Source organism: Kryptolebias marmoratus, linkage group LG24 (assembly GCF_001649575.2).
Source record: "Kryptolebias marmoratus isolate JLee-2015 linkage group LG24, ASM164957v2, whole genome shotgun sequence".
Taxonomy (NCBI): domain Eukaryota; kingdom Metazoa; phylum Chordata; class Actinopteri; order Cyprinodontiformes; family Rivulidae; genus Kryptolebias; species Kryptolebias marmoratus.
Genome location: NC_051453.1, coordinates 13,346,075 through 13,591,731, shown reverse-complemented (window position 1 = coordinate 13,591,731; position 245,657 = coordinate 13,346,075). Strand labels below are relative to the sequence as shown.

Genomic DNA, 245,657 nt, shown 5'->3' with positions numbered 1-245,657 from the left:
GAAGTCTGGGTCTCCCTGCTTAGGCTGCTGCCCCCGCGACCCGACCCCGGATAAGCGGAAGAGAATGGATGGATGGATGGATAGATTATGTTACTCAAAAGTTTGTATTACCTAATTTATTTTAACTGCTTTGCCTTTAGTTGGCTTCCATGGCAACAGTTCGTTCAGCCTCGGGGAGGAAGAAGAGGTGGAGATTGAGGTCCAGGATGACTTCCTGTCGTTTGATGCCGACCTGGTGGCCGAGCAGCTCACCTACATGGATGCGGTAAATGGAGAAAAATGAGGGGGAATAACAACAAAGTTATATATATTATATTTATTGTTTTCTGCAGCGTCTTTACACTATTTTATTGTTTTTTTTTCCCCCCAGCTGCTGTTTAAAAAGGTTGTACCCCACCACTGTCTGGGCTCCATCTGGTCTCAGAGGGACAAGAAAGACTGCAAGCACACCGCTCCCACCATCCGGGCCACCATCACTCAGTTCAACGCCGTTGCCGCCTGCGTGGTCAGCACCGTGCTGAAGCACAGGCAGCTCAGGCCGCACGTCAGGGCGCGGGTCATCCAGCGCTGGATCGACATCGCTCAGGTCGGGAATGGACACAAGATCCCGGGTAGATTAAATCTGCTGCGCCGAGTCAAGTTGTGACTGACTTTGTGCTCCCTTTTTACCAACAGGAGTGCCGAATACGCAAAAACTTCTCGTCTCTGCGAGCCATTGTGTCGGCGCTGCAGTCCAATCCTCTGTACAGACTGAAGAGAGTATGGGCCTGCGTGCACAAGTAAGCCTCCGGTCTCTCAAATATGTAGATAAACTCAATGGGTTTTCTCAAATGATCAGCCTTTTGGTAGATCTTGTTACTCCATAATCTCATCATCCGAAATGAATCTGTGTTTGGCGTAGAGACAGTATGCAGACGTTCGAGGAGCTCTCAGACATTTTCTCAGACCACAACAACTACCTGACCAGCAGGGAACTGCTCATGAGGGTGAGTCCTGATAGTGCCGCTGCAGTTCATGTGGACATGTTAGGCTCCCTCAGATTAAATATGCGTAGTCCTGAGAGCATTTCTTCATTCGCCGGTTTGGATCTTGAGGACAAAAGCTGGTTTTGTTTGCCTTCCAGGAAGGTACTTCAAAGTTTGCCAGCCTGGAGAGCTGTGCCAAGGAGCACCAGAAGCGCACGCACAAGAGGCTACAGCTGCAGAAGGAAATGGTGAGACAATCATAACCAGGATCTTACAAACAAAGACTAGCTGAATGGGTTTATTCAAGCTGAGATGACATGAAATGATTTTAAACACATTCCTCCCAAGTAGAGCCCTGTTAGGAGCATTCTTGCCTCTCCGGGATAATAAAGCCACATGCTTAGCTTTGTTTGTTCAGTTCACAGTGTGCTGTGCTCACATTAAGCCCGAGCTGTAATTTACAAGCCCGCCTCGCCATCTGTGAAGCCCACAGAGTAAATTAAAGCCGCAAGCAGCAATATGGAGTTTTAGTACGTCGGGCTACGTCAGAGAGAGAGCTGTAGATGGGAGCTGTTGCTGTTGACATACCGTATGTTACGGAAAAGGAGCAAGAAATGACTTCCCGTGTTTGCTGTGAGCCTTTAGACCATCGATCATCAACTTGTGGCTCCTGGAACAAATTTGGCCCTCAAGCTCTCTCCATCCAGTCCAATAATGTATCAATAAACCGAGCAGCGAAATGTTTGGTTGTTGATTTGCTGAATAAACCAGAAAATGTTTGTAACCACTTCAGCAAAGCAAGCCACGCTGCCACTTTTCAACATGTATTTTGACTAAAACTTCTCTTAAAACAACCTAAAAGGTTAATATCCGCACACAAACGCCCAACTTTCTGTTTGTTTTAGTTGATAGATTATAAAAATACAGTATCAGTGCAGCTCACACCCATGCTCAGGACCCATAAAATATTGTTTTCTCAATCCTTGTGAGAGGTGTATAAACCTTAAGGAGTTTTTGTGCACGCTAAAGTTTGTGATCTGGTCCTACACGTTATTTGATGAATAATAAAACAACTGCCTCTCCACAGGGAGCAATGCAGGGAACAATACCGTACCTGGGGACTTTTCTAACCGACCTGACCATGTTGGACACAGCCCTGCCAGACTTAGTAGAGGTAAAAAAAAAAAAAAAATTTAAATCACCTGCTAATTGTTTATGCTGTAACATTTGAAAGCATTGGATTCAAGATTGATTCAGATCTGAAAGCGTACATTTCCGTGAGTGCATGTTGGTCCGTTTTTGGAGTGGTTCGCCTTATTCTGTTTGTCTAACATCCGCCCTGGTATGTGATGTCTCGGCTCTGACAGTATGCTCTTTGTCTCTTCTGCAGGGAGGTTTGATCAACTTTGAGAAGAGACGCAGGGTGAGTGTTTCCTCCGTGACCATACCATGACATTACTGCACACGCACAGTCCGAATCACATGTTTGATGCTACTTGTTCTCTCTGCAGGAGTTTGAGGTCATAGCTCAGATTAAGCTGCTCCAGTCGGCCTGTAACAGCTACTGCCTGACTCCGGACTCGGCTTTCCTGCGCTGGTTTAAGAGCCAGCCTCAGCTCAGTGAGGAGGAGAGGTACCACTCCTTTTATTTAAACTCAGTTTCTTCTCTCCTTACTGCATCGTTACATGTTAGATTAGAAGCAAATTAGTGCATGTGTCATGCTCTGTTGGATCCATTGTCCATCGCCTCGCCCTGCCATGTCTTTACTCCCCACTGATCCATTGTGCTTCTAGTTTTAATGATGTGAGCTCCTTTCGTGAGCGCTCGCTGACTTTTCTGTTCTTTCGCTTTACTGAGAGTGCAGTTCTCAAAAAACCAATGTGGTAATGTTTTTATGATGTACTTTGCGATGTCTTGCAGCTACGCCTTGTCCTGCGAGATTGAAGGTCTTGGTGACAGCAGCCCAACTTTACCCAAAACGAGAAAAAGCATGGTGAAGAGACTCAGCCTGTGAGTATGCTCAGAAAAAAGGCTGAATTTAGGCGTAGAGTGCAGGATTTTATTGCCTGCCGCCCATTGGATGAAAGAAAACGATTAATGTTTCAGTGTGGTTGAGTGTGCAAGTGTTTCTGTGTCTGTTTGTTACCAAAATATCCTTTGAAACACAGGACAAGTTTTAATGGAACTTGCAGAAAGTAATTATTGAGTGGAAATCTACGACCAATTTAAGTTTTGGATTCAGCCCAATTTAAGATGGCTGCCACAGCCAACTGACCTTAAAAAACACATTTAATTCAGTTTGTTTCACAGATATTGGGCTAAAATTTGTTGTAGTTGTAGCTGAGAGCCATTCACAGTGCTTAAAACTTTACACTCATAAGAGAATCTTAAACTAAAATTAAAACTTGGGTGAAATGCATTGCTTTTAGGGCTGCTAGGCCTTTAGTTTTTTTTAAATTTTCGTGTTACATTGATCTTGGCCTGCTTTCTCGTGCTCTGCACAACTGGAATCTCTTTATTTTGTTAACCTGTACCTCCCCTCCTCCACTGTCCAGGCTGTTTCTTGGAACAGACAGTAACTCAGCCAGTTCTCCGGTCAGAGAGACGCCACGCTCGCCCCCTACTGGCAGCTCGGGGGAGAGCATGGACTCGGTCAGCGTGTCGTCCAGCGACTCCGGCAGCCCGTCAGACAGCGAGGGACACACGACACCAACTCACACCTCTGAGTCACAACTCTCCCAACAAAACAAGGTGAAAAGGCTGTAAAAGAACATTTAAAGACAGAACATCTAAATTTAACACTATAAAAGTTCAATTTAAACCATATGTCTTTTTGTAGGAATTACACAACAGTTTTGCAAAAATCTATGTAACTTTATCCATGCCAAAATGACAAATTGTCTATATTTTAATGCTTTCTAACAGGGATATGTCTTTGTCACAATGAGACAATGTTTTTCATTTTTTTGACATTTTTATCTTTTAAATTATCTTAATATTTTATGAACATTCAACATATAGAGCAGGAATGACCAACAAGTTCGTGAACCACAATGGATAATAATGAAAATTGGCAAAAAGGCAGTCTTTCATAAATAAATAAAGAATGAATTTTATCACTCTGCTAAATCTGCAGTCACTGTTTCTTAAATAGCTGCAGAAAAATACATGTATACATGAAAATAATCTTATTTTTCTGACTTCCGTCAGCTATCAGAGTCGTCCTCCTGCACTTCGCTCCACTCCATGGACACCAACTCGTCGACGGCCAGTGTCTCCGTGACCCCCGCCTCCCCCTCCCTTGCCGCGTCCTCCTGCACCCACAGGCGCTGCGTCTCCCTCATGCCCCTGTCCCCCTGCTCCCCGAGTCAAACCCCCGCCTACAACACCCAAGCCCAGGACGCGTGCATCATAAGAGTCAGCCTGGAGAACGGCAACGGCAACCTGTACAAGAGCATCCTGGTAAATAAACGCACACGATTGCTGGTTTTCTTATTGGGTGGGAAGATGCGTTTTGGCTGAGACGTCTGTTTCCTTCAACAGCTGACCAGTCAAGACAAGACTCCAGCTGTGATTTCTAGAGCTATGGCGAAGCACAACCTGGAGATGGAGCCAGAGGAAGGATACGAACTGGTGCAAGTCATCTCGGAGGAAAAAGGTAAAACATGGTTGTGCTTTTAAATTGAGTCTCAATCAATTCAACTGTATCTTCTTAGCCGTGTCTCACCTTTTGATTATGCTAAAAGTAGGTTATTTAATCTCGGTGGTATGCTTGATCTGAGTAAAACTTAAAGACATAGTAACCGTAACATATTGCCTTTTAGGCCAAGATCACCTTATGTTTTGAAATGACTTTATTGCTCTTCTTTCGCCTTCAGTCGCTTCGTCAGACAACATCCCTAACAACGATTCTTCGTATCTTTCAGAGCTGGTGATCCCCGACAACGCCAACGTCTTCTACGCCATGAACACCTCGGCTAACTTTGACTTCCTGTTGCGCGCGCGAGGCTCAGCGTGCCGGCCGGTACAGCTGCGGAGCCGCTGCAGCACCACTCTCCCCCAGACTCAGTACCGCTCGAGCCTCTCGATCAGACTCAGCAAAGTCACGCTGTGACCCGCCGGTCTGCCTTTTCACCCCACTGACCCGGGGCCCTGCTAGGCCACAGCAGTGGATGGATTGATAACAAAGCAAAGGATGATTTAGGGCGGAGCTGCTGCATTTCAGAGCGCTTTCAAACTCCGAGCCTCATCCTGAACTGTGCCATTTGCCTGCCCAGCCTTAACGTGGAACGGTGCAACAGTGACGCCTGCTGGCCTCTGCTCTTTACAACAGATTTTTGCACATGTGGGAGCAGCCCAACTCCCGACCTCCAACAGTATTCTGATATTGAATCAGCTCCTTTGTGATGCTTGTGTAGCTGAAGCTTTACTTTGCTCCTAACAGGACTGCGGTGAATAGTGGACCGAGTGTTCAGACCTGTTGTTGATGGATGAATGGACCTCTGACAGTATTCTGAAAGATATTAACTGACTGAAAGAAGCTATGATGTCAGTATTTCCCCCAGTCAGGCATCTTTAGCAGCTCCTGACTGGCTTGTGCACAGTGTGCACAGTGTGCGTGTGTGGGTGTGTTCTGCCCCTTTCATATTGAGAACTGTGTGACGGATGCACCGCATTCTGATTGGTTCCAGTACTTGGTTTTATCAAGTCCTCGATGAATACTTAAATGGCCTTAGCTGCCCTAGCTTCAGGGTGTAGAGATGCAATCTGAACTACAGAAAGATTTTCCCTCACATCTGCTGTTTTTTTTTTGGTAGGAGGTGGAGGACCAGAAAATACAGAAAATGAATTCTTAGCATCCTACTGAAATTTTAAATGAAGTGTCTTAAATATTTGTACCTCTTAACTCAGTATATGAACTTTAGAGTTGCACTTGTCGGTCGGTCGAAGAGGGCGTGAACACGAAGAATGAATCCCTCTTCACTAAACAAGTTACTGTTTTGTTTGTGAGTGTTGCTTTTTTTTTTTTACTTTTAACAGAATCCAGGCCAGAAATGGGCTGATGTATTTGAGAGTGCCAAAAGCTTTAAAATAAATAACAGTAATAAACTCAGATTGTCACAAAAGACGACCGATTTTACTGTGATAAATTTGGAGGGACATTTAATTTTTTTTCTTGTCGCACAGCATCAGATAAACATTCAGAGACCTACAGCCGGCTCATACTTGATGTCAGTCTGACCTGTTCATGTTCCTCAGCTAATATTACGTCCCTCCAGGGAGAACACTTTAGACTCACGTTAATGTCCCACTTGTATCTTCATTATTTGTGTTGTTGTTTTTTTTTTTTAAATCATTGTCATTTCCTGTTCTACACTGCCAAAGACTCATGCTCTCCATAAATAAATTATTTCCATAATTATGAAGGCTGGTTTGTGTGTTTGATTCCAGTATTTGAACAGGTAGTCTCTGGAGCAGCTCTGTCTCCATGTTCTCATGTTCTCTCCGACCCGACGGGCGGGCGCGCTCGCTTCTGTTCGGGCCTGACGGTCCTTGGACCTGAGGCCGTTTTGGAAACAGCCCAAGTTATTTTGCTGAGTGGAAGACATTTTTGCTGACTTGAATGAAGCAGTCGCGACCTTTCCTTTCCCGAAACTGACTTTGTTCTGATCAGCCTGACTCCAAGCAAGGTCTCTCTGAAACGCTGTGGCAATGAACTAACCACAACAGTGATTGTTATTCAGACTGAATGACACTTTAGTTGCAGTTTTCCAGGCTTCCACAGCCTCGCTCTGAAGGCAGCCGTCTCTGCTCTGGTGTTAACAGCAGCCTACACGTGGGCTGGTGAACCCGCCGCTCCGCTGAAGCCAGTCACTGAAACACGGTGTGAAACGTGCTGGTACCTATGGCTGTGTGGGATTTTGTAAAGAGTCCAAAACGTGCACGTGGACGGCAGGTGCAGACGTCATGTGTTCGGTGCACGATACAACGAGCCTGCAGGACCTCGGTGTGGTCTGTCTCGGGCCGACTGGAACCTTCACACCACCACCACCCAGCCTCATACAAACCCCCAATATGGCTCCTATCAAACTCAGCCTCTGTCACTCCCCGTTTTGACAGATATTCAGAAACTCCAGGAACTGCCTGATAACACTGCCCCTCTACTCGAGGTGCAACCATTTATGTTCTGCGTTGCAAATCAATGAATCTGAATATCCACGACTGGTCTGAGGACCCAATCATGTTCAAACTGGTCTGTTTTTTTCTGAGTTATACACTTTATTCTTGTCAGTAAATTAAAACTGAAGAACACTTTGAAAATAGCTACCAATCGACATCACATTAGATTAAGTAAAATTAACAACTAATGAAAACAGATTCATAAACAGTTTTAAGAAATTTTTTGGTCAAACAACTTCAAATGTGAAGTTCTGACTATTTAATTCTATGGAAATTTGCATTAAATATTCTAAAACTCATTCATGTGAACCGATCATTGGTAGGGAGGAATGGAAGGGGGTGGGGACATTAGTCTGTACAGGCTGGGATCGCTGACACATAAATACGATGTGTTTGGATGGAGCAGATTTCGGTGCTGACATTTGAAGGAAGCAGCTCTGTCCTTGCGTGCTCGCTGAGCGGATCCAAGCAGAAACACCAGAACCAGCAGAGCTGAGAGGCTATCAGACGTAATGCACGGGGTCACCGGATGCTGCGGCAGGAATGACAATGATGGAAGACTGATTACACGCCGGATATAGGAGAAAACACTGAACACACTGGAAACCAATCACACCAGTGCAGAATCATTAGTGAGCAGGTATGAATGTAATATCCTCGAGGAGAATATTGCACTTTACGCGTCACGCTAGGGAAAGTTTAATATCGTAAACAGCATTTAGGCTGATAAGGCAGCAGGCAGATTATCTCCATTACAGGTCAGTGAAGAATGGAGGATAATCAGAATCACGCTGCTTCCCTTCTTATCCGTTCGGTCAGCTTTGGGTTAAATAATTTGTTTCGGTGAACCAAACTGATAGGGCGAAATCGTCACCGTTCAGCCGCCAGATTACCGGAGCCTCTCCTTCTCGTTGCGTTGCAGAATCCTCTGACGCATTTGGAGGGCAGGATCTCCGAGTTCACGGCTGTGTTCAAAGCGTGGCGATTGTGTCAGATGAGCCCTCACTAAACTCTGCCTTCCTGCCGCAGCTGCGCTTAATCCGTAAGAGCATCAGAGCGAGACGCCAGACTGTTTATGTAGCCTACTGAAAAAAAAAAAAAAAAAAAAAAGAAGATTGACCGCAAGCTTACAATCCATCTGTCTCGGTTTCCCACAATTCTACAGGGTGGCAGACAAAATAAAAGCATCTGAAATCTTCTTAAAATAATAAAAAAAAAGCCATCATTCTCATCATTCATTTCTGATTATGTTTTATTGACTTCTTTTCTTTAACTCTTAGGGGGGGAAAAAAAGGACAATTATTTTTTAAAGACTAAAAAACAGATGTCAGTATAATAAACAAAAGGTAGAAAGTCTGTTAACGTGACACTTGCATCTCACAAGAAATCCAAACTTTTTCCTTTAAATGCCGTTTTTCACGAGTCTTCTTGAAGCTCCCCAGTCACTCTCTCATCAGCTCACACTTTCCAACACAAACAGCTTTGTCAAGGAAAACTCCCGCTTAAATTAAACGAAACTGCTTAAAAATAAGAATATTCAAATAACTCAATGCGTTCAATCGGTTTTTGTTTGTCGCTGAGGGGAGACGTCATGTGATAAATATATTAAACAAGCTAAAGAGTCAAAATGTAGTGGAAAAAATAGACAAAACAAAAAGGTCAAATAAATAAAATGGTACATAAGGAAATCAAAGGTGAACACTTTGCACTTGCCTGTGAACATAAACACGCTGCATAAAGCTCTGATAACGGTAAAACTTTGGTTCATTAACTTACAAGCTTGAAAAAATTGACAAATTATTTCAAAAAACTTATTAAGCAACCATAATTTAAGCTTTCAGCTAATAATTCGATCTCTCAGAGGTTAAGAGTCAAATGAATTGTGAGGTTAAAATAAAATAATGGAAATCAAAATATGTTTTCAAACATAAATACAAAAAAATTAATAATTTGGTTGGAGTTTGAAACTTTGGTGGCCTCGAAGACTTCTTATTTGAGTGCAGCCAAAACAAACAAAAACAAAACAAAGAAAATCAGCTTAAACAGACATTTAAAGCTCATCTCGATTCAGTGATGTCATGAAAGGAAAACGATCGGGAAAACAAAAGTCCAGGCTAAACGCTTCGGCAAACACATGACACGAATTGTAGGAAATCAAATAAATTATTAGGTTTTTAGAAGATTAAGAAGTTTGCTTCGACGCTGGGGTTTTAAGTCAAATAACACAGGCTTTATAGGTTGTTATAAAAATAAGGTAAATAGGGAAGAAACAACAAAATGTGTTTTCTTTCGAACCATCAGCTTCCTGCAAAATGCCCAGTTTGTTTTTAATAACGGCGAGAATGAATAATAGCAGAATATGAGGCCTGATGATAATTTTGACAGGATATTGACAAAAACAGAACCCTTTTATTTATTTATTTAAAAGTTGTTTTTTTATGTGTTGTTAACATGGACAGGAGTGAGAGTGAGTAGTATTTGTATCAAAAAGACTAAGGCCTTCGTAGATGTTAGTGTTGTCTCGGTTTCAGACGCTAATAAAACAGGAAGATCGTCCACAGCTGCATTCTGCCGCCGTGAGACAAAAAAAAAAGACAAAACAAACTCAGACATTTAACTCAACAGAAAAAAAACCCAGAGGGATTCGGCTACTGGTGTCCAAATGTTTCACGATGGCAGGAAGTTCAACGCCTCAAACTCTGTCTGATCTGTACCTTAGCTTGAACTATTACAGTTTAAAGACAGAAAAACAAACAGATATGGAGATGCTATCAGAAACATTTACTGTATATTGAAGAGTTTTCTGAGCTGACAGGCTCTAAAACAAAAACACACCTACCCCGATGTGTCGAACTGAGTTACCTGAGTAAAACATTTATTGGAGTAAAAACTAAACTGAAGGACTCATAATATAAACCCAGGTCCATGTACGCTAGATTTTCCTTTCCCCAGACATTCCAACCAGCCACCAGTTTTATTCCACTCCCACAGTACATAAGAAACACAAGATTAGACACATTCTCCAAAATAATGCAGTCCAACGCCACGCCAACCCACCAGAAACTACAGAACCACTACACTACGAACTCATCTGAAACTGGACTGGTTTTAACCTTCTTATCAGGTCTCCACTTGATTGTAGCTAATGTGTGTGTGTGTGTGTTACCAGTCAAGAAAATCACACAGAGCCACAAAATGTGAAATCAGAAACAGAAGAGACTTTTTTTCCATTTTTGTAGAAAACCAAAATACTCCCCCGTTTTAGAGCACGGACACTTCTCCGACAGAAGTGCTTCGAAGTTGTTCTGACAACTTCAGTCCGCAGATATTAAAGTCACGCACGTATAAGCAGCCTAGAAAAAACATCTGTGGTTTACCTCCATGATTTCTTATCACTTTTTTCAGATAGCTCGTCATGTTTTAGCATCAACAAAAGCCTTTTTCTTGTGGATGTCCTCCATGTTATTGCATGGTAAAGAGATGCACTTGGTGCGATGATCGGAAACAGTCGTTTATGCTCTTACGTTTCTGACGATGAGGAAACGTCTCGTCTCCTTCTTCCGGGATCCATTAAAGACCTGCGGTGGCGTCACTCCTGGACGTCGCGGTCAGCTGAGGGATGGTTTAGAAAATAGTCGGACATGATTCCTGGAGAGGTGGCGCTCTGAGCACCTCAGGGAGAAAAAAAAAACAAAAAACAAAAAGGCAGTCACGATGATGGTGGTAGTGGTGGTTCTGAAGGTCAGGCGTGTTGTACGGCCAGCTCCTGTCCTATGAAGCGCCGCAGACGGTCCAGATACTGGCTGTATAACTCGATGTCGTTGTGTCCCGCTCCCTCCACCCAGAGAGGCTCCACAGCCTTGGGGCAGCGCTCGTACAGGGCCAGGCCGTGCGAGAAGTCAATCACCTCGTCTTCTGTCCCGTGGATGATGAGCACCGGAGAAGTGATTTTGGACACTTTCTCGATGCTACAAATGGAAAAATAAGGAAAACAAAGACATTATTAATATATATATATATATATATATATGGGAAAAATAAGCTTTGAAGCACTCAGAAATAAAATGTCTTTTCAAATTAGGTTAGAAAAACAATAATCCCATGTGCTGATTTACAGAAGCCTCGGTTTTGGACACAAAGACACAAACAGACAGTCGTGGAGGGAGGCCAGCTGCTGCCCACTCTGAATCTGCACAACATGTGAGCGCTGGTGGCTTCCTCTGCTCGGCACACTCACAGAGATGAGGAGAGCGCTCACTTCCCACCACCTCTGCTCCTCACCCACTTCTGCCATCTGACACCAGACTCTGATTTAACGCCCGCACAGGCTGCCAAACTCCGCGACCAAACAAACAAAAAGGACAACACGAGGAGCGAAATTCAGCCTCGCTAATATTCGTCCTCTTTGTCTTACTAAAAAGGACAGGTTGGGTTATTTTAAACTGAGAATCAACTCCAGCCAGTTTTCCTTAAACCTAAATAAGGAGTAACCCAGTTTTGAAGACATTGTTTCATAGTGTTCCTGAAACATAACTCTCCTAAAATTTAAACAAAATTTATCCTTATATTATTACTCTGTCCCAGATTTGTTGCTGGTGTACAAAAAAAAAAATTCACAACATAATAATTAAAGCAAAAAAAGGAGATGAAAATATTTCATCTACAACACAGAAAGAGCTCTGCATTCTGCACTTCTGTTCGTATAGAAAAAAAAAAAAGACGCTTTCAAACAAGAAAATGGCAATTACACTTCTTTGTTGGCAGATTTGTAATTATGTGCAAACAGCATTATGTCAGCAAAGGCTTGTAATTTAAGTGTATTATGTCTGAATGAAAACTTATTGAGGGGGTTATTAGTTACACAAAAAGATAAGAACGACAGACAGAGTGCAAGTCTGAAGATTTCTTTGCTACTTAAAGAATGATTATTTATAATTGCTGTAGCCAATATTGCTTTAGTGTAGCATATCAAAACAACAATTTTCACATTCCTACTTTTTATCCCGACTTATAAAGAAAAAAAATCACACTCTGCAGAGACTTACTTGGGGAAAGCGTCGAAGCAGTAGGTTTTCTTTGTCTCGGGAAAGGCCACTCTCATGCCGGATGTTAAAGGCGAGTGAAGAACCACGGCGGCGCACTCGTACCGAGACGCCAGGTCCACCGTGGGAACTGTGCCGATGCTCTGTCCATACAGGATAATGTTCTCTGGGCTGATGCAATACCTGGGGAAAATGGAGAGAGAAACGCTTACAGCTAAAAGCCAAAGAGAGGAGAGTTATGGAGAGCTTAACCACTTTCAAACCACTTCCTTTAACGTGTCAAATATCCAGGTTTAGTTCAATTAGGGATTAAAGTGAACACAGGGGTCCAGATTGGAAAAGTAAAAGCAGAAACATTATGAGTAAGTTTTAAGTAGGATTACCAAACGGGCTCCACCACCTTTACAACACATTCACATTCTTCTTCAGTGGACAGTTTTGGACTTTGCTGATGCCCACGGTTAGATTTATTTCACATTTTGGCTCCGATGTGCCAAAGCTTGTCATCGTGTGGTCTACGTGGGCTCATCTAATTGGGCTACAGTCTGTCAGTCACGTATTGCAGAGGAATGGTTAATGGTGTTCCTCCTGCAAAGGCTGTTCCTAAAACAAACATCCACATGTTTATACTTCTGCTCTGTTCGTTGTTTTGTTAATTGATCTAGGCAGATGTGGAGTCAGCACATTCCTTCAGCTTGGTTAAGAATTCTTGCTCTGCACGCAGCTTTAAAGGGACTCCACGGCCTCTTACAAGGCTGGTGAAAACGATAAAATTTAGATCAAATTGGTCTGGTGCACAAGTAAAAACAGACCTGAATACAGCTGTATGAAGACATCACTGCTTCCACTGACTGACACTTTGTCTGCTTTTATTTAACTTTCTTCATAGTCACAAGCCTCACCGGCCTGATTCCACTTATCTCCACAAGCTAACAGTGAGAACAACTTCGCCCATCTTTATTCTCGTGGGCAGAACATGATAGCGAAAGAAACTCAGAGAGCCGTTTCATCCCAACGTACCGCGTGCGCAGGGCGTGCCAGGCGGCGTCGATGTCCGCATAGAGATTCTTCTCAGTGGGCTTTCCGGTGCTGACGCCGTAGCCCGAGTAGTCGTAGGAGAAGATGTTGCAGTTGATGCGAGTGCCGAGGCCGATGTAGAAACTACTCATCTGACCCAGGTCGACCGCATTCCCGTGGGAGAAAAGCAAGGTGAATCTGAGGGGATCAAAATTTGAAAGAAGCATGAGTAAAAGAGCAAAAACAAACTGATCATATTCTAGCACCAACGCATTAAATTTAGGTCATAGGTGAACATCTCCGTGCCTATATATCTGTCTAAACAGCTGCTCTCTGGAGGAGTCATTTCTAACAACAGGCTTATGTTAAAAAAACAACTTTTAGGCATTTTCTACTCAACTTAACTTAGTACGAACCTTCTATAAATAGCAGGTTTGTGCACATGCAAACTTTACTTTACAAAGCTTTGCTGATGGCCTTCCCACCAGACATGTTGCTAAAAAACAGTGCTCCAAAACCAAGAAGAAACCAGTCAGTCTTGTGTTTTAATTGATTTTGTAAGTTAATAAGTGACAGGACATATTAACATGGAAGTCAAACTGAAGCTAAAGTACTTTCATATCGCTTAAAACTTTGTTTAATGTTTAAACCGGTGTCATAAAGCAACATACCAATTGATATGAACCTTCAATGACACTAAACTGCAGGACAAAATAAATTGAGTCAGCCAAGTCAACAGGGACAAGAGGAAAGGAAGCAGCCCAGACAAGTAAGAAGGATGTTTTACTTTTCTGAGAAAATCAAAAGAGCTAAAATCTGGGAAACACCAGAAATTAGTCATGAAAAAAGAATAGAAGGTGGAAAACCTCTCCAAGGCCTCACCTGGCACTCGGTGCACAGCGAATGTACATGCAGCCGACTCTGTTGCCTCTGCTGGAGCGAGCGTAGAACACCTCTATCGTGTCCAGCTCCCTCTGAGTGTACTGGAACTCCGCTCGCTCCATCAGGTGAAGCTTCCACCTGCCCTCCACGGCCCCCGGCCCCGCACTTCCCGAGACCGACGCGCCGCTCCTGGAGCGCAGGCTGGACGTACCGGTGGAGCCCGGGGCAGCGGGCCCTGCCTCCGGGTCGGGCAGAAAGGTGTAGGTGGGTTCCGGAGGCAGGAAGGCGAGCTTGGCTGCGATGCGGCTCGGGCAAGGCGGGCAGCAGAACAGGCAGCAGAGCTCGCTGAGAGAGAGGTCGTTCATCCTTCACTGTGGAGGGAGGAAGACAACAGGATGATTGTGCTGAAGGACCTTCATCGTCACCAAACTAAACACAATGAGACACTTATTACACTGTGATGCACGAGGCAAGTATGAAGATGACTGTGGTGACGATGAGCATTTCTTTTGGCCTAGTGTGTGGTATGTTTTATAATAAAATATCTAAGACACAACATGTAAATTTCACAATATTCCTTTCAATACAAATTTTATACTTATTATTTAAAGATAGAACAAAACAGAGTGCTTTAAGTTTAATATTTCTCCTGCCACAATAAAAGTAGATTTCTTAAAACAGGTTTTGACTTGAAATATTCACCTACATGTGTTAATTTTTGATCTGATCAGAATGATGCATGTTCACAAACATATTTATATATAAAAACCAATCAGTTAATCCATGATAAAATTTTTAAAAAGTGCACATTTCTTTATGTTTAGTCTGCTATAAAATCTGTCATAATAAATAATAATTGTCCAGGTAGAGGCGCGTGTTTGGTTTGAGTCGATTCCACATAAAGAGAAGCTTAAAACATGAGCAGGACTTTAAATGTTCAGGAAGTCGCTACAAATAAAATACTCAGATGTTAGTAAATCATTCTTTAAAATCAAGAGTGAGCTGAATAAAAAGATTAAAGCTGAATTACACACAGATGAATATGTCTGAAAGCAGTATGAATGCCTAACTAAATTAATTTGCCTTTCTTTACAAAACTAAACAATGCAAAAAAAGATGGCAGCCTCTTCACTTAATAAATGTTTCTTTATATTTTAGGTATAAAACTACAGCATACAGGCCTTCCCTTGATGAAATAGTGAATTATAAGGCTTATAAGGATTTAAGTTGATGCAAATAACTCAATGAAAAGTAAATATTACTTATTTATTATACAGTAGATTGACCTACCTGTTGAGTTGAAGCTCTCGGTGTGTAAAAAATAGAATAAAAATGGAGAAACAAACAACCAGTAGGGAGGAATGAAATATAAACTTAAGGTTTTCTTCTACTTCAACAAACACCGGATGTTGTCAGGTGTCCTGTTAGCGAAACAAAGATAAGGTAGAGGAGCCTACCAGCTGACAAGGAAGTATTATTTACAAACTATCTGCGGTGTTTTCCAAAAGGTGACTGAAGTCCAGGTTCCAGCCATTCTGGATGTCCAAATACGATGCGTTTCTCCTTTTTAAAAAAGTGCGAAATTCTGGTTTTGTTGTCAGTAAAGATTAAGCCCTTTTCACCCCCAAACACACTCCCAGTTATTGAAATGTCCCCTCGTTTAAAAAAACAAAAACAAGAGGTAAATGAAGGAAGACAGCAGCGAGTTATATCCTCACCTCACGGAGAGGAGGTTTTGTCTGCGCACCAGCTAACCGAGGCTAACAGTCCTAGCAGCAGCCAGGAAGACGACATAAACACCGACCGAACACGACTCCTTCACGGAACAAATCCCGGGACCACACCGCTAACACCGAGTCCCCGCCGTCTCAATTTGTCCCCGCGAATCCATGTTGGACCGTACCGGGCTCTCCTCTGACCTCATGAACAGCGTCTGGCCATTTTTTTCTCCCTTCTTTTTTTTATTTATCTTTAATTAATCCGTGTACGTGTGGTGTTTCCCTTCGTCTTTGCCGTTTCACCGCATCCGGAAGCGACAGCTGGCCGGATATGACGCACCTGCTTATCGACGGGGGCGACAAAACGCCGGAGAAATGACGTGTTTTAAACTTTACTGCCCACGAATAAAGCACGATAAGGTTCACAATACTTCATATGAGCGGAGTCTCAATTAAAGTTCACGGCGGTAAACAACTTATCAAACAAACTAACCTCACCTTAATCAAGTGGTAGTATGGCAGGCCGTTGTATCATATAATTAAACCAAAGCCCCATCTCTAATTACTGTTTTAGACATAAATAATAGCGTTTCTCATTGACAAATTAACTTACTAGTAAGAATTAAGATTACAGATATCTAAAATGATATTTCTAAAGGTAAAAAAATATATATATTAGGATTTCCACCACTGAGATTGTATTGGAAAAATAACATCCAAAACTCTCTAGGTTTAAAAATTATCATTTTATAGCTAGACTGGACATGAATGGCAAATATCCTAATCATGATTTCCATTTTAACTATCCACAATTTTCATTTTAGATGGTAAGAAGGCACAGCCACTAATGATAGTGCTTATTTCAAACTATTGCATGGACATTACTATTTTTATGTGAAGTTTTGTCTTCATCAGATGATTAGTTTGTAATAATTCTAAAAACACTGAGAAAGGCTGCCAGAAATGCTCCTACAAGGTGATTATAAACCAGTATCTTTACCTGGATAAAGTTTCAGCTGGTTTAATACATGACAAGTATTTACACATTTCTACTCCTATTAGAAAATCTGTCAGTAACACAAGTTTAGTGTTTCCCTTTAAAGTGGCCGCAAACATATTTCAACAAGTTTCTATAAAAGTAAAGCGCTTTAGTCAAAAATCTTTAGTTGTATTCCAAAAATGCCTCAAAAGTTCCAGATTAAGGAGACTCACTTCTAAGAAGGAAGTCCAACTGAAACCCAGTGCGATGAGACAGACTAAATTCCAATCGATTTACAGATAACTGAGCCGCTTCCTCGTCTACAGCACACACCTTTGGGCTGTGGAAAAAAAATAAAAAATGCTGTGCAGAGAGCTGTGGCAACTAACCAGACAAGTTAAGAGAAAATGCGTGAGGGTAGCCTCCAGACTATAGTTACTTGACTTTGCATAGAGAAAAGGAAAGCATCGGCACAGCTGAAAATGAGGAAGTGAACTGACATAATGAAAACATGCTATTCAAAAAAATGTAATATTTAATTGAAATAGCTGCTGCTTTAAAACAACAACAACAAAAACTAATTAATTCAGAATGTTTATGTGTTTAATAACATCAGACAAATCTGTTTCAACAGGATGTATATAATTGATAAAGCTTGTCTAATTTTCACAGTAAAGTACTGAACAGGGAGCGTATTTCAGGGCTGACGTGGTGTCAGTGAACACTGGAGCACATTATAAGCGGCTGTATGGTACCATTTGTACCTACTGTTTTGGCGAGTCTGAGAACAATATATTCAATAGAAAACCAACGGGGGTCATTATAAACTAACAATCTGAGCAGCTAAGTCACCAATATTCATTATATTTTAATTAAAACAAGTTGTTCTGAGGGAGCTTGATGATTTAGGACTTGAATGAACACAAAAAACAAGAGTAATTTAAAATAAACTTTGTGATTTTATTGTTTTATACTTACTCATCATACAATCCTAACTCTTAAAAGAAAGAAAAAAAAAATCTGGTGGTGTTTCTGGGGGACTGGAGTGCCATGGGACAGGAACTATATTAAAGAGCACTGTAAATTTTTCTTCGATACTTTCTACATTTCGTCTCGAAGGACGGCGAACGACCTCGTCATTCCCACGTGTCCGTCTTTATTTCTGCTGTGAAACTAAACCTAAACCAGCCAGCGTAGCTCGCAGGGTTTCATCTCTGTGAATCCAAACCTTTGCACCTTAAAGACTTTTGATTATGAAAGACAGGGGGGGGGGACTTAAGACAGCAAAACATCATCAAGACACAGGAAGAAACGCGAGCGATCTAGATCTTCCTGTTTTTAAAAAGGTATGGTAGCCCCATTAGTCACAGTCAAAACATTTTTTATGTTGGAAAAACACCTGATCGACCATTCTCTGCCCGAAAATGACCAACGCGAGGAACGATTTGACAACTGACACCTCAAACGTGTTGCGCGGTTTACATTCAGACTGCTCACATTTATTAAGGGGAAAAAAAGCAGATCAAGTTGGGGCACCGATATGAGCAGTCATTAAAAACAAGTGCAAATCGTCAAAGCCCCGAGATTTACACGGCCGAGCGATCACCCCAAATACAAACACACTTTAAAGCAAAATTGGATGTTTTGAACGGAGTAAGAGTTTGTAACCCAGCGAGTCTGAGGACTCGTTAAATTTGCCCACGGCACTAAGCACAGGTCCCCACGAGGTGTGACAAATATGTGCCACCGTTTCAGATCTGAATTTCAATTTTCCACTAGATGGGAGATGAGGCGGTCTGGGGGTTTATGGATTCCAAACCCGTACCCTGGTAGATCGTTTTGATATCTGCAGGCCAAGTCGTCACCCTAGCCGCTCAGACCGGATTTCAAATTAAATTCACCTTTTCAACGCAAAGCATCACTCAAATCCAACACAGTCTGCGTCAGCTTAACTTGGATATACTCGCTTTACATTTCATCTGAAGCTTGTTTTTTTTTTTTCTTTTTCCCTATTGCTTTTTTATAAATATTTAATGAGGAAGATCAAGCAACATTTACAGGAAAACCTTAAATATTAGAAAGATAAAACCTCAACTGCCTCCCTGAATCTCACCATCATTATCTTCCGACGTCGGTCGGTAACGGGATGAAAGCACGACCGGGGTCATGCTCTAGTTGTGGAACGGCAGGTTTAAAAAGGACTTGTTAACAATCTGACTAGTTTTGTTAAAACAGACCAGGTGAAGATACAAGTTGTGGACCGGTTACTGAAAACACTGAATGTGATAACTTGTAAATAAAAAAGGGGGAAATAAGAAGGGGGATATATCAGTGCCAATTGAGGCACTTTACTTTTTTTTTTTTTTCCATTTTTCTTTTTTTTGTAGACAATTATGAAAAGCACTTTAATACACATAGTACTGTTCTTCACCTTAATCCTCCACCTTAATTAACTGCCAAAAGTCTACATTAAGATTATACTATATGAATTAGAGCATTATGTTATTTACATTTGGAGAAAAAAACAAACTGTAGAGTCCTGTGAACTTGAATCTCTAGGTTTCAGCCATGCATTGTGCTACTGCTGAGTGGCCTTTTAAACATTCGAGCTCCGTTTCAAACCGGGCGGTCCCAACGGAGTACTTCGTCTGCTCGACCGCACGCATGCACGACCGCTCAATCTTCCTGGAAGAAGCTAGCTAGAAGCGACCTTTGCGCTGGGGGCTCGCCTACATCTGAGCACAATGTAAAAAAAAAAAAAGCACGGCGCGGCGACAATCTGCACTGTAGCCGAGCGGAAACGTGTGCAACGCGTAGAGTAACTGCGACCCGGGTCAGTTTTCATTCAGCATGCGTCAGTGGTCTGCTGGTGGTTGGAAAGGAACACGGAGCTTCGCTCTCGACTCCGGAGAACGGGAAAGGCTTTTAAGAAAAGCACGTTACCTTACTTAAACGAAACATCTCGTCACTTGTACAAGGCATTTTTTTTACCCCTCTATAAAGCCTGCTAAACAGTTCAAACACAAACTGAAAAAAATGACCAAGATGCTGAACAAAACCAAGTAGGTGTAGCACAGAAAGTTTGTGCTCTGCAGTTGACACTCTGTTGTGCTTTGTCTCCAAAAACAAAACCTGGACGATTAACTGCACAATCTTGATTGCAACAGCTGAACTGGACTCTACTTTATGAGTGAGCTTTGTAATTATTATTATTTTTTTAATTCCATGGTTATATAATTAAGATGGAATTACTTAAATATAAATGAAGAGTGCAAATCTAAACGATCTGCTGACACATGCCGCCAATCCTCCAGCACAGACCAACCAAACAATATAAAATAAATAGAATGCAATCACACAATTCAAGCTAACTAGAATATATTAATATAGATCTTCTGATGTCATACGCTCATTAAAAACAAAAAGGAAATAAAAGAGAATTCAATCACGCGGTTAAGTCAAGGTTCTCAGCCTCCTCCGCCCTTCCCCTCCCCGATCAGAAAGTGTTCATGCACCGAATATCCATACAGGTCAATATAAAGAGAGACATCTGGAAAATGCTGAGCCTTTGGGGGTTCAATGTGTGATAACCCACAGAGTAAAAGAATAAAGAAGGAAAAAAAACCCAAAAACAATGTAATAGGAAGTTGACAGAATTTTTTTTCTGTCTAAGAAAGTTTCATAATCCAAAGCCCTTAAAAAGTCTAAAACATGAAATTTCTTTTTTCTAATTTAGACTCCTTGTATATTCCTGTCATTGTCGGGCTGCGGCACATTTCATGCCTAATTAATTTAAACTACCTACATGGATTGGTCAAAAATTTAACTCACACAATTCCTTTAAGTTGAGGGAAAAAAAAAAAAAAAGGGGGGGTCAAATAAAATGGCTTCCCTCCCCACAGCAACACAAATGTCCACCAGGCCTTTACTGCTTTCTCTCTGACTCTCAAACATGTTCACGCTCACACGCGCACACACACACACTCAGATTCACCTTCAGCCACTACTAGAGAGAGAGGGAGAAGCTAGTAAGGGAAGTGTCCTGACTTTTGCTGCGACCACATCATCCCACCCCGCCCGCCCGCCTCAGACTACCATGAACGAATGAAGCCATGATATCAGGTGTTTCCATCCAAGTCGCCACGCGTCAAATGCACAAAGTCAGAGAGACCTTTTATTGCACTTAGTCCTCATAACTTCTGAATTTTCTCAGCCACAACGATGGGGTTCTCCTTGCGTAAGCGTGCGGCCGCTGCACTCCGGTAATCATATGGACAGTCGTGTTTGTCAGAATAACGATGAATGGCACAGAACAGGTTACCGCAGCGACAGTCAAAACCTAAAGTAAGAACAAAAAAAAACCCACCTCAGTCAAACATCGAAGCTTCGTGAAAAGCAATTACATCGCTGCTCTCTACAGACTGAGATTTGTCAACTGCACCTGTAATAAATGCCTCATTTATTAAACAGTAAATATTTGATATTAATTAAAATAAACTGCAATAACAACAGGAAAAAAACTATGTATATTTTGATCGCTGCACAAAAGTGTGGTTGTGAAGAATAAAATACAACAAAACAAACAACATGACTACTTAAACATGAATATCCTAATATTTGTTAGGTGAAGGGTAAGGAGCAAACCAAAGCCGCGGTTCATACATCTGTGAACAACAGCGTCAGTTCACAGGAGCGCGATGATCAGCTTGAATGTGTTCGTAATATTTCCCGTGCTCACCAGTAAGGCCCACTTTCTTCCGGCAAGAAAAGCAGCGGTTCGTTTTCTTGTTTTTGTCGGGGGTTAGGTCACCATCAGAGGAAGCTTGTGCTCCCTCACCGACAGGCTCTGAGGTCAGAAAAGAAGTGTGATTATTTGTGAGAACAAAAAAAAATAAATAAAGTTAAAGATGAACAGGTCAAATTCAGGCTGGGTGCCAGAGGGAATACTGGAGGGGCGGGGTGACCTAACGTGCCTACTAAGGACCTAAAAGAGGCCTCGATCCAAGAGTTCCATCACTATCTCAGGCAGGGCTTTATTGGCACACCAAGGGAGGCTGGAGACATATATTTCAAAGTGGGCCATGATTCCAATGCTAGCACAGGTAAGAGAGCAACCATGTTATGGGCCACTTGTTGCTTACCTGTGTTGCTGGACGTACCCTCCTCTTCTCCTTCCGTAGGCTCTGCTCGATCCGAGTCCACGGTCCCCGAATCTTGGGAGATGCTCATGGCTGTCATCTGTTCAGTAACTGGGCTTGGAGAGCTGGGACTAAAAATAACAACAAACCTAAATGAATACACTGCAGAATACACGTACACAAACAACTCAGGAAAAAACAAAACAATTTCAAAAAAACAACTTTCCTTTAGTTTGTAAATAAATAACTAGAGAGATGCATATATTTCCTCTTTTGTGGTTAGACTAAAAAACTAACGGACACAAAGTTTTAAATGAATGACAATTTGGAGACTTATCTTGATCAAATTACAGTTTTGCTTTGGTAAAACTAAATTTCTGACAATGATTTTATGACAATAAATCTGTGAAATCTCATGGAGCTGAGTAAATGCCCCCAGCAGCTCATCAGTGTACCTGGATGGTTGTTCCTCAGGTGGGGTTACTGCTACTTCTGTGCTGAGCTCGACGGTCGTGGCCTCCACGCTCACACTGGCCGATCCTGGCGATCCTGACGGTGATGTTGCAGCTGTGGGGCAAAAGAAAACCCAACCTGTCCTAAAACTGGGGAGACGTGACTACAGCACACTCATTGCTTGTGATGTTTTATTTTTTTCCACCTTAGAGAACCACATCAGGCAAACCCTCTGTTGTCTGTAACTTATTTATCCCCCCCAAGCATCCCACCTTTCTCTTCTGGAGGGCTGGACCGGCCCCCTCCCTGTTGTCTCTGCAGGTGTTCCTTGTAGCAGACCGAGCACATGCCATTGGTGCGGGGGTTTCCGTAGAAACCACAGCCCATAGTGCAAAGCATTGGCACTTGCGTCTGATTTGTCTCCTGAGCCATACTCTGTCAGAGGGGGAAGGGGACTGGGAGAGGGTGTTCCTGAAAATATAGCAGAAAGGGTTAACCAAAATGGTCATCAGCCCCTATATGAATACATTTTGTTTATTTATTTATCATATTTTACCAGATAAGAGAGCTTGGAGATCGGCAATATAGCATGAGGACAGAACTGAAGCAAATTCTGGGTTTATACGATAACTAATCGTGAACAATATACATATATTCCTTTTTTCTTACAGTAGTAAAATGTATGTAACAAACTAGTAATTCAACAACAAAACTGCAGCTACTGCTAACCTTAAAATACAGTTTTATCCATTTTCAAGGTATGAATTGACTTTTTAATCACAAACTGGTGCCAATCAAGCTGAGAAAAAGTGAGATCCTGTCGTGTTAAGGCAATGTGGAAGAAGTGTTCAAAGCAGTAAGCTGGGGATTAATCAAAAAATATAGGGTGTAGTAATAAAGCACAATAAAGTCGTAAACAATTGTACTAAGGGTGAAGTGACGGTATGCGAAAACACAAACTAGTCTAAGCTGATTACTTAGTTTCTTCCACCGCAAAGCAAGATGTTTTTGATCGGGGGGTGGAAAAAAAAGTTACCATAAAAGGAACAAAAGGCAGAAGACGCGTCTGCGCCCCGTAAAACAACAACAACAAAACCCTTACATTACAACAGGCTTAGCAAACACAAACAGGGGATTGTTTAAAAATGCAGCCGAACAACTTCCACCCGACCGAAGACAACAACCTCCGTCCTGAGCAAACACCAACGTTAGCAAACAGCCTCGGTGTCCGTTATATGTCTGACACCGCGTACCGACGCAAAGGAACCGGGACAAAACTCCACTGTTTGCCTCCCGTTGTGGCAAAAAAATACAAATAAAAATCACGGGAATAAAGACAACTGCGTCCCCGGCGACAAAACAGACCGGCAGACGTGCGCTTTTCTAGAAACCGAACAGGGCGCTAGCGTTAGCCGACTGACGTTAGCTCGCCGTGCTAGAAACGAGCCAGCCAACCCGAAACTAGCGCTCGTCGCGGCGAGTTTAAAACCAGAAACACGCGGCGAGGGTCTCCCCACGGCGATCTAGGACGAAGGCAGTACCTGAAATCCAAGCTACCGGTAGCTGTCAGCGACCTTGAGCTGCAGATTTGGACAAGTTGTGTCCCCAGCGGAGCGCGCGGCCTTCTACCCAGCTCGAGCTCCCGACATTCGAAACGACGACCATGACGTCATCCTCATCGATTCAGGGAGATGAACCAACAGACTGCTTTGAAAGAGGACTATGTCATGTTTACCAAGTTTTTATTATATATTTCGCCTTGTTTAAATTACAAATATTACTTTAAGAGACACCGTTTCCAGCATCTATAAAGGGATCAACTGGTCTTGGTTGTTACAAAGCAATTTAGGAATACCCAATCTAATATTATTAAATTAAACGTTCCCAGTCACGAGATATAAATAGCACTTTTCATATATTTATCTATATTTTCTTTTAAAAACACACAACAAAATGTCATCTCTCTGCTGGAGATATTGAAATCCTATACATTGTTAATTTGTTTATAATTAGTGGCAAATGCCACGTCCATACTATTCATTTTTGCACCAGAAACTCAATAAAATGGGGCCAATAAATTTTCCCAACATCAAACCAAACAACGTGAACAAAAAAACTGACGAAACAAACACTGTGCTCTGTTTGACGTTTATTGAATATAAGATCAGTGACAGCTCATTAAATTCTTCCTTAAACCCCTCAACATCCAGATACAAGATCATGAAATTATTACTCCAAATACTGAAACAAACAGGAAGTGCTACATCTTACTCAAGATGCTCTCATGTCCGTTTTTGGAATGATATGAATTCAAACAAAACTCACAGACATGGACTCATCTTTAAGAAATGTCATACTTTTAGTATAGCAGAGATTTATATTAAAAAAAAAAAAGTGCAAATATAGCAACTCTAAGGACACACTCAAATTTACCTGAAAAATGTCATTAAATACTGCATGATACATGTAATGGTGATATCTTATTTAAAGCAACAAAATTAATACTTGATTGCATAAACATGGTGTATTTTGTTGAAAAAAAAAAAGTAAAGACAAAAAAATAAAAAGTTATCAAAGAAAAACAGAACAGGTCTAGTTGTTTGGGTTAGTTTGCTCCATTTCCACATCTCCATCGTCTTTTTCAGATTTCTGGGCGACAAAAGGTCCAACCAGCCAGTTGAGAGGAGTGTTGTGTAGTAAATACTCCATGACACCATCCAGAGACTGCTGAACCTGAGACAGGTACACAACAATATCAACTAAATTGACTTACTACACTTATTTCGCTGTAATTAAAATAAATATTTAATCTCAAACGTATGCCAACTCTTTAGCTTTTGAAAAGATGTCTGGATTACTAGTATTAATAACAAAAGAGCTAATTGCGTTGAGTGATGGTAATGAACCAAATCTGAGTTTGCAACTATATTGTAGTACACTGACAAAGTAAAATAAAACGATCAACATAGACATCTTGGTGCACTCAGTACTTGATTTAAATGGTGCCGGCTTCGCTCCAGAAGGTGGGGCGTGATGGTGCTCGCGTTCCCCAGAGAGGACTGCAGTTCTTCAGCGGCCTGCCGCGCACTGGTCAGCTGGTCCTGGACCGTGGCGGGCAGACCCTGAGCGCTCGACACCACGTTGGAGCACGCCGACTTCAGCTGGTCGCTCAGACCACGCACCATAGAAAGGGCCCGCCATTCCAGCTGCTGCAAACGTGGAGTGAAAGCAAACAAACAAAAAAAGCAGGGGTAAAAAAAAAAAAAAAAGAAAAGTTAAATGGTGATTTGTTTAACTCTATATCATAGATTAGTGCAATTAAAAGTGGTTTTATGAGTTTTAGACTATAGTTGAGAAAACACAAAACATTAAAAATTTCCCACATCTCAATTTTAAAGACAGTATCTAAGAACCCAACTATCCCCTATGTGTTCTGTTCCGACCTCAGATTCATCTTTGGACCCATCTGGCTCGGACTCAGTCTGTCCAGCTCCTTCCTGTTTCTGCTTCCACTCGGTCCAGCGCTGCAGCAGCTGCTCGGAGGCTCCCGCTATCTGGTTACTGGCCGTACCCAGACTGGCACGGGTGCCCTCCAGCAGGTCCAAAGTGCTGGTAATCTGAGCCACTGAAGCATAGGTGGCATCCCGGGCTCTCCGGGCACGCACCAGGGATTGCTCCAGAGCTCGTTCCTGAACCTTGGCCGAGAGTTTCCCCAAACGGACGAAGTAGCTTGGGCTGGCTGAAGAGGCGGTCACCTCAGAGCTGACAGGTTCAGCCACAGCAGCTGCAAAAACAATGCACCATTCATTCACCACTTATACAAATACGTTATAGGTTTGATCTTTTCCTTCTTCTTAAACTGTGTGTGGAGACTCCAGCGTTTTGCTTATATCCATAGATGGAAACATTTATAGACTGAAACATAGCTAACACCTTTTGCACTCACGCAGCGTCTTAATCTTAATATTCTCACTGTGCTTCACAGTCAGGACATTCACCGCGTTAAGGTTCCTAATGAGATGTTTTTTTCCAAGGCTGCGTTAGCAGTACACTGTATTGTAGTTTCAAGAAAACAGCCACTGTGACTCCAATTATTGATGCTAGGGCTCGTTTTACACTTCCTGATAATTAGCTGCTTCACGCCCCCCCACACGGTTCTGATGTTCACAGGACCTTTTTATTACCAGTTTCACACGTTCAGGCTAATGGAAACTCAAACACATACTTAGCTAGGCTTCAGCTGTCACAGGTTTTCAAGTGTATTCACTTAAAAACCTGTGGTATTGTTAATTTTTCCCCTCTTTGGGGCCTGAATTTTTGCAGTTTTTCCTAATGCAGTTTTTGATTGTTCATTAAAAGGAAATGCTCTACTTGGAAATAATGACATATTATAGGTACTACATTTTTGTAAGACTTCAGGTTTACATGACATTGTTTAAAGTAAACATAAGCACAAAGAGGTGAACATAGTTTTTTCTTGGACTTTTGTTTTTTGCCATTATTTATTTTATAGTCTAGGGTCAGAATGCCCCTTTGGGCTTCATTGCTATTTTGGAGTATGACAGGTTTTCACAATAACATGACATCACTGTAGCAGGTGTCAAAGCTGTGAGTGTTGGAAATTGTAGGTGCTATTCAGGCCAAGTAAACAGAAGGCAAGTTCATTTTAACGTCCTGCCTTTCTCTCTATGAATAGCGCCTCGCCATTCATGTCTTCAACCTGGATCAGGGCGAGCTTCGTTTGTTTCATCACAGCCATTCTTTGACTTTTACTCGAAAAACTTTCAGAACACTCTTATCCATCTCTCAGGAGGAAACCCGCTGCCTGGTTTTCTAATTGACTGATGAGGATTTTTCTGATTTGGTACGTATACTGACCCAGCTCCCGCTCAGAGAGTGGCAGGTTCTGCTCAACCCAGTCCTCAGATCGGCTGAGGGCCAGACCCATCCCACTGCTGACCATCTGGCCCATCCTGGTGCTCATGACAGTGTTGATACCTCCGCTGACCGCCGCCCGGGTCAGCTCGACACCACCCATCACAGCCCCCACCATGGCGTCTTTGGCTCCTGCCACTGACTGGTACACCATACCCACAGTGTCTGACACCACCTGAGGAGGGGGGAAGGACAAGAAAATGAGTGCTGATGTTGTTTTTTTCCTTCCATGTAGTTCTTATTTTATTGTTAAAATGAGTCTTGTGGCAACAAGATTAATAACTGAAACCATGTTTACGGGTTTAATTAAGAGGGCTGCACCAAAAGTATATAATGCAATTTATTAATTTTACTTTAACATGCAGTAAAAAGGAAAACATAGTAACTAAAAAAAAAACGATTCAAAGGTTGCATTTGTTCTTCCTTAGCACACTGCAAAATAATGTATTTTGTTTGACCTTATCTGCTGGTTTGTGAAGAATTGGCAGCTTTTCCTCCATCTTATCCAGTCCTTTCAAGGCATACTCATTTACTGTGGCAACTGAAAGATTTAAAGCAGAAATACTCTTGAAATATTGAAAAAAAAAAAGACTCAATGAAAACACTGAAAAGATCATGTCTAATTGTGTGTACAATAAGACTTCTTAACATAAACAGTTTGTTTTGCATTTACAGCTCAGTTTCAAAGAAAAGTCTGGGAAATGATGTGCAAAGCTTATTCTACCATTCTTTTTTCTTACCCTGAGGTAACAAACAGACTTTATGCTCATTTCACACCTTTTTTTTTTTTTTTTTTTTTTAAATTTAGCACAGGATTGCAATTGACTTTAACAGGATGTTTCAGCACTGGACATTCATGTACTGCAATTGCACACATATTACATCACATTTTGCTGAGAGAAGAACCTACGCTGCGGTTCAATCATGTCCAGAATGGGCTTGGACCCCGTGCTGGCAGCGGCTCCTAGGGTTCGGACCCCACTCTCAGCTACATCCATCACTCCCTTCAGCAAAGGCACGTTGTCTTTGGTGCTGCTGTAGGCACTGGAAACCACCTCGCAGGCTGAACTGACCAATGGCAAGTTGCTCACCCGCGCAACAACAGTCTAGGACAAGAATGCAAGCATTATAATGACTTAAAAATGAAAACACAAGCATGTCTGCATGACGTCTTGCTCTTTTGAGGACCTAAATTAAGTTTAGATTCATTGCTCACTTTGGGTTTGATCAAAAATGAGAATTGTCCGAAGTGTCAAATGAGGTTATGATACGTATTATACGTGGGTGTCGGGCTTCTTCACCTGCTGCTCTCCATTAGTCGCTTCTGTCGCCGCAGCTCCAGTCTCATTAGTCTTCCTGCTGTCTGCCATTGTGACTGCCGGAATCAATCTCTAACATGAAACACAGCCAGTCAGAAATTGAGATTCACCCCACTTTTGCTTTGAGCGCATGATGAAACACAGCTTCCTCCCTGAAAGTCTTTGTTAAAATGTTAAAATGTACTTTATCTTGCAGGAATAGCTGGCCTGTCAGACGGTTTAACGTTCACAGAGAGGAAACTCGGCCATGTTAAATTCATTTGTCAACACTATGATGCAAGGAGGATGAAATTCATCTCAAACAACAAAACGGCGCTACCATGCAAAGTCTCAGTACGGGAACTGAAATATGTGGAATTTATTGCTTTTCTTGTAGACTTTGCACAGCTCTGTGTTTGTGTTTTAAAAACTACCGTACATCATTAAAATAGCCCAGAATCTAGAAAACAAAAGCTCGTGGCATAAAGGTTGGCAAATAAAGGGTGAAGGAAAAACATGTTAAATATTTTACACACAGAATGTCAGAATGATAACCTAACATATTAGCAACTATTCATCTGTTTAAAACAAGTTTTATGATCATTCTTTTGGCAGCTTCACATTTAAACTCATAAAAAAAAAAAGACTCAAGCTTTTCCATGTTGTATAAGAAAGTCGAAGACAAAAATCAGCCCGGGTCTGTTTCTTCCGCTCAGCTCAGCTTCTCACCTCCGTCATGGAACATCATGGCGATTAGTTTCTTACCCTCATAATCAAAAGCTTAGTAACTATGACTGAAACTTAAAATGAAGCGAGATGGGCGAAAAAAAAGAGAAAATCTTATGAATTGATTGCCTGCAGAAGATGGTTTAAATTCAAATTACAGGTTGGAGTCTGAGTAAAACCATGAATAATGGTAGGATCTGCAAACCTGCAGAGAATTATTGCTGATGATGGATTGTTCTCATGCTCTTGTGAAGTCGTGCAGACAAAGTGGACCTCTGATGTTATTCATCTACATATAAAGTAACACAATGTCATACTGCAGCAGTAAGATTTAAATAAAAACTAGAACAAAAGAATTACTTAAGTGGACAGCTGTGAGTAAAATGTAGCTTATTGCATTAATATAAAAGAACTATCCTCTTAAACAAAAGTGATTTTTTTTTTAATTCTTCCACCTACTTGTTGCATTTTCCCAGCATCTCAGATCTAAAAGTGTGTGAATGCATCCAGGGCACACCGAGGACACTCTGGGACCCCTGTTGCTCGATCCCCAGTCAGGAGTTTTCTGGAGTAAATATGGCCACATATTTTTTTTCCTCCTGTCGGTGTGAATAATCATGTGTTCTGGCCCAAACTGAAGGGGTTCCCATTCAACTGCTGAGCCTCCTACAAGTGAAAATCAACACCTTTGCCAGATTATTTTGTCTGAACGGTTACTTGCTTCGGACATCTTGATTAGGCTGTTGGTTGAATGCACAAGTAAAAAAAAATAATAATAATACAGCACCAACCTCAAGCGTGGATTGTGTTGCTTTTATTGCGTAGGAGCAGCATTTATTTTGCAAAAATATCAATAATTTAAGAGCATTTTGATCTATTTAATCCTATGATTAGTTTTAGATAGGATAGTAGGATCATTTATAGCAGTAATGAAGTACTGCTATGTTTAGGTTTGGAACCAAATCCACGATGCAATTATCAGTAGACTCGTCTTAAATGTTGGCTCAAAATCATGAGGACTAACTGTTAGAAATATTATGCATCTCTTAAGTCCCTTCCACGCCGAGACACGTTTTTCCTACAACAACGCCATGTGCGAAATGACCGAGGCAGAGCAGGAAGGCTGATGTTGATCCAGCATTGTTACACCTCTGAGTCAGAGAAAGGTGTCGAGTAGGTGTGAAACAGGCGGGCCCAGTAAATGCAGATCTCAGATGTTCTGACCAACGGCGCCGGTCCCAGCCGTCCTTCGTATGTGAAAGCACACTGGGACGTGAGAGTTGGCCACCTTGATCGGTTCACATTCCAATGTCTTAAAAAGAGGACAGTGTTTGCAACCAGATGATGTCCATTATGCCAAGTAATCACCTAGAGGTCACAATGCAGTAGCTGTGACGGATCTATACAGTTTATCAAAGCAGACTTTTTAAGACTCTTTGCGAAATTTAGTACTTCATCACTGAGAAATTGCTTCTTAAGACGGAAATGTTTGAGCTTTGCACATTCTTACTCCAGGTATGATGTAATGTGCTAAAACCTGCCCGCTTGTGATTGCAAAACGATGTGGCTCATCAGTGACTGTCGTGTCATTTCAGCAGTCTCATCTGTGTAAAATGCAACCAGCTCTACAGAGCTCTGCCGCAGCTCTGTAGTCCTACGGGGAGCTCCCCAGTCTTTGTTTTCCCTCAGCCTTAGCCTAATGTAACATCCAAACACAGCAGAAAATCCCTCCAGTTGATCCATTCTGGTAGTCTCTTTCCTCACTTTTCTGCCTTGCGTGCTTGTTTTAGGATAAAACCTCTGGTGCTCAGAACATGTGGATGACATCTGTTTTTTTGTTCCAACAGATGGCACACAGAGACATAAATGGACTCCACCTGTCTTTACTGTTAACAAGTGTTTGGCATGCTGCATCTGATGTATACAACACATGAGCTGCAGAAGGACACAGGCTCTCTGATCTTCCTGCAGGGGAAATGACCGCCAGTAGCACGGAGAGTGTTGGCACCAGAGTGAAAAATGCTTTGGTGCATCAAGTTACATCAACCCGACAGGAGAAACCGCTCACAAAAGGCAACAAACTGCGCCGCAAGTAGCTTCAGCAGTGACTGACGCTCTTATAGAGATTGTGTTTAATCATTTCACAGATGTCCCAATAAATAAAATACTTTGCCTGATGTTTTTATGAACTCTGCTGTTCCAGACTTTTTTTCTCTGGGGCTCCCTGTGAAGGAAGATTACAATTTGTTGCAACAGACTGCTTGAGCAACTCGTTTTCTTCCAAGTGTCAGTCGGTGACAACTTCACTGGCTTTATTACAATTCAAAGTCTCACTCTATCTAAGCTGAAGATGACGAGCGCGAGATAAAAATGAGATAATTTTTTAAGGCACACGTCGAGCGGGGGGCGCTGACAACGCAGTTAAGCAACACACACCTCGAGTCATTCACGAAAAATCATCTCCCTGACAACCGAACCCCATAAAGCACTCGTGAAAATCCTGCCAAGCCTCGTCTCTTCTTAAAAATCCTCGCATTCTCACAACGTTGGAACTACAAAACGGTCTGCCAAACAGAAACGCATACCCCACTCCCTGTGAAACTAAAGCTCACTGTGACCTTTGATATTAGGGCTGGAGGATCTTGTGAAAACTATTAAGACACTTGCCATATAAAGTCTCACTTTCCATGATGCTCTAAAGACTGAAAAAGAGACAAATCACAGCTATTTTTAAGGCTAAACTAACTACAATTGTTGCTGATTAGACCCCTCCCAAAAATGAGCGAAATAAATTAGACTAATGTGAGCAAAATAACGACAATCAAGAGGGCAAAGGTTGGCCTTTAAAAAGTGAAAGTGTCTTTTATATTTAATTTTAGTCTATTATTCAAAACTTATTTGAATACCACCTAATGAGTGACCTCCAGAGGGAAATCTAACAGGGGTCATGGGATTGTTAGAAATCATTTAAGCAATATAAAGAGGAATAAAATATCATATGAGTCTACGAGATCTCATGTCTGTATTGCTGCCTGTTTTTTTACTAATTTCCCTGAAATAAAACTGTTTGAAGGGAATTAATCTGAGAAGTACTCGAAGCTCACACCCACAGACTTGGGCCACTACTTCAGCTGAAAGTTTAAAATATGTTACAACAAATATTACCCAAAGACTGAAATGGAAATAACAGTCATGAGCAACAAAATTAATTTGTCAAAGCTGTCTCATCTTCCACTTTTTGGTTGGTGAACTTTAGCCCAGATGAGGAAATAAAACTCATACATAACAATAGCCGAGTTTTAACCATCTCTCTCTAATTCATTATTATCTCCCAGGTGACGCTGTTTACAGCATTTAGAGTAAAATAAAGTTGTCTCCTCTGCCTTCAAAGAGGAGAAACGCCCAGTTTTGTTTGACTAATGATAGCTAATGTTGGTTAAGTTAGCTTAGCATCGCTTGAAAACTGTAAACACAACAGAATAATTAAATTAGACACCAACCTCACTGTCAGCCTGCTGGTTCTTTAGCCTGCCGGGACCCTCGGTGTTAATAATGGTCAATAATCTGCGAAAGACTTTCAGATTTGCCTTTCAGCGTTGAGCAACAGGTCAGTGTGAAGGGGCGGGGCCTTATAAACTTTCAACCAATCAAATCACAACCCGGAAGTGACACAGTTTGCAGCTTCCTGTAGTTTTGGAGTTCCTGGAGCTGTAATCTACACAACACATATTTTCAAACATTTAGATATAAAAAAGGGGGTTATGTCATTGGTTTTAATGGAATACCCATTTAACAAACTTACACTAACAGCAGAAAGATTCAGAGCCGTGACTCAACAGGAAGTTTTAGTCCACACCTAAATTAAAATATGTAACTTTCCATGTCAAAAAGGCAAAAACTCAGTCTGAACCAGCATGTTTGACAACTGTATTGCAAAGCATTTTTCTGTCAAAAACTGTTTCAAAACATTTTCCTTTTTTCAGCTTTTGGCAAAGCGTTTTATTTAATAGATGTTTAAGACTCAAAGAGCAAGACAAGAAAAAAATCATTAAAGAAACGTTTGGTAATCAGAAAGAATTCTAATTTATAACAAATCATAAAATTAGAATATAATATGTTAAATGCTGTAGAAACATATCAGGAAAAAGAGTTTGATTGAAAAGTCTCAGTCATCCAGAACAAGGCAAAAGCTTATACAGGAAGAAAGTGACCCTTTTTCATTATTTGGACCATTTGTGGCATCTTTTTCACATGGAAAGGTGACAAAACCTATGACTGTGCACATGGTTCTTCAGTTCCATGCACTGAAACCAATCTCTGCATGGAAAATAAATGAGAAATGAGAAGACTAAACTCCTACAAGGGCACAGCATTTAGCCACTAGTTCATTCACGTTCATGACACCGAAACAGAAAACCTCAGAGTGTAGAGACCTTCACAGAACACATTAACTCAGTGAATATAGCTACATCAAGTTTACAAGGGAGGGTATCAAGGAATAAAAAAGAGCTACCTTTCTTGAACTGAGCTCAACAAAATTTATGTTTACAGGAAACTTAAACAGACCAATTCTTTATCTTTGACAGGAGAACATAGCTGCACCAGGCTGGGAGCATTTCCATTATGAAAGAGGGAAACGATAACAAGCACACTTCATCAGGAGAGCACCGGCGAAAACTCTACGTGGACCTTTATCAGTTCAACACAGAGAAAAAAGAACATGGACAACAGGATTATTATATCATGTGTGACCTTAGTGTCCAAGAAACCTTTATCCAAACCCAGCATCCCTTCATACTAAACAAAAGAAGGGGTGGGGGTGGGGGTGTCAGATTTAGCCTGAGGATATAACACCCCTAAACAATGTGAAGCTCAGCGAAGCAAGCAAGCTCCACAAAGACCTTTCAGAGGAGACTTTCAGGTCATAGCACTGCAGTCAGACTGAATCTAAACTATAATGAAGTTGTCTGTAGGAACAGTAATGTAATGAGTGAACGAAGCCATCAAGGTTTAACTGGAAAGACCACCTCCAAACAGAAGTGGCACCAAGAGCTGCACACAGTACAACCCAATTATCCCTTCCTTGGTTTTACCACACATTGATTCATGTGACTGTCTGTCTCACATGATAGCTGAGTTGCTAAGTGACCCACAAGTGACCCCAACAAACCACATTGTGAGGTGAAGGACACCTCTGAACCCAAAGACTATCACACCGCTCCCTTAGAAAAAGACTGGAGCTCCCTACAAGTCAGATCTGGAAAACAGCCTCTTGGATGAAGGGTGAAATCTCTCCAGTTGCTTCTTGCTTGAGCTCATAAACATACAGTATATGAATGATTAAATACTCCTGTCTCCTTGCTGTGTCCATGTGGACAGAGGACTGAGTTGCAGTCCACGCGTTAAACCCTTAGAGGGCAGTCTTTACCCAACAAGCGAACGTAATGAGCTTTTTTCTTCTTCTTTTGTCTATTGAGGATGAACTCCAGAGCAAGGAGCTTATCTTGCATAAATATATTAAATATGTAAATACATTCTAGGAAAACAGGGCTAGGAGCCGCCAACGAGGACAGACAATTACAGTTCTCAGATTAATTTAATTAATTTCTTTGCACAGATATGATTTTCACAAGGCTTTGCTACTTTTCTACTTTTCTGCTTATTCATACAACAGTGCTTGTTAACACTGTTAAACTGCAGCGACTCTCTTGGCTGGAAACTCTGTATTGTCCATGAAGCCTATCAACTCAGCCTTTTCATTAAGAGGGGATTTTTCATTATGTTTTCCCTTTGTGTTTCTGTAAATGCTTTGGCTACAATTTAGGGGGAAAAAATAGATTACATTTATTGTAAAAACTCTATTAAACTTAGTTTTTCAGCTTCATTACCTGAGTGAAAAAGAAAAGAAAAGGAAAAAAAACCCAAAACAGGACATGAGTTGAAACAGAAGGGAGCCTGATTGTTCACCTTTTTTGTCTGACATATATGCAATACATAAAGTCATTTCAGGTTTTTAATTATGTGCATTTAAAACAAATATGAAAGCACAACCATCAGTGCCTCCACACTTTTCTGCCTGAGCAACATGTCGCCTGCAGGCTCTCATCTGGTTCTGCTTTACTCTGAACTTTGCTTGAGGATCATTTGACGAAGGTCAGAATTGTTCTGGTTATCAAGGAATAGATAATTTGGTGGATAAAAAAAAATACCTATCTCTCAGAGTAAAAACATCAATTTACTGCCTTTGTGACCCTTTTTTAAATTATTTTTTATCCCATACCATTCAAGAGTAAAAGAATAAATTAGATTTTTTTATTAGATTTTTATGGATGTAGGAGATTTTTATTAACTTGTTCACAAGACAGTTTGCATCACATTTCCCAGAAAGAACTGACATGCCTTCCTGCAAAAGTACCGGATGTGAGTTGAAATATACCATGTGCAGGAGCATGCAGGGATTGTTTTTTATATTGAAAACCAAACCAGAATTATAAATACCCTGTTTTTAACAAGAAGAAAGAAAGAAAGAAAGAAAAAACCCCCCCAGAGAAACCATCAAACATCACAACAAATCAAGCTTAAAATTTCTGAGGGAATAACTTTTTAAGAAGCACAAATGCCAAGTGTATTTTTGGGTCTTTGAAGAACTTTGCATAAATAATTAGTTTTTTCAACAAAACATCCATCGTCATTAAAAATGGCCGTTTGAAAGGATGTGGTTCACAATGAAAGAATTGCAATAATTCTCCTCTAATTAAACCCATTCCTTCAGGTTCACGTTTGCTATATTCATCTGCAAAGGTTAAGGTGTATTGGGGAAAAGATCAAACATTTCTGTGACCCCACATTTGTTTTGCATTCTGTTGCACCTCCTGGCCTTTGTTGTCAGTGGCCTCGAAACCATAAAAATTATTCCCCGTGCAATAATGGCGGACCAGTTTGCATTATGTAGCTGATAGGAATCTTATTTCCAACATCCTGCTACAAATTTCCGGGGGGCTTGCAACTTAAGGTATCAGTAACATGCAACAGAGTGACAAATCATCTGCAGACTGAAAGATGATACGGACTTCTGCATATACTGCATTTCGAACAATAACTTATCAATAAGGCAGAACCAAGGTCAGCATTATACACTGCTGTTTGTGGGAACAGTTTCATGTTAAATTAATAGAAACAAGAGGTCGGCACAAGTTATATTCTCATAAATACACCGAAAAATATGTTTTTATATACTTTTGTGCATTTTTTTTGTTTTTAATCAATAGCATGAGTTTAAACAAGACAAAGTAGTAAAATGTGTGTTTTTTTTTGTTTGTTTCAGTCTGAGAGCTAGATGATTTAATTGATAAGACTCATATCTGTAGATTTACTGATGGTTTATTTTATCTTAACATAAAGACACGTGTGAGCCCCTGGCATAAAACCATCAAACAAAATCCTCCCACAAGTCCATCAGTTTGCAACACGTCATTATTCATTTGTCTATGGTCTTAACACTGATCATCAGACACTTTCTGAACAAAGCCATCACGGGGGTTTGGAGCGGCCAAGATTTTAAGTGGAGATCACAAGGATGTTAACCGCAAGAAGGACGAAAAGGACAAAAAGGGAAGGAAATGGTTTCATATTCCCAGGGGATTTTTACCTTTTGCCTAAAATAGAAAATGGTTGTACAGCCAAGTCGTAAAACAAATAAATTGGGGATCCTAAAACTTGAAAAAGCAGCAAAATTCACTTTGCTCTCAAAGTGGAAAACTCCCTTGTCATAACTCATTGTCTCTTCTAACAATAGAAAGTATAATGATATGCATTAGCGCCTTTTCTTTGTATGAACACTGAGCTTTTCAAAAATTGATGTATGTCAGACCTAACTACAGTCTCTGAAAACAGTAAGAGGTGTCAACAACAAAGAAATCTGCTTATTTCACTCCATGTTTGATAACTTGATTGAAAAATCGTGTTTGTCCTTTTTCTTTGGTTCACATTTTCATATGAAGTGATTGCTTTTCTCCATCAGTTCTCTGAACTCAGCCTCCTGTTCACCATTGACACAGCCTTAGATTAATCTGTGGAGTATTTCTGCAGATGTCGGGGCTCTGGCTTGTAACGGAAGTCCAAAGATGTGCAGGGTGAATGGAAACGACGAGCGTGCTTCCTGTCCTTTCTGATACACAATCTTCCAGGAACAATGTTCACTCTGTTAGGCTGTCTAATTCAGGCATTTAAGGAGAAAACTATTATTTCCTGATGACTCTTATAAGCTAGCTTTCGCTGCACTGTGTTGGACACATTGAGGAAATCAAGGAACCAATTCTCACAGTGTTGCCTGCTTTGCCAGGAGGAGTAAACTTGCTGAAGCAGGTCGATGACTGGATTTTCAAGCCTCACCGAGGATGATGAGCAAACAGCAGTAGGTCCTGAAAGGTGTTTCTTTGGGTCTATCACTACACAAAGCAGGCTAGTATCAAGGTCATTTTTCTTTTATTTGTTTTTCCTTGGGTTTATATGGCTCTGTTTGGACTTTTGCAATTATTTCTCTATACCTTGCATGTTAAAAATGTGTGTTTTCATCCTCAAACACTCAAAACACAAAGCGGTATAATCACTCCATCTATATGTGAACTGAACATTACCAGAAAGCATGTCCATTAAAAAGTAGAAGGGCAAAATGAAAGCTCATAAAAGTCATTAAATTACTTTTGGTCTTTAATCTTTAAAATTGTCCTGAGAGGACAACTTAACTGGCTGCAGACGTTTTACGACTGTTGTGCCTTCAGCTTAAAGGATATTAAAAAAGTGATTTGTGGCTAACCTCTCACAAACCTTGAAACCCATAATCTAAAAGATTTGTATCCACCGTCAGAGAGCTTGGAAAATGCCAGGTCACTGCACGAAACACGCCGAGTTAAAAGCTATAACAACGAAAAGAGCTATCTCCTGCCAACAGGTAGCCTAAATGTTCGAGGAAAGCATTTCTTCACACTGTGTTTAATGACTGTCGCTTCTTTAATACCCACAGCTGTCATTCGGTGTCTCCACTGTTTATTTTAGAGCGCTTATTTCACCCCAGAGCTCTGACAACAGGTCAGCTGACTTGAAGGAGCTGGAGAGGAAACATGTCTGCCCCTGAAATATTTATGGTTCTTTAGCATTGTGACTGTATGAGTTTTGACAGGAAGACAGCGACCCTTCCTCAGACTAAGGGCTTGATGTATTGCTGTCTGTCATGACATGGTGAGGTGAGGCAAAGTACATAATCCCCACATACATCTACTGTTAATAATTTACTTGTTTCTCTCTCTTATGCAAAACATCTCAGTATGCTTTAAGTTTTAACACATTTTCTTTTCTGTATGTTCGATTGTTTTCACCATGTTCCGATTTTTTCCCCCCTTTAGATCTCGTCTCAGCAGTACATACTTGCCCTTTATTCTCTTTCTGCCATTTCATTTCTTCTACCTGATGATGTGGGCTCTTCAGCAGCGATCAGAATGACAAATTGATCGCTGCCTCTGAAGTAGGTTTCTGCAAAATCAACATCATAAATTAAAACAAAACAACCAACCTGTTCATATGCTGAGTACAGATTATGATGCAATACATTACTATGTATACAATACAATACAATACAATACAAAGTGTTGGAATACATAAGATATAATGCAATACAATACAATAAAATACTTTTCTTCTAGTATTGCCTCAATAACTGCCCTTACAAAAACATAAAATAAAAAAGAAATCTATGAATAAATAAACCGTTAAAGCAATCGTATTTATTACAACCACCAGTAAGATACACAGCACAGTTCCCATGATATCTAAATATTTGTAAGTATATCTTTATGTATGTAATAAAACAAAACAAAACAAAAACCCAGCTTTGCACAACCCCTATTATAGTACCAAGAGATATATTGCACAACCCTACAAATTAATAAATCTATAGACAATTGAAAATTCTTTCAACATATGGATCCAATAATTTTAGTGCAGTCAGGTTTCTGATTTTGCCAAAAGACTCAAACATTGCAGCAAACATTAATCATCAATGAAAGAACTCATTGGTGCTTTCACTGAAGAATTGTCAGTAAAACCTTTTGGCTCCACTGTTTACATGGCATGCCGGGAATAAAAATCAGTTTAAAAATGAACCCACCGACTCTGTCACTATTCTATAAATATGCTGCTGCTGACAAACAGAGAACCTAAGCTAATTTTACAGATGTGGCTTTCAGCTCGCACGAGGTCAGTCTACGAAATTGGCTAAATTAATCTGGCGCATTTGTTTACTTGCGAGAGCCCTGTCTGCATACAATCCCTCTGAAAACGGAGAAGTAAAGTGGAGTCTGTTGACTGTGTGAAGATAACAAGCTAATGATAGGAAAGAAGATTTGATCATGTAGGTTTTTCTTTCATAAACAGATGCAATCAAACAATACTCTGCGGTGCTACTACAGAAATATATTTATATTGTATGTGTTCTGGGAAATCTTCTTTAAAATATGTACCTGCGGTAGTATGGCTCATATTGTATTTGGATTTAATCTGGTTTTATGGTTTTTTTGTTCTATCAGGCTAAATGGGGCTTCAAAAAAAATAATCTTGCCCAGGTTCTTGCTGTTTAGAGTCTGCCCTGCCTATAAAACATCAAGATAAACCGTATTTATCAGCCACAGCTAAAAGTGAAAGGGTGATAATGTTTTTGTCACTCCGTGTGCGAATGTGTGTTCATTTGTCTGTCTGATGAACCACTGGACGAATTTTAGTAAAACTTTCAGAAAGTAATCACTGGACGTACATCTACAACTGATACACTTTTAGAGTCAAACAAATTCAAGATGGCACACACAGCCAGATAGCTCACTTTTGGAAACTTGACTTTTGGCTACAAATCTGCCTTTTTTTTTTTTTTTTTTACAGAAACTGAGCTAAAATTTGCTGTGATAACATCTTAAAGTCATTCTCAACACATAATCCAAGCGCTACACTATGTGCAGCATCTGAGCCTAAAACTTTGGCATCAACTGTTGATGTCAACCCTGGCTGTTAGCAAAACATCTCATGGAAAACTGGATGGATTTTCATGCTCCTTTATTTGAACCACAGGCATCATTAGGCACAGAAACATGCCAAATATTTAATCAGAACTGATTTGTTAACGATTTAAATGTTTTATTGAGTTCCCCGTCATTGTGGACTTTCTCGTATTTTAAAATTTGGAAATGTGAAACCAGCAAATTAAATAAGCTCATTTGTCCGGATGAGCGTGTGTCGGATCACATGAGCCCTGCAGACTCGTCTGTGTGTCTTTGCTTGCAGCTGGATGAACCATGTGATCACTTTAGGGAGGCAGAAATGGTCACACTGGAGACATAAGCATTCATGCTTCTACTAAAATAGATGTTAACTGAGTTTATCTAATTCTGCCACCAATATATCTCCTCTTACACATCTTGGGAAAAGGTTACAAGGTTATTGCAACAAAGATTGCCGCTTTTGTTCTTTTTTTCCTAACCCTCCTCGTGGCAGCTCTTTCTTTATTTAAAAAAAAATATTACTCCCAAGTCTTCTGCCTGCTCTGACACACAAATGAGATGCAAGAGAAAAGGGATGAACGACATGAATATTTATTTATTTGTTGGCACACATTTGACAGGAGATAAAATGGAATAAGTTCTTTTGTTGAATGTAGCTCAATATTTTCCTCATGCAAAGTAGCTGAAAACAGAATGATAAAGCTAATCTGGGGATTTTGAGAAAAGAAAGAAAGAAAAAAAAACTTTGAAGAACTCTAGAATAGTAGAACAGCCCTGTAAGGAGGAACTATACTGAATGGATAATGAATGATTGTTAAAATCCTTCTGCACTCATGCATTTGTCCCTATTTTCATTTAACTACCTTTTTTTAGCTGCAGATGTGACAGATATTAATTTTGACACAGTTCACATTTTCAAGTGTTATTTGCCACCGTGCAGCTGCCCTTTAAGCCGTGTTTCCGGTCTCTGCTTACTCCAGAAGAACAGATATAGTTTCAAAAAAGTTGCCTGGTGTGATCAAGAGCAATGCTTTACTGAAACAGAACAAAACAACGTGCAGGGTTTCCTCACTGGGGCGGCTTTTTGAAGTAGTAGCGTCTTTCTTTGCTACCGATCATACATGTTTAAAGTAAAAAAATGTGCACATTGACTTGTTACTGTACCCTACAAGTTCATGTAGTGAAATTAAAACAGATTTTTTTTTTTTTTTTGCTCCCAAAAGCCATTTTTGTTTGGAAACTCTGCAGTCCAAGTTGGCCCCTCTAACCCTGCTTGGCAAGAAAAAAGTGAGCAGAAGCCTGAGTGGAGCTCAAAGCAGACAAAGAGAAAGTAAAAAACTGGAGCCACTCGCACGACACAGTCGTAAATTATAAAAATAAAGTTGCATTTATTAGTCATTTCACGCTGAATTTACAAGGCCGAAGGCAGTATGTCTATGGAGAAAATACAACAACACATACTGGTCATATGGTTTGATAGAAAGGCTTGTTACAGTCTTGTCAGATGTGTAAGTCTATATCTTATTTTTACTGGAATATTCTACACAAAGTTGCCAATAAATGGCAGAGAGTTACATGCTTCTGTTTATTAACAATAAAAGCAGAATCTAAAGAGCCCAGTCACCTGCAAGTGAGATAACTTATAAATGAACAAGAAAAATGTGTTTTATTTGATGCCCAAAAAATAGCTTGTGCATAAACTTGATCAAACCTTAAAATAAAGCTTGTTCTGTTTTACCCATGTTAGTCTCTGCATCTGTGACACGTAACCAGTTCAAAAATGAATTTGAATTCAGTGGGACGTTAGGTTGAGATATATAAGCAAGTAGCTTGAAAGCATGAAAAACAAACTTGAGGTAAAACCTGCAGGAAGATGTAAAATATTCCCTTTCTGATATAAAAAAATAAACAAACAAAACATCTGTGTTCAGTTGGTGTTTGCACAAAGTTGTTTCAGTTCAGGGGTGCTGTGTGCATCTGTGAATTTTAGTGAGACCATTTATATGAAGACATAAAAATATCATAATACCAAGTTTATGCAGGGAAATGCACAACTCACGCTGTTTTATCCAAATCTGTACATTAAAATATGCTGTATAGTTTAAACAAATGATATTGAAATATAAACCTTTGTAGCCACAATGAAGCAGAGTTTTTATTTATTTAACTATGCAGTTGGGCACGCATGTCTTCTATCATCCATCAGGGGGTGCTGCAACACCCCCCGCACCCATTGTTCCCGCCGCCTTGTGTTTGCCAAAACTTATTTAGAGACCAGGTGCTGATTAGTGTTGGAAAGCTCTAGACCAATAAAGATGACTTATTTTTACCAGGTTCTTGTTCACTGAAAACCTTGCAGGATCACCACTTTAGTATTTCAGCTATTTTAAGGACCACCAGCTTTTGATTTGAGGGAAATTACGGTGCTGTACATCATTAGGGGGGAACAAATCAAAACGCTGTGAGTTCACATGATCTAAACGCAGACATGGACACGTCCACACGCAGCCTTAGGAGTGAACACAAGGACACTTTAGATATTTTATCTAAAATCTGCTGAAAAAAAAGGCGTTTTCCACAGTCTTTCACAAATGCGTTTCCTCATCTTTAGTCTTTAGCTCTGTTGAGGATCTACCGAGCAGACAGAATTAGTGGTTTGAATTTTATCCACACATGAAACAGAGTCAAAGTGGGAGAGAAAAACCCATCTTTATTTTGCTGTCACCAAGCCTACACGTCTGCCTGAATAACGATGCTGCTGTCAGAGAGGTGCCCTCATGTTGTCAGCAGGTTTCTTCTGGCAATATATATATATATTTTGGTTTTAAGTTGTAATTGCAGAAGCTGCAAAGTTACAGGCAGCTGGGGACGATAAGCAGAATGAATAATGTTAATGAGTATTACAGTGCTCAGGAACACACAGTCTGTGCTGTGTAAATGATGATAAGCAAAAACACAAACTGGTAAACAACCAGCAGAGCCATGTCCTACAGAAACATGAATGTCAGTCAAGAACAGGCCGTATTACCAGCTCTACATAACACTAGTGGATTAAAAGTGAATATGTTTAAAGATAGCACTATATATGTCAAGAGAAAAAAATTAACATGCATTTCTGCTTCTTACTTGCATAAACAACATGAACAGCTGTTTGACAGATAACCACAGAATAAAATAAACTTGTATTTGTCTCTTATTTGGAAAATTAGCATTGGTGCAGCAGTAAAGGGACAAACTGCCCAATAAAAAGTAAAACAGAAGAAGAAATAAGCAATAAATATGAACTGCTGTATATGAACATACAAAATTAGAAAACATGAATTCAAACTTCAATATAACTATAAATGCATTAAATACTATTTTGAATATAAAGTATATAAAAATATACAAAAAGGAGCTCTTTTCTAAAAAGCAAGTACAAATACAGAAAACTAGAAAAGAAATATAAAACTTTTTCTATTGCACATATAAAGAAAAATTGCAAGTAGAGTTAAGATATTACTCAGATCTTTTAACCATTGAGCCATTCCAAGTTTTTATGTTTCTGACATTTTTCAATATTCCGTGTATGCTCTGAGGTTAATTTTTATTCTGTGATTTTATTTCAGTTTTCCTTGGAGCTGGGTTTATTTTGATGTTTCAGAGCAGATCAGCAGCTTGTAAGAAGGCTGTCAGGCTGTAAAGGAGTAGATTTGTTAAGATGGTGAAGAGAGTGAGCCTTAAGCCTGTAGAAGTCATTATTTCACATATTAACTATTCATGAATCAAAGCTTAAAAGTGGCTTTGGCTTCTAGCAGATTCATGGAAACGTCCAGTGGGCTTTTAACTCCTTTAGCACATGTGACTCAAACAGCATGTCCGCTGAACTCAGATATTATACAATTTTTTTTTTTAATTTATGAGGAATAAAAGTGTAAGTTTACCAAATTTATCAATCTTCTAGATGAAATGTGCAAGGCTTTCCCTGAAAAAAAAAAACAGTGTCTGAATGGGAGTACATGTTGTTTTAAAACCTAGATATATTTAATGCATTGTTTGTGCCTTTCCAGATGCGTAAGCTGCCTGGGCAATTGACACTAATGCACTCCCACACCATCAGAGAGGTATGCTATTGACCTGTGAGCTGAAAACAGGCTGAATGGTCCCTTGAATGGTCCAGGCTGAATGGGACTTGCCTGGGCAAATAAAGTTTAATAAATAAATCTCTTTTTAGTATGGAGGATGTGGCATTAATGGGTTCTAAAAGAAAATTCAGCTTTTGAGTTGTCTGACTAAAGAACAGTTTTCCACTTTGCTTTAGTCCGTTTTAAATGAGTTTTGGCCCAGAGAAGATGGTGGCATTTCTGAATGTTGTTCATACATGGCTTCTTCTTTGCATGATAGAGCTTTAACCTGCATTTGGTAAATGCCCTGCACTTGCATAGCGCCTCAAGTCCAAGGACTCTAATGCGCTTCCCCGCATTTATGCACTCATTGATGGCGGTAAGCTATAGTAGCCACAGCTGCCCTGGAGCAGGCTGACAGTAGTGAGGTTGCCATTACACCGGCGCCACCGAGCCCTTTGACCACCACAATGCAGGCAATGCAGGCAAAGCATCTTGCCCAAGGACACAACAACTGAGACGAACAGAGCAGGGGCTCAAACCAGCAACCCACCAGTTACAGGACAAACCCTTACCTCCTGAGCCACTTCCACATTTCTTTGTGGAAGTGTTCCTGAGCCCATGAGGTGATGTCCAGAACAGAATCAGACCTGTTTTTTTAATGCAGTGGCCCCTGAGGACCTGAAGATCACAGCATCCAGTACAGACTTTCAGCCTTGTCCTTTGAGCTCAGAGATTCCTCCAGATTCTGGAAATCTTTTGATGGTATTCTGAACTGCAGACAATAGGACATTCAAAGTCTTCCCAATTGTGTGTTGAGGAACATTATTCTAAAATTTTTCCACTAGTTTTAGACACAAGTTTAACAGACTGGTGAACTCTACCTTTTGAAATTCAGTCCCTCTAAAGTGATCTTTTTATACCCAGTCCTCTTTTACTGGCCTGTTACCAATTAACCTAATTAGCTGCAACATTCTCCTCTATCTATTTCTTATTTGTACCACTTGGCAGACTTCTGTTGCCCCTGTTTTTAGATGCACTGCTGTCATCCAATTCAATATTCCTTTTTTTTTCTCATAAAAATGGTACAATGTCTTAGTTTCTACATTAGCTATGTTTAATGTTTCACTGTAAGTAAAATATTTCTTTATGAAATTTGCAAATGAATGCATTCTGTTTTCATTTACACTTCACACAGTGTGCCCAACCTTTTCAGAATTGAGTTGTATATGTCTGTTTTGGTTCCAATTTCTGACTCCTTATTGAGTCTTCTTAACAAATGCCACATGTTTTCACAACACAATTTGAGCGCCATCATCAACAGCCTGCTTTGAACCAACATGAATTTAAGCGAATTTCAGAAAAGAAAAGGTGCCAACTGATCATTAATATCTGTAAAGTCCTTGAAATAAAATTGAGAAAAGCACTGAATCAAATCAAAGACAATCAACATCATAAACAATCAACAAAATGTTGATTAAACTTTCATATTGGTTCACGTTCTGTGTCTCATTAAACCCAATTAGCCATTAATCAGTTCCGTTCCAGCCGCTGCGCTAATCTGCTTCAGGTTTTGGCACGAGCAGGCTCCAGGAGTCTCTCGTGGATGACAGCAGGGCTGTAGATGCTGTAGCTCAGACTACCGCTAGAAGACAAACGCTGTGGTCCTCCCACTTCTTTCGCCGAGGCTCCCCCAGCAGAACGGGACCGCTGTTTCAATAAGCCGATGAATGGGACTCTGCAGCGCGCTGGATCTGCGTGGAAGCCGCGGGCGCACGGGAGGAGGACCGGGGCAGCTCTTCGTAACACTCAGAGCCGAGGTGGGAAAGACGCAGCAATGACAGAGCAGCAGAGGTGCGCAGAGGGGAAATAGATTGCTGTGGGCAGAAAAAAAAAAGATTTGATGAAACAGCTGGACGGGCAGCGACTTGGATGGGTTGCCATCATTGCGCCCCTCTTCTCATCATCCGCCGCGTCCTGCGTCTCCAGATCACTTTGAGGGCTCCCTGTGCTCTGGGGGAGTGTTGCTGCAGAGACTAACGGGGAATGCCATGTGTCGTTGCGCCACATAGGAGCTCTTTGTGGGCTGTTTTGCACCGGGGGGGACAGGTGGTGCCGCGCGCGCATGTGTGAGTGTGTATGTTGAGACTATCAGCAGGGGGTCCGGACACTCAACCCCTGAGACAGTTGTCTTATGGATGTCAGGCCGCCGTGCGGGATCAGTGTTTTGCCAAAGAGACAGGTGCGACACAAAGGAGTACTAGTTTCCAAAGAAGCCCCGCAGCGCAGGACCTGGGAGCCGCTCCTCTTCTGAGCGCTCTGGGATTTGTCGCGTCCAGTGGGACACGCAGTTGAGTCCGACTATTGTTCTCCTCGGCGGGCGCCTTTCCTCCAGATCATCCGAGGTAAGTGATCCGAGTGGTCCGGGTGTTGGAGGGCTGCTGCTGCGCTGGGTGGTGCTGGTGGTGCGCGCCGCCGCTGCGACTCTGTCGCGCCTTGATGCTTTGGATAAACTGATAATTAATCAGACGGAGGCATTCTGGTGATTGGAAGTGATTGAAACCAACTGACCCCCCAAATCAATCTGGGATTTCGAATCCGTGGCACATGCGCTCTGGATCTGAATCAGATTTTTTAAACTGCGTAGCTTGCAGCCACAAGCAAAAACAGATTTCAAGCTGTCCGGACCCTGAACAGACCATATCCCTGTGTTGTTAGTTTTGGTACTGACAATAATCAATCAGCATCTTGTTAATGAAATTGCTGATAGTTCTGTATTCTAAGATGTGGTTCTTTTGTTATCTTTTCTCCCAAATAGTTGGATGTTACAGGTTTGGGCTCTCAGTAGCAATTTGGGCTTTCAGCTTTGACAATATACTTGTTTTAAACATTTTAATAGTTTATATTGCAGTTGGAGATTCAGATTCATCCCATATTTGCCAAGAAATCCGTCCTAATGTGTTTTTTTTTTCTTTTGTCTGATGAGATTGTAGTTTGTGTTATCAGTTCAGCTCTTCCACCAGATGGATTCTTATGGTCAGTCCTCCTGCATTAAAGCTCCTCCATGTCTCCCTCCCTACTCTTCTTCCTCTGCAGAGCCTTCTGTATTTACAGTAGACAACTAGGTCTGCAAACTCCCAGTAGCTGGCTCCACAAACTCAAGTTTTCCCATTTGGGAGTTGCACATTTTGTTTTGGCCCCCTGTTTCAAATTCAAATTGCCTTTCAGCTATAGCTGCCTTTTTTGTCCAGCACTGAGGTTTGTGGACTGGAAAGAGAGACAGAGAGCTAACTAAAGATCCCCCCCCCCCACCCACCCCAAGAGCTTTTAAGGGGGTATTCTGAAAATGAGTCCTCGGGTTTGTGTGAGAGGAGAGAGAAAGTGAGACGGAGCTGTTTGTCCAGAGTGACGGTAGACTGCAGCCAAGAAAATACCAGCACCTTCACTAACCTTCCTGTCACTCCTAACGGCATCAATCAACCTTGGAGGACAAGAGGCTCCTTTAATTCTTCTTCCTCTGGGGGGTGTCCCTGCTCTGACAGCCATGGGTTCAGGGCTGCTGCTGCTGCTGCAGGTTACACACAGGATCCTGATTCCCTGCTGCTCAGATCAAGCTCAGTTTCAAACCTTTAATTTTACTGCAACAGAGAGCCAACACAAGGTGGTGGTGAAGTTATAAAACACGTTGGCAGATGAAAGGAGAGATGATCAGAAACTTGTCGTTTTATCTTTGCTGTTTCCTTGCACAGGAGAGGCATACTTCTGTCACGCAGGCTGACATCCGTCATACCACCAAAGTGCATGACAAGTGCTATAAAAAGAAGCGAATCAATAGGTAACAAAGGGAAACATCTGCATGATGAGATCTCTGATCATCTCATATTGTGATTTGTTTAGAAGCCGATGACAAAATGCTTTGAGTGCTTTTCGATGAGAAGCATCTTTAATGCTGCTTAGACAGGTTGAATGTCAAGGTTGCACACATGGGAGATGCTGATGGATGATTCTAACAGCAACCACTTTCAGATGTATTTCTATATTAGCGACTTTTGTTTTGAGGATATTGCAGAAAAAGTAATAAGCCTCCTTAAAGGTTTCCCTCTCCAGGCGTGGGAGAGAGGATAAATGTTTTGTTGGTACATATATAAATAACCAGACTGTAGGAAGCATTACTCTGTCCAAGAGAAATGACTCAGTTGGGGCTGAAATGATGCAAGGCTAACATGAGGAAAAACAGTACTCTTGATTGTCGAGCTGATGTTCTGGACACTAAAACCAATTAGTTTAAAATCTCCCAGCAGAAGCAAAACCAATAATTCTTAGTTAAGGCCTGATAGGAGTGGGATTTTGTGTAAGTGGAGAACTCGGATAACAAGGCTAAATGCAAGCCCAGGAAACCAGGGTTGTACTGTTCCAAGGTCCCAGTGCTGATGTCAGTTTTTGGCGGGGTCTTTTTTTTTTCCCCCTTGTCTGTCCCCAGCTTCTCCTCCTTGCAGCTTAACAAACTGCTCGCTGGAGCTTGGCTAATCCTTGGCTATCAGTGCCCAGTGATTTATGATAAAGTTAGCTAGTTTAAAGGGATCTGCGACATCACTCCTTCCACACAGACCTCCGACAGATCCGCGCTGTCTCTACCGTGGAGTCAGAATTGGCAATTAGTTTGAAGAATACTTTGTGTGTGGATGAAAGTTCACACGGGACAGTGTCTGTCGGATTGTGTCTGTTTGCCTCTGTTGTACAGACTTCATATGTGTGCACATGTGTGAGTCAGTCTGTCTGTGCTCTATACAAGTGTGATTCAACCCTGCCAGCTTTGGTTGAATGGATGTCCTGTTTGGGCCTTGTCCCTGACGCGAACAGCCGCTTGGGGCCCCTTGCTTTGGAGCAAGTGTTGCACCCTATGTGCTGAAATAACAGGTGCCTCTACAGAGTGACTTAATCCCTCGTCACCTCCCCACAAAACCCTGCTGGCAAGGGGGGTACTTCACCTGTGGAGCTTGGAGCAGCTCCCAGAAAAGTTGCATCGAAGGTTAGTGAGGTGAAGCTTCATTTACAGGAAAGTTCAATAGGACCTCGAGTCTTGTCTAATCAAATTCTATAATGTTTTATTAATTTTTTTTTCCAGTTCACATAATAAAATTCCAGATATTATTGGTCAAAACATTTCAAATAGAGTTTTTTTTTCAGTTCAAAACAAAACTTTGTTAAAGCTATTTCAGCTGTCCTTTATCTATACTTTAAAGGACATCAGCTTGTCAGTGTTACTTTTCTTTTTCAGTTTTCTAGTACAGTTCTCATTCATAAAAGTGTATAATATTAATATTTCTCAGTTAAAACAGCAAAGTGTACCTGTGGCTGTTAAAGGTTTGATGTTTGATTTGGGCATTTGGCTGCCGTCACTGTTATTTTGCACCATTTGGGGACAAAAATTACATTTTGCCAAGAGACTGAAACAGTAGTGTCACTTAAAATACGAGTCTCTAAAATGTTCTAACATTATTATGATATCATATTCAAGACACATGATCAGCACTCTGATTAGAAGCAGTGAAGTAACTAATGACACCATAATGACTTGTAAACACAATTTAGTGAGTTATTATTTTGTAAAGGAAGGTGATGGTTTTTGATTGCAGGTTTATTGGGGTAATTGGAGCCCAGTACTCCCTCGCTAAATTCATATTTCAAACTCAGTGTTTGTTGTTTTTCTCAGTTATTTAATCTTTTTTTGTTTACTTCCATTAGTGGGCCATCATTTAGTCTTGAGTGTTATCGCCCAGGGTTGATATGCTGTTGAGTTGTTTCAGGACTACACAAGCCAGTTGTTGTTTTCTCTGTGTCGGTTGAGTTTCCATAATTCTCATAAAAAATGTTCTTTGTGCCAGCAAAGCTGTCACGCTCTACTTTGTCAAACATAGAATTGATAGACGGGTACGAAACACCATTAAACAGAGTCTTGGGGCCCATGTTAAACCTGGCACCCCGGCCTCGTTTTCGTTTTTTTTTTTTTTTTTTTTTTTTCTTTTTTGCCATTCCTTTATTTCCAGCATTCCCCCAAGCTTGTTTCCCTTCACACATTCTGTCCCCATTCCACAGCTTCCCTCATTATGTCTCCTCCTCCTCCTCCAGTTTCTCCCTTCTCCTCTTTCCCCTCCTCTTCCCCAGGCCTCCCCTGGACCTCGATGTCAAGGCCTCTCAGGCAGTGTGGTCTCTGTCTGCAGGCTGTCAGGGCAGGGACACTGCCCACCGGGACCCTGAATGGGACAAATTGACCGTAACATTGTTCCCACTTAGCATGTGGAGCTGGGAGAAAGAGAAGGTGAAAAGGAGGGACTGATGATTGAAGGGCAAGCCAGCAGCACTGAGGAGGGGGAAGCTGAGGGAAGGAAAAAGGAGGAGAACAGGACAGCTCTTTGAAATGTATGAATTGAAGACTTACATTATATTGCACCGTTCGTATTCTAAAATCCCCTGTGCACAAACACACACAACGATGCATATGGCTTTGGATTTTGTTGTTTGCCTGAGGCTACTGCTTGAGTTGCTATAGAAGGAGAATAAACACATTTGATTGAGACCCTGCAGCCCCCACATACACATATAACACTCATCATTCCTAATGCCCCGATGCCTCGCAGGGCAGGTTTGTCAAGGCTAGGTTTGATCTTCGTATATGGTACCTCTGCCTCAAAAAGGGTCAAGGATCACAGAGTCCTCTATTAAAATGCAATAAAGCTACAACCCAATGGGACCTCCTCAGCCGTTTAATCACACACCGCTACTCCCTCATCAGCTGCTCTTTTCCTTTTATCTTTTAATCACATGTTTTCCCCCGTCTTTCTTTCACTCATCTTGTCATGGCTCTTATACATCCACTGCAAAGCCGAGCAACCAGAGTAGATGAGAGTTCAAAGAGGGAAGTGGGACGTAGTCAGTAATAAGCGCTCTTTCATTTTTCTTTTGAAAAGTTTCTCTTATGCCGTTGCACTCATCAGAGGCCATGGGCTAGTCTTTCCACGGAGCTGGTGAGGGCTATGATTTTAGTTGTTTTTTTTGTTTGTTTGTTTGTTTATGCACTTTAACTGTGACATATTCTCTTGGAGGAGTTGGAGCGGCATCGTGTTGTGCGAGCCCGAGGAAGTGCAGTATGACAGGAACAAAGAATGCAGCTGCTATCACCAAAGGCCAAGTGGCTGTTGAATAAAGATGACTCTCGCTGGTTAAACTGGCATCTCATGTAGGCCTATTGTACCACAGGCAGACTGTGTTTTTCTGTGTGTGTGTGTGTGTGTGTATGTATGTAAAAGTCTTTCCTATATGTGAATAAGGTACATTCTCTGTGGCACTTGGGAAAGAGACATTTCCATGTGTATGAACTGCTGGCAGCGTACCACGAATGACACAGGACGGGATGAAAAGACGGGCAGACATGATGGAGACGGGCACCAGTTTTTACTTCCTGGACACAAATAAACAATTTGTGTGTGTGAGCTGAATGTTTTTCACGGCCAGTTTGCTTGTCATTAAACTGAGCTCACATACCTCCCCTCCCGTTCCTTTCTCTCAGTCTCTCTCTCACACACACACACACACACACACACACACACACACACACACACACTGGGGATCGCTCTCACACTTTTGTATAGTCTCAGAGTCAACCGAGCCTCGTTTTTTTTAACAAAAGAAGACACTAATGAGGTGCTCCGGTCCTATATACCAACCACAATAAGTTGGCATATTGAGATTCATATTTTCTTATTTCCAGTCTTGCATATGTGCACACAAACAGTGCAAAGTAATAATCCAGCATTAAACCCTATAGCATCACAATCAATGCCACTGAAATGACACAGTTTTTTTCTGATTTTATAAAAATAGCAACATTTGTTTCTGCTCGAGCAACCCACTTCGTCCACCTCCTTTGTTTTTTCCCCTGCCTATAGGTTGCCATAATCACTAAGCTCATAACTAATAATGGGGCAGGTTTAACTACGTTTTGCTGGGAGACATAACAGAGAGGATGCTGGTCACACACATCTTGAATCATTTCCCGCATCAGCACAGCATGAGTGTGTAAAGATCGTGCCCTGTGGGGCAGACTACAGCCATCCCGCTGCAGTTTTACAGCTGATTCATTTCATGGGGGAACTTCCAGCCAAAGCGGCTCTCTGTCCTGTGGTTTTATGGTTGCAGAGAAGCTGCAAAAGTATAATTAGAATGTTCTCATTGTCATTTTCTGCGGCTGACAGAATTGTTTACTGGTAGCTCTTGCTGTTGCTGCTGATACTTAAAAAAAATGTAATGCCTGCCCATTTTTCCTGCTGAGATGTCACTTATTTTGTTATTTAAGATAATTAACAGCTCACTGGGTCCAGAGGCTTGAGAGAATCACTCATGGTGAAATAATAATAGTAAAAAAAAACTGCCAGAAAATTAAGGGCTGTTGGGCACTGACTCAGTGTAACTGGTGAAGTGGAGGTATGGTTCAGAAACCGTGACCTGCCTCCTCCTCCTTTGTTTAGTGATGGTGAAGTTAAGAGACAACAGAGCAGAGCTGAGCTGTGATGTGTTGATAGTTTATGGATTAAGCTGAGCTGTAGGGAAGAAACAAAAGGGCACTTAGCAGAAAGAAGGCCACAAGTTTAGTTAGGAGAGAAGAGGTGGAAAAAAAGAGGATGGATCTTGAGAGCATGCTTGTTCAGCCTCTGTTGCTGTTGGAAAGTGGAGGGAAAGTGGCTCCTTGAACGTACTCACCTAAATTAATGGTTCAGAAGCACCAATTAATGTACAGCCTTGCAGTGGGTCTCTGCCGTGCCGCATCAAAGAGGCCTTGCTGTGCAGTGCGTCTGCTCATCTCCCAAGCATCGGGCATGTGAGCACACACACACACACTCAAAACCTTCCCCCTACCACCATCCCCCCGTGAGCACCACACACAGTAGGGATTTTAGCCAAGAAACAGAGCCAATGAGTGTGATTTCAGATGAAAGCCTCACGTGGAGTTAAAAGCTGAATGTCAAGGTTAAAGAACAAAAGGATGGTGATTTGGACTTGGTTAAGAAGTGCTGAAAGCATGAAGGGAAGGTCGGATTTGACATACTTTTTATGCACTATAGGAGAAGTGATGAAATAAGAAGTGGAGGAGGACGAGGAAGACAGAGTGTGCTCTCCGACGGCGGGAATCACACGGCCAGAGCCGGGACCCATCTGGAGACAACAGGTCCGGTGACAGCAGGCTGGTTTCTAATCCAAGTATCTCAGCCATGTGTGACAGCCAGAGTCTCCTGCCGTCCAGAACCCCTGGAGACCCGGACAGTCCATCAGCAATCTGTCCTCTGATATTAACCGCTTCGGTATGACAGAGAGTCATGTTTGTTATGAGTTATGGACTCTAATAGCCCAAATTGAAAGTGGGTTGATTACTTGGTGTTTGGTCAGAGATAAGTGGGTCCTATGAGTTTGTACGCTGCAGTTTTGGTGGGAAGGATAGAAAGGAATTTAAGCTTCTTTGCTGCAAATCTGTTAATGCAGTTGATAATGTCCCTGTCTGAATTCATTACCATAAATTTTATCTCTCTGAGGAGCAATAATAGAAGCAGATACAAACCAATAAACCACAAATGCAAAGAAATAATTGATATCCAACACACATCACCCCTATTTCTACAGCTTGTGTGTTACAATATAGCTGCTGATTGGCAAGAGCTCTGTGCTGGGTTTTCTGTCATTGCTGTGCCTTTGGAATACCGGAGCTAGTGGGTCATTCGTATTTGCATGTAAATGTTTTTCACCTCTTGGCTTGACTGGTGGCGTAATCAGAATGGGTCTCTGTCTGCATCACTTAGAGGGAGGCTGCGATGACTGACTGTGACATTCAGAGCTCAGGGCTGGCTGCTTTACCATCTACTTCCATTTGTTTGTTCATTTGCAAATTTGTTTCTGTGGAAAGGAGAATGCAAAAAACCAAGAAGGGGGTGTGTTTTTATGTGTATCCTTTAGTTTGCACTCATTTGCTTTCCTTTGAACATTCGAATCAGGCAGAATCTTCTCATGTCCTCCTACCTCGTCACCAAGCTCCGGAGCCCGAGCTTGGTCTCCTCAGCCGTCCTGCAAGGCGCCACTGAGATAGACACTTCTCCCCCTCAGACCGGCTCATAGTCACAAACACACACCTCCCACACGGCGATGATGGATACATGTGCAAAAGCATATCTACACGACGGAGGAGTGTTTGTTCTTGACTCATGTAGCGCGTCTTGGGGTTTGGCAGTCTGTCAGGCATCTATCAGCCCATGTCATCAAATGATGCATCGCCTCTATAAGTCTCTCAGCTCGACTGGCTTCTCCGGTTGCTGAGCGAGCCACAAGAAACACTGAGGGGCAAGAAAACTCATGAGGGGGGAAAGATTGTTTGAGTAAAGAAGGAACAAAAGAGTGAACGAAACATTAACTTCAACTCGCTCTGATGGAATTTATATTTACAATGCTGTGGAAAAGTATCAAGACATCCTTTATTTCTCTAGATTTTTGCTTCTTTCAAATTTTTATTTAGGCATTTGTCTTTGTCTAGTTCCATCCCCCCATATATTTACTGTAGAGTTTGTTCCTGACCACATTCAGAGAGGTTTTTTTTTTTTTTTTTTTTTTTTTTTTTTTTGTCTTCAAAGAAATTTTACACTAACCAGTGAATCATTCAAGCACAAAATTGCACCCAAACCCAAGGGACCAGTTCAAAAAAGTACAAGAACATCTGGCTCCTTGTAAACAGAATTTAAATAAATGGCTAATGATTTTTGCACAGTGTTTATTAAAACTAGAATCATAGCATTTTTGGCAAAAAATGCAGCGTGAATGCTGAGTGCTGAATGAGTTTTCTTAGATGTGCTGAGGAAGCTGAAACAAAGTTGTTAAAGCCAAAAGCACACTAACTAAAATCTAAAAAAAGCAGAACACTAGCTAAATGCTAAAAGCAGCTAAATGATTGCAAAAAACTCAAACTAGCAAAAGTCTAGCTAAAAGTATCTAAAGGCTAGTTGGAATCTAAAAGTAGTAAAAAACTGCTAAAAGTAACAGTTGTGTAACAAAAAGCTAAATGTAGCAAAAAGCTATCTCAAAGTAGCAAAAGGCTAGCTAGAAGCTAAAAGTAGCAAAGGAAAACCAAATTAGTACAAGTTCGCTGAAGCTGATTCAAAGAGAATGACGTTTTTGAAACATTTGAAAAGCTCTCAGTTTATTTCTATGGAGAAAATATATTCGTAAATAAAGTTAAATATTTTGAAAAGTTACAAAAATCAAAAGTCATAGCATACATCACATGAATGAGCTGAATGTTTTGATATATTAATGACTAAAATATCACAAAACATACAGAATTAGTTAGACTGCAGAAAACATGTACAAAATAAACAAACAGGAAAACGGTTACCATTTTAAACATGTCTATTAAGGCAGACACAATGTTCTGAAACTGTATGTTGTGTCATTTGTACAAGACTTGGCTGTATTCATGTTGTATCTGAGTATGGGTCTGCCAGTGTGGGAAACATTGTGTATAGAAAGATAAACCTAAAGCTATGTAAAAAAAATCCCAAACAAAACAAAACAAAATGAGTTTAAACCCTGTTTCATGTGATGCTAACAAGTTTGATGTTATGGTACATGGTTTTTCTGCTGCTGCATGATAGGAAACATTTGTTTCTGGCTGCTCTGTTAGTTTATTTTCTTTCTTTCATTTTGTTTTATTTAATCTATGATCTGAGAACTTACTGTACATTGAGGGCTTATGATGTTTGCTGGGATTTTGAGGCCAAAATCTGGTAGGTATCCTGCATATTTAGCTCATTTGTCTTGACAGAACTTCTCATCTTCGCTGCTTTTCTCGACAGTGGCGTTTCCTGGCCACATCATCGCCGTGTTGCCTCAGCATCTTGTTGAGTGCATCAACACGCGACTCACTTGTTACCAGCTCTGGCTGCTCTAACCTTTTCAACAATTATCCTGCTTGCTTCTTATAAATAGCCTTGCTTGTTCTGTCTGTTTCATTTCAAACGCAGCCACGCTCTCCCCTGGCTCTCTGTGCAGCTGCAGCAGCAGCAACTACTGGGAAACTCGATCCCCGAGTCTAAACTGAAGGAATAAACAAGATAAAAAATGTCCAAACCAGGCATCTGCGGCCTTGAGATGTCTCCTATGAAACATTGAAAGACAAGCAGTGACTGTGTTTTTCCACTTGCATTCTGAAGAATAGCTACAAAAGCCATGTCGTTGCTGTAACAGCGAGAAAACACAAGCTAGAATAGTTTAAAACAATGTGAAACGTGCAGCCAATGGATAACTTTTCAGGTCTGCCTCCTGCTTTCCCAGCATGCATCCAACAAGAAATCGCTTTTTTTTTTACAATTTGATCCTCAGTTTATATATACTGTATATACTGAGTGTCTTTCATTGAATGCTTTCTTACAGAAACACTAAATATACCTGCTCTGCCAAATGTTAAAGATGACAGTTTCCCCTGAGTGAGAAACTGTCCCTACCGGACCGCATTGCACCTCTCTCACTGGCATTAAAAAACAAACAAACAAAAATATAAAATAATTTTCACCCACCATCTTTTTCTTTTTGGCTCGTTCTTTCTCACCTGGCACAGATATCCTCTCTGCTGTCATCAGCACCATTAACAGCCTCTATAAAGTAGCTTTGAAGCTCGGCTGGGCTTAGTTTGTAATAGAAGGGACAGCTCCAGGCTCACACATTTAATGCAGGGAAAGCTCTGGGGCTCCACTGTTTGCTCCTTAGTTCAGATTTCTATCCCCTTTCATGAGATAAGGCTCTAAAGACACCTGGGCCAATTATTGTCTGTTTCTTCAGCTCCTTCTGCTATCGCCTTTGATCACACATTAGATCAGAGTTCGACAGGTGCAGCGCTATGAATCATAAATGGAAGATAAATCGCGTCGAGGTAGTAAATGAGTGGAAAAAATGTTCTAGTATTTTTAGTCATAAATAACAATAGCTCAGAACTGTATTTTATTGTTGTCTCCTAATTGGATTCATTCTGTTGATTTATTTTTGATGCTTTTCAAATCTTAATCCAACTGTTAATTTGCTGTCAGCTTTAACCAGCTGGCTCCAAACATAGACACTTTTCATCTTCCTTCCGCTCCTTTCCTTTGTGTTTTTGTACCCGTCTCTATGGTTTCCTTGGCTGGTTTAGCAGGGCTTAGTGTGTCAGTTTGTGTATGTGTCCTCGCTTGTATTTGAGGGTAAGTGATAAAATGAAAGTGTCCCCAGCAAGAATACAATGAGACAAGCAGAGATGGGAGGAGGAATTATTTGTGTGACATTTCTGAATCACTCCCTGGTGCAAAAGACAGAGCTGGCATTAACGTAATGACTGCTTTAACGCCAAAGAATGTTTGCTCCTCCACACACAACTACTGGTTTCTTCTCCTTCTATTCAAATCGACACAACACTCAGCAAACGTGATGAGTAGAAACTGATTATGTTATCTGTTGTCACTTCTGCATGTGGCTTCTGAGCCGTAAGCTCAGCATTTTCTTGCCATTGTCAAGCTGCTTTTCCCGGGCTGATAAGGAGAAATTGCAAGTGTGGTGGTTAGCTTGATTCTTCCTTGAGAGCTCCCATCCAGGCTTTGAGAGACTTTTTTTGTTCCCATGAAAAGTCTACATCAGTATCTCTGACTGGAGGTGGAGAGATTTCGTTTGGATCTGATAATCCCCTTTCACTCCTGAAATTAGTTTCTCTCTCTGGGGGCTATAGCACACAGAAGCAAAATTACGAGTGAGCAAGGATTACAAATGTAAAAGTGCGAAACAGAACAGATAGAGAAAATTAGCGGAGTGTGTGTGTTGCGTGTGTTTGCGTTTGCATTTGCAGAGTGTGTTTGTGAAGGAGGTTTCTTTTCTGACAGTGAATTTCTCTCTCTGGGGTACTAGACCATGGCCGATAATTTCTGATAATATAATCACCATGAGGAAAAACACAACCTACCACAGTTTGATGGTATTTACAAAAAGGTTTAATTCATAACTTGATCTAATTGATTTGAATAAAACCCAGATATTACTACTACCAAGTATCATTATTCATCTTCCCCAATGGAAACATGAGTGATGCTAGAAGCACTCAGAGTGCAAACCTCCGCCAAAACCACAGAGTCAATAAAAAAGAGTGCAATCTGTATCATGATCTAGATCACCATCACAATTAAATCAGTTGTTGTTGTTTTTTGTGACATCCTCAACATTTCCTGAAAATTTCATCCAAATCTGTTCATTAGTTTGTTTCGTGTTATCTTGCTAACAGACAGAAAAACAGACACAAATAAAAACATAACCTTTTTGGAGGAGGTAACAAAGGGGTCACCTGCTGGAGCATAGACAAGGTTTTAACAAAAGAATCACATTTGACCTTGACCTTTGACCCCATGACCTTGAAATCAATTGGCATCACCCTCGACAGACAGACGAACAGACGCTACCAAAAACATAACCTCCTTGGCGGAGGTAATAATCGGTACTCCTCTGCCGACTTTCTCTTTGTGGAATGATCTTGGGAGTCTGGCAGGTTGACGGCGTCTAGGTAATTAGTCGGGTTGTCTGCCTCCCGAGCCTCGGTAGGTGGTTTATTTCACAGACAGACACGGTAACTCTGATCGCTTGTTGAAAATGTTTGTTTCTACAAAGCGTTGCTTTAAAACAAGAGATGAGCGGTTCTCCCAGAGATTTGAATTCTGAAAAGTACTGCATTCCCTGGCAGCCAAGCCACAGTTGTGTTTTTATGTTATTTACTTGCTAAATTTCCAAACAGACAGCACAACTGACTGACAGGCTGCATCAGCTGGAGGCAGCCTGCTATCTAGATATTGAGGTAAAATTTGGTAATGTAGTAACTTAGAGTTATCCCAAACTTATTATCTGAGCACCAACTTATCATGTGAGATCTCTGTTTAAAACTTTAACATTCACTATTAGAATAAACTCTGTATGTCTGATAGCAAAATATCTCATGAACCACTGAACAGATTTCAATGAAACTCTCTGAAAGTAAATACTGGCTACACAACTACAGTTGACTAACTTTTGGATTTAACCCAATTCAAGATGGCTGCCACACCTAACACAAAAGTGGCAACACCTCATTGAATTTTACAGATATTGAGCTAGAGATTGGTGTGGAAGTAGCTGATCACCTGCTCCATCAGGCAGGAAGCCAGGCCAGAAACAGTAGCTGAGAAATGATGCAAGTCACCTGAAGCTGCAGATAGAGGAATGGATCTCAGCTTCTTGTGGGTATTTTTTATTTTTTGGTATGAATCATTACTGTGCAGAATCTGATAAAGAGCCTGAAGAAATATAAGGAGAAGGAATGAAGAATTAACAAGAATAAGAAAAAAAAACTGTGCTCAATAACAGATGAACAAAAAACATCTCAACCAGCAGCTACTCATCTGTTCTTAGATGAGCTCCTATTCAGTAAACCTAGTAAAAGTGTGTGTGTTGGTGTGTGTAGTAATAAATCTTAAAGCAGAACATTTCCTCTGAGTCATGCCAGTATTTTAGTTCTCTTTCATCTGAGTGCCAGGGGACACAGACACTCATGGGAGGCTAGTTATAGAAATAGCCTGATTTCTTTTTCTTTTTTTTTTTGTTCATAAACACACCACCCACCTTAAAGAATTAGGAGTGTGTGTATGAGTGTGTGTTTGAGTGAACTAGTTGTCTTTCAGCTATAAGTGCCAGCTAAGTGTGTGCCTGCTTGTACGTGAGTCCCAGAGCTCTTTTCACTCCCCACAACAAGCTTGCATCAGCATGATTAACAGGAGTACCGCATTGATTTTGTCAGAGCACTTTCAGTGGGAAAATGTTATTTAGAGTGCGTATACATTAGGACGGTTTTGTTCCGTTGCCAGGCTTCTCAGTTGCCTGAGCGCTAAAGCTCGGGGCTAATTTTCAAGGCTACGACCAAGGCAACTTGCTTCTCTTCCAAAACCTCCTGAGACTCAACCCTGAGGAGGACCTGGACTAATTCCTGTGCATCACATTACCACTCTCATTAATGTGACTGATTATACGCTTGGAAAGAGCGGGCCACAGTCAGGAGCCAGTCAGCCAGAATGTTTGCCGCACGGCGCACAAGTGTGAAAAATCAAAATGCCCACTTGTGTTGAGTCATTTGCGCCTTAGATCATTTTGGCGTCTGAGTAGAGCCCTCTCACTACTCATCCCCCATCAAAAAGGGATTTACATCTTATTTAAGGTTGTTTTTATTTTCGGTTTGAGCGTGGAAAAGCTTGTCTGGTGGGTTATTTTTTTTCTGTGCAGTGTTTTTTACAGAGCTTATTAAAGGCATATTTGCTGACATAAACTTTATTTCAGGACTTTGATCACATTTGTAATTACCATTTTCAGGGTGTTACGTTATGTAACAGTGTTTATTTCAGGCAGTATATTAAAAATACATTCATAAAATGTTTCAAAGTTGTATGGTTTAGAAATAACCATCTAGCTCTTGATTTTATTGCACAGAATAGCTGCTGATCAGTAGCAACTTGTCTGTGCATAAACTTCCATCAGTATTTTTCATGACAGATGCAAGTTTTTAGAAATCAAGACCACTGATAAATAAAATATAAAACCATTTTCGTGATTTGATTTGTTTTTGGCTCGTAACTATAACAGTGTATTATTCATGGACATTCCTAGATTTTGAAAATTACAAAACCAAAACGACATTTATTAAAGAAATTGCCTAAAGTTTGGGCACCTTTAAAGATTTTTGTTTTTAAATTAAAGCCTCAAATCAAATCAAACCTTATTTGTAGAGGGCATTTCCCGAATAGCAACCCAAAGTGCTTTTAATTAATGATGAAATTACAATTTACAAAATACATAAAACTAAATGTGCAACCAAAAAGACTATTGGTAAAATTAATAATAAAAAACAAAGACACTTTAGATTTATAATCACATTCATACACTCATATTGACATATTCAGACACACACATGCAAAAGAATGTAGTAAAATCATAATCATTCTAGTAGAAAAGGCATTATTCCTTCAGAACTTCCTTTTGCTGGTGTTGTGCCAAAAACAGCCCCCCCCCCGGCATGAAAGGCGCCCTGACACTCAGTCTATATAGGGTCACAACAACGCTGTGCTGCTCACAGATGTGCCTGCCTAGTAATTGGCTTAGTCTGCTGAAGCCTGACTGATGCCTATTTTAAAAATAGTGACAATAATTGGCCTCATTGATTGATCAACTGATCAGTTGGTCTATCTGTGTTAGTGATGTTCGTTTCTTGTATTTACTGTTCAAACTGAATGAAAATGATTAAATAGATCCTATTATGAATGTAAAATCAGAGTATTTGTGTACGAAAACAATGCTTTCATCCTCTGTAGTGCATTAAGTAGTATCTCTGAAATAAAAAAAACAAAACAATACAAAGGAGGAAGTAATGTACAGGACAATAATTAGATGTTATTCTTCAGATGTCAGCAGAAAGACAAATACAGGCGCAGAGTGATCACACTGAACCAGCTACAGTTATTATGTGTCTCATTACAGCTAGAACAAACATAAAAAGTTTGTTATTCTAATAAAAATTGGCGTTTGGGAGCTAACCTCAGAAGACCAAACCAATAATTACTTGGGGCCTGACCACCCCCTCACCCAGAATGCTACAGTAAATCAAGAACCGGCATTAAATTCCCATTTACACATAATAAGAGTATATCAGATTTAATCATTTCCAGAAGGAGTTCTCTAAAAGTAGGCAGACCGTAAGGTTTCAAAAATCTGTTAAACCAGGACAACTGAGCGAATGGGCCAGTGTGCCCCCTCCCACTAGTTTAATGGTGTGTGTCAGCGTGTGAAATTCAGTCTGGCACTTTAACTGGCCAATAATAGAGTTTCTACTTTAAATGACTGAGGCCTTTTGTGAAGTAGACCTAGATATTATCAGATCAGGCTTGACCACCGCAGGGCCCCCGACCTCTCATGTGCAGTCCATTTAAATCTGGATTCTTGGTCTGTTTATACGGACTGTGCAGCTAATCTTAAACTAAACACAAGAAAAAACAATCTTGTGCTGGAAGAAGTGGATCCACTGGATGTTAAGCATCTACACTGGGTAAATGTTGTTAAGTTGTTTTGACAAACTGGCATTAAGGTTTTCACTCAAACTCTAAAATGTGAAGTAGGCCACAAAAATGAAAACACATTTTACTCTGTTTCAAATCAAGTTTTCAGTGTTCTTCATATTAGAGCAGAGAAACTCTGTAGTTTTGATTTATTAGTCTTGTTTACACAACCTGTTCAATGTGGGACCATTGCACCTTCATTGCACCCTGCAGGTTGGTTTGTAAGGTGTGTTAGTGTGATGTATGTGGGAGGACTGCAAAACTCGTCACTGTAGACACTGGCGCTATTGTCTCATGTCTGATTCCACAATTCTTCCATGCTGTTTGAAAGCACACACACCGGGACACCATTACATCACCTGTATTTGTTTAGTGTGAACAAGTAAAGGGGAGCAAGAGGGCCGTAACAAGATTGTCATCTGTGTGGCGTTACTGCACAGTTTAGGAGCTAATGAAACCGGTTGTGTGACAGTTCCCCTAAACTACCGTAGGATGTGCAATGGAAGTCAGTGTTTGCATGGTTCACAATGTTTTTTTGACAGAAATATTGGAAATCATGGTTCAACTTGTTTTTCAGATTAGGTGCTTTTGGATGGCAGAGGAGCAAATCACAGTACCTAAAACCGTTTTGAGGTACTTTTTGTTGTTGTTTTCTCACCGGCATAACTATAGCTGTTCACAGTCTTTATATCTACATGAAGCTGGTCTTCTTTAGCTCCTGCTGATTAGGCACTTTCTTACTTCAACAGGTTCTCTTGAGTGATGTAAGGGGATGCAATTGGTCCATACATAAGTGCACTTTGATTGACCGATCAAGATCGATGCTCTCCCAGCATCCATGTCAATAAAATCATATTTGCATTCCTCAGGGAGAAACTGCCTAAACGCTGCCATTGTTGTTTGCTGTGATGTGTGACGGTCTGTGTGGAAGACATGAGTATTAAATCAGCTACACCAGCCAGAACCACAGGAAGGTATCTTATTTCAATACTTCAACCAGCTCTTGTTTTCCCTGAGTTTCACAAGAATTAAAAGGTTGAAAAAAAAAGGTGTGGGATATTTCAAACCCTAATATAGGACCTCACGAGAAAAAAAAAAAAATCAATCTATCCATCCTGGTTTTCAGCAGAGTGCTCTGAGCTATTGTGGCTCCAGATGAAAGTGGCTATTTTAAGTAATTTGGTTTTCAAAAGCTTAAAAATGACAAGATATTTTCCAAGCAGCTGGGTTGCTAAACTGCAAGTCAACATAAATAAATTGGAGCAGGTGGTGATGAAGGAATTCAGCAGCATTGTGTGAGTTCAGCTGGGAGATGACTAGTTGAGCCAGAGGAGCCGCATGCCTCTCTACACGAACCTTTGAATCAAGCTGTGAAAAGTTGTGCTTTTAGAAAGACATGACACATGTTTGACTCTGTGTGTGTGTACAGATCGTGTTTTTGAGTGTGTGAGTGCTTTTGTCTCCTCTTGTCTGCGGCCAGTATTCATTCTTGTTCTCTCTGCGGGTGTGAGCTGGGTAGGGGGGTGGAGGGGGGAGAGGAGAAGTAGCCTGAGTCACTTCCAAAATGATTTCCATTGCAGCATAAGAGTCTCTGGAAGAATGCAACATGGTTCATGCCAGGAAAGGAAAAGAAATAAATGACCCCAGAGAAAGAGCTTGAAGTGGGCCAATCGAAGTTTAGTCAGAGAAAAATTCTGGCTGCCTCTCACCAAGGCCCAGCAGAGCGAAGGCAACAATTCGTAGCAGTGGAGACAAGAATAAAATAGAGTAAATGAGAAAGATTGCTGGAGTTTGGAATAGGTTTCGCGTTATTCTCCAAAGGCAGGGCTCAGGATAAACTGAAGCTTAGAATAGAAAGCTACAAGATTACAGCAGAGACTAGAAGGAAAAGATAAAGGCAGACAATCCATAAAAACCTCTATAAAATTAGAATATTACGCTGAAAAATAAAAAAGAAACAAATCGAGTGGGTGTGAAGGATGGAGAAAACAAGAGCTAAGGGGAAAGTAATGTTCTCTCCTGTAATTGTTTCAGCATGTGCATGTTCACTTTCCCCCTCCATCACCTTCCCACCCACCCCCCTGTTGCTTTTGCAATTATCATCCTGGGTCCAGAGGCAGTCTGCCTGAAGTCGGAGAGTCTGAGACACTTGGGTGGCTTGATGGAGCTTGGCACCGAGCAGTGCACAAGCGTGGCCTAGAGACACCACTTAGTTAATTAACCAAAACGACTAAAACTGATTCTCTGAGCTGATAAACAGAAATGAGGGGAACATCTTCCTCTCTCCTCACAGGAGAGCAAAAAAGTCTTGCAGGTAGTTTCCGGCTGTTTGCTCTTCTCCCAATCTCATCTGCTAAGCCAGGAATGTTGAGAAGCACAACTTTTAGTATTAATTGATTTTTTTTTTAGTAGACTTAAACTCCTTTTAACCATGAATAAATGTATTTATTTTGCGCCTTTAGTTGTTTACACAAAATTTGTTTTCTGCTGACGGGGATTTTTTAGCCATAAAACACATTTATAACCCCACCCCGCGACCTTGTGTTTGCACCACATCCTCACAGAAACCCACTTGTTGTGCACATGTGCGGGGAAAGTAAATTGAACACGAGCGCTGGTAGACGAAACATGCTGGGCTCTTGTAAACCAGTGGTGGAAATGATTAACACTGACACCGTCCCTAAACAAACTCCAACTGTTTTCCCCACCTCCTCATTTGTTCTCACTGTCAGCGCTCTGGTCTAATTTTCACCTCGGAAATAAGTACGACTTCAGTCTTTCCAACGCGTTTCTGTTTGTAATTATTATCATTTGTTTCGTAGTAGTTTTCTCAAACGCCTCTTGTCTTCAACTTTTTGCCCGCAGATAATTACATGCCAAAAGATGTCCACCTGCTGTCATTTCTCTGCTCCACCGTCTGTTTTGTTCTCCTTTTCCCAGCTGATGTTGGCTGAGTGTTTTCTGAACGGTGTCCTGCGGTTTTGGGAGTCGGATAACGGCCTGTCCTCTGTGATTCTCGGTCTCTGCTGACTCCAGAGCCCAACATGCAGACTGTGCAGACGTCCCCTGACCCTTTCTTCCTTCATTGTATACAGTTTGCCTTCAGTTTGGCCCTGTATATATATTGCCTATTCCCTGTGGCCTGACATTTCAGCTTCGCTGTCCGATTTTGAACTGTCCTCTCCAATTATGAAACCACATCCATTGCTGTCACAGTGACTCCTTCAAATGGCTTAGCCTATGCTATTCCTGTTTTATTTTATGTGCTGGCACCTTTTTTTCCTCCTCTAAAACTAATGTTTTTAAAGCTGCTTCTTTGTTCCTCAGTTAAACAATGTGTTTTTGCTACTGGTTCATGTGAGAATTTTTAGTTTATCATTGGAATTGCAGACAGATATTTAATCTAATATTCATAATGTTTAAATAAAATTATTTTTCAAAAAAGGAAGAGTCACAATTTAAGTTTGTTCAGTGCGGAAACCCCCCCCCAAAAAACTTTTGACACATAAATTGACTGTTCAATTTTCCTTTATTTTCTAATTACACACACACACAAAGATAACCATCACACAGACACACAACGCTCCTCTGTTTCATTATCCCTCCTCTCTTTTTTTTTGTTCTCATTTCATGGTGAGATGTTCAGCTCCTGCTGGTGTGACTGTGCTATGTGTCTGTCGATGTTACATTTCCCTTCATTAGACGGGGCTTTGTTGTAGGTTCTTTGCAAATTGGCCCTATAGAAAAGAAGGCTGTGTTGTTCATTGAGCTGCCTTGTCAGTAATAGATGCCTGGCAGCCTCTTTTGTTCCCGTCAGAGATAATTGCCACCAAGGGGTTTAAGTAATGACATGATGAAGGTGAGGGCATAGGCATTCCACCTGTCATCTATCTGAGTTTATCCATAAAGGTAAAAGGATCTCCTGCGAGGTGCAAAAAGATGCTTCTTGGGTTACATTTGAGAGGATTTGGTGTTAATCACTTTCAGGGAATAGAAAACACATTCAGATCAGATGAACTCTGCCGTGTGTTTGTTATCGCCCGTTGTGTACGTTTACACGTGCCCGACTGTTGCTGCAGTATCTCATGAACCACTGAATGGATTTTGATGAAACTCTCTTAAAGTAATAATTACCTTTACATCTACAGCTGGATACCTCTTAGAGTCAGTCAAGATGGCTGCCACAGCTAACTGCCATTAGAAAACGCAAAAAAGCCTATAACTCAGTCAGTTTTACAAATATTGAGCTAAAATTTGATGTGTTAGTAGCTGAGAGTCATTTACATACTTTGAGCGTGACATCTTGCAGCATTGCATGAGATTGCACATACATTTTTTTAAATGTTTGACCAAAACAGCTACAACTCTGTCATAACTAAACATAAAATGGTCTTAGTTTAAAACTCTGGCATGAAAAGAATGCTAGGCTTTTAATTTTCAGATAGATTAGACTGTTCCAGTTGTGACTTCTCGTCCCTGCATCTGGCATCTGCGCTCCTTTTGTTCCATCACTTCTTTCCTACTCTAAATGTCAGCCAGCTGGACCAAAAAACATTGTTTATTGACGATTTCAATAGCCTTGTAGAAACTACATACACACTCAGCAACATTATTCTCACCTTTATGATGAGGGCAGCTTTGAAAAGAGAAAAATAGATTACATTGCAAATACAAACAGAAAACACCTCCACCTCCCAGTGCCAGTTAAATCTGGCTTTCTTCTCAAACAAAGCTGTCTTTTTTTGCAGTCTTTGCCTTGTCTCTGTCTGCTTGAAGTCACATTAAACAGAGGACGAAGCAGGTTCTCAGTGTCGCTGCAGTTCAACGGCTTGATGTTTGCTTCTGGTGGAGACGCAGCGTCTTTGGCCTGCCGAGTGCAGCGCCTGGCCTCGTCCCTCCTCTTCAAAGACCTCCGCTGTACGCAGCGTCTGCTGATAATGAGATCCGCTAGACATCCAACAGATCCCAGTCTTTTCACCTCTCCCCTGTCTCTGTGGGCTGACTCACTTTAGACACCAGTTCTGAAAAACACATTTCAAAGGTGCCATATCTCTTTTTCCTTTTACACGTAGACACACACACACACATCCAAATGACATATAAATGTTAACCACTGTGCACCTGTGGTGAATTAACACAACACGCTGAGGTGAAAAAAAAAAAAGACAGAGACTCAGAAAAATACAGTTTGACTCTCCTGCTATCTCATTTAACCCCATGTCCCCCTTACAGACGCAGCAGATCCTCTTCTGATGCCATCTTGTCCTCTTAGTGTTAGATTAAAATGAGGCAGGTAGAGTGTGCTTCTCCACAGGAATCTTTTTCATTCACCAGGCGAGTATAGCATATATGCACACACACACACACCTTACTGCTGGGGTCCCAGTGCAATTTACAGTGGAAATGAAAACACTCGGATGGCAGAGAGTTTGACAGGGTGTGAGTGCTTTTAAATATGGCACCTCGGGTGAGATAAAGACATAAACACTCCTTGACAACATTTATGTATGTGAACTTCCAAGTGTTTATATAGCCTGAATTTCTTTTTTATATTTTGCCCTCTTCATGGCTCAGCAATTCACACCTCTGTTAGACACTCAGATAGTTACTAAAAACCAACAATTATCAAGAAAAAACAACCAACAATTGAAGGTTTCTGCCAGGTTGTTATTCATGGTTTTGCTCTTTACTTTTTGTTGACTCTTCTTAACTGAGCTATAGTAGAATGTTATAAAATTAGATGTTTTACCCGACATTTAAATTGGTATAAATTTGGAAAATTTGTGGACAAACATTCAGCAATTAATTTATGCAACTTTCAGTAAAATCCATTGAGTGGTTCACGAATATGTCCTAAATTTAAAAGTATTCATTTAAGGCCTAGGATTCCTTCATGCCAGCATTTTAGACTAAGATCATCTTATGTTGATAAATGACGCAGTTGTAAAAATAATGTTATGTGTGAGCTTTTGCAGTGTTAACAATACATGACGCTCAGCGTATGTGTAGAGAATGACTCTCATCTACTACCATATCAAATTTTAGCTCAATATCTGCAAAACTGACTGAGTTAAAGGCAGTTTTGTGTTTTTTAATGTCAGCTGGTTGTGGCAGCCATGGTTAATCAGCTGTAGACGAACATTCAGCAATTAATTTATGCAACTTTCAGTAAAATCCATTGAGTGGTTCATGAGATATTTTGGTAACCAGACAGACTGACACAGGCAGACATGAACAAAAAACATGATCATCCACCTTTGTCTTTCATGTGTGGATGATAATGTGCTCACTTGCTTTTTGCTCTGCCTCTTTGCTACATATGAAAACTGATCCTATAGTCTAGCAAATGGACAAATATTGGTGTTTATTAGAAAACGTTGCACTGTTTTTTTTACTTAGATATTACAATTCTTCTTATTAAAAAAATGAAATAACAATTACAAGTTAACGAGCTTAGGTGCAAACAGGACTATTGCATTTGACACTACGTAGTGGCGCCAGCAGCGTGTAAGTATCCATTCTCTGCAACACTTCATTAAAGCTAATGCATTTGTGTTTCACTGCATTATAAAATGGATGTGTAGCAGGAGAGTCAGTGAAAAGTGTCTGCTCTGCGAGACTTTTGTTCTGCTACTGTTTGTTTGCGACGCCTTAGCTGTCTGCTTCATACAGTTATAAAGTGGAAACACAAATCTGGTGCTGCAAAGATCATGTTCTGCTCTGTAGGTTTTAAATGGGGGATTGTAATGTCTGGCCATTTTACAAGAATCAGAGGACTGAAGCCAAAGAAATGCCAGCGGACCTTTAGAAACCTGCCAAAGGATAAGGAACTGTTGTTTAACAAAGTTCCCTAACATGTTTTGTTTGGTCCAACAATAAATATGACTCTCAATTGTCCCGTTAACTTAATGTTCCTCCTTCCCTCAGTCTCCCTCTTTCTTGCACAAAGTTAGACTAATTCTAGAGAGAGTAGTTTCTGATTAAAAAAACTAAATCAACTTTAATCTGCCAGGGGCATAAAAGGGAGCTGGCAGTATAACACATGATGGCCCACCTTTTCCTGGCCTTTTTCTATTACACCAGTTCTTTTTTTTTTTAAAGACATCGTGACTGAATTTTTTCAGGCAAAGGTATAGCCATCCCACTTCCTTCCCCTGCTTATGAGAATCAAATCATCCCCAAGGAGCTGGCCCCAGCAGATTGCTGCGTGTCTCCCAGCCATCAGGAACATTTTATTTAGGTGTTTGTCATGCTGTAGGGCATGGGGAGCCTGCAATCATTCCCCTCTCCGCTCCCTGGGACTAGCTAGGTCTTCAGCATTAAGAGACGCGATGGAAACACTGGTTAGTGTCGCAGGTTTCGGGAGGAACAGGCCGCCGAGCTGACATTCTACAGGAATATTGACTCTACAGAGGTCAGAGGTCATGTTTACGCAGCAGATCCTCCACTTCTGTCATGTCATGTTGAACAGGAGACAGATTGCAGGCACTGAAGGAGACGAGAAGGTTTGAGCTTCACACTGATGTTCACTTTAGTTCAGATGCTCTTAGTTGCATCCTGCTTAACAAAAATGTGCTAAATCTGCATAAAAATTCAAAATCCACCTCAGCTAAATTTAATATTAGAACTCAATCTGACAATAGTTGCAATAGAAAGCATAAGGTTGCAGAGCAAAGACATTGCAATGCAGGATGCACAAGCTGCAGGAATATGTTTCTTATCACAAGATAAGTTTCTGTTTGCCTTTGCTCATAATCTGTAGTGTTTTGTCACGAGCAGGCCCTCGGGTTTCAGGCAGATGCTTACCAGTGGTTTTAAAGAGTTAACGTCCAGAAATAAACTTTTTATAAAGAATTTTCAGCAAAAAAACTCCCTGCAGTCAGCTGAGCTCAGCACTAAAGATTATACAGCATATCTAGGATTTTTTTTTTTTCCCCTTTGCTGTTTAATCCCTCTTTCGGGTTAAGAAGGGGCGCTCCTGTCTTTGTGTGTGTGTGCATATTAGTGGAAGAATAAAGTGGAGAAAGTGGTGGAGATGACTGGTGGAAGTAGTCTGAATGAGTTGATCAAGGTCACATTACTGACTCGTCCTGGCTTTTTTTAGCCCGCGACCTCTGCTTCATTAACTCTGTGATTTGCTCGCAGCCTTTCCTTTTTGCAGCGTGTGTGGCGCGTTCGTGCTATAAGTTCTTTTTTTTTCTTTTCGCATGTTTATAGTGTGATGGAAGGCTGCTTTCAATGAGGGAGACGACATCAGAGAGGATGTAAGAAGAGCAAAGTGAGCAAGAAAAAGAAGTTTTCCTGTCAGCTCCCTGATGCAGACCCCTCTCCTCCCTCCCTTCTTATTCCAAACTTAAGCAGGGCTACAGGCAGAACAAGCAGAAAGGTCTTTGATCTCCAAAGACGATGGCTGCCAATCCCTCTCAGCCCTCATCGTTTCCTCCACATATATTCACCAAATCAAGGCCAACCCAAGCAGAGATACACCTTAAATATATTTTTTTTCTGCTTGTCTTTCTGTCTTACTCTGTCTTCCTCGGCTACCTCCATCTTTGTCTTGTCTCCTTGATGCAGCGACTGTAACTGCTGTAAACACAAGGTGTCACACACTCCGTCACCTGCTCTTCAGTGTAGAAAGAGAGGATGTAACCCATCAGATTTGAAGTGGTTGTTCAGATCTGTGGGTTAAGTGGGGTTAGGAGCCATTAATATCTTACCTGTTGTAGATAGCTCTTTGAACAACCTAAGTCTGGAGAAATAGTTTAATTTTGGCTGGTTTAATGAGCAAATGGCTAGTTAGGGCTAGGGTGGATTGCTGCCATCCTAAAACAACTCTAATCACAAAAGATTTTACTGTATGCATGATAGCTTTTCTTTGCATATTTGCCCCCCCCCTCCCATATGCAGAACTTATTAATATAACTCAACAAGTGTCAGCACAACAACAAGCAATTTAAAAGCAGAAAAAGCATCTGAATGAGTGCTAATCTTAGCTGCGGCTTTACGGTTTAGGGCAGTGGTCTCCAACCCTGGTCCTCGAGGGCCACTATCCTGCATGTTTTACTTGTTCCTCTGCTCCAACACACCTGATTTGAATCAATGGGTGTTTAACAGGCTTCTGCAGAACATGAAGAGGTGATTTAACCACTGAATCTGGTGTTTTGGAGCAGGGAAACAAGTAACTCATGCAGGATAGTGGCCCTGGAGGACCAGGATTAGAGACCCCTGGTTTAGAGCAATAACCTGTTTCATACTTTTGTTTCAAACAATGATTGGTTGGGACCAGCTCCATTTGTTTTTTTCTTTTTGTTTTTTTTCAGGGAATGAAAGGGGGTGGGTTAGGAAACAACTTTGCATGTCACTATCGGCATAGAAAGAAAAGAAAAAAAAGGTCATTGTGGTTGCATTAATTCTTCAGATTTACTCATTTTAACAAGACTTCAAATATGTGAAAGTCACTGCCCAGTCCTAATTAATGGCTCATAACCTTTCCACAGAACCCCACTTCAAAATATCTGAACTATCATTTTAAACATGATGGATGGCTGGTTGGCAGATTGATGAAAGGATGAAAAAAAAAAAAAATTAAAACAAACAAGTTTTAAAGCTGCTTGAATCCAAACCACTTTTGAGACACAAATTGCTGTAATTTTGCCTTTATTAGTTTGCTTAGCCACCTAATGGGAGACTGCAGGGCGCTTTATTTTGTTGGTTATTTACAAAAAAAACAAACAAATAAACAAAAGAACACTGAACTTATGTTTCATTATAACAGTATTTAACTACATTTGTTCTCATTTTTGACCTGAATAATCACATTTACCCGTAAATTCATGCTAAATGACAATGCCACTTAACCTCTAATTATACAACTAATTTGAACTAAATTTGTCTTTAAACTCTGACTAACTGTTATTACATTTACTGGTGCAATCAGCTGTGAGAAAGAAACCATTTTTGTGCCTCAACAAGTCGGACGCTGACAAAATTTATTATAAAAGGTCGTTAGAGTCAATATTACATTTAATGCCTTCAGGTGGATGAATTAGTTTTAAGATGAGCAAAGAGAAACGATGGCTTGTTTGCGATCTCGCTTCTGTCTTTTAGATTTTTGTGGCAAATTTCGTTAGGATTTAACCAAAGCCGCTAAAACGGTTGTGGGTTTCTGGTGACTGGAAAATTAATTATTGAATCTGACGGATTACCAGACAGAATAATTCAGGGACATTAGTGAAACTGAACTGAGAGCAGAAAGTTGCAGCAGCGCCGTTAAGTGCTCCAAAAGCGTAGGCGTGTTTCCACTTGTACTGTTTCCATTCACAGCAATAAAAACAGGTTACCGCTGTCAGGACTGAAGTGGGATAGCAGGGGATTACGGGGCAGGAATCAGGATGATGTCTTTTCCTCTTAGGTTTTCTTTTTTCTCCCTCTGTGTGTCTTTCTCTAAGTCTTTCAGCCTCTTCTTCCCTCTGCTCTTCTGTTTGTTTTGGGAGTCTTGGTTAGTCCTGGCAAAGCCTGGTCGATTAGGGGATTGTAAAGCGGAACAGCAAATAGTTTTGTTTTTTTTCCTTTTTCTGTCTTTTGAACGGAGAAGGATGTTCAGACAAAACTCTGAAGTGGAGATCAAAGTAGGCCGAGGCAGCTGGAAAAAGCAGTGGAAAGGAAGATTTTTTTATTTATTTTTCCCAGAATTTTCTCACAGCAGTGGAAAACTATAGTGGTTCAAATATCTGATTACTTTTCTAATAATTCTGAGCCCACACAGGAGCAAACAACTAAACAAATTAAAGTTATTTAGTTGGTTATTGTGTAGAAAGATGTTATGAAATATCATTTCTTAAACCTAAAATATGAGAGAATTCAGGAAGTTAAAAATATTTCTGCCTTGGGAGTCAGTATGACTTTTTTAGCAATTCTTTAGAACACTCGCTTTTTATTATAAGGATTTTTCTTTGTGTAGTTTTATTATGTACCAAACTCTACTGGTTGTAAGGGCATGTGGAGAGTGAAAATGTCAAATTTCAACGAGCCCGATCGTAACGTAGAAGTGAAAAAACAACCAGTATACCTCGATTTCAAACTTTCGTGCTGTGGTTAAAAGTGGGAGACATTAGGACACTGAAGGATTTTAATACTGCCATAGTGAGAAGATCTTAGCAAAGCCAAAAATGAGCAATAACTAAATTAATTCTGTATATAATTGGCTAAAATCTGGTGTGTTAGTAGCTGAGTCTGGTCGCCATCTAAAGCTCTGAGCGCTAATAGATTGCACAAGATCTATATTGCCATTAACATTTGAAACCAACTCTGTTTGTTAGCAAAATATCTCATGAACCACTGAACAGATTTTAATTAAACTTTTATAAAGATATCATGGGGTTGCTGTCTACAGCTGAATAACTGTTGAAATAATATCAGTTCAAGATGGATGCCACAGCCAGCTGACCTTGAGAAACCCCAAACTGGCTATAACGACCAATTTTACAGATATCAAGCTAAAATTTGGCATAGCAGAAGCTGAGCATCACATTGCTCAACGTATTAAAACCTTAAAACCTTGGAATTAACCTTGTTTGCCTGTGAGCAACACAAAAGCACCGAAACTTTCTTTTATATTTTATTAATAACCACTAGCTGAGTGTGGGTTTATTAAAGAGGCGTTTAACAGTGCCTGACTCTAATAAATTTCTCTTCAGTAGCTGGGAAAGAAGAACAGGAGGGAAAGTTTACAGAGGATTAAACTGCAGTCACTTTCATACAAGGGCATCGATTTACTGAGGTTTCATTTTTCTCACAGTCGAGCCGCGAGAGCTTAGTCTTCAGGAGTCAGATCTGACAACAAGAACAGAATATTTTAATGTTATTGTTTAAATCAGCTCTTATTGATTGTCTGCATGTGCCAAAGAGCGAGGCTAATATAACTTTGGCTCAAGAGTTTGGCCTTTGGCTGCAACGAAAGAATTCAAAAAATTAGTCAGTATACGAAGAAAGGATGACCTAGTTTCAGGGATAAAAAGCAGGCGGCAGCATTGACAAGTTAGTTAGTAGATATTACAGAGTGCAGTGTAACAGCGTCTCTTGGTTAAGCTGCTATAGTCAGAGGTGTAGTTATATGGAGCTGAGGCTGTGGAGCTGGAGAGGGAGATAATATATCAGACAAAGTAGCACACAGAAACAAGTAGGTGTTCATTAGGAAGTGAGCACAGTGGTGAAACTGTTCCTTCCAACTTTCTCTACACCTCAGTCACAGCTCTCTCTCTCTCACACACACACACAAACACACACACAAACCCTCAATTTAAAGTAATGGAAGGAAGATAGAGAACAAAATCTTGAGGTAACAGAGAGGTGAAGGTGTTGATCCAGTTTCACCTCCTCACAAATTAATCTTATTCTCGCTCCCTTTCTCTCTCCGCCCTGTTTGCTCCAACGACTCTGCTCTTTCTGCTGACTTTTCACCCCCCCGCCCCATCTTTTCTCTCTCCCTCTCCCTCCTTTTCCATTCAGCTCAACGTTTTAGGTTATGGGAGTATTTTGTCTTTCAGGAGACAAAATTGAGACTGATCAATGAGTTTTGACAAGCAGTTCATGCAAACAAAAGCTAAATTTTTATTCCAGAGAGGCTCCTTTTATCTGTCTTACAGCTTTTTATGTTGCAACAAAATTATTGTTTTAAAATTACAAATAGAAGTACATTTTTCTATTTTGGAGAACTTAAAAAAACAAAAACAATTTTCATTATTACAGAGCTGACAGGTTCTCAAAACTAAACCCACTGTGAGTAATTTCCATAATTAGCTTTTATTATTTTTAAGAAAGTTTGACATGCAAGCATTAGAAGCTGTTTAAAAAAAAGATGAAACAATATTTTACTAAATGATATGTTCCTTGTTTTGTTTAATTGGCTTAAATTTTTAAACTTGCAAGAAATATCTTGGCTGGCTAAAGAGTAAACTTTGGTTTCACAGCTTTTTTTTTTAAATATGTTTTTCCTGCAATAAAAATAATTTATAGAGGAAAAATTCTGCAAGCTAATGGCGTCCTTATTAAACCATTAAAATTGGCATATATTTCATCATTTCAGGGACATGAAATCTCAGACTGCAGTTGCCTGATACACTGATCATTTTCCAAACAACAGCAATGCAACAACTTTACCATTCATGCCCCGTTTGACCTTGGTGTCCAAAATGAATGGTGCTTCTGCTGAGCAAGATACAGAAACGTCTTGCTACAAAATCTCTGCTGTGTGGGAATTCCTGCCCTTCTGCTTTGACTAATTTAAAAGGAAACTGTAAAAAGTGCAATTTCTAACAGACCAGGGACTCATTTACTTTACAAATGTGGCATCTGTGCAGTGGACGCGCCAGGTTACAAAAATTAGGAGGTACACAGCCACACTGCACCAGATGGCAGGAGTAATAACGCAGTTGTGGCACAAACTGTCCTACTTAAAGGCTACAACAAAGACCATCAATAAGGCTCTAGACATTTCAGTATTCATTTTAATTGAAATCAATCAGTTTTTCTCACTGCATCTGAAAGGCCATAGAGAAGAACTTTTTGGTTGGCCTCAAAGAAACTCTGGCAAACCATTCAGTGGCTCAAGAAAGGAAAGCAGAACCAAGGTGTGATTGGCTTGGGTGGAGAACTGCTGACCCAAACTGAGGATATTGTTGAGCAGTAGAAGGAGCATTTTGAGGATCTCACTAATCTAGTCACTATGTCCACCTTTTGAAGAGGTGGATGGCTGGGCTCAGCTGTAGAGATAAGGAGAGGATCTCCATCATTTGAAAGGAGCCCGGAGAAGAACTGCTGCTCCTAGGCGCCTTCCTTTGGAGGTTTTTCAGGCACGTCCCACTGGGAGGAGACCCCAGGGCGGACCCAGAACCTGCTGGAGGGATTATGTATCTTCTGACCTGGGAATACCTTGGGATTTCACAGGAGGAGCTGGATAGTGTTGCTAGGGAAAGGGATGTCTGGGTTTCCCTCCTAAACCTGTTGCCCTTGCAACAAAACCACAGATAAGTGACTGAAAATGGATAGATGGATGGATGCACTTCAGAAAAGTGTGTGCTTTTAGTACAACCTCAAGATTTAGCCGCAGAGTATTAAACAATTTTGATGTTTTTTGCCCAGCATACAGAACTCTTGCATTCTACGGATTGTGTATATTGTAGAAAATAAATTGAAGAGCAACTTTGGATAGGTTTATTGTTTATTACAGCAAACAAAGAATAGATAAACAAATATGTATAGAGAAAAGTAATGAGCCAGGTGTACACCATAAACTGACTAAAATAAGAAAGAATGAGAATATATCCACTGAATAATGTGAATCAGAAAAACACAATAAGTGTCACGTTTCTGAGTTCAGCTTTAATGTAATTTGACAGTCTTTTTTCTTTCTTTTAGTTGCCCTGCCTGTGATCTGGTGCACAAAAGACATGTTGGAATCAAACTCTACAAAAAATCATCTTAAAAAAGATTTCCTAATGTGCTGACAGAACCACACTCTCTAAAGCCTGAGGTCACTGATATTTCTATTGTGAAACTTGGAGTTGATTACACAAGGTACTGAAATGAATTTGGGAGAGTAATATGACCCGTGCCAGGTATTTTAGCCATAGGCTGTGGTGCTTCACTAGCTAGTAGTTTATCTCAGAACAAAGTAATCGGGCCTAAGCCAGCTTGTAACACGATATTCCTCGCAATGATTCCCAGGCAACGAGAGGTCACACACACAAAACAAGTCCCTCTGAGGCGATGGCACATCAGAAAGGGTCCCTTCTCTTCACCATTGGTTTAAAGAAGAGAAAGCTGATACCACTCGCACATTGACACACATCTTCACCACCCCCACCCCTCCCCGACAAGCACAAGAGTGTGAAAGGGACAAGGCTTGGTTAAGTGTAAGGCCCCGGCGAGAGAGTGTCTTCTCACTATTGATTATTATTTGATCCCTGCCATTCGCCCCTCTACTGTTTCTCCCTACAGGCTCCATCTATACTGACCTTCCCTGACTGTCTGTCTCCCCACTCACACACACACACACACTGAGTACCGCCTCTTGCCACTAGCATGATAATTTACCCTTGATGGAGATGGTGTGAGACAGTGAGGGGGTGTTCGGGGCAGAAAAAAAAAACAAAAGAAAAGATAAGAGAAAGAAAAGAAGAAAGGATCTGGCTCCGGGCATGTGATGGAGAGTGATTCAATAGATCCATTATGAGTTGGAGAACAGTTGTGGTTAGGAGATGGGCGGACAGGGTGAGGCTTTCAAAAAGATGGTTAGATCACGCAATCTGCTTAACTAGCTTACTGCTCCTGGCCTCGTTCCCTGCTCTCCATCTTTTCCCACTTTCTTTGTGTAATCAGACAAACGCTGATAGCACTTATTATTGTAACTGTGCCAAGTGTGCATTAGTGCTCTCCTCTGTATTGTCATGAAGCAGATACTTACATTTTAGTTTCTGTTTTATTCTGAGGATTGGAAGTAATCTTCATTATTCCAAAGGTGAAAGCGGATGATAATGTTTTTGCCCATGTGTCTGTGTGTGCTCATGTGCCTGTCTGTTACCAAAATATCTCATGAACCACTGGATGAATTGTAACGATACTTGGAGAAAGTAATCGTTGGGTGTACCTCTGCAACTGTTTAACTTTTGGAGTCAGTCCAATTCAAGTTGGCTGCTACAACTAATTGAAATTAACAAACACAAAAACGGCTATAACGCTGTCATTCTTGCAGATATTGAGCTAAAATTGAATGTAGCAGTTGAGAGATGTGGCTACAGTGTTGTCATTTCGAACGATGTCCATTCCTTCAAGTTGTGCTAGGCCTTTAATATTTTTCCTTTTATCTCACCAATCCTGTAAACCTGTCACCTTTTATTCCATGTTCACGTTGTTTTTTTGTTTTTTTTCCATGTGTCCCACCCCCATTCTTCCTCACATCCTCCAATACGTTTTCTCAGCCGTGCTCCTCTGGATCTCTTTAAGCGTTAAGTCATGTTTTATAGTTCTATCTGCCGGCTGGCCCGGTCGCTGTAATAGAATTGCTCCTTCCTACGTGGACAACAGTTTCCAGGGTAACAGAGACGGGAGGGGAGCGAAGGCCATGGAGTGCACTGTGGTGTAGTCAATTTTATCAGCAGAATGTTTTGGCCCATTTCTGATTACACGCTGCCTGCTTTACTGCTAACCTGAGAACTGGAAATGAAGATGTAGGACAGTAATGTTTCTATCAGACAAAACATTATTGGACTTTTTATGTGATTTAATTTAGCTTATTTTCTTCTTTAAAAAAAAAAGAGGAGAGAAGTGTTTGTGTTAGCTGCTGCTTCTTTCTGCCGAGGTTCAGCAGGTGATGCATTCACGACTGTCAAAAGTAACCCTGACTGGCATTTGTAAGGAGAAAGACGGAGCTGAAATGCCTTACAGCAATTCACTGGCATTTCTCTAATCACTCCATCTCATCTTTTATTACCACAGAAAGTCGTTCTCCTCCAGGGTGCTGGCACTGCAGATGTTTTTTACTGCCTGCAGTATTGGACATTTTGTCAGCGGCAGAATGGAGAAGAAGAGACAGACCGTAATATGACTGTCAGTAATATTCTCTTTTTGCTCTGGGGATTAATATTCTCGTAAGGAATTGAAACAAACTCTCACAGGTCTGCAAAACCCCACTGAGAAAATATTTCTCGGTCAAATCTTTATGTCGCAGCCGGGGCTAAAGAAAGAATCACATAGAAAAAAAAGTGTTTTCTTTTTTTTTAGTTGGAGTACAAACAGATCATGGCCAGAAACTGTGAAATTAATGATTATCATAGTCCTAAATACTACCAAAATTAAAGGCCTAGAGTTTCTTGAAGGAAAGCATATCATCTAACAATTTTCATGCTAGAGTTTTAAGCTAAGATGATCTTATCTGAAAAATAATTAGCCTTTTTGGTCAAATCCTAAAACCAACTCTGTGCACATGATATTGTGAGATCTCGCGCAATCTGTTATTGCTTAAAGTGTGTGCTGGGAATGACTCTCAGCTACTACCACACTAAATCTGAAACCCATATTTGTACAACTGACTGAGTTGTGGCTGTTGTTGTGTTTGCTAAGATATGGTAGCCATCTCGAATCAGATTGACTCCAACAGTTAATCACTTGTAGATGTGCATTCAGTGACTATTTCTTGAATGATTTGTTACAATCTGTCCAGTGAATCACAAGATATTTTGCTAACAGACAGACAGGGTTGTCTTCAGTAGTTAATTTCAAAGCTTTAATATTTTGCTCTAACAGTTAGCACATTAAGTACTGTACATGTTGGAGATGACTCTTAGCTAGTACCACACTCAATTTTAGCTCATAAATTGTAAACTTTAAGTCAGTTTTCTAAAGTCAGTGGGTTGTGATGGTCATCTTGATTTGGGTTGATTATAAAAGGTAATTAGTTTTAGATGTACATCAAAAGTTGAGCGATCATTGCAGTGAACCATAGAAGTTTATTTTACATAGCTAAATTTTAAGAATAAAACATGTCTATGTATTTAGGACTAGCTTTGTGTTGCAGGAATTAGTGCTGATTCTTGACTCCTATAAGGTTCTGGATGTGAACCTGCTGATTATTTGGGGTCTCTTTGTGTGTTTTCTGCATGTTTTGACAAAATGCATCACATTTAGGTCAGCCAGGCGATACTAATTTATCTGTGAGCTCCTGCACTTGTATCTATCTTCAGGCACATTGGTGTGGGACCTAAAATGTTGGTTTCCAGGAGCAGCTGTGATACCTTTGGGCCAGAGCCAGCTGCAGCTACCCTTGATCCAGCATGTGCTTGTAGATCGATTCCATCTGAATTCTCAGACAATTAGTTCTGGAGTATTACCCTTAAACTTGCTCACAGAAAACTTACTATAAACATCCCACAATGTGCTCAGACACAGGTCAGAACACACAGCCAAACATGTGCTGGACCAATTACAGCAAACCAGAGGTTTATCTTTTCTGTCAGTACCACAACAATAAACACAAAACTACACAAAGGTTCTTTACAGTAAGCAGAAAAGTTCACTGGGTTTTATTAAAATGGTATACATAGGCTTGGTCATTTTAGAGCTACATATTTGTAGATTATGAACTTCTGGTTAGAAAAAGGTACTTACTGCTAATGGAAACTAATATAAACTAATACAAACTTTAAATGACTTCATACTGAAAACCAAATAAGACAACAAAATGTCCAAAAGGCTTTTTCTGTGTGTGGATGACTACTTAGCACTATTTAGCACAGTTTTTCATTAAACAAGAAGTTCTTGCTGAGTGTACTGTTTTATGTAGCAACAAAGGAGTAAGAAAAAGATAACAGTCAGCAGATTCTTGTACAAGCAGATTGATAAAGTATTTTGTGTCTTTTCTTTAACCATTTTTATTTTCACTCATAAGGACTGAATGAGGACTAAGGACTTTTCTAAACCTGCGATTTTTCTGAAAAACTTCACCGAGTTGTCAATAATCACTAAAAACAGGAACAACCACCAGTAACAAATCTGAAAAGAGCAGCATTCTCACACCGAATCAAGATCAAAATAATCAAAAATAATCAAAATAATTAGCTCTTCTGTGACTCTGAATACGTCTGAACCGTTTCCCAAGCTTATTCACTTATAGAAGACTATTTTCTTGTCTGAAGATAGTTTTATACAGACAGACGCTGGCGCTAAAATCAAAGTGGATCATGTTTGATGGCCACCTCTCTGGTGCCAATAGATCCCTGTTTGTTTTCCCCACACTACTGTAATGTCATCATGTTTCTATAAAAGGGGATGAGATGTGAGAGCATGTGTAACTGTGTAACTAGTTTGCTCCAAATAAGAGGTTTAAAGGAGGAGTGGAGGGGGGGTGGGCGCTGTGCAGAGTAGTGCAGCGTGGGGCAACAGAGAGCGGCAAAGAGGGAGAACATGGCTAATTTTAGCTTGACCTGAGTGTAGAGAGGGCCAAGCAGTAAAACAGGTGCAGCAGTGGCTGGTCATTATGGAGGAACACAAGAGACCCACAATCCAAGGCTGATAATGGGACCCCATCTGACAGCTACCTATAGCCCTACCTCACCACCTATATTTAGATTTAATTTGAGACCAGTGGTTGGAGCTCAGGGCTGTTGTACGTCTTTCTGTATGTGCAAATGTCTCCCACTAAAAATAAAAAAGATGTGTGTGTGTGGGTTTGACAGTTGCAGAGCTGTCTCTAGTGGGACTGATATCTGTCTGAAGGAGACATATTGTGTTAACAGTGTTTGTTTAGGCGACAGAACCAATCATAGCGGTGTTTTTGACCTTCACAATGAAGCATCTGAGCATATGAGCCACCTAGTTCATCTGTTGGTCTCTGCAACACGTGACACACTCCTGATGTCACACTCCAGTGATGTAGTTTTAGAGCCTGTTTCTACGAAGGTTAACCTGTCTGACATTAAAAATAACTCAGCAGATTTGTTTCATTTTGGCCCGATAAACTAAAAACAGTCCAAAATAGTAGACGTCAGCATGGGACAGAGGACTTTAGAGGACTTAGAGTGTGTAACTCTCTCCTGTTTCGCTATATTTTCTGACTCACACTTCTTGTCTCCGGGTGGAAAGCAAATATTTGCTGCTGTGTATCTAGTGGAGTCCATCTATCCCCTGCCTTTCCGAATGGGAAGACCCATTGGCCTGAGGGAGAGACTGACAACACAGGAGCTAGTTTTAGATCTGGTCACAGCCTTGAAAAAAGAATGCTGTCACCATTAAAAAAAAGAAATCCAATAAAAATGACATAGCTTAAATTTTGCAACTTGTGTTATTTTTCCAGCATTGTGATAGTTTGCCTTTTTGCACATTTTAATCAGAAAACCGATATAATTTTCATTAAACAGTTATCTAATTTAACTCAGTAAAAAGGGAGGAAATACTACTTCAAAAGTAACAAAAGTCTTTAATGCAAATTCCAAACCCACTGAAACTGCATAATTGTTAAATTGCAAAAACAAAAAAATAACAGAAACACAACACTGAGCATCAATAGCATTGTCACTCAGTTTTAGTGCTAAAGTTATCATTACACAGTATACACATAGGCTACTTAGCTTCCCAGCTAACTCTAGATTAAAACAATCAAGGATATTGTTGGCACACAATCTGTGTTCTGTTGCAACATGTTTTTTAAACCAAGTTACCAAATTAAAAGTAGTAAATGAGCCCACAGTACCTCAACATTTATTGCAAAAGCAATGTGTTAAAGAGATCCATAACATCCTTGAATCATTTGTTTTTGTGGTTTGAGTTGCTCCGGTTTCGTTGGCTGAAATTTCCTCTTTAACTGACCTTAATTTAAGTATCTGTTAGCTTTACTCCTCCAATAATACTAAAATGCTGTTTTTATAGCTGTCTACTGCAGGTAGGACACTGGCTACTAATAACTTCTCCACAAAAACCCACATAGAAAATCCAAACAGTCTTTTTAATTGTCTTTTATTCTGCCTCAGAAAAAATGAATTAGCATGTTTGATTTGTAATGTTCTCCTAGTGAATTTAATTATATGGTAAAATTAAGATAAAGGTTAGCACACATGTAGATTCCAACTTAATTTGTGTTTAAAGCATTAGCCTGATTACAGGCTGGCATGACTGTAGGGTGTAAAAACATGAAACCCATTCCAAAGGAAGAAGGCAGATAGCCGCTGATAACTGTAAAATATTGGCTCCGTCATCGTGAAATAATATTGCCTGCTCAAATTGCAAACACCCCCTCGAGCAGAGGATAGAAGGTAAACTTGGGCTCTTTTTAATTTCACAGCAATAGAGCCGTTTTCTTACAGCACAGTCAGAAAAAAAAAAAAAATCACACATATTCAGTGGTTGATTTCTAAATTTTCCTATTTTTGTAGAGCACAGCAACAGACTTAGTGGAAATAGACCATGTCAAAGGAGATGCCATTTTGTCTGGCCCAGCCTGTTGGCTGCTGATTGTAACAGATGAATAATTTTCCCTTTTTGATGTTTGTGGCCGCGCTGTGAAAACATGTCTTCATTCTTGTGAGAGGGAAATCCAGTTGGAAATAGATGCTGCACAAATCAGTGTGTGCGTGTGTGCGTTTCGTTGTGTTGTGTTTACTGTTGCTAAGAGAAGCTTCATAATTAAGGTGCAGGGTTTACCGGTGACCTTTAGTTGACTCATAAATTGTCAGCTGGACCCTTCACCCTGGCCTCGGTCCGCTCTAGATCTCATGGGGAATGCACCATTTAAACCATTAGAGTGTCATTTGAGAGGAAAGCTCTGTGGGTGGGTGGGAGTTTGTTGGAAGGCGGTCAGGATGTGTTTTTTTTATTATTATTATTCTTTTCTTTCTTAGTCTGCCTTTTTTTTTGGTTGAGTCAATCCAGGTCAATATCTCTTTAAAGCTCAAGCGGCGACACTTTAAATTGTTAGCAAAGAGAAAAGGGGTCAAAATGAGCTGTCAGGTTAGTTATAGCCTCCAGTTTTGGACAACGACAGGCACTTTGGGGGGGCGCTATGACAATATGCAAAAAAAGGGTGTTAGATTTGATGATGGTGTGGAGGAGTTTGGGGATCGGATGTGCTGGAGGCAAAGGAGATGGAACCGAGCGAAGATGATAGAGAAAAGGGGAGGCGTGTCTGAAGAGGGCTTGTAATTTAATCTCCAGGCATGGATCGAAAGTGGGAGTGTTCGGTGGTCGAGGCTGACCGATCATAAAAAAAAAATAAAAAAAAAAAATCTATCAGGTCAATTAAAACTTTGTTAAATAAATGAAAGAAAGGGGAATCTAGTCTGAGCCAAACAGACGGGATGAAGTAAGGCTTCAGAATAGCGTAAAGCTGAGAGGACATCACAGTAAAACTGGTAAAAGGAGCAAAGGGTGGCGATTAAAGCAGTGTGCTAATGCTCAAAGCATCTCACTGTTAAATCTAATCATGTCCTTGGCTTTTCTGACTAATTCTGATGTCAAGCTTTGTATCATAAAACCAAGTTTTATAGGCAGGAGGAAATATGGTAAATCCATTAATTTGTTTGCGGGCAGCCAGAGTACATTGGTACAATTGCCTTAAATTAGATAAATGGATGCATCTGTTGGTTTAACAGACATAAGAGACCAATTAACAGAGAGGAGAGCTGGGGTTTATTCAGCCTGTTCGTGTGAGTACATATATTTGTTCCTGTTTATGGTATTGATTTAAAGACCTTGCATTCTAAACAATTAGGACTTTGAGCTTGTTATAGATTTCTCCATGTGAATCTCTTAATACACCTGTTCCCAAAATACTGTTTGTTTGTGATAATGTGTCTGTTTGTGTGCTCGTCTGCCTGTCTGTTAGCAAAATATTTCATGAACTGCTGGATGGATTTTAATGAAACTCTCAGAAAGTAATCGTTGAACGTACATCTAACACTGATTAACTTTTAGGGTCAATCCAAGTCAAGATGGCCACCACAGCTAATCAATTTTATCAATCACCAAAATGGCTATAATTCAGTCAATTTAACAGATGTGAAGCTAAAGTTTGGAGTGGCCGTAGCTGACAGTTACCCCCAACATATACCTTGAGCGCTAACTGATCAGACAGGATCTGTTTTTAAAACTTTGTCACTATTATAGGCAATTATGCGTGTCTGTTAGCAAAATATTGCATGAACCGACTAATAGATTTTAACAAAACATCCAGGAAATAACCATTGGATGTACATCTAGAGCTGATTAACTGTTGAAGCCAACATTATTCAAGGTATTGAGCTGAAACCTGGTGTGGTAGTAGCTGAGAGTCATCCCTATCACAAACTCAAAGCGTTACCCATTTGCACAAGAGCTTTATTTTAAACTTTAGCATGTAAAGCAGCAAGCGATATGCGTTTCTCCCAGGAATGCTAGTTTTTGGAGAATGTTAGGAAATCCCACTTCCTCTCAGTCACCATCAAGTGTCTGAACCCCAAAACTTAATTTACTTAATTTTTAATTTTAGTATACAGCTGGATGGAAGACTATTCTCTAAAATCTCACAGCGTTAAATGATTACACAGCTCATAAGTGCTCAAAAAGATATAAAAGGAAACAACAGGACAAGCTGTTATGATGGTGTTGCCTGGAAACAATGCAGGGCTGTCAAAACAAATAAAACAAAAAGCAGTGCATCCATATTTAGATTATTGATCAATTAAAAGAAAAAAAAGCCATGGATGTAATAAATTATATGCAGATTTTTATTTATTTTTTTACCCGAAAATAATGCCGATAATTTAGTAAGTCTTCAAATGAATAAAGTCACAAAAATGGTGAAAAGCTCTTTTGAAAAGAATAATTATACAATTGTTGATTTGACAATGACACACTAATGAGCTCACAGCATAAAGGTGCTTTTCGATGCTCCAAATCCTTGAGTGCAAAGACTCGGATCTGAGCTCACCAACAGCAACTTTAGGATAAAGTTTGGACCCTCAGAAAGCTATTTAAGCTCGTCGGCTCCAGCAGTTTGGTGTCCACAAAGCTGCCAGACGCATTAAATATTATGGGCTTTTAGTTTTAAGACCCTTCAAATGTAGAACTGAGAGGGATACTGTTCTGTATCCGCCACATGAAATGCAGTCCCAGTTTCCACGCCTGCACCCCCTCCCCGGCCGCCACCACATTGCCCATTTATCAATCGGCATTAGGCTGTGGTAGGTAGGCAGACAGGTCAATCCACATCCAGATGGGCCATTATTAAAGACAGCCACTCCATCCATCTGGGCCCTACACACCAGAGCTTCACTCCAGTTGAAGAGTCACGAAACGGATTTAAAACACTTTTTGAACATTTTGAAAAGGAACTTAAAAGAGAAGAATTTTGGCACAGAGCTACATGTAAGGATAAATAAATATATATATTCAACTTATACATTATCAATCACAAATCAATCACATTTTCTCTCACCATCATCAGTCTGTCTTTGCAGAGAGCTCTCTTTGTCTCTCCCTGTTATCCCACTTTTTTGCTACAAAGATAAAAAGTGGGAGAGGAAGAGTGAGCGATGTGATGGAGAGGAGAGAAATGACGAAATGAAGACAGATGGATTATGGGAGGCAGCCACAGGTAGCCGTTCTCATCCTCCTTTTCCTCCCCTCCAGAAATCCAAATCCAAATCTCTCGCTGCCTTTTATTCCAGATATTTTATATCATATATAGGACATGCGTGGTGTGGAGCAGCGCTTGGATAATTAGCGGTGGTTTATTAATTATGAATGTGAGCTGGTTCTGTGGGAGCCACTGAGTGAGCGTCTCGCTGAGACTCATCAATTAAACAACAGAGTTTCCCAGGCTTTTGATTAAAGATAAAGAGGAAATATGATGATCAATAGAGACCTGTTAGAGCTGAGCAGATGAACAAAATGCAGTGAAGGATAGAAACGGAAGTATGGAGAGAAAAACAGACGATGGACTGACAGTCCCGCTAAAAATTGCCACTGTTATTTTGTGGTTTAAGTTGGGGTGGGTTAAAAATATGCAAAGTGTGCATATTGACATGCTTGTAAACACTGCACGTGACATCAGCAGCATGGTGGGAAAGCCATGCAATCAGTTTGAATCAATCGTTGCCCTGCCCACGCAGACCAATGCCTGGACCGATGCCAAAGTGCCAGTTCGCCTGAGCGCCAACTCTGCCGTCTGTTGTCATCCTTTTTCCTGCAGCTTTCCCTTCGCCTTCTCTCTTTTGTCCTTTTTCTTTCACTGTAAAAACTTTAGAAATCTAAATATTACAGTGCATGTGACAATTTACACACATTTTTGGTACTTTTTAAGCCATTGTTTGATAAGGTTCTGTCTAAATTTAACAACCAGCTCGGAAATATTTGGGTTTTATTACAACTGCTGCATCATTTTGACATCACCTAAGAGTAAAATTAATACAAGATGTGATGTACCAGATATTTATCGATGCTTTGAGAAAACAAAACAATTACATACAGTGCTTACGCAACTTTTTTTTCATTTTGTCACATTTATCAGTATCACATTTATGAAATTAAACAAGCATCACTTAGAGCCATGAAAAATAAATTGATTAAAAAAACACTTTGGGAAATTATTTAAACCCAAATTTTAGACTTAACAACCTGTTCTACACTGTTAACAACACAAACCATATCTGATTATATGCATTTTTGTGTGCAAAAGTGTGGTATCAGTGTTGTGCTGAACAAACAAACCAAAAAACAAAAAATTGCATTTTTCTTATTGCACTTAAATGACTCCAATGTGCCTTTAATACAAAAGATATTGAATAAACTTACCATTGTCTTGTCATTGATTGTTAATCAGTGGTGTAAATTTGATAATTTCTTAGGCTGCACATTTTATAACATAAATGTGAAGTTAGTATGCAAACATAATTTACTTGTCATGTAAGGCATAATGGTAAAATTGAAGTAATTTAAATCCTTAGTACTTAGCACTTTCTAAAGATTTTTTGCAGTTTTTTTTCATTTGTTACTTTGTCTATCTTCTCACCTTCAAGTCTCCACCTCTGCTTCTCACTGGAGTCAGTTGTCTAACATGTCTCACCTGTCAGCAGCTTCCTGGGTCACATTTTTGTCTCCCCGAAGAGCTTTAGAGTTCCAACTTTCTTGACTCTCATTTTCTTTGTTAATACGAGTCAAAACGTGAACTGGTCAGGTTTGACAACTCACAGCAGGGAGAGCGTTTCAGCTTGAGTCTTGTTGTTTCAGTCCATGTTCACCAGCAGACACGGTCATCTGGATGACCCCACACAACCCAGAGATTACACACACCTATTCCTTAACACACACACACCTCCTATCCTCTCTATGAGCAGATGGGACTCTCAGATGCCTCTCCACATGTTCGCCCTTTCAGAAGCCTTGAAGTTCAGGCCAAGTCTGCAGAAGAAGATGGGCTGCGTGTGGCGCTGCTGCTAACAGACGCCATGTCTGATTACACTTTTACAACATGAACAGAAGCTGTCGTAGACAAGCTCCTTCCACAGTAATTGGCCCTAAAGTGATTGGACGGTGCTAATCACAAATCCACGCACACATCTGCACACTCTCAGATTTCACACCCACTGCTGCTTTCTTAGGTGAGGCATGAAAGCAAATTAGCTTGCAACCACATTTTCAGATCAATCAATTTGACTTCTTTTGAAAATGACTTTTCAGCACACGTCAACAGTTTGTATACATGTCTCAAAATTACCTGTTGCACGAAGCCCGGTGTTGTTATGAATCAGTAACATTTCCGAATCTTTTCAAACTTTGAATGGGTTCCTCCTTTTGTGATTTGAAAGCTGTACCTGTGAATAACACCTGCTGGCAGCAAAATTTGAAAAATAATATAGTGAAACTTCCAAACAAATCGGAAATATCTCTCCAAGGATCGCATTCATTATCGCACTGTCTCTTTTATATACAATCGCTGATCCCTGTAACTGAATGAGATTTTTCGCTTAAAGAAAGCACATAAACAGCTTCTTTTGTCAGTTTTTTAAAAATGTTTGTTTCCTTTTTTTGACTGGACTTTGGTTTACACACATTTCTCCCCTTCCTAGCTCCCATTTATTTGGCAGTGATTTTTTTTATCAGCACAGAACTTGCCTGTAAAGCAATCAAACCTACTGATTTTTGTTTAATTTGCCATTGTTTGCATCTTTTCTACACATCACTGTCATTTGCATCAGATTTAAATTAGGACTAAAGAAAAAAAAATCTGCACTCTTCTCACATAGTCAAGCGGTCTCATTATCTTGATTCATTTTTCCTTCCCATCTTTCATCGCTATACAAACTGCATCTGCTGCCTTCATTATAACAAGATCCCTGCCTACTTACTTTAAGACCAGCTAATAGAAAATCTATCTCGACATCTGGTCCCCTGCACTTTCAGTAGCAGCTGTATGGTACCACCGCTGGAAGCTAAAACTAAAAACACATAAACACACATTATTATGCATTATGCATTTAGAGGCTTCAAGTGCACCCTCTGCCAAAGTGCATCAAAGAAGCTCACTCATCATAACTTAAAGATTTAGGAGGCTTTTGAGACCTGAAGCTCAGCTCAACAACCCAACAATTCTTTAGCTTTTTAACATTTAGTCTAATATTTTAGTTTACATGCTATTGGTTATCAAATTTAGCCCTTTGCAATGTTCACATTCAGACTCCCTTCCCTGAGCTTTGCTACTTTTAAGAAAATCCAAGAAAGAATACTGTGTGCTCTTACTTGTGGCTTCTTTGTGTCTTTGCATCCTTTGAAACAAGTTTTAATGTTTGATGAGCGCTCTGAACTTTTCCTTTTGTGCGAGGGAAGTTTGCTGTTCTTACCAGTTATAATGTTTCATGACTGGATGCATTCATAGAGAATCGTGGCCTGAGGCTGACACAAACACTGGTCAGACAATCCTTTTCTAGCTGGGAAAACAACTGACTAAAGCAGAATACACAAGAGTTTAACTTATTCTGTGTTGTTGATGGGTTTTGTTTTCTTCTGCTTTCTACTTGTAAGAATTTGAAAGTCCGTTTGTGCTTCTGTCTCTCTGGAAGGCACTCTTGTGATGTACAAAATGCATGAAAAATAAAGACAAAAAAGAAGCGCAATCTCAGCAAAGATTAGGCTAGCAGTGAAACAATGTTTGACTTTCACAGACTAAAATTTAGCAAAAAACAAATGTGGGTTCTTTGTAACTATTCAGAGTCGTAGATTTTCAGTCCTTAACACCCATGGACCTATTTTACAAGATGTTGACAATTTTATGTTTCTGAAACTGTGAACTTTTGGTGTCAAATATTTTCCTGTTGTCCCAAAATGCTGGCTTACTTGTGGATCTGAAGCTTTCAGAGTTTTGTGTTTCCATAGACCTTTTAAGTGCATATGGACATAAATTCCCAGTATCCCATGTGCGTTGTAAGCTGCTCTTTTCTTTCCCCCACCAATCTAGTTCCAGTGCTAAACCATAGGCAGTTCCTATTTAACCAGAAGGGCCAGAAAACAGTATTTATTTCAGCACAACTCTTGCTGGGACCCAGGAAAAAAAAGAACCTGTTTCAACTGAGGCTGTAGGCAGCGTTACACAGAGCTCAATGACCACAGAAAACAATGTTTAAAAACACAGAACAATAAAACCACTGATCTTTAACTATTAGAACAAGTCAAATTACAGTAGTGTTGGAATAACATGAGATCCTTCTTTGCCACATGTTTATAGAACCAGTTCAGCCAGTTCCTATAGAAGCAGTTCAGACTGCAGCACCAGCCTTAGCACTTTGGTGGAAAAATCTTATGAGTAGCCACGTTCCTGAGGTATTAGTTTCTTATCCTCTCAAAGACCTAACATAACTCTTCAAAGTTTTGTTTCCAAAGTTTTGTGTCTCCAGGGTTTGATGGTCTTTTGTCTAGTCTGTGAGGAGTTGGGTTTATGGATAGGATTATCCTTCCTATTGTGTTTGGGTTAAGCTTACCTCCAAACGCAGAGCTGATTGAAAATATCAAATTAAACAAATCAAAGCAGCAAAAATATATTGTCCATCTGCAATGGAATTGAATAAAGTGATGCTCACTTGCACCAGCACGGGCTGTAAAGTATGTTCAGTAAAATCATATTTAAATGTGAAATAAAAAGTGTTTTGAAGCTAACTTAAATCAAATGAAAGCCATACAAGATGACTGTTTTCAGAGTCTTGCATTTTAAAAGAAATTACACTCATTTAAGATTAATAATAAAAGATTGAAGAAATTACTAGGGTTTTTTCTTCTGCATTTTCCGTGATCACTCAGAAGTGTGACATATCCTGTGCCAAACACAAGTCATTAAATAGCAAATACGGATAGTGTGGGGGTGAAATGTTTCAGTGTGTTGCAATCAGTTGTGTAAACCGACCCAAAGCTGCAACAGCTGTGTCTTTCTTCAACTTCTCAAAGGACAAGAAAGTTTGATGGATGTGGTCACTTTAGCTCCTGGTGAAAATTACAACCCAAAGTCTGGTGACTGACTGTGAAGTTAATGTTTTGAAGAGGACTGCCCTTCAAGCCTCTCGCTGTCTGACTGGCACCAGCCACCTCTCTCTCTCCTAGAAGACTGTGTGACATCATTGTAAAGCTCAGGGCTTCCCCTTGTGAAATGTGGGGCTCAAGTTCCCAACAGCATCACTCCAGACTCCACCCTCCTCCCCCCCCCCCAAAAAAAGGTGTTTACAGTCCAGCACTCTTGTTAATAAAGCATGCGTCTTCTTCTTCTGCTTCCATTTTCACTGATAAACACTGTGACAGAAACCTCCTCAGTGTCCTACAGTGGTGTGCCACAGCTGGCCGTGGCACTAATTACGTCACCAACGAAGGAGGTAACACAGGCCACACAATCACCCCATTTCGGGATTTAGATACAAAAACTCTAAAAACAAGTCATTAACATTTCAAATCAGAGAAATGGACCACTGGAGTGTTTTATGATAGTGTTTAATTAAAAGAAAAACATAAAAATTCATTTTGTTTATGTTTTATTTCATTTCACCTTTAAGGTTACAGACACATGTTGCTTCTCATATTCACTGAAACTCTGCAGGAGTGAGCATCTTGTTGCCATAGTGCCCGTTGGCTTTGACAAAATACCAAAGACGTAACTGGAGGAACAGGGAGGGAGAGTTGGACATTAAGAGAGGAAATACACAGGAAAGAAAGAGTTAGAGAACAGCATGAGGTGGATGTTGAGGTTAATGAACAACTGTTTGGTTATTTAGAGCTATATTGTTGCTTCCCTCGTACATTTGTTCCTTCCTGTCTTCACTTTTTTTTATCTCTATGACAGACTTCCCACAGCATGACTCACTCTGATTAGCACCAAGCCGCCATCTCAGAAGCTCACTGAGGCTGTGACATATAGTTTGAAACGGTTCCTCCGCTCTTCTACAGCCAGAGTCTGGCAGTAGAAAAACAGACAAAGAAAAAAAAATCCATAAACTCATAAAACCAATGGTTTAATCAGGAGCACACAAACTGATGAACCGTGTCTGTCCTTTTGTAACAGTTCCTAACGTGCATTTAATGCAACCCTAACAGCTAATTATCCCACAGTCTGTGTCTCCTGATAAAAAAAAAAAAAAATCATGTCTGTAAAAAGAGTTTTGGGAATGTTATTCAGCCACCAGTTGGGATGATTAGAAATAGAAGTTCAGGTTGTGATGGCTGTCCTTATCTTTTCATCAGCTAAACTGTTTCACCAAGAGAGCACAGCGTTATAACCCTGCTGCTGAGGCTACTTTTCAATCTATCGTTTTGTCTCCAGCTGTTCCAATCCAAACCACTATTTTTTATTTATGCCTCCCTTTGTCATTTCGCCCGGACTCTAAAATTCATTTATGCCCTCTTTCGCTGAGATTACCTTTCTTCTCTTTGTCTTTTCTCACTTCACTTCTCTTATTTTATACCCCTCTTGAAACAGATAGCAATTCTCTTCCTTATTTTCTTTTTCCTTGATTTCCAGCTACTCAAAGATGCACACTGTGTTTCAGGGACCATGCTTCCAGCACTTGGAGAGAGCATTAAAGAGTTTCTTAAAAATAAATAATCTAAAAAACTTTTGCTAATCCTATGGTGCCTTGCAAAATCCTGAATTAATTTTTTTGCTGATTTATGTGGCAAATGTCAATATTTTGTGCAAGATTAATCGGCTTTTTTTATTTAAGTAAACCCAAGAATTTTCCGACTCATTGGGTTCCAACTCCTTGTTTAATCATGTTTAGCAAATGGTTTCGTTTTCAATTCAGACATTATTCAATGTAATTATAATCAAAACTGGGACAAGATATTTAAAAAATGTCAGAATCTGACTTTTTTAATATTATAGTTTTTTTTTTCATCAATCAAAAACTATTTGGGTTATCATACCTTGATAAAAGGAAGTCTATATTAAAATTAGTGATTCTCCCAATAAAAGGCATCACCTCACACTCTTCACTTGTATATTTTCTTTTATTCATTCACACCATCATCCAACATCTTTGCATAATCTTGACCAGCGTCAGTGACCCATCTCAAACAAAGAAAGATGCAGTTGTTTTGCATAGAAACCATTACAACCAATCTGAACTCTTTTTTTTTTTTTTTATTTATCAAAAAGCATTTAAAACCATTCTAACAGACCAATGAAACAGAAATATCTTGTACGCTTGTAAAGTCTTGATCCAGATTTGGCACACGTTTAATATTTAATTGTGCTTGCATCAAAAATGTTATTTGCACATCATGTTAAATTTATGATGTTATATTCAAATGCAAACTGAATTAATCTCAAGCCATGGGAGAGAGACCCACAGTTCCAGAGGCACAACAAACGTATTTATCAAAGTATTATGCCAGTGGAAGAATTGAATAATAGCAGTCTCCCGGCTTTGAGACTGGATTTCTTTGTTGATAGGAACACCAAGTCTGACATTGGTGAGGCAATATTGAATGGTTTTGTTTCTCACATCAAGCCAGTGGGTGTAGAAAGAAAAGGGGGAATGCTGGAGCCGAGCAAAGTGGCCTCTGGGCATCTGTGCATCAGTGAAACCCCAGAGGTCTGTCAATAACAGGCAGGTTGTTGTTGTTGTTGGATCAATTCAGGCCCCAACCATTGCTTCACTCCTAATTGCCATGTGAACTTACAATGCTGCACATGCTCGCTACTCTCATGTGTGCCAAAAGCTTTATGGTTTTTACATTCAATGTTTTCGGCTATATGGGACAGACTGTCACTTTCAGGCAATGCTTTGAGCTAAAATGTGTCACCTAAACATTTTTGTATGACTTAATTTATTCATTTACTTTTGTTAAATCCATCCCAGTTTAACTGAAATATATTATTTGTTTAATTGCATGTGATATGGCAACAAATGGCAACCATTAAGAATTTGGCAACTCAGTAAAGTATTTCCTAACAGCAATGCATGTTTTTAACATGCTGCTACAGTGTTTGAATGCATAAAATGCAAAAAAACAAAACCAAACAAAAAAGCCCAACAATAATATTGGCTTGTATTGCTAATAGTACTTAACCTGATCACTGAGCACATCGATTAGCAAGTTTAGCTGGTTGTCTTATTTGCAACTGCTGCAGAGATACTTTAAGTTCCTTAATTTGAGTTCTGACTTCCAAGGGAAATGAAACTGCATAAACCTCTTTTTAGGACTCTTCTTCTTCTGTTGTCATTACTGCTGTGCAGCTGTATGGATCATTAAATGTATTGTAAAATAATTTAGGAAGAAGTTCATAAAAGAACTAAGCACAAAATCTTGTTACTCACTGAATGTTGCACATCCAACTGAGAAACTTTACTTTCAGGCAAAACTAGACAACAGTTCTTAAAATAGTTTTTATTGTTTGAAGTATCCCCCTTTTGTTTAGGTATTCTAGCAAGAATTTTGGCGTGAAATTTGTTGTGAAACCAATCTGGGCATTTTGCTCCAACGCCTTGTTGTTTGCCCTTTTCTCTGTGTTTTTAAATTTGAGCGTCTGTCAGCAGCTGCAGCAGGGGGTTAGTCTCCTGTTCGTTTGGCTAAGCAGCGTTATACCCTGTTGCTCAAAAGCCCAAAGTAATACCAATCAATGAACAACCCACTTAGCCTGTTATTCAGAAAACACAATTGTGTCTGTAGTTCCCAATCTGCAGTAGAAAGAACCCAAGAAATCTGTGTACCAGAATAATGGTTTATTCAACAGGGAGACGAGTGAGAGGGTTGATGGAGCTGTGTGTTGGATTCTTGTTTTTCTTATGTGGGATTTAAGAAGCCCAGTTGAGTTGCTTCATTCCTCTCCAGTGACTTCATGACAGGTAACACAGTGAGAATAGCTCTGTACAGCCTCTCAAACCTCACATATCCTTGAGCCTGTTCTGTGCTCTGACACTCACAATCAATACTGCAAATGTCCCGCATACTTGCTTAAATGCTTTTAGTTGTGATAGTCCCATGTCAGATAAGTGAGAGCTCACCCGAGGATTTTGCTCCTGTTTTGTTTTTTCATCTCTTGATTTTATTGAATTAACTTGACAAGCAAAGCGGGGACCATTGACTTGCAAAGGAAATGGCTTTTATTGACTTCATCCGCTCCATAAGATGCCAGGTAGCGAATTAAACTGTATAACATCCCTGTGATTGTAGACCCACGATGAGCTGGGGGCTGTTTTATGCTAATAGGAGTGGATGTTACAGGGTGACTGAACAGAGAAAACCCCATTGAGAGATTTTCTGTGAAGTGTGCCATGTGAATGCATTTATTTTCAAGTGTGACGCCATGAAAAGAGGCCGAGTAATTTGGGGTGAAATAAAGAAAAGAGGCTGTCAGCCGTGACACATCTTCATTGACCCACTGTCTGAGTCATTCGGGTCAAGGAAGACACATCTCTTTTAATTTGTGTCTCCACACCTTTGTTTAATAAAGCTCAAGGGGCTCCTTTGTGTTTGATTTCTTCACATATGGAGCTATTGAATGGAGGACACTCTTCTCAGCAAACTGAATGCACTTAGAAGCATGTTAGCCTTTTGTTTTAATTTACCCTTTACCCTCCTTATAATGCACTCCTTCATCATCTGCCTGCCATCATCTGTTTGGCTGTTGGCCTTTTACCATTGTATGCATTAAGATGACCAGGGCTATTCACGTCCCGAGCTGCATGACTTAAAACTGAGTGCTTCAGTTGAAATCTCCTTATAGAAACTGTCTCTGTAAACTCACAGGCAGTATATCTCTCTTCACACGACTGTCTCTCCTCTTGCCATCTTCCCATTGGCTCCCTCATTGCCCCACAGCTCTCAAAGCTTCCTCTTTGAAACTCGTCCTATAAAAGTTATCCAGCAACCCACAGTCACCCGCCCTGATCCTGCCACCATAACCAAATCCAGTTTAGAACAGCCACAAAGAAAGTTCTCAAACCCTCAGAAGAGAGATGGAGAGGAATGGAGGGTTACAAAAGAGGATGGGACAAGAAGGAGGGCAGGAAATGGAGCACATTTCTAAAACAATGGCATGCTACATTTCAAAGGCAAAAAAAGGCAAATTTGATAAGGGTGAGTCCCATTTTACTCAATGCCCATATTTAGCCTTTTTGCATTTATGTGTGGATGAAATGGTTGGGCTGTTGGCCCTTCAAACAGAATGTATCTGGGGTGAGACTTGAGACAGAAAGTTACAAGGTTTGCTAGCAATAAAACTCACAAAGTAAGGTATTTAGTTTAAAATGTTTTACTGGAACAACACTTCTTTTGATGCATTCTTAAGGTTCGTATCCTTGTCCATAATCTGTAATGAGAAAAAAAGCATTGTATATACATTTGATAGCTATTGGAAATTGGACTACATTAAGTCTGTTTATGCAAAAGGAATCCAGCTGATGGCATATTGGTGTCTTGGTGTCACATTTTGTGGTGGGATATTTTCACCACTGCCAGATGTGATGTTAAATGAAGACCCAAAGTTGGAAACTTGAACGCTATGGGGGTGACAGTAAAAGGTAGGGTTCAGCTCTTCTGTGCTTCTTGGTCAGAATCTTTCCTACGTCATCATGGGATCTTTGTGGAAACATACAAAGTTTTGAAAGATTGTATTTTAAGCCAAAAAACAAATCAAGATGCCTTACCCTAACCAAGCAGTATGTAAAAATTAAAAATGGAAATAAAAAAGGAAATTGCCTCACATGCATTTCAGAAGAAGATGGAATCCGTTTCCAAGTCAGAAACAACAACCTTCTCTCAAATGATGGTCTTCTAAATACTCCTACTGCTTCCATCCAAGCTCCATCCAGGCTTGTCTGTTGGTTAATAAGGAGCACTCTCGTGCATGTTGAAAAGGTTGGTAAATATCAGTCTGTTGGGATAACAGCTCCTTATCTTCATTGAGTGCTTCTAAATAAACTGTCCAGCCTTTAGTGTCTCCATCAGTCTAACAGGGGGGTAGGGATGCATTAAAATGTAGGAGCATAAGGAAAGACATGATCTGTTGTGATGGGCTGAGAGCTGTAGCACGAGGAGGAGGAGGAGAGGGGAAGGAATGTGAGATAAATACAATGAGGGAGAGTTTTGACTTGAGCAAAGACAGATTGGCGAGAATAGATGCAGATAGAAGCTGAGAGACGGAGACATGGGAGAGAAAGATGGAGACGTATACGGCTGAGCTGGCAGCCTCCTTGGCTGATTAACATGCGTCTCAGACACGGTGAGATGGATCAAACTTGCACACAGCCAGGTCTGGGAGTTTTTGCCTGCAGTATACTGAAAGACTGTGTATTTGAGTGTGTGTGTGTGTGTTTATATTCTTCAGTTTGTTTGTTCACAGCTGCCTTGTGTGCGCAGTGTCAACTGGAGACTTATACTGATTGACAGTGCAGTGTGTAAGTATCTTTGTGTCTGTTTACCTGAGAAGATGTGACAATCACAGCAACAGGGAGGAAAAAGGAGAAAAAAGGCACTATGGGTAATGTAGTGCACTAGCTTGTGTTAAAACTAATGCAGGTGGAAAATATCTGTCTGAATTGGATGAGCAAGTGGCTGATTTGTGGAGAGATGGAAACTGTGAGATGGTGAAAGGTAGCAATTTTAATGAGTCCAGTCCAATGAGCTAATAAAGCACTGAGACTGAGCTTGCATGAGCATAGCTACAGCAGTAGTGGCTGTGTTCGTGAGTGTCAGTGTAAAATCAAAGGTAGGTGTATGGAAGAAGGTTCGTGCCAGAAAAAACACCACACTAACCTCAGAACCCTATCAGTTGGGGACTTCGCAGGCACATTTTTCTATCTTTATCTGTGCCAGCCTGCTCTGTCAGGCTTCTGCTGGGAGAAAATACTGCTGCATGCCTCCCTGTCTTTGTCAGGACAGAGAAAATTGCTCTCAGATCCTGCTTATGATGAGGGTGTTCACAGTGGAGCTCTTGACAAGATCATTTCCTTCTAAATTTGCTGCTGTAAATAAAAAATCTGGACACAGCTGAGGGATTAACATTCTTGATTGGTGTACAATAATTTAGGCAGTAATCCTGGGTTGTGCCTTTTTCATCATTAACTATTTTGAAACCTTTTTTTGAAACCAAACATTTTGATCTCTCCTGGGCAGGAAGATAGCGAGCGGCTTATCATAATCAACACTAGCATGTTAGCTACTGAAAAGGCAATAATGTATACAGACCTCCATGTTTCTTCTCATGACGTTTCTAAAATTCCTGTTTTGCTTAAACTAGGTTTACTGTGACACATATAGTCAGGACATGGTAACCCTAAGAGTTTTTTTCTTTAAAGGTGCCTGGACTTCTTATCTTGTTTTTGCTTCTCATCTAAGGAGCTGTAAAACTGCAATGTGTTGTTAAGTTTACACCAGCTGAACTCGCATGCAAATCACTCTCCTCCCTTCCCTCCTGAGTGTTGTTAGAGTAAAGTGCATAACACTGATTTCTATACAACTATTAGACAAATGGCTTTGGGCATATTTTTCACTGTTTTCCTCACTGGAATATACATATATATTTATATACATATATACGCTACACAATATTTCTGAGCACTCTTGTGAAAATCTTTAACACAAAATTACAAATAAAAGATTTGCTCTTTTTTAAAAAAGTAATCTAAACAGAGCTCTACTCTCTCTTCTCACTGTAAATGTTCACCTTTTAGAAGGACGTACAAAACCTTTGGTAAAATTTAAATCAAGTGAGGAAGAAGTAAGATTATTTTTGATTCTTTAAACAGTGGAGTCCTTGAATGTGTGTAATGGGGTGTTATTGTGCATATGGATCATGGGTTTCTGGAATGCTGTGGGTATCTTCCTGTACCGCTGCAGTAATAAATATTATTTGGGGTTCTGGTTGCTGGGCAGGGAGTTGAATTAATGTGTACCTACAACCCCAAACTTGGATTTTTTTCAAATTGTTTGTTCTTCTGCAGGGCATATATCAGAGGTTCAGCCTAAGTTCATTGCATTGCTTTAGTCTGAAGGGTAATTTATAATTGTTGACTTTTCGGTGTGAGCCAAGTCTGTCTTTAAGCCCCTTTTTAAACCAAAGATAGTTGTACTGTATATGATATTAATTCTTCCCTAATTACTAAACACATCTCAAAAATGATTATAGGCTATGATCAATTCAGAGTCTTTATTCAGATGATTTGAACTGTCATAAAGTCACTATGTGGCCCTGTGCTGGACTTGTGACCTGTCCCTCGCCTCTCTCACAGTGACCGCTGGAGATAACCACCACCTCCCCTCGACCCTGAAAAAAAAAAGTGGTTAAAGAAAATGGATGGCTGGATAAAGTCACATACTTAATATATGTGCATACAGTTCATTTGTATATTGTATCAGTTTATTTGTGGTTTATTATGTCAGGATGTGAAGTGATCCCAAAGTATTATTCAATACACTGGATTGGTTTGACAAAAAGACAGTTTGATAAATAATAAACGTCTGTGAAGCAGAATTTACAAATTTAAACAGTGAAAATTAACTATTAAAACAAAAAATGCTGAATATTACAAAAAGTAAAAAAGTCTGAGTACAAACTGTACAAAATAAATGAATAACTAAATCAGGAAACATTAGATTTGACTATGAAAAATTATGAACTTGAATCTTAGATAATTTTGTTCTGTCTGGTGTTCAGATTGTCTTTGTATAATTTCATTGTTTTTGTTCTATGGTCTTTGTTCTTATTGTATGTTAATTCACCTGTTCTCTGGTTTGTTTCCATTTGTCTCACTTCCAAATCTTCCCTCTCTCTTGGCACTAGTTTGCTAATTACTTTAATTAAATCATGCAGGTTATTATCCTGTCTTACACTTCCTATTTTTTTCCTTTGTTCTTTGTCAGATGCTCATCATCACTCTTTGCCATGAAAGTGAGGCAATCATGTAATTGCCTTTGAGTGTGTCTCTCTTTCTGTTAACAAAATATCTCATGAGCCAAAGGTCAGACTTGAATGAAACTCTCATAAAGTAATCACTGGATGTTCATCTATGACCGCCACAGCTAACTGATCTTAGCAAACAAAATACTCCAACTCAATCAATTTGAAAGATATTCAGGTAAAATTTTTTGTGGTAGTAGCTGAGACTCATTCACAACACATATTGGAACTACTAATAGATTGCTCAGCTTTTGTGTTTAAACCTTTGGCATGCACAGCAGCAGGTGAGGTGTGTTCTTTATAGTTGCTATTTGCTGAATGTTTTAATTTTACATTATCCTCCACAAATTGCTTTGTTTCTGTCTGCCGCCCACTAAGCCTCCTCTGACAGTCACTTGTTGCTATTACAATAAATCCACCTCTCTTGATTCAGAAGCAAAAAGGTCAACCCGTCTCGAGATGGGAACATACTGACCGATTAAGTTACCCCATAGTATTTATTTAGGATAATGCATGTCCTTGGGGAAAATCTCCCCTAATAATCACATCAAGAAGGTTTGTGTTGTGCTGCAAAGCCTCTTATTGCCATTAAGAAAGGTTTCTGTAATATTTATAACCATGGGGAGGATTATTGCCCTGTGTGTTTTCCCTTTACTGACTTCATGGAGCCTCAAGCCAGTGATGGATGGAGTCGCTCTTCGCCTCCCGTCAGTCTCCAAGTGTGTTTTCTTTTCATTTTTACTGCAGTGTTGCTGGGTCCCTCCTACATGGATAGTTTGCCTATGATTAATGGACTTGGTCCGTGACCCCTGCCCCACTAATGATGTCTGTAAACTGGTGGGATGCCAAAGGTCAGGCCTATCTCTGCACTTGTGATGTGACTTGATGTTCTTCCTCATTTCATGTATCGCTGTTTTGATGAACAAAGACATTTTCTCATAAGAACTCCCTAGTTTCCCTTCTTCACACGTAGTACACAGCATATTATAGACGCCTTCTCACAGCTCAAATCGCTCCATTCACTTTAGTTAAGGACTGTTGCATGGAAAACACTTCTCTTGCTGTGTTTTTAATGTATCCAACCATTTTGGCACCAAAAGCTCCCAAATGCTTTTTCCTCTTCAGATTGTTGGAGAATTTGGGTAAATCATTTTTTATACTTGAATGTTGAGTCAGGCCCTATCAGCAGGTTAAAAGCTGTTTAAAGGTGACTGATTGCGTTTTCACATAAAGCCCACTTTTTAAGGTCAGTTTAAATGTAGTTCTGCCGCACATCTGTGGAAACAGCTTAAAGCAAAATGTCAGATCCTGAAGTGGAAAGGTTATGAACGACTAACACTAGGGACGGGCATTTTTATCACAAACACTCTTCAAATGTAATTGTAATTATTTAATTTTTCTTCAAACACCACGGCATTTGCAGGAACTCCTGGTCTTGGTCATGGCTCTGCTCATACCAGCCGTTAGTTTATCACTTCAGTCAGAATTAAACACTTTGTCCAAACTAAGGCCGTTCAAGGAGCTATCTACAACAGGTTCACAACCTTTCCACAGAGCCCCACTTCATAAGATCTGAACTATCCCTTTATTACAACCCGAGCTACTCATAAGGAAAGCAATGTTGAAATCTAATAGAACAAAAAACAGGAAGGAAGGAAGACAGAAGGGAACAATTTCAAGATGAAAAGATTTATTTCTTTAGGAAAGACTTTTGAAAACACAGACCCATAATTAACCTGCCTAAGTTGCTGCAAACTCTTTTGTTCTGCTGCTTCTAGATTGTGACTACATTCATCTTTCTCCTGACGTCCCCGAAGCTGTAATTTTGAGAGTTGTGAAGGTTAATGACAGGGACCCAACTCAAGGTAGAGCTCCCGTAATACTCAAAAATATCTATTCAGCGATAAATTATAACAAGTATTACATTACTGCTCTGTCATTCAGCACTTTTTTTATTATTTCTTTTACCAGGCTGCTTTTCATATAATAATGGAAATACTTCCTCATCTGTGGGAAAGAGTCAAAGATTATCTTATTTCAGCACCAACCTTTAAATTCCCTGAAATTATACATCCTTTAGGCAAATGACTGTGTGCAAAGGAGGTAATGTAGATAGTTTTATGGGTTCTGTGTGGTACTGTAGTGGTTCAGGGTCCCAAATGCAGGCTCTGAAACAATAGTAGAAGGTCAAGAAGCTACAAGAAATTGTTAATTAAAAGGCATGAAAGTTGCTGTGACCACTGCAGAAGGTTGCAGCCGAAGTAAGGAAGGATGGAACATGACATGGAGAAAACATACCACCCATAGACTATTATACATTGATCATTAAACAATGACAGATCACATTTCTCATTATTTGACTACAACATACCAATGAAAAAAGATTCTTACTACATAGTTGTGTCTTTTGCTCATTCTGAAAACCTTTCTTACCACACAAATCTACTTGCTGCCTCAGTGCATGGCAGAATCAGTGCTCAGTGCAAAAAGGTCAGTCCTTATCTTTTTATTTTCTTCTCTGCCTATCGTTTCCTTTACGCTCCACCTCTCTCCTTAAACATGCGTGACGTTACCGAGGCTCCAGGATTTCACGCTGATGCATAATTCTAGTAAACAGACCTCAGGTCACTCAAGTGCCAAGCACTTGTGTGTTCATTTGTCTCTAGTGGAAGTAATTCCTCCCATTGTTTTGCATTAGGCTCGAAAGAGACGTTGGTGGTTTAACCAAAGTGAAGGCACAAAGCCCAGAAGCCAAGTTTGAGTCCATTGTCAATATCTGCTGAAAGTGCATATTTTCATGAGCTATGTCTAAGTCAGTTTACTGCTAGGAGTTGGAAAAAAAACAACTAAACATAAAAATTACACATGAAAGATTCGATTCCTCACTCGGAAACACTTTAAATACAACAAAGCTGAGGGATTAATAGAAGATAGTTAATATTTTTGATCTGTTAATTAAATAATACAGAGCTGAAGCACATTCTATACAATTATGAGCATTTTATAAAACTGTAGTGATTTTTATCACCTGTCACCAAAGGTGAATGGGCGATAATGTTTTTGACATTTAGTGTTAATACTCCCTGTTAAAACTAAAACTGTTTGCCATCTTTGGAGATGAACTAAAATAAATTAGGATCTAAACATCTACAGTGTGTAATTAAAGCAACACACATAATTTCCATCCAGTTGGCTTCTCTTTGCAGACCTGAAAATGAAAATCTTAGCAAACCAACTTTAATCGTTACCATAAACTTTCCTTAGCTGTACTCACAAGCCTTGTATATAATGAAAGTTTGTCACTGGAAAAAAAAGAAACTTTCTTGCACATTTCTAGAATTAGAATCAATGCAACACAAAAGATGAATGAAGAAGTTTTTCTGCACATAGAGAAGTATAAGTGTTAATACACAACAAAGTGTGATATTTTTATTTAGATTTAGGATACTGTTATATTGTGATTTGACTTGAGAAAAAAAAATATCCTGCCTGAAAAAGACTTGTATTTTGCCATGGGTTGCAGAATCTTTTAGCTTATCCAGATACTTTTTTTTTTTAAACTACACCACCAATGACTGTATAGGAGGTACAGACAAATGTCACCTCTTTATTTAAGTTGCGAACAGGGTGAGCACAGAGCTCAAAGGTTCTTCCAACCAGTCTACTTTTGGCTCACGGTGCAGATAAATCTGGCAGCACAAGAGCACTTTTGGCTTCCAACTCTTTCTCCGCTGAGTTTTTGTCTTTCGGTGTCTCTCATTCCTCACATTCTTTGGCTTCACTCTGTATTTCCGGTGTCACTCTCTCTCTCTCTGTTTCAATGTCTCTCTTGTTTCTGTTTCACCTCTTGTTTCTCCTGTGATATATTAATATTTTGTCATTTTCTTTGTCCTACGCTGTCCTCTCCCAGTTCTCTCACCCAGCTTTTGTTTTTTTATAAAGCATTTGTTTCATTTTCATCTTTGTCTTAAATCCCCCTCACCCACCCTTCACTCTCACATCTCTTTATTCCCCTCCGTCCTCCCGTCCCTGCAGCACCCAGCTTCTTATGTTGTTGCTGACTGAAGGAGATTCGAGCAGCATGGAGCTATCACCTGTCATTGATTCCACACAGTCCATAAAGCAGCCTTTCCCATCTCACTAATGCAACGATTAGTCCAGTCTCTTGGAAATCTATGAGGGGTCTTTAAGTCCACGTAAAGAAAACAGAACGGAAATAAAAACCTCCTCTGCGCGTCCTTTCCCATGTTTCCGCAGAGTCTCATGTTAAGAGCCCTGAAGGTCATCTCTGTGGCGCTCACTTCTGGGACTGCAGGGATTTTTTTTTAACAATGTTTTGTCTTTGAAAGTTATTAAGAGCTTCGAGGCTCAAAGACTTCAATATAGTTGAGTGTTTCTTCTTTATAATGACGCAGATTAAGTAACAAAAGAGCTCTCAGGTTAATGTTATTCACCCGTCGTTCCTCAAGTAGAATAACCAGCAAACCATTTTTGAACAGAGCTTTAATAAAAACTATAAACTGAATTAAATAAGAACGTCACCCACCGCTTTTACTACCTTATGGATGACAGAGTATTCCAAACAAATCTCTGGTCTCATTTAGAAAAAATAAATTGACAAAAAAAGAGAAAAAATTAAGTTGTGAAATCCTCAAACCTGCATTAATTAACTGAAATTGATCACTTGGAAGCATCGTATAATCCCAGGGCTTAATTGTCATCTTATTATAGTAGTTTTATAAATGTGTGGTTCCACTTCCTACACATGTAGAGGGATTCATTTTGTTCCTGGCCTTTAACAAATGTCAGCTCAGCATTCACGTTCTAGGTTCACATTCTAAGTACAATATGTGGCTCTTCAGCTGCTAAATGTTCTACTAATTTATAACTTGCTGCGATTGGCTGCCATTTGGTGCTAAACACATAATGTACAACCATTTTCTCAAAGCATTTCCACTGAATCAGGAATCTGCTGAAGAGGCAAACACACAAAGCCATTTCATAAAACCAAAACAGTAACACTGAGGGCTAAAGAATAAAGCTGAAAGCTGAGACACTTTACTGAAGGTTTGGATTGTGATCCTTGATTTGTTTAGTGAAAATATTCCCTTTCACCGTTCACTATTGACATATATCTGTTAATATTGAAAAATGTAGCTGAGATAGATAAAAAATACTCCAAAAACATATAGCAAACATCTTTTATTTTCTTTCTTTTTTCTCGGTGAAGAGAAAAACTGTTTGGTTTGCAGAATAGTACAAAAAGGATTTGATTGGAAAACCATCATGCTTACATTCAATCTTCTGCGCAGGCCGTTTGAAGCTGAGCAATAAGTGTAAAAAGGGATTATATTATGCGCTATTGCTTGAGTGGAGTCTTCTGATACCTTTGCATAATACTTGAAACCACCCTGTTAAATATTTCAATCATAAATACCCCAACCAGCGACACTGCCGCGCATGGCCCCATTAATGCAGCTGTATTTCATCACCACTCTCCTTATATCTGGGACATGCATAATCTTGCTTTTCTTTAAATCCATTTTAGTCTTTCGTTTTTCTTTTGGGTGCGAGTACCTCACAGCTGGGTTAGAAAAATACATCATCAAACATGCAGACTGAGGCAGAGCCGGAGATAAACCTTTGCGCAACTAGAGGGAGAAAAATGTGGAAAAAATGAGGAGAGAGGAGAGAGCGCGAGGCACCATGGCAACAGTAATAAGTAACAAAAACACTTCAGAGCATATTAACGTCTTCATTTGATGATGAGGTGTTCTATTTTTCATGCAAAATACCAAGACCTCTGCATCATGGGGTCACCTTCTGCAAGCAGCATCCAATTTAACTTGACAGACATTCTTCATTTCCTTTTTTTCACCTTTTTTCTTATCTCTTTGTCCCTGGTTCTCACTTGACTCTGTCTTCATTAGGGCTTTACTTAACACTATATGTCATTTCATTTTTTGAATATTTGTTTTGTACTTGGACCACAGAAGGTTAAAGCAGGTATTACAACTTCGCCTTTAACTATTTCTACCAGGGTTGTGCACCTTGACACACTGTGTAACTGTTTCCTAGTTATGGTCATTTGAAAAGCCACCGCTTTGAAAGGGCAAAGAAGAGACATTTTGACATATTTCTGCGCCTAAAGCGGAATAATTTGTGTGAAAAAAATAAAGTGCGAGGCTCATAGTCGTTCCAATCTGGGCTGGTGTTTTGCTAACTATGGGGAAATCTTTAATTTTGTGTGAAAGCAGCCACAAAATGCAGTTAATGGACCAGATTTTTGCAAAGACTTAAGAATCGATGCATCACGATTTAACACCAAAACTCCATCCATTCAAGGCTGATTTACCTATGCACTCACGTTGTGCAAATGTGCATCTGTGAATTAGTACTAATCAGTGAATCAATAAACTTGTTTAGAAAATTACCAAAACACCAACATTAATTCAGGTTTAACTGACTGAATTAGGCAAATCAGCCAGTAAATCTTGTGTTTGTAGAGCGATGTGTTCCTGTTGGGTCAGAAGTCTCATCTTTTAAAGTTTCACCTGCAATTGACCTGCAATTCTTTGCATGGTTCCTCTGATTATGATCAAAATAATTCCAGAAACTTTGATAAATTGCTCATTATTTATTTAACCCTCCTGAAGCCCGCAAAAGAGAGAGAGATAGAAAGAGGTAGAAAAGCCCTTGTAACTTTGGGTCAATTTGACCCGAATGCCACAGGAGGGATAAAAGCAACAGAAACAACAATTCAACTTTGTTAAATGAATTAAAAGTTTATCTCGTTATAAGATTTTGTTTTAAAATCCATGAATTTCAGATTGTATGCATTTTTTAAATAAAGTCAGGAGTATTTATTGACATTTAAAGTTTGAACACAGTTTTTTGTGGCACCATGGTCTTGAATTAGTGTCTTTCTCAAATGGCAGAGTGTCCAGTATATATATGAGCTGCAGTTCTCCTTGCTCATTGATAATAGCACAGCTTTTAGTCCAGAGTGATGCCTCTGAATGGACTTGGCTGATACCATTTGTCATAATTACAGACATACTTCAGCTCAGAACCATTTTCGCTTTCACACACAGACACACATACACAAATATATACATACACAATACACAAGACACTCTCATTTTATTACTTGTGTGTCTACTTATTCTGCTGTCAAATGAAACTGTATAGCCCGTGGCGTCTAATTATACTAATCGAATGCATACCGCCTGACATTTACTTATACATTTTTAATGGGTGAAACAAAAGAATCTCTGATTGGATATGGTGCCTTCCTGACTTCTCATCTTCTCTCTGTGTGTCTTAATCATTCTCAGTTGTCTCTCCCTCCCTCCATCTACCTCCCTCCACCCAACGACCTTTCTTCTCTGTGTGACTCTTTACCCTTCACCTCCTGTAATTTTGCTTGTGGGCGTTGAGTAATTAGCAAAACCTCCCACTTTTTTTTTATCCTGGTGTCAGATCAGGGAATTTGAGAAATGTCCCATAAAGATTAAGTGTCTTGATAAGGTTATGGCTGAGACTCCATTAAAAACGATGGGCTGCACAATGGCTGTTTGTATCCTTCGGGGAAGACGGGAAGCACGTGGGAGACAGACTGAAGATGACCTCAGACAGAACAATCGTTTCAAGGCTGGAGGAAAATTTTAAAACCATTACTTACATAAAAAGAGAAATAGTACTTTGCGATTCTATGTTTACATTAATCATTCCCCATCACCAAAAATCCTGCTTGGCTGTGTGTAAGAAAATTATATCATGACTCAATAGAAACATTTTAATGAAACTTTCAGAAAGTACTTATTAAATGTACATCTACAACTGGTTAACTTTCACAGTTAAACCAGCTCACAATGGCTGCGACAACTAATAAACTTTAGCAAACGCAAAACTGGCTATAAGTCAGTCAGCTTTACAGAAACTGAGCTAAAATTTGATTTGGTAGTAGCTGAAACTGATGCCGAAGAGATATTCTGAGTGTTTAAAAATCCTGCATCATCTAATTTTCTAAATTTGACCAAAAAAGATCAAAATTCAAGATAAAGACTCCAAAACCCAAGATAAGATTCTTACTTTACAGCTCTGACATCAATTGCTATGGGTGTAATGCATTCCTTTAAGGAATGTTTGGCTTTTAATATTAATAATTCTGCAATTATGCATCTTGTTTGCGTAGTTTATGTTTAACTAACTTGCATACTGCCAAGTGGTCAAAACTTCAACAATACATTATATACAGTTGGATTATACTGTAAGATCAAACTTTAAAAAAATAGGTTGGATGCATCATTTTCATTGGACATGATTAGTTTATTTGTAATGATAAGACTAAAGCTGTCGGCATAAGCATAGTGAGCTAAAATATGCCTTATTTCTCTATGGTATATAGAGGAATAGAAGAACAAAGTGCTCAAAGCGGTCCAGATGCATGAATAATATGAAGGCCAAAAACAAAGCATGGGCCTTTTCCCACTCGTAAACTGGTCTTTACAAAGAAAAAGACTGTCCTGTGAGAATGTGTACTCAGACACACACTTCAGACCATTCATACCCACTTCATGTTGGAGCGAGTCACACCTGATGTGATGAGGTGCAAATGAAAAGACTTGAGAGAATTTAACCTAAATCCAAACCACCAATTTCACAGAGCTTTTTCCTTTTTTTTCTCCCACATTGTGTTTCTCTTTCGGCACAAAGACACAAAGACTGTTTACCATTTACAAACAGCATTGTAAATGTGTCATAAAATGAATACATTTTCTCAGGTTATTTTTCCTTTTTTCATTTATTTATTTATTTAGATAATTATGCGCGCTCAGGAAAGCTAAGCTGACTCAGTGGTAAGGTACTCAGTGCCATCTGGGCAAATGACGACGGCTAATGTTTGCAAAAAGACTGGCGCCTTCAATAATATTTGGTTTGTTAGTGAATTACTGGATTAACATCTTCCTATTTTCATGTATTATTACTGGAGTTTGTTAAACATTTTCTTGCCAGCCTGTGGAAGAGCAACAACACATACAGTATTTTTCACTGAGACAAGCTTTCCGTGTTGTTCTGTTTTGTTCTTTTAATAAAAGCATTATTCCCCAGTTTTCATGACACTGTGGCATCTCCATTAACTTATTTTGGCAGCTCTTTCTCACTTTGTGTCACAAATTAATGTGGTGGAAAACCTACAGTATCCTTTTTCAAACTGTGTGCTCAAAACCCAACCGTAAACATGTTCATATTTAACCAGAAAACCGTCTTTGAAACACATCATACTGGCTGGGAATGAAGCTGACGGGAAACAGCAAGCAGGAACTAATGAAACAGAAAACAATGAAGCATAAAAGGAACTTTTCTGCGGGGGTCTCAAACTTGAGTCTCATGTTTCTGCGATGTGTTACTTTCTGCCACGCACAAGCTTCCTTATGGGTCTTTGTTCCCTCTTCGTAAACATTCAAGACTGAAGTTTGGTGCCTTATGTAATACCACGGCTCAGCTTGACATCAAAAGAGAAATTGGTCACGACTTTAAATAAAACATGATGATGCCCTAAGAAATGAAAAAAAGCTTAATTTACCCTGAGAGCTGCTGTGATTGACTATTACACTGAAACCCCAGCAGAACATATAAGATGCCAGACAAGAGATGTATGTGTTCTTTTTTATTTACTTATTCATTATTTATTTTTGTGATCCTTATTTTTTCAAATTAAGCAAAAATCCTTCAAAGAAAAATATAAAAAGTGATCTAGAGGGAAGCCTAAACTCAAACTCGGTGAGCAAATGTTTAAATAAAATGTAGCTGTAGCTGTATAGAGATTTTTAAGCTCTTTGCTGTTTTTGTTCTGTTAGCAGTTTATGAACAGAGATCTCCAAATAAAACACTTGTTTGTAAATGGAGGACTTAGCTTACATACCTCCAAATCTGACAAAAAAAGGCCTGATACACGCCTATTTCTTAGCACATAGACACATTTTAACTATAAAAAAACACATACATTGTTCAGGCCATTTGGTCTCTCATGAATTTAAACATCATCCAGTGCTGTCTGCAACCTTTACAACGTGCCATTATAAGTGTTTTCAGATTTAATTGCATAAAATTAACATGAACCACTAATTATTTCAACTGAATTCATGAATTATAATAGATGCAAAAAATCTTCCCAGAAAAGTACAACCTTTACAGTTTCATGTTAAAATTCACAATAAGTTACATGATCACTTTCTGTTTGAAATATGCAGAGCTTTTACATTCCTCTGAACCTGCGATGTGTATAATTTAAAGTTTTTTCGTTTTACACTTTTAGAAATGCCACAACATTATACTGTGAACTAACAGTGCTCATCTTGTTCCATTGGGATGTTCTGCTGGGAAAACTGTCCTACTGACTTTCACATGGCTGCAACTCTGAGTCTTAAATTATCATAAATCACATCTTCTATATAGCTCTGTAACAGCAGTCCTTACTTAAGAGGGCAGAAATGGGTCCTGCTGGGAAATGATCTATAGTTCACTCGGCTCCAAAATTTAAAAAACAAGCAAAAAAACGTTATTCTGATCAGTCTTAGCTGTTTTAATGGTAACAACAACTTAAATATAATAATTAAAATAAAATCTGTGGGCGGTGATAATGTTATGGCTCACTGATGTTTTCCTTTTGTTTTTGCATAGTTTCACACAGCACATCTGTGACCACAGTAAAATTTTGCATGAAGAAATTCGACTCTAGGTATTCAAATTTCAGATGTTACAATTGGGCACGCCTGTGAAGTTTGTTTTGCGTTTCCGTGGTGGGGATGGAGCATTTCCAAACAAACTACTCGAAATGACGCAAAGCATTTTAGGATAAATGACAGTACATGCAGTTTCTTTGAAAACGCTATTTCATGCTGAGCAAGAAGGGGAAAAAAGACAAAAACTAGTAGATGATTACGGATGAGTCAGAGCTTGGACAGTAACGGCTTGATAAAAACACCTATTTGAAGCGCATGCTGAGTCACACATGCACACTGACAACAAAATCACAGTATTGGAGCGCAGAGGTTGTGGTCAGCCCATCTTATCCTTTGAGGTTTGTGGCACAAGTTGGTAGCGATTCAACAAGCTCTCTGCTGCGAGGCTGAGTGCTGGAGTCAATTTCGAGATGGATCATAGTCGTTAACTTCATTTGGGTATCATTTGTATTTCCACATGAATTACATCCTAGACCTGCATGTGCCTCAGTGCAGCCCGATGAAAAATACCATCAGTTTAGCTCCGCTGGCAGGCGGGTGATTTGTGTCGCTGGAAGGCATTTAATTTAAGTAAACCACCACTTCTCTTACTCTCTCAGCTGCTTTCATATCTTGGCTAATGCTTGAGCACTTCGCTCACTCTGTCCCTTCGGTGATTTGGTTTCATTCATGTATACGGCATATCTTTCCCCTCTGTCTCACCCAAGACGTCAGCCACTCCTCGGCTCTAGTCTAACTTTCTAGAAGGTGCTCGATGTGTCATAGTGGGGTGATGTTTGATGGTACAGTGATCTGGCTGAATTTAGAGCTGACTGGACACTTTGGTGCAGAGGATACCTTAATCCCTTACTTGGAACAGCTTTTTATCTCCCAGCACATCCGAGCGAAGAGATAGAGAAGCTGTGCAAGAACAAAGAAATAACTTTAGTGTAGGAAACCAGTCAGTTACAGACACATTGAAAGTTTTTTTTTTCTTTTTCTCTGTTTCTTGCCTTTGCATTAATTCAGTCCTTGTGTCTTTTTGTTTGTCAACAGAATCTGCAGTTGTGTTGCTATGGCAGCGGTGGTCTCTTCCTGCTTCTTCCTGCTGTGTTGCATCCTCCGAACGTCTAGCCTCGCATTCCCAGAGGAACCGGGGCCCCTCAACTTCATCCCCACCGAAGGTAATGACCTCCTGGCTTTTTCACCCTGTAGCTTCTCACTCCCTCGCTCTCTCACAAGCCACAATGTGTGAAGTGCTGGGCTGCTGCCAAACACGCATGATGATGAATTGAGAGGAAAGGGTCTGGAGGAGGGTCGTGGTGCAAGCTGTGGAGGTCACACAGGCTCTCACACGAAGGGTGTTGACCGGTGTTCAGGTCAGGAGGTTTGAGGCCACCTTCAGGACTGAGACCAGAGTTTCTGGCATTCATGACTTCCCCACGAACATGCTTAGACCCTCAAGAGACACAGCTCCTCCAACTCTCAGACTTTGCGTCTCCACATCGGCTCGGCTGTCTCCAGTTCTGACCAGACTTTGATTGATTGCAGTTCAATGGCAACGACTGATGGTTTCCCAACGAAGTCCAGACCCTTACCAAGCATCAATACAAAGTAGACATTGTCAGAGATCCATACTGGATCTGTTGCATGAGACTCAGCAGCTGTGATTAACATCAGGTAGAAAAAATAGAAGGTACTGTACTACATTGGATCAGGGATAAAAAAAAAGAATTACAGTAGGTCCCAAGACAGAGAAAAGCAATTAGTGTAAAGTTATTGACTGAAATGTCATCTGAAATAAGGTGAAAAGTCTGCAAGTTATGGTGATTTTAATTGCACACAGACCTTCTGCCTCTGAAGTGTACGACGTGCTGCTTCTCTGTTTCCCCGCAATTTAATGGAGGTCATAAAATGCAGTGCGGTTAAAATTACAAATGTGTTTCATTATACAGAGTGAAGTAACATATTAAATAAAACCATAAGCAACATGTTTTAGACATTCTTTGTTGTACATTAATCTTTGAATAGTAGCTCCTTCCTCTGACAAACAAGGAGGTGGTTAAAGCTGCTGCTGCATTCACTGACCACAGGAATCTTTGAGCTCTAATTTAGGACATTTGAAGAAAAAAAAAAAAAAAAGACACGAGATCCTGTTTTAGAGTCAGTAACTTGTTTACAGTTTGTTAACCCTATCGTCTGAATTTGTATTAGGAGGAAAAGGAAGCTTATTATTGTATATGTAGGACTTTATTTATTTAAAAAGTCTGATTAAACATTTGATAAAGTACTTTTGGAGTGTTTAGGTGAATATATTTACTTTGTAAACCGAACAGTGTTACTGCTGCTGCTGATGAGTTGTCAGTAATAGTAAAGACAAAGCACCTTTGAAAGTAAACATGCTATTTATCACACTTTTTTTTTAAACAAAAAATCCCATCCCATCTTCTTGGCACATGAAACAGTATACATTAAATGAGAAAAGCCAACCTTCCAGTGCAATGTTTAATTTAACTTAGTTTCATCTCAGTTTGCACCTTCATCTCTCTTCATACCAGAAAGACGGGTCCAACACCAAAACCTCAAGTGAAGGTCAAAGGCAGATAAACATACTGGTCCTCCTCTGTAATCCCTTCAGTTTATATGTTGCTTGAATCTCTTCTTTTTTGTTCACTTTGTTTTCTCTGTAGTTTCACCCATCTTTGGTTCAACATGATGGATAAAAATGTTTCACTACTTTCATCTTGGATTTTTCTCCCTCAGGATTTTTGTTCCCGCAACACACACAAAAAATACCATGTCCTCTAAAAGACTCAACATTTTGTTTAACCTTTTGATGTTCAGCTCTTTCTTTTCGTCTTTGATTCACCTATATCAGCTGTCAAAGCACGTATTCATATACAAAAAGCAGAACGAGAGCTTAAATGAACAGTTCATCCGAAGGGAATCTTAGTCAGTCAGCAAACACAAACCGGTCAAATATGAAGGAATTTTGACTTGTAGTTCAGACGCCTTTTTAATTTTGAAGTAATTCTTTGTACTTCTTTTTATGTCTCAGTTAACGCTGAAGAAATGCTGCTCTTTCAGGCACAGATCTCAAACCGTGTCTCCTTCACCTTGACTTCTTTTTATATCTTCTAAACTGTCAAAAAAAACCAACTAAATCACAATTTTATTTTTTACTGTTATGAAAAAAAATAAACCATTGTGTGTTTTTGTCTCCAATTTACCGGCAGTGGTGAGAAGATACCCCGTATTTCTGGGCCGACCACACAGAACATGGCTGAGACATGAGCCTCTACACATCCAGAGGATCATCCAGGTCAATCGGACTCTCTACATTGGTGCCAGGTATATCCCAACACCCTCTGACACATAATACTTTATGTTCTTCTTTCACGTCTGAAACCTGAGAATTAGCTCTAAAGGTACAGTTCTTAAATTGGCTCCAACCATATTTGTCAGATAAGAGTTTGTCTGTACATTTCGAAAGATGTTCTTGAGCTGTGGGGAATCTCAAGGCTCCATTTTAGGCCCTGTCTACTTCTTGTTATAGATGTTACCCTGGGGGTCCATTTTCAGAAAACACAGCAGCGCTTTTCACTGTTTTGTTCATGATTTTCAGGTCTGTTTTCCTTCTCCAGCTAACACTCATGCTTCAACATTTGTCTTAGAGGTCCACACACACTTACTGAGATCTAAACATAAACAATACAGTTGTTATTGTATTTAGACAATCTTAAATGCATAAATGGTTATGACAGGCTCTTTAAATCTTTAGTTACCCATTTGCTAGAAACCTGTGCTTTTAAAGTAGAAAAACAGAATAGTAAAGGTCTCAAGATGAGTTGTTTCCATCTAAAGCTAAGAAAACAGTCATATCACCTCTGGATTAAATGACTAAAATGCTTATTTTTTGCAGATTTGATCATTAATTGTTTCATCATTTTTACAGCATTTAGGTCAACAGTGTGCTTCAGAAATAAGCTGACTTGACTATATATCATCCCAGTTATCCTGCAGAAACAGGATCTTTTAACATACAATATGTTTTAATATTTATAGCCTTACAAACATAATGGAATATCTGCTGTTTTTGACATTTTCACTGTTGGACTGTCTGTTAACACTATAGTCACTGCCAAGAAACATTAGTCACTTTCATTGCACATTATTGCATAAACCAAAGTATCTTCTCATTGGTAATGTCAGCATTTGTCTCAAATATGAGTTCATTACTAAATCGGAGTCTTCAATCCACCTCAATGGAGCATTCAGATCATATTACAATAAAAACACAAAAACAAGGCCAACGGTTTTTTTATCTCTGAAAAACTGCACCTCAGAGCCCAAGTTGCACAACTTCTGGGACCACAGATGCATAAAATTTCACCTCCACTGAGACATCGTGTCACACAGCCGCATATTGACGAGGCGTAAAGAACATGCAAGGTTTTGAAGGGCTGTATTTCACCTTAAATAATGGTCCTTTCCTGACCCTGAAGAGGTTGTTGTCTCAGAAGACCAGTCAGTGTTTTAGCTAAAATACATGACAGTAAGAGAAAAAGAAAATACAATAAGAAGCTAAACCAGAGGACATTGGTCGGAAACGAGACTCAAACTGCTCTGTTTAATATAAAACTAGGAGAAACAAAAGAAAAACAAATAATACTTTGAGTTTTTAGAGCTTGACCTGACTTTCCCAAACAATGATTCGGTGTTTTTTGTTCAGTTTTGTTTTTTCAAAACCAACTCTTAAACTTTTGCGTAAGCCCGAGTTTAAAAGCAAAATCTTTTAGTTAGTTTTTTTTTTTTCTACCAGGCATCTGCTCACACAAGATTAGACACAAGCTTGAGGAAAAAAAAGAAAACTGAATGTGAGAAATATGGTTGCCAAAAATGTAAAATGGCCCTGTCTTCATTGTTTGAAAGAATGTTGCTCGTGATCATCCAGGCATCCCTTGGTCACATTATTCTTAACTTAGAAGTAAGTATCTGCCTTTTGAAGTAGGTATTTGCCACAAATGCTTTTCACTACCCTAGTTTTAATAAAAACTGGTACAGTAGCTGCTTTGGGGGGCAGATAATCTGTCTTGACAAATGTTAGGTCAAGCGTAGTCTGGTTTTGTCTCCATGTGATGATGATCTCCATATGTGTGTCCGTCTGGTGAAATGTGCTGATCCTTGACAGACCACAGCTGTGGTGGTCACAAAGGCCACACAAGGACAAGACACTCGTCAGGATTTGAAATCTAAATGTAACATCCCCTGCTTGCTGGACAAGCTGACCTAAAACATATTGAATAGATGGAGAAATGAGTTTGCCTTTTGCCCAATGTTGGAAAAAATGGACAGTTCGTTTCAACATGTGTCACATTTTTTAACTTTAGTTTCCAGAGAGAGACACAACCGTGGCCCAGGAAATGACCCGGTCCCTGGTCTCCAGCTGGTCTGACCTCACTTTTGAGACTTAGCAGTAAATTTATCACAGTTTGTAACATGGTTCCAGCCTCTCTGTCTGCACTTAGATGGTCTATAAGAAGCATACGGAGCCTGATAATAAAACTGCTCCAGACATTTAAAGCTACTGCAGTCTGAAAGTCAGCTTGAAAATATAACCAGAGCCAGGAAACGTGACAAAACCTTTAATATGGCTTACAGCTGCAAAAAGTTTAACTAAGTAGGTGAGGTAATCTGATATGAATGTCTCAGCCATTCAGGTGGTAGTGAAATATTGAGCTAACATGACATAAAGCAAAGCAGGGAAGAGAATTGCATGAGGGAAATAGAGTAAGTCTCACAAGTATTTGTATAGTTTTTCTAGCATTTACAGCTAAATGATAAAAAAACAATCATTTTAGAATGTAAATATATTCATGTGGAAATGCACGTTTGAGCTGCAAATAGCTCAGCAGGGCAGCAGAGTGTTAAAATGTACAATGAATAAATAAGTAAGTACCTGCACTGGCAGGTATAGCTGCCAAAAGCTCCAGCAGAGTGCATGCCCTGATAAGACACCTCGCTCATCCCCAAATCCTGTCACCATTAGCATAGCTGCTCCTCAGACTGCAAGAAGCGCTAAATCCCTGCTCCAAGCTCCTGCTGAGAGCAGCCACCCCTCCCTGTCCTCTTCCCATCTCTGCTAAATGAAATTAAACTATGTCTTTGGCTGCTGCCAGGTGGAGTAAGCACCTTGCTGTGTTAAGCTCTTTTTCATTGCTGTTAAGATGAGCAGCTGTGGATCATGTGGACTTTAGCCCTCCAGTCAGATCTGAAAAGCTAATCCATACAAATAAAAAAAAACAGTTTAAGAGTGCTTATCAATTGATTATATGACTGGAAAAACAGAAACAGCTCATTTGTCTGGTTTGTGCCGTATTTGCCCTGATGCATGCATGTCCGCGTCCACATTTTGCGTTAGCCAAAGAATCTTGACTTATAGTCAGGTTGGTGGCTGGTTATTAGCCCACAGGCACTGACCTCTAAGGTCAACTGGGGTCCTGCTCTCGTCAAATGTTTCATGGCTGACAGTCAAGCAGTCAAGAAGAAACTTGGTTGTTATAAAGACCAGAAAGCAGCTGGCAGCTCCCGGCTGCTAGAGGAGGCTGTGAATGCAAACAAGAGGAAAGATGGGGTCACACAAGTGAGGACACCCACGCTAATGAAATGCTTACCTAACATAGATGTATGGTTGCCACTTTTAATTTGGGGATTTAACAATTGCTAAAATTAAGAATTGTTTTCAGTGAAATTGAAAATAAATTGTTTTGTCTGACAATAGTTTGCACGTCCAAGCTGGGGTACGAACCTAGAGTCAGCTTGGCTAGAACTTTTGCTCAAAAACACAAAAAATGTTTCCTTTGCTGAGACATGAACCTCCCAACCCCCTGCTGAGCTTTTTTTTTCATATAATGTGTTTGTTTCGTCTGTTAGTTCTCCCTCTGAGTTAGATCTTTCTGCCTTTTGTCATTAAAATCAAGCAGAAACATTTGTTTTCTTTTCAACAATCTGTAAGTTTGGGTCCTGAAGTCTGATCTTTGACCAAAATAATGCTCTCTAAATCAGCATGTTTTATCAATTTAAACAGACTTCAAATTCTCATTCTTTTTACAATGATTTTTATACTCATAGACACCCTGAATTATTCAAAATCACTCATACAGAACATTCTTCCCCAGTCAGCAGAAGAGCTGGCTGTGCGTTCATTTAAAAACGTCGATTTTAGTTGCATTCATTTTCTTCTCCTCTAAAGTTACCAGAAAAAACTTACTGCTCCTCACACTGAACCACAGAGCTGCAGTTAGTAAGATTTAAAAAAAAAAGGAAAAATTGAAAAGAAATATGAAGGTGGCTTAAGAGGTCTTGACCTCAACTGTGCTCTTGCCTGTCAGACCAAAAGGAGAAGGTTCATGAGCTGGTCAAGTTAAAATTTAAGGAAATGTTGACAGTTTATGTGGAACAAATGTTGACTTTCTATTACCGGGGTTAAAAGGACAGGAGACATTTATAAAGTAAGAATGAAGACACATCATATGCACTAAAACAAGATCAACAAAAAGTGAAATACAATGCCGAATGTAAGAGTTCAGGTCAAATTATGAGCCAGTGAGATGAAGTATGTTACAGTTTAATACAAAGTTTGTTAAAGAAAAAAGAAATGGTCACAAGCTGGATTGAACTGAGCAAATAGTTATGATGTTACTATTAGAAAAATATGGCATGCAGTGATGCACTGAGCATAGTGTCATTTTTTAAAGAAAAAGATGTTTTTTCCAAAAGAACAACCTAAATGGTTTCAAAATACCACAAGGCACTGAACACCATTAACCACCACAGAGTCCAAACCTGACCTTAATGGATAGTTTTTGTGAGAGGTTTAAGACTTTAGGGAGGGATCAGAGGTCAGCATTACCAGTACAAGTGCTTCGTAAAAAAAGAAATAAAATGTAACTTTGGACTGGACTATGTATTTCTGAGGGGGCCTAGGCATATATAAAGCACTAGATGAGCTCCTCAATAGTACAGTGTCAATTTAGGCCACATTTTACAGTTTAAAAAAGGTAATCCAGCTGAGCTGCAGAGTAAAATGTATCATCTTTTTCCCATGCTGCACCACTCAACTAGGTTTCATAAAATTCAGCTCAGTTTTTTATACATAATCTTGCTCACAGTGATCAGACTGATGAGTGAAATCTTTTTTAAATGGTAAATGGACTGTACTTATACTGTATAGCACCTTTCTAGCCAATCAGGCCACTCAAAGCACTTTACAACTCAATCTGCGGGGCACACATCAGAGGTAGTAAAAGGTTCAGTGTCTTGTCCAATGATGCTTCAACATGTGGCATACTGGTGGAATCAAACCACCGGCTGTCTCATTGCTGGACAGTTGCTCTAACCACTGATCCACAGCCATCCTTAGCCTTCACATGTTGGTTTGATTTTCTGTTTTCAACTTTTTATTTATTAAAACAATCCCTTCACCACATGTAGTGCTTGCGAAAGTTTCAAGCACATAAACAAAAAAAGCAAAGATACCACAGGCTTTGCATCATTCACCTGAAACAGACGGGAGTGGAGATGAAGGAAGAAAAAGATGCAGCAGCATAAATAATTCCCTCTCCTCTTCATTATCAGAGCGGCTGCCAGACACTTTGACTGGAAGGCCTGTTGCTATCATTCATAGTATTAATGCTGAGACAATGCTGAGGCAGCTTCGAAGAGATTAGGCCTGACTCTGGACCACTCCACTGTTTTGGGAATCCTTAAACTTCGACCTGTTAAGCAGCGGGTGCACCGAGCCAGCATTTGGTGGTATTATTTTTCTCTGCTGAGCCATTCTCTGCAGGGCTGATGAGGGGTGGTAATCTTTTAACACAACAACAGGAAGTGAAGATAAATTATTCAGGAGAAGATTAATCAGGTGGTACCTGTAGTCTCATTAAGCACACACTCTCACAGCTCGCCGTTTCATTAAAACGAGACGCAGACAAACACATATTCTAGATAAACACGCCCAAGTTTAAAAGGGGATCCACATGAGCGGGCACTAGTACAGGGATGCACTCAGGATAACCTCTCCATCTGTCAAAGAAAAGGTGAAACCAAGAGCAAACATGAAGCACAGATGGGAGGCCGAGCTGGATGAGAAATGGGATCGATACCGTTGCACTAACATGGCTATTGGAGATTTACAGATAAGCCCAATCAGAGCATGGCCCTGTGCGCAGATGAATCCCACATTTTAGATCCATCCCAGCAGATAGGAAACCCTTGATCAATATGCAAACAACGACTGTTATGTGCAGCTCTCATTAACTTGGCAGTTTTACGAGGAATGTCGAAGGTCACCACAGAGTTATTGGCAGATTCAGAGAGCAGGAAAGCAGTGTTTGGAATTTTATGAATTTATGCACGGTGTTAGACTTTGGACCACGTGTGGGCAGCATGTGAGGGCATGAAAGCTTCAGTTCGACCACTTGATTAAGTCATTCATTAATTACAGGATTCTGAATGTGACTTAATTGAGGACTGGGCAGAAAATTCAATGCAGGATGTTTAATGATCAAATATAAAAGACCATCAGCAATATAAAACGTTATTATTTAGTCTGGTATCATTTAGCATATGTATTAGGACCAGTAGAGAGCCCTGCAAAGTTATTCCCTTACTCATTTTCACCTGTCTGATCAAGTATAAATAATAAAAATTAAAAAAAGCATCTGATTTTAGTACATTGCATAACTGTTTTGGCTGTATACAAGTCCACTGCAAAGAACAGTCAAGGTTAAGCATGTGTTAAGTATCAAAATACAGTAAAAAAAAGTTACATTATATTCACCAGGTCTTCAACTTAGATTAATATTGTCTTAGATGAACAGTGATACATTACAAATATTTTAAAAATAAACAAGACATCATGACTATATCCCAGGAACAAAGTTCTTCGGACAGATGTGACCAAACTATAGATATTTGCTCATAAAGCTCAGTAGCACATTTGATAAAATCCAAACAAGACAAAATCACTCCTTACCAACTGTCAAGCACGGTAGTGGAGGTATGATGATTTGGGTTTGTTTTTCAGTCTCAGGACCATGACATCTTGAAGTCATTGAGCTCAATATGAATTCTTCTGTTCAACAAAGTATTTTAAATTCATCAATGAGACCATCTATCTGACAATTGAAATTTGATTCAAATTGGGTCGTACTGAACGATGCTCGAACGTCTTGTGCAAATTCCAGACCTCAAACTGATCAAAATGCTGTGCTGGCACTCTAAGATGGCTGTGCATGGAGAATCATAACTCAAAGACGAGCAGTATTAATCACTGTTGGAAAGAAGAACGGGCAGAGGTTTTTCATCAGCAATGTTTAGAGTTGGAAAAGTTTGTGCAGAAGACATTTTTCTTCATATTACAAGTAAAAGTCGGTTTCACAAGCTCTTGAATAATCACATGAAGTATTTAGTTTGGAAGTTTAGATGATTTTCTTCATTATTATCAGGTCATATGTAACACTTTAGAATTAAAAAGGGGCGTGATTTCCTTTTTCAATGACTGTATTTAGTGTCAAAGCTACCCAGATTCAGTGTACAAAGAGAAAATTCATTTTCAGAGTGTGTAATAAATGTGTGGTCTGGCTTTATTCCAAAATCATTGATATACTCTGCCCTGAGCAAGCAATAATATCTCATTTTTACTCCTGGATAGAGACTTATATTCATAGTTTGCTTAATGCAGTGTCTTGCCTTACTTTAGGCTTCGGGTAGTGCTGCGTCGGCGAACTGCAGCTTAGTCATTCTCTCTCTCTCTCTCTCTCTCTCTCTCTCTCTCTCTCTCTCTCTCCCCGTCTCTCTCCAGGGATGATCTTTTCCGGGTGGAGTTGGACAATGTTGCAGGGGATGAGATGTTTTACAGCAAAGTAAGTTTCTAAACAGATGCACCAAGAATTTTAAACTTTTTGACAGATGTGTCCTGCGTTATGCGGGGGACTTCATTATCATTATCACCAGCACTATTAACCAATGTGTTGTTTGACAATTAGAAAAGAACATGGGAGTCGAACAAGAATGACATCAGGATCTGCAGGATGAAGGGCAAACATGAGGTGAGAGAGTGTTGGCCTACTGTATATCTTCCTCTTAAATCAAGAATTTATTAGGCTAGAAGAGAAAATTGCAGCTGCCCATTGATAGAGCCATAAAACATACCATTAGAATCCCATTTAAATGGTTGTTTAACTGATTATTGTACAACCAGGGGTTTGTTCTTTATATGTTGCATAAAAAACTAAGATTCAGAGCTAGCTGCACTCATCCAGTTTCCTGTTTTTGTTTAAATTAGAATTTTTTTTGTGCAATTGAATTTAATCATCCAAAATGATGCCTTTCTCCTGAAAAGTCCTCAACATGGACATGCATATCAATGGTGTTAACAATGATCCACATGTCTGCTATTGTAGGGGTGAAGAAGAGGGAAATGGACTCATTTCAGCTCAAGCAGCGAACGAACATTTGTTAGAGGAGTCTGAGTGATTTAGTCAAATGAGTCACACTGAAGGTAGCACAGCAAATGTGGTAATAGACAAAAGACAAATAAATTTCTGCCATATCAAATACAAATGTCAGTGGCTTTTACTCTTGACAGGTTGTATGATATTATTTGTATAAGTTGGCACAAATTAAAGTCAAATTTTAAGTTAAAATAAAACTATTAAAGGTCTTGCACTTAAAACAAACTCCAAAGTGAAAATAGTTAAATAATGTTTATTTATAAAGAGATTTAAGTCATATAAGTCATTCAGGATTTCCTGAGACTACAAAGATAACTGTAGCTCCACTTACATATGGCATTCCTCATGGCTCTGTTTTCAGCCCTGTCCTGTTTATAATATAAACTTTGCCTTTGAGGTCCATTTTTTAAAAATATAATGCCAAATTTAACTGTTATTTGATAATTGATGCATCATTTTTTAAAGCCTTTTTTGGACTGCTAAAATAACATAGTCTTTCTAAATTCAAACAAGGTGTTTGTTCATAAATTTTAGCCAGTCTAAAACCCTATAAATTCTCTAAAGACCTTATAAAACCCAACCCTGCTTTTATTTTAACTCTGACTAATTATGGCAATTTCTTATGTAGGGTTAGATTAGTCACCTCATTGTCATTTGCAGCTGGTTGTCTTTTGCTCTAAACAGTGCTGGCCTCACTCCACTGTTTTCTTTTTATTGTTGTTTTTTAAGGCTGTAAATAGTCTGACCTTGCATTATCAACAGGATCTTTCATATCACCATAGTTAATCTAAAATGTTGAGGTGAAAACACCAGATGCCCTTAGATGTTCCAAGATTTAAACACAAAAAGAAGAGGTGATTGTGCTTTTGCAGCTGCGGCTTCTACTTATTAAAAGCCCATCTGTTCTCTTTGGCATTTAACTTGAGTTCAGCTTGACAGCTTGATTTTAGTTATTATGTTTTTATAAAGTGTTTTTATTTGTTGTATTTGTCCATTTTATATTTTATCCTTAGAATTTTTTTTCTTACTTTTTCAGGGGATTATTGTATTGCTGCTTTGAGTTTTATTCGATCTTCTTGTCTGCCACATTTAGGTGCAACTTTTGCTTCATACAAAAATTTGAGTTTGTGATTACACGCTGGAAAAATTAATAACTGTTTAAAAATTTAAAATGAAGCAAAAAGCTTTTCATTTTTTGCGTTTCCTTTTTATGTTCTTTTTGACACTCTGCTACCACTCAGTGAGCTGTGTTTCATCTCATCACCATTTGAATGTGTTGTAAATGTTTTTTCCGCTGCAAAGATGTGAAAGCTTTGTGCCACAAACTCTCAGTCGAAAAATGGGGTTTAATCAGTCAGTCTTGTTTTGCAGAAAAAAAAATGATTAAAACTCAAAAAATGTGTCATTTATAGTGGAATTTCAGTATGGGTGAAGCATGTTAAAACCATGCGTTTGAACTGTTTTACACCAGTTCACTTCCACTCATATGCAGAAACTCGTTCCTCTAAAATATGGCACGTTCTACCTTTCTGTCTGGTGTCCCTATTTCTCTTTGTTAGTTATCTGTGTTAGGCTCGTTGTGTGAGTGTGTGAATGATTTTCACTAAGTCCTGCTTCGCGAGAATAATTCGCACCCGTGGAAAGGAGGAGCAGAGCCGTTCCTACCGGTTTAAAACTTGTTCAACCATCATGGGTCTGGACTGCGGTCTGTGCCCTCACATAATGTCAGTGGGCGTCAGGAAACCAGTGTTGTAAGAACGAGTTGGGGTGATATGTCCCAACAGCCTTCAGCGGCCCACGCCTGAATACCTCTTATATTTCCGGCTCACAAATTCCTAGCCGCCATTGGGTACACATAAACAGCACATATTAGGTTTTTGTGTGTGAGCCGGTGTATACAGTGATGATGGATGTGCTTGATGGGGGAAACATGGGCTCTGTCCCCTCCAGGCACAGAAAAAAATGACTTATTTAACGCAGTGAGAGAACACCTGACATTAAATCTGTGTGAGACAGTGCCAGACAGAAGCACAATGGAGAACAGAGGGGCTGAGACAAAAAGCCATGGCGCAGAGGAGGGAGGAGGTGGGGAGTGTGCGAGTCCCTGCCGGCTGACCCTGAGGAGAGCTGGGGGGCTGACTGAGATATGAAAGGTCTTCTTGCCCCTAATGACTGTGCTGCCTGCTAATGCTGTGAGTCACGCAGCAATGCAAGGAAGATAAGAACGCTGCCAGGTCCTTTCAGTTAGCTCTCTGCAGGCTCCTTTCAATAGACGTGAGCTTGTGTGTGTGCGTTTCTGTGTGTGTGTGTTTGTATACACATGCATATATATTTACTTGGAAGCTGCTATTAAAAGTCCATGCCTTTTGCTCATGTATAAATCAGCTCTTTAAACATACAGTGCCTGGTAAAAATGTGTGCAGAAGCACAAACTGGATGTTTAGAAATACAATATAGTTTTATGAAACAAAACCTGCTAAAGTTGAAGGCACAGCTTTGTGGCAACACTTTGAAGATACATCTTTAAATGAATAAATGTCATGTAGGCTAAGTTTTGGGTATTCCTTGTATGAAAATGGTTAGGTTTTAAAACTACATCATGACCTTTTGAAGTTCTTTTAAAAGTGTTTATATGTGCAAATATAAGCACTAATATTTAGTCCAGCATTGACAACAAAGCTAATTAATGCATGTCATGAAACATTCTCAAATTTTCAAATTTCAGAAGAAATAGTGTGACACGTTACCTCTTAGCCCAGAGGTGCTGATTAATCAGATCAATGCAGTTTCACTGATGGCTACGTTTATCTACGACATGGATTCAGTTTCCCAATAAAAGCGCAAAATTTGCACAATTTCTGCACTTTCTTGGCATCGAAATGCAACTCCCGAGTTTTAAAATTGCAACACGTACCTACACGGTACGTGCCGTTTAACGTCAAACATCATCACTTGTGCAATTTCACTGAGTGACACTAAAAGTTAAAATACATTTATGGGAAGAATAGGCAGGATTGGAGTGTGGACTGAGACCAGCCATCATCAACCCAGACAGACAACATTTTGAGAAACACTACGTCTGGTTGTGTACCGCATGGTAGAGAAATGATTAAATACAAGGTTTTCATAATGATATTGCATTGCATTAAATCTGCCCAAAACATCTTTAAAATGCTAAATCTTTTGTAACCCTAATGCAGAAATAGTACTTCTTGACATATGGATGCATTATTTATTTTCTTGTGTAGATCAAAGCATTTGCGCCTGCTGTTTATAATAAATATGGGTGAGCAATTAGCACTCCACTATGTTTATTAGACTTACATAAAAGCTATGTAAAATGTAGTTTATGATCAAAATAAAGCATACTTTATCATCCAAAGAGAAATGCATTTTGGGCTACAAGCTGTTGCAATATGCAATATACTCACAAAGAAAACCCCAAAGTAATAAAGTTAAAAGATAAACACATACCAAAAATTATCACACAAAAATGTAAACATCTTGACAGTAAAGGGAAATAATGAGTTTTACACCAGTTTTATTTGTAATTTGGCATCCTATTTTGACGTCTCTGCTAAGGAAATGTAAAATTTCTATATTTACAGTAGATTATTTTGATAAATTGACTAATTTGTAGGACTTACTGGACTTACCATTGTTTATTTAACCTCTTCCTATTCTGTTTAATATCATGTTTAAAATCATATGAGACATTCAAAAACTTTTTATGGTGATGATTCTTGTTAAAATTTCCAATATTATTAATATATCAGCCATAGTTCTCATTGAAGCATACCTGTGAACATGATCTAACATGGATGCCTTTGCATAAGTAGTGTGAACAATCAGGTGTTTACATTTATGCATAAGTATCATTTTTGTTTTCTTACTTCTTCTATCCATCTTAAACAAATGTAAATATATATTTTTTTGTAATTCTCATTAAGCCGAGGCAGTTGTTATCTGTGTGACTCCCTTGTCTCCTTTTCTCCTTCACTTCACGCCCTGAATATATCCTGTTCTGCAAGGCGGATCATCGTGCCAGATGTGATACATTCGCCACCTCAAAATTGCTTTGGTAATTAAATGTTTCTGCTTGGTTGATCAGGAAGGACACAGTATTCTCCTTTAATTAGGCTTAAAATTCAATATCCTGATTTTGCTTCCCTTTTCCTCCCCGTGTGTTGACCAAGAGGACAGCTTCTGCAATCAGCCTCATGCGTCACATTTTCTTTGTTTGCTGCTCCACGTCCACTTCTTTGTTTTTCAGTCTTTTGGCATTTTGATCATCATCACTCGTTCCCCTTCCCTCTCATGAAAACAAGGTAAAAGGTAGAAGGTATCAGGTGAACGTTTCCCTTGGAAAGGCTCTGTGCCAACACATCAGACTGTGGCAGTGTGGCGTCTGCATGCAAACAAAGTCCAGCACTTTTAAAGAGTGGTCGGGCATCGTTAGGAGCAGCACTTAGCCAGATTGTTTAATCAATATTGAGTTGATGGTGCTTTTGAAGGAGCGCTTGGTTTTCCGTCATCCTAAACAGCCGTCTCTGGGTTTGACCATGAAAAACATTCAGTTTCATTGATGTTTTTTTAAAGCAGTTAAATTAATGAATATCAAAACCACATGTGGGCCTGTGTTTCTTCATGGATGTAGTTTTTTGTTCCATCAATGCTTTATTTTTGTACATTTCCAGCCCTCTTGATTTTGGATTTTAGGGGCTGTACAAAGCCCCATCCTTACATTTCTCTATTCTTTGTACCCTTATAAGTTATGTTCTGTTAGGTGTGACAAAAATGCAATAATTTATGACATAAAATGCTACGTAATACATTTTTCAGATGTTCGACACTTCCTGTCCAAGTATTCATCAAGTCCTATGGGTCAAACATACACTCAACTCATATGTTCCACTGTCGGCTGACATTATGTGTGATATTTAGCGATTTCATTCTCCCTTTCAGCTTTTTATCGCCAAAAGGTGAAAGGTGGGGGATAATGTTTTTGTGTGCGTGTGTGATAGCAAAAGTATTTCAGGAACCACTGGGCTGATTTTAATGAAACATTCCGAAAGCAATCATGGGATGAACATTTACAGCTGTTTAACTTTTGGAGAGAACCCAATACATTATGGCTGCCACAGCCAGCTGACTCTAAAATCCATTTAAAACTGTCATTGAGCTGAAATTTGGTGTGGTTGTAGCTGAGATTCATACTGAATCATACTTTGAAAGCTACACATTGCACACAATCTTTGTTTAAAACATTGTCATTAACTGTTGGAGTTAACCCTGTTTGTCTGTTAGTAAAATAGCTCATGAAGCACATGGCAAATTTTAATGAAACTCTCAATGGATGCTCATCTGCAACTGATTAATTTTTGGAGTCAATCTAATTCAAGATGGCTGTGACAGCTACTCAACCTTAGCCAACTCAAAAATGACTATAACTCAGTCAATTTTACAGACATTGAGCAAAATTTGGATGTGATCAAAGCAGATTCTGACACTTCATTTGTGTACTTATTGCACTGGAGACATCGCACAAGATAGTTTCCGTTTTATCTCATTAACTTCAATTTGTTTGTTAATCTGGGCCCATTCTTGCATTTCAAGTCTGCAGTTTGTTTCACAGTCAAATAAGACAGAAACTCCTTTACATTGTAGTAATGTTGTCTTTTCAAAAGATTTCAAATCTATTTTGTCAAAAAAACAAACAAACTTTAAAGCCTCTCTGGTGTTATTTGTACCTTTACTTCTGTAGATATAGGTTTTAACATGTACAAATGTTTGGGATTCTTATTTTATGTTTAAAAATTCTCTTTTTGGGTGCAGATCAGTATTGCATGCAGTGCAGTCCAGCACTTCTTCTCTCAGAGTAATACCTTTCTGATGTGCATGGTGTCATTTTGTATGATTATTAAAATAAAATGCATTGTCATCCATGAAAAAGATGTTATCTTCAACGCTGCATTAATAGATGCCATTACAAGAGTAGAAATTACCCATGCTTAAATGTCTCATAACCCTGGCCTCCAGACTCATTACTGATAACAATCTGGATGGTCCTTTTTTTTCTTTGAGCCCTACATATGGCATCCTTTTCTTCCAAAAAAGATCTTGAAAACTGATTTGCCTGACCAGAGTGCATGTTTGTTACAGCTCAGAACCCAGAGAGGACAGTGTCACATGCAAACAATAACCTTCTTTATGCTGTAAAGTTCTTAATAACATTTGTAAATATGATTGCATTTTGTAGGGCTCAACAAAGGTTTTCCAATCAGTAATCATTTGCTCAATAAATGATCATTTTTGATGTGGTCTCATCTGAAGAACTGAAGATCATTAATGTCCAGCTATAGACCTTACTCACTGAATATTTGTCATATATCATCTGCAGAGGCAAAAAAGCTTTAAAGCACATTGTTTGTATTTATTTCAATAGGTTATTTTGTTGAAAGTTGCAGATTCTGTATGTATCTCTGCTTCTCAAGGATTCAGTTCATTGGTAAATATTATTTTTTGCACCAAATCCTGGTTACATTTACTTTTTAACATTTCTCTTTTTAAATACGTTAATTTGTAATCTCATTGCTAGCCTCAAAAACATCCCCATCTTGACTTTTATTTTCTTTTAATGGTCAGATTAAATGAATAAAACTGATGAGACACGCCCTGAAAAAACTGTTGATTCAATCTCTGCAATAAAGGGAGTTAAGTGAATCTAAGGGAGACTTCTGAGAGTTCAGTCCAACAGGGTTGTATGACTTAGCACTGTATTAAAAAACAATTAAAAGAAATATGTGATTTTACCATATAAAGGTAAAATATGGCTGCTTTGTAGCTTCTTTTTTTGTATCATTCAGAGTTCTGCTGCTATCAGGCTGTCAGTTGAAGATCTGTTTTCAAGTGGTGTAGTTGAGGATAATATTTTGTATGTGTGTTAGTTTCTAAATGTGTGTGTGTGTGTGTGTGTGTGTGTGTGTGTGTGTGTGTGTTTCCACCAGGGAGTTTCCACCTGAGCTGACCCCATTATAGGTCTTATTCCAGGTCAGCTCTACCTTTGAGGCTGCCCATGGCTGACCTGTCTGAAAAAATCTCAGCTTTTATTCTTTATAGTCTCTTTTTTTCTCCTCTATCTTTGTTTATCCTGACATCTCCACTTTCTCAACCCTCCCACCATCATCATCACCATCGCCACCATTCTTCTTGTGACTGCTGTTTGTGGCTTGTGTTGTGTTCAGTCAGAGTCACCGTCAAACGATGAAGAGGGGCTGCAGAGGGATGCGGATTAGCTTTAACATGCTGAGTAAGACCACAGAGCTCACAACAGCACATTGCTGCTAATTTGGTACCGCTGTTAATTCATCCCCCACCCACGTGCATACAAACATAGGCTCACACTGTGTTCCTGCCACGGAGAATCACTCTGTTTTCACTCAGAACTTTGCATCAGGGATTTTTTTTTTTTCTTTCTGGGAATGACAGACCTGTCCTTAATGAGCAGAGAAGAGGGTTCGCCAAGGCTTTGTGTGCATGTTCGTTGTGTATACAGTACGAGTGCATGTGTGTGGGAGAGTTCTGGCTCAGTGGCAGCTCTTGGCAGAGCAGCACTCTCTTCTCCCTGGTTGCTAACATCAGGGGACCAGCCAGGCATGTAATGGAAACTTTAGAGATTCAGAGGAGCAGCTTGCTAAATACGACCCCCTGATGTACTGCCTTAAATGGCTCCCATTGTGGAGGTTATCATAAGACCTTCATTATATTTTATACTGCAAAAAGATGCAAGTTTTTGCCCCTAAACTGTAAAATAAGGCAAAATTTGAAGGCATTAACCAGCGTTGTAATTTGGTTAGTATAAATATAGGAATGCTGATTGTAGCTGAAGGTTAAACTTATATAGATTTTTTTTTTTTTTCATCATTAGAGAAACGAAGCCCAGAAACGTTGTTTATCATCCAGGAGAAAAGGTTGAGTTACAGACAATAGATGAAAAGCAGATGCTTGAAGGTGGAGCCTCCTTAGTTTTAATGGTGTTTCACTGCTGCAGGTTGTTTGGAGCAGATGTGTTGTAGCAACAAAGAACTAGATTTCAGTTTTTTGGCTGTGTGTGTGAGCTACTCTGCATTTATATGCCTATGAATGCTTTTCAAATATACCTGGGTTTGTGTGTGTCTCTCTTAAAAAAAAAAGAAGATGATGCGTCTGCCTTTGCTGAGAATTACAAAGGCGAGGGATCCACTTGCTCACTTGACATCTGCAGAGGAGAACTGGCCTGGTTAATAATTCCCTTCAGACTAAGGGGCTGATTTAAAACCAGCTGCCCGCTCAGTGTGTAGTTCTGTGACTGTACATTTGCATATCCAGACATGCTCTCCCCCTGGTTCCTTCTTTTTTTTTTGTGAGTCTTACTCCCCTTGCATCACTACTAAATCCATATTTGCGCCAAGCTCTTTGCTCCTGTGTAACTCATCTTTGCTACACATATATTTTCTACAGGCCAGGCAACTCTGACACTAAAAAGAGCAGCGGGGGAAAATGAAAAGAGAAGGTCTGCAGCCGTCTGGGTCCTGATGAGGCTTGCCAGCCAGAACAGGTGGCATTTTGTCTGGGTTCTGTCCAGAGAGCGGGGGTGCACAAACTGAGAGGAAAGCAGTCATCATAACATGAATTTATATGTAATTGTTTTTATATCATTTTCATATGACAAAAGCACAATAAAGGTCTAATCGTGCAGGCAGAATTGAGCTTTGAATAAAGACTTCTCCATGAAAGTGGTGAATTACTTCCTGGAACAGTTGAATATGAGTAAATTGATGCTGCATGTATGCAGCTCTGGATACATTTTGATGATAGCTTTAAAGTGGAAATGGCAATCAGAACGCAATTGTTGACGTTACAAAAGCTGTAAATGTTGTTTTCATTCTGCATTCAGAAAATCTTCCATTTTGTGTTTACAATCACTGCCAAATGAAGACATTTGTGCAGCCATTTGGCTCCTTGATGTGTTCACTCCCCTCCCTGAGAGGTTGGCAGTTGGATGTTATTTAAGAGTGCTTCATCTGACTTTGTGATTACAGCTCTGACCAAGCTGACAACCCATCGACCAGCAGCATGCAAATAACTTACACATGAGCCTGCAACTATACACACACACACACTTGCAGAGCACCACACAAGTGCATGCTGCACATATGTGTGTGTGACACACACGCAAATAAACTGCCACAGTCATGACTCAATTTGTCACACGGTGCTGCGGCATTAGAAATTACACCTCATACTTGACAGTGCACCCCAAGCACTCCGACGCCTGCACACTTGCACATGAAAACACTTCCTCCTTTCCTGTGACTGTTTTTCCGGTGAAAAACGAGAACCCTGCAGGGAGCGGAGTGGGGAAGTGGGGGGTGAAAAGAGGGGTGAGGGGGAGCATCTGGAATAACATTCACTCGTCTCTCATATCAGCGCTTTTCCTCTGATCTCCATCGCTCTCTCTCTCTCTCACACACACACACACACACACACACACAAAAGCACACTTTCATTTGACATATCAACTATCACCATCTCCACAGCCTCATCTTCAGCTCCGCTGCTCTTACTGATGACATCAGTGCAGCTGGTGGTCTTGAAGTGGACCCTGATGTTTGTGTGTGTCGTAGCTGGTGCCATCCTGACTGGGACACTTTTTGCTCGGGGAAAGGGGGCTGTCGGTGATAAGTGATATGGTGTGCATCATTCGCTTACAGGTGGCTGTAAATGCAAACTGCAAACACTTTAATTTTTCACTTCAAAGGGCATGGCTGGGATTTATTCAACCACAGTTTTGATAAAGTTAGAACGCTGTTTAAATAATAAATAGAACAGATTCAAATCTTCTAAACCAACATTTTATTCACAATGGAACATAGTAACCAAATAAAAATGTTTAACCTGAAAAAATCTACCATTTTTTCCATTAAAAAGAAAGGTAATTTTGAATTTGATGCAGCCACAGTTCTCAAAAAAGTTGACACAGTGGTAACAAAAGGCTGTTAAAGAAAGTGGTGCGTGTAAGAAAGCACTGGAGAAACTTTCTGCAATGATTTAGGTTCATTTGCAACAAGTCAGTAAGAGGACTGGGTATAAAAAGAGCATTTTAGAAAGGCTGAATCTCTCTGGTGCTGGGACCTATTTCCAGTGGTCATAATGACCCCCCTAAAAAAGTATTTTTGCAAAACCAGTTTTCTTGTTCTGGTTTTAACCCTGTTTCCAACAAAACATATACAATATAGTGTTAAATATAGTGTTCAATGAAATGGAAACAGTTTGATTAAAAACAGTACCCAAACAAAATGTCAAATAACAAAACAAATTGTTGACCATTTTTGGAAAAAAACTGTAGATTTTATTTACCTTGATACCATTACATCTCCAACAGAAGTTACACATGTGCCTGGTCTAACAATGTGCTTTTTGCTCAAGCAGAAGTGATTATTACATTTTTGATATTTTCATGTACCTGGTGCTTTTGGAGTAACGAGCAGCTCTTATTTGGTGCTTTCAAACATTACTGCTGCTTAATTCAAAGAATTAGAATGAAGGAAAGATGCAGTGACCCAACTTTATATAGTCACTAAGCAGGTTTTGTGTCGTTTGACGTTTCATGTTAAAATTTAGCACCACATCTGTGGTTTTTAAAATCTTGAAGCTGGTTTGGATTACAGTTTGTCAGTCAGACATAGCTGCCCATGTGTACCTGTCTGTTCGTGTGTGTGTGTTTGTGTGTGCATAAAGCAGGTAGGCATTCAGTCTCTGCAGGCTGCCTTCAGACTGTATCAATATGACTGACAGCGTTAATGGTGCAATAATTCCAACCATCAGGCAACTAAAAGCTTAATTTCACAGAATGTTTTGCATAATCAGCTTTTTATTATATATATATATTAATATGTTCTCTTCCCAGCATTTTGCTATTTGTTTCTTCCCGCATGTGAAGCACCTGTTCTCTGTTTTATTTCTGCAGGACGAGTGCCGTAACTTCATCAAGGTGCTCCTCAGCAGACAAGGAGGCTTGTTTTTGTGTGGGACCAACGCCTTTAACCCGCTTTGTGCTAACTACACTGTAAGTAAACAAGCTGCACAGGAACTTCTACAGCTGGCAGCTCTTGCAAATACCCAGATATCTAAGTAAGCGACCATGTAATGCTTAACTTACATTGATGTTAAAGCTTATAAAATTGGATTCTTAAACCACTGTTAAACTTTTGAGGTTTGAATCTTAATATTTAATCAATGCATTATGGTCTTAGTCCTGCTTGGACTAGTGGTTAGCTCATTAGTTTTTTCAGAAATAAACTTTATTTGTCTGTTTAATTATCATGTTGCTTGTGGTAAAAAGAAAGAATCGATTTTACATATGGATTTAGACATAAAAAAGACACCAAAGTTTGAGCTACACATGTAAGTGTTGACTGGCCTGATTCAATCAATTATCCTCAGTATTTCCAGAATCTCACCCCAACAGTCCCAAAAATACATTTGTCAGAATCTGAAGGTTTGTACCCATCAAGCAGCAGCTCACCTGAACCCCCCTTCACGCAACTTGCTCCACTTTCCAGCCAATCTCTGTCTCCCTCAATTACAGTAACAATTTCAAAACTTGCACAAGGAAAACTACACATAAATATTAAAATACTCGCTTCGGCTGATTTCCCATCATTCTGCAGACATTTTAAAAGAATTGCAGGCAGAAGCGAGGAGGGGGAAAAAAAAAAACTTTCAGGATCAAAGGCTTTTTTCTTCAAATAAGTGTTATTTTCACTTTCTCACATTTAGTGCAACAGTAAAACACAGAAACATACCTGGCCCATTATCTGTCAGCCATTAACGACATCCTACAACAGAGCCTAAGACACCTGTCTCTGCCTGGTAGGCTGACTGTTTCTCAGGAGACTAGTTAGTGATGCAAGCTACTGGTTTATTTAGAGCTGGGGTTCAATAAAATGACATTTATAAATGAGTTTATATTCAATAGCTATTTTCAATACATCGTCTTTGGAAGTCGCTGAAATAGTTGCTTGTGTCTTTTCAACATGCAGTATGTGTATTAAAACTGACAGCAGAGATCTGACTTTGTGAAGGTGGAATGGTAAAAATACAGGCTGCAAACTTGTGTAAATTATTAACACGACTTCATATGTGGGTGTATAGACCCCCATGTCTCCATATGTGTGTGAGAATGTGGCTTTCTTGTTCCTTCGGCTGCGCCTAATTGTCACCAGTGAATCATTAGTTTGCACTTTCAGTAACACTCACTAATTGCCATTCTCCTGTGGCTTGTTTTCATGCTGCTGATGTAGATGCATTTATATTGTTTGGAACGTGCTGATTGAAGCTTGCATCTTGTCTGTGTACGTGTGTGTGTATGATTGAATAGGGAGACACTCTGGAGATGGTAGGGGACTCGGTCAGCGGGATGGCAAGATGTCCATATGACCCCAAACATGCCAACGTAGCTCTGTTTGCAGGTAAGATACTTCCTCTGTCGTCACCTTTTCACCACGATTCAAACTGCTCAAAAAGAACATTTTTATTCTACTATAAAAGTTAACTCTTCAACTCTAATTAGCTGGGTTTTTTTCCACCTCTCTTGTTTACTTCATCAGATGTAAACACTTGACTAATAAAGTAATCATCAGCGCTCAGCGGCTGAAAATGGAGAGAGCAATTACTCATCAGTCATCATGTTTTTTTTTTGTTTGTTTGTTTCTTCCTGCAGTGATATTTCTGTCTGGTCAGCTATCAGGTTTATGATAATCATTTTGCTCAACTGTTTGTAGTTATGTATGAGATTAGGCACCCCCGTTGGGTTTTGAAATCCAACATAAAGCTACGATTTAGCTACAATTAATGTCTTATCTTTGTACTACTATGTTTTGAATCACTTTAAAATGAAAAAAGTTGGATGATCACAATTCAAAAGCTTGATCACCCAAGAGATTCAACCCCAAGCTGATCGAGCTGACTCTGACGGGGTTTTGTACTCTAAAATGACATCTGGACAAAGACAACTTTCTCTACTTTCTTTATTTGCATGCTTTCTTTCGGAAACAAGAAAGTTAAAGTAGAACTTTTAAGTGGAAGTTTGCATAGTTACTGACAGAAATGTTGCAGCAGCTCTTGGGGTGAACTGAGACAGATTTGGGATTATGTTGCAGCGAGTGGCACAGAGAACATTTCACTGGTCGAGGGAAAAACAAGATGAATTAAAATCCAGTCAAATCCTGGAAGTAAACGAAACATCTCCTGATGAAAAAGCCAATAAAAGAGCTGCTTTGAAAAATAAATAAACCTAAACACAGCTTAAAATCCATAGTTAATCACATGAACAGGTAAAAGTTGATGAAACACAAACCTACAGAAACTTTTGCAGCACATCCTTTTGTTTTATGTTATTGTTGAACATTAATTTTGAATATTAGAACATGACATCTTTTTACTTAACACACTGGAAAGTCCTTGTCTATTTGCTGAGCTGTTTGCTGCGACAGAATATCAACCAAGGCTCTGTATAACTTTTGTTGCTTTGGCCAGGTGTCCAGCTCACCACTGTGTGTGTGTGTGTGTGTTTCAGAGGGGAATCTGTTTACAGCCACAGTCACAGACTTCCTGGCCATTGATGCGGTGATTTATCGCAGCCTCGGAGACAGTCCCGCTCTCCGCACCGTCAAGCACGACTCCAAATGGTTCAGAGGTACCGACAGACACTCGTGTGAATGTGTGGTCTTGGGAAGGTGTGCTGGTTTATGCGAGTGTGCCTTCTATTCAGAATCATGCCCACTTTTCTTGTCAGATTTCGATGGCTTTCAGTGCATGTCCGCGATGATTAGCAGCATGCAGGATTGATACGTGTGTCAGCAGCAGAGGTTTGAATCACTAGGCTTCGTGTTCAGCGCTGGAACAAAGTTAAAAAGTCTAGACAATCCACTTTATGTTTCAAGTTACCTTTGACACAGGATGTCGATGATCCTGGATGGAATATTGCCAAAATTACAGCATGAAAATGATTTCTCAGAAAAGTCAGGGAGCCATAAATCACCTATTATTTGTGAAATCTCCTTTGACCACATAATGAAATTAAGGCTCTGTATCCCTGCCCTCGTATTACTTTAGTGTTGTGGGAATTAAAGGCGCATTCACAAATGTGAACGCTTGCATTCTTTCTCATGATCCATCCATATTTCGTATTTTTTCTTTCTTAGCACATTTCTTGTACGCGTCTTCTCACTCCTTTTCTGTCTCCACAGAGCCATATTTTGTAAGTGCTGTGGAATGGGGACCTCACATCTACTTCTTCTTCAGAGAGATAGCCATGGAGTTCAATTACCTGGAGAAGGTATAAAAGTAATTCTTGTGAAAACATACAATCTACTTTTCATCTTAAGAAAAAAAGGAGCGATCAGTCCATTCAGTGCATTTTTGAAAGGACTACTGTGAAATGTGTGACAATGGTGTTAAAAAACAACAATTTGAGGAGATGCTGGACCAGAACTATTATTTGAATTTGAAAACCAGCTATTTTTCCTGCAGCTCCAGTGACCTTTATTCTTGTTTTTGTTTGTATCCAACAAAATCAGTCTGAGAACACAGCTCATGTCTGCGTTACCCTGAGAAAAGCATTTTGCCGTGGTCATTTCAGAGGTTTTCTGCTTATACCAGAGCCAATGTCAGTTCGAAAACAATTTACTTTTGACAAAAGCATTTAAAAAGCACAGCTAATTCTAATAAATTAGTGGCTCACTTTTGGTCAGAAGTGCTCGCAGAAGGTTTCTGGCTTTGACATGTTTACAGAGAGCAGAGTAAATGGATACTTAAACCGCATCTCTATTATGTGTTCAAAGAGGCAATTTTCAGATTCACTGACATTTTCATGAATAATTGATACTGAATTTACCATTATAAAACAATGATCTGTCAAAACAGGGTTTCTACGTTGCAAATAGCATGCAAATGACTCTTCGCCCTGGAGTTGAAAAGAGTCTTTGAATATCCTCCTTTTGAAGATAAAAAGCAACTGTCAGAAAACATTTAAACTCCTCAGCTTGTCATTGAGGTTCTATGTGCGCTGTGACAAGTGTTGAAGTCGTTTGCTGTTAGTTTATGTAATAAAATTATGCCCCCACCTGTCTTTTTGCTTTGGTGTTTCACAGGTGGTGGTGTCCCGTGTGGCCCGTGTGTGCAAACGGGATCAGGGCGGGTCACAGCGTGTCCTGGAGAAGCAGTGGACGTCGTTCCTGAAGGCCCGCCTGAACTGCTCCATACCCGGAGATTCCCACTTCTACTTCAACCTGCTGCACTCCACCAGCCCCATCATCAGGATGCACGGCAGGGACGTCATCCTGGGGGTGTTCTCCACGCCGGCGAACAGGTACAGCATACACACATCCCTATGTACTTCTGTCTCAGATGGTTTTTTTCAAACTCTTTTATCGTCTCTAAGCTTTCTCTTTTTTTTTCCAACTAAATTAGGATGTGGGTGTCTGACACATCAACCTCAAAACACTTTTACAGTGCTGCGTGTCAAGTTTAACATTATGAATGCACGATAAATTAAAGTTGTTTAAATAATTAAATAGTAAATGGGTTTGGAATTTTTTGGAGTGTTTTTTGTTGGAGTTATTATAAATAATCAGTGTCTTACCTGCTGTAGAAATCACTCAGAGCATTATCAGTTTAAAACATTAGGAGAGACGAGCTAACAGCTAATCGGAACAGCTCCAAAGCAGATTTTTGCTCAGTTTCATTAAATATGAACAAATTTCATTACTGTTCATTTAAATCCTATTTTCTAAGCTTTTACACCACAGTCACTTTTGCATTAGACTGTTATTTACGTAGAGGTCCAATCCAAAAGACTAAAGACCAAGTCAAGTGTGGTCCATTAACAGTAATGGTCCGTGTGAAACTTATGTTGTAAAACAGAATGTGTTCAATGTAACCAAACAAAGTAACTGCTGAAGGCAAAAGTAATGTTTTGTGGATTTTTACACCACCTTACTTTTGCTTTAGACAATTATTTATCCTGCTTACATTTCACACATTCTGTTTAGGAGCATAAACTTCACACGGACCATTACTGTTAATGGACTGCAGTCAACTTGGTCTCTAGTGTAAACAAGCCTGGACTTCTATGTAAATAACAGGCTAATGCAAAAGTGACGGGGCTGTAAAAGTTTATGAAATAGCATCTGCAGGAACCACTATAAAAGTTTTGAGTGGAGCTGTTTTAAGATGGCAGGAATCTGCTCTGGTCTGGGATGTTAGTTCGTCTTTACCATAAAACCTTCTGTCTGATATTTTAAACTGATAATGCTCTGAGTGATTGCCACAACAGGTAGGATACTGATTACTGACAGTGACTCTAAAGATCACCACTTCAAAAAATCCAAACTATTTATTTAAAAGTAAAAATGAGCATGAAAAAAGTAACTTCTGTTTTTGTCTCCTTAATGTTTTAAAAGCATCACCTGAATGATGTTTGAGAACTGATTGACCAAACACGAATGGAAACAATTTCTCAAAATGAGAAAAGCTGTGAGAAACAACCAACAATAGCCTTAAACTTCAACAAAAGCTTTTGGTTCAGTTTAAAATGTTTTTGGGGGGGTTATTTTTCGGTGTTTTAAAGGTTTGAAAAGCTTAAAAACACATTTTAGCCTCCATCAAACAGAGACCAAGACAAACTCCCAGTGTGCAGCTACAATCACACGGCGCACCTTCAAATTTCATTGAACCTTCAATCTTTGTTCCTTCCTCTGTGAAGTAAGAATGGGCAAAGCTTTTCAGTCGACCAAAGAGACTTATAAAAAATCTAAGTGTCAAATGTATGTGCAGAATTGAAGATTGTGAGGAAAGAGTAATTTAAATAAATATCTAGATAGAGCTAGATAGAACTCTGCACTTGGGAATGAGCAGCCTGTCTCTGAACACACTCCTCTGTTTGATGTTGACGGTGTGACTGGCATTGACCATAATGTCCAACAGTTTGTCCAGCAGTTCTCTTCACTGCCACCGTCAACATGGAGTCCAGCTTCATGCTGACCAAAGAGCTAGTCTTCCTTGGATGTGCTGCTTCCCCAGCACACCACATTGAAGAACAGAGCACGGACTGATACCTGATACACCTACAGGAATTTTTTGTAGATGTTAAAAGACTGCAGCCTCCTCAGGAAGCTCTGACACTTCCTGTATAAGTGGCCGGTGTTTTTTATCCAGTCCAATTTGCTGTCTAGCCACATTCTAAGGTACTTCTATGAGTCTACAGCCTCCACCTCAGCCCCATTAATCAGAGTTGGTCCTGGTCTGGGCTTCCCAAAGTCAATAACCAGCTCCTTTGTCTTTGAGGCGTTGAGCCACAGATGGTTAGTGTGGCATCAGACAGCAAAGTTCCTCACCAGGGGATGGCGACCTCATCTGCGAACTTCCGTACATAGCACAGCTCAGAGTTGTAGCAAAAGTCCGAGGTGTACAGGGTGAAGAGAAGCAGGGCCAAGACAGTGCCCTCGGGTGCTCCAGTGCTGCTGATCACAGTTTCAGACATGGTTTCTTCCAATCTGATGTACTGCAGGCTGTAGGTGGGGTAGCTGGAGATCCAAGCAACCAGGCGGGAGTCCACTCGCATCTTGTTCAGTTTGTCCAGAAGCATAATGGGCTGGATAGTATTGAAGGCACTGGAGTCCTCACTATGCCGCTTTCGTATAGGTTTTTTAATGGAGTTAAGAGATTTTTTTCTTTTAAGATTAAATCATAGTTTGTGATTTGTGAAGCAACTGAACGATGAGTTAAATATTGTACAACTATCTTTTCTGCCAAGACAAACGAATGTCAACAGGCCCCATTAATCAGGATGAAATAGACATTTAAGCTCAAAGTCATGTTGTTTTAGTTTAATCAGTTTTAGAAACCCCATTCAGATCACCAGACAATTTTAATTAAGCTGAAATAGAATTGCAGATTAAACCAATTACCCTGAGCCAATCAGTCAGTCAACTAATACAAATAATTTTAAGTGAGACAAAATGTTTACCTAACTCAACATTTTAATCGCATTAAAAAAGATTTGCAAGTTCAAATAACTACCCCAAGGAGTTCAAGGCAGTTATCAAAGAGCCTAACGAAGTGGACATTTACACATAGGTGTTTTTTTTTTCCAATAATGTACTGTTAGTAGAACATGTAACTCATTTCATGTAACTTGTGATTTTGAGGCAGTTTTTAAATTGAATCCAGGTTAAATTTGCATTTTGTAGTAATTTTAAAGCTAATTTTTGAGACCAAACTGTGTGTGAAGTTTTCTGTTTGTGATCAAAGTTGTCAAAGTTGCCCCAAAATAGGTTGTTGTTACAATATCACACAGGGATTTTCAGTTTAAGTGGCTCAAATAAGCAACAAGAATTTGATGCCCAAGTAGATCAGTCAGTTTTGCCAGTATATTTTAATCTGTTTTGTAGAAACTAAAAATAATTTTTTCACACCTGTGGCATAGCAGGATCTCTTACTAGTAGGTTTTAGACCACCCACAACAGGCAGAAGAGAAAGAAGAAAAAAACAAATAAACAATAAAACAGCTAGAAGTAAAAAGACAAAACAACTTAGATGGGAATAAAGCGGGAGGTGGTGAAAAAGAGAGGAAAACAAGGATGAAAAAACAAGGACAAGGAAGTCAGTAATGGACAACACGTGTGCCCCAACCACTCCCTGAGCCCCAAAACTGTTTCATCAGCTGCATCTTATCTGCGCGTTTAGAAGGATCCTCTCTGAAGGGGGGTGTTACTGCCTGTAGAGACACATGGATGCTACAAGGATACAGACTCACACACCAACACGCACTCATTCAAAAACACTTACAAGGGTTCCCAGATAAAAGCATTTACATCTCGCCATGGAGGAGAGGAGCGGCTGAGCACACACAGATAGCACCTCCACCGCCCGGGTGAAATACTGCTGGGCTCTGTTTTAAATAACTGCCAAGACAGAGGGAAATGGAAGTTTAGATGGAAAGATATGGAAATGTGTGGCAAGGGAAAATGGATAGAAAGCGATGGAGAGAATATGTGAGGTGAGCTGTAAAACTCCCCCCGGCCCCATGTGGCCCACTGCACCACACTGGCAAAGTGCTCGCCAGACAAATTGCTTTGGCTGGCAGTGTGCAGCAAGAACAGCGTGAAGTAGGACCTTGGAGCGAGGTAATAGCTGTTCACTCCTGCCATTTGGCCCCGTGCAATGTATACCAGACTGTACTGTGGTATGGAAAAGATAAGATGAAGCTGAAGATATATTGTTTCTTCCCTTGACATTCTGAAGATGCTCATCTTTTCCTGTGGCCGTATACTCCAGGGGTAATTTTACAACCACTTTCCAGCTCCTCAAATGATTCAGGGCTTCGTTCCTAGAATCCCTCAGAATCTGTTTTAAAGTATAGTTCAGTCTTTGCCAAAAAAATAATAAGAAAATGAAATCAGCTGAAAAGAATTTTCTTTTAAGTAGCAGTTTCCATGAGCTCACAGAAGCAAAACATTTATTTAATTGGTTTGTCAGCAAAAAAAATCCTTGATATTTTTCATGGTAAGGAAAAATCCTGTGCATCTTGATAGCAAAAAGGCCCTAGTTGATTTCGCTTTGGTGAATTTTGTGCAACAGGGTCAGACAGCTGGATGTTCCTCAGGGAAAACTGTGCGGCGACAAGAAGCAGGAGGAGAACAGGTTTAGGAAGCATGTGGCACAGGGGAGGATGCACAGATGTGCAAGCTAGATCCCCCCGGGCCTGCAAGGACACTATGCAAAGGAATACATAATAAGGTCACCTGTGCTGAGGAAAGTGGTACAGGAAAGTAAAATTGCATGTATATGACAGTAGAGTCATGTCACAAAAGAAATACAGAGTTGTTATACAGATTTTAGTTCATCCACATGAATATCTGTAGTCAAGACAGAGAGATAGAAAAAAAAACAACCACAGGGATTTTGTGCAAAGGTCGAATAACGCTATGAAGAGTTGGCTTATTTGAAGAAGAAAAATTAGATGAAGTGAGATAGTTTTTAAAAAAAGTCCATGAAGCTAAAAAGATGATAAAATAATGATGAAGGTTTGAAGTAAGAACAGAAGCTTAGAAAGTGCAAAGAATCTGGAAAGAATGGCAAATTTAAAAAAGCTTAAAGTTGTCTTTAAGGAGGGATGAGATTCTTCACCTCGTCTCACCTGTTTCTACACTTTTACTGTTACTTTATAGAAATTGTACTGGTTTATTAATTTTCTAATTATTTGTAAATTTAATATATCTTATTGTAGAAATGTTTGTGCACCTTAGTCCTTAGAAACAATATTTAGCTTTTTTGAACAATAGGTGTGTAAAATGACAATAAAGTTTTAAAAACAGTGCATATTCCTCAACTTTATATAAAAAATAAGCTTTATAATAAAACCATGTATTTCCTTTAAATGAGTCCATACTTTAAATGAGTTCAGCTTTTTATTTAAAACTCTGATAAGAAATGAAATACACATTTAACCTGTTTTTAGAAACCTCTTCTTTTAAATATCTCATGAAGCTTTAAACAAAATGAGTCTTGGATAAAATTTGAGTTAATGCTGTCAGTGCATATCATCGCCACAGTAGAGCTTTTTCCTTCATGGCAGGCAAACTATTTGTTTGAGTTTGCTAAAACTAAAATAAAGAAACCTTTGGTACGCTCTTTAAAGCTTTGAAAATTGTGTAGAATAATATACAATAAGTCACCGCGGCAGTTCACGTAAACTGTTTATAAAATATTTCTGCATAAATCAGCTTTTTTGTGGTTAATCCATACAGGAGATCTTTGTTTTCTTTGTATTAATGAGGAATGTGCACAATTTCAAGTCTGCATAATTTAGACCTTTGACTTAAGGATTGCATTTAACTTTTCCCCACCTTGTCTGTTTCCATAGTTAATTTTGCAGTTGTCAAGAACGTAAAAATTAGTGCCATCAGTGAGTCTTTTATAAGTGAGGCTCATACAAACACAGTACACATCTTAGTCAAAACAAAGAGCAAAGGAAGATGGAGAAAAAGTCAACAATGGAAATTACAAGAAGGAATTTTTAAATGAATGTTTTGGGTATAACAGACTCTAAAATATAAAAACACAAGTGGGAGTAACAAGTACAGAGTGAAAATATGTGAATAATAAAAACTATTCTGAGAGGAAAACAGCCCCAAGGCCTTCTGGCTTTCTTCTGTTAGACACAGAGTCGTGCACAGGGCAAACCCAGTGACCTGCAGAGAGACGGAAAGGAAGGCGGAAAACTGGATGAAGGTAGTGATAGCTGGCAGACGTGTCACACAAAACATCTGGTGCCTGCACTCCTTAAAGAAACGCTGCACTGTTCGCAGATACAGCTACGTCATCCTGGCTGGGGCTGAGTCGCATCGCTGCCTGTAAATGTCTGCGAATAATAAGTACGGAGGAACAAAAAATAAAAAAAAAAAACCAACATCCTGGCCTGATCAAATGGCACATCAGGAGAGCACGGCTCCCCGCTGCAGCCAAAATCCAGCCCACAGGCGCCGTCTTTTCACACACTTCTGCGGCTTTCAAAGGGGGCTCTCAATGTGAATGCCTCTCAGCTCGATACAGAGTCCTGGGGGCAAGCAGCACAGATACTCAAATCACCAGCTGGATGTTTACTTTCATACAAAGCAAAAAAGGGAGAAAAGGAAATCAACAGTTGGGGTTTGTGTGGGATTTGCAGTGGGTTAGTGGTAAAACTTATCAACCAGCTTTCATACGACATATATAATTAGCCATTGATGAGGACAGTTTGAGAGGAGAGAGTGAAGTCAGGGAGCAGGAAACATGGTGATTTTTTTCTCCCCGGCTCACCCCTTATCTCACCGTGACACCGGTCTCTTCATTTTTTAGTTTGTGGTGTTTTGTTTCTGTGACCAAATGAGAAAAAAATGTAGCACCGAGCTCAGAGGGGACACCCCGACTGTGTGAATGCATCTGTGTTTGTTGTAAGAGTCCTCTTGTATTTATTTGTGAAAGGAAGGGGATGCACTGCACTGGACACTTCTCAGAGCAGATGTTCTGCTCCCCGCTGCTGGGTTCACGAGTAGTCAAACCGTCTCCGAGGAGCACCAGGCTTTGTTTTACTGGGATGTTATCACAGGTTCATTTCCTTTTACGAGAATCATCTCCCCCGTTTTTGTGAGAAACAGGAATTTTGAGTGACTCATTTCCCATTTTGTTTTATTTTCCAGGAATTCCAGCCAGAATCTTTTCATAGCTGTTATATCTGCTGAAGATCTAATCTAAAACCCAGAGTTGATAAAGTCTGTATTTTCCTATACTTCTTTCTGTCTCAGTAATAGTTTCCTTTTGTGTTCCAGTACTGGGTGCCAAAATGTGAAGTGCCTCAATTTAATTTGTCATCTTTGCTGGTTGTCTGTCTCTTTGCAAAGCTCTCAATTTACTTTTTATCCTCTAACCCCCTCATGTATTAGATTTAACAGTTTATTTTTTTAGCTCAACTATATTCCACTTTATCACTTCTTTTTCCTGTCACTTTTTTCTCCTCTCTACAACCTTGTTGGAAACGTAAAGCCTATTTGACACAGGATTGACAGTCATTTTGTGTCACCTCAAATCTGTCTCATTCGGCCCCTGTCTCACCGTCCCCCATCTCTGTTCCCGCAGCATACCGGGCTCGGCGGTGTGCGCCTTTGACATGGAGCAGCTGGCTGCCGTGTTTGATGGAAGGTTTAAGGAGCAGAAATCACCAGAGTCTATTTGGACGCCTGTTCCAGATGAGCTCCTCCCAAAGCCAAGGTGCAGATGGCGCTATTCAATTCCCACACCTGTGTGCAGATTATTATCAAGGAGGATGAGGGTGGTGTTTATGAAACATGATACTGCTGCAAAAAAATGAACTTTTATCAATGCTGCTTATTCAGGCAATGCAACAAACAATGCATGTTTTAGTTACTTAAATGTTCTTATAGGTTATTTAACCTTTATATGTAAAATGAGACTCAATATTCACACTTGGAGTAAAGAATGCAGGAAGATCTTGACACAAATAAAAAGATAGGCGAGATTCTTTTGAAGAAGTCTTTTATTGAAAATAAAAGTCTGCGTGAGTCAGACAGCCTAGACTGTCCTTTTAATAATGTATCATTGACGAGGCCTAACGTCACATAGATTCTGCTCACCTCTTCTGATGAACTCGCTCTCGCTGTCCCCAGACCCGGTGGCTGTGCAGTTCAAGGATCCAAGTTCAATTCCTCCAACTCATTCCCTGACGAGATGCTAAACTTTGTCAAGACGCATCCTCTGATGGACGAAGCGGTGCCATCGCTCGGACAACGACCCTGGATAGTCAGAACCATGGTCAGGTGAGTCTGAACTCACACAAGCGGTCCAGGTGAAGGCTGTGAAATTGTTGTGCACTCAGAACTTTTTTTTATTGTTATTAGTATTATTTAATTAGGCATATTTTAGTTTTTAAGAATGTATTATGTCAATAAAGCTCAGTTTTATTTGAATTCAAATGCAAACTGGTGGAAATAAATAGGAATTTTAGTTATTTGTTTTGTGAAACCCTCTTTTTCATAAACTCAGATATGCAGGTAACATGACATGCTGTCATGAAGCCCCTCTTCATGGTAAACTTAAATAATAAAATGCCCACTTTGTCTGCTTAACTCAGGGTTGTTAACTTGGTTGGATGTTATGAAATTTTTTTTTTTTATCATGTAGAGGCTCTTCTGATCATCTATTGGTATTATCTTTTATGGTCGTCTGGCCTTTTCATTTAACTACACCTCTCATAATCTACAAAACCACATATGTAGTTTACTCCAGTTCTGCAGCGTTTTCTGTGATAAGTTTGTTCAGTTTTATTGGCATAAAAATGGATGGATGGAGGGATAGTGTTTAAAAGATAAAAAAACTTTGTGTGCATTAACTCAGAATTTAAAAGGTGAGTTGATTTGACAGAACAAATGGATTCTGGTTTACAGTGGAGGAAACAGGATGTAGGAAAGATGAGCTGTGTCTTTAGGTTGTAGGTCCTTCTTGTTGAGTTTGCCCTGGTTTGGTGTTCAAGATTTTAGCAGAAGAACACAGATAACCACATGCTTGCTTCTTTTTTTCTCTTCTATTTGTCTGTTGTATGGAGTCTCCCTGCCGACAAACTACCAGGTGATCATGGAAGCTGAATGATGAATGATCATGGAGACGAGTCTTGTCTTTTGATTCACTCATCCAGAACTGCGTGTGGCTCAGCTGCACTCTGCTATTGTTCCAGGACATTTGCTTGATTGATATCATTAATGACTAAAACGTCTAATGTAATTAGTTTATTATGGAGATTTGATGAGCAGGATTTCCCCCCCCCCTTTCTTTTTGCCATGACTCAAGGGAAATGGCTTTTTTTGATCGAACATCACAAGAGCCTGTAAGTTTCACCTAAGCCAATCTGTTTTAATGCTCTTAAATCATAAACTGGCCTCCAGGAGCTACTTGACGATGCTTTTAGCTTTCATAGATGGAAAGTCCCAAATGAGCTGCATCATTTCATAGCATTAATGCAGTACTCTGTCTCTCTCCTCTGCGGTTCAGGTACCAGCTAAATAAGATAGTGGTGGATACAGAGGCTGGGCCTTACAGGAACCGGACCGTCGTCTTCCTCGGATCGAGCAGAGGGACCATCCTCAAGTTTCTCATAATGCCGAACCAGGACAACACCGTGACGAACAGCAACATCTTTCTGGAGGAACTGGAGGGATTCAACCCTGACAAGTAAGACCACCCAATAATACAAAAACATGATGGACTAAAAGAAAAGAAATGAGTTTATACTTTAAGAGAATAGTATTGCAGTTTTAGAAAATATAGAAAGTAGTACTGCTTTTCAGTGTATCTTCTTTTGTTTTATTTGTCAGTCCTTCTTTATATATATTGTTTCTGTCCCTAAAGAGACAAAAAATACATTTTTGTTGCAGGAAAACCCAGTAATGTTGTTGGCTTTACTCTAGAAGCAATGACATTAGTTTGTGTATTTTAAAATGTCATGACTGAACAATTTCAGCACAGTACAGTGAGAGGTTTCTGGTTGAAGTGGGATTAATTATAAGGCTAGTATGACATATCAATTAGCAGGTTTTACACAATTCAGAGTTCTTTTTTCACCTTTGTTTCCAGTTTAACCAAATAACTTTAGGCTGGAGCTTTGCAGTTCATTTCCTGTGGAGATCGTTTAAGTGTTATCAATCATCATGACGAACTCTTTACAAAGTGGTGAACTGGGATTTCTTTATTGTTTCTTCAAGATGCAGTTGGTACAGTGAGAGACGCGCATAAGTAAAGACCAGGTCAGTAGTGGGTTAGGTGACATTCCCCGTGGTGAGAGGAGACTCACGGTGCAGTGCATCGAATAAGGGTCTGGAAACACAACTCGTCTTGAAAACTGTTTTTTACAAGATGAAAATCTTGCAATATCTAACAACAAGCAGAGAGAAAAATGGGGCAGTTAGATGAGACTTCAATTAGAGGTTAGTGTTCATTATCAAGAAATCTGACTTTTCTCTAATGAGCCTGAGACCAACTGTAGAACTGTGTTTAAACATCGGGAAAACAATAAAAGAATAATTTCTTATCATCCTTGATCTGGAGCTGCCAGGGAGACTGACCTTGTTTCTTCTGTCTGAAGTTGAATCACGTTTACTATTTGGATCTTGACAAAAGATTGGATTAGATTGAGCCTCTTTTGCTTTTCTAATTAGCATATTTTATACGAGGCACGCAGCTTTGAGGCTTCACTTGATGTAGATCGTTACGTAATGAAACACTGGGTGCACTGCCTTCTCAGTGCTCATTTTTGTGTTTGGTTCTTTGTTGAAATGCAGCGTTCCACATGGCGGCTTGTGACTGCAGTGTGGAGGGGAGATAATTGTCACACAGATGCAGGCAGCTTTGGATGGTGATTATCTTTCACTAAGGCTAATTAGAGACATTTAGAAAGAAAGTAGATGTTTCTAAACAGTCTCTTTCGTGGTAATTGCACTCATCGATATACAGACCAATTTTTTTTTGTAACAGTAAGTGGAAACTAAGTATAATTTCTTGAATTGGCCCACGGTGTGTTTTTTCTTCATTTTCTTCAAAGGATGCTCGGCAATTTTAGTCACAAATTTGACAAAATGAGGGACAGTGATTGCAAGTGAAATGAGGGGACAGTGTGATGAACAAGCTGGTGCGGACCGAAGCCAGTTTGTTAGGAATAATTTGGTGCACACGATGAGCTCACCGTCAATCCGGCCGGCACAGCAGGCACCCAGCTAATCAGAAGACAGAGCGTAACCCGCATCGTTTCCTGTTCCAGGCCGGACCCTCACCCTCAGCTTACATTCACACACTTCAAGTGATAGTCTAGATTTTTCGAAATGGGGTTCTGCGGAAAGGTTATGAGCATTTAATACCTCAGATGCTGTAGATAGCTCTTTGAATTGCCTGAGTTTGGAGAGACAGCGTTTAAATTTGAGTTGTTTTAACTTACACAGTTATTAGAAGTTACCACAGACAGAAACCAAACCCTGAAATGTGTTTTTTCTTCAATAATGAACATGGAAATAGTGTGAACCAGGCGTAAGACTAACACAGCTTGTTCTATTTTCTTCACCTGCCTGATCTTGCTCCTTTAATTTTCTTTTCGCCCGGCTTCTTTATTTTATTCTCTCTTTTTTTTTTTTTTTTTTTCCTTCTTACTTTCCATAACTCTCCCTTTTCATTTCCCCACATTTCATGATACTGGCTGTGAAGAATGACTCAGAGCTCGGCCTTAGCAGAATGATAGATTCTTCTTAATGACCGTGGCCCTCCGCAAAGTTATTACCATAAACTATCTAGATCCAACTAATGCATGAGTGCACACGTGCATAAAAAGGTCTAAATCTGCTGCATGCAGGCAGGTTGTTGCCAGCTATTTCAGCTTTAAGTGCCAATTAGGAGCAATTTTGTTTCCTGGCTGCTGTTTTTGATGTCCAGTGGACGCCTCAAACTTCTACAATCAGCACTGCACATTTGGGGTGACATTTTAACACCAGGCTTTCACTTTCATAATGGCTTTTATATTTAGAGCTTTTTGTGCTTGGTTGTGTTTCACACTCAGTCATACTGTTATTCTCAGAGGGAGGTCAGAGGTTTAATGTGCAGTCTCAGCCTTGTAATCAAATGATATAAATGATTTGCTTTGTGTATTTAGGCTTGTTTGTGTGTTGCAGGTGTGCGGAGGACTCTTTGCAGGCCAGGCAGCTGTTGTCTCTGACTCTGGACCGAGCAAGCCACACTTTACTGCTCACCTTTCCCTCCTGTGTGGTCAGAGTACCGGTGGCACGATGCCAGCTCTACTCCCGATGCATGAAGTAAGCCTCCGACAAAAACAGCACAACCCTACCATAAATGAGCAGCTGGGTTGGAAAAGAAATTGCAAGTGTCCTTGAGCAAGATAAAGACAGAAGACCTGAGTTTTTCTACAGTAATAACAAAGTGGTACAGCTTGATAACATCTGTCATCCTGCTCTTGAGCAAGATGATATTTTGTGAACATTTACTTCAAATTAGGATGAACTCTGGTTTATCAAACTGACCCTGAAATCTAGTCTGTTGTTGGCAATAAATTTAATGCTGAAATGTTTTCTCTTGACGCTCCCATAACTTTGATTTTTTTTTTATGGTTTTAGTTTGTTGAACATCACAATGAGTCGGGTCACATTTTCACTACCCAGTACTTACTAAAGCTGTGATCTCGGGCCATATCCGACCAGCAAGCCCATCCCATCCGGCGCACAAAGTGTTGGAGTATTGATAAATGTCTCACAACTTGACATACAAACCAGTTGTAGACCTTATCAAAATGTCAAGTCAAATTTATTTATAAGCATATTTACCAATAAAATTGGCATTCCTTGAAAAAATGCACTTTTCCCACCACCTTATAGTCCAAAGATTTAAATAAAGATCTGGTGCAACCTGTTAGCACTCAAAGTATGTGTTGAGGATGGGTCTCAGCTACAACTACGCCAAATTTTAGCACAATATTTGTAAAAATGACTGAGTTGTAGCCATTTATCTTTTTGCTAGAGTTGATTTGCTGTGGCAGCCATCTTGATTCAGGTTGACTCTAGAAGGTAATCAGTTGTAGAGGTGCATCCAGTCATCTTTTTTTTTTTTGAGAGTTTCATTACAATGTGTTCACTGGTTCGTAGAATATTTTGCAAACAGACAGACAGACAAAGAAACAAGCACTCTCCCAGACACAATTGATTGTCCGCTGTTCATGGCTGTGTGAAAACAACAGGAGTTGACGAAAGTGCTGTAGTAGTTTAAAAAAGGGGGGTAAGCGCCCTTTCAAAGGTTTAAAAATGGATCTATTTTATAAAAACTGCTGGTTATGTCAGTAGGATGTGTCAAATGCTTGTAAACTTTTACTTAGGCTGTGCTTCGCTTTTTGACTAATTGTAGACGCCTGTTCAATGTCAACAACTCAGTTTAGACATCTTCAAAACCTTCATTTTTTCTAATTCTAATCTAATTTTACCTTGAATGTCTATCAGCAACTTAAATGTCATTTAGATATCCTCAATCCAAAAAGGTTCACTGGAGTAGTCTCACTCAGAACTTACACATTAGTCACTTTTAGTCATTTTTATTTCATATGTATGTATTTGGCAATTCATAAGTAAACCCAAAACTTCTTGGTCAAAACTCAGTGGAAAGATGTTTATCTTAATATCACTGAAAAAAAACATTTTTTATTTTAAATGCCATTTATTTCTGATAACAGAAACTGAAATGGCTCCAATAGACTGAAACATAATTATGAGAAACATGGCTCATCAAAGGCTGTCCCCTGCTGACACAACCTGTACCGGTTTCAGAGGTAGCCTCAGAGTTTTAATTGCATTTCAGAAAACTGGCAAGTTGACTTGTAATTAAACCTGAAAATACTTGATGTAACGCTGCTTTAGCTGCGCAGCCAGAGGAACACAGCCTCCCTCCTCCAGTCTGGCTCTCTTTCTGAGTCCGGACACATGTGGCTGTGGCCCGTCAGGCTCCGCTGACACACACACACACACACACACAAACCTCTGCATGCAGTGTGTTCACCGAAACCAGGTGAGTCATACAGGCGTGTAATCCAGACCACATTAGGAAACCACTCACGTGATCCCCGAGGTCTGTTTATTGTGCGTGCTTACATGTTGAGATCCGGGCATCATGGTTAATTATCTAGGCATGAATCGGGTTTAGGAATAGTTACTCGTGCTTCAGCAGCTTCAAGTCTGTTTTCTTTTTCAGCTTTTATGAGTAATGGTGAGCTCTTTGAGTGTTTGTTCAGTTTGATTAAGGTTGATGATTGGATTGTCCGCCTCGCAGTCATAATTATCAGGTTTATTTTGTAATAAATTCCTATTGATTTAGCATTTATATAGTATCTCATTGCCTTGCCTGTGTTTACATAGAGCAGAGTTTGGACTTTTAACCGCAATTATCCTCACAGCATTAAAAACTCATGCTGTGCTTATGTTAAACAGGCCCATAGTCTCTGATTAAAGGCCCATTGTAGTTTTTGAATACTGTTTAGCAATTAATATTCCTTCATAGAGCACTTCATATTTCTGCAAACCTGTTTTCCAAGTTTGATTTTTCACATTTCACTCCAGTAAATGAGCGGTTTGGTAGTTATTTTTGTGTGGCAATGTGGGCGAGGATGATTTTTGCTGGTTGCATTTCTTATTTATAAGACTGGAGTTTCATTTTTAAAAAGTTTGTCTAACTTGAGATTCATGCTTTTTTCAATGTGAAAGTCAGACCACAAACAAGGCAAACACATTAATGACAAGTTTTTGAAAGATTTGAAAGATTTAACATAAAATCTCAGCGTTGGAAATTCAGACTCAGGAGAAAATTATTACATCAGTGCCTGCTTTTTCTTATCTACTGAAAGTCTTATGAGACGGCAAGCAGAGGTTATTGTGTTCATGTGGTAACTACTGTATAAGTAGTTACACTTAGCTGTATGTACATCATATTTAATGTGATCATTACACAAATTTCAGTGAAACGTCAAGTTGCACTACTTTGTAAAGCCCAAACTTAATGATTTCCTTTAAAGTGTAAAATTCTTCTAAAATTCAAAAAGTCAATGTCTGGTTTTGTCATTTATAGTTCATAAAAAACAACTTCTGAAATCTAACTATTCCAAGTTATCTCATAATAAATGGACTTTACTTGTATAGCACATTTCTAGCCAACCAGACCACTCAAAGTGCTTTACAACACAATCTGTGCTCTCACTTACCCATCCACACACACATTCATACAGCACTCTATGACAACTCTACAAAGCTAATCTGAATAAATCAGTCTATAGAGTCTAATCAGTGCTTTAGATTGCATTCATACTCCGATGGGGCACAACAGAGATAATGAGGGTTTCAGTGTCTTGCCCAGGACACTTTGACGTGTGCCTGCATACTGGTGGAATCAAACCTCAACTCTCATAATGGAGGACGACTGCTCTAACCGCTGAGCCACAGCCACCCCAAAATAATGATGAAAAATATTGCTGCGTAGTAGACCTTATTGTGAATTATTGTCATAATAAATGTTTGAATCTGAGCAGTAAACCTGAAAAGTCCTCTGCAGGCTGCAGGGGGAGCATTTAGCTGCTGTCAGCATTCTCATTCTTGTTAAATTTTGCACTTTTAAGTTCATGTGAGAGCTCCTTTCTGCTTTTAAAGGGAAACTTTGGGTAAAATATTGCTGAAAGGCACTCTTGGTTAACTTATGCTGACTCTGGACGCTTTGATTGACAGCATATAGGGATTTGATTGACAAACGGGAGACATTTCAACTCCAAACAAGCAAACTAATCAAATTTAAACATTCGTTCATAATAACAAAGTTGGACTACAGTGTAAACATGGTTCCCTGGTGTTTTCCTACAATGATAGAGTTTTAAACAAATTCAAACTGTTGACAACTTAACTTATCTTTAAGTAATCACAGTTCCCTTTATTTTAGGTCTATAGCTTTTGACACATTCCTCAGAACTGCATGAATAAACACAGTTTAAACAGGTTAACTCTGACCTTTATGATCTATGATCATCGAGTAAATGAAGCTGACTGACTTTGAAGCCTCCTCAAGGGAACTCAGTTTAATCTTTGAAGTTCAACCAATCTTTTTTTCTTTTTTTTTTTTTTACCCGTCTGTCCTTCAGGAACTGTATTTCCTCCAGGGACCCCTACTGTGGCTGGACCAGAGGAAGCACCTGCTCCTTCCTCAGACCTGGAACCAGGTACGACACCTTCCCTTTGTAGTTCCACCGACGCAAAGCGCACCAACCAGGTCCACTTTATGTCGCCCTTAACTTCTGCTCTGCGACATGTTGTTTTTTTTTCTTTTTTTCCATCCGTCTTTGCCTCCGTTTGAAGCCTTGTTTTACGGCTGTTTTCTGTTCTTTCTTTTTCATCCCAAGAATTAGTTTTGTTTTTATATTTTTCGCACGTGTCTTTCCTCTTAAGAATTTGTTTTTTACCAGGAGAACTGTTTCACCCACATTGTTATTCTATGCATTATTTATTTGTTCTTGGGGGAGTTTGTAGGTTTTTTTTCTGTTGTTTTTTTTCCTGTAACTTTTAGAGTTTTTAAGTTAGATCTGTGCCCTCTGAGCAACCCGTCACACAGTCTGAACTTATTGATTTCAGATGTCTGATTTTAAACGTTCTGTTTACCTGCTGTTGAGTTTTGGTCATAAAACTCTGCGTTGGTGTGTGACTTTGTAAGTTTAGCTGTTTCTTCTCTGTCTGTGTTGCAGACGGTGTGATTGTTTGGCAGTGTGTACAAATGTGTTTGAGTGTTTGTGTGTGACCCCTCTCTCCTCCTGTTACTGAGGCACAGTGGTCCGTCTTTACATCTCACCTCTATTTGTGGTCGTTTCCCTCCGGTGAAATCAAATTTGTCTTGAGTCAAGCTGCTTATTGAATTAGGCTTTCAAACACAGGTAGAGTGCCAGCTGAACAGACAACACGGGCCTTACAGACCACCTCGGGCTGCCTGCTTATACTATTAAAGGCCTCTGTGTTTTTCTTGATTTGATTTACCAAGGGCGGTCAACTCAGCTATCGATTCTGCATTGAGTTACTGTGGTTTTCCTCTTTGTGGAATAATGCCACCTCTTTTTGCAAACTGACACCGGAGGGAAGCTTGTGAGATGAAGCCACTATGGAAGAAAAGTTTTGTACTTTTAATAATCATTTTGAGGAACATTAGATTTTTTTTTTAACAATGTGTGCTGCTGTAGGCTTTTATTTGCTCATTTCTGTCTAAAATAAAAGACAGAAAATGGGGAGATTACATAACCTAGATGCTGTGGCATATTGTGTATTTCACAGCTAGGCCTTCAATGGTTTCCTATCTAAATAAATTCACCTTTTAATGCCATAATTATGATACCATGGCTATAGAAACCATCAGTATTACACAGAATCACAGTATAACAGGGCGTTGCATCCCAGACGTATTTCATACAACAAGCATTAGCCTTTATTGCTTTTGTCCAATTATTAGCCTACTAAAGCAAGAAACTAAATTAAAAACAGTTTAATCAACAATTAAGTCCTCTTTTACTCCACCTACAGCTGCAGCACACTCTACATTTGTCAGCCAACCCCAGGTTCAGGAGTCATAAAACATTTATCACATTTCTAAATGTGTCTTTGCACATCAATCAAGGGAGGGACGGTCACTGTTCTGGTGCAAACAAATGGTCAGGGCCTGAGGTCCGCTGAGGCACAAGTGGGCTGCTTTAATTCATTGACTGGCTTGTGATCTGTTCCTGACAAGACATGACATGAAAAAGGTTGGCAGCTCAGCTCAGCCAAGTTAGTGGCTTGCGACCTTGCCTGTACTCAGGGAAGAAGAGTCACTGCTCCTGAAACACCAAAAGATATCCTAATAATAGGAAAATTGGCACATTGTATGTTTAGATACCAGATATATTCATAATTTTTAGAAGTGCCTCAAGGTTTATGAGCACTCCATGTTTGGGCTCTTTGTTGTGAAACTTTCAGCAGCATTAGGCACACACATAGTATGATCTTTATCGCTTTCTGTTTTAATATTAAGACTTTGAAAAATGAGCCAATGTACTTGGAATATTGTGCAAGAAGTAAAAAAAAATGCTATATAATAAAACATGCATGCACATAGACCAACAGGGAGAGTTATACAAAGTAAATGACCCACAGTGTGTGTGAGGCAGCCAGCTGAACACAAAACATTATTCTTTATTATGATGACAACAGCGGTTCGTTCGCAGCGTACTTAAACTCGTTTGTCAGTGTTTTTCAGGCATTAAAAGCACAAATATTGGCTGCGCAGCTGCTGTATTTAATTGCAGAATACGGACTTCCTGAGTGTTTAACTCAGCATCCCTGTACAGTTTCTGCTCTCCTTCCTCAGATATGTGGGTCAAACGCTGCTTTAGTGTAGAGAACCATGCCAGGCCATAACCTTCAAAGACATTTTACCATCTTTCTGCGGGCTGTTCATCCTGTTGTTCTGCAGAGCGTGGCTTGTAACATGAAATCCGCTCGGCGCTTCCATCACGTTGGATTCTTAAATGAGATAATAGGTCGAACCACTTCTAAAGGACCAAAGCATGAAGACTAAAATGCATATCTGCTGAAAACTAATCAGAATGGCTGTAAATGCTATATAAAATGGCTGATTAGCAAAATTTCCCTTTTAAAGACTGAAATTAATTTGGATGCAATCTGAGTAATAATATTAGTATTAATAGTAAAAACAGATGGGGAAGGCTTTTGCCAGTGTGTGAAACCTTTATCTTTGAGTTATGGTCTCACAATACTCCAGTACAGTGTAAAAGTATTGAGTCATCCCTCATTTCTTTATATTATTTCCTCAAGCAAACAGGCTTTCTTGTAATATTTTAAGGTGGTTATGATCAATAGCTCTCCAGGCTTTCCAAAGGTCTTTCAAAGCTTTTCTTTGGATGGTTTTTTTGGGGAGCCGGCCTTAAGCCAACAGTGGTTGTCTTCCCATATGAAGATCAAAGGTTTATTTCTCTGCTCTGCAGTGTCCAGGTGTCCTTTAGTGAAACGCTATTCTCCCTACCGCCTCCAATCTGCTCAGGAGTGTATGAGAAAATAAGACATGTTGTCTATAGAGTGCAAGTATATATATATATATATATATATATATTAGTAAGCCCTCTCTGACTGTGTGTGAATGGGAAACATTGTTAAGCACTTTGCTAAATCTAGACCATGCTAAAAAGTGCTATTTAAATGTGGACTATTTTATTCACTCATTTTGAGTCCACATGACACCTTTCAGACCCATTTTTTTTGTTAGATAAGCTGCTCAACCCTGACCTGTGAATTATTCAGGCAAATAAAGGCTCCTAAACTCAAGGATGAACCAGGACTGTATCAACACATAACAGACAACTTAGCAAAGAACTTATTTTAATTTGGTTCTTTAGGCACTATGTTACAAACAGTCGACCACAAAGACACAATTTCTTCCAAATGGTTTGATGAATCTATTAAAAAATACCAAAGTTAACACAGTTTAGGAGAGAGAATATTGTATTTTAGGACCAACAATTAGCTGACATCTTGGCTCACCGATCAATGAAGGACAAAACATCTCTCAGATCCTGTTTGAAGTCCTTTTTTTTTCTTGAAAACACAACTTTCTGATACTCTTCATCCAAATCTCCAGTTCTTTGTCTTCCACTTGTCTGTCTTTCTAATTTTTTAAGCACACACTGAACAATACGCTGTCATGGTCAGGTTCGAGAACTGCACAGAAAGCAAGTGAAAAAGCTGACAAAATTTTAGAAATATGGACAGAAGAAGACTTTCTCATGTGTTTTCTTAAAATCACTAAACTATATATTTCCACTCACATGAACTTCATTAGATGGGCTCTGAATTGAATGTAGCCTGCAGGCAAATGCTTTGCTGTACTCACACACACACAAACACACACACACTCATTGTATCCATTGCAGGTTGGGGCTGTTTCCTGCTCCACACAAACCCTAACCAAAAGCAGTTGTGTTTTTTTTGGGAGCACCTGGTCTGTACTGTTCTCATTTCCTGTGCTTCCTCACTTCATCGTATGTTTTATTGTGTTGAGTTTTTTTTTTGTTTTTTTTTCTGTGCTCTCCTGCAGCCAAAATGGGAAATTAGTTGCAGAAATACAATATGTTACAATTTCCAGTGGAATTACTGAAACTCAGAATTCATTTTTTTAAAGTTTTGTTGAACGTTGAAACCTGTTTGACATGGTATCATTTTCATAAATGTATAATCATTTAAAATTTTTGAAATCCCCAAACTTCCACCTCGAGTTACAGAAACAGATTTTGTTAAAGCTAGTCAAACTCGTTCACACTTGAAAATGTACAGAAAATATATTTAATGTGAAGACATATATGCTGACCCAGAAATATTTGTAATTCATTGCTTTAATTAGTTTAATTATGGACGCTGCTGCAGGCGTGAGTGGTTATCTTTGAATTGGAACGTTAATTATTATGAAACATTGCTTAGCTTAAGGGCCTCTTTAAGTTTTTTTTTTCTAATTTAAAAACGTTCTTTCCATTTTCTTCTAAATAAAATCTTTTTTTAAATCTAATTGTAAAAAGAAGCTTGTAGAAAGCCCACTCTCCATTGTAACATGTTCTTAGCTGTAACGCTGAGTTAGTTTTCCTCCATCGGAGTGGATGTGCGCTGCGGCTGCGCCCGTGTGTCTTCTGATTAATGAGTGTGTCTTCTTCCCTCTGCAGACTGCCATTCGAGCAAGATGTTGAACATGGCAACGTGGCCCACTTGGGTGACTGTGACGGTAAGAGAAATGATTTTTCATCCGTGTGTTTACCTACAAGTGTTATAGCAAATGGATCTCTTGTGTTTGCCCAGATCTTTAACATAACTTGTGTGTCTTCAGAGCAAACAGTGAGACAATAAAAAGGGGGGATCAGCCTGGTTGTTTCATCCACAAATAAACACAGACAAGTCCCAATTTACTTCAGTGCCTTGTTGTAGTATGTGTTTTCTTCCAAAAGAAATATTCAACACTTTGTCTTGCGTTGGCAAGAAAACCACTGTTTGTTTTAGTGAACTTTCTTCTTCTCTCCGTTTACTTTGTGTTTACATGTAAGTTAACTTTGCTTTAGTCTGGTGAGGTCTGTTCCATCTTCATGCATTTAATTATATTCAACTGCAGCTTGACGTCTTTTCCCCTCTCTCTCTCTTCATATCATTATGAAAATAGAAGTAAAAAGTAAGTCATAATCTCCGCTGTAGATTCACAGAGGTTTTTAAGATGCTCCCCTGACATCCCCCCCTCTTTGATCTAAGCGCTAATGCCAAAGCGTGCAAATTAATCCTTTACTTCTGAAAGTTGCCTGAGTTCATGCGCCGTGCTCTCTGAGCAGAGAACAGATAAATATTGAACAGTGAGAACGACTATAATCCTGTTGTAGATGGGCACTCTTGTTTGATGCTGTGCACTCACTTGAGATCCTCTGACCAGCAAACCACAGGGGGTGACCTCTATAATTGGGGGCTGATGCTCACTCTATTCATGGCAAACTTAAGCCAGTTATTTGTCTTCACTGAGCCCATGTGTGGCGCTTTACTGAACATCCGTGGGACACGAATAAAGTGCTGGTTCTATACCTCTGAACAGCTACATATAATCTCCATCTGTTTAACACAGATCATGTTACTCAACTGTTCCTGTTTAGTTAAGAGAAATATTCTTCTTGTAAAGTGTTGTAGACCTGCTGTAGAGTCATACAGTTGTCAAGTTCTTACATAAGCTATCACTTGAGCGAAGGTTTATATTTGAAAATTTGTTCATTTCTCTCCAAATGGGTTAGAGATGAGCATTACTTGTCCTTCTTTTGTAAATTAACTGGGACCTACTGAGTTTTAATTGTACAGTTATCACTCAAGTTCTTTATGTGTGATAAAATACAAAGAATAGGAGGAAACATGTTGTTTTTCATGGTTTGCGGTTGAATGAATGTATGCAGGGGGAAAGGAGGCAGGATTCAAATTTCAAGAAGGTTTGATAACAAATCTAAAGCAAAACAGAGAAAAACTGAGGAGAATAAGTACAGCCAAGGGTGATTAGTGACAACAGGTGTGCTGATTACTAATGGAGGCCAGGTGGTGTGTAAGGAGCTGGAACCTGAAACTGCTGGGGACATCTATTGGACATCAAGTCACAAGAAATAACTCAAAACCATAACTAAATAACCAAAAATGCCAACATTCATAATAATAATATTAAAAAAATTAAGTGCTTTCAAAACACTTAACAAAAGATTAAAAATAAAACTCAGGAAAACCAGTGATTTTGCAGATCATCTCTTTTTCTTTTTTTTGTGAGACTCATTAGATTATAATCTGATGAGAATTTGATCTATCATGTTTCAAGCTGTGTGTTTTGTAGCCGAGGTGCACAATTTAGATAAATCAGCACCCAAGTAATTTCCAGTGTGGTACCAGTGAAGCCTAGCAGCTCTTCAAGAAATTAGTGTACTGTATGATCCCATGATATCAGTTATGCAAGAACTAATGACTCTTAGGTGAAAGATGAGAGTAAAATTCTAATTATTTTGTTCAAGAAAAGTATGCTTTGTTTTTTTTCCACTTTGATTACAGTTTGATTTAGATACTGTGGTGCATTTTGATGATTTTTACTAATAGTACCTAGTGACAAATAGATGCCTCACTCACACCGAGTACTTTTTACATGACCCTGCTTGTAACCAAACACTTTCCAATGATAGTCCCAGATAGTTATGTGCAAGTAACAAACATAAACATTAGCTTGAAGTATTTCTCTGTGGCATAAAGGAACTTCAAGTGATTTAATATTCAAAATGTATGTAAAAGTTGAGGCACAGATGTCACAAATTTTGTCAGTAGACACTGTTTATGTAGTTCAATCCCTTTTCTTGTGTGTATATCCTAATGCTGCTTTACATATTAGACCTTGTGCCTCAGGTAAACACCCTAAAGCTAAATCTGAGTGGTATTCATACATTTTCTAATTGATATTCTGTTATAAATAATGCACCATCTTGTGCCACAAGAAGCATTTACATAACAACTGCAAACGAGCGACAAATCCAAGGATTTTCTCGCATCAGGAGCAGATTTCCTAAGGTGGTCAGATTAACATTTTGTCACAAATTCTGAACACCACCGGTGGGAGACTGTAGATATGCTGTCGAGGTCCTAAAACACAGCTAATCTACAAACACAGAGGCAAGCAGCTAATTTCAGTAGTAACTAAGTGTATTTACTAGGAGCAGTGCAAAGTAACACAAACAGGGGATCTATTAATAATCAGGTGTCTGCAGTTCATCACAGACATGTTGCTGCAACACAGACCATATAAGCATAGGACTCAGTTCAAAGATTTTCAGATATGCTCTTGGGATCAGACATACATTTTTTATCTGGTCTAATTTGATAAGTTAATGGTTAGGTAGTTGTCATCAGATGTCATTCTTCAGTTTGACTACATTTAAATCTGTTGCTGTTTTTTCAGTGGTTCAAGGTCGAGCAACACACATAGCTTAGGATGAGTCATTAAAGTAGCTGACTTCTGAGTTATGCAGCTATAATTTCTGAAAGTGACAGCAAGACAATTTAACACTGACAATGGGTCGTGTAACCTTTGAGTAATGATATGTTTCTGTACTCAGGGAGAATTATAGTCTGTCCTAATAAACCATATAAACAAGCAAACATTCAACAGACAAGTGTAAAAATACAAAAAGCTGCAATTGTCTTGGTGCATCAGGTAATTGCAATAGCTTCTTAAAGTTAGAAGTTAGGTAGTCTTTGATTTTCTTCTCCCAGTGAAAAAATAATTTTATTTGGAGTTTTTTTCTTTAGAAACACATTTTAATAAAGGCAGGAGATACAGGACATCTCGCCACAAATGTAGAAACAAAAACAAAGCACTGTGACTACAATCAAATTAAGGCTGGTATTTATAATTTAATTATTTAAACATTCTCATTTCCTACTTTTTTCTTCTGTAATAGAAATGCAGTGCACTTTTTTGGGAGACATTGTGCAAATTTGGTCATTTTCCCAATGATTTACCATAAGTGAGCAAGTGTTCGTGTTCTTACTTCCATATTTGAACACAAACACATCGCCTAGTCCACTGAGATGAACACGTGCAGTGTTTCCTCTAGTCTTGTCACATAAAGATGTTTTGTCCTGCTCTCTGTTCCTACCTTTGAGAAGTATCTGAGCTCTTAGTGTTTGCTTCCATCTGATGATGACATTAAATATGTCGAAGCTGAGTTGTGTTAACAGTGTTGTTCGAACAGAAGCTGCTGGACTTCTACGGCAGATGTGAAAGCAAACATGCAAATCATTAGCTACCAACCTTTAGACAACACTCTGTTTCAGATATTGCAATAAACCCAGTGCTAAGAACCTTTTTTTTTTTAATCAAATCTCTTTAAATTTGACAGTTTTTTTGTTTTTGACACAGCTCTCCTCCTTTGAGTTTGCTGTTTGTCTTTCTGTTGGATGAAGACTGTTGCAGCCATCTGCAAATACCATATTCAGTCAGAGGATGACTGAAAAACAGCATCAATAATCTTGTTATGACAAACTGTCACTGACACTGCTAAGACTTTGAAAACTGCCTGCGCACTCCTTTTGTGTCTGTCAGCGTTTTTCTCTGAGCTTCTCTTCATGTGCCTTGTTCTCCACGGATACAGGACACAAACCGTACATCTGTGAGCTTTTAAACACGCACACACACACACACACACACGCGCGCACTCGCATGCTTTCACACAAACTCACAGAGGATTTGGATTGGTTTAACAAATGGAGGAGTTTTGCCTGCTGAATATTTCCTTTCTTTCATATTGGACTCATTCCACCTGTGTGCTTCTTGACCCAGCAGATGAGAGGAGAGCCGGCTGCTTTACCTCTCTTTGAGGAAAAAAAATTAGCAAGCTCCTTTTTTTCCTTTTGCTTGTTCTTATTTTATTTTATTTTTCTTTGCATCACTTTGTAGGTTTAAAGCAAAATTTCCCTCTCTGGCTTCCAGACACTTTTTAAAAGAACAGCAACAAACAACATTTGTAAAAGGTTTTCTTTAAATGAAAAATGACACGCTAACATTTAGGGGTTATCTTAGCTATAAATTTATTCTGACCCATCACAACCACCAAAGCTGATTAATAAGGAAGTTTAGCTCTCAAGATGATAAATGGAAAAGGATGTTTTCATTTGTCTGTCTGTTAGCAAAATATCTCATGAACCATTGGGCATATTTAAATGAAACTCTCAGCAAGTCTCTCAACCTTAGCAACACAAATATGAACTATTGAAGTCAAGTTTACAGATACGGAGCTAAAATTAGGGGTGGTAGTAGCTGAAAGTCAACCCTATCACATATTCTAAACGCTACCAGGTCATGCAACATATTTCTTTAAAACTTGGACATGCAAGGCAATGGGCTACAAGCAAAACATGCTTTTAATTTTTCAACATTCACTTCTGTAAGAGAGAAACCTTTCCTAGAAAGCCTTTTATTGGTGTCTCTGAAGGTGCTTTATTATAAATTATAAACATTTTGTGATAGTTGCCTCAAGAATTCAATTATATTTGACTAAATCATTCTACCCCCTTCTAATTAAAGATCCACTGAAAGTGGCTTCTTTACAAGTTTTTTTTTTTTTAATAAGTCTGCCCAATGTGCTTAAAGAAGCTGTTTTCATGTTTATCTGTGTTATTTTCCTTCCACAAATGATCTAAAACATGTTTAAATTTTTTTTTTTTTTTTTGTCTTCAGATGTTTAGTCCAATTATAACACAATTCAAAACAATCAGATTCAGTCAATTCAGTCAGATTACATTAAATCCTCACCATAGTTCTTTATTAACTGTTTACACCTATCTGATGGTTTCATCTGCACTTATACATTTAACTGCATCATATACAAAAGAAAAGGGGAATCACGAACGTGAATGTCATCTAAATAATTAATTTATAACTTAGGTATTATTTTTTGATCAAAACATTTCTCCACCTTTGTCATGTCTTTTTACAAAAAAAAAATTAAATAAATCCTCAATACAACTTTCTGCTAGGACACTTTCAGAGAATCTGTAATTCTTTTAATTGGCTAAACCAGGCTTATTACGTTACAGTGCATCTTTTTAGGTTTTTGGGATGAGATTGTATTGCAGGTTGTTTTTTTTTTCTACTCTTTCTACCTTTTTTGCTCCTTCACTGCTTCTCCTGCAGCTCATTTCTCTAGTCTCACTGATTTGAGAGCAGGCTTGTCGTCAGACCTCAAAGGGAGATGGATGGACGGCCTTACTCAGAGCCGGGCTAACTGCCTCTCCTTTCTCCTTAACCAGAGGGAAGCAGATGCTGGAAGGAGAATCGATTTTCATCTCTTCTCCTGCTGATGGTAGTCGAATAGATATCAAGGGTGATTGTGCAAGGGGAAAGGAAGGGGGCTGAGAAGAGCGAAGATGAGGATGGGGAGGCTGGGTGGATATCAGATCAAGGAGTAAAGAGCAGAGAAAAAAAAAATGAGTAAGGGATTGAGAGATCATAGGAAGAAGGCAAGCTTTGAGGATGGAAAGGGCAAAGTGGTTCAGGAGATTAGAAACATGAAGTCAAACAGGTGAAGAAGCAGTGATAGGAAGAGAGGACAAAGAGTGAGGATATACAAGGAAAGAGAAAAAGAAAAGGTGAAGTGGGCTTTTTTTATGAAAGTTTATATATTTCCTTTTGTTTTATCTTTTTGTATCTCTGTTCTTTCCCCATCTTTTCATTTCCTGCCTGTTGGTTGGCAGGCTTGGGTTATTTTTGTGTTTTTGTATCAGCTCAGTAAAGCTCACTTTTTGCTTTTGGAGGCTGCCTGCATTTTTTAATTTTTTTTTTTGAGAGTGGAGAAAGCTGCAGGGAGGCGAGAGAAGCATCTGTTTTCAGGGGGCTTGGCTGGACCGGCATGACAAATGGGCTACGAGTGCCACCGCCGTCTCCTGTGTCACGACGCCGACTCTGGCCTCCTCCGCTGGCTCCAGGCCAGGCTGTAACTCTGTCGAGGCGCTGTAAGCCACCTGCCTCACATCCTCTTAATCTTTCCCTTTCATTATCCGCTGCCCATCTCTTTATTTTACCCAACTCGTGTGATTTGCATCATTCAGCTTTTCTCTCATTTGTCATGGGAAAAATCAATGAAATGAGGATAATGCTCTTGACGACAACACTAAAAGAATGTCTTTCTGCTGCGTCAGAAGACCACAGAGTGAGATCCGTTTCAAGATGGTAAACCGAGGGAGCTGAGTGTAGCTCAGGATATTGACTTGTGGTTTTTATGTGATGCTCTGTGCATTTATTGGAAGCAAAAAATAACTTATACCACCCCCTTCCAAAACAGCCAGGTAATAGGATGCAGAGAAGACGTGCCCTTCCTCTAAACCTGCTCTGATCAAAGCATAGTTTGGCTGTATACCATCTAATTGAGATGAGATGTTGTGGGAAGGATACTCCTGATGAAAGAGCTGAGGTCAGAGAAATGTCTGGATTTAATTATGCGTCTGTTTGTGTATATGCGCAGGTGTTTTTACTGTACTGTAAGTCTATCAGTCTCTGGGTCCTACTTTATCTCAGGCACTAAGATGCCCTTAGTGCATCGAGACAGATGAGACAACACAGCTGCAGACAAACATGTATTTACTCACAAGTTTGTGCTCTATTTCAGTGTCTTCGAAACACAAGACGCACGAGAAACCATTTGACATTTTCAAATGAGTGTCAGTGTGGCCATGCATGGATGTTTGTCTTGTTTGCTTCAATGTTGGCCCTGAAATGGACTGCTAACCTGCTGAGGAGGTTGAGACAGGTCCATCCTGGCAATAAATAGTGCCGAAGTTGGTAAATTTAGCTTTAAATACATGTAAAATGTCAATAAAGCCCCTAAGTACAAAGTCCACACCAAAGAGAGTTGTTTGCTCAAATAGAAATACAACTACTAAAAAAGAAGGTATTTACAGTTTAGGTTATTCATTTTTAGACACAATGACAGAACTATGAAATGCAATCACCGAACTCTTTCATCGTGGCTAGCTTGACCTAACACAGTTCTCTAAAGATTCATGGCCATTTGTTTTAATGAACAGAAAAGTCCATCATACAGCATTAACAATGTACATTTCTTCATTCTGCCTTCAGTACTTCACCCTTATTTACACTCAGGTCAACAGTGTTGATACATTCATCTATTAGTCAGTCAGTTCTGCCACAACTCTGGGATTTAGTGAACGCTGAAAAAACTCCTTTGATTTTTCTCCAGTAATCACAGAGACTGCATTTATGCAACAGCCTAAAATTAATATTGTAGAAAAGCTGTGAGGTTGAGTCTAAAGTCATCAATTATTCATTGTTTTTTTTTTATCTCTTTTTTATATATGAATAACAGCAATATTAGGAAGAAATACAGAACACAAGTTTGATCATTTGATAGATGATGATAGATAATAGATGACTATTAATCCCAGGGAGAAATTGGGTTGTCATTCCCGTATCCAGGTACTTAACAAAATAGCAACATAATAATAAAAGTGCAAAAATAGAAAGGGAAAAAAAAAAATACAAATGCAAAAAAAGCATTAGCAATCATAATGTCTATATGAAGTAAAAGGATGGTTTGCATAAATATAAATATGTATTTGTAGGTAGATGATAATATCAGTATAATGTGTGTGGTAACAGAAAATGTTTAGGATATTGTCAGCAATGTGCAAATGTATCAAGAATGTCCAAATTAAAAAGTAATTCAGTAATTTAAAGGGAAAGTTGTTTGCTTGAAGACTCTAAACAAAAAACACTTGCTGTTTTGTAGTTGTTCTTTAGTCTATACTTACAGGCCTAAATTGACATGATGTTATTTTGTCAAAGTGTTTCTGACTTAATCTGTGAATATCATTATTATTACCCTTCTTGCAATCATTCTGTACGAAATGTTCAAATGTCTGAGGCTTCTGAAACTGCTCAGATAAGTCAACTAACATTTTAACACTCAAAGTTTTACCTTAAATTCTTCTTGCAGATAAAAAGAAATAATATTTTGGGTCTTTTTTCACAGTGGAAATAGGCAAAATGATAAACTGCAGCTGATTCATGCTGGATTTAGTATTAATGAGGTTTAAAGAGTTCAAACTTTGCAGAGAGAAGCCACCAAGCTAAATGTTGTGTGTGTGTGTGTGAGCAGCAGAGATGAGCATGTGTGAACGTGCCTATGACAGGTGATGCAAACTGTTTCTGTAAACGCTGTAATGAGTTAGATTTGGTTCAGACATCAACAGAGCGTATAGGATGTCAGATCCACTTTCAGCAGGTTACCTCCACGAGTCGATTGGACGGCTTCAGTTTTTTTCATGTCGTGACCTTTGCTGACAGGCCAATCAGTTACAGCCTAAACACGGGCGGCATGGTGTGCCATACTGCCACCTTCACTCCTTTACTGTGCTGTGATGTGGAAAGATGTGTGCATCCAACTTATGTTGTTGTGGACCCTAATCTTTCAGCAGCAAAAACAAAAAAAACTCCACTTTTTAAATTTTATTTAGCTGTTTACAGGCTTTTAGGAGGAAATGAGTCAATCTGTGTTTGCACAGATCGCTCATCAGCTAAAGTCAACTCTGTTAAATTTGCCATCAAATAATAGTAGGAGGTGGTTTGTGTGTTTGGGGGGTGATGGTGTTCCAGCTGCAGAAGCATCCTGCTTCGACTGAGTCCCTCTCTGTTTCATTTCAGCACTTTCCTTAAGTCTCCGTTTCCTCTCTGTTGATGAAAGCAGAGTAAGGCTTTTCGACAAGTGCCTGCATCCAGATCGACACACAGACACTCAGTCCCACATGCACATCACTCGCCACCCGTTTTGGTTTGAACTCACTCAGCCGTAATGACACAGCTAGTGTTGCTGCAGTGTGGCTACAGATGGAAGCAATTATGGTGCTGTGAAAATATTTCCTGAAGAAAAAGGCCGTGTTTTGACTGGTCGAACAGCGGGTGCGCAGTCGCTCCGTAATTGAGGTCCACTAAAACATCAATGAGGCGTGAGCAGATTGGAAATCCCTTGTTGTGGCGTCACGACGCAGCGGATGACAGTCATCGAAGAGCCAGGACAGACTTTCTGTCAGGTGGTTGGAATGATGCGAGGGTCTTTGTGTTGGAACGAAAAATTATTCTGCAAATTCACACGCATCGTCTCGTTTAATTCTGGTCCACTCGCTGATGTTTGGAGAGAGGCCTGCATGTGTCAAGGCTTAGCAGAGGGAATCAACAACTTTGCATTTACACGACAGCACGTTAAGACAGAGCGCCTTAAGTCTGCGGATGATAAATGTGTTGTCCTGCAGCCTGAAACCCAACAGAGAGACGGAGACAGGAAATGAAAAAGAAACACACTGCGAGGGGAGGAAACTGTTTGATGCAGTCTCCTCTTTCAGAAGGAGAGAAAACTCTGTAACCTTCGTGCCACTTTCCACCAATCTAAACTCTCGTTACTGTCACTCCAGCAATTCAGACAGCCAGGCCAGAGAGATGGAGGCAGATGATAGATTAGCAAATGGAGGAGATGGGGGAAATGTGGTTTGTAGCATCCTCAGACCACAGAAGACCGCTAATACATCTCTCCCATCCCGAGGAGTTTCACAGAGCGGCTTGGAGGACAGATTTGATCCCCTCCATAAATTCAGAGCTTCATCTTGTAGAGCTCCCAACCTTGTTATAATTGACATGTGTATGAGGATGTGCGTTGGCATATTAAAGGGAAAAAAGTAAATTAGCTTCTGGTGTTTGTAGTTTTGGCTTTAGGGATTTTTTTAGGGAGCTCAGAGATAATAATAAATAAAAAAAAACTGGTGGCTTGAGCTGCTGGAAAGCTTTGTGAAGAGTGAGAACTCCTGAAGGCTTCAACACTTTCATCTGATTTCTTCCTCTGCTCCTCACATCTCCCTCTCCACAGCGGGTGCCTCAGAAAGAGCCTTGAAAAAAAAAAGGGCTGGCTTACCCTTCAGCCAGCGACAGGTCCTTGCTGATAGATGGCTGTTTTCAAGGACTTGTTGAAATGAGTTTGTGTGTTTTGGGGTCTACACATCGCAGCCTTAAGTTACAACTGACGGCCTTTAAACGGGGTATGTAAATCCTACGTGTTGGATAGGTGAGGGGAAAAGCTGAAATTATTGCAACGCCTCCAGGCCTTTTCAGCCTTTTCTAAAAGGTCAGACTATATCATATTACTTACATATTCAATAATAAATGCAATAATTAACTCCCTTTAAAAAGTTACCTTGATTGAAACTCTCAAGAAAGAAAAACATTTTCACTGATTGCAGTCCACTAAATTAAATACAAGGCTTGACTAAATGAGAACACACACAAAAAAGGCATAATTATGTTATAAACTAATTTAATCATGTTTTAATTAATTAGGTGTTATAAGTATAAAATATAATTAAACTTTACAAAAAACTTTAGTAAAAAGGAATAAAGAAACCAGCATTCCTTGAAGGAATGTCTATCACCCGCCAGCAAAGTTTTAAACAAAAGTTTTAAAGAAAGATCTCATGCTTTCAGTTAGCGCTCAGAGTATGTGTTGAGGGTGACTCTCAGCTACTACCACTGTGAATTTTAGCTCAATATTTGTAAACCTGGTTGTGTTATAGACATCTTTGAGTTTGCTAAAATAGTCGAAATATAGAATTTATTGTATAGTAAATACAAGCTGGAATAGAGAAATGGACATTTCAATGAGGATTTAAGTTCTCAGTTGAAAAAACAAAGGTTATGGTGTAATAAGGGAGGAAAATAAAGTTATATAAGTTATATAATCAAGAATTAGAACGAGTCAAACGTATAAAGTTTTTAGGAATTTAGTTCTATAAAAAAAATACATGGATTATAAATATACAGAAAGTTATAGATAAATGTAAAATAGTCCTAAATATTATGAGATGTTTGGTTGGCAGTGACTGGGGAGCAGATAGAGGAGCTTTAAAAATGAATTTACACTGGGTTAATTAGACCAAATATAGATTATAGAAGTATAATTTATAGGTCATCAGCAAAGACACATCTGGAAAAGTTAGATATTATACAACATCAAGCAATAAAACTTCGCACAGGAGCATTTAAAACCAAACCATTGACAGCACGTGAAGTAGATATGCGAGAAATGCTATCTGAGAAGAACACAATTAGCAATAAATTACTGGATAAATTTGCAAGGTAATAACCCGAATCATCCAACACATAACATTTTAAATCCATGCTGGGAAAAGGGAAAGAGAGAAACGAGAAGTTTTCAATGGTTTATTAAAAAGAAAATAGAAGAATTTCAAGTACATCATTTAGAAATAAGTCCAATAATACCACTATCAATATAACCACCCTGGATTTTACCAGAAGCAACAGTAGATATGACATTAATGGAAAACAAAAAGGATAAGGAATACATTATAAATTCACATACAGTGCAGACATATATAAGGAGTTATTATCAGTACATTCAGATATATATGCAGATGCATCAAAAACAACTACGATTAGCTTTCATAGTACCCCAATTTCAAATAAAAATAGGAAAACGAATCACCGGTGGATTATCTGTATATACAGGAGAAATGTTAACTGTTCTGCTAGCGTCACAGTGGGTGGAAGGCATAAAACCTTTAAAAACAATAATTTGTTCAGATTGAAAATCCATATTATTGAGTTTAAAACAAAATCCTTCAGACAGCAATATTACATACATTATTCAGAATACAAAGGATGGCTTTAACAGTGGTATTTTTATGGGTACCAGCACATATTGGAATAAAAGGAAATGAAATAGCAGAAAAGGCAGCAAAGAAGGGAACTCAAAATCATATTAACTTCATATTACATACAAGCAAATCAGAAACAAAGAGTATCCTCAAACAAAGACTGAAGAAATAGCGTCAGAAAAGGTGGGACGGAGAAAACAAAAGATTGGTTTTATAGGGTTCAAAGGACAGTAGGAGAAAGACTAATAACATGTCTCAGATTTGGTCATACAAGACTTATTTATACACTTTTTAAATTACAGAAGCATAATACAGGTAAATGTGACCACTGCGGAGAGGAAGAAACAATAGAACATGATATATTAAAATGTCAAAATTACGAAGAAGAGAGAAGATATATAAAGAGAGAAGTTGGAAAGAATAAAGAAAAATTAAACATAATAGGCACTTTACAAAAGAATTTAGGGAGCAAACATGTACAAATTATAATTAGATTTTTTTTTAAACAAAATTGATTGGTAGAATTTAATTATGTAGTACATCAATACATCCTTCCATCCATTTTCTTTGCCCGCTTCAGTTAGAAAATAATCCATAGCGAACCACACTCCAGAGTTGGTGGTGGTAATGCACACCTTCAGTTTTTTGACAACCGCCAATAAACTCCACAGGAAACTCAATATGTTGAGTATAAGAGGGTTGCAGTGTTGTCCACTATGTTTGGATGATTTTTTTTTTTTTTCAGTTTTTCTCCATAATCAGAAAAAAGCTCAAACACAAGAGACATTAACTCCTTTCTACAGAAACCCACTTAAAAAAGTTTAACTATAATTTTTAACATATACGTTGAAACTGAAATTGTAATGGAGCACGTCACAAAAGCAAATCACTAAGAAGTTGGAGGTTCCTGCATTTGTACAGATGATTAAATGTTTTGCCTTATGCAATGTGATTGCAGCCCCGTGTGTAACATGTGTGCTAACAAGAGGAAAAAGCAATGAATGACTATTGACCAAAAGACATTTACACACACATTCAGTACGTGCCATTTAATCACCTCAGTGTCTGCAGAAATGCTTGTCCTGTTAGCTGTGTGCAGGATCTGGACATTCTGGGTTAAACCTTCAGAGAGTTCTGTACTTTAACATCCGGAGTAATAAAACCGCTTTCCGCTCATGCCACAGGGGGAATATTTTTCTTACTATCAGACAAAAATCAGCCATGATGACTTCCTCTAACTCTGCATCAAACATCACGTTTTCTCTTTTTCTTCCTCCACACATCGCCATCTCTGCTATGCTTTTTTTTTCACTCCCACATCCTTTCAAGGTTTCACTCATTCTCACCCTCTTTTTTTTCCACAGTCTCATTTGCTTTCATTCTGTGTATGTTTCCCCTGACACATCCTCTGTGCTCTTCCTGTCTTTGTCACGTCTCCCAATCCCTTTTCCTCTGTCTCTCTCTCCATCAGCCTCTTCCTATCTCTTTAACCCCTGAATGTGCTGCGGTGCCTCAGTATCGATCATCCTCAGCTCTCTGTAGTCCAGGATCCGGATGAGTGCAGTGATTGTGAGCGAATATTCAGTTCAGGATGCCTGATGGCATGTCCACTTGACGGGCCTTGGCCTTGGCCCATGTCACAGATGAGACATCCCATTAAATGGGGTTTCTAAATTAACCAAACCGGCGGGTGGGTGGAATGAATGGGGGGAGCGCAGTTTAATCAGCCATCCAGATGGTGCGCCGCCCCAACATGAGGCCTAATGCTTTAATCATTTTGTTAAACCTTGAGAAATTTGTATCGGGAACGAGTCCAACACTTCAGCTCTTGGGGTGTTAACATAAAAACAAATTGGCATACTTTTTTTTTTTCCGGTGGGTGTATAGCATTGCATGCAGCTGTGATGTAAAAAATAGATGTAACACGTGAGAGAGATTAAACTATATACGACCCAGTTCATACGTTAGGAATGAGATATGTGAACCCCCCGGGCAGATCGTTAGACTAATTCCACGAGGACCGTATTGCCATTTCATTACCTGCATCCTGTTTGTGTTTATTTATTGTCGCTGCTGGTTTTGCATCTCAAACTGGAACATCAATAACCAAACAAAAGTGCAGCCAAGGTTGCAGCTACACACGTAATGATCTCGTTTTTGTAAATTTAAAATCTCTGACTTGCTGAATACAGTTTCTCATATTTTTTTTCTTGAAAAACTTTAACAAACATACATTTTTCTGATTTCAGATTGAGTTTAATACTTGACTGTGTTCATAATATTTACAGTAAAAAAAAATTAACTTTTATATGTTCTTGAGTGTGAGCACCTCTATAAAAGCAGGAGTTTTAGCAGTTTGCTGCTCTGGAGAACACAGGTGTGTGTTAGCATGATGCCAAAGAGGAAAGACATCAGCAATGACCTCAGAGAAGCAACTGTTCCAACCCACCGTTCTGGGAACGGTGAAAGGCCATTTCCAAACAATTTGGAGTCCATCATTGTGCAGTGAGAAAGATAATTCACCAGTGGAAAATATTTACGACAGCTGCCAATCCTCCAGGGAGTGGACTTCCCAGCAAATTCACCCCAATGTGAATGAGATGTGCATTATACATCAGACTGTGCAATGCTCAGGAAAAAATTCAAAACATCCCAAGAGCTTCATCCCAAACTCTAGAGGTCTCGGTTAGCAGGTTAAAGGTCAAAGTTCATGACAGTACAGTCAGAAAAATACTGAACAAGTACGGCTTGTTTGGTGGGGCTGCCTCTTTTCTCTAACAGGATTGATGCAGCATGACTTGGGTTTGTGAAGCTGCATCTGAATGAACCAGAAGACTTCTGAAACAATAACATCTGGAGAGTTAAAAACAAAGTAGAGATGTTTAGCCATAATGCACAGCGCCATGTCTGGAGAAAACCAGACACAGCATATCAGCACAAGCACTTCATATCAACGGTGGAGTGCAGTGGTGGAGGGCTTATGATCTGGGTTTATTTTGCTGCCACTGGATCTGCGGTCATTGAGTCAACCATGAACTCCTCTGTATAACTAGGTTTTCTACAGTCAAAAGGGAGGCTATCTGTCTGACAGCTAAAGGCTTGCCAAAAGTGGGCCATGCAACAAGATAATGATTCCAAACACAGCAGCAAATCTACAACAGAACTGCTGAAAAAGAAAAGAATCAAGATGCTGCAGTGGTCCAGTCAAAGACCAGACCTTGACCTGCCTAAAAGGCTGCGGTGGGACCTTAAGAGAGCTGCAGAAATAAATGTCTGCAAACCTCAATGAAATTAAGCAATGTTGTACTGAAGAGTGGGCCAAAATTCCTCCACAACCACAGCTCATACAGGAAACGGCTGTATGAGCTGTTGAGTCATGGGGTGGATTTAGTTTCTCACACAGGGTTTTTCCATTTTGACTTCACTTTGTTTAACAAATACAGACTTTACAAATGACATTAGATTTGAATAAATTTAGAACCTGGATTTTTTTTTTCCTATGACTGTTATAGTCTGTTGTACATTTGTATTTCCTCTAACTTCATTTTTAAACACCTCCCACTTATTATAAATACCCTTGTAAAACTTTCACTTGAAAGCGGGACTACTGCTAATGTAAATTAGCTAGTTTTCTATGGTGCATTCAAAGGCCATATTTTTCTTTTTCTTTTACTTTTTTTTAAAGTTTCAGATTGACTGTGTACCGTTCAGGTTGGTCAAGCTGAAAATCAACTAATTCCAGACACTAGCTGATAAATTGGTGCATCCCTAATTGTAACTCAGATGTTATTTAGAGTAAATGCAAAACAATTTAATTCAGCACGGTGTCCGTCACAGCCCAGCTGCTTTGTTTGGATTGGATTTTGAATTAGGTGCGTGTAAAACTGCTAACAGACACCCTCCCTTTCAGCTGACCTTTGCTAACGGTTGATCGGATTTGAAAAAACAAGCCCTTCTGATAAAACTAAATACACAAATTTGATCAAGAACATTCCTGACTGCAGCTAAGGCAGTGCAAAACATTTTAGCTTTTGGTTACATGGCAGCAGAGGGAGTCAGCCCCACTCTGATGGTTTTAACACACAGCATTCCCTGAAGCAAATATAGAGTTACTTCACTGACCCCGAGCAGAAATCTTTCTACTGTACAGGCCTCCCAAAAAAGAAAAAGCAACCAAAATGTGAGTGAATTAAAAATGAAGTTGTTCTGGGTAGCTAGAGGAACTAAAAGAAGAGGAATGAGAGTCGTTCAGGTATGCAATTAGGCAGTCATGGTTGCAGACCTTGACTTTGAGCCTGATCTGTCCTTCCTAATGAACCCAGCGCAAGATCCAAATCCATCAAGAGATCGTTCTTTTGGTGTACATTTGATGGAATTTTAATTACAAACACATGGCCGGGGTCCATAAATGTTTTAACATATTGATCAGCCAAGTGCAATGCAGGCTCTTCTGACAGGCCCTCAGGATACATGGCTGAAAGAATTTTTTCCCCCCTAACCTTATTTTTCTTCGAACCAGAGTCATGCAGAATTCTCCAGCAACTTTTCTTAGCCAGGCTCTTTAAAAGACACTGTCAGGGAAGGGCTGTAAACGGTTTTACAGTCATCCCAGGAGTAAACACAGTTTACGAGCATCAATGTTTAGTCCGAGTAAGAAACACACGTTCGTTCTCTGTTAGTGTGTCTCTGTGCCTGAATTATACATGTCGATTTTAAGTTTGACGGCTCTGTATGTTTGTGTGTGACACAGAAAGAAATGCAGCAGTGGAAATGGAAGATGGTTGCATGGCTGACAAAGGAACAAGAAGGTGGTGGGCAGGGAAAAGTGCAGAAATCCTGCAGCAAAATAGTGCCTGCAATCTTTCAACAGAGGGAAAAGAAAAGAGGATAATGAGCAGAGTCACTCAGCCATGATGGCAAGGAGTGTGGGCATTTGCTTATTAACACACATAAATTCATACATCTGTTCAAACAAATTCACAGCAGAGTGCACGTGTTCGGCCACGTGCACAGCCCCCCCTCCTTCACTTTGTACACAAACACATTAACTTTATGCAGAGAATTGGTGGATTCTGGAGAGGAGATGAAAGCTCGTCAGATCACTGGCTGTTCCTTCGCGCAGTCGTAACCTACCCAGCTTAGAAGTGTGTGCTCGTACCATCGGCGGGTCCACTGGGAAGCTGTGAAGTCTCTTTGTTCTGGTTTGATGTGCTGTATTTCTAATACATGTATTCCAGCTCTCAAAACTGCAAGAAAAGTTTCCTGGCACGGCTTTTGATTAAGAAACTTATCGAACCGTAGGCAGCCCCTGAACGGCTCCCAAATTTATTAGTTAGCATCTAGCAGGGCCAAGACCTTTACCCAGTAATCAAATCCAAAGCAGGTGACTCAGTGCCACGTCTTGGTTCTCACAATTTATTATCGCCCGCTGCCAAAGGTGAAGGCAGAACAATAATGTTTTTGCCCACGTCTGTGTGTTTGTCTTTACATTTAGCAAAGTATATCATGAATCCCTGAATCAGTTTTAATGAAACTTTCAGGAAATAATTATTGGTTGTACATAGAGTTAACCTAATTCAAGATGGCCTCCACAACAAAGTGATCATAACAAACACAAAACAACTATAACTCAGTCAATTTTACAGATATTGAGCTGAAATTCAGCAAAATAGTAGCTGATACTGATCTCTAATCTATACCTTCAGTACTAACCGATTGCACAAGATTTGTGTTTAAAATTTTTCCTTTAGCCATTGTCTGTCACTACACAGACTCAAATGAAACTCTCAGAAAGTAATAATTTGCTGTACCTCTGCAACAGATTAACTTTTGGAGTCAACCCTATTCAAGAGGGCCTAACCAACACAAAAAAGGCTATCCCTGAGTTAATTTTACAGATACTGAGCTAAAAGCTGGTGTGGTAGCAGTTAGGAGCCAAAAATCATTAATAACACATCCTCCAAGCACCAAGAGATCATGCAAGATCACATGAGATATCATGAGATTGTGCAAAATGTTAATTTCTAAGTCTATAATTTCTCAGTGTAAGATGATCTTAGTCCAAAGCTTTGCCATGAAAAACAGAGGGTGATATGCATTAGATGTGTGTATTTTCCTGACAATTCTTCCATTCTATTACAACCTGGGACTGTTTGGTGATTACTCCAACATTGTTTTGCATCCTTTCATAATATGCAGGTTTATCTCAGTTAAAGTGTGCATATTAAGCCAACTTTTCCTGGCTCTTATAATGTTGTTTTGGAACCAGAAACAAAAAACAAAACAAAAACGTGAGAACAAATCTTGAAAAAAAGTGGTCCTACAAGTGGCTTAAAGAATTCAATCAGTTTAAGAAAAAATAAAATAAAATAGAAAAGAAAAACTTTAACCTACTGTTAGACAGAAGTGCCACAACCACTCCTCCTACGTCCATATGCGGTCTTTGCCACCTTTTTATGAAGCACTGATACCAAAGGACACATTGTGTGGATCTTAGAGACACAATAGTTTCAACAATAACAACAATATCTGATTTCCTCGTAGTGAGAACACATAGAATTGCATAAAGAAGAAACAAAGACTGACATTTCCTTATCTGTGAACAGTTTTAGGGACCTCTGAATGTTAAAGCTGGCAAAATAAGTGGCAAGAAAGGTAATTTCAAGTGGAAGTTTTTGCTAGACTTATAAAATGTCTCAAACAGCTCTTGTTCGCAAAGCGACCCTTTTTGTCTGGTTCTCTATGAACTAATTTGTCTGAGTGCTTGTTTTACTGGAGGTCATTGCAGCAATGCAATCATGTTCCCAGATTTAAATAACTGCTCTGATCTTTACGCTTCCTTTATTCCCAAAAACGATGGCCAGAGCAATGAAAGCAGAATCCAAGGTGTTGCAGACTGAGATTGTCTTCTGGATCCATGTCAAGATAATCACTGATGATGTGTGAAAAATGATCCTACTTCCCTTCTTTTTTCACCTCTTTTTTATCTATTACCTGTATGTGTTCACTAGTTTGTTGTGTTAGCATAATATCTGACAAACTATTGAACAAATTTTAACGAAACCAAGATAAAGTCATCATTGAATGTACAACTACAACTGATTAGGTTTTGGAGTCAACCCCATTCAAGATGTACACCACAGCCAACTGAATGTTGGAAACATAAAAATGGCTATAAGTCAGCCAGCTTTACACATATTGAGCCAAAATTTAATGTGGTGGTAGCAGAGAGTCATTCACAACACATACTCTGAGGAGAAAAGTAAGACCAGAGGACAAACTGAAAAATACCAATTTGGATTCACACATGCACAAAAAAAAATAACTGTTCAACATTGTCGCCTTTATTCTGTGGATACAACTTTTTTTATTAAAAGTGCAAATATTTTTCGGTTCCCTTTGGAATTTTCATTCCAATCATGCCATCACTCTTGGTACCGAAGCAGTGGTACAAGAAAGATATCGGGAGGGGATTAGCAGCTAACAAGAGGATCGGAGGACGGGAAGGACAATGTGTTGTGAGGAGGAACAGAAAGATGGAGTTAATTGAATACCAAAGGAAAAAATGAAGCTACATGTGGGCTTTATTATGCTTTTACATTTGACAGTTACCTGTTGCGAACATCACTGCTTTATTCATCTCCTATTCCCTATTTTTGCCTTATTTTTGTCCTCCTTCAGCTCTCTCCCCCCTTTGTTCTCTCAACTCCTTTGTGTCTCCTATTTTGTCTCCTTTCCTCTCCTCGTTACACCGTAATTGGAGCTGGAAGCCGAGAGACAAGCAGCTCAGTGTTCGTCGAGCTGACAGGCAGCCTGTTGGCTTCTATTAAGCTTTAATAAGTGAGGGAGACTAGGGGAAGAGGGAAGGAGCTGGAGAAAGGACGGAGTGCACAAGCAGCTGGTTTTATTGTCACCCCTGGTAGGATGCTGGAAAACCTGCCACGAAAACACACAAGAACTGAAAACATCTTTATCTGTCCAGCCTTTCATTCTTATCTTAATCCTTTTTTACACCTGCTTAAAACTCTGTCTAGTTGTGCATCCAAAAAAAGGCACAAGTAAGGGGTAATAGGAAGTGGCAAAAATAATTACTCTGAGTTAAACAGAAAGAGCTGAGGGAAGTCATATTTTGTCTGTCTCCATTGTGCAGATAAAGAGTCAGAACGCACAGCCACACGGCGCTAACACACAAACCTGTCAAGGCTACTGCTGCTGCAAGAGTGTGACAGCAGTATTATTGCAGCATGCAGAATTTAATCTGAAGTGCCACGCTGCAACCCTGAACCACAGCGGAGATAAATGTCAGAGAGCAACCTCTACAGCTGAGCGCAGCCCGAATATTTCCAGATGTGATGCGTGTGAAACTCAACGTTTGTGGTTGAATAAATTGTATGTAATTTGGTCCTGTGGTTGGAGCTCTTTATTTTTGTTTAAGAAGTGATCAAGGCTGCAGTCGATCATTTTATACAACCTGCGTGCTACGTGTGTGTGTCTGTGTGAACATGATTGTAACCTCCAAATGGCTTTTTCCCCAACCCAACTGTGGCCCCCGAGGACATCCTCTTTTAACCAAGGAGATGAACTTTAAAGTAACTCAAACTGACTGTCTATCTGAACTGCACCCCGGACTGTAAAAATGGGAATTAATGGAAGAAGAATCTCACCCATGATTGATTCAAACAATATGTTCAAGAAGAAAAAAAAAGTGCAATGAAGAAATGCCAAATTTAATTAAAAGGCAGGAGAACTTGGGCGCTTAAATGAAAACTTTTTTATGTAGAGGACATCTGAGCCTGGCTGTGTGACAACATGAAGGAATGAAGTGAGAAAGACCTGTTAGTGGGATTTGAATTATTAGCTACCATCTGTGTTCAGAGCAGTTTTAACTTACTCAGTAATCAGGTTTTAATAAGCAGTTGGACAGAGCTAACGTAAACTCTAATACTATTAAATACACGCTTGAAAAGCTGCATAACTTAAAACCATGTGCAAGGACTTAATTTCAGGAGAAACAAGTCAAATTTAAAGAGAATTAGCATTCAGAAGCAGTGGAGGAACATATTTGAAAAGAAATGAGGGATGAGAGGGTCAAGGCTTCAAACAAAAAGGAATTAAAAGCAAATTTTGCTTCAATTAACCTCAGTCCTTTGATAAAATGTGATCAGAAAGACTGGAAAATATTTCTCTAACAGTAAACGGAGTTGAAATCTACTCGTCACATAATAACAGGTGACTCAGCCTGAGTATCTCTGGGCTTTTTGACTGGCGATGAAGGGCTAATTAGCACTGGGAATGGTATTGATCCACCAGCATGGCCAGATGATTAACGGCAGGTCTTGATCGATGGAAACAAAAAACTTGTTTGGGGGGTATGGATTTGCATTGATAGTGTCGAGGATCCTTTGTGTCAGATTTAAGATGTAATTACAGGTGGCAGGAGATTGGTTAATGGCTTAATAAATGTCTCTTTGTTGTTAGCTTGACGTTCAGTGGGCAGTTATGCCTTAAAGCCACTGCTGTAAAGAAATGCAGCCCTGCAACAAACTGACACACACACAGACAAGCTTATTTTTTTTATTATGCCACACTAATCATTTATGTTGTCATGTATATGAATACTTGTCAACAACTATTGAAGGAACTTTTATGAATTTTGACGCCAACATTTATGTGAACTCAAATAATAACATTCATCCCTTCAGTCTTAATTAGTGCTGAAATTAGTCCAATGTTTGTGGTTTTATGTCTGACGGCAAATAAACATTTTATGAGACAATCTGCCTTAAATGTTTGTTTTGTTCTTTCTGTTACCAATTAGCGAATGTTAACACGTTGACAGGATAAAAATGAAGCTTCTGGCCTTTCATCACAAATAAAAAAAAAGCTAAAGACTAAAAAAAAAATCTAAAGAAGAAACTTTCCTTTTTTCTTATAATTGCAGAAAAAAAGGGTTTTGATTAGAGATTTATGTATTTTCTGTCTTTTCTAGTCCAAGTCAAAATTAACTTTAATCTGTCTCAGTTTCAATTTGAAATAATAGAATCAACATTTAGACAAATTTACATTGTTTTTTTTTTGTTTACATCCACACTTATCTGGTTTTGTTTTGTTTTGTTTTACGCAATTTTAGCTGTTTTTGCCCAGATTCGCTCCACTTCAGAGCTCTAAAACAGACTTCTGGAAACTTTTTATCCTAAAAACCACCCAGGATAGTGATGTGGACAGGCAGAAAGTATTTGTTTATGTTTTTTTTTCCAACACCATAATTACTTTGTGTTCTTTCCAGTAACATTTTTCCCTATACTTTCCATGTTGGCAGTTGTTTTTGTTGTTCAAAGTAGAAATTAGGTACGTTTTGAAGCTCTGATGGCCTTTTTGTTATTTGTTCCTTTTACAAGTCGAGCTGTATTTATTTTTTTATTAATCTTACATTTTTTAGTTATTAGCCAAACGGGCTTAGGTCTCTGGCTGCAGGATGCAGCTGGGTTTTGTGATGCTAAGCAGGACTACTGTACATTTTCGCACTGCTGTGATAATTATAGTAAATGACTCGAGGGAAACGGTTTACATTTCTCGAAGCTGCTTCTTTTGGCTCCCTTTGCAGGCGGCAGATACACCTGTTGTGTGTTTTTCTCATTACACAAGCAGCTCCTTGGTGATTGGCGAGTTTGTGCTTGGAGAATAAACTATTATCACCATTAGCTCCTAGCTTCCTGTTTGTGCATATTAAACATTAAACATGTATGGAGATCACCTCTGGTGCGCCGCAGCAGTTCAACGGTCTTTCACGAGGTTTAATTTGCCATTCGTCAGCTTAATGTCGACATGCACAGCAACACTTTACTAAACAAAGCCACGGGCCACATTAATTACCCACTGGGCTGTCTCATACTGGAGGAACTTCACCACAGCCAGCTCCCTTTGTCCCCATTTTAAAAACGGGCTTGTCAGATAATAAAATAATGTTTGCTTTTTTTGCTGGTTTCTCGCCTGTGTCTATTCTTCCACCTATTTGTTTCCTCTTTTCTTTTATGCGCACAGTGTAAGTGAGTTTCCCAGTTCCTTTTAATGATATCCATTTATTTTCTGTGAAAAAGGATTTATCTTCCTGTCCTTGTGGAGACAGTCTCTCTCTTCCACCATCAGTGCTGTAATTTAACAACCATTACTACTGTTTGTTTAAAGCCCCAAATGCTCCGGTTTGCTTTGGGCAACTCTCCGTCTCTCTCTCTCTCTTTCTCTCTCTCTCTTTGTAACCCACTCCTCTTTTATTTCATCTGCTTTTCTTCATTCTGCCTCCCTTGGCACAGATTCACTGTATTTGTTGCTGTTGGTCCCAAGAGCTCGCACAGCCAAAAAATCTATTTTTCCGCTGGCATTTTTCTAATTGATCCATGGCAGCCCGCGCTGTAGTCTTCCTGTACTCATATTCTCAATAATTCAGTTCACGAGAAAGCAGTCCGTTAAATGTATTTATTTAAATTTTAATACAGAGTTTTGTAGTTTTACTTGCAGATACAGTGCATCATCTGGAAACACACCACTATACGTTGGGCCTTACTGATAGAACAAGGAATTTGGACAGATTTGTTTGAGCAAAAAGAAGAGAGGTTTTTGTTTTCTTTTTATACAAAGGAAAATAATGTCAAATAATGATGGTCCATTCCTTTACAGCCAGACATCTGTAACATCTCAGTATTTGGCAAATGCATGCACCGTTTTACTGTCATTCAACAGATTTTGCATTAATGGAAGCCCATATGACAACACTCCCCTCTCTGTGCTTCACTGTTATATTCGTGTAGTCCCCAACCCAATGAGTTCACTTACATCTGATTTGAGTCATCTGAACCAAATAGGAATTGTTTTTACAAGCCGTCAGCAAAATTCAATCTTTACTTTTCCGATAAAGAGCAACTAGCAGTTATTTATTCTCATATATCGTTTATTGAGATTAATGTTGCGTCGTGTCCTTCACACAGACGGAGCTGTCAGCATGAAATGTGATTTCTATTGATAACCAGTCTGCTGAGTCTAAGGCACTTGTCTCACAGTTTTTCAAATACAGAATGTGCAAGTAATGCATTGTTCACGCTGTCATTTTATTGAAATGACCTCAGCAGCTTTGATAAGTGATGCCGAGGCTGTTCGGTCCATGGGTATAAAGCAGAAAAGGTTCTGATATCTACAAGTCAATTCATATTCCTGTAGCTTTTCCAAGCTGATGTTTTTTTTTAATCAAATGAAATTATTGGTCAATTTTCATTGCAGTTACGGAGATATAATGGTGTTCTAAGTGATTCGTTTCTTAACTGGTATTGCACAATGAGATGTTCTCACTGTAGTTTGTAAACTGTAAATGAAAAAGATTTTATGGCACGAAAACGTTTGATTATTACTGAACATTATTCCTAGACTTGGCTTCTCTCCGTGTAAAGCTAATGTTGTGAAACATGTTACGGTTGAGAGCTATTCTCTATCAGGAAGACAGTTATTATAGCCATTAAAATCACCATCCACTTAATGTAATGAAGCCAATTAAACAGAGCTACCTTGGCTGGAGAGCATATTCCCATTCCCACCCACAAAGAGCAGAGAGAAGAAGCCATTTTGTTTAGTCATTTGATAACTTGCACATGGTAAACGCAGGAAATACTTATACCATTAAGATGGTTGCAGCAGTTGACTCATGACCCTGTTTCTGTGTGTGATTGCATCTGTAGGAATACTGCTCCAGGAGAGTTTCATCGAGGAGCCCGACGGCCTAGTGTCCGTAAACCTACTGGTGGTGTCTGCAGTTTCAGCGTTCTCCACGGGAGCCATCCTCTCTGGCCTCACCGTCTGCTGGATCATGAGCCATCGCCACCGCCACTCCCGGGGCGCTGGAGCCAACGGCAGCCGGCGCAAAAACGACAAAGAGCAGAGCATGCTGGGGCAGGGCCGTAGCGGGTCGGTGATGAGCGTAACGAGAACCAGTGGAGGCGAGAGACGCCGTTCTCAGGCAGATCACCTCTTTGTGATGCCAAACGGTTGGCCTAAAGGGGAGATGGATCCAGGTTTACTGCCCACTCCTGAGCAGACCCCGCTGCAGCAGAAACGAGTCATGCGTCTCCCGGATGCCGACTGGGACCAGAGCCAGACATTCCTCACCTCTGTAGGGACCCCCTGTCCCAACAACGCCGTCATCTACTTGAGCTCCAAGTTTCTGCATGGAGGTGGAGGGGTAGTTCGGATAGAGGACCCCGGAGAGGTGGTGCTGCCCCCCCACACAGATCGCCAGCGTTACCTGATTTTGGCCACCCAGCGAGGGGAGCAGGGTGGCAGCCGTCCCACCGGCAACCTGAGGAACTCAGCAGGGGAGTACATTTACCCTGCCACACCACAGGAATCACCCGATCGACGCCGGGTGGTGTCTGCACCCACTCCACACATGGACTATGGGGAGCCTCGCTGGAGTCATGAGGCACTCAACTACAACAGCAACAATGGGGTGCCCTATCACTCTCAGCGCCAGGGCCTTATCAGGCCCGACATGCATGGGCCCCGAGGGCTGGGAGATCTGGCTGAGTTCAGCCATCTTCTGGGGAAGAACATGGGAGAGCACGCCCCCAGTGGCCAGTGAGAGGAAGTAGGTGGGCTCTCTCTGAAATCCCCATTCACACCAACAGAAAACTCTGCAGACTCACTGTCCTGCTCCAACCTTACCCTTTCTGTCCTCTCTCACTGTCATTTATTGTTCATTCAGATTACCGAAGAGAGAGACAGAAAGAAATGGAAAAACAAAGAGAGAGCTGAAAGAAAAGAGAAAAATCTCAAACTGGAGACATTTCTCTGTTCATAATCTGCAGCGTCCCCCTCTGTTCTGTCAGCGGTGCCGCCCACGGATCACCACAGGACAAATGACACAATAAAGAGAGGGAAACATAATAGGAATCTTATGAAGGCAGTTTGAAGATTTTTTTAAGACTTTTGCTTGCAGCGCCAAATGTGAAAGGTCTCCCTCCATCATTTTCTTCACTCTTTTGACAACGAATCGTCTATGGGAGTGAAATTTTCTTTCTTGTTTGTTTTCTCGTGCCAGTGGCAACCAGCAGACAACAATGTGCTTTATCTTGGGTTTAAGATGAGACAAAACTGTTGCAGCGGCGCCAGAGGGCACTGACTCTCAAAAAAACAACAATTATCATGCAGTATGTGAGTGTGAATGTGTGTGGCCACAGCAACCCCAACCAGCGTCCTGTGTTAACTGTGAAGTCTATAATGAAGTTGGTGAAACCATTGTTTATAGAGAAGAGATTTTATTGTGTCTACTTGAAGCTCTGTGTGTTTACCAATCAAAGGTTTGAAAGGTTTGACCAGTTAGGGCTCAGGCTCACCTTCTACAGAGCCACGACGAAGCAAAAGAAAGCAATAATTAGCTGAAAACTAATGACAATGAAGAGAAAGCCAATTTCATTTGATATTTTTATAAAATCAATTGTTACATTAATGGTGATTAAAGCGTATACGTATCTGATAAAGCAAGTTTCTGGGAAAAGGACAGTATCTCCCCCCGGTTCTTTTGTCCCCACCTGACCCGAGGCCTCCCTGGGCTCCATTTGAAGAAGGGAACTTGAGCTCTGGCAGTCTGGCAATCTGACCGAGGCTGCGAGGCTCGGCCACTTGGGAGCTCCATTCAGCCTCCTCTGCCCGACACTGAGCCTCTTTGTGCCCCAGAAGCAGGAAGAAACAAATAACGGCTAGGAGTCGGGGGGCCTCGCCCGCCAACACAACGAAGCAGAATGTCAATGAGGAGGACAGCAGCTCCGTCCCCGTCATGTAAAATACACAAAACCAGGCTCGGACGTCTCTCTGTGGCAAATCACATGTTGGCCGGTACACAAAGGAGGTGGGGGCTGAAACTAGGATTTGGGCTGGGGGTTGAGGGGTCAGTGATGGGGCACAGCTGTCTCAGTGGTCATCCCTGGTGGTTTTGTCCCTTTCATTCAGTGTATTTTCCAACAAAAAGAGAAAAAAATCTGGATAAAGAAAACAGATGGTCATGGGTGTGGAGTTTTTTTCTTTCACTGCATTGTCTGATTTTCCTTCTGTTTTCATCTGCTTTCATTTGTTGGTGATTCTAATGTAGATATGCTCAGCTTTAATTCATCTGGGTCACCGTTTCATAAAGGTGGTGGTGTTTTTTGTGCGAGTGTTTGTCGGCTCGTGTATGAGAGTCTCTGAGGGCTTGTGTACATCAATGTGTTACTCATTCTGAGTGCAAAAAAAAACCCCAGCTTTGATCCATTTTTCTCTCATTCTCATCCTTCTTCTCTTTTATGTTCTCCATCAGTTTCTGCCCAACATTTAGAAATAGTTGGTAACAAGATCAGAGTTATGCGTGGGAGCACTCTGTGCTGTACAATGTAGTTACTACTTTATATTGTATAGAACGTGTTAGAGAAATTAAGAAGCTGAGTCTCACTTGTGATGGTAGATGCTGCCAATATACAGACAAAATAAGCCATCAATTTTAGTTTAGAAGACTATAGATGTTCTTTCACAAAACCCTTCTTTATCTCAGAGCAGCTGGACTACATGTTGTCATAACAAAAAGTACTGGTTTTGAGTACTGGTACTGGTAATGACCATTTCTGCATGCTTTCTTCCTCTACTGTTAACTGATTATTAAAGATTGGTTAATCGAAACAAGCATTTTGGCTCCTAGTCAAAATTACAGAGATGAATGTACCAAGAAGATGTAAATAAAAGATTACCAGTTAATTTGTAATAAATTTAAATCCAACCCTGTGACACTGTGATGGCATCTTACAATAAACCACATTTCTTGACCTAAACCCGATATTTATTACGCAAAGTGTCGTTGAAGGCATAATCTGATGAATGGTGAATCGTGTCAAATGGCAGCTCATTTCAAGCTTTCTTCTCCTCCATTTTCGCTTTCTGTTACTGCTTTCGAAGTCCTTCTTCACCACAAGAAACAAACTCTTCCTATGTAGAAACGTCTGCCTCGTTTTGATGGAGGTTTGGTTCGTCCATTAGGAGAGGCCTGCTTGCTTCTTTTAGTGAATGAACTGAAAGGTCTACAAAGAATAGCTTTGTGTCATTTGCTGTCCAACTGGGCCATGATTGCAATTGCTGAAGATCCAAACGCTGGACTCAAGCAGCAGGCGTAAATCTCCTATTTTCATATGTGAGGCAACGTTAGTGCTTGTTTATAGGAAAAGATCGGTGCATTTGCAGTGAAAATGGTTCCAGTACCAACAAAGCTGCCTGTATAGCAAAAGGTGTAAAAGCTACACCAACATTTCCACAAGACTTTTGCAAAAGCAGTAGCAATGAGAGGCTGTTTTGTAAGAAGTCCAGCCTTAACCTGTCACAATGCAGGCCTGTTTTCAAAAGCTGCAGCGAGAATTCGGAAAGGTTAGTTCATGACACAAAAGCAGTCGTATAAACTCCGCCTGGGTAAAGCTGCACAAATCTGTCAGAGTTCAAGCAACAATCTGCCTTCTGATCAGAGAAATTTTAAGAGCACTAAGAATTTGACAAGACGTTCAAAACTAGCTGAAAGGTTTTTTTTTTTCTTTTTATGGGCTGCAAACTCGTGATAAAAGTTAAACACACAGCCAGCGGGAGGGGATATATGGGACAAGGCAGTGAAAGATTTAGAAGAGATGAGGAGGTCAGGCAGGCGAACGCAATGTTACTACAGTACATTAGCGCCACATTAGTACAGTGTATTCTTTACACATTCCACCCAGAAACAGGACATTAATACCGAGGGTGTGGAGCCTGTGTCTGCCCCCTCCACCATCTCTCCCTGCCATGGCCTGAGTGCTGCACGTTTCCGTGTGTGAATGAGGCCTGTCTATCTCGGCCGGCGTGCCCACTCGGCCGTGTCCTCGCTCCGCATCTCTTCTGGTGTTTCACTAAACATGCCTGATTAAGCAAAGTACATGCCCGGCCCTCTAATGTGCCCCTGAGAAGATTACTGCAGACACATCATCCCTGAGAGGGAGCTACTCGTTCAACCAGCTCCTTTTGACCCTTTTGCTAATCGCGCACACACACGCGGGCGCGCACGCACACACTCCTACACACAAGCAGACCATTTAACAAATTGGGAATGTAATTGAATTAAAGGCAGGAACGAAGCTCCAGGCCTGACACAGGCCGACTCTGACTGGTTCGGGGAAAGATTCAGTACATCATGATGTTATCTCACCGACTGCACAATTTGATTACCTTAGTTCAACATTACGAGGCAGCTAAAGAATTCAGGGCTAACCTCATGGAGGGAAGTCTGTTTATTAAAGCTATCAACCTCCCTCGTCTTTACATTCTTCACGCAATTCCCATAACTCCTCTTTTAACAGTTTCATTTTGTCTTGTTCTTTCAAGCCTCTTAGATTGTGAACAGACTATATATATATAAAAACAAAGCCTGGGTCAAAGTTACATTTTGTCACCACTCCTAAAGGTTTTCTGGCTAATTTAATAAGTCAAAAACAAAAATCAACCATTCATTTCCCATAAAATTCAGTTTTTTAGACAGGGTTGTTTTTGCCGTGTGGCCCTGCTGTGCGACCCCCACCCCACCCCACACACCTCCCAGCCAACAACTGCCATTTTGCCGGCCCCCCTGCAGTGCGCAACTGCACTCCTACGTGATCGACAGAAAAAAAAAGTCCAGAGAAGAAGTCTAACTTGTGTTGAGTCCGACAACACAGAACCGCTCCCATCTGAGAACAACATGTGAGAGGAACAAGCACAAAAATGAGATTGAAATCAACATTTGCATTTTTGTAAAGTGGTAGATGTATTTAGTCAGCACTGATTATGTCTCTCATGCTATTTTTTCTTTTTCTATCGTTTGTTTCTGTGGTAAATATTTGGTTGAGCGTTTGTATTGGATATTATTGTGTATGATTTCCACTTTTTTGATTCCTCTGGCGTGCTGAAGGTGACGATGACAATAAAGCTGAAACTGATGACTATCATGATGAAGCAGTACTGTGAGCACCGAAGTGTTGTTTCCTGTTTGGATGCAGAATAAAATGGAAGTGGAGTGAATAAACCCATGAAGACTGAGGTTGAGTCTCCTGCTACTGTGAAGGACCCCACTGTCCTGTGCCCCCGCCCGTCCCTCGTCGGCCCAGGGGGGTCTCGTGGACAGCTGTCGTCAGACGACAGCACATGTCCTCTCTACGTGTACATAACATAAATGCTCACATGTAATTTCGGTGCAGTAGCTGCATGACTACACAGCCTCTGTGTGTGTACAGGAAGTAGCAATGTGTGAATTTGTACAGTACATGCAGGTGTGTGTGCTTGTGTCCGCAAAGCAATCTGTTTGTTGTCACGCAAAAAAAAAAAAAAAAAATTAAAAAATAAAAAACCACGACACATGCATGCACCCTCCAACAGCCGCATACACTGAACACACACACACACAGACACACACACTCCAGCAGTTGTTCTCCACACTGTCCTGAGCTCTGCCTGTCACTCCGCATGGAGACTTTACTCTGTGTTAACTTTCTTATTCTAATAAACCACTCAGATGTTCCTTTCTAAGTCGTCTTTATTGAATATGTTGCTTTTGATTTGCCTTTTAATCCATCTATTTGTAAACTCAACATTTAAAACATCAGCTTTTTTCCACAAGAATGCCTTGTTCATTTTTACTCACAAGCTGAGAAGTAACAAAATGTGCAAAGAGGAAGAGCACACTTTTTATCATTTTTTTGTTTTGTTGCTTTTTTAAAATGCACTTGGGATTAATTTGAACACTTATGTGGAGTTCTTGAGACCTTACAAAATCCTCAAAAGTAGGCAGTAATCATCTTTTTTTGTATCTGGTAAAAAAAAAAAAACAACTCAGAGATATCTGTAATTATTCACAACTTGTGCTCAAGTATATGACACTCTATCATGAATCAGCAACCTAAGATTGTGTTTCAAATCTCAAAATATATATATTTACCAGTAAAATAGTATTTAATTAATTAATATTGAGATATCTTTTGGGTTTTCTCTTTTTTCCAGCCAAGCATTAACGCTATTAATTATCAGACTCTTCCATTGGTTCTACTGCACATAAAAAGTAGAGTTATTTAGCACAGCTCCAGATCTGAAAGCCACACTTTGTAGAGGCATTTTGATGGGTTATTTCCCCAAAGTGGAACCAATTAAGCCAATTAGGATATTAGAAGCGATGCGCCACATGTTTCCAGAGAGGACGAAGAGGGGGCTGCAACACGAGCATGCTCAATGCTTTGTCCGGTTTCAAAAAGCAAAGGGTCAATGGATGGAGTCGCAGCTGATCCTGATATGATATCTTATCAGAGCTGATTTTGTAGGACTGTTTTATTTTCTTGTGTTATTTATCAGATGCAATGGGTTATAAACACAAAGAGAAACATCTAGTGTAATAGCTACCCTGCAAAAACAAAAAAAAACTAAGTTTTTGTGCCATAAAACACAGGTTTGGTACAACAAAACATAGTGAATGCTAATGAAATATGTATCAAGACTTTTCTGTGTGAACAGTTTTATTACTTATTACTTTTGTTGCCTCAATGAGAATGAGGAATAGATGAGCCACGTGGGATGTTTCTTTATAAGGGATTAAACAGCTCAGTGGTTTGAACACTTTCTGCACAAATCCCAGCTAGGTTTTAGGTTGCATAGTTTGCTGCATACGTTTTATTAATATTTTCTTGCATTTTTTCCTAATTTAGGATAATTTGGTATACTAAAGTAATTGAAATTAGCAATAACAGGGAGTTGTATTATTACCTAAAGCATCTCAAGGTTGTACGTACTGCCTGTAGTAACAAAAAAAACCTGACAAACCAGACACTGGAACAAACAACTGCTTAATAAATATAATGAAATTACTGCGTAAAATGTTAATTTAGGATTAACAAGAGAACGTTAAAGGTTATTTGTTGGTTGAGAAAACCTCAGATTTTTTTGTTTGATTAATATAACACGAGTAAGTCGGGTTTTGCCCACATGTCGATGATATTTCCTCCCTGAGCTTTCCGACAGCTAAAAGCCTCGGGGCGGTGCTGATTATCACTCAGTGTTACCGTTTCTGTAAACAACGTCCACACTTAAAACAACAGTTCAGATCTTTTCAAAATGGTGTAGATCGCTCTTTGAATGACCTCAGCTTGGAGGAATAGCTTAACTCTGACAGGACCGATGAGTGTCTATGTGGAAGCTGCTCAAAGCTGTCTGATAAACCTTTAGGTTGTCGTCATCAGTTTTACAATCAGTGCTCATTCACATCAAACCTGACAGACAAATAGCAGTAGCAACAACTAGCTGTTGGGGGAAAAACATGTCATCTAAAACTGGCAGCATTGTGAAGATTTATAAAATAGTGTTAGCTTAAACTGCTATAAAACATTTGGGACTGGAGTTGTTTTAAGAGCTTTTTTTGGTCAAAATGAAGCTTTATTTCTCAAAAATGAGGTTATGTGCAGCAGGTAAGATGTTAACTGCTGAACACAGAACTCCACTTCGGATGATCTGAACTATAACTTGAAGAAAACAGTTGTCAGGAATAAGTAAGGAAGAGGGATTGACAGTTACTGCGCCTATCAGCTCATTTTGCTCAGGAGGAGACCACCACCACCACCACACACACACACACACACACTCACATACTGTCTCCCTCTCCCCTTCACAACCCCCTCAGCTCCTCGTCTCCTCGGGGAGCCTATCAGCCCATTTCACATCTGTTGAGTGGTGCTGGGCCGAGAGGATGTGTCAGGGCTTCTCGTTCGCTGATGTTTTATGGGAGCGAAGGAAGTCCTGCGCTTCTGCAGAGTTCCACTGACAGCAGTGGAGAGGAGTGGCTGCATGCGCCACCTGTGGGATAATTTACAACCTGTTTACACTCTGACCACGACAAAAACAGAACCCGCAGAGTCTAAAACCCGTCTGACACCCATCCATCCATCCATCCTCCTACCTCTGTCCCGCAGGAACACCCACTCTCCCACTCCTTATGATGAATTTGATTAATAAAGAGGCTGAAACGCAGCCAGTGGCTACTCTCCTTGATTTGAGTCCACAGCTGAGCTCTGCCTCAACGCCAGCTCTCCCTCATGGCATTTGGATTCGCCAAATGCCTACATTTTCTAATAAACATGCACACACTTCAATAAAACGAGTGACTTCTAGACATTTTTTGGAATAATTAGGGCAGCGTTACCGTGGAGAGCCAAACACAAGAGTACACAAAGGAAAACATCCATCTATTTTACAAGAAAAGGTCTGCTCCTCCAGGAACTCGTGTCAGCGTTGAATGAGTCCTCTTTGAGGTTCATATCGGCTTTGCCAGACGGCGAATGCATCACTGATCCACATGTGAGCAGTTACTTGAATGTGACTGATGTGATGAACCTGAGCGCACAGTTTCATCTTCATCCTCCAATCACTTCATGTTTTTACAAGCAATACCACGAATTACATATAAAAAAACCCTCACCACCACCACCGGCCAAGAACAACATTTGTTGCATCAGAAAAATGTTATCCAGTTCTGAGGCTGCCTTCACTGAGACTAAGCAGAAACTTCATGACACTAATGAATTCACATCTGTTATACATGCAGAGCACAGAGGAGAATCCCGCTTTACTTGAGCTCTTGCCAGTTTCTCTTCTGTCTTCAACGACAAAAACAAAAAAAATTTGAATAATTAAAGGCCGAGCATTTCTTGAAGGAATGCGCCTTTCATGTCGGACTTCTAACCTAAGATCAGCTTGTGTTGAGAAATGACAGGGTTGTGGCCATTTTGAATAGTGTTATGTGCAATCTCATGAGATATCAAACGGTGTCAAGCTGAGAGCGTGTGTTGAGAATGAGTCTCATCCACTACTACGCCAAATCTTAGCACACTATCTTTAAGATTGACTGAATTATAGCCAATTTTGTGTTGGCTAAGGTCGATTAGCTTTGGCAGCCATCCTAAATTGGTGTGGCTCTAAAAGTTAATCAGTTGTAGATAGGCATTCAGTGATTACTTTCCGTGAGTTTCATTACAATTCGTCCTGTGGTTCAAGAGATATTTTGCTAACAGACAATCAGGTTGACTCCAACAGTTAATGCCAAAGTTTTAAGTAAAGATGTTGCACAATGTGTGGGGCTCAAAGTATGTGTTGTAAATGAGTCTCAGCTACCACCACACCAAAATGTAACTCAATATCTGTAAAACTGATTGAGTTGTAGCCATTTTTGTGTTTTCTGATGTCGATTAGCTGAGGTGGCCATCTTGAACTGGGGTGCCCTCAACAGTTAATCAGTTGTAGAGGAACATCCAATGGTTCCTTTTTAAGAGTTTCAGTATAATTCGTCTGATGGTTCATGAGATATTTTGCTAACAGACAGATTTGTAAGCACACACACAGGCAAAAATATGATTGCCCTTGCAATAACAGTCTTAGCCATCAGAGGGCAGTGTAAGCAGCCACATCCTTTTTATTTACCCACATTTTCCTTTGATGTCTTAAATTTAATGACTAGCTTTACATCATTTTGTTTGAGCTTTAACATATATGCATTTTTATTTTAATCTGAAATGTTCTAAACATTTTTGCAAACAGTGTCTGCGATGTCTTTTTCTTTTTTTTCCAGCAGAGAGCTGTGTGATGACGAGAAGGACAGAAGTGCAGTCCTAAGAGGGAGATAATGAAATTAAAGCCAAGAGGACTGAAATGTGCGCTGAGGGCAGGTTTCCCGTGGAGCAGGTGCGCCACAGCGAACATGGCTGTTAAAGTGGAGGCGGAGCGCCCTCTGGTGGATTTATAGAGAAAGGCAGAAAATTGGACTGCTTTTATTATCAGACCAAAATAAAAAAAAACTGAGTGTATTTTGTTTGAAATGTTTGGCTTAAGGCTTCCTTTGTTCTGAGGATGATAGCTGATATTGTATCTTATCTTTTGCGCTTGCACAAATATTTAAAATGCTTGAGTAAATTAAAAATTATTTATATCCTGGCTCACTCAGAGGTCACTACGTGGAAAGCTGCCAAATAGCTGCTGCAGAGATTAATGTTGTGTAGTTCTGCTTCTTCTACAAGGTCGGTGCATTTATTTAGAGTTTACATATATATATATATATATATATATATATATATATATATATTCAACTAATATTCTTTTTTTAAGATATTTCGCAACTTTAGAGAAAAATACCCAGACTGGTCGATTTATTTTGTGATTTTTACTTCTTTTTTTTTTTTTTTTGCTTCATTTTCTTACATCAGCTGACACTTTTTGCACATAGAGGCTTAAGAGGGGTTATTCCAAACTCCAAAGTATTCCTAATTCGCCAATTACTGATGCTGTACGATCAGCTGGATCTCCCTGACAAAAACAAATAACGGCAGTATTTGGAGTTAAAGAAGTGTTTCCATGCAGCTGTTTCCTCGTTATGCAGTGTCACCATTAACTTGCAGATAACAGCAACGGAGTGGGACGAGTGAAAGACAAATAAAACATTTACAGAGAGCTGCTAGTCTGATAAATTTATATCAAACCCTAATTATATTTCCGACTGCAAAACAGCTCCAAGCATGCCGGTGGTGAAAGGAGCCTTTCACAGACTGAATTAATTAATTAATGTAAAATATCTTAAAAACCTGAAGTTGGACTCTGCAAAGGTCTAATCCTAAACACACATTAGAATACACAAAGAAGGGCTTCAAAAGGTGCAAGATACAAAACTATAAACTGTATTTACCCACAACTGACCCAGTGCATGACTAGAAGATGAATGGGAGGATGTGTCATTTATTTATTTTTTTATTATTCAGTTTGACAGATCTCTGACTGAAGTGAGACAGCTGTGCCTTATGAAAAACAGCCTCAGCAGTGGTACATGATATGTACATCTGTGAGTCGCAGAGGGTGTGCAGCCATAATTACAGCCACTTGTGAGTGTGTGTGTGACTGCGTAGGTGTAATTGGAAAATCAGCAGGCTAAGAGTCTAGCTGTGTGGGCCTAATTGGCATGTGAGCGAGGTCTGCAGCTGTGCCCCGAGCAAACAGTGTGGGCAGGACGTGAACATGTTGAACACAAACAGCACCGAGATCCCAGCGTTGCGTTTGCTGTCTCGCTGTCCTCGCAGCTCATATAGCACTCCGAGACGCCGCGCGGCACAGATGTGTTTATTCACCGCAGGGATGGGGCCCGGCTGTAAACATTCACGGAGAGTGGAAGCTTGAATAAATATCATCTTGCGCCTTCTTCTGTTTTTTGTTTTTTTTTTACCCAGACCCGTTCCGCCGCCGTTAATAAAAGCTCGAGGAGCTCAAAGCAAGCGAGACTGCAGCAACACACACACACACACACACACAGGTTTGATGAGACGTGCGCATCAAGAGGGTCCATGAATTAATAACAAGCGGAAGGCTTAGGAGAAGAGGAAACTCCTGGAATTTAAGATTGTCTACTGAGAAAAAGAGAAAAAAGGAAAAGATGCTCACAGGAATAAGATTAAGGACATAAACCGGTTAAATTAGGGTTGGGTGATTAGAAATATAAATATGACACGAAAACAAACCTGTTAAGAAAAAGGCAGATCACCAAGCGTCTTTAATCAAGAAGGGCAAAGGTCACCCTGGAGGGGCTGCAGAAAGCTCAACAATCATCTCCGGAGAGTTTCCAAACTGAAGCTGTGTGCCGATGAAGGACAAAGATGCTTGTGATGGAACTGGGTGCCTCTCGTCGTCCTCAGAGCAACATTCCTCCAGTGTAGGTGGTCAAGGGCGAGGCGTCAGGGTCAGAGACACCCGCCGCCAAAAGGCTGATGTTTTTGCCTGCGTCTGTCTGTTAGCAAAATATCTCATGAACCACCGGACAAATTGTGTTGAAACGTTCAGGAAATAATGATTTGATGCACCTAGAAAACACAAAACGGCTACAGTTTAGTCAATTTTGAGGATATGGTGGTAATGTTCGGTGTTGTTGTAGCTCACAGCACATACTCAGAGTGTGACAGTCCATCATGACTCCTGAGGTTGTTCAACTATCATCTTTCTCATGTTTTGATCGGAAACTCGGGCCTGAGTGGTGGTGGGTGATATGCATTCCCTGAAGGAATGCTGGGCCCTTTAATTTGGGCTGTAGCTGCTTTAACTGTGAGACACTTCATAATTATGATGATAAAAACAGATGAGATAATGATGCTGATTTTCCTTGTGTCTGAATGCAGCTCCTCAGTAGACGGATCATTTTCACAGACAGAGATGATTTTAACAAACTACAGAGCAACTGAGCAGGTCTTGATTAAATAAAGACCCTGGCTGTAATTCATGCTGTAATAAGACTTTAATTTGACACGCCGAACTCGGAGCGCAATTTCCCAGTTTCCAGGTGTTTGATATTATATCATTATTATATAATGGTAACCAGAAACTGGGCAAAAAAATAACTAAATTGGTTCTTTATGTAATGAAGAAAATCATCAGCTTTAGTAATAGCACCGGTAATACAAAAAAAGGTCTTTTTTTTTTAGTACAAATCTGCTCAAAATTGCTTTAAATTGTTCTTGCTTTGATTCAAATAAAAACATCTTTTCATTTTCCTATGTGAGCATCATTAACTATCATAATCTATAAATTTTGGTTCTCAGTGGGTTTTCTTAACATGTTATGTAGGGCAGAACGTTATTATTCAGGGTTTTCTTTGTTCTCTGACTGAACTTCCTGTGTGACGAGACTGAAAAGTGGCCAATTTATGAATGTCAGAGTTTTTCAGAGCAGCCGTGCAGAACTCTGTTCAATCTGTGGCCATTTTTTTTTTTAAATTTATCTATATATTTTTCTTCTTCAATGCAGCCTTCATTTTTGCCTCAATCTATTTTTTTTCTGCCCATTGTCCCCAAGACTGTCCTCATTTTTCTTTTGCTCTACAACACAAAGATGTTTTTCTGCTCTTTTTCTGCACGCCGGTGAGGCAACCAGGCGTTGCCGCGGAAACCAGGTTCAGAGGTCAGAGTGTTGCAGATGTACTTTGGTGAAACGTTCAGATGGTGATTAGACTTTGAGTGAATCCTGAGTGTTTGTCCCCTTCAATTTCAAACCTATGTATTGCTGTGTGGGTGTCGTGTTTTTCCTTTCACCCAGGTCCTCCAAACCTACTTTTTTCCAGCAAATAGAAGAACTTTGTGTCAAAACTTGGTTTTCTATTATTATCCGGCGCCAATAATGGCTTTGCGAGTGTGTTTGCTTGTCTGTCTGTTAGCAAAATACCTCATGAACCAGAGGACAGATTTCAATGAGTCTCTCAGAAAATAATTAATGGATGGGCATCTAAAACTGATTATCGCTTGGACGTCTGCCACTGCTCAACCAATTTAGCAAACACAAAAATAGCGATAACAGCTGAATTTACAGATATTGAGATAAAATTTGGTGTGGTAGTAGCTGAGCACTTTGAGCACTGACTGAATGTGTGACATCTTTGGCCTTAACTGTTGAACCACTGAACAGATTTTAGTAAACTTTTAGAAGGTAAATATAGGATATTAATGTTTGCTAGGCCTTTAATTATTCTTGTGTTCACACAGTTATTGCAAACATACTTTTAATTTCATGTCTTTTCTTTTTTTTTTTTGTCTATTAGTTCAGTATCAGAATCACTCAGTTTGGGTTGGGGATAGATTTTAGGGTAAAAAGTTTCCAAAAACAGATTGTAAAACAAGGACTTTGTTTGTGCGTCGTTTCTGCGTATACTTGTGTCGGTGTGTCGGAACGGGCCGCTGTCGTTCTAATGTGCCGTAACACAAGGGTTAAATGAAAACTGAACCTCCTCCTGAGCCGCTGGAGATAATTTGCCGAGATACTCCTATCTCCTGCCTTGACTCTCCAGTCTTATCTGTCTCACCTTGACTGAACACGACACCGACAGCACTGATACAAGCGGCTCTCCAACTCCAGTCAGACCATCGTTTGTTCGGAGACACATCTGACTCTGACTAGTGTGTGTCCTTGGGTGGATGGACTGATACATAAGGATATTAGTCTATATAATTCACAATTTATTCAGCGAATGTGCTCAGGAGCAAAATCAAAGGCCTGTTTCCTGGCATTATGTGACATTAGAAGCATGATCAACCTCTTGTTTCAAACTGAAACCCTTCTGAATGAGGAGCCATTTCAGTGTCTGAATATAATGAATTTTGTCCTACCTGTTGCTAACTTCCTATTTCCTAATTTATAAATCTGCCTTTTCTCACGCACAAGTCTTTTTGAGAATATTTCAGACATGGCTTTCTTTTTTCCATTTTCAGATTCTATTTGTTTTGTTAAAATTTCACATGATTGCCGCCATCATGTTTGTATTTGGGTCCTGCAGTTCCTCCTGAAAGCGTGCCCAGAACAGACGAGGACCCAGCCGACCTGTTTCAGTGCCGCCTGGCTGGAGGGGCTTTTAGTATTTCTGAAGACGAGTGCAAACACAAACCCCTGGGCTTCAGCTGGACCAAGAGCAGCTCTTCAGAGAGAAGCATCTGGGTTTTTTTTCCTCTTCAAAGTAGGGTTGCGTACCACCAAACTCCAGGGGTCAGCTGATGACCCATCAGTCTCTGTTCCGGGGTCTGGTGCTGCAGGCTTGGGACTTCTGGATAGATCCTTGTGTATCCGGTCACTCCCGTCACCAGGTCAATCCCAGCAGGAGTCTTTGCTGCTCCTGTCATCATGCCTAACAGCCCAGTCCCACCAAGCCGAGCTTCAGAGATGTTGTCACGGTAACTCTCTCCAAACGGTGACCTGTCTGCTGGCTGACGTGGCCTCACCAGTCTGCTCGCCTGCCTTGTTGTTTCCCTGAACTCCTGAGGCCTTGTAGCCACAGCTCAGAATAGCTTTTTCCAGTGTGGCCGCGTCTTCTGTACTCTGTTACCTGAACTTACTCACTTGATCTCTTCTGTTTTGTTCCTCTGGTCGCCTTTTTGTTTTGTTTTGCTCCCTCCTCCTTCCTTCCCCGGGCTGCCTTAAGATCCATTCCTTAGAAAGAGTTAGTGCCACAGAATCTGCTCTTCACTTGAGTTTTGATCCTCCTGCTTCTGCAGCTCTGAGACTCTTGTTTGTGTTGATGAAACAGTCTTTTGCTTTTTACAGCCCACCTGCATCCTTAGGCCTACATTTGGGTCCTTATTATTATCAATAAGGATTCCACTAATTAAACCGCTTGTATTTATTTAACTGAAAATATGCTGCTGAACTGAAACTGTAATAACAACTTAATAAACCAAATAAATATCTTTAATCTGACAGTGGAAAGAGTTTTGCTAGAAAGCTTTTTTATATATCCAAAAGGTAAGTATTTCTTATTGTAGAACCAGCTTTGGGTTAAGGATTTACTTCCATATTAAACAAGTACCTATGAATGATATAGAATTTTAAAGAAAGATAATTTTTCCGATTGTTTTCCCCCTATAAAAAGGTCAGTTGAGCTCTTCATGGGTCAGAAGATTCGCTATCACCTTTCCATATATAGTCATAAATAAACTCAATAGAGCTGAGGCTTGTTCTGTAGTTTATTTTTCTAAGATGTGCTTAAATCGAGTAGATCCAAGTTTTAGTTTGGTTTCCTTTGTCTATAGGTGTTCCTGCAAATCAATACAGACCAACACGTCACCTAATGTCAGCAGCTGTTTTGTAAAAATGCTGAAAGAAACTCTTTTATTCCTCGTAATCAGACTTACATCATACTCCACATGAACAAAGCATCTCCATGACAAATTAGCAGCAATGTGTTCGTGCACAGGGGTTTGTTTGACTCCTGTACTCTGTGTTCTTTCTCCTCTATAATCCAGTGAGTAATTAAGCCTTTCATCATCACTTTCAAAAGTGAGCTTTTTAACACGTCGTCATAGCTGAGTTTTTTTGAAAAGAAAAAAAAAAAAAAAAACTTCTGTCATTGAAAACTTCTCCGGCTGGGACCAAAAGCCCCCTGATGTGCGAAAGGTTTTAAACAAAAGAAAATAAAACGCCATGTTCAATGGATTTTCTAGCTAAGAATATTAAGGACTGAACCCAGGGCAGACCCATAACTCACTGGAGGGATTAAATATCCTCTCTGGCCTGGGAACACCTTGGAATCCCTTTAAGAGGAGTTGGAGAGTGTCCCTGGAGAGAGGGATGTCTGGGTTTCCCTCTCCTGGACCTGTTGCCTCCACGACCCGACCACGGATAAGCAGTAGAAGATGTATTGATGATGGTAAAAGAGACAAACAGATACTAGAACTGGGTCTTAATGTCACCCAGTTGGGGTACAACAATCTAATGAAGAGTGGAATGAAGTCTGAGGGAGAAACGCAGATTAAAAAGGAGTGAGATGAGAAACACCCCATCAGGTAAACTACAGAAATGAGGGCGTTGTGCTCAGGGAGACACAGAGACAGATTGGAGACAGCCACCGAAATGTTTACAGCCATAGGAGCAGAAGCTTCAAACGCCCCAGGATCTCGCCGTGTGGCTGACCTTAATCCATTCATCGCCTTCGTGAGCCGCATCTTGCTCAACTGATCACAAGTTGCAATCACATGATTTGGACCGATCACAGACCCTGTGAAAACAGACCGGAGCACAGCAAAGCCTTTGTTTTCTGTTTGTGCCCCGCTTCTCTAAGGGCTGACACGCTCCGGCACATATTTCACTAATTTAATTTGCTCCCACAAACAAGATCATCAGATGTCACCCGAAAAGAAAAGAAAAAAAAAATAAAACAACAAAAAAAAAACACTGCGTTAGATTCATAAATTACCAAAGTGCTGATCTGGGTCAGTTGAAGTGTCTTGGGATAGGGTTTGATCTATTATTAACAACTTCTGGCACAATTCGCATCAGGTCACACTAATTAGGGATTGTTTACTGATACTTTGTTATGTAATGAGAAATCCTACACACCAAGGGAACTCGGTAATGCCCGCGTGTGTATGTGTGTGTGTGTACATACCAGCTAATAAGGGTTCCTGCAATTACAGTCATGCTGTGCTGCTTAAAGCCCAACATGCAGTTCAGCTAAACAAGATAGTGTTTCGAAGCAGTTTCTGTTTGAAGTACATATTGTTTTTAAAATGGCAAATATTGTAGCTCTCATAGACTGCTACGGGCTATACAAGCAGTGCAGCAATTTTATAGCTAATTTGCTGCAAAACACAGGTTTCGCTTGAAACCTTGTCAAGCAGTAGGGTTTACCACAAAAAAAACACATTTCAGTAAAAATGGCTGTCTTTTATGCCAAGTACCCTGGAAACTGCAGGAGAGAAACAATAAACCATAAATCTGATCTGATCTCAGTTCATGGTTGACAATCCAGGCAACATCCTTGAGTCTTTTTTTGTCCTTTTCAGTGCCGAGGGTTTTCATTTGTGTCTTTACAGCTGCACAGATAGAATCGCAGTGTTTATTCCACAGAAGCAAAAAGACACTCATCAGATACATAAACTGCTTATTCTTGGAGTTATCTCTGCACAAACTTGAATGCTGTCACAGCTTTATGACGCAGCCTACGTGCAGACATAGCGATTCCAGGTCATTTTAGGATATACATTTTTAATATTTTGTTGCCTCTGTGTGAATGTGCCAGCCGTCTATCTAATGAAATCAGCTCCAGAATAAACTGACAGAAGCTCTGCAGATTGCAGAAAGGTCATTTGTGACTTGAAGAAGTCACTGATGCTGTAGAAGGCCAGATTGTAAGCCCTCCAAAAGTCTGCTGACATTTTTAATCAGTCAGCTGAAGCTTTATTGCTAAAGGTCAGCAAAACCTTTCCTCTTTATTAGCAAACGGCAAAACTGTAACACCTGCTAAAATAATCAGCGGACAGAAATGAAATGAACAGAAATGGTATTCTTGTGATTTTATTTGTTACTGCTCTGCCAGCATTGCTGCGTGTATATTACATTTTATTTTACTGCAATAAAGAGCAGCTTCTCCTTGTTTGTCCACTCCAAATAAAGCTGTTGAAGAAAACAAACTGATTTCTACTGATTTAATCAAATGTTTACCACTCCTAGGGTTAGGCTGAAAACACTTATTTATCCAGAAGTGTTGTTTTATCTGGCACAGCGAGATGTCCTAATTAGTTTGTAACAGATAAGCAAGTTCAGATTCCAATTATCAGGCATTTAGATTGTGTAGCTGCAGAGATTATCCTTTATTTTCCCTCCCTGTGTCTTTCAAAGAGCAGAGAAAACGGGACTTTATTTGTTTTAGTTGCTGATGTAATTCAGAAATCAAATAAAAAAAAGACTGACAGAGATAGCAGCTGTTGCAGCTTCACAGAAAAATATCTTTGTTAGTCAAGTTACATAATATATGAGCGACTGTGACTGTGTGTCCGACTGATTAATCTGGCTTTAAGAGAATATTAAGGCCTGAGTTTCCAAACGAACATGAAAGGAATTATAAGTCTTCGATTATAATCACTGAGCTCTGTGAACTCTCATTTCCACCTGATGATGAGAGAAGCTGTGCTTATATAATGACACTTCATGTGTCTGACCACCAGGGGTCGTTGTTTCATTGTGATGGGGATTTTTTTTTTTTTTTTTTTTTTCAAAATGATTCTGCCACCACTTTAAAACAAGAAGATGGAGGCGTACACAAACCAAAACATTTGTCTCTAGATGAGATTAATGACTGAGGTGCACTGATGAGGAGGAGGATAACTAAAATGTCCAGCCACGCTGCATAAAACAGTGATACTTTTTAGTTTGTTTAAGAAAAAGATGACTTTGCGTTGGTATTTGATTCAATTTTATTATAATAACAATAATAAACAAATACATTCATTTTGTCTTCCTAATCGTTTAACTGATGGGAGTTTGTGTTTCAACCCCAGTAACACAAAACTTTTTTTTTGAAGTCTGAGTCTGAAGTTAAACAGGATGAGTGGGCTTACAGGACAGTGAAGAATAATAAAACAGTTTAACAAAGAAGTCAGAAGTAAAATCAGCAACAATGGGCAGAAAAACTACTTCCAGACAACAAATTTAAAAAAATTAAAGGCCTAACATATCTGGAATGAAGGAACCTTTCACACCACAGTTTGAAACTAAGATTATTTTATGATGAGGAGTGATGAAATAAAGCCAAATCTTAGCTTGGTGTCTCTAAAACTGAGTTATAGCCACTTTTGGATTTTTTTAGGGTCTGTTGGCTGTGGCAGCCATCTTGAATTTGACTAACTCCAAATTAATTAGTTGCAGTTAATTAGTTGCAGATGTACACCCAGTGACTGATTTCTGGGAGTTTCATTAAAATCTGCCCAATGGTTCATGAGATATTTTGCCAAAACTAAAGACAAAAACACAAACACACAAAGAGACAAAAACATCCTCATCAGTGGGGGGTGATGGCTCTTTTAGTTGTGAAATGTTTTATTTTTTCTATCCACCTCATGTTTGAGTAAAACTAGGAGAAAGTAATCTGAGGAACTAAAGAGTAAATGTCTAAAAAATAAATAAATAAAGCATCTCAACACCTATAGCTGGACAAAAGGCCATCGAGACGTTAACGTGTGGGTTCTGTAGCAGCTGGGGTGTGACAGAGCTCGTGCCTGAAGCTCGTACCTGCTGTTACGTACACGGGTCAGGATTTGGTAAGTAGGTTAGAAACACATGCCATATCATGCCGATTCATCAGGGACATGTAAATCCTCGGGAGCACGGTGGCCTGTAACACAACCCGCCATCTTAACTCACTTTTTAAAGACACAAACGCAGGAGAAATGTAGGACACAACTTTCAGCCTCGAACCGGCTTCAAGCCAAGACAGGCGAAGGATTATTTGTGAAGCCGGTTGGCTTTTTCCTTTTTGCACCAAAGTGTCACAAATGTAAATTTGTTTGAGCAGGCCTTCTTTAAAAAAAGGATCTCGTCTTTTAAATTCTTCAAAACATGTTTGCCTTGATTACACCTTTCATACATTTGGACATATCCTAAACTGCTTTTTAAAATTTATAGGTGCATAAACATTTATTAGATGTGTTTAGCTGTTTGTAGTACATAACAAATGGCTATTTACAGCGTATTAAAACTGTCTCGTTTTAATATGTCTGGTTGTATTTTCTGCAAAAATGCAGTGTGAGTGCTGAATGACCAGAACTAAGTTTTATAATGCTAAAAACTGAACACTAGTTAAAATCTAAAATGAGCAAAATACTGGCTAAAAGAACTAAAATGCTAGCTAGAAGCCACAAGTAGCAAAAGACTAACTAAATGCTAAAAGTAGCAGAACAGCAGCATAAGAAGACAAAAATAAATCAAGTATGCTGAAGCAAATTTCACATAGAATTAAGGACATTTTAAAGTATTTCTATGAGGAAAAATATTTGTATTTAAAGATAATTTTTTGAAAAGTATAAAAGTTACAAATACCAAAAGCCTTAGCAGCCATCTCTGGAATGAGCTGAACATTTTGGGACCCTCTAGCTAAAATAACACAAAGCATGCAGGAGTAAGATTGCCAAATGCATACAGAAACAACAACAACAACAACAACAGGAAAGCAATTAATGTAAGTCAACAAAATTTAAGTCCTGGTTTGATCCCCAGAAGTTCATGTTCCTGCAGACAGCTCTATTTGTGTTTTTATTACAGCAAAGTTTGAATAATCATTTAAAAACATTTAGTCTCATTAAAGTGGCATTTCCTTTTTTAAGAGTTGCACATGACAGAAAACACATATTCTGAGTTTTTTAAATAACATTCTGCAAACACTCTTTATCGCCACAGCAGCCAGAGATGGAAGAAAGATTAAATAGGGTCTTAATTTAGCTTTTTTTTTAATTAAAGTAATAAAATGAAGGTTATTACAGTTGACATGATTATATGTGTGAAGAGTGAAGCATCAGTGTGGAAGCTGAATGTTTAATCATTTTAGGTTTAATTGAAACGAACACGAGAGGAGTTGGATTTTTTTCTAAAGGGAATTATTTGTTGGAGCTTCCAACTCGTACCCAGTCTTTAACGTGTCACTCCTCAATATTAGCTCTCCGAAGCCAAAGAAATAGATGTTTCAGTCTTTTGTAAGTAGACAAATCCACACTGTGGAGGAAACACGGGCTGAATCGTTTCCTTTGTACATGTAGTGAAGTGGAAGTACGAATGTTCAAATGTTCAAAATGTTCAAGAAGTTCCTCTAAATGTGACTCGTTTAACAGCAGATCTCGTCGGGCTCTTGTTTCAGCGCAGCAGCTGCCGAGTGAAAGGGAATCACATGCAGGGAGTTGTGCGTATGTGGAGGATATCACTTCACCTGCAGGACACGGGCTGCGTATGTTTCTGCACACATGAACACCTCACCCCAAGGTGTAGCTCAAGCACGATCACTGAGAGTGGGTTGTTGCTCTTAAAGAAAAAGAGAACCCCACCTCTCTCTTTCCTGTCTCCTCGGTGTGTTAAAAACATCCTCTTGATCTGAAAGAGTGTGGTTTTTGTGTTGGAGGTGAGCATGAATGACTTTCGAACAGAACACGGTCGTATACGTCGGCGCACAGCAGTGTTTACAAGTCCTTTGTCACGTACGTGCGTGTGAGGTTTTGTATTTGCTACATGTGTCGGTGTGAGTGTTACCACACCTTCAGTATGGGGCGCCGTTTGTAAACGAGCTTGTGCTCAAAATTCATGCCTAAATTTTGTCACATTTAGCTTCAAACACTGTTTATATAACAATGGAGTTTTTATAACAATGTGCCGGGAGTCAGGCGTTCTCCCCCGGTGTACCGAACGTGAAACGCTCGGCCAGCTGACAGCTGGCGAGCTGAGCAGGCATGTCCGAAAGTGTCAAAACAATATTGTAATAAGGTCATGTACTGATGAACCAAGCAGATATTTGAGACTTTCAAAGCCACATTCTCGCCTAAAAATGTTGTAAAAAATCATGTTGTGTGATTTAGATTTAACATTTAACATTTAGATATAACATTTAGGATTTAGATTTATATTTAGCATGTAGCTGTAACAATTACATTTAACTAGCTAAATGTTGTAAAAAGTGACATCAGAAAATCCACACTACATTTTTAAACAGTGTTTGAAGCTAAATGTGACAAAATTTAGGCATGAATTTTGAGCACAAGCTCGTTTACAAACGGCACCCCATACTTCAGGGCAGATGATTCATTGCAGACAAACCATAAGGTCGGGGCGGAGGGGCTGCAAGGCTGTTGTCATGGAAGCAAGTGGTGGAAACAGCAGATGTCTTTTCAGTATCATCTTCATCTTGTTGGTGCAGCAACTTGTTGGCTTGTTTTGAAAGTGGCTGTGTGTTTTACTCTTCTCTTCCCTCTCCTCCTTAGTTCGGCTGCTTTTAACCAGCCCGTTGGCTCTTACAAGACAATCATTTTCTCCCCAGAGGACTCAAAATGTTTTAAGTTTTTTTTTGTAGCGTGAGACATAAAAGTTAGACAAACGAAGGCATAAAGTGATATGTGCAGACATGAATAGATAGATGTTAACAAAGCTGAGTCTTTTTTTCTGTTTTAAGGCTAGCACATTCTTTTGTCTTGTTTTCAAACCATGAAAACATTGAAAAATGTGGCAAATGTGAAGAGTAAAGAAAGGAGGAAATGAAACTAGAAGCTACTGCTCAAAAGTTAAGCACTGCTTTGTAAAAATCTAAGCTAACAACTGTACAAGAAATAATGTTAGGAAATGTTAAAGCTGCTACCAGTGGCTTGTTTGGTCACCATGGTAACCACGCCTACGTCTGACACTCCCTGAGTTAATGAGTGGTAGACAAAAGCTAAAAAAAATTTAAAAAGGAAAAGTACGTCTCAAACAAACAGTGGCTGCCAAAAACTCTAAGTCCAATCTTAAGAAGTCCTGACCCATGAGCAGCAGAAGGCCCTGATAAAAATCAGGTGGATTTTTATGTTTTCTGCAGCAGATTTGACAAGTAAGAAAGACCCCCTTTCCAGTTTTGTATCAAAAAGATGTAAAAGACAACAGTGTATTTGAAAGATTAGAATATTTAAACAATACAGTTCTGTGAGGTTTTGGTTGTTTTCTTTGTGTTTTTTCTTGTTTCTGTTCGAGGTTATTGTTCATGTTTTGTTAGTTCTCTTTGTTGGTCTTGTTTTTGTGCTGTCTCTGTTTCCTGGGTTTGGTATCTTCCATTTATCCTCAGTCAACACTTGCTTTTCTGCCATGCCCACCTCCACCTGTCAGCAATGATTAGCACTCACCTGTGCCCACTTACCTATTATGCTCTGTGTTTAAAAACCCAGTCATCTCCTCCTCTCTCCGCTGGTTCATTGTTCTTGTTTCGTTGCTCCATGTGATGTCTGTTTATGTTCTGTATTTAGTTCTAGTTTTTGCTGCCACCTCATTTATTTAATAAAATAGTTTGGGTTCGCCTTCTTCTCCCCTGCTGATGACAAGCTCCTCTTAGATGTTTCTACATCCAGACTAAAGTTCAGTGGAGGTCGGGCTTTTGCATTTTCTGCTCCTAACCCATGGATAGTTTACCTTCTCATATTCAGGCTGCTGAGACCGTTGAGTCTTTTAAAATCCATGCTCAAGACCCATCTTTATTCCTTGGTGTTTGAGTTGCTATATAGCTGATAGTTTTATGATGTATTTTTGTATTTTAATTTTTCTGATCTCATTTGTTTATATGTTGAATTGTAAGCCACTTTGGTCAACGTTGTTGTTTTTATGTGCTGTATAAATAAATTCACATCCTGTAAAAATCATAAAACTTAAACAGTGATAAGGGGGAAAAAAAAACATAAAAGATAGCAAAATGCCAGTTCAGACTCGAAAAGTCCAACTTTCTGAGACCCATTTGAACTTTGAATAATGTTTCTTGTGTGAAGTCCGCCTGAGTTACGGAGCTCCGAAGATTCTCTCGTTTCACCAAAATCCCACTGATTTTCATTCATTTTTTTTCGGCAATTTGCTTGTTTCCTAATTTTGTCTACATTGTGCAACATAACACTACCAAAAGCCTTAGCATACTATGATTGAGCAGCATGTTTTGGTGTATAATCTGCATGTTTCTTTTAAAGTTGCCTGACAAGATAGAGGACAAAAATTAAACAAGGTAGCAATAAGAGCCTTCTTCTGGGAGCAACATTTGTGTTGAAGAATAATACATAAGCCTGTAATTTGTAAGTGTTTCAGGCCACAGCACTGATTTATAATCTGTGGTTAACGCTGAATTTATGAACCTCTGTCAATAATATCATCCTGAGCTGATAAATACGAGCCTCGGTGAGCTGCAATGCCTCATCCTGATCCTTTCTTAATTAATATTCCCCCATGGCTTCATTTTTATCTCACAGATGTAATCTCTGCTTTAATCTCATCTAGGTCCCAGCATTCTCTGTTATAGGCTTTCTGGATTGATGTTTGTTTCTCCATCTTTTTTTTTTTTTTAATCAAACCCTTGTCAAAACTCTGAAAATGCCTGCAGTCGGAGCTTCCTGTCGGAGAAGTATTGATAGTAAACAGGACAAGCAGCGAGAGCGGAAGGACCTCGGACATATACATCAGGGTAAATGTCAGCTTTAATTGGAGGCCTGTTGTTTAAATATTGCTCGTCTGAACGAAACAAACAGCAGGACTCCCGATGACAGGATGTGAATGACGAATGCGCAGCTGAGGCGGAGTAGATGCTGCCATCTCTGGTGTGAACAGCTGCACAGGAATGACAATTGCCAAGTCAAACCCGAACTAAGGGCAGATTTCCTGCCCATCTAGTTCAACCTGCCTCGTGTGCAGTCATACAGCTGATGAGGTTTTATAACAAAAACACAGGGTTTCCAAAACAGCATTTTCAGAGCAGTTGTTTGAAATTAGAGATAAAGCCGAGCATGAATTTATGTAGGCTGGAAAGCATAACTAAACTTTTATCAGTTTTTAGCCTAGATAAGATTGTTTTGGATGACATTGCTGCTTTTTATCCATACTTTCTTTGTCTAAATTGAAATGTTAGACTATTATTAAAACAAAACTATTCATGTCAAACTGCTGGTGTTTTGCAATCTGTTTTAAAAAGTAAGATCTCGTTGGGTGTCTGTTGCTCAGAGAGAATTAATCCCAGTGACTTTTTCTCCTTAAGACTGTCGGGATGCTCTGGCTCTTCATCTCATGTCTCTGTCAGACCAAAATTAATATTTGTTCTTTTTTCGTTTTCAAATCCATGACCAGATCTTTTTCAAATCTGTGACATTATCATAATGACTGTGATTTTTCGCCTTGGGTGAAAACTTCTTCGGTATTCAGGTTTGGTCTCAGAGATTCCCACTGCTAAATGCCACTTTGTCTTTTCTGCCACAATGACAAAAGGGAAGTTCTCTTGAGGACACATTGAAATAGCTCAGAGATTTATTGGTTATGTGTGTAACTGGTGGAGCCACATAGCTTCTGGGGGTAACAGTGTGATACGACAAAAGCGTGTCACTGCGAGCCTACCCAGAACACCATAAAAAACATCATTTTAGTGCCTTACGTTTTACATAATAGTGAGTCAGAGCAGTCTGGGGTGATGCCAGATGGAAATCAAGCCAAAAAGAGCAGGATTTCACAGAGCAGATCTTTACAAAAGACCCATCAAACAATGATATAACCATCCAGTCATCCTTATAAAACAACTCGTGCTCTATCAGTCTCAGCTGTATTTAGGTGGCTATAGTTTTTATTTTTGTGACAAACATCCAGTGCTTTGAAGCTTCCCGTGTAACTAATGGACATGTGGATAACTGCTAACCTAAGCAGGACACATTTGCAAGTTTGCAGAGTGGTTTTTTTGTTTTGTTTTGTTTTTTTTGTTTTTCAAACGGCCGAAAACACAAAAGTGAAACTGTCATCAGAAGATGGGTGATTGCTTCAGAGATTTGCCCCTTTTAATTCCCAAAGTGATCGTGCACCTGTGTGCATTTAAGCCTGCTTAAACCTGGTCGGTCAAAACAACTTGTGCTGCAAGCGCACCGCCCGGAGCCAATGCGTGTTTCCAGAGCGTCCATCATTGATCAGTGAACGAAACAGATCACATTTAACACTTTATAAAAGGATGAAAAAAAGCATTTTCATTTGTGTTGTAAATAAATACAGCTCCAGAGGAAAAATTGTTGTTTCATGAGTGCTGGGGAGAAAATGGGATAAAAATTATCTCCAGAGGTTCACCGCTTATTTATCTGTTGCTTCTTAACTTGTGTTGAATTCCTTATCGCCAGCGATGACCTTCAAGCACCAATCAAACGGCAGCAAGGCCATCGCAGCACGCCGTGGACGATTACAACCAGTTGGAACTGGAGGTAAAGGCAGGGGTACCCTCTAAGCCTGGCCCACTGACCTATTGATTCAAACTTGGTTCAGGTGAATGATGGGTACAAACCAGATTACAGCCGCACACCGAGTCCAAGTGAGAGAGATTAGAGGGCATCTGAAAGAGGAGAAGGGAGCGGGTTTAGCGGGATGAGGGAGAGGAGAGGAGAGAGGATTATCGAAGCCAGAGCCTGAATCCTAAAATAATCCTCTCAGTTTACCGGGCTTTATGCAGCGCCCGGCAGAGGCCAGTTTGGGCTATTAAGTTGTCATTGTATTCCTGTACCAAACTGTGAAAGTGCAGAATGGGAGTGGACCATCATCACAAGCTGGGTTTGAGCCGACTATGTGCTGGACCTGTTCTTTGGTTTCTGTTTCTTTCGATGCACGCACACAAACACGCACACGCACGCCCGCGCTCATCTGCCTTAATCTGGAAAGCTGGTTGAGCGCTACATGCCTGTATGTGAAGCTCTAAGCGCCTGCTTCTTTCCATGCTCCGTGTTCTAATTTGGGTATTGCCATGGTTATGTAAGAGTGGGGGTCAGGAGGTCAGTGACGTTGCACACAAATACCGGATGGCTGTTTCTCAGTGTTTCGGAACATAATGTGAGGTGTAATGTGACCAACGAGGCGCAGCAGAAGAGAATCCGAGTGAAAACAATCCTCCATCCATCCAGTTTCTTTACCCGCTTCTCGTCCCGGAGAGCTGGTGCCTATCTCCAGCCCTGAAAACAATCAGGCTGTGGAAAACACATAAACAGGGGGAAGAGGAAGTTTACGGTTGCAGAACATACAGCCGTTTCCTTCAACTGCATTCAGGAAACCTAGCATTTTTTGTCCTTTACAATGTCCCCTGTTATCATTGTGCGAGTGTGCATATGTTCTATACGTTTTTCCTGTTTTATTTTGAGGAACTGCAGGGTTTAGAAAACGAGTGGGAGAGGCCAAATAGGGACAGACAAAAGGGCCCGCGCCGCACGGCAACATTTCAGCGCCCAGGAACCATCGAGACAAAACGTACACAGGAGGTAGCGGCTGCATTAGCAGATACACAACAGGACACAAAAGTGTCCATTGTGGGAAAGGTACACGAGTGGGCTCACTACGCATGCTCGCCCGTAAGACAAGCGAGGGAGGGCTGCGAAAGCTGTGCGTTGCTCCACTAACCTACTTACCATAATCTCTCTCTTCTCCCCATTTCATAACTGTGCCTAAGTTACACGATACGCTCACCACCTCATCTGTGCCTTGCAAATCAATTCTTTTCATCAGCGCCATTATCAATGGGTTCGGCTCTTTTTTTGTGTGTGTGTGGCTGCGTTTGCGCCCCAGCTGGGCTTTGCTGATTCGTGTCAAAGCATTCGAGCATGCCCAAACATCAAATGGCAGTTAGAGGAATCCCAACATACCTGTTGAGTTTTAATAAACTTGAAACAGATCAAAAGACTGCAGGCTGCAAATCTGCTTTCTTTAATAACTGATATATCTATATAATGTGAACTCATTATACAATAAATGTTATCCAGTTGGATAAAGTTCATAAAAAATATATATTTCCACCCATTTTCCAACTTCACACCCTAAGGTATGGAAAACAAAACAAAAGCAGCAGCACCACCAGTGTCCACACCTAATTTCTCTGCTGGGATTAGTGTTTGTTAATCCTGTGATATAATTACAAGTCCCTACCATGCTGCATGCAGCTGAAGGAAAACTAAGGACAACTGCATAGCTTTTTTTTATTCCTGCTTTTGATGTAATAAATACATAAAAATGAAACTTTCTTTCCTTGTATTTGCTGTTGATTCTCAGAGGAAACAGCGTTTTGAGGTTTGCATCATCTTTAATCCAGCGTTAGGGTGGAGATTAGACGTAGAAACACGGTTTGTGACGTTTACTGATTAACCTACGTGAAATTAAATAAAATTAAACTGAATGAACGGGATCACGCTGAAAAGAAATGCCCCGCGTGTTAATATTATTATCGGTTCCCACGCGGACGGGCGGCCGCTCTGACACACTGCCACACTTTCCCACGCACGCGAGCGCCTCCTTTAAAGCGCGCAGTGTGTGTGTGCGCGCGCGCGTGTGTGTAGAGGCGGGGGGGAGGAGTGGCGCGCTCACGGGGCACGAGGCGGGCGGACCGTGGGGTGAGGATCATGTGTAGTCCACGCGCTGTAACTGGGTTAGAGCGAGCCGCGGAGCTGGAAGGAGCTGACAGGAGCACAAGGAGGAGGAAGAGGACCCGAGCCGAGCCGAGCCGAACCGAGCCGAGCCGCACTGTTCCATTTCTGACCGGGGCTGGAATTTATTCCCAGTCGGGAGCCGAGAGGACAGAGCTGAATAACTGAGAGATATCGTTACCTTTAGTTTATTTGTTTTTAAAGAGTAGAGTCCATGTGAGGACCCGTTGCTGTGACACTTCTCACTTGCTCCGGTTTGGGGCTTTTATTATTATTAATATTATTACTAATAATAATATTAAAAACAACTCCTCTCAGTTGGGTTTTGGCTTCTTTCTTTTTTTCCCTTTTTTTGCGCTTGGAGTTCAATTTACATGTCCAGAAGAGTCGACTAGACTTCACCGCCGACATGAGAGGTGAGTTGGTGCATTTTCGTTCATTATTTCTTTCCTTTTTCTATTATCATTATAATTATGAATAATGAGTTTGCAACAAATTTCTGCACACATGTTTGCTGCTGCTGGTGTCTGTACACAAAACAACTTTTTTGGAGGGGTGGGAGGGGGGGTTACATTAATGTCCGAGTCCAAAGTGCGTCAGCTGCGGGCGCGCAGGGAACCAAACAGCAAAAAGGCATAATAATAACAATAATACTATTACCTCCACTACTACTACTATTACTACTAATAATAATAACAAAAAAAACTTAGTCTTTAAAATAATATCCACAAAACAGGGTTTAAAAGTGGATTTTTAACATAAATCAGAACTTGTAATGAGTCCATTTGCGGCTTGGTTGCAATAGTTGAGACATTTGTTTGTTTGTTTGTTTTGTTTTGCCTGCGGCTGATTAAAAAAACAGCGATGTTTTACTTATTTATTTATTTTTTTTATCAGTAAGCTGCTGACTCCCGTTATGTAAGACTGAGGGAGGGGAGGTGGGGAGCGGAGTGATTCATGCGCTGTCAAGTCGCATTAAGATCTGCTGGCAGGGATTGTTATTGTTGAATAAGGAGTCTGTTTTCATTGATCTAGCTCTCCCTTTTCCATCCTTTCATTAAACTCATATGAGTTCATTTATAAAGCAAAGCTTTGTGGGAGTCAGACAAAATTTGTAGCACCTTTTCTTTCTTTTGCCACTCATTTCTTTGACAGGAATAGTTTGCTTCAAAGTGCATTAAAGGTACACAGATGTGCGCTGATGTCACTGTATCTCTGGTATCTGACCAGCCAACGTGTATTTGTTGTCAGTATCAGGGGTATGGCGACCAGTGTGAGCAGGGAGGGCCAGGAGGTGCTCCATTGACCTAGATCTGTCATTGAAGATTAGTGTGTAACTGTATGTTTGTTGGGGGGATGGGGGGTCATGGTGTGTCATTATCACAAATGAATTAATGCTGATAGTTTGGAAAAAAGTTATCCAAGAAGGGCCTCTTGGAGACATTCGCTTGAAGAGCTCAGTTTTACTTGGAAATAAAATCATTTTCAAGTTAACTGCTGTTGCAAAGATGATATTGTTGATCAAATTAAATATATATAGTGTGTTTTGATGACAACATTTGCCTTTTAGTTTAGTTTTGTCATACCCATCATGCACCGCTGTGACAGGCAGGATATGGGCACAGCAAGCCCACATTTCACCGTGAAGCACAGCAGGATTCGGTTCTGCTCGGCTTCCTCTGCCGGCTATAAGGTTTCTCACATCAACTGTTCCCAAACGTGTCAACTATGGAGCCATGAGATAACACTTGTAACCCCCAACTCTGGCTGGTTGAAACGTCGCTTAAACAAGAGCATACTGACAACAAAGATAGTCCTAACAACTACTATACTTTTTTTTTTCATTTTGCTTCTCTATTTTAACAAGAAATCCAATTATGAATCATTTTTCATTTTGGTTTAAGTGCTGGAGATCACCTCAAGACCCCCCACTTGGGGTTTAACAATGAACTAGAGGCAACATTATTCCCTTCGACTTTAGCAGAGAAAAGTCGGAGGGAATGTGATCAAAGAAACAAAAACACATGAAGCGATCTTACAATCCGCGCCTAAAGAAGCTTCACTGGTGTCACAAAGTCGTGGTAGCTTTAAAGAGGGGAGTTTACTTTCTGCTCTCCAAGGACAGCACTGTGCTGAGCTCAGCCTCAGAGCCACTATCTGTTCAGCGAACAGCCTTGGGGAAGTTAACAGCGAGTTGCATTATGTGTCAAGGTGCCCTTTTCTCTCTGACAACTGCCTGCTCTGATTCTGTTACACTTATGTAAAGTTTTAACTCTCCACGCAACTATCAGTACACCAGCAAAGTGCTGAAATTGTCTGAGGTATCTGTGTGATATGTGCACTGGGACTACAGAGATTAATGTATTATTTAACTCGTTATGATTTGTTTAGACTCCAGTGGGTCTTGATGTGGTGCCATTTTGATAGGTGATATCTGTTTCCAAAGTATGCACACAGATAGCAAAACAGACGATTTTCAGTCAAGGTGACCGTGATTGGGGTGGTTTCACTCCCATATTTGTTCCTGCAGTTTGGTGCAAAATGCAAATTATAAACTGGATTTCTGTGTCCGGTTTTGTTTGTGTTGCAGAGGCCCGTTGAGGTTTTGGCTTGTTAAAGGGCCCACGGCGAGGACAAATGAATGCATCTTTTCTTAACAGTGGTGCAGCATTACAGTGTGCGGCCAGGTTTCTTGGCAGCCGCAGCTCTGTTCAGTGTGCACAATTAAACAGAATTAAAAGCGAGAAAGCAGATTTCTCTATTCCAAAAGGGGTTAACTTCATGCAAGCCCATCTAAGTCTACAAAAAAAAAAGAAGCAAATATGTAAGACAAGGGCGAAGACAAACTGCTCTTTAAGGGGTTTTCCGCATGTGAGTTTGAAGAAAACTCCGACACATTCCTTGCATTTTTAAAAAACTGAGGTTAGCATCAAGACATATATGAGTTCTCTGTAAAAGTCAGTACTGGAACAGAACTTATGGTTCACAATCTAAAACCATAAAGAAAGACAAGTGTTCAAAGCAAGTAGCCTGTGGGACAAACCCCTGCATATTTTAAAACAATTTTGTGCATTAAGTCCTTTTGTTGGAAAACTGGCCTCGTGATATGTTGCACAATGCTTCTCACATAGTGTTCTTTTATGAATATAGGCTAAACACACAGTATGGCAGGTAAATGTAAAGTGGAAGGTAAATAGGACTTTGGAGTCTGTGTGATTAGCTGGGTGTGAGAGGACAAAGTCTCAGTAGCTAAAGGTTTACAGCACCAGGTGATGAAACACCAACACATGCACCAAATAGTTGTAACAGATCTCGGATTTTCTCTTTAAGGCTTTTTGTCGAGCTTCCAAATTTCTGAACATTTTTTTATGTTGCACAAATTTAAGCCCAATAGTTTGAATGTCTTTCAACTAAACTCTGACAAGAAAGAGAAGTGATGTGAAGAAAACTAAAATGACATCCCAGCTGTGATTATTTGGTTTAAATCATTCAGACTGTCATGTTTGAAGTGGTATTTCCATTTTGTTTTCCTGGAACACAGATTAACGGAGGTTCTTCCAAGTGTGAAGGAGCTCTTGTTTTGACCCAGACATCCTTGAAATGTTTTAGCGAAGACACGCACTCAGCATTGTTTTAATGTTATAAATGCTTGGCATGGTGTCATTTACACTAAACAGCCAAGTTCGGTGTTTTGAACTGTGCAACATTCATTAGCCAACAGACCGGAGAGAAATCTTCAGGCGGCCAATTTCATCAGAGTAAAAATAGATTTATGGTCCAGCTCAAACACAGCTGAAATTTCACACAAATGCTTGACGTGCTGCAACAAGCTGAAGAGCTACCATGAGCTATATTTGTCCCCCTGCTTGCCTCTTACTGTACTAGATGTTTGTGCAAATTAATCCAGATGTTGCACAAACATCACGTAAAGGCTCTTGGTTTTGGCTCTTCCCACTTTTGTTTCTCCAAACCAAGTGGAGGCATCCACCCTCTCCTTACTTAACGACTGAGTCAGGTTTGGTTCCACCTCAAAACCTGCAAGAAACCAGATTGTGGGGTTTTCTTTTGCGAGGACTGCCGTCACAGACCCCGGCCGCCCCTCCCTCCCTCCCTCCCCGTTCGCTGAATGGAAACTGTGTCAGTGGAGCAATCCCTGTTCACTGGTTCTGGCTGTACAACTCGTCTGACTGGCAGGCGAGGCGGCGAGTCACAGGCGCAGCCTCCAGCTCCAGAGGCCAATCAGAGCGCAGGGAGATGACGGAGGGTGGCTGCTCTGTTGCCACGACAACCACCTCTGAATGAGTGTGTTCATGGAATGCACCAGATGGGGGTTATATAACAGGCTGTGGGGGGTGGGGGTGGGGGAAGAGGCTCTGAGGACAGGAGGGGAGGGTGGGGATAAAGGGAGCAATGGAGAAAGGGATTTTTTCCATTGGCCTTTATTTATTTATATCCCTCAGTTGCATTCGCTTGATGGGACGTATTTACAAACTAAGACACTAAAATTTGCCACTTGCATTGCAGGAAAAGTGCATATTTCAGGAGAAAACGGACTGATTTGTCCTCCCGAAGTCAGATTTAAAGAACAGTGTCAGTCAGTAACCTCGTGTGCTTTCGCTCAGTCCGTGACGCACATCTTTCCCCACACAGAGTGACTCACGATTGATTGGATTTGAGTATTTTATGAAAGTCTCTTTTAGAAAACTGCAATTTTCTGGAGAGCTGCGAAAGCAAATCCTATTTTGTGATTTAACAGGTTACCTAATATCTTTGTGTGACATGACAGAAAGGCATTAGTGACTGTTTGGCACACACTGCAGTTTCGGAACAAACAAAAACATTTTTTTTATACATGCTAGCAGCACCTTGGAGATGCTTTGTGGGTCATAAACATCATTAGTACTTGATGTATGAGCCCAATTATTAATGAAACCTCCATAGCTACAAAAATATTATAATTTTGCTTGCTTGTTTTGGTTTGTCTATAATTTACAGAAGCTGCTTCAAGCTAGAGTAGTTGTACTTGAGCAGTATTTGTTTTGTTTCAACTCATGTTTTAAAAGCAGGCCTATTAGACAAAAAAAAAAAAACCTGGTTTGACACACATTTTTTATTCATTCTTAAATAACTTGAAAAAGGTGACATCTTTATAGTGACATCCAAAGACACCTGAGCTGGGCGAAGGCCCCCTTGGTTTCAGGCTCTGATCGACGCCTCTGGTTTCAGTCGTACTCCCAGACGGACCTGGCATGGCACAATTCTTTTGTTATCTGCTAACATTTTGCTCATCCTGAATGAGGAGCAGCAGCGCGAGAGAGACCTGTGAAACTTTATAACCCTGGGCTTCAAGCTAATGCAATTGAGCTGCTATTCTGGGGCTGAGGAGGCCCGGCTTCTTAGATAAACAGCATAATGAAAAGAACAGGCTGTTCTTGATTAAGAAGGCTCAGGCTTCCACAATGAGCACAAGATGTATAATGTATACACAGTTCGGTTTGCATTCTTCACACTTCTCTGGTTTCTTTACAGTCCTGTAACATAATGCAAATTTGTCTCAGTATTGTTGCTAAAGCTTCAAACAATAAAATGCACAAATTAAACGCCATCAAATAATCACGCTGAATGCAAGGAGCAGGTAGAGGTGGTAGAGGACTGGTTCAAGTTGAAAATCACGGCTGATTAAATATTGATTTGTTATATACTGCCAAGTCCGTTTGATACAGCTGAAGAGATTTATTGACAATATCTGCAATCGGAAGCAAATGTTGATTGTTCTGTGAAAAAAAAAAAAAAAACTCTTATAATTACCTACTAATGTTTTATTTGCATTGCTCTTTCTTTCATTTTTTTAGCTCAAATAGAAGTGATTCCTTGTAAAATCTGTGGGGATAAATCATCAGGCATTCACTACGGTGTCATCACCTGTGAAGGCTGCAAGGTAAGTTAATACAGAGAGAAACATAAGAAGATGTTAAAAATGTTCACCAATAATTTACCCAGTCTAATCAATCATCTGTAACCCTGTAAAGTCATTCACATATTGCTCGTTTTTTGTATTCTTGCAGGGTTTCTTTCGGCGCAGCCAGCAAAACAACGCCAGGTACTCTTGCTCACGACAGAGGAACTGCCTAATTGACCGGACCAACCGTAATCGCTGTCAGCACTGCAGGCTGCAGAAATGTGTCGCTCTCGGCATGAGCCGTGATGGTGAGGTCACTTATTCCCTTTAGGTTTAACTTTAACCCGCCGCCGTGAAGGCGAACGATAATGTCTGCATGTGTGTGTCAGCCTGTTAGCCACTTTCACAGATATTGAACTAAAATTTGATGTGGGAGTAGCTGAAAGCCACTCACAACACATCCTCTGAGCTTCATATCTTGAGATATCACGTGAGATTGTGTGCAGTGGTATACATTCCTTAAAATGTCACTAAATCTTTAATTACCTTCAGAGTTTCCAGTGGTTCCACTTATCACATTGACTAGAGTTGAGAAGTCTTATATCTCTACTCTCTTCTGTTGCAGCTGTGAAGTTTGGTCGCATGTCCAAAAAGCAGCGTGACAGCCTGTACGCAGAGGTCCAGAAACACCAGCAGTCCCTGGAGTGCGCCGGAGCCGGTGCCCGCGAGGACAACAGCAACATGGCCGACCACAACTGCGCGTACAGGAGAGGCTCCAGCGCCGCCCTCAGTGACCTGGACGACATCACAACGCTGCCAGAAGGGCTGCTTTTTGATCTGCCGCTGACCCCGGAAGATGCCGGTGGAGAGTACTGTAACCTGGACATGCTGGGCGGAAGCGCGGGCAGCAGCTCGTCCTCTCAAAGCTCGCCAGAGCAGAGCAGCTTGGACTTTGCTGATGGCAACAACAGCATCAAACATGAGTACCAATTGTTGCACGATTCTGGACTCTTCTCACATGCAATCGTCAACCCAGTGCCAGAGAGCTGCTCCCTACTGGAGATAGGTCAGTGCTAACTCTCTGTTGACATATTTAAACTCTGAATATGTTCTTGAAACATCCATGGTGCACGTTAAACACGTAAATAATGTAAGACGTTCCTCCATTTAGAGCATATAATTCAGAGTGTGGTAAAGTCCCACATTGAGACAAGCCAGTACAGCACAGAGGACCTGAAGAGACTGGCGTGGAGTTTGTACAGTCCAGAAGAAACACGCTCGCACCAGACCAAGGTAAGCCTTAAACTTACATCTGTTCAAGTGAAACAAACGCATGACTACAGAACCCCATTTGCATGTTTTATTGACAACCAAGTTTGGAAGGAGCATAATCTATTTTATTAAATTCTAGACACACTGCAGAATTCAAGTACACTGCGTTCTGAACTCCAAAATGAAAATTTATAATTAGAAAAACAAAGCAACTGTCAAATATAAATCTTGTAAGATCGCCGCAGTAGATCCACCTCGGGGAGATCCTTTGTACTTAGACTAACGAATGATTTCAGCTTTGAGTTTAGCTTTCAATCAGTCAAATAGGTGAATCAAGGTGACAGCAACACTTAAAAAAATCAAAGGATAGTATGCCTACCTAGAGGATCTTTTATTGCTTTCTGGGTGGACGCCTCAGGGTAATATGTCACTCAGACATTCAGTTAATTTACCATAAACATCACTCAAAAGAACGCAATGAAACACAACTTGTCTGTCGGGAGCTGCTAGCCTCACAGGAACTTTCTGTGTTCTTCCTTCTCTTTCAGTCAGCTGAGGTGATGTGGCAGCAGTGTGCCATTCACATCACCAACGCAATCCAGTACATAGTGGAGTTTGCGAAGCGCATCTCTGGCTTCATGGACCTCTGTCAGAATGATCAGATTATCCTCCTCAAAGCAGGTCAGTGCAAGATACCAATTTCCAGGCCCTGAAGGCTACAATCAGTTCTGCACAGCCAACACTGTGTGTGTGTTAATCACTGTTCAAACTGAGTCAAGACAAAGATACTTGTTGTCAAGTTAGCTGTCAGTGGTGGACCACTTTCCAGACTTTTAGCATCACATGCTTGCAGAGTGACTTAAAAAGGTGCATGGTCAGTTTTCCTCTGAAAAATAGCCTCTTTGTTTTAAAAGAAAAGGAACAAATTGATCCACACACCAAAGAAACCTAATGTTTTTTCATGAATATCACCCTTCTTCAAACTGCCAAATGTTTTGTGTATAGAGTCTGCATCTTTGCATAAAAGGTTTAGTAATCTGAAGGAGGTGCCCAAAACATCCCACAAAAAAAGTTTTTATGCATGAGCCATGAGCCCAGCATAAAGACCATTAACTCATAGATCAGAAAGCTCTACAGCAGGGGTGGGCAATCCCAGTCCTCGAATGCCACTATCCTGCATGTGTTACTTGTTTCCCTGCTCCAACACGCCTGATTCAGAGGTTAAATTACCTCTTCATGTTCTGCAGAAGCCTGTTAATCAACCATTGATTCAAATCAGGTGTGTTGGAGCAGAGAAACAAGTAAAACATGCATATGAATATATGAATATATCCCAAAAGAAAATGTTACTTTGTTCTCATATACTCTAAAGGTGAAAGCAGACTGGAGGGAGATCATTAAACATGTTACATCATTTAAGGGAATCCAAAAAATACAGTAGAGCATATGTAACACCAGAGTTATGTGATTGTACAGCCAACTTCTGATAATGTATTGGCTGGGATGCAAAGAAATAATTACAATGGTTCCTCCATGAGAACAACGCTCTACCTTCAGGCCACCACATGATCACACAAAGAGCAGTTCTGCATTTCAAATGATGGGCAGTGGCCCGGCGGTTTTTGCCCAGGTCACACCCACAATATTTTGTGTTGCTGTAAACATTTCTGTCACAAACAGTCCTTGTCACACAACAGCAGTAAATATTTTCATAATTGCAAAAAGGTGCGCACATGAAGTACTCAGCTAAATACAATTCTGTCACAGAAAACAAATGGTGTTCAACTAGTGTGCACAGCCAAATATACATAACAAATCGTCACACCAGGCTCAAGCTAGAACAAAGTGTTTATCCCAGTGAAAGAAAGTGCACTCTGTTGTTTTCAAATCACACGTAGAAGTTTGGCCACGTGTCCCAGTATCGATGAAGTTTAGATGGACAAAGGGTAAATGCATTGAGAAGAAACTCAGCACATACTTCATGTCTGATGTCAGAAACATAATGAATTTGACAAATAGAAATCTGTACAGTTTTGGCACAATTACATGAATCTTTGGTTTACGTACACCAGCTGCTGCAGCTCAGTTCTTCAGCATTAAACATACACTTTTAGTTAAATTTTTTAAAAATTCATTATCTTCTGGCCAGAAACTAGTTTCCTCTGTAGTCCAGGCGTTGTAGCCCAAAAACATTGAGTTGGTGACTGTCTGTTACACAGCTTATAAGAGCCCTGTAAATGTATAGCTTGATAATGTTTGCTGTTTTGTAAAAGAAACCCAATCAGGCCCCAGAAGTGACATTTATAAAGTGATATTTAGCCTCAACACCTCTTGAACCACTTGGTTTTGGTTGAGCAATACTACCTTTTATGACCATCATCCCTGTGCTAATTCCTGCTATTTACAGGTTGATCATCAAATCTAGTTTTTGGTTAATGTGATTACACATGTAACAGGTTTATCTAACATTAAGTTTAAAAATAGCCACGGCCCAAAGTTGTTTTGTTTCATCAGATTCCTTTTGCAACAAGGTTATTTTTATATGACTTTTTTTTTTATCTCTGTGTGTCAACAGGCTGCATGGATGTTCTTCTGATCCGTATGTGCCGGGCCTTTAACCCCATCAATAACACGTTGCTCTTCGATGGAAAGTTTGCCTCTCCTCAACTTTTTAAAGCTCTGGGTATGTCAGCCAACCACACTCACGCAAATATACTGTAGAAATGTAAAGGTTCTTTCAGGTCACCTGTTTTTTTTTTATCCAACTTCCTTATCTGTTTCAATAATTACAGTCAATATTTCCCATTTTGAAAACAGTTTTACTTTTTGTTCCCTTCCTCAAGGCTGCGATGACCTTGTGAGTGCAGTGTTCGACTTTGCCAAGAATCTGAGCCGCATCCAGATGTCGGAAGAGGAGATGGCTCTCTTCAGTGCTGCTGTGCTGTTGTCACCAGGTGAGATAAGGTCCCTGATTAAACTACCTTCCGGTTCACGATAAACCTGTGAAACTGGTATTTGGCGAACAAAGTATCGATCATACGTTTAACCACAGAAGGGTGTGTGGTATTTATCCCAGCCCCCGCACTGTTAAAGCTGCTGCACAAGTTTGACGTACACTAACTGAACTCATGCACCCACTAGCCTACGGACTAGTTATGGTATTCTTCCCCTTGGCATGACTCCCTCTGAAATCTTTATTTTCCATTGTGGCCATTTCCCCCTGATGGAAGCAGAGTATATTAATGTTTACACGTGTTTCACACTACTGTGATAAAAAAAAAAAAAACAAGCAAGCTGTTTGTGTGTTTAGTAAACATTTTTATTCAAGGTAATGTAAAATAAAAAATTATTACAGAGTGACTAATGCAGTGAAATAAGAGTTTTATTGCAGGGAGGGATCAGAATGCCAGAGTAACGTGGAAAGTTTATAAACAAATAACATCTTACCTGCTGCAGGTAGCTCTTTGGCGAAGCACGGTTTATTGAAATTGACGAGCTAACAGCCATTCAGAGCAGGGCCGGGACCAAAGTGGTGTGCTGTCCTCTTAAAACTGCTCCAATCTCAACATCTTTAGAGTGTTTCATCTGATCTCCATTTAATAAACCTTTAGTCTTGCATTGCAGAGTTATTCCAACAGAAAGTGCCCCAAGCTGCACCAAAAATGCGACAGCAAGCTGATATTGTCGCTATTTTTCCTTGCAAATAAACATAGAATTTTATGTAAATAATGTGTTGTTCAATATTGACAGCGATGTAAGGGTTTATAAAATTTCCACTTTGACATTTTTGAGATTGTAGATGTTTCAAGGCGGCTGCAGTCCACTCTTTTTCCTCAAACTGATGCTGTACAAAGAGCTACCTACAAAAGGCTAGGTATTACCTGTTCAAAAGACTCAAACAAAACCCACACATAAAAATATCTGATCTGTTCTTTTAATAGCCACTATACGCAGTGGTCATGCCCACAAACATGGTCTGTAGACGGCCGTAAAATGTGTTGCTAAAATTATGAGCCAAACCTTTAAACACCTTTAGAAAAAAGTAATTACGCTGGCGTCAGAGATGATAGCTACGTTCTGCTTGCTTGGAGCCTTGGCAAAGACAGTCGTAAAAAGCACCGTGCTAAGTAGAGTAATTAAAAAACAAATGCAGCATTCCGCTGTAGTTTAACACGCAATGGAAAATTACGTTTTGTGAGATTTTAAGAAATATATTTAGCTTTTCTACAAACTTCATCCTACTGATGTTACAAACCTTGTTCACTAGTTAATCTTATGTATTCACAGGAATTCATTATTTGGTTTAAATCACTGAAATGTTTCATAGGACAGTTTCACTATGAAACACTTTTAGATGACATTTTAAATCCCTGTGAAGACCGCTGCTAAAAGACAGCACTCTCTTTTGGAGTAACGTGTTATTTCAGTTGATCACACCTCATTTAATGCTTTATTTCAATTCAGTTTGTTAATCCAGTGCCAGCTCAGAAGTCATCTTGGGACAATGTACAGAAAAAAAACAAACAAAAGAAAAAGGTGTGGTTCATATTCATAAGAGAAAATTTGCATATTCGACTCTTGGACATTTTCCAGGACAAGTCGTAAATTGTGACACACCTATCCGTCAGGTTGTAAACTAGCTTGTAATGCAGCCTACTCGGGGGCTGTGTTTTTTTTTAAAACTGCCACTGCACCGCCAGAGGCGACTGGCACACCTTTAATGACAAGCAATACAATACGAAACTAAAGCTACTGTTGGCATTTCAGTTATGAACATGATTCAGACAAAATTCAGCGAAATTTTAATTATGGACACAAGTTTGGGCAAAGTACGTTTCTTTTTTTTTTTTGTTACAGCCTTAGCAGCCAAGCAACATTATAATCCATCGTAATTAAAAGGGTAGTCCGGTCATTTCTGAAGTAATGCTTTTGTCAAATAGTTATCAATAGATAGTTTCTTATGAGTCACGACATCAGTCGCAGAACATGGAGTTCGAAGAAAAGGGCAGAATTCTTCATCCAGGCGAGGCTAATGGCTACCTATTTTAGTTATTCAGACTTAGAAAACAACTTTTTCTCAGAACTGTCAAAACCTGTATTAAAGAACGCTGCATTAACCAAGTGTAAACTTCTAAACTTTTATATTTTATTTGTTTGTCTTTGTTTACTCGACAGAACATGTTGCAGCGTGAATGTTGGTCTCCTGAGTTATTCAGAGTGTAGAGGTTTAATATTAGCTAATAAATATATAATTGCATGGCTAGCCATTAGCATAGCCTGGAGGACAACTTTTACACTTGTCTCCATACTTCTTCCTCTATGAAGGTACTAACCAATGATTTGACAGAACATCACTTCAGAACTGACCAGACTATCCCGTTAAGTTTCTATTCTTGGATGTTTCGGTTTTAAACTCTACTACATTCACATTCTTTTTGCCAGCGTGATAATAATAGCAATAATGGGATAAACCTTCTTGTCTTTCAGACCGACAATGGCTGACGGACGTCCAGAAAATCCGGAAGTTGCAGGACAAAGTTTATATGGGTCTGCAGCGCTGTCTGCAAAAAGAGGGGGTGTCAGACGAGAAGCTAGCCAAGGTAACTTGGTGAAAATGTTAAGCCTAATATTTTCCCCAAATATGGCATAAATATTATATTCCCCTTTTAATTTCTCCTCCTGTTTTGAACTTGAATCCTAGATGGTGTCCAAGCTTCCTGCAATGAGGTCCATTTGCAACCTTCACATTGACAAACTGGAGTTTTTCCGCCTGGTCCACCCGGAGACGGCGTTCACGTTCCCTCCTTTGTACCGAGAGGTTTTCGGCAGTGAAATCACCTTCCCGGACTCCACAGAGGGCTAGTTTAGCCGTTCAGTTAAATGGCATGACTAACGTAGCGACACTGAGGTGTATTTAGAGGAAGATAAAAAAAGAAAAAAGAAAAAAAAAAGACGAAGAAGAAGAAAGAAAAGCAACAAAACGACGTGGCAGCCGTTTGAGGTAAACACCAACCAGTAGCCCAATGACAATCCTGCACGTTCCACTTTAGCACTCTCTCCTCCCACCTCTGCGGTCCAACAAACCCATGTGGAGTAGCATTCACTGCCCTGCGAGCCAACCTGTTCAGCTTTACACATCAGGGACTGCTGCTGGATCATCAGTGCATGTTACCTCCTTTTTAAAGAAGTGAAGAAATCATTGAAGTCTATTCTGCTTAGCTTGTACTCTGTCAGATATTTTTCTATGAGACAATTCGAGCCCTTTCTAGTTTGACTGTTCTCACAGCTCCTGTAAGAGATTCTTGAATGTATCCCCCCTCCTCCTGTAACTATCCAGCGCAGCCCGAGGCTTGAAACAGAATGTACAGCAAAAATGTCCTCACCCGCTTTGGGAGGTTTTGCTCTAACGATGTCCGTTTTAGGTGCCAGATCAAATTGTTTTAAGGGACCACGATCAAAGTCAAAGATAAAAACATAAAAACACAGATATTTTTACAGGCACACTCTCAGATACAGGTGGAAGTGAGCTGTGAGTTTTCTTTCTTTTTCTTTTTTTTCTTTTTTTTTATTGCAATCAGTGACCTCAGTCCAAATACCTTTTCCCTTTGCAAATGCCACTTAGAAAGTGAGGAGAAAATACAGAAGTTTTGTGAAAGCATTTTCAGATGTTCTTTTATATATATATATATTCATCTATTTATATAAAAACATCTATAAAACTGTAAAATACGAGCAGGGTTGTGCTCAGGTCATCCTGTCCACGTTATGAGGTTCTGGGATTTAAAAAGAATGTAGCAGAAATGACAGAAAACAATGTTTAATTCAGACTTACGAGTCAGGACCCAAAACAACCCCTCAGTGAAGGATTTTTCTTTTCTTTTCTTTATATATGGGTTTGCAGTCAAACTGCCAGCTGTGAAAACTTCTGTCAAACCCTCCTTTTGTAGACGGGCTGCGAGGAAGGCGCCTCTTTGCACATGACCTGAACACACACGGACACACACCTAGTCCTGTGAAGGACTTGTGAGTAAACACACACAACGAAGAGTTCAGGTCTGAATGAAGGGACAGTAAATCGGAGAAGAAAGGGCGGATGATGGTGTTATTGAAGCTCCCTTGGCATCATGAGATTTTATCACCAGCTCTCACTGCTCGGGGCTCGGGTTGATTACCTGTTCTGATTGAAGAATGATAGCCTCGATTCCTTACTCCCCCCGCTTTCCCTTACTACCTCACCCGCTCCAAACACTAGATGGCAAAGCTTGACAGAGCCATCAGCTACCCCCCTGAGTTAATACCTCAGAATTCACACTAGGGGGCCAACTCAAAAAAAAAAAAAACTACCAGAGGCACATTTGGAAGTCAGTGGCAACTACAGGCAATAATTTCAAAACTCGCCGTCATGAAACTGGAAAGAAAACAGAAGCAAAGTGAAACACTGGATCTTCTCTGACTGCTGTTCTGTCTTTTCAGAGCACTTTATGCCTTTAGGGCCAGGAAGGCCTAGGTTTTTTACAGGTCTGTCTCAAGTTACGTCTCCAGAGGTGGCTGTGTCCGCACGGCAACGTTTTATTCCAGGGAGGCGGATGTATTAGATTCCTGTAAAACAACACGTCTCGCTCTACCGGCAACACGGCGAGGCCAGGGCAAATATAATTGTTACTTTTATCCTAAGCATTTTGAGACAATCACGCAACGCATGCTGGATGTCGATCGGAGTAAACGTTGAGGCCAGGTTCGCTTTGCGCTGCTGGGACAGTGCCGTTCACTATAAACCGCGTAACTTCACCCAGTAATGAAGGGACTACTACCCTGCTCATGGTACTTAAAGAAAATGGCATTGTGGGATTGTGCAATAATGTCTTTCCCATTGTTTTCAGTGTGTTGGGCCTTAGTTGTAATGTACTACAGTTCATGTTTCCACTAGCACTCCAGCATTAATAATATTCACAACATACCAAATATTTAACTAACATGTTTGCAGATCAGACGAACCATCTCACGGCATGGACAGATTGTAACAAAGTGCAATACTTTGTTTTGTTTTTTTGTTTGGTTTTTTTTGTTAATTTTTGGAGCCTGAGAATGTTAGATATGCTAGTTTCCTAAGATTTCTGTAAATTCTAAATATTTTATTTTATTTTATTTTTTTCGACTTAAAAGCTGTCCGTTGGCCAGCATTTATGATCTGCATTTTTTATTTTCCTTCAAAGTCACTCAGGGAGATAGCTGGGCTCTCTGTCCTACAGCGACTGCAGTTAGTCGAGCTACACCTTGCACCATCATGAAGACCTTTAAACCTTGATCACTGTGTACAGTAAATGTTCTCGTGAATGTTTGATTACAGAAGTATCAAAGATTTTACCCTGTTTGATATTATTATTATTATTATTATTATTATTGCATTTTTTTTAGCTTCAGTCATAGATAAAATAGGATAAAAAAATGTAAAAGATCAAATCTAATCTCCGAACTATATGTTGGTTTTGTTGTGATCTTTTGTTGCTTAATTTTTATCCTGTTTTCCTGTTGTACCGTCTTTTTTTCCCCTCCCCCTCATCAGTTTAGTGTCCTTTTTGTCTCAGAGATGTAATTCTATTTTTTTTAAAAGAGCGTTTTTAAAAGCTGTCTCCCCAAATCTTCGTCTGTTGTCACGATCCTTCTGTATATGAATCTTTTCACGTTATGTTAAGATGATGTTGTTGAATCTGGATAGAGTTTAATATGAAATAATTTATGTCATGGTTGGGAAGCCCAAGAGGTTTTTAACACAGTGAAGTCATTGCACAATGGTGATACTGTATGTGGATAAAGAATGTAATAAAAGTCTTTTTACAAGTAAAATTATACGTTGTTGTGGCTTTACCCTCCTTTCTTTTGATCTTGCTTCGTGCAAAAAAGCGAAAAGCCTTAAAGCACTTTTATGATTCAAACCAAATAAGACTCTGAAGGCAGCTGCGTATTTCTCCTCTTCATCTTTCTTAGCAGTTTTCAGAACAAGCGTGTTTGTTTGTCTGTAGTGTTGGCAAAATATCTCATGAACCTCTGAACGGGTTAAAATGAAATTCTCAGAATGGATCAGCTGATTAACTTTTGGAGTCAACTGAGTTCAAGATAGCTACCACAGCTAATCAGCACAAAAATGCCTTTACCTCAGGCAGTTTTAGATATTTAATTGAATATGATGTTGTAGTCACTGAGAGTCATCCTCAACGTATTTTTAAAAACTCCCAGTATCGCCTATAACTCCATTCCCTCTCAGTATAGGATGGTTTTAGTTTGAACCCCTGGCATGAAACGTGATGGGCGATGTGCAGTTATTCAACTTTTGTTGTATTCTAGTCGCAGGAATTCCTCATCGTGTCTCAAAGTCTCATTACATAAGTGCCTTAAAGGCAGTCTAAAAGGTTGTATTGAATTAAAATGTAAAAAAAAGTCAGGAGCAACTGAAAAAGCAAGGCTAAAAAGAAAGTTCAAGCTGGCAACACTGAGCTCTCCAGATTACTTCAAACTTGGAGCGGTTTTAAGAGGGCCTTAAAACTGGTCTGATGTCACCACCTAATGTTCAGGGGGGAGCTGTGCAGGCATTACTGTGCTGAAAACTCTTCCAGCTTTTAAAGACAGCATTTGGATTTAATGTATTCAATGTGATGAAGAACTACAAGCATCATTGTGTTTAAACTAGTGTAAATAATATTCATTGACACATCCAATACACCTAACAAAAGCTCTGTTTTTCATAGTCGAAGTGAAGTAAAAAGGAAAAAAAAACTCACTAAAACAAAACATGACTTTTATTATTATTATCTTGTCTGTTTTGTTTGAGATCGGTGAGGCCAAAAAGAGAAGTTGGAAAGCTTTCCTTCAAGTGAACAAAAGGCTGGTAATAAAATATTTTCAAGCAGTATTTTATATTAATGGTGTTTTATCTTAAATAAGTATGGTGCAATATTGCAAAACTAGGGCAGAGTATAAATCACTCTATTTCTTTCCGTGTGTTTTTGTCAAAACCAGCAGGGGGGTTCTGACAGCGAGAAAAAACATCTGGTCTATAAAATGTCGCATTCAAAGTACCTCGGGAAAGGAACAATAGAAGTCAAAACAACTATTTTTAAACGCCCATTCGCTCATGGAAACATCCACGAAAGCCATGTTTGCCTTTAGATTATGGCTCAGTTAAAATCTTTTTTTTTATATATATATATAACTGATGTTCTTTAAATTTATTGTTTTGTTTTGTTTTTGTTTTTTTTCACAATGTAAAATTATCATGTAAAACACATAAAGTCACAGTAAATTTAAGATAATGACGATGGTAAACATTTTAAACTAACACTTTAAAGGTTAGGAGGGTTTTGTATAGAAGAGTTTGAAAAATAGTAGGCTATTTTATTGACTTTTCCCTCGATGTTTTGTGAAGAACTTCGACGTTTTCAGATGTCAGTGAATGCATCACAGTCACCGCAGCGGGAGGACTGCTAATGACATGTTTTCTCCAGCAGGGGGCAATGTGCACCAACTTGTGCCATCTTCATGTAAACTCGGATTTTTTTCCTCCCAGTGGTTGGTGCAGATTTATAAAAGTGTGTACGGTGGCGTTTTGAGCCCAAGTCTCAGTCGTTGTTTATTTAGGTTTGCTTGGATTATTTCCCCCTTCGTCATCTGGTTGTGACAGTTGTAGTTGTACTCTCGACGTGGACAGTTGGCGTGTCCAGATTTAGAGTGACGGCCGTGAAGACCTATGATTTTTCAGAGGCAATTTTTTCCCCGTTTTTTTTTTTTTTTGTCTGTACTGGCCCCCCTGTTTTAACAAACTGAATCGTTAACTTTTGGACCTGTTTACGTCTCAGTTGGAAGCCGAGGACAGCCCCGTGGGTTCAAAATGTCTGTGGCGGGTTTGAAAAAGCAATTTTACAAGGCCAGTCAGGTTGGTGAAACTTTTTTTTTATTTAGCGGACCCGTTAGCTGCTAGCTTCAGTTAGCATACTGAGCTAACGAGCCGCGTTTATGTAACGGTGCTGCGGTGTTGACACTTTGTATCAGTACGAAAATATGTATATTAGACTACATATCGTTTTTAACAACTGTTGTAAAAGTTTACAAACAGCTTATTTTATGTTTACGTGAGGTGAACTAGTATTTAGTGTATTTGGAGTTCGTTTTGATAAATGACTTTACAGAAAACAACAGTGAAAAGCGGTGCAACACTAAGCTACAGCTGAAACATTAAAAAAACACGAAAATGCCTCTTTCTTTTTACTTTTAAAGCTGCAAAACCTGCACTTTCACTCAGTCCTCCAACTGGAAACGGGTCCAACTTTATTTTCCAGCTGTGACTTGTGTTTAAGTAGTCAGATCAGTGAGGAAACCCGCACACTTTTGCCTGGAAATGCCTGTGGAAATAAAAAGCTCATACAGTTTAGTGTGAGTGGTTTTAATCAAGTCCATCTGAGTCACGGGAGGAGATGGTTAAAAACATTTTTCTTTTTTTCTCTTCTCGACTCTCATTTTTCCTCCCCCTTCCTACCCCTGCTGATCTAAGCAGGAAAGACATTTGGTTTCTGCCCCTTCTTCCTGTCACGGACACACTCAAATCCCTGTTGGCTTTTGGTGGTGGTGTGTGTGTGGGAGAAGGAAAAAGAAACGTGATTTAGACACTGTTGGCTTGCTTTGACGAGAATGATGAGCAGAGAGGAGATAAAAGTAGAGCAGGAGAAGTGAAAGAGCTGGAACAGGGTGTTTTGCTTTTGTTTGACTGCATTGCAGCTGTTTTTCCTGCCAAACCTCCACCAGAGTCAATAAGACGCCACATAGCTCAGGTTTTACTCACAGGAGGTGTGCTGTGGAAGCCACGATCCGGGCTCTGCAGATCTCCTCTCTGCTTTTTCTTTTTCTCCCCCCAGTGGAGCCATTTAGGCCCGAAATGTCGACGAGAAGTAAGAAACGAAGGGGGTTCTGGTGTGGTTAAAAACGCAGCCATCGCTCAGCAAGAGGTCCCCTACGTGCTGGAAAGTAAACACTTCTTTTTTTCAGGATACAATCGCTGGATGTGCCTCCGCAAGTCATCAGCTTGTGGAGCCAGCCCAGTTCAACATGGCCACCACAGCCAGCTGACCTTGGAAAGCACAAAAAAATCGACTCTAACTCACTCGAGTTTTGCAGAAAGTCTGCTAAAATTTGGCGCGGTTGTATCTCCTGAGCAGATTTTAGTGAAGTAATGAGTCGGTTCAAGATTCAGCAGCTAATCAACCACAGATAGCTTAAACTTAGCTTTAACTAAGTCACTTTTGCAGACGTTAGGCTAAAACTTGGGGTGGTAGTAGCTGAGAGTCATCCTCAACACATACGACTATATCTTTTAATATGGAGGAGATCGCACATACATCGTCTACAAGACCAAAACAATCATAACCCCATTTGTTTTCAGTGCAAGATGAAAGGGGAAAGGTGATGAGCGATGTCATTTTCTTCCAGGAATGCTCTGCTTTTAATTTAACCCCGTGTTTTCGTGTTAATCTCCGTGTTCTCTTCTTTAAAGTGATCATCCTCATCATAAATGTCCCGTTTCTTGCACAGTTACCTTCAATTAATATGTACTTCCAGGTGTCTTCTCCTGCAAAACTTAAAGTCTAATGAAAGTTTCAACAAAATCCAGAACAGGACTATAACTTGTCGTATTTTTAGTTTTGGATTTGCTTTCGTTTTTCCTGACGTAAAGCCCGGATTTAAAGCCAGCCGAGGCGCCGAGGTGTGCAAACTTGCACACATTTTCCAAGCGCTCTGTTCGAACACGTCCACCGTGCTGGGAGTGAAAAGGCAGCACAACCTGTCTGGATTAGAGTTTAACGCAGAGTTGGTTTGGGATTAAAGCAGGTCGGCTGGAGCGATATTCCTAATATAATCCTCAGATTATAATGTTTCATTCTTAGTGGAGATCCGTTACTAACAGTTTTGGGGGTACAGGATGATGACACGCTACAGATGGGTTGAAAAGTTAGGATTATTGTGTTTTGCTTTTACTGTCTGGATTTTAAAATTACATTTATATGATGATGTCCTTCTTGTCATAAAAGTGCATTATGCTAGTGTTGGAAATCGGTGAGCTGGATTTTCTTATTGTCTTGTTATGAACCTTTCTTCTGTCGGATGTATCCTGTCGTCACCTGATGTTAGTCTGAGCCTGAGGGGGAGTTTCATGTTCACGAGCAGCACGGCGGGCTTGGTAAATGTCACCACCAGTTATGTGTTGTTGTCACGGCTGCTGATGGCATTTTTGATTTGCCGAAACCTTGCTCATCTAGACAAACGTATCCGCTCAAAACAAAAGTAAAACAATATTTAGGACGACCACTTTGAAGCCGTGTTTGTGCAGCGACGTCTATCAAGCCTCCAGAAATGTGTTGAGTGGGAGTATTTTGGGGAGTCTACATGTCCTGAAGGCTTATTAAGCATAAATTACATTTATTGGGCAGTCAGATGGTGCAGAATTACGTGCATTTTAGAGTCTGAAGTTGTAAAAACTTTATTAAAAGCTGTGATTTTTAGACTGCATAACATTAAATCCGCCCTTAGCAATTCAGCTTCTACTCTTCTGATTTCTCATGTTTATGACGCTCAGTTGTGGTGACAAGATGCACGATAACCAGTAACACGTCTAAGAGAGGATTCAACATGGCACATGTACAGTTCTGTGAGTGGATGCTAGACCTCGGAATGAGACACCGAGACTTTAGACAGCTCGCAGCCACGCAAACGACCCTCATCCTGTGACGTGCAGACGGCACCTCGGTGGTTGGCCGGGTCACAGGTGGCGATGAGGCGGCAGGCAGGAGCTGCGGTTTGGCCGCTCCAGTGACGTGGTGTGAAAACGGCTCGTTTCTCAGTATGTAAGAGACGAAACAGGGTTCGTCCACCAGGAAGTGTTGCTGAATGTCTGCTCTAAGGATAGAATAGCTTGCAATGATATTATCGTCAAATATTACATTGATATCATCACAATCATCTAAACCAGGTGTGGACATCAAGGCCAGTGAGAGTCCAATTGATTGACCAGATATTAACAGGCAGTTCAATCAGTCCTTTATGATTCTGATCTCACAATGAGGAGAGATTTTTCAGTCCATTGTGCAGCCCCCAGTCTGCTCACTCTGTGGCTTTTTTGACATCTGGTTGTATTTCCGTAGGTACTGCAGTGGCAGACCTTTTCTTTTTGTTTCCAGCTTTGGTCTCAGCTTCATTTTTTTTTATGTTTTAAGCTATAATGCGACTTTTTGTTTCCTACTACCAGGAATTTGATGCCACATGCTAACCAGTTTTCCTGCTGCTCAGCGCTTCAAACTCTTCCTCCTCCTCCCGCGAAACAAAATCACATTGATAGCTGAGCGGTGCGCTGTAGCGGCCGTTATAACCCACTACAAGTGGTTTGGGTTCCTCTCTAGCTGTTGTTTCACGTCGTGCAAATCAGCTGTGGCTCCAGACAAGCGCGTCCACAAACGACGGCTTGAATTAGACTCTGAGTTGATGTGCTTCATGTACAGTGATTAAGATAAAGACACAATGATAAACCCATTCCTCTTTGCTGCACTTTGCAATGTTTATCCCAAAACTCACCTCCTGTGCTCAGCTCTGTGACAGTTGTGTGCACGTCAACAATAACCCGACACGCTTCTGTATGGTGGCCAACAAATCGCTCCCACTAAGACTCAAAGTAGCAAGAGTAATCTTTGATCGGCTCCGCTTCTGACATAAAATTAAAGACCTGGCTTAATATCTGTTAAACTGACTGAATTATACCCATTTTTGTGTTTTTATGGCCATCTCCTCCTTTGCCTTTCACCGACAATTATAATAAACTTGTTCACTTTAGACCATAAGTAGGGTGTGAAAATGGGAGGGGAAAAAAAGACCATAAAGTCCCGTACTGATTGCAGACTTGGAGCTCCTCAGGGAAGGGACATTAAATGCTGAGCTGGTTACACGTTTCAGCTGCGTCTTCACTCATGACCTGAATTCCTCGAGGCCTGATGTGATGAACTCAGAGCAGAAATTTCAGCAGTCTTACCGAAACCAGTTCATTGCAGGTTTATCAGCTGCTGCTGCTTGTTAGGATGCACAAAACCATGTAACCTCACTTTAAAAGAGGAGTAAACTACTGTATATATGATGACATTTTTAAGGTTACAGTCAAACTACGTGACAGATGTGGGTCATTCCCGTTTCTACGTGGGGGTCACCAGGAGTGGCTATGATTCAGAGTCATGTAAGGAAATGACTAAAACCTGATGTTTCTCTTTCACAGATGAGTAATTAAAGAGAACAAAGGGACATCATGGCTTATTCTCTGGATTTAATCTGAACGGTAGCGCCTGTGTCCATCTGATTGTGTGACACTTCTTTAATAGTGTCAGGAAGTCCAAAACGAAAAAGGTTGTGTCAGATGAATTCAGTAAATACTTCACAGCAACTGTAACAGTTTCTGTCTGTTAGCAAAATATAATATTAACTACTGGAGAGAGTTTATTCTAAACCTCAAAATAATCTTTACACGTATGTCTACAACTGATTAACATTTGGAATCACCCGATTCAAGATGGCTCCCACGGCTAGTTTGCCCCACCAAACAAAAAACTCAGTCAGTTTTACAGATATTGAGCTAAAATTTGGTGTGAGTGTAGCCAGAAATCACCCCCAGCATGTACTGTGAGCAACACTGGCTGTCTGTTGTGTTAGCAGAATATCTGATGAACCACTGGGCAGATTTCATTGAAACTCTCAGAAAGTATCTGTACGACAATTTTCCTCCTGTGTAGTGCTTTGACGGGTTGAATCTTTCTTTGTCTTAAAACTTAAACAACATATAACAGCAGCACATTTTCTGTATTTTTTTTTACTGTATTTTATTGTTAAAAATGTGTCTTGGCACCGAGCGGTCATCGTGGTTGGCTTTGAGTTTTGTAAAACGGGTCAGAAAACCGTTTTGATCTCAGACATGGACTTGTGTACTCCCGGAGTATTTTCTTTTTATTGTCCTCGAGTTAAACCAAAGTCAAACTAGTCTTTAAAAAAAAAAGCATGTGATATTTTTTGCCTCTTCAAAAAGCACAGCGAAGCAAACAAAGCAACACTTGGAAAAGCCTCATTTTGTCCCTTTCAGATCAAAACCCTCTGAGCAGCATTACTGAATTAGCTTTCTGTTTTGTCGTTGTTCCCCTTCCTGTTGTCCCCCTGCTTATAGATGGTGAGTGAGAAAGTCGGTGGAGCAGAAGGGACCAAACTAGACGATGACTTCAGAGACTTGGAGCGGGTAAGAGGGACATCAGGGAGTGTGCAAATCAAAGTCACTGCGCAGGATGAACGCTCACATTGAACAAATAAACAGTCTTGTGAAACTCCTGTTCACATTTTGTATGGATATCTAGGATATTTTACACAGCACCAGCAGTTTGACGCTTTAATCTAAGCTTAAAAAGAATTAAATACAAGCTCGAGAAGTTCCTTACAAGGCATACAATGAAAACCCACGAATACTGTTAAAAATGTCAAACTGCACTGGCTGCTGCTTCTGAAATGTAAATATTTAATGTGTCGCTGGTATCTTTGCGGTTTTGAAGCATTCAGCAGACAAAACACTAAGTTTAAGACGCCACAGAGTGAGCGTTTTCAAACAGCTGATGACCTTTTTTTCAGTTATCTGGCATGTTGTAGACCAAACAACTACTTAGGTTTTTTTAAAAAATCCATCCTAAACTTTATAGACCACTTTGTTTAGCTGCATCTCTAGACTCTAATGCATTTCTGTGTTAGCATTATACAGGAAAATCTTTAGGGCACTCTTTTCCCAGTTTGTATCTCATGTTCGTTCCTGTTTCTGTAGAAAGTTGATGTGACCAGTAAAGCTGTAGTGGAGGTGATCTCCAAAACCTCAGAGTACCTCCAACCCAACCCTGGTGAGAGTCCAACCTGCATCTTTGCATCCAAATTAGTTGTGCCCTTTTAAATCTGTTTTTATCTTCTTTCTCTGCAGCATCCCGGGCCAAACTGTCCATGTTAAACACCATGTCTAAGATCCGCGGTCAGGTGAAGAACCCGGGCTATCCTCAAGCCGAGGGGCTGCTGGGAGAGTGCATGGCCAAGTACGGACGGGAGCTCGGAGAGGACACTAACTTCGGTAATACGCGCGTGTCTGGTGTCGTGTGGTTCGGCGTGGTAAAGCGGGGGAGTGTCACCTGTTTGAGGCGTGGTGCTTATGTGTACATGTCTGCTCTGATCAAAACGCTCATTGATAAACTGCTGCCAAACTCTTTACACAATGTCTACAAAATTCTCTTTGCATGTTTAAATTTGTCCTCTGCAGGTGCGAGCTAGGAGTCATATTTTATTGTGCTACAAGTTTTAATGTCTGTGTGGTCCAGGCGCAGCCCTCGTAGACGTTGGAGATGCCATGAAGAGATTAGCAGAAGTGAAAGACTCTTTAGACATCGACGTAAAACAGAACTTCATCGATCCACTGCAAGGGCTGTATGACAAGGACCTCAGAGAGATACAAGTACGTGGCGCACACGCTTTGGTTCTTTAAATTTTCACATTTTAGCAACCGTAAGACCCTTAAAACGCACTTGTTCGCTCGATAGAGTGAACAAGATTTAAAGTAGATGATGGACGGAAAGGTTGAACTGTCCCCGTAACCTTCTCAGCACCATCTGAAGAAGCTTGAAGGCCGCCGACTCGATTACGACTACAAGAAGAAGCGTCAGGGCAAGATCCCAGACGAGGAAGTTCGACAGGCCCTGGAGAAGTTTCACGAGTCAAAGGAAGTGGCTGAGACCAGCATGTACAACCTGCTGGAGACTGACGTGAGGACTTTAAACACTTCATTTTGCTTTGAAGCCTAATTTAAACCTTTTACCATGTCTTAAAAACAAAACAGCTACATCTAAAAATTGAAAAGACAATTCAGTTATTTTCAGCCTGAGCCTTATTTTATTGTCAGACTCTTATCACGCTTTAAACATGTACTTGATTTGTTGTTGTGATGTACCTGGTTTTATCAAAAACACACCCACAGGACAAACTAACTCAATTAGACCTGTAAAAACTGATAAAAACACACCCACTGGGCACCTGGACTCTTGTACTGCAGATAAACACACCTACCAGCAGATAGTGACACACTTGGGTTTTTATTTTTCAGAATCTAATACTATAGCTCCACATTTTCAGGGTCTGAGTTAAATATAACGAGTCCAATCAAGAGGAAGTTGGTTCTTCTTTTTGTTTTTTTTGTTTTTTTTTTGAAAACGAGTAGGCGGTGTTTGCCAGAGGAGATTTCAGGTCACTCTATCTCACAGATAGAACCGGTCTGGTCACAGCCAGTCCTGCAACCATGGCTGGTGTCGATGTTTTGACTTTTACACTGATAAATACTAGGGTGGTTTTCTAAAGCTAAAGAAATAGACAACTAAATACAGACAATTTAACCCAAACACATTAATGTGGCACTGGAGTCAGGCCTGGCTTCCTCTGTTTTCACAAATAAACAATAATACTTGGGCAAAATAATTTTAACCCTCTATTTATTTGACTTTATGAGTTAATTCTTTTGCCAGCTAAATAAATGATTACACATTTGCTTCATTATAAAGTGCAGAAGTTTCCTGATGTCTGGATTGTAGATCTGCTTATCTGCTGGAGGGATTCTTACAGAAACTTAGGAACTGTGACACGAGCCTGCATGTGTTGAGTTTATGTGTGTGTGTGTGTGTGTGTGTGTGTGTGTAGATAGAGCAGGTGAGCCAGCTCTCGTCCCTGGTGGAGTCCCAGCTGCAGTACCACAGGGAAGCTGTCCAAGTGCTGGAGGAGCTTTCTGACAAACTGCGCGACAGGTGCGTGCAGGGAGGAAACCTCAACACCCCGACCGCATCCAGATCTGTTTCTGACCCGAGGCCCGCAGGAACTGATCTTTCCTTTTTTTTTTTAAACAGGATGAATGAAGCTCAGTCTCGACCAAGACGAGAGTACACACCTAAACCCAAACCCATCTTTGACTATGGAGACAACAACCATTCGAATGGCGGCTACTCGACCTCCATGGCCCCTCCTCCATCACGCAACACAGGTAAGACATAAAACGAGCTCAGACGCACCATCCTTCCAGTTATGCTGCTCTTTAAGTCTCACTGAGGATTATATTATAAGATGTGTGGATAAAACCTTCCTAACTGGAGTTCCAACACCAACAAAACATCCATCAGTTTCTGCAGACTTACATGATGAACCAGACCAAAGTAACATGTCTACATGAAACTCCTTCCTCTTTAAAAACTCACAGAAACTAAACTTATGACATAATTGCTCAACATGAACAATGAGGCAGACAAAGACTCAAAACGTTCACTTTTTTTTTCTGATGGAAACTTCATAGGTGATAGTATGCCCTGAATATTTGACTTTCAGACTGTTAAAATGATATAAGTTAGTTGTTGAGCAGAAGAAAATGAACAAGTGTTTAGAGTGAGAGAGGTGACTGTGTGTGTGTGTGTGTCCCACCCATTTATCTGGCTGGCCTTTCTGTGGCTGACCTTGTTCCTTTTTCCTGTGACATCAGCAGATCGGCCGTTTCTCTTTGCTACATTGTCCTTTCGGAAACCAGGATTGTGTGAGTCACAGATTGTGTGTGTGTGTGTGTGTGGGGGGGGGGGGGGGGGGTCGCTTGTACAAGTTGCTGTGGTCTTGCAAATGTCCAGCACGTGTGTGTGCACTATCTGTTATAAAATGTAGAAAATAGTAGCTCCACATCAGTGCTTTAAGTTATTTGTCTTTATATTCGCTTTCAACATCAACAAGCATGTGGTTTCATCTGCGCTCCACATCCTGTCTTCTGAAGCGGCACATATGACTTCCTCATTGTCTGATTTTCATCTGGGTTTCCAAAACACAATTGACTGAATACACTTAATATTTCTTCATTTAAATGAAAAAAAAAACAAAAAACATTCCGGCTTGATTTTACTGCTTAAAAAACACCACCTAGCTTGGATCTGTCAAACTTTTTTTTTTCTTTTCCTGTAGCTTATCTGCTGCTACTATGTTATTCACCGTGTCTGGTTAAGTTCAAGTTCATCGTTGGCATTTGATCTGGATCCGGCAAAGCATGAGGTTATGTGACTGACGTGTGGTGACTTGCATATTGTGAAAGTAATACAGCTTAACAATCTTACACAACATATGAATGACACAAGTAACAGTCGTAGCGAAATATTGTCTGACCAAGGCTGTGCAGTGGTAGAAAATATGTTGGATAAAAGCAAAAAGTTCACATCTGATTTTGATTATTGTGCATTCATATTTATGATTATAACTTTTCTCTTCTTGTTTTTGCTTTCCCACTCGTTTGCGTACATTCTGTGTCTTAAAATGTGAGTATCTTTATTTGCTCATGGGCCAGGCTGCCTCTTTTTTACCCACCTGTTAGGAAATGTCGGTAATTGTTGGCGGTACTCCATTACAACAAGTGTTGCAGTCTTTCTCCTGCTCCCGTAAACCGATACAGCAGCGCGCGAATGAGGACGAGCGGCCGAAGCTATTGCCTTCTCCCGCCCCGGCCAGCAGCGTGTCGGGGGAACTTGATACAATGAGAAAATTGTTTGGCAGCAAAAAGCCGAGTTTGTCTGTGTGTGTAGACCGGCGCTGATCTGTGTGAGTGAGGTCACCGAGACAGAAAGAACAAGCGAAGACTGAGGGCAGGACGGCGGTCCTACAGGAACCTGGTGTCGGAGATGTTTTCGTTTATGGGGAAATTAAAAAAAAAAAAAAAAAAAAACCCTGCTCGCCAGAATTTCTAAACTTATTTGCAAAGCTATGTTGTTACGCTAATAAAATATACAAACCACACGTGCTGTCATGCCAAAACTGTGCATGTAACCTTTCCTTGTAAAACTGGCACCGCTGTGGGCCTCTCTTTGTGTCTGAAAGCTCGAGTTACTCCTCCTCGTTTCTGGAGTCCTCATATTTTCTCCTCTCACTTGTTCCTTTCAGCTCCAGAGCAGCCGAGCTGCAAGGCGCTGTACGACTTTGAGCCAGAGAATGAGGGGGAGCTGGGCTTCCACGAGGGCGACATCATCACCCTGACCAATCAGATCGATGAAAACTGGTATGAGGGCATGCTGAACGGCCAGTCTGGATTCTTCCCTCTCAACTACGTCGAAGTCCTTGTTCCACTGCCACACTAATACAACATAAAGGCTACAAGGAGACTGACAGAGAAGAGGAGGAGAGCAAGAGTGGTGAGGAGCAAGACAAGTAGACAAGGGACGGTCCACAAAGGTTTCTTTTTCACTTACAGCTCCGTCGTCATCGTCACAAATGAGCACTTTTATCAACACAAGATCTGGATATGAAATAAAACCAGAATGTCCTTCTGGTTTATGGAGAAGTAAGAGGAGAACTGAGACAAAATATTTTTATCCTTCATCTGAAAGTAAGAAGAAGTTCTTCAAGACAAACGGATGACACTGTTGTAAGCAATAATACTTCTTTACAGATCAGCCATACAGAAACAAGACGATATGTTTTAAATGCTGTTATTGAGGTGACAGACTTTTATTCATTTTGTCTACCTGTGGTCTCTGACTCATGTAGGTCATGCAGTTTTCTAGACTAGCACCTCAAACCTCACAGTGAATGACTGAACTGTATCATTTCAAAACTAAAAGCAATTATAATACCACCTGAGGACTGGAGTGAACCCCTCGATGCCACCTTCTGGCACCACCGAGAATTACATCCATGCAAACTAAAATGAACTTAAATAAGACTTGAAATAATTATGAAAAAAGAGGGGGAAACATGAGCCCAAATTAGTGTCTAACTGGTGATTTAGACAGTTTGGACTGCAATGATTTTTTTTCCTTTTTCGTTTGAAAGTAGCTGTGTAGTTAGTAGCTGTAATGGCAGACGTGTTGGTGGCTCTCCCTCTTAGTTTCTGTAGGTTTTAAAGAAAAAAAACAAACAAAAAAAGTCACCTTCGCAGTTTTTGCAGAGTATGTGAGAAAATATTCTAATTGCATGTTGGACATCAGTTAAAAAAATAAATAAAATTAGCACGCGCCACAGACGTACTCCAACATTTCACACTGACCCAAAGGTAAAATGCTGAAGTTGCACCTTTTAATGCAGATGTGTGCATTTGTTAATCACAACCATCAACAACTATATATATGGTTACCTGCTCGCCTGTTCAATGGAGGAGACGGAGCCAAAAAGATTTTAAAATGCAATAGAAACATATTGTTTAATGCTTGTTTGTTAAACTGCTAATGACTCTGTAACAGCCATATATTCATGTAGTTTCTGTGCTGTTTATTGTAGTTAAATGTTTTTGTTCCTTTCTTTGTTGAGACGTTGGAGCCCCGTTCAAGGCACCAGTTAAGTCCATTTTGTGCCTGAATAGACGACGCTGCTGGCAGCGAGTTAGTCTTTTATATTCACCCTTAACTGTCCCCGCTGTTGACTTGTGTGTGTGTGTGTGTCTCGGAGAATGTGAAACTCACTGTATTCTGTAACCTCTGGTCATTCGCAGTGACTTTAATTTGTCTGTTATTGCTTCAGGCTTGTGGGCACAGATGTTGAGTCGGTTCAGACAAGGCTGGATTCTTGTTATGGACTGTGCCACGGTAGTGTCAAGCAGAGGGAAGGAGCTTGGTTTAAAAGGGAAAACATCGAGGGAAGTAGTTGTAAGGATGAACTTGGACAGCCTTCATTACCAAAAATGTACCGTTTTGTTTAATTGATATGCAACGTTAAGAACTAATGTCAGCTATGTGCTCGTCTGTAGCATCTTTCTTTTCATCCGTTCGTTCATCACTCCACGCTGTTCCCTGCACCCCGACCCTCCCACTCCTGAGTTCGGTCCTCGGTCCTCGTCTCACATGTTTACGTCTCTGACCGTACAGCTCAGTACTTGTATGTAGATCAGGGCTAAGGGCAATAGGAGGTGCTGTGTGGATAATGGTATTAGAGAAAACCTATGTGCATGTTTTAGTGCCTTTTAGGGGGAAAAGAAAAAACAAAACAAAAAAAAAAGAACCTAACCCAGCCATTTCTTTTTTCCCCCCCGCTTGTTTTCTTTCCAGCCGTTGGCACTTTTACGTGTTAAGATTAAATATGTGAGCGCAGATTTCTGCACGAAGACACTACAGGCAGTTTCCAGGATGTGTTTAGACTGATACAAGTCTTAAAAGCAGACCACCAGTGGAAACTTGCTTTTTTTTAGTTTAAATGTTTTTAAAAAGTCCCACTTTTTTTCTCTCTTTTAAAGGGCTATGTATGTTTAATCAGTCTTAAACTCTCCTTTATTCAACATAAAATCACTATGGATCTTTGTAGTATTATTTTTATATACAAGACCTTAAAACATTTAAATTAATCTTTGCATGTAGACCTTGTAAGTGAATATCTTAGATCTAAGTTTCTTTTTTTTGTTTGTTTAAACTCTTGGTATAAATACAGAATTTAACTGCAATACCTTTTTTTTTTTTTTTCCTTTTTTACTCTCACATTATTTGTATGTGCTTCCTTTTTGTTCCCTGCCTCCTGACTTCTTACAGGAAATAAACAAAAAAAAAAAACCCACATCCAAAAATGTTGTCTTTTATCAGTTTAAAGGAAGAAGTACATCTCTGGGTTCTGTAACAATGAAAGGAAGCCAACAAATTTAGACGGTTCCAGTGTGTATCTTTTAATACTTTGTGGATCATCAATCAGCAGGCTTAAGGCATGTATATCACAGTCCACAGTTAATAATAAATACAGTAAAGGTCAAAGAGGAAGCAAATATTTGCCCTAACCAAACAAGACTCATGTCTCACGCACCTGAGAGGCTGATGGGCACATTCACAACACACACCTGTTTCATTACACTAGCAGATTTACCTGCACCACAACCCTTAAATACGACTTGCAGAGCACAAACGAGAACAAAACCTACTGCAGAGTACAATTCAAACACAGTTACTTTTTGCATACGTGTTATAGTGTATATTTGTGCACTACTATTCCGTTGGTTGAGTCTCTAAAGAGGCAAGACGTTAACAGTTTAAAAGCATTCGTATCTGATCGGATCATTAGATGCTGTCACAGATAGATACATAGGTCCACGTGTAAAAGGTCAAAGGCCATCAAGGCTGGCTGTTTTTTTTTAATTTATGAAATGCCCCTAAATAGTGTCCTTGTACAATGTTCTCCTGACTACCAGTAGTTCAGATTTGTCCTCTGTTTAGGACATTCGTAAACCTGACTGCCTCCCACTCACTGCATACTACTGAATAACTCTGTTTTGCTGTCTACAGAGGACATTTAGGGCTTTTCAATGATGCCACATGTGAAGGAGTGGGGCTAATTACCTTACAAAGATTGGGAAATTTAACAAAATAAAATGTGATAGGACAATATGTTGTTGTTTTTTCCTGGCAGTCAGGAGGATTTTTTTCTTTTTTTCAAAATGGAGGGTGTTTGGTTTGTTTCTCTCCGCTCATAAAAACAGTACAACCTTCAGGAGCAAGCTGAAGTGCATTTTAACTCCCAATAGCGCAGTATCAGAATTAGCTGGGACTCCAGTATGAGCTGCTTCGAGGCATTGATCTACCTATATATCCTCCAAGCCGACTTCACGCAGGAGGTCTGTCAGCTCTGCAGCGTGCAGAACGCCTCTCAGTGCATGCTGCTCAGCTGGCTGTAGACGTGCTCCAAGATCTGCGAGTAAGCCTGGTCTTTGGGGGCGTGGCAACTCAGGGAGCCCTGTGGAAGTGGACGCGCTACGTCAGCTGGGGAGCACCTACAGCTCTGGTAGAAAAAGAGCTGGCTGTCCTACCTTAATCTTGTCCATCATGGTGGTATCAGGACACCAGTACTGGTTGAACTGGACGAGGTCGGGAGCGGCTCTGTAGTAATCAACCAGCAGCATCTGAGGAGGAAATATAAGCATCTTTATCTCTTACTAGTCTTAAAACTGTCACTTTTTCATTTTAAATCCTGCAGAGGTTACCATCTCATTAAGAACGTCGCTGGTAAGAAAGTTGTCCTGCACGTAGGTGACCTCCACAGCCACGGGGATCCCGTAGTCATTAGGTCGTTGCTGCAAACAGAGAGATGCTGTTGAGCCCAAATATCCTAACTGACAAGTTTATGAAGGAAGAAAGGTGAACAATGTCACGGTTGTTTCTGTGTGCTGACCTCGGGTGGTGGCACGACCCAGAACGGAGTTATTGTAGATGCCACACCTTGGTTTCCATGGTAATAGGGACCTGAAATAACCCAGAACTAAATGAAACCTGCCTGGATCCAGGGTTCATTACAGTGATGGCTGTTATTGATTTGGAAACTAAATCTTCAATTAAGGCATAAATAAAAATTAAGCCTCAACACTAGTTTTAATACTTTGCCTTAACTGACATTTAATCCTTCCATTTGCTGCAACCAGACATCTACATTTGCTTTTACAGGAAATCCCTTTTTGAGTATGTTTTCTCTTATTTTTTCTAGCTGAACTTTGACAAAACTTTAATAATAAGGAAGTCAAAACGATCTGTACTCTTCACTGACATTGTTACTCTGGGTGTTTGGTAACAGAGGGACAATAAACTGCAGGTCTTTGCTGCGATGCTCTCTAATCACCGCTGTTCCGAGTGTCTTTATGAGAGCATTAAACAGCTTCCAGACAGCTCAGGGGCAACTTGGCTAATTTGTTTGCTCTTGTGCGCCTTTGTTTGTTTTAGCTGACCAGAAATTCCCACATCAGGTCTGAGTGCAGCGCCACCTGGTAACCATTTGCTAACTACTGTAACATTAATCTAACAGTATCTGTTGCCACCTTGAGCTTTTAAACACTGTCGACATAGTTCTCTGAATTCATTTCAAGTCTTTCGGATGAGCACTTGTTACTTAAGATCAGCCGTTTGTCACACGATTACAGCGCCACGTGGCCCCCACGGCAGCCACTGACCACAGATGATGCCCAGGCAGGGCTGGAAGCCGTTGTTTGAGCCCTGCAGCCTCAGCTGATGGTCCATCTGGGAGTCGATGTCCTGCAGCGAGGGCAGGGCCGGGCCCCGTGGGTGACTGTGGTACCAGCCCACCAACGACAGCCCGCGCATGAACAGGTTCTGGCAGATCTGGAACAGAGCGAACATCCTATTTACTGACGTGACAAAACATGGCAGATCTGGGCGGGGCGAGGAGGAGGAGGAGG

The 245,657-nt window shown here is 40.0% G+C and overlaps 8 protein-coding genes across 13 annotated transcripts in view; 4 read left to right on the top strand and 4 right to left on the bottom strand.

The window, feature by feature from the left end:
* The window catches only part of rgl1 (ral guanine nucleotide dissociation stimulator-like 1), a 25,411-nt gene extending 19,019 nt beyond the window's left edge, over positions 1–6,392 (top strand). The window contains exons 6-18 of the mRNA XM_017407437.2: positions 141–265; positions 371–586; positions 676–779; positions 902–986; positions 1,124–1,213; positions 2,053–2,139; positions 2,356–2,388; positions 2,477–2,598; positions 2,887–2,976; positions 3,522–3,717; positions 4,177–4,428; positions 4,510–4,624; positions 4,893–6,392. Coding sequence (XP_017262926.1) covers positions 141–265; positions 371–586; positions 676–779; positions 902–986; positions 1,124–1,213; positions 2,053–2,139; positions 2,356–2,388; positions 2,477–2,598; positions 2,887–2,976; positions 3,522–3,717; positions 4,177–4,428; positions 4,510–4,624; positions 4,893–5,080 — 1,703 coding nt within the window. The 3' untranslated portion in view covers positions 5,081–6,392. The remainder of the gene's footprint in view (positions 1–140; positions 266–370; positions 587–675; positions 780–901; positions 987–1,123; positions 1,214–2,052; positions 2,140–2,355; positions 2,389–2,476; positions 2,599–2,886; positions 2,977–3,521; positions 3,718–4,176; positions 4,429–4,509; positions 4,625–4,892) is intronic.
* A 1,988-nt stretch (positions 6,393–8,380) lies between these two features.
* Positions 8,381–16,152, bottom strand: abhd17ab (abhydrolase domain containing 17A, depalmitoylase b). Of its 2 annotated transcripts, none has more exons than XM_025003995.2 (5): positions 15,806–16,152; positions 14,088–14,458; positions 13,209–13,403; positions 12,192–12,371; positions 8,381–11,114 (listed from the first exon to the last, which is right to left on the bottom strand). In XM_025003995.2, the coding sequence occupies exons 2-5, from the start codon at positions 14,450–14,452 to the stop codon at positions 10,889–10,891; spliced, it is 966 nt and encodes a 321-aa protein (XP_024859763.1). In that variant the 5' UTR covers positions 14,453–14,458; positions 15,806–16,152; the 3' UTR covers positions 8,381–10,888. The 2 variants fall into 2 exon arrangements, with proteins under 2 accessions (XP_024859763.1, XP_017262899.1); XM_017407410.3 differs by having other exon boundaries at positions 15,378–16,150.
* Positions 16,153–18,731: 2,579 nt separating this feature from the next.
* Positions 18,732–24,072, bottom strand: zgc:77486 (uncharacterized protein LOC405808 homolog). 2 transcript variants are annotated; one of them, XM_017407384.3, is made up of 6 exons: positions 23,917–24,072; positions 22,648–22,846; positions 22,378–22,489; positions 21,926–22,053; positions 21,523–21,630; positions 18,732–21,123 (listed from the first exon to the last, which is right to left on the bottom strand). In XM_017407384.3, the coding sequence occupies exons 2-6, from the start codon at positions 22,805–22,807 to the stop codon at positions 20,975–20,977; spliced, it is 657 nt and encodes a 218-aa protein (XP_017262873.1). In that variant the 5' UTR covers positions 22,808–22,846; positions 23,917–24,072; the 3' UTR covers positions 18,732–20,974. The 2 variants fall into 2 exon arrangements, with proteins under 2 accessions (XP_017262873.1, XP_037830260.1); XM_037974332.1 differs by lacking the exon at positions 23,917–24,072 and adding an exon at positions 22,932–23,874 and having other exon boundaries at positions 20,975–21,123.
* A 435-nt stretch (positions 24,073–24,507) lies between these two features.
* On the bottom strand, positions 24,508–32,961 carry plin3 (perilipin 3). Of its 2 annotated transcripts, XM_017406875.3 has the most exons (8): positions 32,835–32,961; positions 28,612–28,701; positions 28,221–28,416; positions 27,769–27,851; positions 27,254–27,485; positions 25,819–26,159; positions 25,366–25,584; positions 24,508–25,108 (listed from the first exon to the last, which is right to left on the bottom strand). In XM_017406875.3, the coding sequence occupies exons 2-8, from the start codon at positions 28,678–28,680 to the stop codon at positions 24,968–24,970; spliced, it is 1,281 nt and encodes a 426-aa protein (XP_017262364.1). In that variant the 5' UTR covers positions 28,681–28,701; positions 32,835–32,961; the 3' UTR covers positions 24,508–24,967. The 2 variants fall into 2 exon arrangements, with proteins under 2 accessions (XP_017262364.1, XP_037830259.1); XM_037974331.1 differs by lacking the exon at positions 32,835–32,961 and having other exon boundaries at positions 28,527–28,665.
* A 13,082-nt stretch (positions 32,962–46,043) lies between these two features.
* Positions 46,044–189,330, top strand: sema6bb (sema domain, transmembrane domain (TM), and cytoplasmic domain, (semaphorin) 6Bb). 2 transcript variants are annotated; one of them, XM_017407329.3, is made up of 17 exons: positions 46,044–46,884; positions 112,330–112,457; positions 114,510–114,624; positions 122,138–122,198; positions 122,322–122,384; positions 133,798–133,896; positions 135,211–135,301; positions 136,408–136,527; positions 137,081–137,169; positions 137,984–138,201; positions 145,509–145,640; positions 146,057–146,206; positions 147,435–147,614; positions 150,095–150,235; positions 154,099–154,176; positions 158,701–158,759; positions 183,481–189,330. In XM_017407329.3, exons 2-17 carry the CDS (start codon positions 112,349–112,351, stop codon positions 184,377–184,379), a joined length of 2,604 nt encoding a protein of 867 aa, XP_017262818.1. In that variant the 5' UTR covers positions 46,044–46,884; positions 112,330–112,348; the 3' UTR covers positions 184,380–189,330. The 2 variants fall into 2 exon arrangements, with proteins under 2 accessions (XP_017262818.1, XP_037830179.1); XM_037974251.1 differs by lacking the exon at positions 46,044–46,884 and adding an exon at positions 97,753–97,870.
* A 22,906-nt stretch (positions 189,331–212,236) lies between these two features.
* rorca (RAR-related orphan receptor C a) lies at positions 212,237–226,810 on the top strand. The gene is made up of 10 exons (XM_017407386.3): positions 212,237–212,660; positions 218,097–218,182; positions 218,310–218,451; positions 218,769–219,209; positions 219,315–219,436; positions 219,964–220,096; positions 221,991–222,098; positions 222,259–222,369; positions 224,903–225,015; positions 225,117–226,810. The coding sequence occupies exons 1-10, from the start codon at positions 212,654–212,656 to the stop codon at positions 225,276–225,278; spliced, it is 1,425 nt and encodes a 474-aa protein (XP_017262875.1). The 5' UTR covers positions 212,237–212,653; the 3' UTR covers positions 225,279–226,810.
* A 3,161-nt stretch (positions 226,811–229,971) lies between these two features.
* On the top strand, positions 229,972–242,570 carry sh3gl1b (SH3-domain GRB2-like 1b). Of its 2 annotated transcripts, XM_017407394.2 has the most exons (10): positions 229,972–230,342; positions 235,650–235,718; positions 236,289–236,361; positions 236,439–236,582; positions 236,827–236,960; positions 237,109–237,267; positions 238,193–238,296; positions 238,396–238,529; positions 239,019–239,069; positions 240,449–242,570. In XM_017407394.2, exons 1-10 carry the CDS (start codon positions 230,298–230,300, stop codon positions 240,640–240,642), a joined length of 1,107 nt encoding a protein of 368 aa, XP_017262883.1. In that variant the 5' UTR covers positions 229,972–230,297; the 3' UTR covers positions 240,643–242,570. The 2 variants fall into 2 exon arrangements, with proteins under 2 accessions (XP_017262883.1, XP_017262884.1); XM_017407395.2 differs by lacking the exon at positions 239,019–239,069 and having other exon boundaries at positions 230,298–230,342; positions 240,449–240,642.
* A 558-nt stretch (positions 242,571–243,128) lies between these two features.
* The window catches only part of mpnd (MPN domain containing), a 5,341-nt gene continuing 2,812 nt past the window's right edge, over positions 243,129–245,657 (bottom strand). The window contains exons 9-13 of the mRNA XM_017406850.3: positions 245,412–245,580; positions 244,643–244,713; positions 244,455–244,544; positions 244,281–244,373; positions 243,129–244,207 (exon numbers count right to left, since the gene is read on the bottom strand). Coding sequence (XP_017262339.1) covers positions 244,121–244,207; positions 244,281–244,373; positions 244,455–244,544; positions 244,643–244,713; positions 245,412–245,580 — 510 coding nt within the window. The 3' untranslated portion in view covers positions 243,129–244,120. The remainder of the gene's footprint in view (positions 244,208–244,280; positions 244,374–244,454; positions 244,545–244,642; positions 244,714–245,411; positions 245,581–245,657) is intronic.

Bases quoted from the DNA above. Each gene is read 5' to 3' on its own strand.
- abhd17ab (XM_025003995.2), bottom strand. From the start codon at position 14,452: ATGAACGACCTCTCTCTCAGCGAGCTCTGCTGCCTGTTCTGCTGCCCG. The intron at 13,404-14,087 runs GTGAGGCCTTGG...TGATCCCCTCAG, and splicing joins CGCTGTGCACCGAGTGCCAG to ATTCACCTTGCTTTTCTCCC. The intron at 11,115-12,191 runs GTAAGTCTCTGC...TTCCATTTGTAG, and splicing joins TGCTTCGACGCTTTCCCCAA to CATCGAGAAAGTGTCCAAAA.
- zgc:77486 (XM_017407384.3), bottom strand. From the start codon at position 22,807: ATGGCTCAGGAGACAAATCAGACGCAAGTGCCAATGCTTTGCACTATG. The intron at 22,054-22,377 runs GTACACTGATGA...TGTTATTTTTAG, and splicing joins CCTGAGGAACAACCATCCAG to TCCCAGCTCTCCAAGCCCAG. The intron at 21,124-21,522 runs GTGAGCACGGGA...TTCTTACTTTAG, and splicing joins GAAGAAAGTGGGCCTTACTG to GTTTTGACTGTCGCTGCGGT.
- plin3 (XM_017406875.3), bottom strand. From the start codon at position 28,680: ATGGCAGACAGCAGGAAGACTAATGAGACTGGAGCTGCGGCGACAGAA. The intron at 28,417-28,611 runs GTGAAGAAGCCC...TTCTTGTCCTAG, and splicing joins CGACTAATGGAGAGCAGCAG to ACTGTTGTTGCGCGGGTGAG. The intron at 26,160-27,253 runs GTCAGTATACGT...TTGTTTTTGCAG, and splicing joins ACTCTCTGAGCGGGAGCTGG to CTGCTGTGGCTGAACCTGTC.
- sema6bb (XM_017407329.3), top strand. From the start codon at position 112,349: ATGGCAGCGGTGGTCTCTTCCTGCTTCTTCCTGCTGTGTTGCATCCTC. The intron at 136,528-137,080 runs GTACCGACAGAC...CTGTCTCCACAG, and splicing joins CGACTCCAAATGGTTCAGAG to AGCCATATTTTGTAAGTGCT. The intron at 138,202-145,508 runs GTACAGCATACA...CTGTTCCCGCAG, and splicing joins TTCTCCACGCCGGCGAACAG to CATACCGGGCTCGGCGGTGT.
- rorca (XM_017407386.3), top strand. The intron at 219,210-219,314 runs GTCAGTGCTAAC...TCCTCCATTTAG, and splicing joins CTGCTCCCTACTGGAGATAG to AGCATATAATTCAGAGTGTG. The intron at 219,437-219,963 runs GTAAGCCTTAAA...CTTCTCTTTCAG, and splicing joins CACGCTCGCACCAGACCAAG to TCAGCTGAGGTGATGTGGCA.
- sh3gl1b (XM_017407394.2), top strand. From the start codon at position 230,298: ATGTCTGTGGCGGGTTTGAAAAAGCAATTTTACAAGGCCAGTCAG. The intron at 236,362-236,438 runs GTGAGAGTCCAA...CTTTCTCTGCAG, and splicing joins GTACCTCCAACCCAACCCTG to CATCCCGGGCCAAACTGTCC. The intron at 238,530-239,018 runs GTAAGACATAAA...CTGTGACATCAG, and splicing joins TCCTCCATCACGCAACACAG to CAGATCGGCCGTTTCTCTTT.